At 41.7% G+C, this 288,358-nt stretch overlaps 1 protein-coding gene across 1 annotated transcript; it reads right to left on the minus strand.

Annotated features, from left to right (window-relative positions):
• Positions 1-47,052: 47,052 nt before the first annotated feature.
• On the minus strand, positions 47,053-221,882 carry LOC117369363 (heparan sulfate glucosamine 3-O-sulfotransferase 2-like). The gene is made up of 2 exons (XM_033963835.1): positions 220,996-221,882; positions 47,053-48,063 (listed from the first exon to the last, which is right to left on the minus strand). The coding sequence occupies exons 1-2, from the start codon at positions 221,880-221,882 to the stop codon at positions 47,427-47,429; spliced, it is 1,524 nt and encodes a 507-aa protein (XP_033819726.1). The 3' UTR covers positions 47,053-47,426.
• Between the last annotated feature and the right edge of the window lie 66,476 nt (positions 221,883-288,358).

Here is a 288,358-nt window from a genome sequence, read left to right on the forward strand (position 1 = left end):
TGTTCCATTTGCCCGCTTGGAATGCTAGGGTTCTATCAGTGAATCTCTTGTAGAGGCAGCCTTTTAGGGAGGGAAAGGTGAATAGGTGGGCGTTTCGTGTGCGAGAGGGGCCTGCTATTTCAAGGTGCTCAGACAAGTAGATTGGGGAAGATCCTGTTAGAGTTTTGAAACAGAGGCAGGCGAACTTAAAGATGATCCTTGCCTCTACTGGGAGCCAATGGAGTTTGGTGTAGTAGGGGCTAACATGGTCGTATTTTTTGAGATCATAGATGAGGCGGACGGCCGCATTTTGGACTGTTCTAAGACGTTTGATGGTATTTTTATAGGATCCCAGGTAAATAATGTTGCAGTAGTCTAATATGCTTAATACCAGAGATTGGACGAGTAGACGGAAGGCTTGGTGGTCGAAGTAACGTTTGATGGTGCGCAGTTTCCAGAGGGTACAGAAACATTTTTTCACCTGGGCACTGGTATGGTCATCGAAGGTTAGGGTGCGGTCCAGGATGACTCCAAGGATTTTTATGGTGGGTAAGATAGGGTAATCTAGCCCATTCAATCTGAGGGAAGTGTTTGTTAATTTGTGGTTGGGACTCGCTAGGAAGATTTTGGTTTTTTCAGAGTTCAATTTTAATTTGAGTTTTGAGGTCCACAGTTCTAACTTGGTGAGGATAGATGCGATGAGTTTTTCCGTTTCTAGAGTGAGTGAGGTAATGGGAACAATGATGGTGATGTCATCTGCATATATGAACGATTTTAGGTTAGAGTTTGCTAGGCTTCGTGCCAGAGGGGTCAAGTAAATATTGAATAGGGAGGGGGATAGGGGAGAGCCTTGTGGGACTCCACAAGGGTTACGCCAGTGGTGGGAGAAGGCTCCATTACTGTGGACCTGGTAGGTACGGTTGGTTAGGAAGCCTGTGAACCAATCTATTACCTGACCGGAGATGCCGATGGAGTCAAGGCAGTTGAGCATAATGTCGTGGTCGACCAGGTCGAAGGCACTACTCAAATCGAATTGAAGTATCAGGGCACTTTTACCCAGTGAGAACAGGTGGAGGAGGTAATTTGTCAGGGCAGCTAGGACGGTTTCGGTGCTATGATTTGGGCGGAAACCGGACTGGGAGTCATGAAGAATATTGTACTTGTCGAGGTAATTCGTAAGGTTGTTGTTGACAAGACCTTCCATGAGTTTTTGGAAGAGTGGTATGTTGGCGATGGGTCTGTAGTTGGTGATGGAAGAGATTGGCTCCTTGGGTTGTTTAGGGATAGGGGAAATGAGGATGTGGCCAAGTTCGGACGGGAAGTGTCCAGTGGACAGGCATAGAGATACCCAATTGAAGAGTTCTGCTTTGAATGATGGGGGGGCGCATTTCATGATGGTGGGAGGACAAGTGTCTAATAGGCAGTTGGAATTGGCGTATTTAGAATAAAGTTCGAGGAATAGATTCCAGTCAGGATTTACAAAGGAGGTCCAGGACATGTCGGCTATTGAACCTTCTGTGTCTGCTGCGCGTAGGTTGAGTGGGGGATCGGGGCTGTGAGCTGAAAGAGACAGTTTTAGAGTGTGGATTTTGTTCGCGAAGTGGTCGGCTAGAGTGATTGCGGAGGGAGGGAGGTCGGAGGTGGGGTGTTTGTGAGAGTCTATGTCGAATAGAGAGTTAACTAGTCTAAAAAGTGCTTTGCTGTTTAGAGAAGGGGAGTTTATTAGTTGGGAGTAGTGTTTACTGCGCTTATCGATGATCTGTTTTTTGTATTCTTTGACTTTCAGTCGCTAGGTAAGTCTGTCTAAATCAGTCCCTGATTTACGCCAGATTCTTTCATGTTTCCGGACTTCTCGTTTTATGGTCAGGAGGTCCGCGTCAAACCAGCTGTTTGAGGGGCGAAGAGTTTTCGAGCGAAGTTTAAGAGGGACAGTGGTGTTAAGAACCTGGTCGCTAAATTTTTCCCAATTTAGGTGGAAGTTGGGGTCTACGTCGGAGTCGGAGATGAGAGTGTAGTGTGACCAGAAGTCTGCTGGATTAAGATGTTCTCTTGTCCAGATGAATTGCTTTGTATGGATGGGGTTAGGCTTTTTGTCAGGTTGTTTTTTGTGCCAGGCTAGTTCAAAATTGCACATGAGGTGGTCAGACCAGGGGGTATTTGACCAGGTTTGGTCTGAGAGACTTATATTGGGAGTGGTGTTGGTATTGGAGAGAAAGGTGATGAGGTCGAGGTGGTGGCCTTTGTTATGGGTTGTGGTTTGGGGGGGATTGGAGAAGCCTAGTGTCGTGAGGAAGGAGAAAAGGTCTGCGACATTTGGGTTCTCTTTCTGTTCTAGATGTAGGTTGATGTCTCCTGCTAAGAGATTGTAGGTACCTGCTGACGAGTTCGCAAGAAGGTGCTTGTAGAAATCATCTTTTGCTTGATTCCATTTATTAGGGGGTATATAGAATAGCGTGACGATTAGGTTATCTATACAGTCTGTTTTGGAAATTTTGCAGGTGAGGATTTCTAGGTCCTTGGTTGATTTAGAGTCTAGGACATGGAACTTACTGACACAGTTTCATTTTTACAATCTTTCCTTCCAAATTTTCTCAGTTTAACTTTTTCACATGCTTTGGAGATCAAGCATGTTCACAGAACCTCCTCTAGGCAATCCTATAATAGCTCTATGCCTAGACTGCTGATTTTCAAAGTATTAAGATAGTCACACCCCTTACAAATTTTACATGCTGCAAAAACTAAAGCTCTTCTCATACATGGAGAAAGATCTTTTGTGCCTGACCTTTTAGGCCCAATGGCTAAAACACGTAAAGCCTTTCTGGAGATGCAACCTAAGCTTAAGGCTCTATTTTACCCTGCTAAGGTGCGGGTCACATATAAGAATGTTACCAAAACTTATGATGATCCAAATGCCCTGCTTCAGTTTTTATCTAAGAAAGAGGGAGGTGTGAAATAACTACATTTCTGAAATTTTTCTCATTTAATTATTATTGATACAGCCATTGAATTCATTACATATTTTGCTAATTGGATATTCATTCACTCACCCTGCTGGGCTCATGTGCCCCATTATTAGACTGTCATCTGTCTCATGGAGAGACTTTGTTTTTTTTTTCCTTTTTCCCATTTTTATTTTTTATTTTTTCAAGAGATTTTGTCTCACTTATTATATTTTATACAACGGAACCTTTGCAAGTACAGCGAACCAGTCATTCTATACCTAATCTTAGTAAACCATGGTGTCTTTTATACTGGTATCTTTGAATGTTAAAGGTTTCTCCAATCCCATTAAGAGAAAGAAAATCCTCATCTATCTAAAGAAGTTACAAATAGATATGTGCTTTCTGCAAGAATCCCATCTAATTGATACAGAAGCCGAAAAGCTTGTTGGGGGTAATTTTGATAAAGGTTTTTCCTCACCATCTAAAGGAAAAAGTGTGTGGCACAGTGGTTAAAGCTACAGCCTCAGCACCCTAAGATTGTGAGTTAAAGTCCCATGCTGCTCCTTGTGACCCTGGGCAAGTCACTTAATTCCCCATTGTCCCAGGTACATTAGATAGAGTGTGAGCCTGCCAGGACAGAGAGGGAAATTGCTTGAGTACCTGAATGTACACCACTTAGGTTATAAGTGGTATATACAGTAAATAAAGAATGGTGTTATTACCTTAATTCACAGAAATTTTCCTTTCTCCTTTATATCTCAATCCTCTGACACGAAAGGAAGATGGTCTTTGTTGGAAGGTGAAATTAATAACTCCCCGATAATACTCATCAATGTTTATGCTCCTAACTTGGATGATCCTTTCTTCTTCCACAATCTTAACTATTTTTCATCTACTGTACAACTTAATGTCTCATACCATCATTGGGGGTGACTTCAACTTTAAGGAATGGAAAAGGTCAACAACGGACGAAAACTAGAATAAGCACAAACAACATTAACGCAGGTGCCATAAGGTGGTAAAAGGGACCAAAAGAGACTATGAGGAAAAAATAGCTAAGGAGGCGAAAAACTTCAAGCCATTCTTTCGATATATTAAGGAGAAACGACCTGAGAAGGAAGTAGTGGGACCGTTGGATGACCATGGAATAAAGGTAGTGCTAAAGAAGGACAAAGCAATCGCCGACAAACTGAACACATTTTTTGCGTTTGTATTTACCAAAGAGGATATACACAGCATACCGGAACCCATCAGGCTATATGCTGGAAATGAAGGCGGGAAACTGACAGGGTTGACAGTCAGTCTAGAAGAGGTATGCAAGCAGGTCGAGGGTCTTCAAAGAACTGAAAGGGACTATAGCTGAACTGCTTCAACTAATAGCTAATCTGTCGATCAAATCGGCAAAGATTCCAAAAGACTGGAAGGTGGCGAATTTTACGTCGATCTTCAAAAAAGGTTCGAGGGGTAAATAAGAACATAAGAACATAAGAATTGCCGCTGCTGGGTCAGATCAGTGGTCCATCGTTCCCAGCAGTCCGCTCATGTGGGGGCCCCCAGGTCAAAGACCAGTGTTCTAAATGAGTCCAGCCTCACCTGTGTACGTTCCAGTTTAGCATGAACTTGTCCAACTTTGTCTTGAATCCCTGGAGGATGTTTTCCCCTATAACAGACTCCGGAAGAGCGTTCCAATTTTCTACCACTCTCTGGGTGAAGAACTTCCTTACATTTGTACGGAATCTATCCCCTAGCATTCTGTTTGCTTTTTTGGCCGCCGCCACACATTGGGTAGAAGGTTTCATTGTATTGTCTACAATGACATTCAGATCCTTTTCTTGGGCACTAACCCTGCAGGTGGACCCTAGCATCTGGTAACTGTGATCCGGGTTATTCTTCCCAATATGCATCACTTTGCATTTGTCCACATTAAATTTCATCTGCCACTTGGACGCTCAGTCTTCCAATTTCCTAAGGTCAGCCCATCCACAGTAACCATTATCTCTTTCTCTCTCTGAGAGATCCCACATGCCTATCCCGGGCCCTCTTGAATTCAGACACAGTCTCTATTTCCACCCTTTCCGTAAAAAATATTTCCTCAGATTTCTCTGGAGCCTCTCACCTCTTAACTTCATCTATGCCCTCTCATTGCAGAGTTTCCTTTCAAATGAAAGAGACTCGACTCATGCACATTTATATTATGTAGGTACTGAAATGACTCTATCATATCTCTCTTCTCCCACCTTTCCTCCAAAGTATACAGTTTGAGATCTTTAAGTTTGTCCCCATATGCCTTATGATGAAGACTGCATACCATTTTAGTAGCCTTCCTCTGGACCGACTCCATCCTTTTTATATCTTTTTGAAGGTGCAGACTCCAGAACTGTACACAATATTCTCAATGAGGTTTCACCAAAGTCTTATACAGGGGCATCAATACCTCCTTTCCTATTAGCCATACCTCTCCCTATGCAACCTCAAATCCTTCTAGCTTTTGCCTTCACCTTTTCAACCTGTTTGGCCACCTTAAGATCATCACATACAATCACACCCAAGTCCTGCTCTTCCGTTGTGCACATAAGTTCTTCATTCCCTAAACTGTACTGTTCCCTCTGCTTTTTTCAGCCCAAATGCATAAATGCAAGGTCATGCATTTGGGCTGCAAAAACCAGAGGGGTGAACAACTTTGAACAATTTAGTGTCATCTGCAAATGTAATCACCTCACTGTTTGGCCACCTTAAGATCTTCACAAACGATCATCTTCCAAGTCCTGCTCCTCTCTTGTGCACAAAAGTACTTCACCTTCTATACTGTATTGCTCCCCAAATGCATGACCCTGTATTTTTTAGCATTATATCTTAGCTGCCAAATTCTGGACCATGTTTCAAGCTTTTCTAGATCCTTCCCATTATAACATCACCATCAAAAGTATGTACCATATTGGAGATTTTATTATTGTTTGCAAAGAAAGAAACCTTACCAGCCAGTCTTTCCACAATATCACTAACAAAAATGCTAAAAAGACCCGTTCCAAGGGGCAATCTCTGTGGCACACAACTGGTAACATTCCTTTCCTCAGAGCGAGCGCCATTTACCAATACCCTTCCACTCAACCAGTTTGTAACCCATTCAGTCACTCTAGGACCCATTAAAGAAGCATTGAAAAGGTCAGACAGTGGAGCTGCCAGATTTTCTCTAAATGACATCAGTACCCTCATGTATATTTCATGTGGCTCCATCACTTTGATTACCTTCAGTTTAGCTAGCTCTTCCGAAAACACAGTCCTCTCAAAGTCATTCAGAGTCTACTAGACGTCCTTCTGCAGTCCTACTCCCAGCCCTTCATTTGTGAACACAGGAGCAGAAATTTTATTTAGCAACTCTACTTAATCCGTAGCTCCTTCTACATATTCCTCCCCTCCACCCTTAAGTCTCACAATGCACCTGTGCACTCCCTCCTATCACTAAATTATCTAAAAATGTTATCTCCTCCTACTTTTGGCTATTTTTTTCTTCCATTTGCATTTTTATTTAGCCATTTACATTCAGGTACTCTGGGTATTTCTCCCTATCTGTCCTGGTGGGCTCACAATCTAGCTATTCTACCTTGGGCAATGGTGGATTCACAGGGGATGGAGTCCACAGCCAGTAGTCCACTCATTCCCCTGACTCTTCCAGCTTTTCCACATATTGATGCCTGTTTCTTCTTTCTGTAATTTCTTGTCGTTTCTAAAGAAAACGACAAGAAAAGGAATTTTGTATCTGTTTTGTTTTGTCCTTAGTGTATGAGCAATTCTGTTCTGCTGTAAATATTGGCATCAGTCCAAAGCCCTCAGAGATAACATTTGACAAATGAAGCCATTAAAAAACTATGTGGCCATCTCTAGCCCCTGTTTGTGATTTGTAAGCAGCACTTCCTAACCGTGCTTCAATACATTATGATTGGACATGGGCAGCATCCTAATGACACTAGCTAAATGTTAATTTCGGCATTAGAAGTTAGTCATTCATTTTGCTGCTATATTACATTTTAATTAGATGAAGTTTAATATACAGAATAAATGAACATTTTCTATTTCTTTCCCAACAAATATAAATATGGGATGATTTATTGATCATGGAAACAGTGAAATGTGAAATTATTTCTTTGTGTAACATTGCTAAACAAGTATTTTCTAGACCTCTATCTATCTCCCATGAGCCGTGTCTTCTCCAGGCTGAAGAGCCCTAACCGTTTTTGCCTTTCCGTATAGGGAAGTTATCCAATCCCTTTTTTCATTTTCATGTGTCACCCTTTTCTGTACCTTTTCTAACTCCACTATATCTTTTTTTCAGATGCAAGGATCAAAACTGCACACAATATTTGAGATACAGCCTTACTAAAAAGCAGTACAAGGGCATTATAACATTTTCATCTTTGTTTATCATTCCTTTTCTAATATTAAGAACATAAGAACATAAGCAGTGCCTCTGCTGGATCAGACCAGAAGTCTATCGTGCCCAGCAGTCACACGGCGGCCCATCAGGTTCAGGACCTGTATAGTAATCCTCTATCTATACCCTTCTATCCCCTTTTCCTTCAGGAAATCATCTAATCCCTTCTTGAAACCCAATACCGTACTCTGTCATATCACACTCTCTGGAAGCGTATTCCAGGTGTCCACCACCCTTTGGATGAAGAAGAACTTCCTACATTGGTTCTGAATCTGTCCCCTCTTAATTTTTCCAAATGCCCTCTCGTTCTTGTAGTTTTCGAAAGTTTGAAGAATCTGTCCTTCTCCACTTTCTCTATGCCCTTCATGATCTTGTAAGTCTCTATCATGTCCCCTCTAAGCCTCCTCTTTTCCAGGGAAAAGAGCTCCAGTTTCTCTAATCTTTCAGCATATGAAAGGTTTTCCATACCTTTTATCAATTGCATCGCTTTTTCCTGAACCCTCTTGAGTATCGCCATATCCTCCTTAAGGTACAGCGACCAATATTGGACGCAGTACTCCAGATGCGGGCGCACCATCGCCTGATACAACGATAGGATAACTTCTTTCGTTCTGGTTCTAATACCTTTCTTGGTAATACCAAGCATTCTATTCGCCTTCTTAGAGGCCGCTGCGCACTGTGCCGACGGCTTCATTGTCCTGTACACCATCATCCCCAAGTCCTTTTCTAGGGTACTTTCACCCATTACCAGCCCTCCCATCTTATAGCTGTACTTCGGGTTTCCGTTTCCTACATGCAAGACTTTACATTTCTCTACATTAAACTTCATCTGCCATTTTGTCGCACACTCTTCTAGTTTGTTCAGGTCCCTTTGTAGATCCTCACAGTCATCTTTGGTCCTAACCCACTAAATAGTTTGGTGTCGTCTGTGAATTTTATTACTTTGCACTTTGTCCCTGTTTCTAGATCATTTATAAATACATTTGAACAGTACGGTCCTAGTACCGACCCCTGCGGAACACCACTCGTGACCCTCCTCCAGTCCAAGTAATGGCCCTTCACTCCTACCCTTCCTCCCTTGTAACCAAAAAAAAACAACCCAAAACTGTTGTAACTTCACTGGAAATGTCCAGTTAGCTCTTTTGTAATCCGCCTTGAACTGCAAGGTATAGGCGGAATAGAAGTCCCTAATGTAATGTAATAACAGCAGATGTACCTGCTTATCCATTCCTACCATAGTAGAGATTATATTCCATTGGTCCCCTTATTATCTGTCCAACTCCTGTTACTCTCTTTTATCTGTCTATATGCTCCATCTTTTATTGTATGTTGCGTTAACATTGCGAGTAGCATCAATGTCATAGTGTGTTATTTGAATATTTTTTCTGCTGAAATTGTCAATTGTTCATGCTGTACATCATCTCGGGTGAATTTATTCAAAAAGGTGCTAAATAAATCCTAATACATGTTTCTTTGTGCCTGTATCAATCTGTTTTTGTATGATGTTGTACCTGTTACTTTGAGTAATGTTGATGTAGTTGTTTGTCTAAAATGCTGTGTTTAGAACATTGTGACAGATGGGCAAAAATAATTTTTAAATAAATTACTAGTAGTCTGTAATCCATCATTACAATTAGCCACGTTACTTAAGAATTGGAGGGAGGCCAATGTAATTTCAATGTTTAAAAAGAATTCAAGGGGTGATGTACAGAATTATAGACCGATGAGTTTGACTTCAGTGCCAGGAAATATGGTAGACTCTATTCTGGAAAAGAAAATACTGGCCAGAAGGATAAACTGTGCTCAACAGGCTACACTCAGCTTAGATTTAGTAAAGGGAAGTCTTGCCTTGCCAATCTTTTACATTTTTTTAAAGTTGGTAATAAACATGACAATTGGTTAATCAGTTGATAGACAGGAGTGTTTTCAATATGATGTCCAAATCCAAGTTTGGACATTTTACGAAACTCCAGTAGCGAACATGACCATTGTTTTGAAAATGGTCATTTCTCAGATGTGCTGTCCTCAGTGCATCTGTCTTTTTGAACCATTAAAAAAAATGTCTAAAAAAAATGCACAAAATAAGCCATTGGGATATTGGAGGGGCCAGCATTTTTATAGACACAAACATCCTACCAGAGTAGTGGGACACCTTAGGGAACATCATATGAAAAGGCCCAGGTATGCATCATACATGGTGAGCCCTCCAATACCCATCCAAAACCTACTGGACACCACACCAATAGCCCTAATGCCTTCAGGTGAGGACTTTATGATATGTATCCTCAAACGACGAGATGGTTGGATGGGTTGGAATTAGCTTCGATGGCAACTCCAGTAGTTGGACTCTAAGGACAGTATCGGGTGGACTTTATGGTTCATGGACCAAAAATATCAAAGAAACAAGACAATTAAATAGAATCATGAATTTATAATGCATGTAACTAATGGGCAGACTGAATGGACTGTTCAGGTCTTTAATCTGCTGTTATTTATTTTGTATACATAGGTACAGTAGGATTTGAGTGGATTTTGGAAGACTCCCATAGTCCACCATAAATGTAGTAGATAGAGTGGGATATGGGCCTGAGTCCCCATCTCTATGGTTCACTACATTACCCGGTAGCTACTCCAGGAACCTGCTCGCTGCTCTACCAGGACCAGCCATAACATCTGAAGGTATCATACAGACAGGTATGGAGTGGGGGGGGAGGCGGCATACCTTCATCACTCCAGTGGTCACCTGGTCAGTTTGGGCACCTGTTTGGCATATATTCATTCTTCAAACAGGTCTAACCCCCAAACGTCCAAACTGTGCCCTGGATGTTTTCTAAGATGTTTGATTATTGCTGAAAATATTCAAATCATAAGTCCGGCCTAGTCCTGCCCAAGCTATGTATCCCACACCCCCCCTTCAGATTTAGATGCACCTCAGACAACTACCATAGAAATCCGTCTAGAAATTGGATTTCAAAAATAACGAATTAGAAGGTTTTGGTGAAAAAAAACCCTTTACAGATGATATTACAATATGCCTTCCTTTACATAAGAGTGAAAACAAAATTAATAACCAAGTAAGTGAACACATGAACCTAGTCGAGGAATGGGCAGGCAATATGAAACTAAAATTAAACAAAGAAAAAGCTAAATATTTACTAAGTCCATAACAAATTAACATAACATAACAAATTTATTTGTATATTGCAATACCTTACAGATCTATGCGGTTTACATTGGAAATTAGAATAAATAAACACTACAGATTGTGTGAACCATTACAAAAATATAAGTAAGAACGTTTTCAGAGATTTCCTAAAATGTAAATAAGAAAAAGAATTGACAATCAGACGATTAAGCTGTTTATCCCTTATTGCTGCTTGGTATGAGAATAGCCTCTGAAAGAATCTTCAAATGTTTCCTCCCATATTAACCCAGTTGATTCTAGAGTAGAGGAACCAAAATAAAATGCTTGAGAGTGCATGAGAGCTGTACTCACTCGAGGAACGCAGAGAGAGGGGTGACATGATCGAGACATTCAAGTATCTCATGGGCCGCATCGGGGTGGAAGAAGATATCTTCTTTTTCAAGGGTCCCGCGGCAACAAGGGGGCATCCATGGAAAATCAGGGGCGGGAAACTACACGGGGACACCAGGAAATTCTTTTTCACTGAAAAGGTGGTTGATCTCTGGAATAGTCTTCCACTTCAGGTTATTGAGGCCAGCAGCGTGCCTGATTTTAAGGCCAAATAGGATAGACACGTGGGATCTATTCACAGAGAAAGGTAGGGGGGTGGGCAGACTAGATGGGCCGTGGCCCTTATCTGCCGTCTATTTCTATGTTTCTATGAGATAGAATAACTAGCCATCGATCAAATGTGAGCACAAAACTCTCGTTGGCTTATATGCGCAATAAGGCCAGATAAGAAGGAGCGCCATCAGAATCTGTACTGGTAGCCAAAGATAACCCAACAGCATCACTTAATCCAAACATTTTAAAAGGCTCCATGCTGCTAAACCCTAAAATGTGCTGAAAAAATGAAAATTGCTGATACTTGTTGGATTCTTTCAAAGAGGGCAAACTCTTCCCTGACAGAACGCCATTGTGCATGTGAGAACCAGTATATTGGGAAAGGGGTGCACACTGTTTTGTGTGGCCTCTTCTCAAGAGCATCCACTCAATGATTTTGTTCCCATAATGAAAAAAGTGGCCAACAAAAGCATCAACATGAACATTCCCGGAAGTGACAGGAAACTGCATGAAAGGAATATTTTTATTTATTCAATTTTCTCTACCGTTCTCCCAGGAGAGCTCAGGACGGTTTACATGAGTTTATTCAGGTACTCAAGCATTTTCCCCTGTCTGTCCTGGTGGGCTCACAATCTATCTAGTGTACCTGGGGTAATGGGGGGATTAAGTGACTTGCCCAGGGTCACAAGGTGCAGGGTGGGTTTGAACTCGCAACCCCAGGGTGCTGAGGCTGTAACTTTAACCACTGTGCCATACTCTCCCATGGCAGCCCATTACTAACAGAAGCCTGGACTGATGATTCTTAACATATTTCATTATTGCTGAATCAGTGCAGGGACTTCAAGGCAGTTTACAATTCCAAAGGCAACATGGAACATAAACAAAACCTGGAGGACAAAATCATATGGATAATGCTGGATGAGAGGGTACCACAGAAGGACAGGTGCAGCATAATGCATAGCAATAAGTAACCAGAGGTGACATGTAGAAACTTTCAGCTCAATGTGCGACAGGGGCTAAGAAAGCAAATAGAATTATCAGGAAAGGAATGGCAAACAAAGATGAAAATGTATCACGCTTATGGTATGGCCACACCTTCAATACTGTGCAATTTTGGTTGCCTTATCTCGAAAAAGTTATAGTGGAATTAGAAAAGGTACAGAGAAGGGCAACGGAAATGATAAAAGGGATGGAACGACTTCCCTATGAGGAAAGGCTAAAGTGGCTAGGGCTCTTCAGCTTGGAGAAGAGATGGCTAAAATACTGAGTGGAGTGGAAAGGGTAGATGTGTTTACTCTTTCCAAAAATACTAGGACCAGGGGGCATGTGATGAAGCTACTAAGTAGTACATTTAAAACAAACCAGATAAAATATTCCTTCACTCAACGTGTAATTAAACTTTGGAATTTGTTGCCAGAGAATGTGGTAAAAGCAGTTAGCAGGGTTTAAAAAAATGTTTGGATAATTTTCTCTTTGGGATCTTGCCAGGTACTTGTGATTCTGAGCTTGATGCATCTTCAGTCTGTCCCAGTATGGCAAACGCTTATATTCTTAATGTGTAACATGTGAGGGAGAGTCCAAAGGGAGATCTGGAAGAACAGAAGAAGAAGGACAACATGGTTCCAGGATAATAAAACTAATGATAGAGGAAAACTTGGTATGTGAGAGAAAAGACATATCTTGACTGCACACTTGAATTAAAAAAAGGAGAAGCCATTACACAAAGGTCAGGAGGTCCAGAAAGAGGTGTCTACACTGCAAAAGACAGCACTAAAGAAGATGCCTAAATATAAAGGAGAAACCAAAAGGAATAACAGAAGTATTTAACTGGATAATCTGAACAAACGGGCTAGTGATACAAGAGAAGCAATGAGGCACTATTCACACACCTTTCTGGAACCTCACACTTGAATACTACTGGGAAAGAGTTCTCATGATTTTAAGTGTGCGCTCACTCATTTCTCTTTCCTAGCATTGGTATTTTGTTATATTTGCTGTGATTGCTAACGAATGCATATCCTTAATATAATTGAATTGTCGACTTTGTTGTCAGAGGACATTGCCAGTGTCACTAACTTAGTGTGGTTTAACAGCAGTTTGAGCATGTTTCTGGAAGAAAAGCATATAAAAAGTTATTAGCTAGATGGGGTTGAAAGTGAGCCATAAGGCATTGCTTGGGATCCTGCTGAGCTCCTGTGACCCTCCTTGGGCACCATCAGAAAGAGGATGTTGGTTTTCTAAATGGACTGGGCTGCTAAAGATCAGAGAAAAACACTAGAAGATAAGTCATCCTATTATCTTCCTGCCTGACTAGGTGGCTGAAGATTGCCATCAAAGCTTTCAAGTACATTTCTCATATTCTTCGTTTACTAGTGGCAGTGAAAATTGTAAACAGATTGAACCCAGCTCTAAAAGTGCATTAATATTAATTGCTATCTCAATTTTTCCTCAATTAACAGCAATTTGACAAAGAGTGGTCCTTCACTGGTGGATGCTGATGAACGAGTGGATTCTGAAAACAGAAAAGGAGCATCTTGAGGGAATCGTGAGATCCAGACTGGGATCTTTTACAGTTTTAGAATTGATTAACATTGTAGAGTATTTTTCTTTTACTTTGTTTTGAATTAAAATCCATTAGCACTTGATAAAAGAGGTGTAGGGATTAGCTCTTTGATTTCACATAAATCAAAATCTCATTACCTGCAAAGTGTCTTCCGTCACTTATACCCATCAGCTTAGTGCTTAGGAAACAAAGCAAAATCATTCTGTCTGAACATTAGCTGGGAGCTGATGCTGTTTGCATCCACCGAGCTCTTAATTGCTATCAAATTCTGACTGCACCGACATAGAAAAATGGTTAATTAGAACAAGTTCAAAAGTTCTAAACAGTCATATGAGTTGTCATCTATTAGACTTGAAAGCCGAAAGTGCCTGCAGATGTATTTTACAAAAGCTAGAATTATTACAAACTGCTGAGGTGATGGATGTCTTTCCACACCTTTGATACAGAAAAAGATTTTGATGTGCTTCAGATGTCTTAAGTGATGGTGACAGTTAAAAGTTTAAGTAGTGTGGATCTAGAAAAACTACTCCTAACATAATTTTTCTCTCCCCATATAGGGCACCAAGTATCACATCAACCTTTTTTCTTCAAAAGGTACAATAGACTGACAGTGGCTCAGTGGCTTGGTGGCAGTACCCTTGAGCCCCTGGGTTGGTTACTCCAGTCAGATCTTCTCGTCATCAGAGATTCAGTAAAAGCAGCATTTGCAGCCTCTATGTTGAGTTTCCACTCATCAAATACAACCACCTTCCAGAAGAGCAATGACCATGCGGTGATCTTTGTAAGGTTTGATAGTGGCCCCCACAATATTAGGTTGTAGGGGTTACCTAGATTTCCAGAAAGCCTTTGACAAGGTGCCTCATGAACGTCTACTCCGGAAACTGAAGAACCATGGGGTGGACGGAGACGTGCATAGATGGATCAGAAACTGGTTAGAAGGTAGGAAACAGAGGGTAGGGGTGAAGGGCCACTACTCAGACTGGAGAAAGGTCACGAGTGGTGTTCCGCAGGGCTCGGTGCTCGGGCCACTGCTTTTTAACATATTCATAAATGATCTAGAAACAGGGACGAAGTGTGAGATAATAAAATTTGCGGACGACACCAAACTATTTAGTAGAGCTCGGACAAAGGAGGACTGCGAAGAATTGCAAAGAGACTTGGACAAACTAGGGGAATGGGCAGAGAGATGGCAGATGAAATTCAATGTTGGGAAGTGTAAAGTATTGCATGTGGGAAGCAAAAACTCGAGGTATAATTATGCGATGGGAGGGAAGTTTTTGAATGAGAGTGCCCAAGAAAGGGACTTGGGGGTGATGGTAGACATGACAATGAAGCCGACAGCACAGTGCGCAGCTGCCGCTAAGAGAGCGAATAGAATGCTAGGTATAATCAAGAAAGGTATTACAACCAGAACGAAAGAAGTTATCCTGCCGCTGTATCGGGCAATGGTGCGCCCACATCTTGAGTACTGTGTCCAGTATTGGTCACCGTACCTTAAGAAGGATATGGCATTGCTCGAGAGAGTTCAGAGGAGAGCAACACGACTGATTAAGGGGATGGAAAGCCTTTCATATGCTGAGAGATTGGAAAAACTGGGACTCTTTTCCCTAGAAAAGAGAAGATTAAGAGGGGATATGATAGAGACTTACAAGATCATGAAGGGCATAGAGAGAGTAGAGGGGGACAGATTCTTCAAACTTTCAGAGAATAAAAAAACAAGAGGGCATTCGGAAAAGTTGAAAGGAGGCAAATTCAAAACTAATGCTAGGAAATTCTTCTTTACACAACGGGTGATGGACACCTGGAATACAATTCCAGAGGAAGTTATAGGGCAGAGTACAGTACTGGGGTTTAAGAAAGGTTTGGACAAATTCCTGCTGGAAAAGGGGATAGAGGGGTATAGATAGAAATTTACTGCACAGGTCCTGAACCTGTTGGGCCGCCGCGTGAGCGGACTGCTGGGCGCGATGGACCTCGGGTCTGACCCAGCGGAGGCATTTCTTATGTTCTTATACGTGAGAGGCGCCCTTACAAACGCCAGGTCCCAGGTTCAATTTCCTCATCGAAGATTCACCAGGAATAGAATCAAATGAAAAGCACAGCCAGAGGTGATTGCATAAATAATATATTATAGAAATAGGCATACAGAAAAGTAGGATTCATAAAAATTACACTTAAACTAAACTAAACTAAGCCTTAGGTTTATATACCGCATCTTCTCCACTGAAGTGGAGCTCGACACGGTTTACAAAGTTTAAAAAATATGGGAAGAGAGAAGAGAAAGAGTTTACAAAGCATAAAAAGAGGGGATGTAATCAGGAGAAGAGATTATTATATGCTAGAGAAAAGCCAGGTTTTCAGTTGTTTTCGGAATAGTTGGAGGGAGTCCAGGTTCCGCAGCGGGACAGTGAGGTCGTTCCAGAGGCCGGTGATTTTGGAGAGGAGGGATCTACCCAGTTTACCTGCGTAGAGGATGCCGTGTAGAGAGGGGAAGTATAGTTTATGTCTGTGGGCAGATCTGGTGGTAGTTGGTGCGGGGCGAGGAAGGATAGAGGGATTAGGGGCGGAAGGATGCCGTGAATGATCTTGAAAGCCAGGCAGGAGCATTTGAAATGAATTCTGGAAAGTACTGGGAGCCAGTGAAGATTGGTAAGTAGAGGGGAGACGTGGTCATATTTGCGTTTAGCAAAAATCAGCTTAGCCGTAGTGTTCTGGATAAGCTGGAGTCTGCGAAGACTTTTTTTTATTAGGCCTAAGTAGATGACGTTACAATAATCGAGTTTGGATAGGATGATGGATTGTACAAGGACAGTGAAATGCTTTTGGTGAAAATAGGATCTAACTTTCCTCAGCATGTGGAGGCTGAAAAAACAAGATTTTGCCAGGGAATTCAGGTGATCGTTGAGGGAAAGGGAGGAGTCGATAGTGATGCCAAGGACCTTGCTTGAGAACTCAAGGTGTAGAGCAGGGCCTGTGGGTAGGGTGAAGAGGGCGAGCAGGTGAGCTAATTTTGGGCCGAGCCAGAGTAATTTTGTTTTTGATTCATTTAATTTCATCTGTACTGAGAGGGACCAGGCGTGAAGTCTCATTATGCATGATGTGATGTTCTCTTGGAGGTTAGTAAGGTTTGGATCTGTTTCGAGGAGGATGAGGATATCGTCTGCATATGTGTAAATTGTTTCAAGGGGGGATAGTTTAAGGAGCTTCAGGGAGGTCATATACATGTTGAAGAGAATAGGGGATAGGGGAGAGCCCTGTGGAACACCACAGGATGGTGTCCATGAAGCGGATTTGGAGCCGTTTGTGTTGACAATGTAGGAACAATCGCGAAGGAAGTTTGAGAACCACTTTAGGACAGAAGAGTCTATCCCAGTCTCTTAAACACTTAAACATTAAAATTAATGAGAGATATAAGTTTTACAATTACAGAGATTGCTTCTGTGTTCTTGTGAATGAGAGAGAGAGCACACAAAGAAAGAGAGAGAGAGAGAGAGAGAGAGAGAGAAAGGGGGTGGGGAGGGTGATATCCCAAGCTTCAGGTAGAGAGCAAGAAGAGAAAGACCGGCAAGAGAGAGACCAGAGCCAAGAGAGGGGGTTATGTTGCGAGGGGGCTTTTATAGTTTGGAAACTTATTCTAAATATAGAATCTATTGAGCTTCAATAGAAGTTAAACATCCCCATTCGTAGTAAACTTGTGCTAGATAGAAGAAGAATAGGCTGAAGTCAAATGCAATTTCCAGTATGCCTCTGACAATATCTGTGCACCTGGACCTATTGTATATCCTAAGCTGTCCATCCTAAGCATCAGACATTAACACATTTTCTTAGCACCTCTTCGCCCCTCATAGCTGCAAGTTGATTTGTAATCATGATTTAATCAGGGCTATTTGAAACCGTCTTTAGGGCTGTTTGAAACAGTCTGCCTGTGATCTATCTGCATCAACATCCCAGAGTCAGATTGATATAATTTCCCATAGGCCTTTGCTGACATTAGTTATGCTAACTGAAAATGATGATTGCTAGCAATAGCTATGCTGACAATCTTTATAAAAGGAGATTTAGTAGATGAGCTAACCCTAGGGTGACCAATCTCATCTATTTGCATACAATGGAGACCACTGCATGCAAATAATCTCATGCATATTCATTGGAGAAATCCTAAAACCCCAACTAGATTGAGGCTCCCGAGGACTGAGGTTGGGCACTCGTGTGCTACGCATTAGTGTAATATGTACCCTTAACCGAGGTTAATGTGGTCAGTGTTGGTGCTGAACAATGTCACATCTTGGTCTCCTTCTGAGAGTCACCTCAGATATTTGCTACTTACATAGTAACATAATATATGATGGCAGATAAAGACCCGAATGGTCCATCCAGTCTGCCCAACCTGATTCAATTTAAATTTTTAAAATTTTTTCTTCTTAGCTATTTCTGGGCAAGAATCCAAAGCTCTACCCGGTACTATGCTTGGGTTCCAACTGCCGAAATCTACTCCATCCCATCTAAACCTACTCCATCCCATCTAAACCCCCCAGCCATTGAAGCCCTCCCCAGCCCATCCTCCCCCAAACGGCCATATACAGACACAGACCGTGCAAGTCTGCCCAGTACTGGCCTTAGTTCAATATTTAATATTATTTTCTGATTCTAGATCCTCTGTGCTCATCCCACGTTTCTTTGAACTCAGTCACTGTTTTCCTTTCCATCACCTCTCTCAGGAGCGCATTCCAGGCATTCCAGGCATCCACCACCCTCTCTGCAAAGTAGAATTTCCTAACATTTCTCTTGAATCTTGAATACTTCTCCTTTTGACTTCTGTATTGATGTGAAGAAACAAGTTTTGTATCACCACCACCTTTCCAAAATCTGTTCTTCAGAGCTATACACAGACTGACATTATGTGGTGTAGAACTGCAGATTCCATTAAACAAACACTTTTGAGCAGTGCAGACTTTGTGATATTTTGAGGCTGAAGCAATAAGTTATTGTGAACCCACAAACAAGAGGCAAAAGCAGAGATCAACAGACATATGACCTCCAGGATGCAGGCAACAAACCAAAATAAGCTTTGACTTGTCATCCATTCCTTCTTCAAATCATAGTCAAATATGAGTGACAGCAGACAATGCAAAGCTTGAAACATCCAGGAAAAGGTTCTTAACTCTGGAAATAGAAGCAGTTAGAAAGATCTCAACATAAAGTAGAACTCACCCAGAGAAGCATAAAGAAGACTCAGCAGCCCCAGAATATCATCTCTAACCCCCAGAGAAAACAGCAAGAGAGGCCAGGTGGCTCCATTACATCGTCTCTCAATGGGAGGTGATAGGTTGGGACTGACAAGCCCCTCTTGTTTTTCTGAGGCATGCCAGTTAATGGCATCAACTTGAGCTTCCAACCCAGCACCATGAGCTATGTGGCATAAATAGGTATGAGGTCAGTCTCAATAGAAAGGAAACTCCAAGGTGAGAGGGCATGAGATGAAGTTAAGAGGTGATAGGCTCTGGAGTAATCAAAGGAAATATGTTTTCAAAGAAAGGGTGGTAGATGCGTGGAATAGTCTCCCAGTAGAGGTAGTGGAGACAAAGACTGTGTCTGAATTCAAGAAAGCATGGGACGGGCATGTAGGATCTCTTAGGAAGAGGAGAGGATAGTGGATGCTGCAGACAGGCAGACTAGGTGGGCCATTTAGCCTTTATCTGTCATCATGTTTCTATAAGAATAAAGCTCTATGACCTCACAATGCAGATGTAAAGAGCCTCAGCCTATAGGAAGAGGAGATGCAAATTTTAAGAGCCTTAGCCAATAGGGAGAGGAGGAGAAAGTGGGTGCTGCCGATGAGCCTTAGCCAATAGGGAGAGGAGGAGAAAGTTGGTGCCGCCGATGGGCCATTTGCCTTTATCTGCCATCATATTTCTATGTTTCTATACTTCTACAAAAAAGAGAATTTGCTAATCTAAAATATTATCAAAAAATCTATATCATAAATATCTAATATAATAAAACCCTAGCCGCGCATGCGCACTCTTACTGGCGTGTTACCTGATCTGTAGTTCCATGGTCGGCAGAGTGTGCATGCGCGCTTACCATGCATCTCTCTCTCTCTCGCAGTGGGCTTGCCCGCTCTGGCCAGACTGACAAAGTTTATTTTTGAACCTCACCAGCGTCGGAGAAGACTTCGACTCCAAACCTGCCGACTCCAGCAGCATCCGCAGCACTCTACACACGCTGCTTCGGGGTCTTCTACTGCCCTGATTTGCTCTTCCATGTCTCTGATAATGTCATCAGGGACGTGCCAGAGTAAATCAGAGCATTAGAAGGCCCTGAAGCAGCGTGTGTAGAGTGCTGCATCTTGCATTTTGCAGATGCTGCTGGAATCGGCAGGTTTGTCAGGACCGCGGGAAGGGAAGGGGGGGCGGTAAGGGACTAAGAGAGCCAGCCAGACCTCGGGAAGGGAAAGGGGGGTTAGGGGAAATGCTGCTACTGCACAGGGAAGTGGTGTGGGGGGGAGGGAAATGGAGGGGGAGGGAATGCTGCTGCTATGGCTGCTGCACAGGGAAGTGGGGGGATCAAAATGCTGCTGCTGCCACAGGGAAGTAGGGTGGGGAAAATGCTGCTGCACAGGGAAATGGAGGGGGAGGAAATGCTGCTGTGGCTGCTGCACAGTGAAGTGGGGGAAGAGAAATGCTGCTGCATAGGAGGCAGGGAGAGAGACAAATAGATAGAAAGAAAGACAGACAGCGGGAGGAAGGAAGACAGAAAGTAAAGAGGAAAAACATAGGGGCAGGGAGAGATACAGAAAGACAGACAGACAAAGGGGGCCAGGGAGAGAGACAGACAGAAAGAAAGACAGACATATATTCTAGCACCCGTTAATGTAACGGGCTAAAATACTAGTTATAAATAATAGTGCTCAGTAACAGCCAATGTGAACTATATAATATGTGAGCGCAGGGTTCTTTTAGTTCATCAAGCTTAAGTCATCATTGCACTCCTCCCTCCCTACCAATAAATAAAGCAGTTTGAAACCAGCAATAAAATAAGAGTAGAGGAGTACTTATCTCCGATGAAATAGTTGTATCCTCCTAGGCTCAGCTGCAAATCCAAAAGTCCACAGTGCTCCCCATCAAAATCAAGTCACATGATATAGATTTTTTGATAATATTTTAGATTAGCAAATTCTCTTTTTTGTAGAAGTATTAATTTACTAGTGTTTAAGCCCGTTACATTAACGGATGCTAGAATAGATGTCTGTCTGTCTTTCTCCTGCCCCCTGTCTCTTTCTTCCTTTCTTTCTGTCTCTCTCCCTGCCCCGTTTATCTTTTTTCTTTCTGTCTCTCTCCTTCTATCTTTCTTTCTCCCTCCCGCTTTATTTCTTTCTTTCTATCTTTTTTTCTTTTTGTCGCTCTCCCTGCCCAGACCCTCACTGAATAGGCCGTTACATTAACCGTTGCTAGAATATATATGTGTGTCTGTCTTTATTTATTTCTCTCTCTCTCTGTCTCCTTAGCCGCTTTCTGTATTTCTGTCTTTCTTTCTTTTTGTCTTTCTTTTTGCTGTCCACCACCACCCCTTGCATGCTCCCCCTGTCCATTCTTCCTTCCTTTTATCTCCCCTGTGTCCACCACCACCTCTTCACTGCTCCCCTTATCCAGCAGCAGCCCTTCTCCCGTTGTTTTACCTCCCCCCTGTCCATCAGCACATTTTCCTGTTCCCCCTGTCCAGCAGTAGGCCTCCCTTCCTTCCCCCCCACCAAGAAGTCTACATTTGTGAACTTCAAAAAAGCTGAGAACATTGTTATCGAGAAATAAATGCTTCAAGTCAAGCAGACCTTGAAAATCCAGCCCTGTTCCATTTCTGCTGGCATCTTTGTGTTGGGGGTGGCTGCTCCCTGTCGCTTTCAGGCCTTTCCCGGGGCGCTTTAACCTGCGGTAATGTGCGCGAGCGGCTCCAGCACCGGCTTCTCCACCCGGACCCTGGGCATGCGCCGCGCTCCGCCCCTTAGCTACCCGGAAGTACCGGGCTTCACTCGCCTGCTCCCGGAGAGTAGCCCGAGAGGTGGGAGGGGGGGGGAGCGGCTGCCATGGTGATCTTGCCAACTCCCTTGCCAGAGTTATTTTTCAGTTTAAAGGTGCCACGGCGGCTCTTCTAACGATCCCCGCCTGCATTAGAAGTGTTTTCTGAAGCAGGTGCGGCTGGTGACAGGAGCCACGGGGGCACTTTTAAACTGAAAAAATAACTCTGGCAAGGGAGCCGGCCAGCTGGCAGTTCAATTGGGAGCTTCGGTCTAGTCTTGTCTGCTTTCTGCTCGCCTTGCCCTATTTTATTTTTTACTTGAAAGACGCAGCGGTGGCTCCTCTCACGATCCCCGTCTGCGTCGGACTTCCGTGAGAGGAGCCACCGCTGCGTCTTTCAACTAAAAAATACAATACGGCAAGGAGCAGCAGGGTGCAGGCCAGACGGAAAAACAGAACCCTAAGCAGCGCATGCGCACTCCTATCTGCGGGTCACTACAGCTCACGGAAAACCGGCGCACGCAGAGGAAGTGCACATGTGCGGCCTAGCGTTTTATTATATTAGATTAGTAGAGAATTGGATATAAAGTATTTTGATACTCTCTTCTATAGTGAGAGTGTCTATGTTTCTATAAGCATAAAGCTCTATGACCTCACAATGCAGGAGTAAAAGCCTTAGCCAATAGGAAGAGTACATGCAAATGTTAAGAGCCTTAGCCAATAGGGAGAGGAAAAGATAGTGGGTGCTGCCGATGGGCCATTTGGCCTTTATCTGCCATCATGTTTCGATGTTTCTATATTCTCAATATAGAGGATTGACTTATAATCAAACACTAAAATTGACTTAAATAAATGTGCTCAGCGAAAAGCCAACAAGCGAAGGTATAGGAGCATCAGACTCCACCAGCTCTAGCTTTATAACATTATAGCACCCTCCCTACCTTCCTCAAGTCGTACACAGCAAATTAAGTGGACAAGCAATTTTACAAATACTTGCAATATAATGATGACAAATCAGCAAGAAAAAAGATAGATAAAGGATGTTACTTATTTTTTAGCGGCTGGGTTTTACTGTGTCCACTGCTGTTCAACGTGCTGTGCTCCAAGAGTGGCCTACAAGTATCTAGTCTGCTTCTCCATGTCATCTACTATCCCTTCGAAATCCAATGGTGCAGATATTCAGCTGGCTGGCCAAATTTTGGATAATTCTTCAAGCTTTGCTAGCTCCTTCCTCAAGTAATCCACACTGTCAGGGGTGTCTACCCTACTGCAGCCTTATAAAAAAGTACTATGCCAGCACATCAGCCATTAAAAAAGGCATTAGAAAACCAGCTGCGTTATTTATAACATTTTATTGTCCTTCCTTAGTTTATACATTTCATTTATAACATTTGCATACTTTGAGAATTGTTACCTTTCTCTTACAAATTTTGTTTATAGGCTAGAAGAATGTTTTTAGTTTTTCATAATTTATGGAGATTTTATACCACTCTGCTGTTTTTGCACCGAGTGGTTTATTAGATGTTTTAAAAAGTAATTGTGTGCTAGTAGCTACTTTCTAAATTGCAGATTCAAGGGAGCTAATTAAATATCCAAGGCAGCTTCTTTCTCATTTATTCTTGAGGTGGTAGAAAACATCAGAAGAGAAAGCACAATTTCCCCTTAGTCTCTATTCCCAATTCCAGGTCTAACTTATGCATCAGAGTAGACCGAGAGGAGAAGGATGATATTGTTGATGTGTTGCCCTTGCAAAAGAAAAAATAGAAACATAGAAACATAGAAATAGACGGCAGATAAGGGCCCACGGCCCATCTAGTCTGCCCACCTTAATGTCCCTCCCCTACCTTTGCCCTGTGAATAGATCCCATGTGCCGATCCCATTTGGCCTTAAAATCAGGCACGCTGCTGGCCTCAATCACCTGTAGTGGAAGACTATTCCAGCGATCAACCACTCTTTCAGTGAAAAAGAATTTCCTGGTGTCACCTCGTAGTTTCCCGCCCCTGATTTTCAACGGATGCCCTCTTGTTGTCGTGGGACCCTTGAAAAAGAAGATATCTTCCTCCGCCTCGATGCGGCCCGTAAGATACTTGAACGTCTCGATCATGTCTCCCCTCTCTCTGCGCTCCTCGAGCGAGTATAGCTGTAATTTGTCAAGCCGTTCTTCGTATGGAAGATCCTTGAGTCCCAAGACCATCCGGGTGGCCATTCTCTGCACCGACTCCAGTCTCAGCACATCCTTGCGATAATGCGGCCTCCAGAATTGCACACAGTATTCCAGGTGGGGCCTCACCATGGATCTATACAATGGCATAATGACTTCTGCCTTACGACTGACGAAACCCCTTCGTATGCAGCCCATGATTTGTCTTGCCTTGGACGAAGCCTGCTCCACTTGATTGGCAGACTTCATGTCCTCACTGACGATTACCCCCAAGTCTCGTTCTGCTACCGTTTAGACAATAGACGTATCATTTTGAAGTCCACCCAAAGTGTACCCAGAAAATGTACCCTTCATGTTTGTGCATATGTGGGTTGTAGCTTTCCAAACCTGGCACTTGCAACGTATGTGCTGCCTATTTAAAAGCATCATTAATTTATTTATTTTAAAAATGTATATACTGTCTACAGCTTACTATAAGTGGCAGTAGTGCCTGAGCCTTCTAAGATTATTTCTTCAGCTATCTTTACAGCCTCTTTACAGCAATATTTTGAAGCCAGGGAGAGATTTTAAAATTATTTAAGTACCATATAGCTTTTCAACAAAATCAATTTGTCTAATGCTGACACATAAACTCGTGTACAAAATCTCTTCATTCAAATCTACATGTTGGCAGATAAGGACTATTTCACCTACCCAGTTGCTCTGGTTCCCCCTACTGAGAGGTGTCATTTTAGAACAGGGCAGGAGTGAGAAGGGTTCTCTTATGCCCATTTGAACCGTGGATCACACAGTTGAGGTGAAATGCAGAAAGAGAGAGAAGTTTTTTTTACTACTACTACTATTTATTATTTCTAAAGTGCTGAAAGGTGTACACAGCGCTGTACATTTTAATATACAATAGACGGTCCCTGCTCAGAAGAGCTTACAATCTAATTTAGACAGGACATTTTGGAGTTGTGGAGATTATAGTGGATATAGGTATCTGATAGCAGTGAGTGGGAGTTAGAAGTTGAAAACAGATTCAAAAAAGTGGCTTTTAGCTTGTATTTGAATGCTGCTAGGGAGGGAGCATGACGTATTGATTCAGATAGCCTGTTTCAGGCATACGGCGCTGCAAGAAAGAAGGGATGGAGTCTGGAGTTGGCAGTGGATGAGAAGGGTACAGATAAGAGGGGCTTGCCCGACAAACGGAGATCACAGGGAGGAGCATAGGGGGAGATAAGTGAAGAGAGATATGGGTGGGCTTCAGAGCGAACACACTTGTAAGTCAACAAGAGGAGTTTAAACTGTATTTGAGATGGACGGGAAGCCAATGAAGTGACTTGAGGAGAGGGGTAACATGAGAATAGTGGCTGTCATGGAATATGAGTCACGCAGCAGCATTTTGAATGGATTGAAGAGGCGAGAGGTGGGCAGTGGGAGGCCCAAGAGAAGAATGTTGCAGTAGTCTAAGCACGAGGTGACAAGAGCATGGACAAGGGTTTGGGTCGTGTGTTCAGAGAGAAGAGGATGGATTTTGGTAATATTATAGAGGAGGAAGCAACAGGATTTGGCAGTCTATTGGATCTGAGCAGAGGAGAGAGAGGAGTCAAAGGTTTCTTATTTCATTTCAAATACATGAACCACAAATAAATAAATGAGAAGAACACAAAACCAAAAGACATAGAAAATAAACTGCAAATGCCCCTCCCCCTTCTTCCAAGGATGTCCAGTTTCCATAGACATCCCAAGCTATGGCTCTGTGGCAGAAAAGAAGAATTGTCCCTTTTGAGGATCACCTATCTCTGTTTTCTACATTTAATTTCATTTTACTTCACTTAATCAACTAGAGAATAATCCAGATATTTATTCAGCTTGGGGCCATGAAGTGTCAGTGCCTGCATATCAAGGTCATATGATTAATAGGCAATCTGATGAGTTTTCCAGGGGGTGACTGGCTCATGTAGATATTGAAAAATGTTGATATGGAAGGATATAAATCCTTGTGGTATATCACACGAGAAAGGATGGGATTATAATGTTGTTGAACCCAGAGAAACTGGGTGCAAATTTTGCAAAGAAAAGGGATTTGAACCAGGCTTGTGATCCCTAAGTCCTTCAGATGACTGATTAGTACTTCATAGCCAGCGGTGTCTGAGAAGAATAGAAATGTATTTTGTCTCTCATTATTCCTTCCTGTTTTTTTATATCTTGGCCTCTCTCACCATTGTGTCATCTATCTTATTTCCTGAGTTTACTTATGCACATACATGGACATCTCTTTCTCGTGTTGTTTTTCATTATGAAGAATCTGTATATTTCCTTCAAACGTGCAGCTCATATCTATCTTGAAAAACTTAATACATATAAAATAAGAAAGAAATGAGCCAAAGATTGTGATCTCTCAAATGTAGCTTAGTTCACAGATCTGATTGATAATCAGATTGTAGTCACTGGAGAGACATAAATGCAGTTGGAATTTGGAACCTATTTTATTTAAAAATGACAGAGGCAATGGATTGCAGCATCTTTCTTATGTAACAAGGACAAAGACTGGTCCTGCAGTTCACTAAAGCCAGCCTGGGTTTAAGAATAACCACAATGAATATCTGTGACATAGGTTGGAATGTATTGCTTTTAATACATTCAAATCTACAGTATGTCGTGCATATTCACTGTGTTTATTCTGAAAATCAGACAGTAAGGGGGTACCCCAGGAGCACTGAAATAGACTAACTGATTTGGGATGTATGTATGTTGTTCTATAAAAAAGATGGTGGCGTTCAAATCCTGACTTAAAATCCACTTTTTTGGAACTGTATTTATATTTGACTCTACCAAGTTGTAAAAGCACCCTTATCTGTTGTCATTCCCTCTTTACTCTCCTATCTCTAAGTCCTTTGTGTTTTCCCCACTTGAGTTTCATGTCTAAATCACTTTTGTCCTGTATGCCTGTCATATTTAGATTGTAAGCTCTTTGAGCAGGGACTGTCTCTTGCATGTTCACTGTACAGTGCTTTAGAAATAATAACTAATAGTAGTAGAGGGGCAAATGAAATGGTAGAGTTCTCTATGAGGAAAGACCAAAAAGATTATGGCTGAGGAGTGATAACGATATAAATTTATAAAATCGCCAGGCAACAGTAAGACAAGGGGATACGCCATGAAACGAACACCAGCACATTTAAAACAAATCACTCCACACACAAACTGTGGCATTTTTCAAACCCAATGGATGTGATTAAGGCATTTAGAACTGAAGAGTTAAAAAAAATGTGAGGTGTCCAGAATTGTACACAATACTCTAAATGAGGTCTTGCCAGGGTCTTCTACACAGGAATCAATACCTCCTTGTTCTTACTGGCCATTCCTCTCCCTATGCACCCAAGCATCCTTCTAGCTTTTTAACTTGATAGGCCACCGTATTCATCACATACTATCACACCCAAGTCCCACTCCTCTTTTGTGCACAAAGGTTCTTCACCCCCTAAACTGTTCCATTCCCTTGGGTTTTTGCAGCCCAAATGCACGATCTTGAATTTCTTAGCATTAAATCTTAGCTGCCAAATTTCAGACCATTCCTCAAGCTTCACTAGGTCCTTTCTAATGTTATCTACACCATCAGGGGTATCTACCCTATTACAGGTTTTGGTATCCCTCCACAAAGAGGCAAATCTTACCAGATAGCCCTTCATCAATATCACTTACAAAAATGTTTTTTAAAAAACAACCCAGGGCCAAGAACTGAACCTCGAAGCACACCACTGGTGTGGACTTAAAGTACTGGGAGATCCTGATTCTGTTAGGTGCTCAGCTGGAAACCTACACTACCTTAATATGAAAATATTCTAGCTATTATTACACATTATCCCATTTCTAAGCAGCAAATTTCACAGCAGTAGAAGCAGATCGAGTTGCATGCAAGCACTGGTACACTGGTAGGGTCAGGATTCTCAACTCAGAAATGTTCCAGGTTGAGAAAGTCCTATTTATTTATGATATTTAACTAACCTGCACATTGCAGTCATTAGCAAAGGAAGTAGGGCAATCTGTTTTCAGCATTAATAACGGCTCCTCCAGCAGACAGTGCAATCAGTTTACACATTCCCTGAAATACTGTAGGTAATAAAATTCAATCCTGCCGTTTATAGGAAGAGGGAATTAGTGAATTAAACATGGTCCCCCCCCCCCCATTGTTTCCATGTAAACCCAATACCAATATGCAGACAATACACAGCAGGGGACCTCTTAATTCCAGTCTCTCTCTATAGAAAAAGATGTCTTTAAAGGACAGCTCCAGGAACCCTGGGTAATGGTTCATTTATCTTGCTGTTGTTAATAAAGAGTTAGGCCACTTAGGGTAAGACAGTGTCAGACATAGAAAATGACATTATCTGCTACAAACCCATTCTAATCAGATATATTTATTCTGAATCTCACCTTCCCCATGTAATGGGTGCTTCACATTTCTCAGAACACAAAATTGACCTCTTACATCTACAATTTATTACAATCAGACCTATCTTATAGGAAACAGTGAAGAACTTCTTATTCAGGAATACCCATGCATGGGCTAGTATGTTTCTTACCAGATCCACACACTGCAATGGAATATCTGGGTATCATTGTAGACAATACGCTGAAACCTACCACCCAATGTGCGGTGGCAGCCAAAAAAGCAAACAAGATGCTAGGAATTATTAGAAAAGGGATGGTAAACAAGACTAAATGTTATAATGCATCTGTGTGACTTCACCCCATGGGGTGGCCTAAGGGATCGGGCCAATCAGAATCTTAGGCTACTCCCAGTGCATCCCATAATGCCCTGGGAGAGAGGCCTAAGACTCTGGTTGGCCCAGGTGCCTAAGGCCCCTCCTATGGGGAAGGCCCACCATTCTGTAGAGGCAGGTCTGCCGACGAGTGAGTAGGCACCCCTCTTGCCGGCCGTCAGAGAAAGGTTCGGGGGAGTGGCAGGGGGATCTTGGGGGGGGGGGTCGGGGATAATGGGGCCAGCAGCAGGAGGAAATGGGCATCCCTCCTGCCTGGGGATGTCTCAGGGTGGCAGAAGGAGGGAGCACGGGAAAAGTCCCATTAGACTGGAAAACAGCTAACGTCATTCCGCTTCACAAAAAGGGATGCAGGTCAGAGACTGCAAATTACAGGCCGGTGTGTAAACTTATGGAAACGTTGATTAAACACAAATTGGATACGGTTCTGGACGATGAGAGGCTGTGGGACCCCCATCAGCATGGATTTACAAAGGGAAGGTCCTGCCCATCCAATCTAATCAGCTTCTTTGACTGGGTAATGAAAAAATTAGATAAGGGAGAGTCCCTGGATGTAGTGTATCTAGACTTCAATAAGGCTTTTGATAGTGTCCCACACCGTAAATTATTGAACAAGATAAGCTCGCTGGGACTAGGAGAAACATTAACTGCATGGGTTAAAGACTGGCTCAGTGGCAGACTTCAAAGGGTAGTGGTAAACGGTACTCCCTCCGAAACGTCGGAGGTGTTTAGTGGAGTACCACAGGGTCCAATCCTATTTAATATTTTCGTATGGGATCTGCCTCAGGGACTTCAGGATACAATTGCATTATTTGTTGATGATGCTAAATTATGCAATGTTGTGGGCGGAGGTATCGTGCCCAACACTATGACACAGGACCTACTTTTATTAGAGCAATGGTCTACTGTTTGGCAGCTGAGCTTTAATGCCAAGAAGTGTAAAATTATGCACCTTGGTAGCGGAAACCCATGCAGAACCTACACTCTGAATGGTGAGACCTTAACTAGAACTGTTACAGAACGGGACCTGGGAGTAATCATTAGTGAAGATATGAAGACGACCAATCAAGTGGAGAAAGCTTCATCCAAGGCTAGACAAATGCTGGGTTGCATCCGGAGAACTTTCGTCAGCCGAAAGCCCGAAGTGGTAATGCCGCTGTACAGGTTCATGGTGAGACCACATCTGGAATATTGTGTTCAATTTTGTAGGCCACATTATCAGAAGGATGTGCTGAGAATGGAATCGGTCAGCGAATGGCCACTAGGATGGTCTCAGGACTCAAGGATCTCCCATATGAAGAACGCCTAGGTAAGTTGCAGTCTATTAATACACTTATTCACTCTCTGATCATCTCCAAAATCGACTATTGCAACTCACTTTTCTTTAATATTTTACAAAAGGAAAAAAAAAGGTTACAAATTATTCAGAATACTGCAATTAAACTAATACATAAGGCAAAAAAAATTGATCATGTTACACCTCTAATGATTGATTCACATTGGCTTCCAATTAGCCATCGAATCACATTCAAAATACTACTTCTAGTTTTCAAAGCCCTAACTTATAAGGAACCACAGTTCATTACCCAGATGCTTATTCCATACAACGCAGCTAGGACTCTCCGATCATCCTCCAATAATTTATTAACAGTTCCATCCTTGAAAATAATTGGAACAGAAGACAGGACATGTTTTTGGTCACAGCACCTCTTCTATGGAACTCCATTCCTCAATTTATAGAAACGAAAAAGACCTTGTCTCTTTTAAAAAATCCTTAAAAACTTATCTCTTCAAAGATGCTTTTAATCTATGATTTTCTCAACCAAAATTTTCTTTTAACTTGCTATTTTAAAGTCCTATTCCCCTTATGTTATTTTCCTTTATATGTTCCTCAACTCTTGAAAAGAAATTGTAACTTCTCCCTTTTTTTCCTTCCCTATTCGTGTATTGTCTTTTTTTAGTTTGTCTTTTATTTATTATTGTATTAGCTGTTATATTTTAATTTGTATTGTACATCGCTTAGGAAATTAAATAGGTGATTTATCAAGAATTAATAAAACTTGAAACTTACACTTTCGACAAATGCAGAGAGAGAGGAGACATGATAGAGACGTTCAAATATGTTACTGGCCGTATTGAGGTGGAAGAAGACATCTTTTTCCTAACAGGACCTACGGCAACAAGAGGGCATCTGGTAAAAATCAGGTGTGGGAGATTTCATGGTGACACTAAGAAGTATTTCTTCACCGAAAAGGTGGTTGATCGATGGAATGATCTTCCACTTCAGATAGTAGAGGCCAACAGCGTGCTTGATTTTAAGAATAAATGGGATAAACATGTGGGTTCACTTCGAGGAAGTGCTTAGGGGGGTGGGTTATTCAAATGGGCAGACTTGTTGGGCCGACGGCCCTTTTCTGCCGTCATACTCTATGTTTCTATGTTTGGCATCCCTCCTGCCGAGAGATGTCTCGGGGAGTGGCAGCAGAAGGGAGTGGGCATCCCTCCTGCCGAGAGATGTTTCAGTGGTGGCAGAAGGAATTGGGCACTCCTCCTGCCACAGACATTCAGAGGGGGGGACTTATGGGGTTTTGGAAGGAGGGAGTGGGCATCCCCCCTGCCCAGCCAACTTCATGAGGGAAGACAGATTCCCTGCCACAGCCACGGCCGCTAAACTGATCACTGCAGACAGATTCCCTTGCTGCGATCAGCTCAGCAGCAACGGAATTCTCTAACCGGTGCCTGTGTCATGGATGCTACTTAGAGAATCTGGGGTGGTTAGATGTGATTCTATATAGGATGCCCGTGTGCGATTCTCAAAAGCCGCTTAGGTGGCTTCTGAGACTGGACATCCTATATAGAATTTCCCCCAAAGAGTGTATATGAATTCACAACAGCTTGGGACAAGCATGTTAGCTCTCTAAAGGAGAGGAGGGGATAGTGGATGCATAGTTGGTTAGACTAGATAGGCCATATAGTCTTTATCTGCCTTCATTTCTCTCTGTTTCTATGTAAGCTACTTAGCATTTGGCAGGGATAATTTGCAATCTTTACTCTGATCTCCCCTTAAAGGCTCCTGACTCATTTGTGTCTTTGTTGTAACCTCTCTATGCAATATCCTAATTTCCTTGTTTTGATAGTATCCTTTAAAGACATCTCACTCCAAATCATGCACTCCTGAAAAACTGTTGCATTTTCCCCAGATTCTAGATTTAAAAGTTGTGTGCTCTCTTGATCCTTTTTAAATGTTAGCACCAGTAGCCTGGTTCCACTCCAGCTAAGACAGAGCACATCTTTCTTGATCAGGTCCTTCCTTCAATAGACTGTTGCCAGGTCCTAACAAATCTAAATCCTTCCTCCCTGCACATAGTTTGGAGCTCTGTCAAAGATTCTGAATTTGACTTCCAGAACCTCCCTCTAACATGACGTCTACCAAGACAGCAGGGCATCTCCCTTTGATGATCAGCATGTGGGGAGTCTGAAAACTGACCTGCAAACAAGATACCATTGACTGCCTCTGACATGTCAGAATTGCTTTTGAAGGACAACATTCAGAACTGAATTCAGAGGCTACTTAAAAACTCACCAACGTCCTACTCAGTGGCATTATATCTCCTCTATTCTACTGGTTAGGCCTCTCTGTCTCAGGTATGCAATTGTTTCAGGCTTTGTTTTTCTATTCAAGATCATTAAATATGATCTTGCTGTGATGTTTCTCTTGTTTGGTGTAAATCAGGGTCTACTTTTCCATCAAATCACATAGTGCTTCTTTGGATTTCTAAAATTCAGAAACTTTTGTGCACCAAATCCTTAGCTTGCAAAAGTTCAAAAACATCTGGCATATTTAAATCACCCACAAAAATAAATTAATAATGATCCTTCTTTCCTTTTTTGACTTATCCTGGGATTTTCTATTTCATAGGGATAAAGAATCAGATGGAAGATATTTGATGGCACAGGTTTGTACCAATCCAGGGTTTTGAGTCATGAGTTGTAATCAGGGTCCCCATCACTTCAATGATATGGCAACATTTCACTCTTAATCTATGCCACTTTTAATTAAACCATTCTGTTATTGCTGGCTTAGTATGGGAAGTCCAATATCTAATTACAGCTGCTCCTACCACTACTAATAGGTGAAAGATGAGACACTCTGGTAGTGGAACATAAAATGAGGCAAAAAAAGAAACAGTGAACAGAATTAATGCAAAAGGAGCCTAAGTCCCAAAATTATGCAAAACATATATCAACAGGTAGTCAGTAATTCTGTAACAGGAGCACCTAATGCACTTACGCAAGAGCCATACTTACCTCTTGCAATCTTTCTCTAATTCAAAGAGACATCACAGATAAGGTCTCCAACTTCCTGCCCAACCAACACATTTCAGATATTATCAATGGCTAATTTAAAAAAATAGATTTAAATACAAGCCTTAAACTTTTTATGTTCTAATTTCCCTCAAATTTCTCTTGGCAGCTTATTCAAAGGACTCAGTTCCACCCAGAAAAAAGCCTTATCTCTCATGGCACTCCAGTGTGTCCTTACTAAAGAAGAAATCACTAATCTATAATCTTGTAGTGACCTTAAACATCTTGCTGGTGCATAAAGTACAATTGATCTATTTAAATATGCTGGTCTGGCAACTTATATGCAGACAGATATTTCACAGGGAGCCAATGAAATTCAATCAACAAATGATCATATAAATGAGCATTAACCAAAAGTTTTACTGCCAAGTTTTGAACAGTTTGTATCTTAATTTGGGATGCTGGAGACATAGAAACATGATGGCAGATTTAGGCCAAATCTCTGCAAAATGATAAAGATCTTATCATTAGACGTGCTGATAAAGGAGGTGCCGTCATCATAATGGACAGAGAAATGTATATAACTGAGGCAATTATCCACTGATGAATATGAAGAAATATTATATAATCCTATGGAACAACTTCAAAGTAAAATCAACAGACTGACGAAAGAAGCCATGGATAAAGCTCATTTAATCAGGAAAGAATTTAAATTTCTGAATAACATACATCCCAAAATTCCCATTTTTTTACCTGCTACCCAAAGTCCATAAATCTTTAATAAGCCCTCTGGGACGTCCTGTAGTGACCAGTAAGGGTTCCTTACTGGAGGCTCTATCAATATATGACTAGAGAGGCAAATAAAGACAGAGATAGAGGAAATCCTAATAAACTTGAGAAAGAGCTAAAAAGCCAAGATCAATATGTCAGAAATAAATATAGAAAATAAAAGTAGAAGACAGGAAGAGAGAGAAGAAAAAGCAAATGGACAGTAGACACTGAGAAGAGCAATAGGTAACAGAGAAAAGCAGAAGAGAGAGACTAGGACCCGTAAGAATGGAAGAATAAAATACCTTGACAATAAGAGAAAAACATGTATTATTTTTAATTTATTAAGTGGAAAATGTTAGCTTTAGAAAATGTGCATTGTGGATGAATTTGTATTTTGTTCAGTACAAGAGGAAATGCGTTTCAGTTTTGATGTCTCCAATGTTGTGGTTTATGCTGAGTTTAACTTTTTGAGGATCCCATTCAATTTTTGTCTTCATATTTTTCTTTCTTATGTATAATTACATATCCATGTCTGATGAAGGCCTGTGGGGTGTAGTTTCTGTGTAGAGATCTTTAGCAGACCCACATATTCTGGTTCCTTAGGAGAGATGTTCTAGGACACAGTGTAATATTTGGAGCATTTTCTCTTCATAGATAGAATTCTTTCTGTTTGAATCATTGGAATTAGTGTTACTATATGATGGCAGGTTTGTTACCAATGTGTTAAAGTTTTACGTTATTTCCTGGTAGTGGAGAGATTTGTGTTGCTACGACTCAGATGATATCAGAAGCACAATATTTTGGGGTATGGTGAGATCCTAGGTTTAATCTGAAGCAATTTGGGGGGATAAGGATTGTTTTTTATGGATGCAGAATATGTTTATATTTAACTAATAAGAACTGCTATACCATGTCAGACCACATCATGCTCATGAAGGTCACATTTACAAGAGTTATCCTTCAGGTGTGTCCTAATATAGGAAAATAAACCTGTAAAGTTGAATTATAACTTATAGGAACCAAAAATAGTCCTTGCAGTGTTGACAGTTTTCACACTTAAGAATCAAAGTGAAGAAACGTGCAAGTGCTGGCTGCTAGAAGCTTCTGGAAGCTGTAGAATATTTGTAGGGGGTTGCTATGACAACCTGCAGTGGCTTGCACACAGTGAGATTACTAGTAGCTGAAACATCAATGCGATCTATATCACTGGTGAAATGTACGCACAGTGATATTTAAGAGCTGGTGGGATACATCACATAGGAATGAGTGATCACCTGTATACCTTGTGTTAATATCTAAAAGGGATCTCTAATGCAGTTCCCCAGTTTCCTGCTTCATTCAGTCAGCTGTGGCTCCTGTCAGCCTGCACCCAGATTCAGAACATGTCAAGGATTGTACTGGTTTAGGGGAAGGGAAAGACCGAGCAGAATCTACACGCTGAAGCCTCAGTGGGGCAGCTGCAGGTATCCAACAGTTCACACACCAAATCGTTCCACTTCGGTTCTTCCAAATCTAGCACTCTGTCCAACATCACATGCGGACAGGGCTTGTGTACTCCAAGTTCAAAACTGGGTTGGATATCTCGGTGAAAGTGCACCCCAGATTACAAAGACACCACTGATATCCTGGTTCATATGGGCAATAGTGGATGAGGTTATTTGAATAAGCTGATTTGAACAGATGGGTTTTTAACTTGTTGGAAGATTGCCAGGATTCTGGCATCCCAGACATCAGGCAGAAGTAAATTTCGTAGGGAAAGGTCTGCAACTTTTCATTTCTATTGTGCTATTTAAGAGACAGAGATTAACAGAAATGGGAGGTGGGGCGCGGGGGGTCAGATTCAGAATGGCACAGTTATCAAAGGTATTCATGGTATAAATTTGGAAAGATTTTATTGCTTTTCAAATTAAAATACAGAAGCATATTTCTTTTTTTGATGCCTCCAAAAAGAGATTGAGGAGGCAACGTGAGGCCAAATTTTAAGGGAATTTGCCTCTGTAACTAAGCAGTTAAAGGGGGAAAACTGACCTCTACTAACCCCCTCATTCTATAACAGGCCCCCTAAATTTAAATGTCATCTATGTACTGCCATGTACACACGAACAGAATAAGTGCCTGAAAGGCAGATGCGGCTCAAGTGGCTTAGCAAAGGGGCTTCACTAGGGAGGGATGTGAGTGGGGCATAGGCTGGGGAACACTAAATCATGCGTGTAATATGTTGCACATAGATGCTAATATTTATGCCAGATATAGATCTGACGCATAGTAAATGTCACTGCCTGAATAGACTTAAATAGGATGGATTCAGTCCAGAGGAAGGCTACTAAAATCGGTGGTCTTCATCATAAGGCATTTGGAGACAGACCTAAAGCTCGCAATATGTATACTTTGGAAGAAAGGTAGGAAAGAGGAGACATGATAGAGACGTTTAAATACCTACATGGCCTAAATGCAAATTAGGAAAGTCTCATTCAAAAGGAAGTTCCAGAATGAGAGAGAATAGGATGTAGTTAAGAGAGATGTACACAAAGGGAAAGAGACAGGGAGAAAAAGAGAGACACACACACAGAGGGAAAGAGGGAGACAGGAAGGGAAAGAGACAGGGAGAAAAAGAGAGACACACACACAGAGGGAAAGAGGGAGACAGGAAGGGAAAGAGACAGGGAGAAAAAGAGAGACATACACAAAAAGGGAAAGAGGGAGACAGGAAGGGAAAGAGACAGGGAGAAAAAGAGAGACACACAGAGGGAAAGAGGGAGACAGGAAGGGAAAGAGACAGGGAGAAAAAGAGAGACACACACAGAGGGAAAGAGGGAGACAGGAAGGGAAAGAGACAGGGAGAAAAACACACAGAGGGAAAGAGGGAGACAGGAAGGGAAAGAGACAGGGAGAAAAAGAGAGACACACACACAGAGGGAAAGAGGGAGACAGGAAGGGAAAGAGACAGGGAGAAAAAGAGAGACATACACAAAAGGGAAAGAGGGAGACGGGAAGGGAAAGAGAAAGGGAGAAAAGAGAGAAACACACACAGAGGGAAAGAGGGAGACAGGAAGGGAAAGAGACAGGGAGAAAAAGAGAGAGACACACACAGAGGGAAAGAGGGAGACAGGAAGGGAAAGAGACAGGGAGAAAAAGAGAGACACACACAGAGGGAAAGAGGGAGACAGGAAGGGAAAGAGACAGGGAGAAAAAGAGAGACATACACAAAAAGGGAAAGAGGGAGACAGGAAGGGAAAGAGACAGGGAGAAAAAGAGAGACACACACACAGAGGGAAAGAGGGAGACAGGAAGGGAAAGAGACAGGGAGAAAAAGAGAGACATACACAAAAAGGGAAAGAGGGAGACGGGAAGGGAAAGAGAAAGGGAGAAAAAGAGAGAAAACACACACAGAGGGAAAGAGGGAGACAGGAAGGGAAAGAGGACAGGGAGAAAAAGAGAGAGACACACAAAGAGGGAAAGAGGGAGACAGGAAGGGAAAGAGACAGGGAGAAAAGGGAGACATACACAAAAAGGGAAAGAGGGAGACAGGAAGGGAAAGAGACAGGGAGAAAAAGAGAGACACACACACAGAGGGAAAGAGGGAGACAGGAAGGGAAAGAGACATGGAGAAAAATAGAGAGACATACACAAAGAAGGAAAGAGGGAGACAGGAAGGGAAAGAGACATGGAGAATATAGCCAATTTAGCTGCTAACTGAATATTTCACAGAAATAAACAGTTATCTCACACCAAATATTTACATTTAACCAGTTCAGGGCTATTGAACCAGTCAGCACTATTTTTGGCTGGTGAAATGAGGCTGGAAATCAGCTGACTTGTATGTGATGCATAGACTTGCATAAGACTTGGCAAAAGGAAGAAATATTTTTTTCACTCAGAGAACAGTTAAGATCTGGAATGTGTTGCCAGAGGTTGAGGTAAAAGCGGATAGCGTAGCTGGTTTTAAGAAAGATTTGGACAAATTCCTGGAGGAAATAATCTGTTATTAAGATATGGGGGAAGCCTTTGCTTGCCCTTGATCGGTAGCATGGAATATTACTACTCCTTGGGTTTTGGCCAGGTACTAGTGACCTGGATTGGCCACTGGGCTTGATGGACCACTGGTCTGACCCAGTAAGGCTGTTCGTATGTTCTTATGAGTTCCATCCCCTTTTTCATCTCAGTTGCTCTTATTTGAATCTTTTTTAGTTCTGCTCTATCTTTTATCAGATACCGCAGTACTCAAGGGAAGGATAGTTGCCATCTCTCAGTTAATGTTATTGCTATACATATGAGGTTTGGGGAAAAGAAGGAATAGAAAGTGGTAAAAGTAGCCAGAGGGGAGTTGCAAGGGGGCATTTCAGCATGTTCCTACCCAACATCTAAAATTCTATGGGATAAACAGGGATCGGGGGGTGCCATGGCCTCCTACCCTCATCTTGACTGTGAAACATTTTTGTAAATGCTACTGAAGATAGTTTACTGGAAAAGGTTTTGCTTTTTTTTTGCAGTTATGTATTAAGTGTTCTTAGCTCACACCTTCCCAGTGGTAGCTTTATACTGGGAGTGGAGATTTTAGGTCTAGAGCAAGACATTTAAGCCTGGATTTTACAAATGGTCTACGAAGTTAGGCAGCTGTAGGTGCCGTATTTCTGCCTAACTTAATTGGCTTAATTGATTTTAATTGGCGCAGTAATTGATTGCGATGTTTAAAATTAAGTATTTTCTCATGATATAAAATAGAGGTGCCTCCAGCAATGGCGCCATTCTTCCAACCACAGAGGCACCTAAGGATGCCTAAAGTCACAAAAGACATGGTTAATGCTCCAGCGCCTATCTTTGGTGTGGCTGATATTCTCGAAACAGTGCCGTTGCAAGATTAACAAGCATTTGACATCGCTTTTTAAGGTGGCTGCCACCAATGGTGTTGTTTCAAGAATCTAACCCTCAGTGCTGCTGCTGGCAAGTTTCTCAGTGTAGGCACTATAAACAGACAGCTTCTGTACTGAGGGACTTTCTGGATGCAATTAGGAACTCTTTCAAAGCAGAACCTGCAGGCATTTGGCTGTGTGGGGCATTTTCTTCACCATAGGACCCTTTCTGCTATTTCTGGATTTCTACGTTTCTCTTTCTGTGATTTAGGGAGATTGCCACTTGCATCCTAGATGTTTTTGATGGCTTTTAAATATCTTATATATGTGTGTGTGTGGGGGGGTACGGGGGGCACAGATGTGTGGATTTTACAGTAGGCTTATACATATAGCCCTGCAGTTGTAAACTATGTCACTGACTCAATGTTTTAGCTAAAACGCCTGTCATTTCAATGACTTATCTAAAATGGAGCTGGAAATACATAGTCTTAAACTGAAATGGAAGTTTTCCAGTGATTATGTTGCCCATGTAAACAGATGGAGGGTAGTTCTGTAACGAGTGCCAACCTGTAGGACAGAGTAGATGCTTTAAAGGCTAGAATGCTGGCATAGATGCATGGGGTGTCCAGCCAATATTCTGACTGCAGAGTCTGAGCAGGGCACATGGATACACACACAAACTATACAATTCTGGCTCATCAGATTTATCCCACTGGTATTCCTTCCTTCCAATGTCCCTTCACAATCCTTGAGGTCATCTCATTAGACTTAGCTAGTCACTCCCTCCCATATACAGAAATGCGTTGATTCAACGAGGCAATCATGTTTTACCATCATGCATCCTCAGGATTTTTGTGCTAACATATGAGCAATTTTATTTTCTAAATCTTTGCCATGCTTGCTTTGTGGAGAAGACCTTTGACTCCCTTTTCTGCACTAGGTTTCCTTTTCTGTGTGTGTTGTGTTGGTGTTTTTTTTCCATAGGAGAACTGTTCTTTTGTCTTTTACGAGTGGCTCCCATACTCTGAAATGTAATCCCACTTGATATCTACTCCAAGATCTCTTTTAAGAAGATTAAGGTATGTCTTCAATCCTATTATTTTGCACAGGCTTTCTCTGAAATTAGAAACTAGTTTTGCTTGACTGCTTCAATTGCGCAGCTTCTCATCAACATTTCTATTTTGTCTTCTTTTTCACTTCCTTCTCTCCGATCATATATTAATTATTCAGTAATATGACTGCATGCTCGGACTGGTTTTCCTTTTTTATACCTTCGGCCTCCTTGGGTGTTATTTGTCTTCCTTATTCTCTATACATATTTTGCATCATTGTGAACTGCTTAAATATTTTATATAAACGTACAGTATATCCAATAAAGTTGAAATCTGAAATGTTTGTGTTGTATTAATTTAAGTTAAAACATTTACACCAGCTGTCATGCAGAGGAAAGAGGCATCTATTCTCCTTTACTGAATAGGCACCCTCCAGGTGAGTAAACAGAGCAGTTTTAGCCTTCTGCCTCCTTCCAATCCCTCCTTCTTCTGTTTTCCATTGCAGTTTCCAGCCTAGGTCCATGCCAATTAAGACCAAAGATATGATCTATGAGGTTAACGCTGAACTGCATAATTCCTTTAAGATATGGAACTCAGAGCAATTAAATCTTCTGCACAGAAGCTCTAGGAGAGAGTTGAAATGGCTCAGAGGCATGGGTAGAAAGGATTTGAGAGATACAGCTAACCTGTGTGACTGTAACACAGTCAAACAGATGGCAATGCCTATTTTGCACAAGTTTCAGTAGTTAACATTAGTGTATATGGTTTTTATATTGGTGTATACTGTACATTTGAAAATGCAGCTCCTACTTACATTTCTGGTGTTTTGAAGAGAGAGTGTATTATACCTCCATAGCTGAGTCAGGATGATTTTCTCATGCTCCTGGTGTACAGTGAATCAAAGATTTCGGGAATTTGTCAGTGGTGTGCGGTCAGGGACTTCAAAGGATTTAGTGAAAGTCCTGACCGTTGGCTAAGGTTTTCTGGTAGCTCCTCCTTAGAGCCATGCTGATGCAGTCCAGAGCCTCAAGGCATTAAGGGATTCTCTACAGATACTGAATCCCTTGATGGCTTAAGGCTGACCAATCCCAGGCCAGCACATTGTTTAGGCTCTTCCTCTGTAGTGTCATACAACACAGGAGCATGTAGTGCTGTCAGAGGATTCAGTGTCTGGACAGAATGCCCTAAAAGCATTTTGTTTTTCTTTTAATTTGATTGGTTGGGTTGGCAGAACTTCTGAGCTTGTCCAACCAGTCAAATTAAAACAATAAATAAGCCCTTAGGATTCACTCAAGGTACTAAATCCACTGACGGCATGGCATACTCATGTGCTGACTATGCCATTTCAGATTCACGCCTTTCAGTGTTTGGCTGTGCAGGAGAGACAGACAAGAAGCTGGGTTCCCACCAGTCTTGAATCTAATCTAATCTAGGATTTTTGGGTTGCTCTATGCCTAATTAGGTTCAAGAAACCAACAGTAAAGCAAAAAATAGTCTAGGGTTCCGTGAGTGATTGCCGGTCTCATAAAACACTGGCAAAACAGTTAATAACAAAACTAGAAAGATCCAATAATTTAAGGAGATATTAGGTACCCTCAGTGCGCAGGGTCAGCGACGGGAGCAATGCTCCAACGCTTCACACGAAGAGGTAGAGGCCAACAAGCCACCACCTACAGTCAATAAACACAGGTGATTGCTGTGTCTTGATTTCACCTGTGTTTATTGAGCACTGTTTTATGGTGATAGCGTTATTTGATTTAAAGCGCACCCGATGATGGTGTGTAGGTGGTGGCTTGTTGGCCTCTTCCTCTTCGTGTGAAGCGTTGGAGCATTGCTCCTGTCGCTGACCCTGTGTACTGAGGGTACCTAATATCTCCTTAAATTATTGGATCTTTCCTAGTTTTGTTTATTAACTGTTTTGCTGGTGTTTTTCTGAGACCCGCAATCACTCACGGAACCCTAGACTATTTTTTGCCTTACTGTTGTTTCTTGTAAGTTTCTGTGGCAATCTTTTTAGGAGCTTGTCGTGTAGTTAGGTTCAAGACAACTTACAATTCAAAGATTCACAAGATATTTGGTTAATACTACAATGAATGTGAAAGCAGATGGCATACAAGGGGTTAAGACATGAGGAGGGTTGAAACTGATAGAGAGACTAGGGGACGTAATAGGAACCTATTGTAAAGGACTGGTTTTCACTATAGAAGTATTAGGTAGGGTGAAAGGAGGGCTCCAGTATCCCTCTCAATCTCACTTGTTTCTTTTTGGGGCAGCGGCAGCCCAGAGGAGCACAAGATACCCAAACCCAAATCCTTCCCTCCGTGTCTTTCTTACCAATGTGGGCTGGCTGTGCGGGGCTGCCTTGAGGACTGAAAGCATGGATGCGGCAGCCTGTCGACGGTGGTAGGAAGAGCGAGACTCTCATGGATGGCAGTTTGCACACTCAGGGTTTCTATCAGAAAGAAGGATGGATCATTCCTTTTCAGGGTCATGGCTGAGCAGGTCAGTATGTGCTGGAAAGAAGGGAGGGAGATAGGAGAGGGGGCTCAGTCAGGCACTGTAAGTAGGGGGTTGCACACTTCCACTACACTGGAGGTGGGGGAAGGGGTTACAATGTGCTTTGGTCTCTACATTAAGGTAACCGTATGGTATAGAAGGGAAGGGGCCAACCATGCGTTCTTCTTTAGGTGGTCCCAGGAGAAGGCTGCTACCTAGAACCTGTGATTGGCACTTAGCCCTGACCCCTAAAGGCCTCGCCTGGTTGCTAATAGTGCAATGTAAATATTGGGCTACTGAAGCTACTGCCCTGGGAGGGCTCGGCCAGGGTTTCTTGAAAAGCTTACATCCCAGGATCCATTCATAAGGTGTAGTTCAGTGGATGATTTTAATAGTTATGAAATTCTTAAGAATTTTCACAGGAAACAGGATATTGACTGCAACTTTGCATATGCCACCGATCACAGCAGAATCAAGGGTGTGTACCATTCATTAGGGCACTAGTTCTGGAACCTGGTCCTGGAGGCACCTCAGCCAATCAGGTTTTCAGGATATTCATAATGAATATTCATGAGAGAGATTCCTATTTTCAGGTGGTGCCCCACAGCCGGTTAGGTGCTGAACTTGTATCACATGTAACTGGCCATACATTAGCTGAAGAGTGGGTATGAATTTCTGGTCATAACACTAGTGGCAGTCAGCAAAATGCTAGCACCGCAGGTTGAATATTGACCCCCTCTATTTCTATTATGTGCCTTTCCCTGGAATTTGGATGATAATTAACTTTTACCTGGAAAGCACCATGACTACTTTTTTGGTGGGAATGGTTGTGTAGCAGATTGTATGAGTACAATCCAGATATTGGCTGTTTAGTTGATTTTTTTGCTGTGTTGCTGTATCATCCAGCCTTCTGCAATCTCTAGGATTATGAGAGGAGCAGAGAACGTTCGATAGCCTCTGTAATAGATGCTCAGAATTTGCTCTACACTTGGGCTCATTTTCAAAAAAGATAAACCTCCAAAAAGTGCAGATGGACATTTTTCCAATGTGCTGTTTTCGAAATCTATATTCTAGATGGATATCTATGCTGTTCATCTGGGGCATGTTAGAGGCAGTCTGGGTTTATGACCTGGACATTTTTCTGAAATAATTAAACATTTTAGAACACATCCACTTGTTTTAACAACAAAAAAAGTTCAAATAAAGTGCCCAAACTGATCAGATAACTACTGGAGGGATGAAGGCATGATCCTCACCCCACCCAGTGGTCATTGACCCCCCTTTCACCCCCAAAGATGTGACAACTTCAGATGCTATGACAAGTCCTATTAGAACAGGTCTATATCCCACTATAACTACACTACCAAAACCCACCCATAACCTATTGGACCATCATAGGTGCCACTTGCATAAGGGCATAAGGGCTATTGTTCTGCTGTACAGTTGGGGCCAGTAGGTTTTGGGTAGGTTTTGGAGGGCTCAACACACAAATGTCAGGGGGTTATGGTGGATTGTGCACCTGGGTCCTTTTATGTGAGGTTCACTGCAGTGCCTCCTAAGGTTCCCCTTTGTTATGCTGGGATGTCTATATGGCCCTGTGGTTTGTTTTATGCATTTTTCTTTTGGCCATTTTTGAAAAAATGAATGAACATGTTTGGTATTGAATATTTGTGGGTCTTCCACAAAACATCCAAGTTCATATCAAACATGGCCCTCATTATCTCTTTGTGAAAGTGCTATTTCCAAAATGTATATGTAGAAGTGTAAGTGATTGTCTTCCTAAATGTCTGCACACTTTAGGGGGTGGCAATGGGCCTCTCTTACAAAGAGTGGGATCAGTATTCATTGAGACCTATTTAGGTCATCAATACCCAGATTTTCAGTAGCGTTATCTATAACTGTTCTACCAACAGAGGGAAGAGATTTTCTTTTATAGGTCAATTTCTTTATTCAGTATTGATTATATTTATGAAAGTCTTGTATGTGAGTATAGAAATTATATTCCCCTTCTAATTCATCCTGATCAAACTGGCTTCATATGAGGGACATATAGCTCTGACAATGTTACAACACTTACTTTATGTATTATGTATACATCACAGATGTTCCTGTGGTGGAATTATCTTTAGATACTGAAATGGCTTTTGATAGAGCTCAGGGGGAGGGGGGGTGTTAGTAGCCTTTAGCTCGCGGGGGTTTTAGTATCCTTGGAAAAAAGTGTTTCTGGAGAACATTTTTTTGTGTATCTATACAGTATATATATATTTTTTTTTTTGTGTGTGTGTATATATATATATATATATATATATATACATATATATGTATATATACACACACGTCCTTCTATATATAGACATCTGATAAATGGTCTATTGTTAGCTGTTAGATTTGTTATAGCCAGAGCATGGAGACGCTTTTACCCACCATCTGTCGCAGAATGGCTTGATATGAACAGGGTGATTTACAGGATGGAAATATTAACTTCTGAACTGAAAATATATAAGGTAAAATTCGATGAAGACTTTGGACAATAAATGTAGCTCTTGTTTTGGATCTGATTTGTGCTTTCTTTCCTTTTAAAATAATCTGTTTCTGTTCTATTTATTATTAATGCTATGTAATATTTGACTTGGACAAGAATTTTAAGGGAGGATTGAAATGTACAGGAAAATTTGCAATGGAGACCGAGGGAATGGAATTAGGTCTGTTTGAGAAAGTATCAAGGCTTGCATTTTCTCAGGGTTAACTTTTAGTTTTGCAGTTGATAGCCAATTAGCTATAGTCAGTAGTTTGGAACTGAGATCAACAAAGACTGTTAGTCCTACGCAATAATCTGAATATAATAATAATAAGAGCTTATATACCGCAATACCGTGAAGTTCTATGCGGTTTACAAAAGATTAAGCAAAGGTACAAATTGACTGACTTCAAGAGGGGAAGAAGAAAGAGAAGTAATTAGACAGGAAATTCATTGTTGAGGAGAAAAGTGATCAAAAGGACATGCATACATGTAAATAGATAAGCCAAAGTAGTGAATGACAGTGAGAAGTGGGATGAAGGACATTGGTTTTATCCAGGAAGTTATTGAATTGTTCAGCAGTTTTGGAAATGAGTGGTAACTGGGATATTGATTGAGAATTTATTAAGTAGGGAGGGACTTGGTTTCTGGTCTTTTGCTTAAGAAAAATGCAAACAGTTTTCCAAGTCATAGGAATGAGCCCATTGTTCAGGCTATTATAGATCATGGAGTACAATGATGATCGTAGAGTATCCTCAAATGTTTTGATGTATTGTGAAGGAAGAGAATCTACAGTAGAGGCAAGGTAATTGAATCCAGAGAAGTTTTAATGTCACAGGTGGATAAAAGATTGAAGACTGTCATAGAGCTGCAGAGAGTAAAATCTGTAGTAGAGGAAGAGGGGGGAGGGGAAGAAAGGGGAATGGATGGAGAAGGGAAGGAGGAGAGAAGTAGGCTGATCTTACGGGAGAAATGTATGGCTAATTCTGAAGCAGAATGAGAATTTATTAGTGGGGAAGTAATAGTTTTTAGACTTCAATATACTTATTTCTGTAGACAAAGAGGCATTAGTGATGGGTTGAAAATTGATTTTTCTTTGTCTGATAAATAGCCGATTTATAGCGTTGTTGAGTGGAGGATGAAAGTCGTTTTGGCCTGACTCTTTCTTGGCTGCTATAGTTTGTTTGTGTGTGCTGATTATCACGGGTTATTTGCATTTTTGATTATGTACATTTTTATTTTGTAAATCACTTAGGCCCAGATTCTCATACTGGTGCCAATATCGGCAGCTGCCAATCTTGTGTCAATCACTCATTGGCTCTGGTTTCAGAATTGTGCTGACATGAAATATAGGTGCCAGAACATAAGAACATAAGCAATGCCTCTGCTGGGTCAGACCTGAGGTCCATCATGCCCAGCAGTCCGCTCACGCGGCGGCCCAACAGGTCCAGGACCTGTGCAGTAATCCTCTATTTATACCCCTCTATCCCCTTTTCCAGCAGGAAATTGTCCAATCCTTTCTTAAACCCCTGTACTGTACCCTGCCCTATTACTCCCTCTGGAAGCGCATTCCAGGTGTCCACCACTCGTTGGGTAAAGAAGAACTTCCTAGCATTCGTTTTAAATCTGTCCCCTTTCAACTTTTCCAAGTGTCCTCTTGTTCTTTTATTTTTCGAAAGTTTGAAGAATCTGTCCTTCTCTACTCTCTCTATGCCCTTCATGATCTTATAAGTCTCTATCATATCCCCTCTAAGTCTCCTCTTTCCGGGCCTACATTTCTGGCGCCTGTCTTCATGTGAATCGCACCTTAGGCTACCTAACACCACTTCCAACGTTGGCTATACTTACTTTAGTGTTCGGCAGCCTAAAGTGCCTATGTAGGCATGATTCCGGTGTCAATTTTCTAGGCACCAGTATGCGCCTCAAATATCAGTAAGAAATGCTATTAAGACTGCGTTTTCATGGAGGTGTGGGCACCTACCAGTGCCTAGAAATCCAGGCTTATTTTACAAATAAATAATTGCTGTTTTAAGAGAGAAAGATTTGAGGTGTTCCAAAGATCTTTTGCTTTCCTAGAAGCAGAGGCCGAAATGGGAATAATGGGAGGTAATTTATTACATGTGCTTAAAAGTTCTGTTCCATAGAGAAGCTTGTTGTTGCACCGGACGCTTGGGAAGAGATGTTCACTGCAGTGCACCGGGGGAGTTTGAGAAGCTAGGAAATGTTACATTCTTTTATCAAACAAGGCATCAACATTTATTATTATACCTGAGAGACCTAAATCAAGGAGTAAGCACATTTACATTTATACTTTGTAGTTTGGAAGGCCTTCCCTTTAATATGAAATCAAATAGAGATGAAAAAAAGTGAACAACAGACGGCAACTTCAGGGAAGCCCTTCTCTGATGTCCACATGGCCTCATGGACATGTGAAGCAGACCCTGCCAGTTCACATGCAATACTTCCCTATACGCCTGAGTGTCTCCGCAGGCCCCTCTATCTTACATTAAATTTGTGCAGTTTGGGAATCAACAATTAAATTCTATAGCAAATCTTTCATTGCTGCGTGTTTCTCACTCTGAAATGCTGCAAGATTTATGCTGTGATGTTTTCAGATCTAGCAAAGCTTAATAAAGCATTTTCCTTATCACATTCAAATCATTTATCTTTCCAAAACATTGCTTTCTCTGTTACAGCAAAAGCCATTCTGAACAGCTTGAATAACACTATAAAAAGCATCGTATGGCATCTCAGTTAATTCATAGCTGAAGATACTGTAAACTTCAACTGAATTTGATTCTGGGGAGTGTCATTTGGTTTCTGTGCTACAGAGTCATTTCTCTTGCTCGTCCTGTTCCCATTGGAAATCTTCACCTGTCATTTGGTAAAACATCATGTTAAAAGGTCTGTAAAATTTCCGTAGTCTCTGAATCACATCCGGGTCTATTTTGGGATGAGTTCGACCTTTTGATTTTCCCAGGCAACGAACACCAGTGCTGTCTTCCGGTTTCTTCAGACAAGGAAACCCCTTGGTCTTATTGAAATAAAAATGTTTGTCTGCCACAATGCGTTTTAGGCCCAGGAAGTCCTGAACCTTAGTCATTTCCCCAGCAGGATCACTGATGAGTCTTTCACCACTGACAAACAGGATCTGGGAGAGCGGAAAATACTCCAACCAGTTCTCCAAGTGCAATGCATAGATCCCAATGCGCAAAGCGCTCCAAGAAGCATCAATTAGTCCCAGAGTCCTATTTTTAAAGGCTAAGACTTCAAAAGTGGGGATCTCGGGTTTCTTGGAGAGAGTCTGAGTATAGTCAGAAATGGCTCTGGTGATGGGGTTACGAACCACCACAATTAGCTTCGTGTCTTTGGCCATTGAGTGGATACGCTTTGGGGCGTCAGTGGTAACAAAATAGCTGGGAGTTTTCTCCATGGTTATCTGTCCATCCACAGTCCTTGGCATCAACTCTCTGAGGGAAAAATGAAAAGAAACAAATATATATTATCCAGTTCTTCCTTTCTCATCAAGCTTTTTCCTTTCACAACTCTCTCTCTCTCTTCTATGAAATATAACAAGGGCTTCTGACTGTAGATTTTAACTGAGAAACACAAACCATGAGTTTTCCCCAGCATTTATCTGATAGATCTATCACTGCCCCTTATACTTGCTCACCCTTTCACTGACTTGCCTTGGATCCTCCACTGACTTTTTGTGTCATTTCTGAAAGGGTGAAGCCTTAACTGCACTCATTTGGTTCAACTGAAAAAAAGAAACCCAAGAAGGGAACTTGTGGACAGCAAAATAGTAATATAAATTTTCAGCCAGCAATCTTTTTGGCCATTGTTCCAGCATTATCCCCAGATGTTCAAGGCTGGGCCATGTCCAGATGTTGGCATAGATAATCTGAGCATATGCCACCAGCTAACACTTATGTGGTCATTTAGCATTTCCCCACTTACTGTGGGCTGCATAAAGACACAAGTCTGTGTTTTGTGCTTAAACACTGAATATCAGCACTTAACCGCATCAGTGCTGGCTTCACCCCCAAAACAGCCGGTTTCGGCTTAGGCGCTAACTGGGCATATAGAGCCCTGGACAAGTGATTTAAATATTGACACCCGAGTTTTTGCATCTATCTTTACATTTTATAAACACCTAATAATAGAAAGAACATATTTTCCATTTTAGTCAGTTTCCTCATTAGATTTTCAAAGTCTGTAGTAAATGGCTTTCTGTTAGTAATTCCACAGAAACTGTGTGCCTAATTTTGTCAAGGCTAGATAGGGTGCTCACATGTCTTTGTGAAATAGACCCAGTGGCGTGTTTTGGTATGTTGATCAGGAGGTACATGTGAGGTATGTAGAGAAGTACTTCAGACAGTAGGAGGGGTGGTGATGGGAGTGGAGGCATGTATATGTTAGGGGCACAGTGGTGCGTGTTGTGTAAGGTTGCAGGAGTAGTTGTAGGTATATGAGGCAGGGTCTTTGCGTGTGTAAGAAATCAAGGAGTGGGGTGTTGAATGCACAGTGAAGGCCTGGGGATAGGCCTGATCTAAGAAAGACTTTGCAAGGGGTACCAACAAGAGGTGGTTAACAAAGTAGGGCTACAGAGCATGTGGGGTACATTGGTGGATCTAAGAAACACTCCTCCACCTCTCCCCTTCCCCTAGGTCCTATAAGATATTTTTCTAATCTGAGAAATGGGAGGAGTGTAGCACCCTTACCTTCAGCAGTGTGACTGCTACATCGCCTCATGTCACAGTGGCATAGTGAAGTGAGGGACAGACCACCACCACCACCTCTCCTCAACAACCATCAACCTCTTCAAAATGTTTGCCAGCAGCGAGTAGCATCTCCGAACTGCTGCTTGTGCTGAGGCTGTCGTATCAGCTAGGAGATTTTCTCACTGCTGGCAAACATTTTGAAGAGGTACACAGTGTGAGTTGGGGGGGGGGGGTCACCACTGCCCTTGCTGCCTCTCTCCCCCACTACACCACTGCCTCATGATTCTGATCTTCACCTCCCTTCATGAGTTTGAGCTATTCCTTCTGACCTACATCTCACAGTATGAGCTCCAAGTTCACGCCTTTTATTAGGAGTCTTTGACTGCCTGACCGCATGGAGATGGTGAAGATCAGGATGGAGATGGCATGGCAGAAGCATTGTTAAAATCAGTGCCAGCAACGCCCCCTTCTTCAGATGTTTTTCAAAAATTAAGCCATGTGTTGCTGCCCTATTGTACAAACCTACCTGTGTAAAGAGTAGGGCCACAATTTTTTTTATTTTGTTTTATTTTGGAGGTGGAAATAAGCAATAGGGGATTGAACAGAATGATCCCTTTAATCCTGGCTGAAACAAGCACTTTTTAAAAATCTGGTGTCACACTAAGCTGCTGTAAAAACCATCAAGGATATTTTTCTCCCTTTCCAAAATGGAAGAAACAAGTAGCTTTTTACCTAAACTTCCCCCTCCCCATCACACATTTATTTCTTTAAAATGTTTCTATACCATTTAAAGAAAAGTAAACTGTTTACATCAAATAAGAAGAAACATTGAATAAAAGATGAACTAAAATCTTAAAATCTTCCTAATCATTTATTCTGTAGAAATGACAGCTAATAAATGACAAAATTGCAGTAATGAACAGCTGAGTTTTTAACTGTTTCTTAAATTGGAACACATCAAAGCATTCCACATCTTAACACCAGCAATACAAAATGCCAAATTCTTCCTGGCCAGTCCAAACGACAAAATCAAAGACTCTTCAATCTCCCTTAACGGTCAAATCTTTCCCATCATAGACTCCATAAAAATTCAAGGAGTGACTCTAGACCGCAACCTCTCTTTTGAAACTCACACCGACCTACTAGTCAGAAAATGCTTCTCCTCCCTATGGAAATTAAGAACCATCAGAAAATACTTCGATGCTCCCTCATTCCGCTTACTGGTCTAATCCTCCATCCTGAGCATACTCGACTACTGCAACATTATCTACCTGGGTTCTTCAAAAAAACTATTCAAAGACTACGTATCATCCAAAATTCAGCAATGTGACTGATCTATGGGCTGAAAAAATGGGAGCACATTACTCCCTACTACCAAAAACTCCACTGGCTACCCCTGGAAGCAAGAGTGCTGTTCAAGTTTGCCTGCCTCTGCTACAAATCCATCCATGGTTTGGCCCCCTTATACATGGTCCCCCACTTTACCACGGATCGTCCATCCAGACCCACTCGCAAAGCTCATCTCTTCAGCCATCCAACTCAAAAAGCCTGCCGTTACAAAAGACATCTGAACAAAACTTCCAAGCAGGTCATCTAAATGACTGGCTGTGCAATATCTTCTCGCGCTCCTCATCTTACCTAAACTGCAGAAAATTATTAAAACAAATCTATTTAACCGATTTGTAGCCCAAGACCCCTACTCTACCCTTGCCCCCTAGAGCTCCTTTCTCCTCCCTCCCGCTCACCTACTCCTAACCCCTTATATTGTACCTGTCCCCCTACTTACATCTATTAATTGTATCTATTTTGCGGATTGTTCCCATTCACCGATTGTATTTGTTGATTGTACCCTTTCTCTGATTGTACCTATTCGCTGATTGTCCAGCCCTTCTTTATTGTAAACCGCCTCGAACTCTACGGCTTTGGCGCTATATAAGAAATAAATTATTATTATTATTATCACTCTGGTGTCTGCAAAGTTTCCCTGCATTATAGGGTTTAATAACCCTGTTTAGATTGTAAGCTCTTTGGAGCAGGGACTGTTTTCTTACTCTTTGTGACTCTGTACAGCACTGCGTGCATCTGGTAGCGCTATAGAAATCATTAATAGTAGTTTAGACCTCTATGAGATTGCTTCATGCATCTTTCCATTAAAGTCTTACCCTCCCCTTCTTTTGACCTTGTATGTTCTCTTTCCTATACTTCTTGTAGTTCTTCCCGCATCCCTTATGTGTAAGTTTGTAATGTCTTTGTCTCCAATGTATTTTAAATAATATGGCCCCCTGCTTTTAATTGTAAGTCGCTTTGAAACTACGATATTGCGAATGAATCAAAATTTTAATAAAACTTGGTTTTTAGATCATAAAGATCTATTTGGCTTATAAAGCGCTACGACATGGAGATCGTTATCTGCGGGGTTTGGCAATGGTGATGAATTTTGTTACCATGTCATTCTGTATGGATCAGCATGTGATAAAAACCACTGTCTCTCTCACTGCGGCTTATTGACCATCATGTTACCATGTTGCTGTAGCTTTAACTAAGTGCAATTGTAGGGCTCCTGGATCAACTGTAGGATAGATGGAGGAGTGGGTGTACTTAAAATCACCACTAACCCCTCAAAGGTGATTTGAGCAAACAGTCTGAAGCTCATGTCAAGTTTCAAACAGATTCACTGAGAAAAGAAACAGGAAAAGGGCAGAGAAAGGAAGAGCTGAAATCCACTGATTAAGCCTGAGATCAAAAATGTAAGTCTGAAAACTGACAAGAAGAGAAAGGGAGATTAAGGTACAGGAGGTGGTGAAATGCTTCAGTAATTCTATGTTCTGTAGTTGACAATTGAAAGGATTGGTTGTATTATAAATAGAAGCTAAAGTGGTTGGAAACATGCGAATGAAGGGGGAGCAGTGAAAGCAAAACAGCCGCCTGCTTCAGCGATGCAAGTCGCAACTTTAAATAAATGACTCGCTATTGAAAAAGAGTTACCGTATGTGGCTAACTGCCTGTCCTTTAGAAAGGGGACCAGGAGCATTCTTGAGGCAGAGATAGTTAGCCTCTATTTGAATGGTTTGATGCATTAGGTGGAACATACAAATGTATAGATTGAACTAAGCAATTTAATTTAGATTTGCAGGTCTAAATCTAGAGGGATAATTGTTGGTTTAATGTACAGAATACTAGTATGGCAGGGCAAACATATGCACATAATTACAGCCTGACCACTCAATGCTCGTGTCTACATTCCCAAGAAACAACAAGCATAAATTATAGGAGTCTGTCATTTTCAAACTATGCACCATCACATTGCGACATCACTTAGAGAACAGTGCATAGCTGAAATACTAGCATTTGTGATCCCTCTCCACAAAAGTGGAAGTAAGGAAGAAATAGGGAACTACAGGCCAGTAAGTCTGACTTCTGTGGTATGGAAATGAATGGAAATAATTTTAAAACAGAGAATAGTGATGTTTCTGGAATCCAGTGGATTGCAGGACCCGAGGTAACATGAATTTACAGAAGCAGGTCTTGTCAGACAAATATGATCAATGTCTTTGACTTGGTGACCAGAGAATTGGATAGAGGGAGTGCCTTTATCTGCTATCATGTTTCAATTTATCCTTTCCAATTAATTGAATTGCTTCTCGTTTCCAACAGTCTTTGAAGCATAGTAAGCAGATCTTTTGAATATATAGGCATTATGTTTTGGAATGATCTTCCATCAGAATTAAGGGAAATTTATTTGTATTATATTTTTTGTAAAGTTTTAAAGTTTTATTATTTTTACTTAGATGTATTGTAAGAACTGTTGAAAATGTTATTTGCCTAGAATCTAGTTGGAGATTAGCGTGGGTTATAAACGTGATGGAATAGAATAGAATCCATACTGAACCTTGCAAAGACTTCCATCAGATCATTCAGATCTACCCTGAGGATAGCTGGTGAATGTTCAGAGAAATCGACCCTATCTTTCCTTATTATTTATTTATTTCATTTATTTATAGCATGTACTATATATACCACTTATAGTCTCAGTGGTTTTACATTCAGGTACTCAAGCATTCTCCCTATCTGTCCTGGCAGGCTCACACTCTATCTAATGTACCAGGGGCAATGGGGGATTAAGTGACTTGCCCAGGGTCACAAGGAGCAGCATGGGATTTGAACCCACAACCTCGGGGTGCTGAGGCTGTAGCTTTAACCACTGTGCCATACACTCTGATCCTGAAAATTTTAAAATTTTGCTACCTTTAGAACCAAAGGCCTGGTGAATGCCAGATCAGCTGCTAAGAAATCCTCAATAATCCATCTTTGAGTCAATATTCAGCCTACGGCAGTCAGGGTTTGTTTAAATGCTGACCACTGCCAGCTGCTAGAGTTTCTGCATGCTCTGGATGAATATCAGCTGGCAGCTACATAATGTTAAAAATTATTTTTGAGTCCTCAGAATCCCCTTCCGCCCCCACCTCCCAAATGGCCTCCCATTCATCCTCCCTTCAGCCTGAGACACTAAAAACCCTTCTCATCCCTCCAGTGGCGTACTAAGGGGGGTGCGGGAGGGGCGGTTCGCCCCGGGTGCCAGCCATGAGGGGGTGTTCCCGGCCTTGCCGTTCATTCCCCCCCCACCACCCCCGAAGGACCGCTCGCCCCACTGACCTTCCTGCACCACCTGTGAAGCAGCCCGCAGCAGGATCGCGACTTCAGCGATACCTGAGCTGCTTTGGCGCTGCTTCCTGCACCGTGGTCCCGCCCCTCCTCTGACATCAGAGGAGGGGCAGGAACGCGGTGCAGGAAGCAGCGCCTAAGCAGCGCAGAGATCACTGAAGTCGGGATCCTGCTGCGGCTGCTTCATAGGTGGTGCAGGAAGGTCAGTGGGGCGAGCGGTCCTTCGGGGGTGGTGGGGGGACTGAACGGCAAGGCCGGGAGCATAGGTAGTGCTGCTTCATAGTGGTACGGGGAGGCCAGGGGCGAGCGGTCCTTTGGGGTGGGGCGGGCGGGCAGGCAGGCAGGCTTTCAAGGAGGAGGGGGGTGACAGACAGGCAGGAAGGCCTTCAAGGGGGGACAGGCCTTCAAGGGGGGGGACAGGCAGGCCTTCAAGGGGGGGGACAGGCCTTTGGGGGGGTGTGCAGACCTTCAAGGGGGGGGGACAGGCCTTCAAGGGGGGGCAGGCAGGCCTTCAAGGGGGGGGGGCTAGGGGGGACAGGTCTACAAGGGGGTGGACAAGCCTACAAGGGGGTGGGACAGGCCTTCAAGGGGGGAACAGGCCTTGGGGGGGGTGCAGGCCTTCGGGGGGTGCAGGCCTTCAAGGGGGGGACAGGCCTACAAGGGGGGACAGGCCTACAAGGGGGTGGGACAGGCCTTCAAGGGGGTTCAGGCCTTCGGGGGGGGGCAGACCTTCAAGGGGGTGCAGGCCTTCAAGGGGGGACAGGCCTTCAGGGGGGTGCAGGCCTTCGGGGGGTGCAGACCTTCAAGGGGGGACAGGAAGGCAGGCCTACAAGGGGGGACAGGCCTACAAGGGGGGAGGACAGGCCTTCGGGGGGGTGCAGGCCTTCGGGGGAGTGCAGACCTTCAAGGGGGGGGACAGGCCTTCAAGGGGGGGACAGGCCTTCAAGGAGGTGGGACAGGCCTTCAAGGGGGGACAGACAGACCTTTAAGGGGGGACAGGCCTTTGGGGGGGACCCTGGTTTAGAAGTACACGGAGGGAAGGGGGTGTTCTAAGAGACGTGCATATGCCAAACTTTGGGGGGGGAAGAAATAATGGGTCTGAAAATAGAGGAGAGGGAGAGAGATGATGGACCATGGTATTTAGGGAGGGAAGGAACAGAAAGGGAGAGAAATTGGACACAAGGGATGGTGTGGAGGAGGGATAGAGATACTGGATAGGAGGGTAATTGGGAAAAGAAAGGGAGAGATGGTGGACTCGGGTGGTGGGGAAGGAGGGAGAGATGCCGGATGAAAGGGTAGTTAAGAAAAGGTGGCTCTGTGGAGGGAGATGAAAAAAGGAAAGATACCAGACTTCCTGGGGAGGGAAGGGAAATGGAAAGGGAGGACAGAGTTGGCAGATGGATGGTTAGCATGCAGAAAGAAGAAAGAAGGAGACCCCAAGTTATCAGAAGAAAACCAGAGCCTTGGACCAACAAGATTTGAAATATAACCAGACAACAAAAGGTAGAAAAATTAATTTTATTTTCTGTTTTGTGATTATAATATGTCAGATTTGAAATGTGTATCCTGCCAGAGCTGGTGTTGGACTGCAAACGTGAGCTAGGATTTAACAGAGAGAGGAAAAGTCCTTTTTGTTTCTTTATTTTATTTACACCACAGCGCCAGTGTGATTAGGAGAAGCCAAAGGGGGTGAAAAAGCTATAAAACCCACCAGGAGTTTTGAAAAAAATCACCCAACTGGGCAGGAAAATCGAATTGAAAAACCAATTCAATAGGCTGAATCGAATCAAAATTTTTTTCCTGAATCTGGCAGCATTAGTTTGCGCTACTGTCTTAGACTTTAGGACCTGGGATTGGGGAGAGATGGCATCCTCAGTACTTTATAATGCAAGTGAAACGAGGATTTGGTCAGACTTTTGAAGGGTCTGCAGAAAAAAAATATTGTATAGGCCGGGGACATGAGACAGCAGGAAATGGGAACTTTTCTTCCTTCTATTTTTGTGAATGGAAAGGCTGAGGATGTCAGAGAGTTCAGTTAAAATATGTGCTTTATAAGAAAATATAATAATGTGTTTTATAAAGTTTATAGCATAGCTGGCCTACCCAGTGAGGTGTTCCTAGTGTTGGTGGTGGCAGCGTGTCAATGTGTTGAGAGGAAGAGGTGGTCTGGGAAATTCTGCTGAGCAAACTCCGGGCCCCATTTCCACCCCCCAGTTAGTCCACTCCACTCAACTGGTTCACACACTGAGTGGGTTCTTTGGGTGTTGTTTTGGGATCTCTTCCAGTGGTTTATCAGTATCTCCTTCTGGTCCAAGGAAGGAAACTTTGTTATCCTTAGCATTGACCTACAAGAATATGTTTGTAACAGCGCTGCTTGTGTGGCATTAGGCTATGTAGTGATCGAAAGAAAAAAACAGACCTTTGCACATTTTTTGCACTATATGGTGGTGTGTATGAGGAGATTCACAATTTCCTGCACAGCTAAGTCCATGTGAAGTTACCTTGTGCTGTATTTGACATCTAGCAAGGTCTCTGTTTGAAAGGAAAGATCTAAACTTAAAAATGAAGTGGCCAGAAGTTATGGTAAAAAGCAGATAGTGTAGCTGGTTTTAAGAAAGATTTGGACAAATTCCTGGAGGAAAAGTCCATAATTCTGTTATTAAGACATGGGGGAGTGTCTGCTTGCCCTGGATCGGTAGCATGGAATGTTGCTACTCTTTGGGTTTTGACCCATGGTATTAGTGTCCTGGATTGGCTACCATGAGAATGGGCCTACTGGGCATGATGGACCATTGGTCTGACCCAGTTAGGCTATTCTTATGTTATGTCTCATCTGTAGGGGGCCTTTGTTTTCACTTCTTATTTTAATGTATTTTTTTTCTGGGAACTTATCAGTGTTTTTTATAATGGGAACAAAAATGGAAGAGAATTAATGTGTGTGGAATGGGGGGTAACTAATTTCTTCAGCTAAATAATTCAATCCACTTCAAACAGACATAGGAGAACTCACGCACCATTCACACACCCTCCAACCAAAAACGTCAAAAGAAAAAAACTGTTCGACAACCTCCTAGCCATTCGAGCTGCAACACACTCGACCCCCAACTCTACAACCAATTGATATCGACCACAGACTGCAAAAACCTTCAAAAAGAAATAAAAACCCTTCTATTCAAAAAACACATAAAACCGAACTAACACAATCAGAACTGTCCCAAGCATCACCTGCAACTACTCCATATGTACTTCTGATGTCATGACAATTCAGACATAATTTATGTTATGTTATGTTTGGAATATAAGAATATTTTCACTGCCTGTTTCAATTCTGACCATTTATTCCGTTTCATGGTCATTACAAAAAATATTTTTTTACATGGGGGGGGTCAAAAAATGATGGGCCCCGGGTGCCACATACCCTAGGTACGCCACTGCATCCCTCCAATAGATCTCTGGTGATAGGGAGAGGAAGAAACCCCACTTGCTCCTGTACTCCAGGCTTTTGAGCCATCCCATATTGGCCAGGTTAGCTATATAGGTCCTGGCCCTGAATATTGCCGATACCTGCGTAACTGCTGAATCCTCCCGTTCTGCCCCATCTATTGCCCATGATCGGCCCATTTCCTACATGGGCAGTCAGAGTCGATATTCATGGTATTGTCCAGTGAAGTGCTGCTGAATATTAGCAGTTGAATGACGCCAAATGATTGAACTGGATAGGAGCCTCTCCTGTCTGCTTAAATTGCTTCAAATATTAGGTGGCTTAGGAATACGTGAAACCTGGCTGGATGAAAACAGGGGTTTACCACTGTCTCGAGCATTTGTCCTACAGCATCCTCAGAGCTGGCGCCTAAGGTCTGGCTGGATGAAAACAGGGGTTTACCACTGTCTCGAGCATTTGTCCTACAGCATCCTCAGAGCTGGCGCCTAAGGTTCAACCTATAAATGAGTTCATTAGGATCTATAAATTGGGAAGCAGTGGAAATTATGTACTCTTATGTAGACAATATTTTTGCACTAGTCCCCTTCAATAGAAACCTGGGTGGTTCTTTTACTAGTATGAAAGACTGTATAAGAAAAATTGGAGACTGGTTGTTTCTTCATCTTCTCCAAGTAAACCAAGATTCCTTGATTTGGTCCTATTGTTAATTAAATTCCAAATAGTGATTGGACGCCTCTAATTGTGGAAACATCTTCAAGAGTTTGGAGGATTATATTGGAGTCTTCCTTGAATAGGGATCTCCAGATCAACAATCTAATTAAGAAAACTTTCTTTAAACTCCAATAACTTAATTTAGGGGGTCTTTTACTAAGCATGTGCTAAATTGACTAGCATGCCTTAGTAAAAGACCCCCTTAATTTGCTCCTATTGTTCCAGTGATCATTTTACAGTCCAATTGTTGGTTCTTTTGAAAGTGGACAATTGCAATTCTCTTTAATAAGGCATTTCTTTAAAATTAATAAACATAATTCAGTTAACAGAGAACACAGCTGCATGAATGATATTTAGGAAGACAAAATGTAATAATGTCTCTCCTTTACTGGTACAACTTCATCGGCTGCCTCTGAAGGCTCATATTTTATTTGAGATTTGCTCTTTGGTTTTTAAAATCTTAGAAAGTTTTTCTTCTGAGAATGTATTCTCCTCTCTGTGATGATTAAGTCTTAGCTCTTCCTGCCATACTGTTGATCCTCTTCTTTAGGGTTTTCCTTCTGAGAAAACCTCTCATACACTGAAAGATTGGAGAGACTGGGGATCTTCTCCCTGGAAAAGCGGAGACTCAGAGGAGATATGATAGAGACCTACAAGATCATGAAGGGCATAGAGAAAGTAGAGAGGGACAGATTCTTCAAACTTTCAAAACATATAAGAACAAGAGGACATTCAGAAAAATTGGAAGGGGACAGATTCAAAACAAATGCTAGGAAATTTTTCTTTACCCAGCGTGTGGTGGACACCTGGAATGCACTTCCAGAGGACGTAATAGGACAGAGTACGGTACTGGATTTCAAGAAAGGATTGGACAAATTCCTGCTGAAAAAAGGGATAGAGGGGTATAGATAGGGAGCTACTGCGCAGGTCCTGGACCTGTTGGGCCGCCGTGTGAGCGGACTGCTGGGCATGATGGACCTCGGGTCTGACCCAGTGGAGGCATTGCTTATGTTCTTATAAAGGTCTAAGACTTAAAAGTTTCCATGAAAATTCTTTCCTTTACCAATCCGCAAAAATTTGGAATGCTCAAGTTCTTCTTATCTTTGGTTTTGTAAACAATTGAAGACATATTTGTCTTGTAAATGTCTTTTATGGTTGTTTTTTGTTTTTTTTATTATGTTCCATTTTAATGTATTATCTCCATTGGATAGTAATCGGCTTCTTAAGTATCCCACTCTGGACTTATTTGGGGATAAAGTGGGATATAAAAGCCTAATATAACATTTTTGAAATCTAATTTTTAAAAATATGTTTTATACAGATTCAGCATTCAGAAAATATGTTGCTAGGGGCAAATCTGTTAATTGTTCATCAATTTATGACTCAAACAAATTATTAATGTTCAAAGATTACAACTGTAAATCTGTGAATTTATAACAAAAGCCCCTTGTGGATTTCAATCAAAGCTGCTGTTTACTTCTCTTGCCCCAGCTGTCACATTTATTAGTCAGTCATTCAGTTCATTAAACATTAAGTAGAGCCCTGGAGGAAATATTTGACCAGTAAATGATATGTTAATAAGGTGTTCACTGGTTATATAGGAATGTTCACTTCAGAAACATTGACAAGCTCATACCTTTCTTCTGGCTGTTAATGTACTCATGCTTTACATGGAGCTGCTCAAAACTCCCTAAATATATGAATTATCTACAGACCACAAATTATACAAATCTACAGACCACAAATCTACAGACCACAAATTATACAAATCTACAGACCACAAATCTACAGACCACAAATCTACAGACCACAAATTATACACATTCTGTGTATAATTTGTGGTCTGTAGATAATTCATATATTGCCTATGATAAGCCATAGAGATGTCATAGATTCCATAGAGATGCCATAGAGATGTCATAGAGATGCCTATGATAAGCCATAGAGATGTCTCTGGGACAAGACACCAGAAACCACAGACAGGCCACAAGCAGCCTTGAAGGATTGCTGGCTGCTTGTGGTTAAAGCTAGTAAGGTATAGGCAGGAGGCATTGACTGTATGAAGGGAAGGAGGGAGAGGAACATCCATAGGGTGTTGGAGGGAGGGAAGGGAGAAAGAAAATTGCTGGCTGCTGCAGGGTGTTGGAGGGAGAGGAGGGAGAGATCAATGCTGGCCCAGGTGAGGGTTAAAGGGGAAGGTCAACCTGTGCATGGGTTGAGGGATTTTAGACTATTTGTAAATTGCCCCTCGACCCCTGTATGAAGTCAAATTATAGTCGAGTATATACGATAGTTGAAAATTCAATACCTCACTGTTACAAATAGTCTTTCCTCATACAAGAGAAGTTCCGTTCCCTTTATCATCTTGGTTGCTCTTCTTTGAACCTTTTCTAGTGCTGCTAAATCTTTTTTGAGATAAGGAAGACCAGAATTGAACACAATACTCCAGATGAGGTTGCACCATGGAGCGATACAGGGGCATTATACCATTCTTAGCCTTGATAATAATTTTTAATTTGATTTTTAATAATTCCTAGCATCCTGTTTGCTTTTTTTGGCTGCCGCCACACATTGGGCAGAAAGTTTCATCGTATTGTCTACAATGACACCCAGATCCTTTTCTTGGATGCTAACCTCCAAAGTGGACCCTAGCATCTGGTAACTGTGATTTAGGCTATTCTTCCCAATGTGCACCACTTTGCATTTGTCCACATTTCATCTGTCACTTCAATGCCCAGTCTTCCAATTTCCTAAGGTCTGCCTGCAATTTTTCACAATCCGCATGCGTTTTAACAACTTTGAACAGTTTAGTGTCATCTGCAAATTTAATCACATCACTCGTTGTTCCAGTTTCCAGATCATTTATAAATAAGTTAAATAGCACCAGTTCCAGTACAGATACCTGTGGCACTCCACTGCTTACTCTCCTCCATTGAGAAAAATGACCATTCAACTCTACCCTCTGCTTTCTATCAAAGACATAAACTATATGGAGCATTGATATATTCAAACAAAAGACTTATCTTTCAAAACAGCCACGTCCCAAACAGCTTCTTCCAGGTTTTGTGTTTTTTTTTTTTTTAAAGAAGTTATTCCCGACTTAAGTAATGACAATATGCTGCAACTTCATTAATGATTTTTATCCTCAGAGCAGAAACGGGTCCCATTGGGACATGGTTTTGAAAGATAAGTGTTTTGTTTGAATACATCGGTGCTGTTTATAGTTTATGCCTTTGATAGAGGTGGTACCAGGGTCAATGTGACCATTTAGATAAGCAATCAGCTAGTAAGTAGTCTCTACATTAATGATGGTACCCATATATGTTCCATTAACAACACAGACAATTTAGCATGAGTAATATATACACTTCTCCCTCCGAATCCATGGTTTCAGCATCTGCGGATTCGGTTATTCACGATTTTTTTAAAATTAAACCTGTATTCCAGACCTTCACCGCCTCCCTCCCACTTTCCCCTGGAATCCCTTAAGCCTTACCTAGTGGTCTGGCGGGGTTTTGGAGCAGGAGCGATCTTCCTACGCTCCTGCCCCGTGCAGATCACTCATGGGAGCTCATGGCAGCCATTTCCTATGAGTGATCTGCACGGGGTAGGAGCATAGGAAGATCGCTCCTGCCCCGAAAACCCACTAGACCACCAGGTAAGGCTTAAGGGATTCCGGGGGGAAAGCGGGAGGGAGGCGAGGAAGGTCCAGAATACAGCTTTAATTCTGGGGGAAAGTGGGGGGTGGGTCAGAACTGGCCCGAATATTATTCACATTTTTTTAATATTCATGGGCCGGCTCTGCCCCTAACCCCCGCGAATATTGAGGGAGAAGTGTAGTCTCAAAGATTGACAAGACACTTGAATTTTTGTTCTGGTTTATTCACAATTTTGTAATTCCCTTAATAAGTAGTTTTGCGTTATAGGGTTTACAAGGATTCACATATAAGTACAACATTTGAGAAAGGTTTCCTGAGGATCGATGATCGAAATCTGGAACCTTTAAGCCTCGGAGATATTCCTTGTATGTAATTTCCTGAGCAGGTTTCTGAGATCCTTTTTCCTCTCTCTTAATGAAAGCATACACTTACTACCCTCTCTTTTATGAAGGTGCGCTATGCTTTTTAGCGCACGTTCAATATCAGCACACGCTAAACACCTGCTAAATGCTAACGCATGCATGTTATCCTATGGATGCATTAGCGGTTAGCACATGCGTTGATTTAATGCGTGCTAAACGTGCGCTAAAATGCTTAGCACACCTTAGTAAAAGAGAGAGGGCCTTACTATTAGTATTAGAAACCATGATTGATTTGGCTTTCCTTCCCATCTTGCATAGAATCTTGGAACCTGGGTTGACTTGATGGACCTTCGGTCTGTCCCAGTATAGCAATTCTTATGTTCTTATATTTTTAACTCCTTAGGAGACTGTAGTCTGGAAACTGGGAAATTAAGAAATCTTAAATTAAAATTTTTATTTGCATTTTCCAGATTCTCTGTCTTCCTTATTAACAAGTTTTTAGCTCCAGTCCATTGGTTCAGTGAAACTTTCACATCAGAGATCGATTTTTCTATAGAGTCCATTCTAACAGAATGTCCTCAATAAAAATTAGGAACAGAAGAAATAAACAGGAAGCCTCGTACCTGATGTAAACTCTCAATGGCTCCCCATAGTGCCTCCATGTTCACCACTGCTGGCTTCATTAATGGTTTAAGAGGAACCATAACAGGTAAACTTGCTGAGGTTACACCAAGAAGTGAAGCTTGATCTTTACCTGGTTCCTCTGCCTCACCATCATTGCAACATACTATCTGCAATATCGCTCCTCCAGTAGGGGAAGTTTCACTCAATGTTCCTACTGTTGACCAAGCTCAGAGGTAATGCCAGCAGAGCCATTAACGAGATCTGCCCAACTTAAGAAGTACAGCGTAAGCTGTTGCTGTTTGTCGCGGTGAGGAGGTTACTTCATTGAGTGTCTCCTTGTCTTTGTAATTTTTGAAAGAGTAAAAAAAATTAATTCACTGTTACCCATTCTACACCAGTCAGGATTTTGTAGAGCTCAATCAAATAATAATAACAGCTTATATACCGCAATATCGTGAAGTTCTATGCGTATTACAAAGATTAAGCAAAGGTACAAACTGATTGACTTTAAGAGGGGAGGAAGAAAGAGGGTTAATAGGACAGGAAATCCATTTTTGAGGAGAGAGTGATCAATAGAACAAGTTAATCGCTATAGAGGGGAGAGAGAAGAGAGGATCAGTTGTCTAGATACTTTAGGAACAGGTGTGTTTTCAGACGTTTCCTAAATTCCTCATAAGTAGTGGGCGAAAGCAATTTCTCTAGGTCTTTACCCCATGATACTGCTTGGTGCGAGAGAAGATGTTCATGGTGTTTTTTCAGTTTACAACCTCTCACTGGGGGGCGAAACGAAGTTGGAATGTGAGCTTCTCTTGTGTCTGTTGGCTGAGAAGACGAAAAAGGTCAGTTATATATTTAGGGGCAAGTCCGTGTAGTGCTTTGAAGCAGAAGCAGGCAAATTTAAACTTTATGCGCGCCTTCATTGGCAACCAATGCAGCTGCCGGTAGTAGGGTGTCACGTGGTCAAACTTCCTCAGCCCAAAGATCAGTTTGACCGTGCATTTTGCATCAATTGTAAGCGCTGCATGTTCTTTTGGGAAATTGCTAAATAGGCGATGTTACAGTAGTCAAGTAGACTCAGTACGAGGGATTGGACTAGGGTTCTGAATGCCGCTGTATCGAAATAAGCTTTAATAGATCTGAGTTTGCAGAGAGTGAAAAATTCCTTTCTGATCAAGGAGTCAAACCTGGTCTCCCATGGTTAGGCACTGATCCAAACTTACACCTAGTATCTTTATGGTAGGTTGGATAGGGTAATTAAGATTATTGATACATAGTGGTGATTTGGTGTCAAGCGGATGTGGCGAAGCAACGAAGAAAGTTGTCTTTTCTGAATTAAGTTTGAGCCTAAAGGTTGTCATCCAGTGCTCCATCACGTTTATGGCTTCTGAAGCTTTAGGAATATTTTAGAGATAGAATTAACGAATGGGATGATGATCGTAAAATCATCTGTATAACTAAATAGTTTTATCCCTAACTGGGTTAGCTGCGTGCCTAGTGAGGACATGTAGACGTTGAAGAGCAATGGAGATAGCGGAGACCCTTGTGGCACACCCGATGGATTGCTCCAGGTATCTGAAAGTTCATAATTAAAACGTACTTGATAAGTGCGGGACATAAGGAAGCCACGGAACCAATTCAGCACCTCGTCCCTGATACCAATGGCATCTAGGCATTGCAACAGTTTCCCGTGGTCTACTAGATCAAAGGCAGAACTCATATCGAATTGCATAACCAGGGCATTAAGGCCCTTACTAAACAGTAGGCGCAGATTGTCTAAAATAGCCGCAATTACTGTCTCAGTACTGAATAATGGTTTAAAACCAGATTGAGTTTCATGTAGGAGAGAGAACTGATCCAGATAATCTATCAATTGGGTGTGTACCAATCCCTCCATAATTTTTACAATAAACGGAATGGATGCTACTGGTCTGTAGTTGGATATTATAGCTGAAGATTCTTTTCGATTTTTTAGAATTGGGATTATTATTATGTGACCATTATTAGAGAGGAACTTCCCAGTTTTTAGATTATTAGCCAAATATTGCATCAACGATAGTTTAAATTCTAAAGGTGCCGCTTTCATGATTTCTGGGGGGCATGAGTCCAGAACGCAATAGGATTTAGAGTATTTGTTATATAGTCTGTTGTAATTGTTCCACTCTAAATCTTGAAAGGAGCTCCAGATCATGTCTGCCGGTGTATCATTTCCTTGGGTGATAGGCATTGGATGATCACTAGGGTCGTTTGTTGAACAATGAATTCTAAGGTTTTTAATTTTCGAATCGAAGTGTAGTGCTAAGTCATTTGCAGAGGGTAACTTAGAGTTGTGTGTGGGTGTGGTGTAGCGAGCGGTGTCAAATAAATTTGTGATCAGGTTGAATAGCTCTTTTGTATTGATTCCTTGTAAACCATTACAAGATGAGTTGATTTTAATTGAGTAGAATGCTTTACGTTTGTCTTTTATCATTTATTTGTAGATTTATTTTTATGTTAGCTCTCCATTTGTTACGGTCTGTTAGTTCTCCTGTTTTTTTCCAAGTTCTTTATAGTCGTCTAGCTAGTTGTTTCAGTTTTAGAAGTTCAGTGTCACACCATTTGTTAAATTTATTTGCATTGCTTTTGCTATTGCGTATAGGGGCGATTTTATCTAAAATGGATGTGCTGGTTGTCATCCAGTGATCCCAGAAATCGATTCCTTCTTCTACCTCTGATTGCAATTCATATTGTTACCAGAAATCTATTGGATTAATATAGCCTCTGGTGTGATGTTCTCTTTTTATTATTGGGCGTGTTTTAGATTTAGAATAAGACCAGATTAGCTTGAAATAATAAGTAAAATGATCAGACCAGATATCATGACACCAGGTGCCTTTACATATAGAGATGGCAGGGTTTGGGATGTCCTTTGTGGACATGGCTACCATATCTAACCGATGGCCTTTTTCATGTGTTTGTGTGGGTAGAGGGAGGTTGTAATTGAGTAGGGATAGAAAGTTTTTAAACTCTTTCGCATTTGTATTGAACTCTTCATCTAGGTGTAAGTTTATGTCTCCTGTGATGATATTGTAAGAAGAACCGAGTGAATTGTTTAGGACAAATGCACAGAAGTCTTTGTTGGCTTTTGGCCAGCTTTTTGGTGGGACATAGAATAATATGCATGATAGGGATTCTTCTAGATGACGGTTGCTAATTTTACAGGCTAGAATTTCTAGTTGGTCGGTCATTTTGGAATCTAATAGTTCGAACTCAAATCCATCTTTAAGAATAATTTGCTAGACCTCCTTTTTTCCCACACGGTTTAGCATAAGGATTTTTAAATTGTCTGGTAGGAGGTCAATTATTATTGGATCATATTCTGATAGTAACCATGTTTCAGTTAATGATCCAATCATTAATTAGGAAGACTTTATTCCTGACAGATCTAGTATTAAGGTATGCACAAGGGACAGATGTGGGTTGATAGATTGGTAGCGGTATTGGTTTTGATGGGTTTTACTTGCCTTATTCTTTTTTTAAGGGTTCGTTGGTGTCTTCTTTTATTTGAGATAGCAGTAATGTGATTTGTTATGTTTTCTTGTAGAATAGAGATGTGTAAAAGTGAGAGATCCGGGTAGTTGATTGATTGTGATTGTGGGTGGAGGAAGTTAACATCTTTGATGTTGCCAATTAGCAGACAGATCAGGAAAATCAGGAGGAGATTCATGTTTGCAGGGTATGGTATTTCTTCCTAGCACAGAAGTGTAATGGTTTCCCTGTAAATTCTTGAGTTATTGTTGCTGACTGTCCAGAAAATATGTATTTAGCCATTATTTATTAAATTCAGATCCACACATCCACTGTTTCATCTCTTGACCAAAATACACCATTGAGAATGCCTCCAAACAGCATGGAGAGAACTGGACATATCTCTGAGAACAGTAATTAAAGAGCTTATTTCTCTAGGTAAACACTGCTTTGCCTGTGGAAACAATGTTGCCTGCCACTGTTAATACCTTCACCATAAAACAAAGGTTAACTTCAATATCCTCAATGGAAACACAAAATGTGTCAGTCTCAGAACAGAGACCAAACCATTTCAAATCCTATCAATGCAGAGGCACGGCTGTATAGAACAGAGAGAAAAGTTATAAAATCACCATACTTTCACTTTGAAATTTAAAGGCTTCTGCAAATCCAGTCCACAGCCTAAAAAGCCCAAAGGATCGTGACCCTAAGAAGATTATAGATCGCTTACCTTTATCAACTCTTTGGCTTAATGTCAGTACTACGGTGATCTTTAGTGGCACTGTTCCCCTCCAGCTACAGTCCTGCCAGTGGGAGGTGCTGTTTCACATTTTCAATAGTGAGGGACTGGCAAGCTCTGCAGGACTCCCGGGAACCTCCCTGTCCCTAGCAATTGAAACATGATATTGAAGTACTACCACCTACTGGCAGCAATGCAGTTGGAGGACTCCTGCTCACCCACAGTAACTTAGTAAATGACGGCAGATAAAGACCTGAACGGTCCATCCAGTCTGCCCATTGGTTATACCCATTACAAATACATGATGAAATTAACATGTTTCTTCTTTGATATTTCTGGGTCATAGACTGTAAAGTCCACCTGGTATTGTCCTAGGTTCCAACTGCTGAAGTTCCATCTAATCAAGCCATTGTGACATCACTGCTGAGGTTGGCTCTTAGGCATTATGACATCACAATCTCAGCTCTGGAATGTTGCTACTCTTTGGGTTTCTGCCAGGTAACATAGTAAAATACAGCAGATAAAGACCTGAATGGTCCATCCAGTCTGCTCATTGGTTATACCCATTACAAATACATGATGAAATTAACATGACTCTTCTTTGATGTTTCTGGATCATAGACTGTAAAGTCCACCTGGTATTGTCCTAGGTTCCAAATGCTGAAGTTGCCATCCAAGCTTACTCCAGCCTATCCAACCATCCTATGGGAACAGCAGTAAATTTGAGAAATTGAGATCATACCCTGGCTTAGGAGTGAAGATTAGATTGTACGATCTACTGAGCAGAGACTCTCTCTTGAATGCTTAATTTACAGTGTTGCATACGTCTAGCAGTGCTATAGAAATATTAAGATCTATTAGTAGTAAGTTCATTGCTGACATTTTATGTGCAAAGCTCACCTGGAGATACCTCCAGTATCAGAAGGGAGGGTAAGAGAGAAAGGGCTTTGTGTGGCACAATGGTTAAAGCTACAGCCTCAACACCCCCCATTGCCCCAGGTACATTCGACTGTGAACCTGCCAGGACAGACAGGGAAAAATGCTTGAGTACCTGAATAAATTCATGTAAACCATTCTGAGCCCTCCACACAAAATCTTGCCAATTATTTTGTAAATAAAATAAAAAAAATTAGAGAAAGCATTGATTCAAAAATTAATTCTAATATAGATGCGGAACAAATACAAATGATACCTACTTCCAAATGCCCCAATTTTAATATACCAACTCTTGAGGACCTCAAACGACTTTTACAAAGTATTAAAATTAAAGGCATAGATTTCAATTCAATCTCTCCTCTCTTTATAAAACGTTTCTTTTCTTTCTTTGGTCCCTTCATTCAGACATTGATTGATAGTAGTCTAACCACAGGATTTATACCGAAAGAATGGAAAGAGGCAATCATCCGTCCAATACTAAAAACCCCAAAAGAATCAATTGCAATCAAATCAAATTACCGACCTATAGTCAATCTTTCCTTTCTTGCCAAATTAATAGAAAAGGTTGTCTTTAAACACTTAATTAACTTTGTAGAAAAAAAGCATATACTACATCCTAATCAAACAGGCTTTAGGTCCAACCATTCTAAAGAACACTCCATGATAGGGCTTACAACCAATATCCAATACCACCTGGATCATCATAAATCAATTCTTTTGATTTCACTTGACTTATCTGCAGCATTTGACACTATTGATCATTATTTACTTATTAAAAGACTGTCCTCCTTTGGCATTTCTGACCAAGAACTTAACTGGTATGTTCTCTGGGGTGTTCCTGGCAGTGTCGTTCATTCCGACGTGGATGAGAAGCATGGGGAAGTGGTCCTGGGGCTTGAGAAGTCTATCTAGACAGGTGGTGACATCTCGGATTCTGGCTCCAGGCAGACAGCAAACCTCCCTTGATTGCATATCCGGTCTGCAGATTGGTCCCTCGGTCCCCCTCAGCATGGAGTCTCCAATGACTACCACTCTGCGTTTCTTCGGGGGGAGCTGATCAGTTGTCCCGGAACTGGAGCCATGTGTTGAACATCTTCCTGTACCTCGTCGGCAGTCTCTTCCTGTAAGATCTGGAATCTGTTCCTCAGGGTGATTTGTGGGGTTGATGTAAAACTGCCCTGTTTGAGAGAAAAAGAAGAAGAAACCGAGAAAGGGGGGGGGGGTTCTTCTGTGCTTGCCTGTGGAGAAGGTTACCAGCTGCCAGGAGTCGGCATCTCCAGCCATTTCCTGTACCCCAAACGTTGGTTTCAAAGCTGAAGGTTTGGGCATCACGAGGATGGACTTGTCATGCGCCTGCTCAGTGATTTGGGACAGCTCCTGGATGACTTCGTCGATGAAGGCCTCATCTTCTCTGATGCTTCTCAAGTGCTTCACCTCCTCCTTAGGCTCCTCAGTTCCTGTAAGATGTCTCCGTCTAGCTGGCCCATCTCTTCTGTCTGTGTAGAGACTGTAGTATACTGCTGGGGGATGGCTTCGGTCTGCACAGAGGCCTCTGTCCACCGTCCAGGGTCATCCTCCGTCTGTGCGTAGGCCGTGGCCATCCCCTGGGTCCTTTAAAACCAGAAGCTCTTAACATTCTCATTCATTCTTTGGTCATTTCTAGGCTTGATTACTGCAATACATTGTATCATGGTATAACCAAGAAAGAAATAAGAAGACTACAAATCATACAAAATACAGCAATAAAAATTATTACTAATTCAAAAAAATATGATCATGTCACACCTCTGTTACAAAAAGCACACTGGCATAGAATAATTTATAAAATCGCACTGATAACCTTTAAAATCCAACAAACTATAAGCAGATCCTTATTTTGTAGCTGGAGCAATGGAGGTGTTAAGTGACTTGCCCAGAGTCACAAAGAGCTGCAGGGGGACCATAGGCTATTACTCCACTCCTGAACAGGATTGTTCCTTGGATATACAGTACAGAACTTCCTTATGATCATATGGAAACTAGAACGGTTTTCCAAGAAAAAAGCATCATACACCTGGAAAATTTATAGATAGAATTTTGTTTACTAACTAAACTAAACTAAACTAAACCTTAAGCTTATATACCGCATCTTCTCTATAAGAATAGAGCTTGGCACGATTTACAAGAGTTTGAAGAAAGGAAAATATAATAAGAATTAGTGATTATATAGAGAGCAGCGGAATTTACATTTTTGAAAATAGCCACATTTTCAGATGTTTTTGAAATAATTGGAAAGAGCCCAAATTATGCAGCTGAATGGGAAAATTATTCCAAAGCTCAGTAATTTTAAAGTAAAGAGATTTCCCTAACTTTCCAGTATAGATAATGCCTTTTAACAAGGGGAAAGATAATTTAAGCTTTTGGATAGATCTGATAACAACAGGTCTTGCAGAATTCCAGGATAGAGGAATTAAAGGGGGAAGAGTGCCATGCAAGATCTTAAATGTTAGGCAGGCACATTTAAAGTAAACCCTAGAGATTACTGGGAGCTAGTGAAGTTTTAACAAAAGCAGGAAAACATGATCAAATTTGCTTTTTGCAAAGATCAACTTAGCTGCAGTATTCTGGATCTGTTGAAGTCTTTGAAGACTTTTCTTGGTTAGACTTAGGGCCTGTTTTACAAAGCCGTGCGGTAACAGCCCCAAAGCCCATAGAGATTTAAAGGGCTTCGGGGCTGTTGTCGTATGGTAGCCGCTAGCACGGCTTTGTAAAACAGGCAGTTAGATAGACCGAATTACAATAATCCAACCTTGAAAGAATGATTGATTGTACAAGGACAGCAAAATGTTGTTGGTGGAAGCAGGATCTCATTTCCCTCAGCATATGGAGACTAAAGAAACATTTTTTTTAAATCAGAGAATTAAGATGGTCATTGAATGAAAGTGTTGAGTCTATAATGACACCCAAAACTTTACTCGAGAATTCAATCTGCAGTGAAGATCCAGATGGCAATGAAATGGATGAAGGTAGTTATTCTAGTTTGGGGCCAAGCCACAGTAGTTTGGTTTTGGACTCATTCAGCTTAATTTGCACAGTTCAGAGCCCAAGATTGAAGTTTCATTATGCATGCTATTATATCCTCAGCGAGGTTTCTGAGATTTGAATCTATCTCAAGAAGGACAAAGATGTCATCTGCATCTATAATAATAATATGCTAAGCGCGCATGCGCACTCTTATCCCATGTTCCCTGAGACCTGATCTGTCGGGATGTGGCCGGCAGAGTATGCATGCGCGCGTCGAAGGACCAACCAGGTAACACACCGTGACTTCCCCTCCTCCCTCCCCCACCGCCAACCCTACCCGGCACACCACTAACATGCCACAACTCCCCCCCCCCCCCGCCGCCGACCCTAACCGCCACACCAGAAACCCCCGTTGACCCTTCCAGCCGACCTTCCCACGCTAAACGGCCAACAAACTTTGCAGCTCCAGCAGCATCCCAGGCACACTAAACACGCTGCTTTGGCTCTTCTACTAGCCTAATTTCCACTGCCGCGTAACTGATGACATCATCAGGGACACGGCAGAGGAAATTAGGCCAGTAGAAGATCCGAAGCAGTGTGTTTACTGTGCTTGGGATGCTGCTGGAGCTGCGAGGTTTGTCGGCCATGTAGCGGTGGGAAGGTCGGCTAGGAGGGTCAACGGGGGTTTCTGGTGTGCCGGGTAGGGTCGGTGTGGGAGGGGGGATTAAAAATATGCTGCTCAGGGGGATGAGAGGCAGGCAGGCAGACTGGCATGGGAGGGTGGGGGGGGTTTCAATGGAAGGGGGATGGGAGGCAGGCAGGCAGGCTGGCATCGGAGGAGGGGTGGGGGGGTTTCAATGGAAGGCAAGCAGGCAGGCTGGCATTGGGGGTGGGGTGGTTTCCATGGAAACATACTGCTCAGGGGGATGGGAGGCAGGCAGGCATGGGGGTGGAGGGTTCAATGGAAGGGGGATGGAAGGCAGGCAGGCAGGCAGGCATCGGTGGAGGGTTTCAATGGAAACATGCTGCTCAGGGGGATGGGGGCAGGCAGGCAGGCTGGCATCACAAGGGGAGTTTAATGGAAACATGCTGCTGAAGGAGATGGGAGGCAGGCAGGCATTGGGGGGGGGGGGAGTTTAAATGGAAACATGTTGCTCAGGGGGATGGGAGGCAGGCCGGCTGGAATCGGGGGTGGGGGTGGGATAAAGTCTGGAAGATAATGATGAGGACATAAGGAGGCACTGGGGAAACTAAGGACATAGAAATGGGCACTGAGGGCACTAAGGACATAGGATGCACTGAGGTTACTAAGCAGGACAGAGGCACTAAGGACACAGGAAGTAGGCACTGGGGCATTAAGGACATAGGAAGAAAGCACTGGGGGCATTAAGGACACAGTACGCAGGCACTGGGGCACTAAGGACACAGTACAGAGGCACTGGGGGCACTAAGGACATGGGAAGAAGGCACTGAGGGCATTATGGACACAGGAAGGAGGTAATGTGGGCACTAAGGACATAGGAAGAGGTACTAAGGACATGGGAAGGAGGACTAGGGACACTATGGACATAGGAAGGGGCACCAAGGACATAGGAAGGAGACACTGAGGACGCTAAGGACATAGGTAGAGACACAGACAGAAAAAATGACAGACAGCAGTGTGCAAGGAGAGAGAGACAAAGAAAAAAGACCCCAGACAGACAGACATCTACTCTAGCACCCGTTAATGTAACGGGCTTAAAGACTAGTATGTATATAATGTTTCATAGGGAGATAGATGGAAAAGTTTTAAAGTAGACATATAGATGTTGAAAAGAATAAGGGTTAGAGGTGATCCCTGCGGGACTCTGCATAGTGGCTTCCAAGAAGATGACATGGTGCCATTCATACTGACAGTATATGAGCAAGATCGTAGGAATTTCAAGAACCAGTGGGTGCAGCTCATGTGACATGTGAAATGGCAGCTTATCGGATCAAATGCTCTGAGGATTTACAATACAATATCTCTGCTTTCCATTACGCTGGGTTTTATGAAAGCCTTTGTGTGTGTCTGTGTTTTCTCTGTGCTGTTACCACTTGCATTCCTAAATGATAGGGAGTCAAAACTCTGCCAGACCTGCTTTCAGAGAGCGCATGGCACTCTGGAGAGACCATCAAAGATGCATTACTTGGCAAGGCGGGCTGGTTAGCCATATGGTTTTCTCTAGCTGTAGCAGCAGTTACCAAATCAGGGCATCAAAAGCTGATCTCTAATTCTTCCAGCTGTATTATAAAAGAAAGAGCATCATCCACATGGGCTGCAGGGACAATTTTCTTCTTTTGTATCCTTTCTGCTTTCTTTCCTTATTTTTTCACCTTGCTACTAATTGAATAACTAATTGAATACTGTAATATTTGGGAGGTCTAAAGGATCATATTCCAAAAAGGTGTTTGGCAAAAGGAGCAAATTCAGTATGTCCAATAAATGCTCTCTCTCATCAGGACAGTGAAGCAGCTTCTCAGTCACACCGGCTGGAGTGTCAGTTCATGACAAAAGTTTAACTTTCAACTCCAAAAGCTTTCCATATTTCATCATTCTTTTTGCATTCACAGGGAGATCTTTAGTTATAATACTTCCCCCTTTTTGTCAGTAATTTCTAGTCACCAGTTTCAGCCTGGTATATCCTCCTAGGAGAGAGGAATATCACTTTAGGACTGGGGCACTTTCTCTCCTTCCAGTGGCATACCAAGGGGGGGGAGATCCGCCCCAGGTGCAAGCCCTGAGAGGTGCTCCCGGTCCGGTTCCCCCCTCCTGCGTCCAATTCAGTCCCTGACGTCCGGGTGTCCCGTCTGGATTTCCTCCCCTCCCCCCTGGCCTCCCCGCACCATTTACCTGGGGAAACAGCCTGCACAAGATCGCGATGCTAGCGATCTTTGCCTGCTTCAGCTGTTTCCTCCGCTGCAGTCCCGCCCCTCCTCTGATGTCAGAGGAGGGGCGGGACCGCGGAGGAGGAAACAGAGCCAAAGCAGCGCAAAGATTGCTGGCATCAAGATCTTGTGCAGGCTGTTTCCTCAGGTAAATGGTGCAGGGAGGCCAGGGGGATGAGCAGTCCTTCGTGGTGGTGGGGGGGCGAGTGGTCCTTCAGGGGGGGCAGCAGGCCTTCAGGGTGGGGCGGGCAGGCAGGCAGGCAGGCCTTGGGGGGGAGACAGGCCTTCAGGGGAACATGCCTTCAAGAGGGGTATAGGCCTTCAAGGGGAACAGGCAGGCAGGCCTTCAAGGGGGGAGACAGGCCTTTGGGGGGGTGCAGGCCTTCGGGGGGGACAAGCCTTCAAGGGGAACAGGCAGGCCTTCGGGGGGGGTGCAGGACTTCGGGGGGGGGACAAGCCTTCAAGGAGGACAGGCAGGCAGGCCTTCAAGGGGAGGACAGGCCTTCAAGGGGAACAGGCAGGCAAGCCTTCAAGGGGAACAGGCAGGCAGGCCTTTGGGGAGGTGCAGGCCTTCGGGGGGAGGGACAGGCAGGCAGGCCTTCAAGGGGGGGACAGGCCTTCAAGGGGAACAGGCAGGCAGGCCTTCAAGGGGGGGGACAGGCCTTTGGAGGTGCAGGCCTTCAAGGGGGGGACAGACCTTCAGGGATGGGATGCAGACCTTTAAGGGGGGGACAGGCCTTCAGGGGAGGGGGGGCCCTGGTGTAGAAGTACACGGATGGAAGGGGGAGGGGTTCAAAGAGACGTGCATATGCTGAACTTTGGGTGGGAAGAAATAATGGGTCTGAAAATAGAGGAGAGGGAGAGAGATGATGGACCATGGGTATTAGGGAGGGAAGGAACAGAAAGGGAAAAAATTTGGACACAAGGGATGGTGTGGAGGGGGGATAGAGATACTGGTTAGGAGGGTAGTTGGGAAAAGAAAGGGAGAGATGGTGGACCCTGGGGTGGTGGGGAAGAAGGGAGAGCTGCTGGATGAAAGGGTAGTTAAGAAAAGGTGGATCTGTGGAGGGAGACAAAAAAAAGGAAAGATGCCAGACATCCGGGGGAAGGAAGGGAAATGAAAGGGGAGGACAGATATGGCAGATGGATGGTTAGCACGGAGAAAGAAGAAAGAAGGAGACCCTGGCAAGCAAGTTATCAGAAGACAACTAGAGCCTTGGACCAACAAGATTTGAAAAATAACCAGACAACAAAAGGTAGAAAAACTAATTTTATTTTCTGTTTTGTGATTACAATATGTCAGTTTTGAATTGTGTATCCTGCCAGAGCTGGTGTTAGACCTCAAACGTGAACTAGGATTTAACAAAGAGAGGAAAAGTCTTATTTGTTTCTTTATTTTATTTACACCACAGCGCTTTATCAATCATAAGTTACATTTTGCATATTAATTAAAAAAAATGGAGGATCAAACAATGATTGGGTGGTGAGGTGGTTAGGGTTCCTCCTCCTTGTTGACCCCTCCATGTCTCTGAACTATATCCTACCAACATATAAAAATTATTTTGTGAATGATTTTTATTTAGATTTATTGTTTAGTTTTAAATGTTAACAGAAGTATTTTATAGGTGATGCGGTGAGGAATGGGTAACCAGTGAGCTGTGCGCAAGAGGGGAGTTAAATGGTCAAATTTTTTAGCTTTGTAGAATTTTCATGAAGAGTTCTGGGAATAATGTTGGACTCTTCTTTATCATTTCAAATGCCAGGTTAATCACCTTTCAAAGAAATGTATTTTCAGCTTACGAATGTTAAGGAAAGTTAGACTCTGGTTTCACTAGCAACATTTTGCAGTGTTGGTGTAAGCAATTATCCTAGCACAATTAGATTACTGTAATTCAATCTATATAGGCCTGAGTAAGGGAAATCTAAAACGGTTACAACTAATCCAAAATACGCAGCAAAGCTAATATTTGATAAGAGAAAATTTGATCATGTGTCTCCTCTTTTGAGAAATCTTCACTGGCTCCTTGTCTATCTTAGAGTACTATTTAAATGTGCTTCTATGGTTTTTAAAATCATACATGGGCTATTTATGTCTTTGATTCCTCTATTTTTGAATAATCAGAGATCTTCTGATTCAAGAAATTCTCAGAAAGTTAAACTGTCCTTTCCATCTTTAAAAGGAATAAATTCTATTGGTAATATTACTCGATCTTTCTCATATACTTTTACAATGATTTGGAATGGGATTCCCTCTTGTGTTAGAACTCTTCTCTCCTTCCAGATTTTCTGTACATCTATGAAAACACTGTTATTTCAACAGTTCTTAGAAAATTGTTCTAAGGAAAATTAGACATCTCTAAGATGTCAGATGAGGGTCTTCATTAATTTATTTTCTCTCTAATCTAACTACTTTCATTTTGATTATCAATTTTTATGTGAACCGAGTCGATCTCTTTTTGGGGAGATGACACGGTATATAAATCCAAGATTTAGATTAGATTAGAGGTGATCTGTCCGAAGAATCAAGGCTCAAACCTGGGACCCTGTGGTCCTGAGAAGGCTGACCTGTGAGTGGAGACAATGGAAGGTGGTATCTCATTCCCAGAAAAAAACCATTGGACCAGGAAAGGATGTGTCTGCCGTGCCTGTGGCATTCTCTCACACTTTTGATTCATTCTGAATTATCCTTTGTAAAATTCCGATCAATGGTTAAGATGCATCTTTTTTGACAACTATTTAAACAAGATTTAAACAAAATTATTTGCCTCTTTTAGGTTTTTAGATTATTTAGATTGAATTAATTTTTTATTTCATTTTTGTGCATCTTTTTTTTTTCTTTTCCTTTCCTATCTTTTCTTGTTTTTTTATATATTTTTTTATACCGTGCTGTTGATTAACCGAAGTATGGTTAAAACTTTTAATAAACATAAACATGTATATAGAAGTCATCCAATGGGCCTATCCTCTACAGTTCAAAAGCTCTTCAACTGCTGCTATACACAGGCAGCAGAACAGTCTCCAAATAATCCCAGGCCTTGGTCTTCCAGGAGAGGTCTTCAACTGGTGTAGTGGGGCTCAAAGAGGGGAGACTGACATGAATACACAAATCTCAACTTTCTTTTCATCATGCTAGACCAGTCGAAAGGAGTGGGATGTATCAAAACTGGTACATGGAATGTTGCTCCTTTTTATTTTTATTTTTTTTATTTATTATTTATCATTTTACACAAAATTATCAAGCATACTATCCTGTACAATATGGGGTTCATAATAAAAAAAAACAACACATCTAAAAAGTGTCCTAAATGGCTACTTGGATGATCAAAAAGCCTGATCGTCCAAGTACCCATAACCAAAGCTGGTTTTTAGACGTATCTAAAACCAACTTAGGCCTTTCCCCTGCCTCTAAACGCACAGAGAGAAAAGAGGTGTGTTTAGAGGAGGGGAAAGGGCGGGCAGAGGGCAGGAGATGGGCCGACCTACACCTAGGCGTACAACAGGTATAACCAAAACATTAACAGGTTGCCTAGTCGGCACTTAGACCTTTTTTGACTTAGACGAAGTCAAACCAGGTCTAAGTGCCGAAAAAGGGGCCGCTGAGCTGATGGCCGCTGGCGCCATTAGTTCGCGGCCCGGCAACCTACCCACCGCAAGCATCGTGGCAGGAGAGATGCCTCATCTCCCCTACCGCGATGCCATCATTCCTCTACCCGAACTGCCGTGACCCGTGGCGAGAGAGATGCCCTATCTCTCTTGCCGCGGGTCGCGGCAGCTCGGGTAAAGGAGTGATGGCATCGCGGTAGGGGAGATGAGGCATCTCTCCTGCCATGATGCTTGCGGTGGGTAGGTTGCCGGGGGGGGGGGGGGGGTCACGGTTCAACATTGCAGGAGGGCTTGGGCACCCTCCTGCCTGGATCGTTGGGGGGGGGGGTTCTGTAACTGGTGTTGTTTTTGACAGACACTGGTTACAGAATCCAGCTTTTAGGCGAAGGACTGGCTCCTCCTTCACCTAAAAGCCCTTCTGTTGGACGTTTGGGGCTTAGGCGTTTTTTGGTTCATTATGGCCAAAAAGTGTAGACGTCCTGGGGGTGTACTTTTAGACGTAGTGGTGATCTTGGAGTTTAGTAGAGGCAGGCCATAATCAAAACAAGGACGTTTGGTTTGATTATGGACACTTTCCCTGCTTCTGCTTTGAACGTTTAAGGACTTAGGCCAAAAGGGGACTTAGACGTTTTTTTTGATTATGTCCCTCCACGACTGTAATTAGGAACAAAAAAGAGAATAATTTTTTAAAGAAGGAGAAATATAAACTTATTCCCCTTGCAATATTTAGCAATCAGTAATCCATAATTATCTGTAATCCAAGACTTTCAAAGAGTGACATTAATAATTAAGAAAAAATCAATTAAAAAGTAAATAAAAATGACTGAAGTCACAGGGAGTATTTCTAATCATGAGTCTCAGTTATTATTCCAGTTGTTCCACCTTTCTCAAGACGTTTCAAAGCTACAAAATTTGTTAGGTGTGTCAGATCAAAGAAAACATATTTATCTGAACCATAAAGAACAATACATTTACAGGGAAACCTAAGCAAAAACTTTCTCCCCACTGAAATTACACCTGTTTTCAATAACAAAAACTGCCTTCTGCGTTTTTGAGTCTCTTTGCCAGCATCTGGAAAAAACTGTACTTTCTGTCCCAGAAACTCTTTAGTTCTATTTTTTTAAGAACATCTTCATAATCCAGTTCTTATCTGGTACCAAAGCAACAGTCGCTAACAATGTTTTTGGTGTGACCAAGTCTTTTGTAGAAGTTTCCAATAAAGTAGAAATGTCCAATTGTAGTTCCTGCTGTCTTTGATTAACCAATTGCTGCTACATATTTCTAACATCAATTCAAACAGAACCCACAACAGGGGAAGAGAAGATGTCACAGACAAAAAGATATCTCCCCTGCCCCAAAAAAAGAATGGATGAGGGGAAGAGATAGCTTGAACAATGCTAAACCACAAAATGTGACCAAGTAGATAATTGTGATAAAGGAAAGTCCTCAGTCACCCCTAAAGCACCAGCTGTCATAAATATAAACCCAATGATTTTGGGGGCAGGGGAGATATCTTTTTGCATATTTCTAACAGGCAAATAGTATACTTGTAAGAAGGGAGAATTAGTTCTGAGAAAACTTCTAGGAAATATTTCTTTAACATTTCCCTAGGGGACATAGAGAAAACCCTAGGAAAATTTAGGAACCTCAAATTGTTGGCTCGATGGCCATTTCAATCATTTCCAGTTTCCGCCTAATATTAACACAGTCTTTAACCACAACTTCTTGTACCTGTTTAACTTCATTTTTCCCCAACTTAATTTTAAATGAGGTCATTTCCGATTGGATTACATTTAGTTCTTGTTCTTGTATATGTATTTTCTTTTCCACCTCTCTAATTTGTGGATTCAAGATGTTTCCCAATTTAATGACTAAGTCCCAGAGAGACTCCATAGTAATTTCAGTGGGTTTGTCAACCACGAAAGAACTAGTCTCATCTCTCAAAGTTGTAGTTTGTTGGTCCTGTTGTTCCTCCCTCTTCTTCGATGTTCCAACTGCCGTATCACTCTCAAGACTCAAAAAGTCTTTCGGGATATCCGTCTCCAAACTCCCAGATGAGCAAGCCTCCTGGGTTGCAGACACAATCTCATTGGACACGCCTGGTTCCCACGGTGAGCTGGTACGCTGCGGTAGGGGGGGATTGTCTCTTGCTTCAGGGCTCAGCGTGACCTCTAGCCCAGGGATCCCTTTAGTGGTGTCACTCTGCGTTGCTGGGTCCAGCGGGCGATTCCCTGATATCGTTGACTCCCTTTGAAGCCGATTCAAGAGCTGCTCAATGGTGATTGTAAGGGGATTTTCAGGGCGCCGTGAGGCTCCTGTGGCGCTTCTCTCCCTCCTTTTAGGCATGAGGAAAGTTTCAGTCAAGCTGAAAAACAAGGTAAAAGTATCCAATTTTACCAAGCACTCGAGAGACGCTTCCGACATTCAGCCACTCGTGGCCATCTTGGATCTCAATGTGGAATGTTGCTCCTATTTGGGTTTCCGGCAGGTACTTGTGACCTGGATTGGCCACTATGGAAAGAAAGAACCACAAGGGAATGGAGACCCCACAAATAAAGCAGGGCCAATAAACAAAAGAAGTGGGGTCAAGGGAATGGTCTTACGAATTCAAACTCAACACAGAGCTGTATTTTGGTGGTGAAACCCACCTGCCTTAGGAGTCGGTCTGTAAATGGTTGTATCAACATCATGCAAGAGGAACGTTTTTGTGGTGCTACAGCTTTCTCAAGCCATATACATATACATATACAGTGGTTAGCAATACAGTTCATGTAAGGCTGTCTCTATCGTTTCCTTGACCACTGAAGCATATTATACACATTGAGATATATTGACTCCTGAGGCAGGCAGTTTTTACCGCCAAAACACAGTGTTGTGTCAAGGCTTTTAATAAACCTAGTTATTGGTCACTGTGGAAACAGGATACTGGGCTAATGGACCATTGGTCTGATTTAGTATGGTTATTCTTGGCTTGTTTCCAACTCTGCCAATACCCACTTTATTCCTGCTTAACATACCTTCAGTTCATTTTATCTGGCTGGTCCATCCTGCCCTGGGCATAGCTTCTCCAACATACTCTGGGCCAGACTCTGACTGTGTGTGTGTACATGAGTTTATTTGCAAAATTTATCCGCACATTGGTGTTTTTTCAGATGTTCATTTCTGAGAGAGAAATATAAAAATCCACTTCCTCTCTCTCTGATTTATTTATCTCATTTTTAAAATTTGCTGCTATGTTGCTTTGCCTCACACCTGACAGGAATGAGTGGTGACATGCTCAGTGAGGCACATACCCTCAGCAACGAGGCTGTCTTATCGGTAACAGCAGAAATTGCATGACAGTTTTCAAGATGGTCATAGGTAAATCACTTTTGTGCAGATGAGTGGGCTGGGTGTCAGTCAAAAGAGAGGGGAGCAGGGGAGCAAGAATCTGATGCCAGTCAGATTGTAATCAGAAATCATCATCAATCACTCTTGTAGCTGATTCAGACCAAATGCCTAAGATAGGAAAGTACTTAACATCTACAGAAAATTGAAAATAAAAATGATAAATACTTAAGGTGATGCAAAATGTATTCTGTTCCTGTTGCTCTGATCAGTATCAGTGCTTACAGACTAGTCACTGTGTGTAAACTGTCATCACTTTAAATCTGATTTCAAATGAAGAAAAAATATCTCAAGTCAAATCGTATCATCATTTTGCTATTACTTTGCTGCTTCCTCTTACCTTTGAAGGTCCCACAATCCTACCTTTTGCCTTCTCATTCTGTTCTACCCTACTGCCCCCTAGTGAAGGGCTAAAGCAGAAGCCTAATGATTAGACTAGAGGACATGCCGTGAAGTTAGAAAGTACCACATTTACAACAATTTGGAGAAATACTTTTTCACTCAATAGACAGTTAAGCGCTAGAACTTAGCCAGAGGCTTTGGTAAAAGTAGGTAGCATAGCTAGGTTTAAAAAAGATTTGGACATATTCCTGGAGGAAAAGCCCATAAACATTTATTAAGGCAGACCTGGGGAAAGCCACTGCTTATCCCAGAAGGTAGGCAGCAAGGAAACTTGCTACTTTTATTTATTTATTTGGGGGGGGGGGCTTGTCATGCCACTGGGCCTTGCGCATCTGAGAAGATGAAGGCTATGCTATTGGTAGTTTCACTACCAGCAGGTTCTCCCATGGCAGACAGGTTTCAGTAGAGATGCCAGACTAACAATGTACCACCCATATCCATATGGGCAGTGTTGTAGATAAAGGATCGCGTTTGATGTGACCACAGTGATGACATTGAGTTTACACTGCACAGAAAAAAGGCCCAGCAATCTACTGCTGTATTCTGCCATGAAAACTTGATGATGTTGATGAGACATAAAGAATCTTCAGAAAAGCTAATTTGGAAGAAGAGAGGATTGGTTTCAAAGTTGGTGGCCAAAATATAAACAATTGTGCTATGCAGATGATACAACACTCATCACCAGCAGCAAAGACGACATCCTGTATCTACTGAGAAAAGTCAAAGCTGAAAGTCATAACATGGGTTTAGAACTGACCATAAATGATGAAGATCATGAACATGGAAAATGATGAAGATTTTGAGCTTGAACGTGATAGAATAAAAGTTGTAAAGGATTTTAATCTCCTGGGCTCTTTTGTAAATAAAGAAGCAACTAGCAGGGAAGAAATGCTCCACAGATTAGCACTGGATCACTTTATAATGCGTGTGTGGGCAGAAGCTTCTCCTCTGATGCAATTTCTGGTTGCGTCAGAAGAGAAGCTTCTGCCCACACATGCACGCTACTGTTTGCAGACTCCGATGGCTTTGTGAAAGTTATTCAAAATGCGCCATGAAGGTAAAGGGGAGAGAGGGAGATAGATAGATTCGGGAAGGTATGAAGGAGGGAGGGGGCTGCGCGAGGGGTGCCGAAGGGCGGTGAGGTGGCGAGAGGGAAGGGTGGTGGAGGAAAGGAACAGATGCAGAAGGGGGGTGGAGAGGAACAGACGCTGAAAGGAAATGGGGAAGACAGAGTGGGGAGAAGACGCTAAAAGGACATGGGGAAGACAGAGTGGGGAGAAGATGCTGAAAGGACATGGGGAAGACAGAGTGGGGAGAAGACACTGGAAGGGAAGAAGACAGAGATACCAGACTATGGGGGAGTGGAGGGAAGAAGATGGGTGCCAGACCAATTGGGGGGGGGGGTGAAGGCACAATAACAGAGCAAATGTAAGACACAGAGAGAAGACAGACAGTGGATGGAAGGAATTGAATGAGAAGATGAGGAAAGCAGAAACCAGACAACAAAGATAGAAAAAAAAAATTCTATTTCTTTCTTTTCTTTTTTTTTTTGCTTTAGGATAAAGTAGTATATTAGTTGTGTTTATAAAAATTTATAACATCTCTTTCTCTAGTTCAGCAGTCAGAACTTTGATTTATAAGGAAGGTTTAAGCTAAACATTGCAGTACTGAAGCTTGTATGGATGTTGGAGGACGGGGCAGGGACAGTGGTCATGGGGACAGTGGTTGCGGGGCAGGGACAGTGGTCATGGGGACGGGGCGGTGACAGGGACGGTGACTGGGACAAATATTTTCCCCATGTCATTCTCTAATCACACTGTCAGAAGAGAAAGATAACTGAAGAAGGACATCATGTTTAAGAAGATTGAAGGAACCAGGTGAAGAGGGTGACCTGCAATCAGATAGTTGGACATGTTGAAAACAACCATGGGGATAAGGCTGGAGGACCTTACCAGAGTAGCACAAAACCTATCTCCTTTTAGTTCTGTAATTCAAAGTACTATACGGCCTGACCCCCAAGTACATAACGGACCTTTTCGCATTTTCTAATAACAAACTCAAGAGAAACACACACCCAAAACTCATTTCCCCTCCACTTAGAGGCTGCAAAATGAAAAAACACCACAAACACCTTCTCTCTCACCAAGCAGTCCTATGAGGCAAAGACCTAGACCAACTGCTTTCGCCCACTACATACGGGGAATTCAGGAAACGCCTAAAAACATACCTGTTCCAGAAATACCTAAACAATTGACCCGCTCTCCCTCTCCCTCCCCCCTCCCTATTCCACCTGAACTTACAGCACTGTTATAAATATAATCTGTTATCTTCATCTTATCGTAACTTTACGTTGCTATTTATCCCCAACAGGTCCTGTTGGACATTACCTACTAAAATGTACATATTACATTTTCGCTCAGTAAATTGCATTTCTATACTATTGCCTCCTGAGGTCTCTGATCTCTGTATTTCCTCTGAACATCTACTTATTGTATTTCGCTGAATGTCCAGCACTCTTGATTGTAAACCGCCTAGAAGTCGCAAGTTTGTGGCGGTATAGAAGAATAAAGTTATTATTATTATTATTATTATTAATTCAAGTCACTAGGACTCGAACACGAGTTGATGGCACTTAACTAACTATTTGTGACTTGGTATATATCCTGTTCTGGCACCCTATTTATATGGTCCCATTGGGTTGCTCAGCTATGCAGATACTGGCACTGAATACTGCATAACTGCCAGCATCTCTTTGACTCTGGCCTCAGACCACCCCTCTCTGGTCCATATTGTAAATGGCTGATATTCAATGGCACTGAATAGAATGCTTTTAAGAGGCCAGGAGCTTCTCATCTACTTAAATCACTCTGAATATTGGACAGTCAGAACCTATCTGCTTCTGAGCCCCGAATGTCTCCTCTGCCTTTCCTGTATGATTTACTGGCTCACAGGAAATACCCCTGCGTTGGAGAGGGTCTCAGCAGTGACCAGCCTAATTGGTCAACTCTACAAACAGACTGTCCACACTAGGAGAAAATGCACAACCTTTTACTTGCAGATTTCAAAGAGGTGACTGTTGCAGGGGGACATTAGCAGGCAGGACATGCCCCTGGCTGGAGGATTTCATTGTGCTGCAATTTATAGGACACTTCTCACTGCTTTATTTACAGTGCTTGTTATTTGCATTTGGCATGATCTGATTCAATTTGTAAAGAATGTTTTTCTAGAATTAATGCCCAATTCTCTGCACAATCAAAGTGCTTGGAAGAAAATGTATATTACACAGAATACAGCATAGTTAATGACCACAAAAATTTCAAGTAAAATTAATACAGTAAGAGAAATGAATCATTTGTCAACAGGCAGCAATAAAGCAAAGGCAGTGTTATGGAGTTAAAGACATGAATGCCGTATACTTAAAAGGATTATAAATGCAGGGACATTTGCATATCATTTTAATGTATAAAGGCTGAACTAGAAGGAGCAATAGAAAGAGATTGGGAAAGAGATGGATTTTCTTCTCTAGAAAAACTTAACATGCCACTAGGTTTAATTAGTTGCAGTCAGGAAGAGGGAGGGTCATTTTATAATCCAGACTGTGGACATTCAACACATGCTTTAAAACCAACGGCTTATAAAATCTCAGGTTTATTTAAGCCTGTGAAGGGTAACTGTATAACAGAGCATCTATCAGAGAAGTCCAAAAAGTTGTGACATAGTAAATGACCGCAGATAAAGGCCTGCCCTGTAATTACAAGTATTAAAATTTCATGATTTAAATTAAAATGTCTTTTTTTCTTTGTTATTTCTGGGCTATAGATCTTAGAAGGATTTTTTTACTCTCTGGAAGCTACGGCCCATCAGAGCATACTTCGACGCTTCATCATTCAGAATTCTGGTACAATCCCTTATACTAAGCCATCTTGATTACTGTCATATCGCCCACCTGGCAATTTCCCAGAAGAACATGAAGAGACTACAACTGGTGCAAACGCGGCGGTCAGGTTGATTTTTGGGTTGAAGAAGTCCAATCACTGGTTGCCGATGGAGGCACGTGCAAAGTTTAAGCTGGGATGTTTCTACTTTAACCTTTTCCTATCGTGTGTCCCGGATGACGGGACATTCCAGAAATGACATAGACAGTGGATAAACAGTCTTTATGGACTAATAAAGAGCCAGGAACACAAAATATTTTAATTTATAGACTTATGACTTATTTACATTATGTTTACAATAGCCGTAAATGATAACAGTGAATAATACAAAACTTTGCTAAAATAATTACGATTGGAACCAGCGTAACGTAAAATTTATTACGATAGGAAAAGGTTAAGGTACTATCCGGTTTAGCCCCTAAATACATAACTGACCTCTTCTCCTTCTCAACCAATAGACATAAGAGAAGCTCACACCTGAAGTTTGTCTCCCCACCAGTTAGAGGATGTAAATTTAAAAGACATCATCAACATCTTTTCTCTTATCAAGCAGCATTATGGGGCAAAGGCCTAGAAAAATTATTTATGCATGCAAATAACTATGGGGAATTTAGGAAACACCTAAAAACTTGTTCTTGAAGTACCTAGGTAACTGATCTGCACAATCTCTCCCACAACAACTGACCTCATAAATTGTTAGTCACTAATCCCCAACTATGTAAGTTCTACTCAATTTGTAACATTTTCTAATCATTGTAAACCGCATAGAACTTCACAGTCCTGCGGTATATAAACTATTATTATTATTAGAAGTCTATCTGGTCCTTAAGTTCCAACTACTGGAATTCCCGTTGAAGCTTACTCCAGCCTATCCAAACCAACTCATTTGCGAGATTCAGACCATAAAAGTCTGCTCACTTATATTCTAATTAGTAACATTCAGTCTGTCCATAAGTTATAGCCATTAAAAAAAATACATGATTAAATTAACTTGTCTTTTCTTTGATATTTCTGAGCCGTAGGTTCCAAATGCTGAAGTTGCCATCCATGCTCACTCCAGCCTATCCAACCATCTCATTGCTTGCAGGATATCTATCATAAAGTCTGGCCAGTAGCATCCACATGTTCCAAATTAGTGGAGTTCCCATTGATGCTCACCCCTGCCCATCCTACACGGAATCACCATATATGGGACACAGACCAGACAGGTCTGTCCAATACCGGCCTTAGTTCTTTAATTTACAGCCTTCATTTTCTAATTAGAGATCCTCTGTGTTCATCCCATGCTTTTTTGAATTCCATAACCATTTTCCTCTTTACCACCTCCCACAGGAGGGCATTCCAGGCATCCACAACCCTCTCCGTGAAAAAGCATTTCCTAATGTTACTCCTAAATCTGCCACCTCGCAACCTCAATTTATACCCTCTAGTTTTGCCAATTTCCTTCTTTGGAAAACATTTGGTTCTATATTAATACTTTTCAAATATTTAAATATTTGTATCTTATCACCCCATGTGTGGTACCATGAGTCAGTGGCCGACTCAGTGCCATAATACATCCATCCATCATATCACCCCTGTGCTTCCTCTCCTCCAGAGTATACATGTTGAGGTCTTCTAGCCTCTTCTTATACATCTTTTGGTGAAAACCCCCTACCATTTTCATAAATTTTCTGTGGACCACTTCAAGTCTTAATATATCCTTGGCCAGATACCACCTCCAAAACTGAGCATAGTAAGGCCTCGCCAATGACCTGTACAGGGGCATCAACATTTCCCTTTATTCTACTGGTTATGCCTCTCTCTAAACAGCCTAGCATCCTTCTGACTACAGCTACTGCCTTGTAACACTGTTTTATCACCTTCAGATCCTCAGACACTATCACCACAAGGTCTTTTTCCCCATCTGTGCATATCAATCTCTCACCTCTCAGCACATACATCTTCCTCAGGTTGGCAGATGTTAGACCATTCTTCCAACTTTTGCAGATCCTTTTTCATGTTTTCCACTCCCTCTAGGGTGTCTACTCTGTTACAAATCTTGGTATCATCTGCAAAAAGGCAAACCATTCCTTCTAACCCTTCAGCAATATCACTCACAAACATATTAACATAGTAACATAGTAAATGATGGCAGATAAAGACCTGAACGGTCCATCCAGTCTGCCCATAAGTTATACCCATTAAAAATACATGATAAAATTCACTTGTCTCTTTGATATTTTGAACAGAATCAGCCCCAGCACCAATCCTTGAGGCACTCCACTTTAAACAAAATATATATATTTATTTATATACAATTTATATCCTAAGTGATTTACATTCAGGTACTATATCATATTTCCGTATCTGTCCTGGCGGGCTCAAACTCTATCTAGTGTACCTGGGACAATGAGGGGATTAAGTGACTTGCCCAGGGTCACAAGGAGCAGCGAGGGATTTGAACCCACAACCTCAGGGTGCTAAGGCTATAGTTATAACCATTGCAGCACACACTCCCACTACTCACCTTTCCTTCCTCCGAGCAAATTCCATTAACCATCACCCTCTGACATCTGTCCATCAACCAGTTTCTAATCCAGTTCACCACTTTGGGTCCTAACTTCAACCAGTCAAGTTTGTACAAGAGTCTCCTATGAGAGGAGCCAGCTTCACTACTGTTTGACTGTAAGTAGCGAGGAGACATCTGGATACTGCATAGATCCCCTGAAGTAGCCTTTCCAGGCGAAACAGAAAGCCTTTTCTGTCGGGACTAGGAGTTTAAAGCCTCTTTTGAAGTTCTACACCTTCAGATGAGTGTATTTTTCCTTGATTGTGACTTTTTGCTCCACGCCTCCACAACCGTTTACATAAGTGAAAATGAGCTGTAGCCCTCGCTAATAATTTAGTTAAGTTTGGGATTCTGGTCACTACTTTTCGGACACGAATAATGCATTGAATTTTGTACACATTGCTGTCACTACAAAAAGCTCCTGAAAAATTTGATTCTGTATGAATGGAAGTGATTGATTGATTGATTGATTTACATGTATATGGAGTTTTTTTTATAAACCCGTGATGATGTGCTTAGGTTTGGGCACTTGTGTAGTCCCAGCCTTCCACAATTGAGGTTTATTTTTCTCCGTTATATTATGATTTTTCATACAGTGTGTGTCATGTCAGCAATTCGTGTTTATGTGGCCTGAATGATTCCCTGCTACTAACTATTACCTACAATACGTGTTTGACATATATTCATTTACCTTTAGTAAAGTCATGTTGTCTTAGATTTTGCAACCCAATGCTTTGTCACTTAGACGCCCAGTCTTCCAATTTTTCACACTCCACTTGCGTTTTAACAACTTTGAACAGTTTAGTGCCATCTGCAAATTTAATCACCACACTTGTCGTTCCAATTTCCAAATCATTTATAAATAATTTAAATAGCACCGGTCCCAATATAGACACCTGTGGCACTCCACTGTTTGCTCTCCTCCATTGAGAAAAATGACCATTTAACTCTACCCACATTCAGTTTTTCAAGTTGTTCATAAACACTTTCATCCATGAATGGCATGGTTTCCTTTTTCTCTTGTTTTTATTTATTTTCCTCACATAAAGGTCGGTAGTCATTTTTATTGTGCCTTTCAACTTGGACTACTGTTTTTCCACTTCTCTTGTGTCCTCCCATCCTATTAGCTCTTTCTTCAGACGCACTTCCATTTTACTAAGAACATAAGTCCACACTTTTGAAATCCAGGACATTGAGTTCTTTGTGATCGCCCTCCACTTTAGTTCTATTTATGTTGATATTTGGTCTTTTTACTACTGTTATGTTGGTAAGAAAATTGCAAGTTTTATGAGGCATTGTACTTGTACACTCTTTTGGATGAATCTCTTCATAGAGGTAGTTATCAAATCCCAATAAATAAATAAATATTCTCCAACAATGGAGACCTTCTCCTTATAATCCAATCCAATGCTTGGCTTTATATACTGGGTCATTCCCAGAAAGGGACTCAATCCGGTTAACAGAATTAACTAAAGTGGCAAAGGAGACAATGATAGGACAAAGATTTATCTGTTGCAATCCCTTATTTATCAGATAAGAATTTCTTTAAAAAAGTGTCAAAGAAGAGAGGAGTCTAATTTCTGAAGGAAGATCATTCCAGATTTTTACCAAAGCAAATGCCATAGATTAAGAAAGCTTACCTAAGGTTTGTTTATCCCTAGTGGAAGGGAATACTAATTAGAATTTATGTTTTCCTCTAGATGAAAGTGGTTGTTGAGAGTTAAAAGAAAGAGTAAGTAATGGGGAAAAAAATCCCATATAAACTTTTAAATACAACACTGGTGCATTTAAAATGAACCCTCCAATATACCGGAAGCCAATGCAGTGCCCTCAGTACTGGAGTGACATGATCATATCTACTCTTACTAAATATTAATTTGACAGCCATGTTCTGAATAAGCTGCAATCTCTTTAAATTGACTTACTTAAACTAATATAAAGTGAGTTTACATAATCCAGATGAGCTAATATAATAGCCTGGACCAACATGGCAAAATGTTGCTGATGGAAAAAAAAATGATGGACCCTCTTCAGCATCAGAAGACTGAAGAAACATTTTTTTTTAATATATTGTTAATTTGATTAGTCAAAGAAAGAGTAGAATCCAAAACAACCTGAGGATTCTGGATGAAATTCAATCTTCACCTCAGGAGCAACACACACTCCTACTGCCAGACACATGGTTTAAAACAGATGGGTTTTTGATTGTGTGGTGACTTTACAGACTGTATTTTAATTTGGATGACAATGTCCCAGAGCCTAATTTCAAACAGGCCAGACACTTTACAAAATAACACAAATACCCTGAAAATACACATTCAAAACCTATACAACAAGCTTACCAAACCATAATATCCCTAATCCATCTATGAAAAGATTATAAAATTACACTTGGCCCCAGAGCACCAATATACCTGTTCATGGGAAACTAGAACAAGCTGGTCTATTAGTAAATATAGAAACATGATCGCAGTTTAAGGCCAAATGGCCCATCCTGTCTGTCCATCTACAGCATCCACTGTCTCCTCCTCTCCCTAAGAGATCCCTGTACCAAGATTTCTTGAATTCAGGCACAGTCTCTGTCTCCACCACCTCTTTCAGGAGACTGTTCCATGCATCTACCACCCTTTCTGTATAAAAGTGTTTTCTTAGATTACTCCTGAGCCTATCAACTCTTAACCTTATGCCCTTTCACTGTGGAGTTTCCTTTCAATTGAAAGAGATTTGCTCATGTGTATTTATGCCACATAGGTATTTAAATGTCTCTATCATATCTCCCCTCTCCCATTTTTCCTCTTTCATGCACAAAAGTTCTTCACCCACTAAAGTATACTATTCCCTTGGGTTTCTGCAGCCCAAATGCAAAACCCTGTATTTCTTAGCATTAAATCTTAGCTGCCAAATTTAAAATCATTCCTCAAGTTTTGCTAGGTCATTCCTCATGTTTTCTACACCATCAGGGGTATCTACTCTATTGCAGGTTTTGGTATCATCTGCAAAGAGGAAAATCTTACCAGACAGCCCTTCAGCAATATCACTTACAAAATGTTAAAAAGAACAGGCCCAAGAACAGAGCCGAGAGTCACACCACTGGTAACATCCCTTTTCTCAGAGCAATCTCCATTGACCACTACCCTCTGTCGCCTTCCACTCAAGCAGCTCCTGACCCAACCTGTCACTATGGGGCCCATCCTGAGGGTTTACTTACAATCTTCAGAACCATTCATCTGATGATTGTATTTTCTCCTCTACTGTATATCCATTTCCTGTCTTTCACCAATGAAGGTGCCCCAGGGAACCATTCTAGTCCCCACTCTCTCCTTTGCCAACATTGATTTGAAATATTGGTCTTGTTATATATTTGCATTATGTTGACAACCTCTTCCCAGATCTTGCTTGTTTCAATGACTCTCTTCACATTGTTGCTTCTTGGCTCACCCAGCAGGGCATGAAATTGAATCCTTCAAAATCAAGAGTGATGTAGATAATTCAGCTTCATCCACTCCTAGATGTTCCATTGAGTTTACTGAATATTCCTGCATCTTTCTCTCTATACCTGACAATAAAATTGACTTGGATATAAAATTTTTAGTTTTTCACTTTTACTACCCCCATTTTCTCTGTTTTTAAATTATATCATCTTGCAGCAGTTGCGCTCAGTACGACCATATTTTTCTGCAAATAATCTAAAATCTTTTTACCTTTGTGATAATTTTTCACCATATAGAGTAGACTATTGTGATTCATTGTACTGTGGACTGCTAACTAGAACTAATTTCAAGCTGTTGTCTTTGGTCCATAAGGTGTTGTTTTACTAGTCAACCTCGGTATCTTTCAGACCTTTTTATTGTCTCTCACATTGTCTCTTGTCCATGCCTCACCAATCTCAATGTAGATTGGAAGTAACCAGGCAACAGCTCTATTCCATGCTGGACTTCTGAAATGGGATTTTCTTCCTCAGACCCTTCAGAGCCAAATTGTATGTTTTAAGGCAGCCTTAAAAACGTACTTTCAGCTGCCTTTGGGGGAAACTAGATTTCCTGGAATAGCATATCAGTGAACTACTACTATTTATCACTTATATAGCATTGAAAGGCATATGCAGCGCTGTACATTTTGACATTTAATAGATGGTCCCTTCTCAAAAGAGCTTACAATCTAACTTGGACAGACAGACAAGACATACAGGGTTAAAAATGTGGAATCCAAGGTGAGAGGAGGTAGGAGTTGAAGGCAGTATCAAAAGGTGGGCTTTTAACTTGACCTTGAACACTGCCAGAGATGGAGCCCGCTGTAGGGATTTGGGCAGCTTGTTCCAAGCATATGTAAGATGGTAAAATTTATTTTTCTTCCTTTTCATGTTTTCTTCTCCTAACTCCCCTTTTACAAAACTTTAGTGTGGTTACAGTTCCAACGCTGGCGCTAAAAATCGTGCTACGGTTTTGTAAAAGGAGGGATAACTTTTTTCCATTTTTCTGAATTGTAATCTGCCTTGGGTTTTCACTTTGTGGACATAAATGTAATAAAATAAATCTTAAAATAAATAAAACTAAACACCCCTCCTATTTGCCCTACAAAATATCTGACCCCTTTCTAATTACACCTTTCTTCCACCCCTCACTTCAAATTCAACTCCCTTCCACCCACAAATAGCATCTGACCACTCCTTCCAATTCCCCCTTCCTTCTACCCCTAACACAGCATTTTATTGCCTCCCCTCTCTCCAATTTCCCTGGAACAGCATATTTCCTTCCCTCTCAAAGTTCTCCCCACTCCACATAGACCCCTTTGGGCCTACATTCCCAATCCCTAGTGATCTAGTGGAGAAAAGACAGGAATAATTCCCATTTGCTGCTGTCCATCACAGCTCCTCCTTCAAAATGACTGCTGCAACCTTCAGCGCAGCCTGGTGGTTGGTGGAAATAATTCAGTATGGGGGGAATTGCACATAAGGCCCCCATAGTTAGATTCAGGAAAGATACACTAATCATAAGTTCTATAAAGATAGTTCGATGTGGAATTGCCTATATGGAATACTAGCTTCAGACATGGTCCCTCTCCACAAAAGTGGAAGTAAGGAAGATGTAGGAAAGTACAGAATGGTAAGTCTGACTTCAGTGTTAAGTAAGAACATAAGAATTGCTGCTTCTGGGTCAGACCAGTGGTCCATCGTGCCCAGCAGTCTGCTCACGCGGCACACTAACTGAGACTAGCCCTACCTGCGTACGTTCTGGTTCAGCAGGAACTTGTCTAACTTTGTCTTGAATCTCTGGAGGGTGTTCTCCCCTATGACAGACTCCGGAAGAGCGTTCCAGTTTTCTACCACTCTCTTGGTGAAGAAGAACTTCCTTATGTTCATACAGAATCTATGCCCTTTCAATTTCAGAGAGTGCCCTCTCGTTCTCCCTACCTTGGAGAGGGTGAACAACCTGTCCTTATCTACTAAATCTATTTCCTTCAGTACCTTGAATGTTTCGATCATGTCCCCTCTCAATCTGTTCGAGGGAGAAGAGGCCCAGTTTCTCTAATCTTTCGCTGTACGACAACTCCTCTAGCCCCTTAACCATCTTAGTCGCTCTTCTCTGGACCCTTTATAGTAGTACGTGTCCTTCTTCATGTACGGCGACCAGTGCTGGAAGCAGTACTCCAGGTGAGGGCACACCATAGCCCGGTACAGCGGCATGATAACCTTCTCCAATCTGTTCATGATCCCCTTCTTTATCATTCGTAACATTCTGTTCGCCCTTTTCATCGCTGCCGCACATTGCGTGGTCGGCTTCATCAACTTGTCAATCATAACTCCCAAGTATCTTCGCAATCCCCCTGTGTCTTCACTACTCTGAATAACTTCATATCATCTGCAAATTTAATCACCTAACACGTCGTACCAATGTCCAGATCATTTACAAAGATGTTGAAGAGCATCTATGAAACAAACTTGATTCTTTTTGTTACATCGTTCTTTTTGGACCCCAGTTAGGTTGAATAAATTAGATAATTCTAGATCTAATAGATGCTGGCACTGTCACCTAGACATAGGAACATTAGACCATCTATTGTTTTACTGCCTTAGAATTTTGATTTTTTGGAAATCAATTTGCAGAAAAATTAATAATAATTTAAATTCTGAGATTCCTTTAACTTAAAAAATAATAATTTGTGGTACTATTTTGCATATTAAAGATCCCCTAGATCAATATAAAAGATGTCTCTTTTTAATTAGAAACATAGAAGACGACGGCAGATAAGGGCCATAACCCATCAGGTCTGCCCACTCTACTGACCCACCCCCAAGTCTACTATCCTAGGGATCCCACTCCTGGTGACAGGTTCCCTTGGCTTAACCCTCTAAGGCAGGGGTGTCCAATGTCGGTCCTCGAGGGCTGCAATCCAGTCGGGTTTTCAGGATTTCCCCAATGAATATGCATGAGATCTATTTGCATGCACTGCTTTCAATGCATATTCATTGGGGAAATCCTGAAAACCCGACTGGATTGCAGCCCTCGAGGACCGACATTGGACACCCCTGCTCTAAGGGATCCCACATGGGCATCCCATTTGCTTTTAAATTCTTGCACGCTGTTTGCCTCGATCACCTGCACTGGGAGCTCGTTCCAAGGATCAACCACTCTCTCGGTGAAGAAATATTTCCTGGTGTCGGCATGAAATTTCCCGCCCCTGAGTTTGAGCGGATGCCCTCTTGTGGCTGAGGGTCCTTTGAGAAAGAGAATCTCTTCTTCCATCTCGATACGGCCAGTAATATACTTAAACGTCTCGATCATGTCTCCTCTCTCCCTACGTTCCTCGAGTGAGTACAGCCGCAAATTTTTCAGCCTTTCCTCGTACGATAGATCCTTGAGACCCGAGACCATCCTGGTGGCCATCCGTTGCACCGACTCTACTCTCAGCACATCTTTTCGGTAGTGTGGCCTCCAGAATTGCACACAGTATTCCAAATGAGGCCTCACCATGGTTCTGTATAATGGCATTATGACTTCGGGCTTCCGGCTGACGAAACTCCTGCGGATGCAACCTAACAACTGTCTTGCCTTAGATGAAGCCTTCTCCACATGATCAGCAGTTTTCATGTCTGCGCTGATGATCACTCCCAAGTCTCGTTCTGTTGAAGTTCTAGCTAAGGTCTCACCATTCAAGGTGTAAGTTCTGCACGGATTTCTGCTGCCGAGGTGCATGATCTTGCATTTCTTAGCATTGAAGCCCAGCTGCCAGGTCGAGGACCAAAGCTCCAACAAATGTAGGTCCTGTGTCATACTTTCGGGTGAATTGCCATCTCTCACTATATTGCATAGTTTGGCGTCATCAGCGAATAACGTTACCTTACCTTGAAGCCCCTGAGTTAGGTCACCTATGAATATGTTGAAAAGGAGCGGGCCCAAGACTGAGCCCTGTGGTACTCCACTGGTCACCTCCGATGTTTTAGAGAGGGTACCGTTAACTACCACCCTCTGAATTCTGCCACTCAGCCAGTCATTGACCCATGTAGTTAGTGTTTCTCCCAGCCCCATTGATTTCATCTTGCTCAACAGCCTGTGATGCGGGACACTATCGAAAGCTTTGCTGAAGTCTAGGTATACGACGTCCACGGATTCTCCCAATTATGACAAGTACAGCTATACAACTGATTACACGAAACTGGAAAAACTGGGATCGTCTCAACTTTACATTCTGGTGGGCAAGTTTATGTCTAATATATAAATATGAGAAAATGAATGCTGCTATATTAGGAAATAATGAAAATTTTAAATTAATTTGGGGCCCATTGACGTCCTTTGTAGAATCTCTATAGTTATGGTTTGTTATTAGATAATATGCACATCCAGGGGGGGGGGAGGGGAGGTAAATAAGGTTGGAAAAATTGTTGGGAAAGTTTTGATGGGGGGAGGGGAGGGTATTAATAAGCTTGAATATTTGAAAAATTTTAAGTGATGTCTATATTGTAAAATGAATAATTTACTCTGTATTTCACTTATTGTATATGTTTTAAAAATGAATAAAGAATTTAAATTAAAAAAAAAAGATGTTGAAAAGCACGGGTCCAAGCACCGAGCCCTGTGGCACCCCACTGGTGACGCTCTTCCAGTCCGAGTATTGTCCATTTACCCCCACTCACTGTTTCCTATGTTCCAGCCAGTTTTTAATCCACGTGAGTATTTCACCCTCGATTCCATGGCTAACAATTTTCTGAAGTAATCATTCATGCGGAACCTTGTCAAACGCCTTCTGAAAATCCAGATATACAATGTCGACTGGATCGCTCTTGTCTATCTGTCTGTTTACTCCCTCAAAGAAGTGCAGCAAGTTCATCAAACACGATCTGCCTTTGCTAAAACCGTGCTGACTGGATCTCATCATCCCGTGTCCGTCAAGGTGATCAATGATGCGGTCCTTTATCAACAACTCTACCATCTTTCCTGGTACCAAGATCAGACTCACTGGTCTGTAGTTTCCCCAATCTCTCCTCAAACCTTTCTTGAAGATCGGCGTAACATTCGCCACCTTCCAGTCTTCCGGAAATGCTTTTAAAACAGAGAATAGTGACGTTTCTGTAATCCGGATTACAGGACCAGAGGCAACATGGATTCATTAGAGGTAGGTCTTGTCAGACAAATCTGATCAATTTCTTTGAGAATTGGGTAGAGGGAGTGCGCTAGATGTGATGTATTTAGATTTTAGCAAAGCTTTTGACAGTGTTCCACACAGACATCTAACAAATAAACTGAGTGCTCTTGGGATAGGCCCCGATGATGAACTGGGTTAGGAACTGGTTAAGTGGAAGATGACGGAGGGTAATGGTCAATGTAGATCACTCTGAGGAAAGGGATGTTACTAGTGGTGAGCCTGGATGGTGTGAATAACATGAAGAAAGACCTAGCGAAGCTTGGAGCGTGGTCTGAAATTTGGCAGCTAAAATTTAATGCTAAAAAATGCAAAGTCATGCATTTGGGCTGCAAACACCGAAAGGAATGGTACAGTTTAGGGGGTGAAGAGCTTATATGCATGGCAGAACAGCGGGACTTGGATGTGATTGCATGTGATGATCTTAAGGTGGCCAAACAGGTTGAAAAGGTGACGGTGAAGGCTAGAAAGATGCTAGGGTACATAGGAAGAGGTATGAGCAGTAGGAAAAAGGAGGTATTGATGCCCCTGTATAAGACTCCAGTGAGACTTCATTTAGAATATTGTGTGCAATTCTGGAGTCTGCACCTTCAAAAAGATATAATTGGTATCACAGATAAAGTGCACACATGGTTCCAAGGATTCTTAAAGACCAGATCCTACAGAGTAAAATCAAGCAATGAAAAGTCATAGCCATGGTCTAACCCCTGTGGTGTACCTCAGGGATCCCCTTTATCCCCCACACTCTTCAACCTCTACATCGCGTCCCTTAGCACCTGTCTAGATAAATCAAACATAATCTCCTACAGCTATGCAGATGACATCACCATTCTTCTCCCTTTTGATCAACTAAAACCCTCCATGACAGACACTATACATAAAACATTAGAAACAATAACATCTTGGATGAAAGACCACAAACTGAAACTAAACTCAGAAAAAACAAAATTCATTCTCCTAGAAAATGATAGGACACCATCCATTACAAACCTAGTAATCAACTCAACCACATTCCCCATGCAAACCACTCTAAAACTACTGGGAGTGACGATCGACAGGTGCTGTACCATGCAACCACAAATCAATAAAATAATACAGAAATCCTTTGCAATCATGAGAAACCTAAGACAAGTGTGAAAATTCTTCGACAAAACTTAATTCCGGATCCTAGTTCAAGCCCTAATGCTGGGTCTACTAGACTATTGTAACATTCTCTATCTACCCTACCCTGCGACCATGATTAAACAACTGCAAACAATCCAGAACACAGCCCTGAGACTCATCTACTCTCTGAGAAAACATGACCACATCACCGAGGCGTACCTCCACTCACACTGGCTACCAATTCAAGCAAGAATACAATTCAAGTTCTACTGTCTTCTATTTAAAACCATGAACGGAAACAGCCCAATATACCTAAACAACCGTCTAATCCGAACCACCTCAACCAGACAAAGGAGAACCCACGCTCCATTCACATACCCCCCAATCAGAGAAGTCAAACGGAAAAAATGGTATAATGGCCTCCTGGCCACACAAGCAGCGAGATTAGACCGCCAACTCTCTACTTTGCTGATAACGACCATTGATTACAGAACATTTAGAAAATAAATAAAAACCATACTATTAAAAAAATCCCTGATACCCAACAATCGAAACCAACTTAACGCCTCCCCACTCTCTAAAACAACCTAACACCACAAGAACCACCTCATCTCTATGAACCAAGTTGACTACTCCCTAACTATTCTATAATTCCTCTGGAAATGGCCAGATAGATCCTTTTTGTAATATGCCTTGAACCGCAAGGTAATGGTGGAATAAAAATCACTAATGTAATGTAATATAAAAAGGATGGAGTTGTCAAGAGGAAGGTTACTAAACTGGTGTATATGGGGACAGACAAAGATCTCAATATGTATACTTTAGAGGAAAGGTGGGAGAGAGGGGAGATATGATAGAGATAAATGTACAAGAGTCGAGTCTTTTTCATTTGAAAGGAAGCTTTGGAATAAGAGGGCATAGGATGAAGTTAAAGGCTCAGGAGTAATCTAAGAAAATATCTTTTTACAGAAAGGGTGGCAGATGCGTGGAACAGTCTCCTGGAAGAAGTGGTGGAGACAGAGACTTTATCTGATTTCAAGAAGGCATGGGAAGGGCACGTGAGATCTCTTAGAGAGAGGAATGGTTACTAGATGGGCCATTTGGAAAGTGGATGCAATGGAATTATTTCATTATATTAGATTCAAACTTTTCTTATAACCTGATGAATGGATCCCACATGCTTTAAAACACTGAATTGTGGTATGCAAATGTCCACTACTGTGCCTTGACATAAAGAAATTATTCACTTTTCAGAACTGCCTAAGAAATTGAAGTGTTCCTTTCAAACTACGGTACTAGGCATTTACAGACTAGTGTGTCCTGGAGCTAAGAAGATCTGAAATCAGACATGGAAACTCATCTTTCTCATGACTGTTGCACTCGTGCTTCTCAAGCACCCTAATACTTCCTGGCATCTGTACTTTGTGCTAATGGAAGGCGTCTAGACAAACTCTCAAATCCAGTTTAATAATCAAGTTTAAATGAAGCCTAACTCTGTCAATAATCTAAAGTGAGCCAGTTTGGATAAACAAATTTCCTGGCACTGAAAAGCCCTTAGGTGCTGCAGTCTTTGATTAGCATAAATAGAAGGCACAAGCCAATTAGTGCTCTCCAGGGCTGCTCATCGCTTGTCACTTAGTAGTAACAGAATGCCTAATTCCAAGTACACTCATCGATTTAATCATTAAACGTAACATCACTCAAAAGAAAGCTCATTACATTATTGAATAAAAATGAAGTCACCTGATCTATCATTAATGTGGATAGAATTGTTTCATCTAATGGAGACAAATGTCCATCTATAATCCAGACTCGGATCATCCTTACAAGCCCCTCACACGGAACACACCTTTTCCCAAAGAGACATTTCATATTCAGTAACGTAGTGTCTACCTTTTATCTTTTGTTATTCAGTGGAGGGTTGCCTAAGCAAGGAGTCCCAGTGAGTCCCTAACGTCTGCCTATTTTATAAGTGCACAGGGCATCTATGAATCATTATAAAGTACTCAAATCTTCAGAAATCGTGGCTACAAAGTCACACTGAATATAGTAGAGAGTGTGTGTTGTCGTAGCTTAAAGGGCAAAGAAGTCAAAGTAATACTGTATGACTGGATAAGACTTCTCAGTATACAAATAAGCAAAATATATATCTGGCTTATAAAGTAAGTAAAGTGTTCACATACACTCAGAATTGTGAAATTTGACCAAGAGCGTTAGCTCCTATAGCCAAACCCACCGCCCCATCACTGTGTATGACTTATTTTGAAAAAGAGCTGACATAGTCCTCTCTTGGGACTATGTCAGCACATTTACCTTTGGTATTTAAGCCAGCAATGTACTCGGCGGCTCTACAGCCGGCATATGAAGTACAGTTATGTTATGTATATGGCAAGTACCCTTTCTAACTTTTTCCTGTGTTGCCTTTTGAAGAGTTGTTTTATAGATTTTCTCTTTAATAATGATTATTGTGCAATCTCACGTGAGTGACATTTTATATTTTAATTCACAGATTACAAGGTGTTTTGCCTGTATCACATTACTCTTATTTCCTTGGCATTTTGAGCAGTTTACGTCACCCTCTGGGTCCCTTGAGAAAGAATTTTGAAACATGGTCCATGTCGGGACCTGCTGACACAGTTGAAAGCTAAGTGGGAACTTCTTTCTCTCTTTTGCCATTGAAAATTAGTTGAGCATTTGAACAGTATGTTCATTTCAAGCTCTTTTTCAAAATAAGTCATACACAGTGATGGGGCGGTGGGTTTGGTTATAGGAGCTAATGTTCTTGGTCAAATATCACAATTTTGAATGTATGTGAACACTTTACTTATTTTATAAGTCAGATATATATTTTGCTTATTTGTATACTGAGAAGTCTTATCCAGTCATACAGTTAACCTTTAACAGCTATTTTAAGCAGATGTAAATATATATACATATTTCATAAATAATGCGTGTAAATCATAACCACCAGTGCTCTGCCCACACTCAACCCCCAACACACTTGTAAAAGTCATGTAGAAGTTTGTGTCCCTACCATTTATTTTTTAAAAGACATCACTCAGTAGATACATTTAAATGCACATCCACATGAAAATGGCCTTTAGAAAATCACTCCCAAAGCACACAAATTTACACTTGACGATCAGGATCTTTAATGTGTGAACTGCAGTCACTATCCATCTAGGGGAAAATTCTATTCAGGTCACCAAAAAAACTGGGCAGTAAAGTTAGTATTATATAACAGCAGATTAATTTGGCTGTTAACACCTACTCCATAGAGCTGCAGAAAAAAACAAACAAACCAACCTGTAAGCTGTTCTTTGAAGGCAGATATATCAGATATCATTAGTTCTCAAAGGCGAGGAGGACTATTCTATCATTCCATTCCAGCAATTGAGAAAGAGCACTTTGTTTTCATAAAATTAAATTTCTTAATCATTTTAATTACATAATTACAATCATTTTCATTATTGAAAAGAAGATTGCATTGGAGGCAAATACACATAGTAAAAACTTATTTAGGCATATTAAAAGTAAGAATCTAGGAAAAGAATCCATTGGAGGTAAAAGGAACCCTCAGGGAAGACAAGACCATATTGGAGAGATTAAACGGATTCTTTTGCTTTTGTCTTCACTGAGGAAGATATGGGGGAGATACCAGTGACAGAAATGCTATTCAGTGCTGATGAGTCAAATCTCTAAAGCTTGAAGATGTAATGGGTTAATTTGATAAATTGAAGAATAGCAAATCACCTGGACTGGATGGTATACATTCCAGACTACTTGATAAGGTCGAAAAATGGACTTGCAGAACTATTGTTAGTAATTTATCATTTATCTTTAAAATCCAACATGGTACCAGAAGACTGAAGGGTGGCCAACATGACGCAAGTTATTGAAATGGTTCCAGAGATGATCCAGGAAATTATAGCCTGGTGAGACTGCCGTTGGTGCCAGGCAAAATGGTAGAGACTACTGTAAAGGCAAAATTACAGAGCATATACATAAGCATGGATTAATGAGACAAAGCCAACATGGATTTAGTCAAGGAAAGTCTCGTCTCACCAATCTAGGACATTTCTTCAAAGGAATAAATAAACACATGGATGAAAGTGAGCTGCTCGATATTTTGTATCTGAATTTTCAAAAGGCATTTCACAAAGTCCCTCAAGAAAGACTTCTGAGGAAATTAAAAAGTTATGAGATAGAAGGTAATGTTCAATTATGGATTAAGAACTGGTTGAAAGATAGAAAACAAAGAGTAAGTTTAAATGGTCAATATTCTCAATGGAGAAGGGTAAATAATGGAGTTCCCCAGGGGTCTGTGCTGGGACCATTGCTTTTTAACATATTTATCAATGATCTAGAGATGGGAATAACCAGTGAGATCATTAAATTTTCTGATGACACAGTTATTCAAAGTTGTTAAATTACAAGAGACCCTTATGAGATTGGGCATCAAAAGGCAGATGATGTTAATGTGAGCAAGTGCAAAAGTGATGCATGTGGGAAAGAGAAACTCGAATTATAGTTACTTGATGCAAGGTTCCACATTAGGAGTCACTGCCCAGGAAAAGGATCTAGGTGTCATCATTGAGGATACGTTGAAACACTCTGCTCAGTGTACAGCAGCCGCTAAGAATGCAAACAGAAAGGAATTATCAGGAAACAAAAGCAAAGATGAGAATGTTATAATGCCCTTGTATCGCTCTATGGTACAGCTGCACCTTGAGTACTGTGTGTAATTCTGGCCACTTCATCTCAAAAAAGATATAGCGGAATTAGAAAAGGTACAGAGAAAGGCATTGAAAATGACAGAAGAGATGGGACAACTTCCCTATGAGGAAAGACTAAATCAGCTACTAAGGCTCTTCAGCCTGGAAAACTAGAGAAAATATTTCTTAACTCAACATGTTATTAAACTTTGGAAGTTGTTGCTAGAATATGTGATGAAAGTGGTTAGCTTTGTAGGGTTTAAAAAAGGTTTGGATAACCAAATCCATCAGCCATTATTAAGGGAAATCCACTACTTATTCTTAGGATAAGCAGAATAAAATATGTTTTACTACTTGGGATCTTGGTAGGTACTTGGGTCCTAGGTTGGCTACATTCAGGCAAGTATTTTAGAAGGAGTCCTATCATAGAAAATCCTCTTCTAAGATACATGGCTGCATGGAAAACCCTCCAGTGGGAACACTCAAAATGCTGATCCCCTTGCCAAACATGTCAGATGTGGAAGTGCCCAATCTATGGGGTGATTTTAAACTGAACATCTGCAGTAGCTCTGCCATCAAAAACCCCTCCCCTGCCAGTAGTGAGGCCTCCTCACACACAACCCAAACCCTCTTGCCAATAGAAAGCATCTCCAAGACCTCCTCCCCTGGTCCTAGGTCCCAGCCAGACCCTCACCCCCTACACCACCACCCAATCCCTGGAGGCTAGCGGGGTGGAATCAATGGCCACTGTTGCCCTCCTTGTGGTCTCATAGCCGCTGAGACTTCTAGCAGTAGGCCTCTCTACTGGAGGGGTTCAGGCTGAACATGGGTATGTAGGTGGGATTCTAACTGATAAGAGTATTCAGGTAGTTTGCAGGAGGATGGGAGATTTTGAGGGGGTGCCGGTGTGCAATTGAGGTGGGGGTTCACTCTAAGCCAAGTGAGAGTCTTCCATCTACAGACTTGCCATGGGGGGTGGGGGGGGGTGGGAGGGTGCTGTTTCACTATCGCATTTTCAACAATGAGGAACAGGCAAGCTCTGCAGGACTCCAGGAAATCTACCTGTCCCTAGTGAGTATTGAAGCACCGTCCCTCACTGGCAGATTAGGAGGAACCAGTGTGTGTGTGTGGGAGGGGGGAGGGGGATACTGCTAGAATTACAGGACTCATAGCTTGTAATTCACTACTACCCCTAATGCAAATTGACTGCGTTCCTGTGTATATAAAACTTTGTCATACTATACCTTACTCTGATCTCATATACACATGCCACACGCTCTCTTTTCTGTCAGAAACTGATGTATTTTGGACTCCAAATTAAAGATCAATATTTTTTAGCATGACACACTACTTTTCAAATGACTTCACTGGTAAATTAATCATTCTTACTAACAGTACTTAAACTCTCTGTTCCCTTTGGCTGTAAGCGGTGTATTATCTGCATATAAAGTGGAGTCTGGCTGGAACGAGCCTTTGGATGCTGATTCAACCTCCCTTAGATGTGGAGAACTGCACATACTTTAGAAATTGAATTACCAAAAAGCACTCAATAAAATTTATTTCCATAGAGAGGCGACAATGAAAAGCCCATTGTAGAGTTTTTAATCTTGACTCCTGATATTAAGTGTGTGTGACAGTGCGACACAGGAGTCAGAAGGAGGGGTTATTCCTCCTCCAATGCCCCTTCCCACTCTTATGCAGCTACATGGGTTTTTGAAATCACCCCACAAAATTAACCCCCTCTTCTGTTCCTGAAAGTGGTTGCACCAAACAACTGCCACACTTGCAATAATAAAGATTGTATTTCAGTATTTGAGAATGGTCGCTATATTTGGTGAAACCCTAAGGAGCCTTTTTACTAAAATTTTAGCATCTGCCCACACAGTTAGGAGACCATTCTGTACGTGGCCACTGTCCTGCACAGTGATAGCCCATTGTAGAAACTGACATTGGTAACTACAGGGCTGCAACTAACTTATGCACATAAATGAGAGCTGCACCTTTGCAGTACCCCCTGTCCCCTCTCCGTTGCAGTGCTGAGGAAAAAGCATGACTGTGAGCACCTCCCTTTCAAAGTCCAAATAATACATTTACTACATGAAGCAAAGTGGTGAAGCAAGACTTGCCTTGGCTGAACCATCTCTCCCTCCCCCAAGCCCCCTTATCATTTTCAGGTCCTGAAATTCCCCCCTGTGTGAAGCATATTCTGGACCTCTCCAGACCTTTAAATGCAGCCATTTCCATCTGTGAATGCTTCTAAGTACTTATGTGCACAAAAGGTGTGACCATGTCTAATGATCTTAAGGTGACCAGATAGACCAGATAATGGCAAAAGCCAAAGGGATGCTTGGGTGCCCAGGGAGAGACAGAGGAGACCCTAGATCCTTTCTATAAGTCTCTGGTGAGAGCTCATTTTGAGCATTTATTTTAAAGAATTATCCACTGCCTAAAGTCTAGGTAGGCAGTTTACAAAGCAACTGATCATCAATGCCCTCCATGGCATTATTACCTCCCCAGTAGCACCAAACCCAGTAGCCAAATGTGGCAGCCTGAGAACCTGGGTTTGATTCCCCCTGCAGCTCCTTGTGACTTTGCCCCAGTACAATATAAGTACCTGTATATAATATGCAAGCCGCTTTGATTGCAACCACAAAAAACGCAATATCTAATCTAATCTAATCTGGGATCTATGCATCACACTATGCCTAGAAAGGTTCAAAGTGAATTACAGTATAGTTTATGGAGAACAGTTTAGTACAGTACAAGGAAGCTTAGACATACATTACAGTACAAGGATGCACTAGAGATACATTAAGACCCTTGGGATTCTTTGAGGTAGAGATTGTCATACTATGCAGTTAAAGAGGTAGTTTGGTACAACTCAGTGGTGTTGAGGGAAGTACATTAAATGAGCATTTAGGGGAGGAATAAATACAGCAAGAGTTAATATGGTTCAGTGAAAGATGTCATGAGGTAGATAGAGTCTTCTACAGTCATCAACTAGTGGTTAGCTGAGTACTTGGTTCCATGGTGGTAATAGGATGAAGAGTTCAACAATGATGAAAGTTTGTGGAGATGAAAAGAAAAGTCTTTAGTTTCTTGCGAAACATGGTGTAATTAGATTCAGATCTGATGAGTCTTCGAAGGTCATTCCAAGCTTTAACACCACAGAATGTGAACATTGAGTGGAATATACATTTATACTTGAGTTTTTTTGTTGCGAGAAGGTTCAACTATATCCTGTCGATATTTCTGCATGAAGCAAACCATGCCAAGGAGAATAGGTGAATTAGTGGTGCAGCAGAGTTTCCATTGAATATGTGGTGCATAATGCAGGATGTTTTGAATTTTATTCGACATGAGACAGATAGCCAGTGAAGTTGTTTGAAGTAGTTAGAGATTGAGTCGTATATTTTCAGTTTGAATGTTAGTCTTATTGCAGTGTTTTGTATGAGCTGAAGTTTGTGGATAAGGGTGATGTTGATACCCATGAAGATGGAGTTGCAGTAATCTAGCTGAAACAAGATCAGCATCTGAACGAGCAGGGCAAAGTGTTGTTGATGGAAGTAACATAGAAACATAAAAATATGATGGCAGATAAAGGCCAAATAGCCCATCTAGTCTGCCCATCCACAGTAACCATTATCTCTTTCTCTCTTTAAGAGATCCCACATGCCTATCCCAGGCCCTTTTGAATTCAGTTCAGTCTCTTTCATTTGAAAGGAAACTCAGCAATGAGAGGGTATAGGATGAAGTTAAGAGGTGATAGGCTCCGGAGTAATCTATGGAAATACTTTTTTACAGAAAGGGTGGTAGATGCATGGAACAGTCTCCGTCTCCACCACCTCTTCTGGTATTTAAATGTCTCTCTAGAAAAATAATAATAATAACAATAGATGTCAACCTACAATCAAAAAATGTTATTAGCCAAGTGGTGGAAATGCCCACTGAAAAACCATTTCCTTACAGTGAAGAAAAAGCCTCAACTTTTTTTCATATGCAGACGACAACCCAATGAGTTTTTCAGCCATTCTTATTCTGTATCATGGGCAAACAACTCCACTATTTTTCAAAAATGAAATCTTTCAAAATGGGAACATATCCCACCAGCTGTGAAGATAAGTGAAGCTTTTCCTTAGGTTCTTTTATCTGTTCCCTGTGCACAGTGGTGGGATATGTTCCCATTTTGAAAGATTTCAATTTTGAAAAATAGTGGAGTTGTATGCCCATGATGTAGAATAAGAACAGCTTAAAAACTCATTGAGTTGCCCTCTTCATATGAAACAAAGTTGAGGCTTTTCCTCCACTGTAAAGAAATGGCATTTCCACCACTTGGCTAATAACATTTTTTGATTGTAGGTTGATTTAAACGTCTCTATCATATCTCCCCTCTCCCGCCTTTCCTCCAAAGTATACAGATTGAGATCTTTAAGTTCCCATACACCTTATGATGAAGACCACACACCATTTTAGTAGCCTTCCTCTGGACCAACTCCATCCTTTTTATATCTTTTTGAAGGTGCGGCCTCCAGAATTGTACACAATATTCTCAGTGAGGTCTCACCAAAATCTTATACAGGGGCATCAATACCTTCTTTTTCCTACTGGCCATACCTCTCCCTATGGTCTGATGAGTCTCAGAATTTTGGTTTTTGATGCATTTAGTTTTAGCTTGTTGCCCATGTTTGTATTCTATCTATGTTGTCTGAGATATTGGGGGCTGTATCAGATTGGTTGCTAGTTGTTGAGATAAGGAGAAGGATGTAATCGGTGTATGACATTATATATTCATCATTGAATTTAATGTTACCATATAGGGGAGAGTGGAGAGCCCTGGATTACTCCACAGAAGGCCTTCCAGTTGTTGGAGAAGCTGTCATCTTTCTTGATGAGGTATTCTCTTTTTATGAGAAAATCTTTAAACCAATTGAGAGTGGTATCTTTCACTCCTATTTCAGAGAGCTTTGCTACTGAATTGAAGGCAGCGGAGAGGTCGAATTTGAGAAGAACTGCTTGCCGGCCTATGCTTAGTAACTGTTTGATTTTTGTGGTCAGGGTTAGAAGGAGAAGTTCTATGCTGTTCTATGGTCGGAATCCGAATTGGAAAGGATACAAGCAGGAGTGTTATTCAATATATGTTAAGTTTCAAGTTTCAAGTTTATTAATACATTTGATGAATCGCCTATTAAAATTGCTAGGCGATGTACAAAATCCAAGTAAAGAATAATAAGGAGAAACTAACATTTTAACAATATAATTACATGAATTACAGACAAGAGTCGGGAGGGAAAAATTAAAAGTTACAATCTTAAATATTTGGTAGAAAAAAGGAAAAAAACCATAGCACGATTAGAAACTTCTCTAAAAGATGTTAAAATTTTAGATATTAAAAGCATCATTAAATAGATAGGTTTTTAAAGATTTTTAAATATTGTAATGTCATTTTCAATTCTAATATATTGAGGCAGAGCGTTCCACCATTGAGGTCCCATCACTGTGAACATATCAGATCTTCTTGTTCCTATGATTTTCAAAGAGGGAACTGAAAGCAGATTTTGACCAGATGAACGAAGTGGACGTTGAGTACTGTGTGGAATTAGAGATCTAGATATGAATTGAGGTTCATTAGATGCTAGTGTTTGAAAAATAAGCAACATTATTTTAAAGGTAATCCTGTGACCGATTGGCAGCCAGTGGGCGTCTATCAACAGTGGTGAGACGTGGTCATATTTCCTCGCATTATATATTAATTTAATAGCCGTATTTTGTATTAACTGAAGTCTCCTTTTTTCTTTCTGGGTAATGTTAAGAAGAAGTGCATTGCAGTAGTCAAGTTTTGCTATTATTAAGGAATGAATAAGTATCTTGATCAAATCTGAACTGAGAAATTTGGCGATCGAACGGATCAGACGTAATTTGAAGAAGCAGTTTTTGACAGTAAGAGAAATGTGTTCATGATAGAACAATTTATCGTCTATTATTACTCCAAGGATTTTTACAGAGGAGACTAGGTTGAGTGGAATTTTATTAAGAATGAACGGATTTGACAAAGTTATGTCTTTTTTCCAAGTAAATAACATTGATTTAGTTTTATTTATGTTTAGCGCCAATTTGTTTGTGGTGAGCCAGTTTTGTATTATTTCCAATTTGTGATTGATGGATGTGATTTCGTTGTTATTTTCCGGATCCAAGGGGTGAATGAGTTGAATGTCGTCGGCATAAGAGAAAGGGATAAAGCCTATGGACTGATAGATACTTAATAATGGTGAAAGAAAAATATTAAACAGTAGAGGGGACAGAATAGATCCTTGAGGGATTCCGAATGAAGAGGAGTAAGTTGTGGATAATTCATTATTAAACCTGACCAAAGAAGTGCGGTTAGCAAGATAAGAGGTGAACCAAGAAAGAACTTTCTCATTTATGCCTATTGCTTCTAGCCTGTGTAGAAGTAGATCATGATCTATAGTGTCGAAGGCGGCAGAAATATCTAAAGAAAAAAGAATGACAGATTTGTGATGGTCTAAGAAATATTGAATGTTCGATGTTAGACCTATTAAGGAGTACTCTGTACTGTGAAATTTTTGAAATCCTGTTTGGTTAGGATGTAGTGCATTAGTATTTTCTATAAAGTCAGAGAGTTGGTTGAAAATCAATTTTTCTGTCAGTTTAGCTAAGAATGGTATGTTAGCTATCGGACGGTAATTGGAAAGTTCGTTTATACTAATTTTATGGTTTTTTAGGATGGGAGTAATGATTGCAGTCTTCCATTGGGATGGGACAGTAGCGGTGAGTAGACTCTTCTGAATAAGAGAATGAATGAAAGGTCCGAAATGAGAAAAGTGTTTTTTTAGATAGAAAGGTGGAATGATTTCAGAGCGGGAACTTTTTAGGTTAACTTGTTGAAAAAGAGATTCTATGTCTTGAATTGAAGGGATTTTAAAATTGGAACATCTTGCTATAGGTATGAATTTTGTTTGATCGAGACTTGTGGAGTTATTTGTTGTATTTGAAAAAAAGGAATTACGAATGTTATTGATCTTTTGAGTAAAAGCGTCAGCTAATTCTTGAGCTTTTAATGTGGATTTTTGAGTGGTATTATTTATTTTGTTTTTTGGGTCTATTGATTTTAAAATATTGTACAATGTTACAAGTTGTTTGTTTACATGAGTTTCTAGGAGTTTGGTGAGTTAGGAACAAGCCATTGCCCTTGTATCACAGGTATTGTTTTAACAGAATTTGTGACATGAGAAGTAGAGAATGACACGGTGAAAAAATTGGTCCCCGTCACCGCCCCGTCCCCGTCTCACCATCCCCGTCACCGCCCCGTCCCCGTCTCACCATCCCCGTCACCGCCCCGTCCCCGTCTCATCATCCTTTTCACCGCCCCGTCACCGCCACTGCCACCCCATTCACCGCCCCGTCACCGCCACTGCAATCCCATTCACTTTTCTTTATTTACGTATAAAGGAAACATTCTTTAAAACTTTAAAACTTAGTTAAATATTAGTTAATAACTATACAAAAACAAAACACGCAGAGAAAAAATTAATTAATATAAATTCTCAAAACTGACACATTTTGATCACTAAATTTAAAATAGTTATTTTTCATACAGTTTTTCAATCACTAATCTTCCACCACCCCTGGGGCTAGCAATGCAAAAACAAACACGACATGTACTTTAAATGCTTACAATGTTAGCCTATATGGTAAGTAGACGCGGCCGCTGTACCTAATCGCGGCAAAGATCTCCCTGCCGTGATTAGCATAGTGACCGCGGCTACGGCTGCAAGTCTCCCCTCCCCCCAGCGATCACGGCAGGAGGGCACCCAACCCCTCCTGTAGACCCCCCCAACGGCCCTCCCGACAATCACAGCAGAAGGGTACCCAACCCCTCCTGCCGGTCCTCCCAATGGCCTCCCCTAAGATCGCCGGCAGGAGGGTACCCAACCCCTCCTGCTGGACCCCCCCCCCCAACGAACCCTCCCACCCCGGAACCCCCTTAGTCTTACTTTCCAAGTTGGACCGGACGGCTCCTCACACGTATGGCCAGCAGGCTTGCCTCCGTCCAAATGAGGCGGGCCCGCCCCTACCCTGCCCAACCCACAGGATCCTAGGGCCTGATTGGTCTAGGCACCTAAAGCCACTCCCGCTATAGGAGGGGCCTTAGGTGCTTGGGCCAATCAGGCCCTAGGATCCTGTGGGTTAGGCAGGGGAGGGGAGGGGCGGGCCCGCCTCATTTGGACGGAGGCAGGCCTGCTGGCCAGACGAGCGAGGAGCTGTCCGGTCCAACTTGGAAAGTAAGACTAAGGGGGTTCCGGGGTGGGAGGGTTCGTTGGGGGGGGTCCAGCAGGAGGGATTGGGTACCCTCCTGCCGGCGATCTTAGGGGAGGCCATTGGGAGGACCGGCAGGAGGGGTTGGGTACCCTTCTGCTGCGATTGGCAGGAAGGGTTGATCTGACAAATGAGGAGCACGGTGAAACACAGGTAAATAGCGGTTCCTAAAAGGGGGTACATTGGCCCGCGGGGACAAACCTGTTCACCGTTTCCGCGGTCGGTGAATGGCCTTGTCCCCGTCACCGCAGCGACTGCTAGTTTTCTTCCCCGTTTTCGGCGGTGACCCGCGGCTTAAATGAGAAGGTGGAATTCCTGGTAACTTTAGCTAAGCTGGTTCTGAAAAAAAACTATTTCCAAGTTTTGGATCAGTTTTAACTGCAGATATGGGCACTGCAATGGGAGTTACAGTAGCCCCATCTATAGCATGTTTGTTCATGTCTAAATTTGAAGAAACATTTATCTATACCTCTGTGCATTTTATTAATGTATGCAGACAGTATAGATTTATTGATGATATATTCTTCATATGGCAAGGGATAGAAAAAGATTTGGCAAAGATTTTAGTATGGATAAATGGATGTGATCAACATATACAGTTCACAGCACAATGGGATATTAAAACTATACAGTTTTTGGATGTACCAATAATATATGAGTTTGGGGCATTTACATAAGACTATAAGAATAGCCTTACTGGGTCAGACCAATGGTCCATCAAGCCCAGTAGCCCGTTCTCATGGTGGCCAATCCAGGTCACTAGTACCTGGCCAAAACCCAAGGTGTAGCAATATTCCATGCTATCGATCCAGAGCAAGCAGTGGCTTCCCCCATGTCTTTTGCAATAACAGACTGGACTTGATAGACCATTGGTCTGACCTATGTAAATGCCCCAAACTCATATATTATTGGTACATCCAAAAACTGTATAGTTTTAACATCCCATTGTGCTGTGAACTGTATATGTTGATCACATCCATTTATCCATACTAAAAACTCTGCCAAATCTTTTCTATCCCTTGCCATTTAGTAGTACAATTTTCAGGAAAAGCAGAGATAGAAATATAGTATTACATTTTAAAAGCTGTCACCCATATACAATGAAATCCAACATCCCTACGGGACAATTTCTGAGATTAAGAAGGCTGTACACCTCCAGGGATGAGTTTAAAAATCAAGCCAGCCAGATAAGCCAATGGTTGTATGAAAATATAGTACAGAGAGCATATAAACGAGCATATCAAGCCCAAAGGGAATGGCTCTTGGGCTCTAAGCAGGCACAAAAACCTGTAGGTTTGACATGTGTGTTACCATTTTCCCACAAGACTAAATTGGTGCATAGAGCAATATTACAACATTGGCCCATATTAAAATATCATGGGATTTTTTAGGAACACCCTCAATTTGCTTACAGGAGGGGGAGAAATTTAGGTGATCATTTAACACATTCTGCATTACGTGAATCCGTTGATGATGACGCCCAAATGGGGGGGTCACTCAAGATGTAATAATTGCTTCTACTGCATATATTGTTGGGAAACTCATGAGGTTAAATTCCTAGAGGAGATTGGGTGTACTATCGAAGAGACAATACTAATTGTGTTACATCTCAGGTTATATACTGCATTAAGTGCCTTTGTGATCAGTATTAAATCGGAAGCACAAAAAGAAGTGTAAAGATGAGGATATGTGAACACCGAAGTAACATTCTTTTACAGAAACATGAAGTGCCCCTAGTGGAACACTAGCTCCTGGTTCAACATTCCATTAAAGATTTGAAATTTGGGGTCCTCAAGCAGATTTTTTTAAAAAACACCCGGGGGGGGGGGGGGGCAATATTGCCCTGAAGTTGTTACGTTGTGAACAAAGGTTCATATCATTGGAATTCAGTCACACTACATGGATTAAATAGAGAAGTGGAATGGACAAAATTATAAGAGGGCTGTGTGGCTAGAATATAAAGGGAATGAGGGTTTAAATGGCATGCTTTTGACGAGGCTGAGTGAACCAATCATATCCCTATTCTTTTGCTGTGGAGAACCAATCACTATTCAAGGAAGAGAACATGTGATATATTAGTGTGAGTGAGTTAGAGTGGATTGCTGGCGTCTTTTTGACCACTATCAAAGGAGGGTGGTAGATGTTCCCTCAAGTGAGCCCAATGGAAATGTGTTTAACAGAGATTTTCCATCTACTCAAGAAGTATGTCAGAAGAGGATGTTTAACTCCACCTATGAGTTCCTAGGACCACATATCTGGAACAGTCGATTTGCAGCGACTCCCTAAATGTTGCCTGTTCAGGAAAAGTCTAAAAACTCTCTTCCCCCAACTCATCCCAGCTCTCTTAATCTCTCAGCCTGCCATCCCTTAAACTAACCTGCCAATATTAATCTCGCTTATGAATAACACTATGCCATAAATGTAATTCATCTTGCTGTAAGCTGCAGTTATTCCCTGTTGAAAATTGTGGGATATAAGACGTTGCATTGTATTTATATTATTACATAAACATTGTTTTGTATTTTTCACAGAGGTAGAGAGTTTAAAGAAAACAAAAAATTTGTTATCAATTTTTAGCAAACCCCTGAAGAAGCCTTCACTGGTAATATAAAACAGTATATACAGCACTACGGTGGAGTTAATGAATTCTGAATATGTTAAACAAGCACCAAGGAAGCATCGCGTCTATTGGAGAGAAGTGGGATTTATTTAAATCCCAAATTGCAGAGAGAAGTAGGACTATTCAATAAGAAGATAAATGCACTTTAATCCCTTTCAGTTTTAAGGATTGCCTCTCCATATTGTATGATAGTGCAATGATCAAAACAGGTGCTGTCTTACTTCTTTTGAAAGTGAAATAAGCACAATAGCACTACAAAGTAGCCATTTTCTGAGCTTTATAAAACCATTATATTTGTAATACATCGAAAAAATATAATTATTAAATATAGTATATTCTGGGATTGATAGAGTCTATATAATATAACGAGAATTGAAGAATAGTTTTCCCTACGGTGGATGGAAGAGTATGGGTACCCCAGCAATGGTGGGTGGAGAATCTGCATTCGATGATTTAGGTATTGGCGTGAGTAATATTTATCCCATTTCTTCCAGAAGTTGGCTTTGGTTTAGAATGCAATTTAGGAACTTGGTAATCCACCTGATAATTACTTCAGATACAGAAGAAAGAAGGTAGGAGGGACAGTTGTCCAGGGAGGTGCAGCGAGTGGAAAGCTTGTTTGGTAATTTTTATGTCTCGGAGGTCGACAGTGGAGTAAAGGAGTTCCATATTTTGTCAGCATTACTGGGTTCCACAGGATTTTCATGTGTTTGGTGTGTTAGGTTTCAACTGTTTTGATCTTATTAGGGAAGAAGTCAGAAAGGCCTGGGACTCCCCTTTCTCTGATTTGGCTCCCCAGTTATTAGTGGCAGTAAAGAAGTTTCCAATACATATAAGAATAATTGTTTTCCCTACACCACTAAATTGCAGGCCCCTTGTCATAGCATCCCCCCCACCAAGCAGGCATCCCATCACCAATCTCCTCATGTGTGGGCAACTGCCCATCATGTATGCCCTCCCTTCAAAGTTTAAAACTCAATCTGCAATGCAAAATAGAAAAAGCTGGTCACCTTTAGGTTGGTCTTCCCACACCTGAATCCCATCTCTAGCCTTACTGGGGATCCCTGAGGGGCTAGAGAGCAGGAGTGCTGGGACTCTTTAGCCTGAAGAAAAGACAGCTCAGGGGAGATATGATAGAGGTCTACAAAATAGAAACATGATGGCAGATAAAGGCCAAATGGCCCATCTAGTCTACCCATCTGCAGTAACTATTATCTCTTTCTCTCTCCGACAGATCCCACATGCCTATCCCAGGCCCCCTTGAATTCGGACACAGTCTCTGTTTCCACCACCCCTTCCGGGAGACTGTTCCACGCATCTACCACTCTTTCCATAAAAAAGTATTTCCTCAGATTACTCCGGAGCCTATCACCTCTAAACTTCATCCTATGCCCTCTTATTGCAGAGTTTCCTTTCAAATGAAAGAGACTTGACTCATGCACATTTATATTATGTAGGTATTTAAACGTCTCTATCATACCGCCCTCTATCATACTGAGTGGAGTGGAAAGGGTAAATATGAATCGATTGTTCACTCTTTCCAAAAATACTAGGACTAGGGGACCTGTGATGAAGCTACTAAGAAGTAGACTTAAAACAAATTGGAGAAAATATATCTTCACACAATGTGTAATTAAACTCTGGAATTCGTTGCCAGAGAATGTGGTGAAATCAGTTAGCTTAGCTTGGCTAATTTCCTAAAAGAGAAGTCCATAGGCAATTATTGAGATGGCTTGAGGAAATTCACTGCTTATTCCTAGGATAAGCAGCGTAAAATCTTTTATGCTACTTGGGATCTAGCTAGGGACTTGGGACCTGGGTTGGCCACTGTTGGAAACAGGATACTGGACTTGATGGACTTTTAGTCTGTCCCAGTATGGCAATTCTTATGTTCTTGTGTTCTTAGGAGCAGAAAGAATGTGAGGTAATCATTTGGAGAAAGTGTAAAAGAGACACTTAAGGAGGACAAAGCCGCAGCGAAAAGACTGAGGAATCCTTTTACTAAAGTTTTGTGTATGCTAACAGAAGTGACATCTGCTAAACCAGGGGTGCCCAACACGTCGATCGCGATCGACCAGTAGCTCAGGAAGGCAACGCGAGTCGATCGCGGAGTCCATCCCGGGCTCCGTGATAGACTCGTGTTGCCGTCCTGATCTACCGGGCCGATCAGCCTTCCTCTCCAGTGTTCTCTCTAGGGCCTTTTAGCTGGGCGTTCCGCCCAGCTGTCATCTGTTGCTGCCGCCGCTGCTGAACATTAAAAAAAAACAAAAAAAAACCGGCTTGGAGATTTCAGCCCGTAGCAAACTTATGCTCCATGGCTCTAACGTGTGCGTGCCGGCTTCCCTTCTCTTCCCTCCGAAACCGGAAATTATGGCCGGGGAGGGGGAGAAGGGAAGCCGGCACGCACATGTTGAGAGCCCTGAAGCAAGCGTTTGCTATGGGCTAAGGCGGGAGACAGGTTAGTGAAGCATTTGCTCTTCTTGCTGCCGGGTCCTGCCTACTTTCTGTTTCCGCTAAGGCAGGACCAGGCAGCATTTCCCCCAATAGGTCGATTGCGATCTTGGGCCAATCAGCCTTCTTCTCCCCGACGGCAGAATTGACGTCAGGGAGAGGAATGCTGGTCGGCCGAAGCAGGGAGAGCTTGGGGAGGCATCGGCTTTCGGGCCTGTTATTGGTGGCGGTTTGGGGGGCTGTTATTGGTGGCGGTTTGGGTCCTGGTCCCCGATGGCAGTGGCTTGGGGGAGGGCAGGGAGAAAGAAAGAAAAAGGGCAGGCAGGGATACAGAAGGAAAGAAGAGAAGCAGAAAAAAAAGAAAGGGAGGCAGAGAGAAAGAAAGGGCAGGGAGAGAGGAAGGAAAAGTTGGGGGAGGGAACGAGGTCTGGAGGAGAGGAAGCATACAGGCTAAAAGAAGGGAAGAAAGATTGGATGCACAGTCAGAAGAAGAAAGTGCAACCAGAGACTCATGAAATCACCAGACAAGGTAGGAAAAATTATTTTATTTTAAATTTAGTGATCAAAATGTGTCTGAATTTATATCTGCTGTCTATATTTTACACTAAGGTCCCCCTTTACTAAACCGCAATAGAGGTTTTTAGTGCAGGGAGCCTATGAGCGTCGAGAGCAGCGCTGGGCATTCAGCGCAGCTCCCTGCGCTCTAAAAACTGCTATCGTGGTTTAGTAAAAAGGGAGGGGGGTATATTTGTCTATTTTTGTATGGTTGTTACTGAGGTGATAGTGCATAGAGTCATCTGCTTTGATCTCTTTGAAAAACCCTGGAATAGGAATGATAATTAACATTTTCTATGCGTTACAGTGTGCATTGTGTTTTTTTAAATTTTATTGTTGGTAGATCATTTTGACTTGGTCATTTTAAAAGTAGCTCGCAAGCCCAAAAAGTGTGGGCACCCCTGTGCTAAACGCTAAGAAGCCCATTTTATACCTTTGTGGGTTTCTTAGCATTTAGGGCCAGATTCTATAAATGGCTCCTAACTCGGTAGGTGGCTACAAAATGGCACAGGTACCGTCTGACGGAGCCTAAATTGACTTAGGTCCCAGGACATCAAGCCAAGGTTTCCTTGGCCCAATCTACCAATGCCAAACAGACACCTGCTGGTGCCTAATGCAATCCATGCTCAAACTCCACCCCTAACCACACCTACTTTACAGGCAAGTACATCTATTTGTGCACGCATGTAAATTTTAAAGAATACACGCATGCAATTGGCAGCCGTAGCTGATCTTGTAATTGCTTTTCAGTATAAATCCTGTAGTGGACAAGAGAACCTGTAATTCTCGCCACCCGAGGAAACCAAACTCCCACAGCCACCCAATTAGCGGACTATTTCAAACACAAAATCATCACAACCAGATCCACATTCAAGAATCAACATAGAAGAAATACGAATCAATCCCACAATAGATGAAGCAAACTGGACAAACTTCCCAAAGATACAATGGTCAGACTTGGACAGGCTTTACAAAAAATACAGCAAATCCTCATGTGACTTGAACAACTGTACCCCATACTTACTAGCTACAGCTTCCACCAAATTTAAAGCTAGCCTCACACTATGGCTTCAAACTACACTAAGGGAAGGTCATTTCCCACCGGAATTAGGAGAAATCATAATTACTCCTATCCTGAAAGATCCCAAAGGTCCTATAGACAATCCTGCAAACTATAGACCAATCGCCTCAATCCCACTATACATCAAACTAACAGAAGGTCTTGTCGCACAACATCTCTCCAACTACCTTGAAGACCATCACATACTGCATCCATCACAATCTGGATTCAGAACTAACCATAGCACAGAAACTCTACTGGTATCACTATTAGACACAGTCCGACAACACCTCAGCAAAGGAAACAAGCTGCTTCTCATTCAACTCGATCTTTCTGCTGCATTTGACCTAGTTGACCATCCCACACTATTCCAGATATTAGATGCAATAGGAATCTCAGGTAATGTTCACAACTGGTTCCAAGGCTTCCTTAAAACTCGAACATACAGAGTCAAGTCAAAAGAGCACCTATCCGACCCATGGTCAAACCCATGTGGAGTACCACAAGGATCACCATTATCACCCATATTATTCAACCTCTTCATAGCATCCCTACGCATAACCCTAGACGCCCTAAACACAATATCATTCAGCTACGCGGATGATATAACTATCCTCCTCCCCTTTAACATTCAAGACCCCTTATCCACAAACCACCTGAAAATAATAATGGAAACGGTAGAAAAATGGATGTCAAGTCATAAACTGAAACTGAACTCGGAAAAAACTAAATTCCTACTACTAGAGAAGGAAAAAAAAATATATTTCACAGAACTGGAATTAAATACAATCAAGTACCCAATGCAAAGCACACTCAAGATCCTGGGAATACAACTAGACAGAAACTGCACAATGCAGACTCAAATCCACAAAATCATCCAAAGAGCATTCTTCACAATGCGTAACCTAAGAAAAATAAGAAAATTCTTCAACAAAGATCAATACAAGATATTAGTACAATCCCTAGTACTAAGTATTGTAGATTACTGCAACAGCCTCTACCTATCATGCCCAAACTACATGATAAAACAACTACAGACTGTTCAGAACACGGCCCTCAGACTCATCTACTTCCTCGGCAAATATGACCACATCACCAATGCATACCTAGACTCACACTGGCTACCAATAAAAGCAAGATCCCAGTTCAAATTCTACTGTCTACTATACAAAGTAACACACGGAACAGCACCCAGCTACCTAAACAACAGACTATACCGTAATCTCTCACACAGATTAAGGAGAACTCAGAGCCTATTCATTTTCCCCTCTCAATGGTACACGATGAAAGAAACTATACGACAGCCTTTTAGTGACACAGGCAGCAAAGATTGATACTACCATCTCCAATCTACTGACCAAATCAACAGACATTAAAGTATTCCGAAAAGAAATCAAAACTCATCTCTTCAAAAAACACTTCCTATCATCTTAACCTCACTATAGCACTAGAAAATACTCTCATGAACACCACCACCATAGCAATACCTCAACATTGTACAACTCACTTCAGAATCCCGACTGTATTATTTCTATTCATCACAACAACCTATCACTATCTACTATTTGCTTTCAATTTCTCCTGGAAATGTCCAGACTAACATTTGTAACTTGATACATTCTTGATTCTATGTACTGTAACGCTCCTGGAAATGTCCAGTCTTCTAACTTGTAATCCGCTTAGAACCGCAAGGCACAAGCGGAATAGAAATCACTTATGTAATGTAATGTAAGTAATGTAATGTAATTGCAGATCAAAGATTGTTTCAAAATGCCAGGCCTTTAATTATCTCCAAAAGTACAGATAGTCATGGAATAAGGCACAAATCTTGGAGGGGGGAGAGAATGTGCTAGGATTTTCTTGATAAGGCACAGTAAGGAAAGCATCTTTCTCAGCTGATCCCTCAGGTACAGTAGGCCAGAACAGGTCCTAAATCTTAAGCAGCAATTCGGTTCTGAACTGGAAGCCAGGGTAATGCTTTTAAATGCTCCCTCAATCTTGCACCCATTACCAGAAGCATTAATTACAAAAGTTTTAAAAGAATGTCAGAAGACAAAGCACATTTTCACTCATTTGTATTGTGTTCAGGGCAGTGCTGAAGAGGGAAGCACAGGTGGAACAGAGCCTAAGAATGGCACAGATTAAAAAATGGTATGTCGGAGGCCGCTCGTGCTGTCTCAGGTACTTACACATTGTTGGATAATGAAAGAGGTCTCTGAGAGACCCCTTTGACAGGCACAAAAGCCTCTGCCTCCCGCTGAAAAGCTGTGGGCGTATCTAAAGCTGGCAACAACCTTCAACAGAATCTCATAATGGCTGTGAACAGGATTACGTATCGCTTCCACCAAGTACTCCCTCATATGTGAAATGGAAAATGCCGTAGGTGCCGTTTGAAATTAAGAAGCGAGATTATGTGCTTTCAGATTTGGACCAGCTGTACACTGAATTTCTAGGCAATGTGATTAATCTTTTCCTGGGTTGTGTCTATTTTAGCATCTACTGTACATTGTAAACTCTCTACTAGAGAATGACACGGAGAAAAAATCTGTCACCATCACTGCACCGTCCATAGCCCATCATCCCCTTCACCGCCCCGTCACCGCCATTCCCTTTACCGCTCCGTCACCGCCATCCCATTCACCGCCCCGTCACCATCCCCGCAGCATCCATACAAGCCTCAGTACTGCAATATTTAGCTTATTCCTTCCTTATAAATCAAAGTTCTGGCTGCTGAACTAGAGAAAGATGTTCAGCTGGCAAGGCTTGGTTAATAAATTTTTATCAACACAACTAATCTACTACTTTATCCTGAAGCAAAAAGAAAAAGAAATAGAATTTTTTTTTTCTACCTTTGTTGTCTGGTTTCTGTTTCCTACCGAATATTCACTGATTGGCCTAACTACTTCCATACTTTACTTTTTAGATCACCATACATCAGTCCTTCTGATCTCCCTTGATCTTTCATCTGCATTTGATACGATTGACCATAACCTTCTCATAGATAGATTACAGTCCATTGGTATTACAGATCAGGTTCTCCTCTGGTTCAAATCTTATTTTGCAAATCGCACTTCAATTGTATCCTTCAATAATTCAACTTCAGAAAGTTTTTCAGTAACATATGGTATTCCACAGGGGTCCATTCTTTCACCTCTTTTAATATTTTTCTTGACCGCTTATGATCCTCTGCCAAGATATTGGCTTTACCGCTTATGCTTATGCAGATATTATTCAACTTTTGCATCCACTTGACCCCACTAACCCCGCAAAAGCACATAAGCACATAAGCATTGCCTCTGCCGAGTCAGACCATAGGTCCATCATGCCCAGCAGTCCGCTCCCGCGGCGGCCCCCCAGGTCAATGACCTGTAGTGATCTATTACTCAAGAGCATTTTGTCTTGTATAGTAACCCTCTAATTGTACCCCTGGATTCCCTTACCCCTCAGGAATTCGTCCAATCCCTTTTTGAAACCCAAAACCGTACTCTGCTCAACCACCCCCTCTGGAAGCGCATTCCAGGTGTCCACCACCCTCTGGGTGAAGAAGAACTTCCTAGCATTTGTTCTAAACCTATCTCCCTTCAATTTTTTTGAGTGTCCTCTAGTTCTTGTTGCCCCCGCCAGTCTGAAGAATCTGTCTCTCTCTACCTTCACTATACCCTTCATGATCTTATAAGTTTCTATCATATCCCCTCTAAGTCTCCTCTTTTCCAGGGAAAAGAGCCCCAACTTCTCCAGCCTCTCAGCATACGAGAGGTTTTCCATGCCCTTTATCAATTTTGTCGCTCTTCTCTGGACCCTCTCGAGTATCGCCATATCTTTCTTTAGGTACGGCGACCAGTACCTAAACATTAGAAATTAACAGGAAACTTGAGGAGATTCATCAATGGCTTGACACAAACAGATTAGCCCTCAATGTTAATAAATCAAACATCATGTTTTTCCCTTGGAAAGATAGTTCTAATGTTTCTTTTCCAATTTCGATTAAAGGTACCGCCTTACAACTAATAAGTAATATCAAAATCTTAGGGGTGGTCTTCGATGAAAAACTGACTTACCATAATCATATTAGTAATATTGTTAAATCTTCCTTTTACAGACTTCGCCAAATTCATTCACTATCCAAATTTCTATGCCCAAAGTCTCTTAATATACTAATTCATTCCCTGGTTATTTCGAAAATTGATTATTGTAATGCTTTACTTATGGGAATAGCTCAAAAAGAAAGTAGACGTTTGCAGATCATTCAAAATACCTCAATTAAACTCATAATGAAAGCAAGGAAATTTGATCACGTCACTCCTCTTCTTAAGAAAACACACTGGCTTCCAGTAGCGCATCGAATTCAATATAAACTAAATCTACTTACTTTCAAATCCCTGTTATATAAAACCCCAGCTTTCATCTACAAGTTATTGATCCCTTATGCCCCAATCAGATCACTGAGATCTATTGACCAACATCTATTAGCTACGCCCTCACTTAAAGTTATTAATACAAGACGGCACTTTATTTTCTCTGCTACAGCTCCTCAAACTTGGAACTCCCTCCCTATTTATCTCAGAGAAGAAAAGAACTTAGATAAATTTAAAAGTAAACTTAAGAGCTTTCTTTTCAAAGACGCTTATGATATATAGGAGTCCGAGCCTATTTTTGCTTATTTTCATAAGGCTACTTCTTTTATTTCCCTCCTATTGTTTTTTACCTTAATCGTCCTTCTTTCTATCATTATTATTGTATTTCATTATCCTGCCTTTCCCTTTGTTTTCCTTTTCTGTTTATTCTGTTAATTGTTAATTTAATATGTTTTGTTCAGTGTCCATCTGTCTTTTATAACCCCTGTATTATTACATTACATTACATTACAGATTTCTATTCTGCCATTACCTTTCGGTTCAAAGCGGATTACAAAAGAGTTATGGAAGAAGGGTTACAAAGTTAGATCAAAGGTCATTTCCAGGAGAGGGGTACGTAGGATCATGGGTAAGGGAGGGGAAGGTAAAAAGGGGGTATTCGTGGTATTAAGCTTTGTTAAGGGATTTCTTGAAGAGTATAGTTTTTATTTCCTTTCTGAACATCTTGTAGTCTGGGGTTGTTATCAATAGGTTGGAGATTCGGTTATCTATTTTTGCTGCTTGAGTGGCTAGTATCTGTAAATTGAATGATTTGTTAATCGCTTAGATATTTGAGTAAGCGATTAATCAAATACTTAATAAACTTGAAACTTGATCTTATCATTCAATTCCTTCCATCCACTGTTTCTCTTCTCTCTGTGTCTTCCGTTTGCTCTGTTACTGTGCCTCTCCCTTTCTCCCCCCTTCCAAATTGGTCTGGCACCCATCTTCTTCTCTCCGCTCCCCCCTTAGTCTGGCATCTCTATCTTCTTCCCTGCCAGCATCTTCTTCCCATTCTCTCTTCTCCATTTCCCTTCAGTGTCTTCTCCCACTCTGTCTTCCCCATGTCCTTTCAGCATCCTTCTCCCCCCTCTGCCTTCCCCATGCCCTTTCAGCGTCCTTCTCCCCCCTCTGTCTTCCCCATGTCCTTTCAGCGTCCTTCTCCTATTCTGTCTTCCCCTTGTGCTTTCAGCGTCCTTCTCCCACTCTGTTTTACCCATTTCCCTTCAGCGTCTTTTCCTCTCCATCCCACATTTTCTCCTCCCTGCCCCTTACCTTCATGGCGCTTTCAACCCCCCTCCCCCGGACAATAGGCCCGGTCCGACAAACCTCCCTACTCTTTACATGTTGTCGGCGATGTCTAAACTGCCTTCTTACAGCAGCCAGAGCGTTGTAGTTGCATATGGCTGCCGTAAAGGTCGTCTCTGATGCAACTTCCGGTTGCGTCAGAGATTACCATTACGGCAGCCACATGCAGCTTCAATGCTCCGGCTGCTGTAAGAAGGCAATTTAGACTTGCGGCCACGAAGGTAAGGGGCAGGGAGGGAGAAAGGGAGCTGTTTCAACTCAGCGGCGGCAGTAAAGAGGGAGGGAGTGCGATAGGTGACCGCGCGCATTCCCTCCCTTAACTGCAGGGACAAGGCCATTCACCGCTCCAAGGGGAGGTGAATAGCCTTGTTCCCATAGCCATGGTGAACACAGTTTTTTCCTCACCGTTTTGGCGGGTTGCCCGTGGCTACCCGCGGCTAGCCGAGGGTAAAAGCCACCGTGTCATTCTCTACTCACTACTGCAGATCAGCTTTTTCTCTTATGTTTAAAACAAGAATCTGGCCTAAGATTAAGAATCTGGGTAAGATTAAGGGGGGAAATCATCAAGGAGTGCTAATCAACTTAGTGCACGCTATGAGGGGCTGCTGAAATGTTCTAAGCCCAAGCAAAAAGAGAATGACATGGATTTTTCAGGACTTCTGACCGCCTCACCTTCCCTGTCACCTCAGATCCTGACCACCAGGACCCCTCAAGGAAATTAGGGAAGACACGTGGTCAGTTCCGATTCCGGTGAACCTCCACAGAACTGCAGCAGCCTGCGCTCTACTCCTTTGCGGACGAACCAGGGGAGAAATGGCTCCCAATCCCAGAGACCCAATCCAATCTGCAGGCTATCCAGAGGGCTTACAGAGCCCCCTCCAGAAGCAGACAAAATTTAAAATGTTTGCGATCTTCCGCTGAAGGATCACTCGCACAGAGTTGATCTGCAGCACGTGGGCAAACCCGTGAAATAAATTTAAAAAAGACTAGGAACTGAAAACAAATCATGAGCAGAAAAGACTGATTTCAACCATGCAGAGAAGCTGCAGGTACAAAACTGAGCATGACAGGAAACTCCCAGGCCAAGTTTTAGTAGCCCTGCAGCAGAAGCTACCAGACATACAAGAACCTTGAGTTCAGCCTCCAGAGAGATTGTACAAGAACTAGTAAATGGGCACAAGTATAGGGAAACTGAGCCATTGTGACATTACCGATGAGTTTGGCTCTTAGGCATTGGTGGAATGAGGCATTATGACATCACAATAGGAGGGGCCACTGAAAAGTTCTCAGCCCAACCAAGAAGAGAATGATGGGGAGCCATGAAACTTACAAAGTATTCCATACTTTTGTTTCAATGATATGAATAGCCTGTAACTATCATGGCTCCACATCATTCTCTTCTTGGCTGGGCTGTGAACTTTTCAACAGCCCCCTGTAGATGCTAACATGACCATTATTTCCAGATGGGTGTCTTAGCATTTAGTATAAACTAATTGTTAGCATCCCTTGAGGAATTCCCCTCTTATTATTCTTATATCTCATCTTTGAAGTATGGGCTTGAAATATGGTTCTTTCTATCCAATTGTTAAAATAAATCATTGATTTTCTGTTTTATTCCATAAACAACATTTTGCATTCTTTTCTTTTGTTTACGAAATAGCAGATAAGCTTTAGAAAAGCTGTTTTGCTGGTCTCTATTAAAGTAAACTTCCCAAATTCTCTAGAATCTGCTTCTATAGAAATGTTGCAGTGATGTATAACCCTAGCAGTAAATGCTGATGCCAGCTGCTTTTTTGCAATCCTTCAAAGGGTCATGAGGGAAAAGAAGAGACCTGCAACCAAATGTGAAATTATTTAAAATGTGTTTCAGATATAATAGTAAAAATATTCCCGAGGATACAGAAAAAAGCCAGCTAACGCCACTCAGGGAGGTGCAGTCAAAGCTTTAAAATAACTTTTATTCTTTCTGACAACTTTAAATTATAGCCTGGCCCTTATTATGAGGGGGCAGTTTTTGTAATATGATTTTTGGGAAGTACACAGACAGGAGTAATTTACTTATATTTGACAGCTGCCACCCTAGGAAACTGATGGAGGTTGTGTAGCAGCTTTTCTGAATTTAAGCCTTCATGAGGAAGAGTTCCCTATGGAACAGACACCCCGATAGATCCGTTCATCCAGATTTTAAATGTGCATTAAGAGGGTCACTTTAGATGCAACTTAAGCAAACAACACACATAAAAGCAGGCTCTAGGAAAACATAATGTCATTTTTTATGTGAGATATTCATAGGTGGTTGGGGGGATGAGGCGGGATTAGCATTTGTGTGTGTATATTATTATGAAACACAATCTGTGCAATATTCAGTCTATGGCCATCAGTGATTTTCAAGCCTATGACAGCCAAGGACTGAATTAGACTCCAGCAGTAATGTCAGTCTATGTCCAGGCACTGGCTTTGCATATGCGTTCTTTAGAGGGTTCATAAGAAATGTGGATGCCGTCAATACCCACAAATGGAACCAGGCAACACAGGACTCTTATTTTCTGCAGTTCTGTCTGTCTGTGGACGCCGACCTCAATATTGCCAGCGTCTGCCCTGACTTCACCCCCTACATTGCCTGGCAGTAACTGGCAGTACCACAGCGGTCAGAGGATATTTTGTTGGTAGTCACAAAATATCTTCTCCTAGCTTACTGATCAGAGCCTCATCTGCCCACATAAACTGCTTTGAATATCTAGGAAGTTTTTCTTCACCCAACGTGTGGTGGACACCTGGAATGCACTTCCAGAGGGCGTGATAGGACAGAGTATGGTATTGGGGGTTCAAGAAGGGATTGGACAATTTTATGTTGGAAAAGGGGATAGAGGGGTATAGATAGAGGATTGCTACACAGGTCCTGGGCCTGTAGGGCCGCCGCGTGAGCGGACTGCTGGGCACGATGGACCTTGGGTCTGACCCAGGGGAGGCACTACTTATGTTCTTATGTACCCCAATATTTGTATAAGGACATCTCAAAATAACATCTCCAATCTCAAAAAGAACATGATTCAGCATGTGGGGAGTAATTTAAAGCTTTAGAATTTGCAAAAAGATATCTATTTTATAAAAAACAGCATTTATCTTTATCTGCCTTTATACAATAGGTTTGTCTAACAATCCCTGAAGGTGGTATGAAGGTGTGCATTGAAAGTGCTTTTCTCTCCACAACAGATGATGCCACTAAAAACACATGTGTATGTTCCACATTGAAGTGTCTGTCTTGCTGGTACACATGTCACATGCACAACACATACAGAAGCTTTATGCCATGTATATGACATGTTATGTACTGAAAATGTTTTCTAATATTACCCCCGTAGAAGGTGATTTTCTTACAGAGCAGTTAAGCCAGGGAAGGTCCATAAATACTGTATTTTTCGCTCCATAAGATGCACCCAAGAATTAAAGGAGGAAAACAAGAAAAAAACCATTCTGAACCAAATTCTTCCTGCCAGGCTCTGCACCCAACCCCACACTGCTTGCCAGGCTCTGCACCCTGTCCCCCTTCTGGTGGTCTAGTGCTAGGCTGGGACAGGGCAAGCAGGCCTAGTGGCCTAGTGGCAGTCAAGCAGTCCTAACGACCTAGTGATAGGCAGGCCTAGAAACCTAGTGACAGGCAGGCAGGCTTAGTGGCAGGGTAGGCAGTGCCCCTCCGACAGGGCCCCCCAACCTGAGGCAAGCAGGCAAGCCCCCCCCTTACCTCAATTCTCCTCCGGCGGTCTCCTGCTTTCTCTCCTCGAGCGGCAGTGGCAGCGGCAGAGCGACAAACAGGCAGGTGCAAGTTTCTTGCTTCCTGCCTTGTCCCATGCCACTCTGTGAATGGCTCTCCTAGTTCTCTATCTGCCTGTATGCTTTCCTTCCTGATCTCTCTCTCCCCTCCATCTCTGTTGTCCTCCTTCTTGCTGCCTCTCTTATCTCTGATATTCTCTTTCTACTATTACTTATCATTTCTTTAGTGCTGCTAGACGTATGCAGTGCTGTACATTTAAAAAAATGCAAGAGACAGTCCATGCTCAGTAGAGCTTACAAACTAATCAATGGACAAACAGGACAAGTAAGGGATTAGGGAGTTTCTCAGGCAGGCAAACTGCCCTTTCCTCTACTTCTCTAATGCTCCTCCTATGCCTTCCTTTACTTTCCTGTTCTCCTCCTCCTTCACCATCCCCTCCTCTTTGTCCTCTCTCTCTCTGCTTCTCTCCTCCTGCCTTGTCTCTCCTCTCCCTCTCTTCTCCGATTCTCTCCTCCTTCTACCTTGCCTCTCCTCCACCCTCTGATGCTCTCCTCTCCTGACTCCCCCTCTGTTGCTGCCCAATGTGTGGTCGGCACCCATTGGCTGCTCCGCGAGAGACCTGCCAGCGGCCGGATCCAATGGGAAGCAGCCATCTGTTGGAGGCTCGGGTCGGGGGGTCAGTGCCAGGAGCTGCACAGTGCTCTTAACAGCTGGTGCTTCCGCGAAGAAAGAATCCTACTCCTCTTTCAAAACCGCCACGCTACGGCCCAGAGCCCCTGGCCATGGCGACGGCGCTGTCGTGGACTGACAGCTCGTCCCTGCAGCATAAAGTGGTTAGTTGCGGCCACACTGGTGGCAGCAGGACACTCGGAGCTGACCCAGTATTTTAAGGAGCAGTTTGAGGATGGAGGTAAGGAGGCAGCGTCGCTTCACATGCACAAGGTCGCTTACTCACAGAGTGGCACGGGGCAAGAAAGGAAGCGAGAAATTCGCACCTGCCTGCTTGCCGCTCTGCCGCTGCCAGTGCTGCTCAGGGAGAGAAAGCAGGAGAGAAGGACAGGAGGCTGAAAGCTCCTGCCCTACAGCGTTGGACTGCCCGTACCGCCAGAGAAATGAAGGTAGGGGAGGGAGGTTAGTTAGTATTCGCTCCATAAGACACACCCTTATTTCCACTCACTTTTTTGAGGAAAAAAGAGTGTTTTATAGAGCGAAAAATATGATACATATTAAATAAAAACAACAAATGAGCCTGTGTAACACCAGAGAAAGCAAGCACACACATTTATCCCTGCACTGATATTGTGTGTGCATTGTAAAGGACACCTAGGTAGGACCTGAGACCCCCAGGCTGGGACTATTTTGGAAAAGGCTCTGACAAAAGATGTATACAGATGTTGGGAAATACTTGTGCATTTATGAGCCTGTAATGAATCTAAAGAGCTTTACTCATGTAAATGCAACAGAGCTGTGCATTTCATGCCATTTTCACAAAGCTGCTCCTTCTGTAGCTGTAGAGTGAATTAACTTTGCTAAATCCTTGAGGTGGTGGTGCCAGGTCCAAACGAATAGACAGCCGACACACCCTGATTCTGTGGTTTAGCACCTTTCTATCAAGACAAATAAAGCTATTTGTGCTCTACAAAGAAACAAAAAGGAATTACAATTTGTCATAGGACAGCAGAAAATAGAAAACGAGGGCATGAAGGAGGAGAGAAAATGAAAATGAATATGCATGAAATCTATTGCATACAATGGAATCAATCTCATGCATATTCATTGTGGAAATCTTGAAAACTGGACAGGGTTGTAGCCCTCGAGTATTGTGGTTGTCTACTGACTGCATTTGACGTAGTAGCAACAATGTACTCCTACAAAGATTATTTAACCGTAATATCTCTGGTGTGTCTCTTTCCTGGTTCAGTTCCTTTTTATCCAACTGCTCTTTGGTTGTTCACCTTTCCTCAGTCACCTCTCCCCCCCCCCTCCAATCTCACATTTAACACTGTTCTCACTCCTTTGACTCTCCAGCTCTAGTTCCTAAGATTCACTTTTTAAAATCCAAGCAGACAAAATCCATTTCCTCCCCCTCGATCCCTGAAAGCCTTTACTTCTGTGTATTCCAAGTTAAATAAAAATCCAATTAGCTTCAGAAATACAACCTTAATCTGAATATTAGTACATCACAAGTCCTTATTTTTTTTCTCACCACCCATCTTTAATATTGCCCGTTCTCATCATGCAGAGTACCCCCCCCCCTTCAATTTAAAATGACAGTCAAGATCCTAAGGGTTACTTTTGATTACTCTTCTAATGATATTTCCTTCACTATATCTTCCTACTTTTTTTATTCTAAGGCAGATCAGATCTTTAAGCCACCTTCTCAAACTGCCATTTCTTTGCACCTTAATCCTGGATCTTGTCATATCTAAGCTTGATTATTGCAACTTGCTCTTACTTTGTCTTCCTCAATCCCAAATCTACTGATTACAGCAAGTAGAGAACATAGTAATAGCCTATTCCACAGATGAAAAGTTTTGATCATGTTACCACTCTGTTCCAAATCGATCTTTGGTTCCCAGTATCTTACAGAATCCCTTACAAGGTCCTGGTATTAAGCCACCAAATTCAACTCTTTGGAGAATGAGAATTAATGGCTGTCTCCTCATATCGCACAATCCTCGAAGACCTCTCCAATCAATGCATCAACATCTATTAGGTGTTTCACTGGGAATCCATACACCGTTCCTGCCTCAGTGTCGCATCATCTGTTCTATACTTGAGATTAGAACCTTCAATCTCTGTCACCATTAAGCAGCAGAGCATAGAAGATTATCCATCACCAGAAATATTTATTCATCACATAAATAAAACACATTAAAAGTCCATCAGGGGCTTAATATAGACTAAGTGGTGTCTTTTGAGGGTGTCACCTACTAAGTCCACAGCAGCAGTTCTTCCAGAACACAGCATGTGTATACAGCTGTCTTTTCTTTCACTCCTCCTCTTGCCCTCTTCCACATGCGTGTTTTCTGTCTCTTCTAAGATAAGGGTAAGAAAACACACACTACTGGGCATGTGTAATGGTGAAGATCCATCACAAGACACAGTCAGACAGCCAAAGGCAGACAAGAGGTGCCCAGTTTGAAAAAGAAAAATTCCATTAGTACTCTGTCTCCCTGACTAGCATAAGAACATAAGAAATGCCTTCACCAAATCAGACCCTTGGTCCATCCAGTCCGGTGACCCGCACACGTGTAGGCCCAACTAGGTGCTTCCTAATGAAGACCCAGGTGTTCCCAGATGAGACCTTTTTTATCTGTATCCCTCAAAGTGATTTGCAAGAAGGTATGCATCCAACTTGCCCTGCTTGAATCCTATAATGGAGGTTTCCGTCACAACTTCCTCCGGGAGAGCGTCCAGGTATCTAGTGTGTTAAGTATTAGAAGATTGTCTTTCTTTCTTTCCACCCTTACAATTGAAGCAGTATGCCTACTTGTTTGATCTAAAATCTGCCACTGAACACTATCTGCTAGATTCTGTATTGATTGACCAAAGTTGGCCACAGAAATTTGTCAAGGATCGCAGATCTGTGTGTAACGAAATTAGTTAGACAACAGCAATAATTGATGTTAACAAGCACTTAATTAACAGTAATTAAGAGCTCTCACAGATCTGCACTAAATCCTGCTCTATAATAACCATACCTAAATTTCATAGTGAGCATGGCTATGGAAGGGGCGTGGGCAAGTTAGGGGTGTTTCTGGACATTAAGTGTGATGTAATGGAATAACTGCACTTGCGCACCTAACTGCGAGCAAGCTTTTACCCCACTTTTGACAAGCTCTGAAGGAGTACATAGAACATTGCCACTCCCCCTGCTGGACACTTCCTCACAGAGTCAGAATAACACTAAGGAAGGTATGGAAGTCCCCCTGGTGGATTCTCACTCACACTGTCAGAACAACTACGAAATAAGAGCCCTCCTCAGGAAAGTGAGAGGGGAGAAGAGAAGAAGAATAGGAAGTATCTCTGAGGAACATAAAAGACAGAGCTAGAGAGAGAGAAAGCCCAGGGAAGAGGAGTGCTGTTGGAGGCTGCACCCAGATTCAGGATAAAACCTAGCTAAGGTAAGCCACTAAAATATTGGGGTAGTGGACGTATTCCTGTCTGACCTAGTGCTAGAGTGGAACTCTGCTAACCCTGGATATGAAAAGCATTTGGAATACAGAGTCTAACTTTATCTTCTGTAACCTGAACCTGTTAAGCAGCAGCACCGTGGCTGGTGTTATATACAAAGGGCTCCTTTTACTAAGGGGCGCTAGTGTTTTTAGTGAACGCAGAAGATTAGCGCACGCTAACCCCGCGCTATGCGGCTAGAACTAACGTCAGCTCAATGCTGGTGTTAGCGCCTAGCGCGCGCTATTCCGCGCATTAATGCACTAACGCAACTTAGTAAAAGAAGCCCAAAGTGTGTCCTTATGGGGAATTCAGGAGACATTTTAAAACATCTGTTTACGAAGTATTTAGGCAGCTAATTCATAAAAAATTTTATGAACTATTTAGATCATTTTAGTGTCTCTAATTATTGGCTTCTTACTTTTTTAGTTCTATTCAATTTCTTTTATTGTAATTTTTTAACTATTGTAAACTTTACGGCCTTGCGGTATATAAACAGATTATTATTATATATGTGGACACACATGAAAAGTCTGCTCTGCCTTTGTCACATAGGCATAAATGCTTGCACCCAAAATCAGGCATAAAAAGAGCGTTAGGGTAGGTTTTTTTTTCCAAAGGTCATTCCACACAGAGCACCCTTTACAGAACAGTACCTTAGCACAATCATCCCAGCCCCTAACTTTGGAGATTGATTCCTCCTCCCCTCACACATTCACACAAAAGAGTAAGTAGATCTTTCCGTGAAAGCCTGAATTCACACCGAACACCTCTTCTGCCACAAGATACAGTCAGGCACAGTGTTCTGGTTCTGAAAAGAGAAATTATCGCCTTTGATTATATCCATCTTCACAGGTACTAGGCCTGTAATCAGAATCTTTCCTTGACCCCCACCCCCACCATCTAAAAGGAAAGAAGAGAGAGAAGAACAAGGGGAATTTCTCCTGCTAACCTTAGAACTGTCTGCAGGAACCAGGACAGAGGTGTGATGAGAATCTCTTCCACTACTCATAAACTGCCAGTGGGGAGCAGACGGACCACAGTCTTCACTCAAGGCTCAGAAGGACTTTCACCCTGCAGTTCACATCATTTGGCTCATACTGAGTTAGGTTTATGATAGCAATCATTTACTCATATTATGTTCTAGTTTTCAAGCCCTTTCAAGACTTTTAAAGCTTTTCATAAGTGACTCCAAGTGATGCAGACTTAGCAAGGAAGGGCTGTCCTTCTAACTGCAGGAACCTGAAATTACCTTCACTTATCACTTCCTCCCACTGTTATTTTTGCATCAGGGTTGTACATAGGACAATAGTTGGGGAAGCGATCCCACAAAAATGAAACATTTAGACAATCCCTGACAGGTGCATGAAATATTTCTAGACTGAATAACCTACAGGTAAATGAAAGCTTCTTCCACCAAGGAATGTCTCCTGCACAAAGGGTTTGCATACGATATTCCATCAAGATATGCTGCTATTGACAGTGATGATAAAGTAGCTGTTATTAGGCAGTAATGACCTTCACTCCCTGGTTTTCTCCTCCTCCTCCATTATTACATTCTGTCAGAAATGTCTGTCACACCGACTATGGCAGGAGGATGCTTTGTCAACAAGAAAGGCTGCAAAAACTGTCATTATAATGGCTACTGTTTCCAGGGCAACAAACACATCTTTAGCAGAAAGTTCCCCGTGCCTTATCAGATATAAAACCCTTTAGTAGCACTCATTTGGATTGTTCACCAATAACTGAAAGACGGTCAGAGGAAGGTTGTACTCGATGGATGTTTCATCCTAAACCAACCACATAACAGGGAAACTGAGAGCAAAGCTGTGCATGGGAGGTAACCACACAGACGAGTGAGTGTATGTAATGGTCACAGTTTGGGAGAAGAAGAGGCACACAGAGACATTTAAACTCTTTTCAGAGCAGAGAATGCATCGATTACTTGGAATAGTTCGCAGTATCCCTTGACATTTCACATGAGGCAATTATCAACATGGGGTAGTGTTAACCCAGAATGTATGTATTTACTTTAAAAGTTCTAGTCCTCCCATCATGTAAGCAGATTCCAATAAAATCATACATATATGTTCAAAGAAATCAAAACGCCAGAGCAAAACTCAGAGAAACGCTTCAGCAAAAAAAGTGTGTCTTCAACTCAATGTGTAATTAAACTCTAGAATATAAAAACATAACATAAGCCGTGCCTCTGCTGGGTCAGACCTGAGGTCCATCATGCCCAGCAGTCCGCTCACACGGCGGCCCATCAGGTCCAGGACTTGTATAGTAGCCCTCTATCTATACCCTTCTATCTCCTTTTCCTTCAGAAAATTGTCCAATCCCTTCTTGAACTCCAATACTATACCCTGTCCTATCACTCCCTCTGGAAGCACATTCCAGTTGTCCACCACCCGTTGGGTGAAGAAGATTGAATCGGCCATCAATTTCTATGTTTATAGGGTACAAAAATATTTCATATTAAACCACTATATATGCTGCTCCAAAACAGTTCAAAACAATTTTTTTACTTACCTTTCAAATGCTGAAAACTTCAATTTAATTTACAAATATCAAGACTTCATTTAAAACCTCATTCGCTCACATTCAAGAAGAATTCATGCATCAGGGATGTAATAAACTTCATGTTAAGTCCATTTTCAAGTCTCCATCTCTGAAAAGAATCAAAATAGTGTGAGCATTTAAAATAAACATGCAGATCACGTGACTACTATTCATCCAATCATATTTTACCACATCAAAAATCAAAGTAAAGCAGCCCATTTAATTTCTTTATTTAACCCCTGGAATATTAGTGACTGAAGTCAAAAAACCAATTTCTGCTCCCTATGTGCCAAACATGCTTCCTGATCTCCTCCATGCCAATCAAATCTGAAGTAGTTAATGACTTACAATTGTAACTGATCAAAACTATGTCAAAACTGAAGACAAAGCTCTCCATCAGAACGGATGAGGACTGTGTAAAGATTGTACACTTATGTTCAATTAAATAAAACCTGGTCTTTCACTTGCTATGTCTCACATAAATCAACTCGCAGGGACAAATCAAAATGTACGTCACATATTCTGAATCATATAAATTAGAATGTTTAAAAAATTGCTCTATAACAAGATGAAACTAATCTGGTTCCCACAGAATATTAACACACTCATATAGTGCAATGGTCCAAGATAATAGGGTCACAAAAATCTGAATCTTGAAATGCCACGTGTGTCATATCACCAATAAATTTCCCCCCTTGTATATGCATCAGTTTAATAAATTGAAAAACTATCATGAAACTGCAAACTATACCAGCAAGAATGTACAGGAACTGTTTTTAAAAAAGGGCGAACTGGAGTTTACTATGTCCTCCCGAACATGTTTTTTTCTAACACCAGAGCGATGAAAAAGAAGAGGCAATGTCCAAGTGCACTGCAGAAATAAAACCAGCAGGAAAGCCAGTTGGCTCATCCAACATTTATAATAAGGTGGTCCTTAATTCTAAAAGCACCTGGACGTTTCCTTGCATTTATCAGCCCAGCAGATTGGTGTGTAATCACCTGCACCAGGGCAATTATATCTGTACATAAAGTTGGACTCTCCATATGCACATCCACCTGAAAATCAGCTTTCCACCATCGGAACAGCAAGCCAAATCATGTGGCTGTACAATTTCTCAGGGAATCAGCTTTTTCTGTGAAATCTTATTCTTATGAACAAATTCATCTTAGCTGCAAATATTGATAACTAGAAGACTAATTGCATATTTGGCAGGAATTAAAACTATTATACTGCAAAAAAAAATTGTGATCGACAGTCTTTCAGTATAAAGTGGTAGCTAGGTGACCTGAGTATTTGGTAATAATGTGCTTGTGGGGGAGGGGGGGGTTGGGTTGACAGGTCTGCCTGTTTTTTAGCCATTTTTTTATGGGGCAAATATTTTGCGTGTGTAATACATGCAAAATATCTGTGCCATGGAAAAAAAATGAAATAAAAATACAGGCAGAGCTATCAAAAAACCAGCAGACCTGTCGGTGGTCTACAACAGTCGGGTTTTAGGATCGTAAAACCCGATGCAAAATAGCCAAGCAAATGTTAGTGAATCAATCGCTTGACTATTTTCCATGGAGTTTTACTCATTTGCATGGGTTGGATCGAATCAGAAAATACGCAGTGGGCCGTTTAGTGAATCGGGTGGGTAGCAGTGATCGTCGCTAAACCTGGTGATCGCTGATTTTAGTGAATCGGGTCCTTAATCTAGAAACTTAATTGGAGTCTGGTTACATGTCACAACAGATTTCTGAACCAGTATAGCTAAAATCATGGAGGACAGCAGGGAAGAATTATCAAGGCGTGAAAAATTCAAGCTTTTTCCACATCTTAATTTACCGACTCAGCAACTGGATATAGTTCAGTACCGATTACTGACTTCTGTGATATATGAATAATGCTGTTTGGGAACCATCTTGCAAGTAGTATCATCCCAAGAGCGCTGGGCCACATATGTTGCAGCCTGATGCTCCCAGGCTCTGCATAAAAGGGCTGTCCACAATTGAACCAAGCTGCTCCCTGAGCCCCCTAATCACAAACCCCACTATTAAAGGTTTACCATATGCTAGCCCTACCCTGAAGCCCCCAATTCAAGATTCTCCCAAGCTGAATACCCTACACTCAGCAACTTCCTCCCAGTTCATATACCCCCGATTTGAAGCACTCCCAGTAGGCTTTCCACTAACCCATTGGCTCCCAACAGGCCTACCTAGTTGAGCAAAAAGGCCTTATATGGCAATCTGAACCCTAATGCCTAATGCTTGGAATCACAGGTGTCATTTTGAATCTGGTACCGGCAAGAGCAGGAGTAACTGGGAAATCACTCCTGCTTGGACCCCACTAGACCTCAGGGAAAAAACAAGGTAGGTCTAAGGGGACTTCAGCTTGGGAGGACCTTGAATTGCAGGGGTTTTAGGAGGGGGCTTAACATGAGAGGACTTTCAGAATGAGTGTTTGTGATTGTGGGAGGCTTGAGGACAACTTGTTTAAACTGTGGATCACTCCATCAAGCAGGGTCCAGGCGTACTGGCTATGCAAGTTGATTTACATGGAACATACCAAGTAGAAGATTAGACTTTGTTTAATTGAACATTGAAGTACAATTTCTACAATTGGCTCCAATAGTAAGTCACTGTCGTTTTGATGATCTATAATGGTGAGCCATTGACCACCTCAAATTTGATTGGCATGGAGACTGGGTATTGGATCTTTTTCACCCTGAATGAGCTTCAGTATTTTAGTTTTTGACATGGCAAAGCATGATTGGATGAATTGAAGTACTGTGATCTGCATGTTTTCCTTAAACACTGATGCCATTTTTAGTCTTTCTAGAGACGAAGATGTAAAAAAGATAGACTTAAACATTAAAGGGTCAATATTCAAAATGGTTTAATCAGTCAGAAGACGACCTTAACTGCTTAACATGTTATCCACCAATATTCAGCAGCACTTGATCATGTTGAGCAGGAGAGGGGCATTACAAGGACAGAATTAGGGAGGTGCTGGTGAGATCCAGATCCATTACCAGCACAGCTAACTGGGCAGATAGGATCCTAGAATAGGCATTCCTATCTTTGCCCTATTAGGTATCCAGACATCAGCGCTGAATATCGACTGGTGTCCAGATGACTACTGGGAAGCAGCTCTAGTCCTATTCTTCCCCAATGAACCACAAAACTGCTGCTAGAAATTATAGCAGCCATTTTAGACTGGTAGTCACAATGGGCAGGAGTGAGTAGCCACCATTCCTGTCTTTTCTCCAATAGATCAGGAGGCACCAGTAAGACAGTTACAGTGTGGGTTTGTGGGGGTAAGGGAATTACTGTCGGAAACCCACTTCTCTTTTTAGGGAAAAAGATTGGAGACAGGGGGATGCCCTAAGGCTCTTATGAGGGAGGGTGTGGAATTGGAGGCATGGAGATGTCACAGTGCTCTTTCAGGGAAAGAGGGAGGAGAAAACTGGAATTTGAAGGAGTGGGATTAATTCATTTATAGAGTTCTTTTCTTGATTTCCATTTTAATCCATTTGCAAAATAAAGTGCTACAGAAAATAAAAAATAAATGAATAAAAATCTTCCAGTAGCTATTGCATACCTGGTCTTACTTGGAGATTTAATGCCAGTGCCGGATGTGACCCAGTATTAAATATCCAGCCTGTGGCTATAAAGCAGCTTAAAAAGCAAAAAAAAAATTCACATGCAAATGTTATCTACAAATATTTATCACGTCTTTGTCGAAATAACCATGAAATATGAATTTAAGTCAGATGTGAATGGATGTGTTGTTAAATTAAAGGGCCATTCTACTATAATGCATTAGATTTTGGACTTAATGATCTATAATGAATAATTTAACATAGCCAAAGTCCAAACCTAATGCTGCATCAAAAAGTTTTAAGTTTAATAGTGATTTGATATATCGCCTGTCATAATACTACGCAATTATACAAATAATTAAAATTAAGGGTTACCAGTATTCTTTATTACAGGTCATGCATTAAACTAAACTAAACTAAAACTTAGTTTTATAGACTGAGTCATCAACCAAGATCAGCTCAACTCGGTTGACAATAATGTAAAACATAAGACATTAATTTGACAAGAAAAAGTAGACTGAAATAGTTAATTTCTAAAATGTTTAGCAAACAAAAAGTTTTCAGAACTTTAATGGGTGGTACCTGCTTCTGGTTAAAGTGGAAGGGCTTTAAGACAAAGTTAGACAAGTTCCTACTGAACAAGGACGTAGGCTGGTAGGGCTAGTCTCAGGGCGCTGGTCTTTGACCAAAAGGGCCACCGCATGATGGACCACTGATCTGACCCAGCAGCGACAACTCTTATGTTCTTAAACCAATAAGTGGCCCTGGGTTAAAGTTGTATTAGCCAGTCAGTAGGAGATAGGCACAATTCTTCCACATCCAGCTTCCTCCCATGCCTCACCCTCTGAAGGAAAAATTTGGTCAAGCATGCCATGGCGCTCATTCCATCCTGAAGATGTCCAAATCATGATTTCCAAAAGGCAGAAGGTGGATGTTTTATACTGCAGTTTGTCCAAATAACAAGAGAGAGTGTTGGAGGTATGTTTGGGGAGTGACCAGGGAGAGTCCACAGCTAGTGCATCTTTCAGCGATAACAGAATGGGAAGAAATATCCAAGGCAATCATGCCTAGAGTATAAAAAGATGCCCTGACCACTGGAAGGATGAAGGTATGACCTCACTTGAATTTCTCAGTGATTACTGACTCCTCCTACCCCCTAAGAAGTGAAAGTGACAGTATTATGGCCAATTGGCCATTCCTAATAAAGCAGCAAGTATAAGTAGCAGCCTAGAGTCTGAAAATAGAAGACGAATCCTCACGTATGTATGCAATGAAAGTCACCGAAGTGAGGTATAAATAGAAAAAGTCTTCAGGCAGTGGTAAAGTCATGTAAAAGAGTCTTTATTCCAAGGACAGCCATTAAGGAGGAGTCGACACGGTCATGTTTCAGTGAGGAAGCCTGTGTCAGGAACCAAACAAAACCTTACAAAACAGAAAATCTATAAGTTAAAATAAAAAAGACTATAAGCTGATACATTAAAATAAATCATATTTAAAACAACATCTACACATAAAATCATTAAATAAATTAACCCCCTTTTACTAAGCTCCAGTAGAGGTTTCTTCCATGGCAAGAGCACTGAGGGGCAAATTCCACAAATGGTGTCTTGATTTTAGGCAGCCTACCACTGTTTAACTGCCAATTGGGACGCACGTTTTTAAAAATACATCCCAAGGCAAGCCGCTTACATTGTAGGCACCTCCGCGAGCCTCAGGAAGTACGTAGGGCTGCCTAAACTTGCCTAAGGCTAGGTTTCACCCAGAAGTGGCCTTAGGCAAGTATAAGCGGCCCTAGGCACCCTAAGTGCCTTCCTAGGCCCACGGTAGCTGCCTGAAATGTAGATGCAGCCACTGAACTGATTGTGGCAAGGGAATCTCCCTGCCACGATCAGTTTAGTGGCTGTGTCAGGGAACCCATACCCCCCCACCCTATTAAGATGGTGAGCAAGAGGAATCCCCCACTCGCAAATGTCAGTAGCAGAAGGAATGCCCAATTCCTCCTGCTGCCACCCCCAAAGACATTCTCCAGCAGGAGGGATGCCCAGTCCCTCCTGCCGGGACCCCCAAAGACATCCCCCCCACCTGCGAATGTCAGTGGCAGAAGGAATGACCAATTCCTCCTGCCACCACCCCCATAGACATTCCCCTGCAGGAGGGATGCCCAGTCCCTCCTACTGGAACCCCTCGAAGCGCATACCCCTCAGCCCTCAAAGGGCATACCCCCGCCCCCTGAAGGGAGTGGCGTAAGGGATTTGACCAATCAGAATCTTAGGCCACTCCCAGTGCATCCCAGAATGCACTGGGAGAGAGGCCTAAGATTTCGGTTGGTCCTATGGGAAGGGCCTTAAGTGCCTGGGACAATCCGGGACAATCAGGGCCGTTGCATCCCATTTAATAATAATAATAATAATAATAATAACTTTATTCTTATATACCGCCAACAATCTTGCGACTTCTAGGCGGTTTACAATGAAGATAAACTGTACAGACAGCGAATTACAGAGTATAGCATTGAACATCTAGTGATAGTAACAGGAGAGTTACAGGGCTGTGTATTACATGGTTTCACAATGAGTAGCATTATACAGTCGACGATATTCAGAGCATAAGTAGGAGAAGAGAAAGGAGATTGCGCTTTGAGTTACAAAGGTGCAAGGCTGCGAAGGTGAAAAAGATAACATAAGATGTTGATGAGAAGTAAGTTGTTAAGTTGGTACATTTGAACGAAGGACGGGCACCAGTGGGAAAAACTGGTAACAATTAAAGATAGAAATTTTGGCAGAAGAGGGTAGACGGACTCCTTGGGATGGGAGGAGGCTCCGATTTTAGGGGAGAAGTCTGGTTAGGTTATAAATTTCTTAAACAATGTGGTTTTTAGTTCTTTCCTAAAGATACTATATGATTCTCTGGCGGCATAAGTGAAATAGCCTGTCCAAGTTTGCAGTCTACCTGCTTGGAATTTGAATGTTTAGTGGAGGCAGGCCTGCTAGCCGGATAGAGGAAGCATCCATCTGGCCAGCCAACTTAATATCAAGTATTTTGGGGTCCCGGTGGGCTTGGGGGGGGGGGTCGGGGGGGTCTGCCCTTTGTGTGTGTGTGGAGGGGGGGGGTTAGGGGTATGCCCTTCAGAGGGTTCTGACAGGAGGAACTGGGCATACCTCCTGCAGATGATCTTTGGGGGGATTCTGGCATAAGGGACTGAGCATTCCTCCTGCCGGGGGATGGCTTTGGGGGGAATTGGGCACTCCTTCTGCCACCAACATTCGTGGGTGGAGGGGATGTCTTTGGGGGTCCCAGCAGGAGGGACTGGGCATCCCTCCTGCTCACCATCTTCATGCGGGGAGGGGGGGAGGAGGGGTACGGGCTCTCTGCTGTGGCTGCTAAACTGATTGCTTGCTGCAATCAGCTCAGCGGCAATGCAATTCTCTAACCGGCACCTGTAAAATGGGTATCAGAGAGTCATAGTGGTTAGGTGGCTTAGAGCGATTCTGTATAGGCCACCCGTGTGCGATTCTCAAAAGCCACTTAGGCAGCTTCTGAGACCAGGTGCCCTATACAGAATCCGGGCCTAAAGGTTCTGACACTGCTGCGATGCTCACAGAATTCCTAAGAGCATCAGAGCAGCATCAGAGCCTTTAGTGCCCTGGGCCAAAGTAGAAACCTCTACCGTGGCTTAATAAACAATGCTCAATTAATTAACCAGAAGGTACAGAGAAGAGCGTCAAAAATGGTTAAGGGACTGGAGGAGTTGCCATACGATAAGAGACTAGATAAATTGGGCCTCTTCTCCCTTGAGAAGAGGATACTGAGAGGAGATATGATCGAAACATTCAAGAGTAGAGAAAGAGAGATTGTTTATCCTCTCCAAGGTGGAAAGAACGAGAGGGCACTCTAAAGTTAAAAGGGGATAGACTCTGTACAAACGTAAGGAAGTTCTTCCTTACGCTCTTCCGGAGGCTATTATAGGGGAAAGCACCCTACAGGGATTCAAGAAAAGAACATAAGAAGTTGCCACCACTGGGTCAGACCAGAGGTCCATCGCGCCCAGCGGTCCTCTCCCGCAGCTGCCCATCGGGTCTGTGACCTGTGAAGTGGTTCCTGACCATTTCTGTAACCTACCTCTACATCTATCTGTAACTCTCAATCCCCTCATCCTTTAGGAACCTATCTAAAACTTCCTTGAAACCCTGTAGTGTGCTCTGGCCTATCACAACCTCCGGAAGTGCGTTCCATGAGTCCACCACCCTCTGCGTAAAAAAGAATTTCCTCGCATTTGTTCTAAACCTGTCCCCTCTCAATTTCTCCGAGTGACCCCTTATACTTGTGGTTCCCCACAGTCTGAAGAATCTGTCCCTGTCCACCTTCTCTATGCCCCTCAGGATTTTGAAGGTTTCTATCATGTCTCCTCTAAGTCTCCGCTTTTCCAGGGAGAACAGCCCCAGCATTTTCAACCTGTCAGCGTATGAAAAGTTTTCCATACCATTTACCAGTTTATTTGCTCTCCTCTGGACCCCCTCAAGTACTAAGTAGCAAAAATGAGTGGAATTGTCCAATCAGAAAGGTGCACAAATAAAAGTGTCTTTCAACTCATCTGATTGATCTTTATTCATCCAAAGTTACTCGACCAGACATGTACATGTTTCGGCCCTAAGGCCTGCGTCAGGAGTCTACAAGTCATATAAAAACATTAATGAACATATGAACATACATGGAAATATGTAATTATTAAAAACAAGCATAAAAAATAAGCATCAAAATGTGAATACAGGAATAAACATAAATAAAAATAAAACTAAAATAAAAAACAGCAATTTACTTCCATAAAGAATTAAAATATAAATATAAAGTCCATGGATGCAAAAATACATATTGTTTAATAAATATAACTAATATCATACATATAAAAATACGGAAATAGAAATACATATTATGTTATTTTATCAATAACACTAATATGACATATATAAATCACAATGTTCAATAATAATAAAACCTTCTCGAAGGAGACCATGGTAAATAATAAATGTAAGACTTGTGTAAAAAATCTATAAGAAAATATATATATATAATGGTGATTAAAGCAATCAGTATATATGAACAACCAAACAAAATGATGAAGAATTAAAAACTAGGAAAATGTAATATATATATAGGGATAACAAATATATATATATATAAGGATAGCACAAGGACAACTATAATATTATATTATTTTGGTGGGATGGTTATAAAGCAACTAAAAGGATAATTCTCTGAAATATATAAGGACAGCTACAGTACCTTGAAGATCTTTGGGTATATGAACAATAATGTAAACCACTTGAAATGCCGTTTATGTCTAAATAAAACATGAAGTAAAAGAATTAAAAGCTAATTAAAAATATATACCTAAAAGATAGCTAAAACCGAATAAACAAGAAAAAACGCCGTGAGGAGCACGAAACAAGTCAAAAAGGAGGAAGTGCACAAAAAAGATGAGGAGAACCCCGGAAGATGCATACTAATCATACAACTTACCAAAAGAGAGGAAGTACTTCAATGCAACCTCATTCCGCTTACTCGTGCAATCCCCCATTCTGAGCTTACTCGACTACTGCAACATTATCTACCTGGGGTCCTTCAAAAAAAACCATTCAAAGACTCTGTATCATCCAAAATTCAGCAATCCGACTGATCTTTGGGCTAAAAAAATGGGAACACATAACTCCCTACTACCAAAAACTCCACTGGCTACCCTTAGAAGCAAGAGTGCAGTTCAAGTTTGCCTGTCTCTGTTTCAAATCCATTCTTGGTTCGGCCCCCTTATACTTGGTTCCCCATTTTACCTTAGACTGTCCATCCAGACCCACTCACAGAGCTCATCTCTTCAGCCATCCAACTCTAAAGGCCTGCCGTTACAAAAGATACCTCAACAGAACACTTGCCTTCCAAGCTGGTCATCTTAATGATTGGCTGAGCAATACTATCTCGCGCTCCTCATCCTACCTAAACTTGAGAAAATTATTAAAAACTAACCTATTTAATCGATTTGTAACCTAAGACCTCTTACCTGACCCTTGTCCCCCAAGATCTCTTTTGTCACACCTCTGCCTCCTGCTCACCGTACATTCGACCCCTTATATTGCACCTGTTCCCTGCTTACATATATTAATTGTATCTGTATTCGCTGATTGTCCAGCCCTTCTTTGTTGTAAACCGCCTCGAACTACTACGGCTTTGGCGGTATATAAGAAATAAAATTATTATTATTATAAAGCTTGTGCTGTTGGGAAAGAGTACACATGTGTGCGCACGCATGATGATTCACACATGCACATATCAGAAAAGAATACCAAAGACTGCACCTTCTGGAAAAAAAGAAGCACAAAAATGAAACTCTTGCTACTCTTTGGGTTGCTGCCAGGTACTTGTGACCTGGATGGGCCTCTGTAAGAAACAGGGGACTGGGCTTGATGGAACTTCGGTCTGAGCCACTATGACAATTCTGGTGTAAAAATGTGAATGCTCATCCCTAAAGAAACGTGAACCAACCTTCCAAAGAATGGAGTGGAGTGGCCTAGTGGTTTGAGCAGTTGCCTCAGCAACCTGAGGTTGTGAGTTTGATTTGCACGGCAGCTCCATGGGATTGCCCCAAGTACATGTCTAAAAAATGTAAATCACTTTGATTGTAATCACACAGATAAAGTGGTCTATCAAGTCCCATCATACCCCATTAGATCACAAAGGGCTCTTTATACTACGCTATGGTCAATGTTAGCACTTCACAGTTTAAAGTCGCTTACTATGGGACATACTCAGGCATCTTACAGTAATGTCCAAATCTATTTGTGCTACCCACACCCTAATTTTAAAGATAGAGCAGTGCTAGAAAAGGTTCAAAGAAGAGAGACCAAGATGATAAAGGGGATGAAACTCCACTCGTATGAGGAAAGACTAAAACGGTTAGGGCTCTTCAGCTTGGAAAAAAGACGGCTGAGGGGAGATAGGATTGAAGTCTACAAAATCCTGAGTGGAGTAGAAATGGTACAAGTGGATCGATTTTTCACTCCGTCAAAAATTACAAAGACTAAAGAACACTTGATGAAGTTACAGGGAAATACTTTTAAAACCAATAGGAGGAAATATTTTTTCACTCAGAGAATAGTTAAGCTCTGGAATGTGTTGCCAGAGGAATTGGTAAGAGCGGATAGCGTAGCTGGTTTTAAGAAAGGTTTGGACATATTCCTAGAGGAAAAGTACATAGTCTGTTATTTAGAAAGACATGGGGAAAACCACTGTTTGCCCTGAATTGGTAACACGAAATGTTGCTACTCCTTGGGTTTTGGCCAGGTACTAGGGACCTGGATTAGCCACCATGAGAACAGGCTACTGGGCTTGATGGACCATTGGTCTGACCCAGTAAGGCTATTCTTTTGTTCTTAAGGTAGAAACAGTGCAAGAATTTGGGCTAAGCCTCTGGTTACTCAAGTGAACAGAAAGCATCGATCGGCTGGGTCTATGGCAGTGCAGCGTTCCGAGAACAGTTCAGTTAAGCAGGAGCAGCACTTAGAAAGAATTTCCCTTTGTCTCAAGATAGATACACATCACTTAGCATAATTTTATTCTACAAAGCCATAATTCTGAAACATATTTGCATAATATAAACATGCAAAAATAAAACTGAAAAAAAGAGACCCATCTGCTCCTACAACATCAGCAAGACATGGAGGGAGGGAAGGGGTTGATTTTGCCTTGTTAAGCTCCAGCACAGGAACTGATTGTAAGTCAGAGACAATCCTAACATGTTCAATTGGAAAAGCATTAGAACCATTTTGAAATGAAGGGATGTAGGAGCCCTGACGACTCATTTGCTGTGCTTTGTATTGAACTCTAAAATAGAAATAATCCTCAGAAGAGAACTATAAATACACTCTCTGTCCAAAGTCTCCTCCTTTCATTAGGAGTGTAAACAGCACTGCATAAAATCCTTCAGTTTCTGCAGAAAGCAAAACTATCGTTAACTGCTCTCAAGTGGTTCCATTTGCTCCATTCCATTCCGCTCACTTATGCCATCAGATTGAAGAATGGATTCGTGTGTGCCCTTTAGCTTTGTTTCTCCAACTCTCTCTGAATATGGAGGGGCTTGATCATGTAGCCCTTCTATTTTACAAGAGATTTGGGAGACGCTCTTGCAAAATAGTATAGTATTTCCATAAGTCCTGACTTGAATGTTGGAATTCCCTTCTGCACATCCCTTTATCCACACGTTTTTGATGTAGTCAGAAAATGTAGCATATTGGTGCGACAAGATTTCCCTTGGTTGAATCTATGTTGACTTATTGTACCATGTTTGTCTGTGTGCTCAGTAAGCTTGTTCTTTATAATAGTTTCTATCAATAGTTTCTATCAATTAATGATGGATCGTCAATTTCGTTTTCAGTACTTTGGGGTGCATACCATCCTCTGATGAGACCTTATTTAGAGTATTTTGTACAGTTGTGGATATCACACCTTCAAAACAATATTCAGGATAGAATTGGTCAAGAGGGCAGCTACTTAAATGGTTAGTGATCTTCATCACAAAGCGCATAAGGACAGCCTAGAACAGGGCTGCCCAAGTCCAGTCCTCGAGATCTACTGGCAGGCCAGGTTTTCAGGATAATCCACAATGAACATGCATGAGAGAGATTTGCATAACAAGAAGGCAGTGCAGGCAAATCTCTCTCATGCATGTTCATTGTGGATATCCTGAAAACCTGGATCTCGAGGACTGGACTTGGGCAGCCCTGGCCTAGAAGATCTCAATACACATACTTTGGAAGACAGGCAGGAGATGGGAAATATAAGAGGCTTTTAAAATTCCTCAGTGGCATAAATTCACAGGAAATAAATTTCTTTTGATTGGAAAGCAGCTCTGGAATGAGAGAGCATAGGGGGGAAGGGTACCCGAGGAAATACTTCTTTATGGAAAAGGCGGTTAATGCATGGAACAGACTCTCGGTGGTGGTGGTGATGAAGACTATCTGAATTCAAAAAAGCTTGGGACAAGTACATTACATAGGATCTCTAAGGGAGAGCAAGGGATAGTAGAAGTTAGCAGTTGGGATAGAAATACATACTGGATATGCCATATATTCTTTGAAAATGTTTGGGTACCTGAGGAGGAGACATGATAGTGACTTTCAAGATCATGAGAGGTATCGAGAAGGTAGACAGAGATAGATTCTTCAGACTAATGGGGCCCACAAGTACAAGGGGGCACTCGGAGAAGCTGAAAGGGGACAGGTTTAGAACCAATGCTAGGAAGTTCTTTTTCACTCAGAGGGTAGTGGACACATGGAACACACTGCCGGAGGCTGTGATAGGACAGAGTACACTCCAGGGTTTTAAAGAAGGATTAGATAAATTCCTGAAAGATAGGGGGATTGAGGGATACAGATAGAGGTAGAGATGGGAGTTAGAGAGAGTTTAGATAGAGACCAAGGGGATTTAAGGGTTCAGACAATGATCACCGTACAGGTCATGGGCCTGATGGGCCACCGCGGGTGCGGACTGATGGGCGCGATGGACCTCTGGTCTGACTCAGCAGAGGCAACTTCTTATGTTCTTATGATTGTAAACCACTTAAATAACTTTGATAGAAGGTATATAAAATACCTAATAATAATATCACTTCCTTTGCTTCTCTGTTGATCCCGCATGTATTAAGTCAGGAAATTGAGCAGTCAAGTTTTTTGGTTTAATTTTCCATCTTTTTTCTTCTAACTCTCCCACATTTTTATACAGAGCTTGCTGGCATTGTTATTTTTGAGGACAGGAAGGATGTGTCTGGATCAGTCGGATTATTTCACTTAATAGTTTTGCACTATTTTTCAGAGACCTATTCGGAGTCATGGCTAAGGTGACCATACATCCCGTTTTCAACGAGACAGTCCCATTTTTGGACTGACCATCCCGTTGTCCCAACCCACCGCTTCGGGACACCGAAATGTCCCGAAGCTGTGTACGGGGACACCAGGACAGGTGATCGCTTTCCCTCCCTGCTGCGCCGATTCAAAGCCCGGTCCGCCACCACTGCTTCTTGCCTTCTTCCCTAAGTCAATTTTGGCATCGGAGAGGAAGTTCCGGGCCAGCCAATCGCTGCCTGGCTGGCCTGGAACTTCCTCTCCAACGTCAGAATTGATGTCGGGAAGAAAGCAAGAAGCAGCGGCAGCGGACCAGGCTTTGAAACGGCAGGGAGAGAAGGAGGGAGGCACTGGGTGCACTAAGGACACGGGAAGGAAGGAGGAAGGGAGGGAATAGAAAGGGACAATTGTTGGGCCTGAGTGCAGAAAGAAATGATACACGGTCAGAAGGAAACGCAACCAGGACTCATGAAGTCACCAGACAGCAAAGATAGGAAAAATGATTTTATTTTCAATTTAGTGATCAAAATGTGTCTGTTTTGAGAATTTATATCTGCTGTCTATATTTTGCACTATATTTGTCTATTTTTCTATAGTTACTGAGGTGACATTGTCATCTGCCTTGACATCTTTGAAAAAAACCCCAAACATAAATGATAATTAACATTTTCTCTGCATATAGTATGCTTTGTAGTTTTAAAAAAATTTTATGGTTACCATTATGAATTAACTAGTTGTTTAGCCCGTTACATTAACGGGTGCTAGCAGCCCTTCTCCCTTATTTTTACCTCCTCCCTGTCCAGCAACACCTCTCCCCCTTTCCCTGCTCCCCCCATATAGCAGTAGCCCTTCTCCTTTTATCTCCCCCTGTCCAGCAGCACCCCTCCCATTCCCTCCTCCCCCTGTCCAGCAGTAGCTCTTCTCCTTTATGTCCTGCTCCCCCTCTGTCCAGCAGTAGCCCCAGGAAAAGAGTGAGGATCACAGGACCAAAGCTTTTACTGACATCCAAGTAGGGGAAATCCACTCTCCCCACCTCCTTGCTCCTGCTGCACTTCCTCCTTGGCTATACACACGCGCGCGCACACACTTACATACAGCTCTCCGGCTCCTCGCGCCCCTCCTCCACATTCCACTTCTTCGGCGGGGGCCAACGTTTTCTTTATTTTGTTTTCTTTTCACGTGTTCCTCCTTCATGGAAAAACAGCACTACCGGCCAACTTAGTCCCTTGCCGCCCCCTTCCCGCGCCGCACAACCACCTTTCCTTCCCTCCCTCCATCAGGTGCAGTGAATCCACCAATGTTAAAAGGAGCCACGTCGAAATCGGAGGCCTGCCACTGCCGTAGCACTTTCCCCTCTGCCTTGGCAGAGAGGAACGTGTTACGGTGGCGGCAGGGCTCCAATTTCAAAGCAGCTCCTTTTAACATAGGCGGAGTTGAACTGACCTGATGGAGGAAGGGAAGAAACGGTGGGGCAAATTTCGGCAACAGCAGGAATTGTTTGGCGGGCCAAGCACCGTGAAACTTTGTTTCTTTAGGCAGCCCCGGGGGGGAGGGGGAGGGGGTTGAATCGTCGATGTGCAGGCCGCTGAGACGGGAGTGAGCAGTTCGGCTTCCCCTATCTGGGGAAACCGGGGAAATCGCCGTGCCGAACTCAGCTGCGCGTCGGGAGTGAGTTTTTCGACTTCCCCTATCTGGGGAAACCACCGTGCCGAACTCAGCTGCGCGTGGGGCCGTAGTAAGCGCGGGGCATGCTGCAGTCTTGGCGGCCACGGACATACAGATCATGGAAGCACGCTGATAAGACTGCGCATGCGCCGCCTACGGTTTTATTATATAGATAAGATATTATGTGTACATGAAAAATGAATGGAAGAAATTGGGGGCGGGATTGGGACAGGGCTAAGGTGGGATTGGGGGCGGGATTGACAATTAATAGATGTCCCCTTTTGATGAAAAAAATAAATGGTCACGTTAGTCATGGCCCACTGTAGCCACTATAAAACTCTTGAATTCAGCAAGGCTCATAGATACATGTTTTCCAAGAATTTGTGCTTTGCGATGTCATTAACCACTGTATTTTTATTTACAAAGATAAGAAACGAATCTTTATAGTAAATCCCTCTGGAGCATTAACAGTTTACAGGACATGTTAATTTAATCCTTCAGCCGGCAATATCAGATAAGTGATTTTATTTCAAATACTAGCTGATGCCCCGGCGTTGCACGGGTATTTAATTATAGCAATAACACTGTAAATGGATTCAAATAAAGATACTTTATAGTGGTGAATGAAAATATTTTTTTACAGCTTTATAAAAAGTACAATATTCAAATTATAATGTGAAATATTTGACAAAATGAATACAATACAACTAACACAAAACTTGATTATAAACAACATTTTTAGTTTCACCTCCAGGAGCAAGAACATATAAATTCTTGGGTGAACCCACCCTTGAGCAAGCAACATAGAGTTGACCATGGGAAAAACAGGGGGATCTTAAATCCACTCCACAGTATGTAATAGTCTGTCCCTGTGATTTGTTGATTGTGATAGAGAATGCAAGTCTCACTGGAATTTGCAACCTCTTAAACTGAAAAGGAAGATGTGTTGCAAGTTTCGTTCAAATCGGGCAAGCCGTTTTTGCGTTGGCAGCTTTTTACAATTTTTCCATTGACATGAATGGGTGAAATCTGATTTTCTGTTTGTAGCTCCGCCCATGTGTGCAGGTGGGCCGTGAGACCCCCAGAACATATCACCCCAGGTAGTGAGGATTCTGCATACCAAGTTTAGTTCAAATCGGGCAAGCCGTTTTTGTGTTGGCAGCTTTTTACATTTTTGCCATTGACATGAATGGGAGAAATCTGATTTTCTGTTCGTAGCTCCACCTACGTGTGCAGGAGGGCCGCGAAACCCCCAGAACATATCACCCCAGGTAGTGAGGGATCTGCATACCAAGTTTCGTTCAAATCGGGCAAGCCGTTTTTGCGTTGGCAGCTTTTTACATTTTTGCCATTGACATGAATGGGTGAAATCTGATTTTCTGTTTGTAGCTCCACCCATGTGTGCAGGAGGGCCGGGAGACCCCCAGAACATATCACCCCAGGTAGTGAGAGGGATCTGCATACCAAGTTTCGTTCAAATCGGGCAAGCCGTTTTTGCGTTGGCAGCTTTTTACATTTTTTCCATTGACATGAATGGGTGAAATCTGATTTTCTGTTTGTAGCTCCGCCCACGTGTGCAGGTGGGCCGCGAGACCCCCAGAACATATCACCCAGGTAGTGAGGGATCTGCATACCAAGTTTCGTTCAAATCGGTCCCACAGCTTTTTACATTTTTTCCATTGACTTGAATGGGTGAAATCTGATTTTCTGTTTGTAGCTCCGCCCACGTGCGCAGATGGGCCGCGAGACCCCCAGAACATATCACCCCAGGTAGTGAGGGATCTGCATACCAAGTTTCGTTCAAATCGGTCAAGCCGTTTTTGAATTACAGTGAGAATGGCAGCTTTTTACATTTTTTCCATTGACATGAATGGGTGAAATCTGATTTTCTGTTTGTAGCTCCGCCCACATGTGCAGGTGGGCCGCGAGACCCCCAGAACATATCATCCCAGGTAGTGAGGGATCTGCATACCAAGTTTCGTTCAAATCGGTCAAGCCGTTTTTGCGTGATCACAGCACATACACACATACATACACACATACCTCCGATTTTATATATATAGATTGATTGATTCTAAATTTATCTATCAATGTAAATTGAAAGAAGTTTTGTAGGGGTATCCTTGCTTTACCTTTTGGAAGCTTTAGGCCTAATTTGGGCCGTTTTTTCTCTCCTGGAGCATTATGGACCTGTTTACAAAATGTGTGTGTTCACAGCCAAAGTCATCTACTAGCACTGGTGAAGATGTGTAGGCCGAGAGAGTTTTGCAGGCTATATTATAATCTGTGTCTTGTGCCCTTATTATCTTGGCAAGACACATTGCCTGACCAGTGGATTCATTTACAAGAAGCTATTCACACATTCTTTGTTGTGTCCGACAATTTCCTTTTGGTCTCTATGTCTCTCCTGTGCATGTCGAGAGAGAGTCCATACAAACTGGACTCAGTTGAGTATGGGCTTGGAGGAGTTTGGGTCTGAACTTGGAGAGTTCGCTTGTGCATTTAGAGGAGAAACAAAGCAAACAAGTGAAGAAATCTTTCTGGTGGTCGTGAATCCTATCGGCTGATGAGAAGGGACTGTTCTGTGTTTGGACACTAATGAACATTTTCTCTGGACTACAACCTTTTCCACGAAGAACTGGCAACTAAGTTATATCACATTTGTTGTTGCTTTATAATCTTCTCAGGTAATCTTAGTTTTATAACAAGTACTTAGTTTTATTTTCTGATTTTCTGATTTGTATGCTGACATACGGTATACATATATTTATAATCATTGGTATATTCTTTGTACTGCTTGATATTATTCTAAGATTTGTTTATTCTAATAAAAAGATTCATTCATTCTCTTGCATTATTTATTTCCAATAAGGCAGCAGTAGGTGAATCATGAGGGTTGCAATCAGATGATTGTTATATTTGGGGAGGGTCCTATGGATGTGATGGTATAATTGTTGTTGCACAATCAGATGTTTCTAAGTTTGTAACTAGTTATAATGATCTGAATGGTCTATCCAGTCTGCCCAATTGTAGCCTCTCTTTAAATTATTGATTTAATTAAATTGCCCTTTTCCTAGCTATTTCTGGGCCAGAAACTCAAAGTTCTGCCCTGTACTGTATTTAGGTTCCATCTACTGAAGTCTCCTCCAAACCTCAGTCCAGCCCATCTAAATCATCCCAGCCATCGAAGCCCTCTCCAGCCCATCCTTAACCAAATGGCCATATATGACATAGACCGTACAAGTCTGCCCAATACTGGCCTTAGTGTAAACCGTTTAGTTTTAAACGGTATATAAATTTTTAAAATAAATAAATATTTTCTGAATAGAGATCCTCTGTGTTTATCCCACACTTTTTTGAACTCTCAAGTTACCTAAAATATCTCTAACAACTATTAAAGAAAAAAAGCTTGTCGAAAGGCATAGTAAGATACCTACAAAGGCATTTTGGAATGAGATAATGAATTGGTTAGACCCTATAGATAAAGATGTAGATTGGGCTCTAACCTCTTGGCAAGAACTTACAACATTAGTTCTGGATTATATTGCCCCAACCAAACAAAATTGAAACAGAAAAATAACCCATGGTTCTCAGAGCCATTACTAATATGAAAACAAAGATAAGGAGGTTATAAAGAGCTTGGATGAAAGATCAAAATCAGGAACACTATATCAGCTGGAGGAGAGAAATAAAACAATATAAACTAGCAATAACTGAAGCTAAGAAACTTTGTTATGGCAACCTAATTGACCAATCACAAAACTACTCCAAATGTCTGTTCAAAATTTTTAATACACTAATATCCACCAGAGATATAACTTCTGATCCTACAATAGAAGAACCTGATGAAAAAAAGTCTCACTTATTTCTTCTAAGAAAAGATTAGGATAGTAAGAGAATTGTTTACACACTGCATCGATAATATAATCAGAGTGATACTGGCTGATAAATGCTGGAAAAAACTCTCAACCATTACTTCTGAAGTAGTCTCTGGCTTAATCAGCAGAGTCTCCAAAAAATTCTGCTGCTTAGATTAATGTCCAGCTAATGTGCTGGATCAATGTTTCTCAACTCGGTCCTGGAGTACCCCCTTGCAGCCATGATTTCAGGATATCCACAGTGAATATGCATAAGAACATAAGAATTGCTGCTGCTGGGTCAGACCAGTAGTCCATCGTGGTCAGCAGTCCGCTCACACGGCGGCCCTCTGGTCAAAGACCAGTGCCCTAACTGAGACTAGCCCTACCTGAGTACGTTCTGGTTCAGCACGAACTTGTCTTACTTTGTCTTGAATCTCTGGAGGGTGTTTTCCCCTATGACAGACTCCGGAAGAATGTTCCAGTTTTCTACCATTCTCTGGGTGAAGAAGAACTTTCTTATGTTCGTACGGAATCTATCCCCTTTCAATTTTAGAGAGTGCCCTCTCGTTCTCTCTACCTTGGAGAGGGTGAACAAGCTGTCCTTATCTACTAAGTCTATTCCCTTTAGTACCTTGAATGTTTCAATCATGTCCCCTCTGAATCTCCTCTGTCAATTTGCATACACTGCCTCATTATAGGCAAATTTCTTTCAAGTATATTCATTGTGGATATCCTGAAATCCTGACTGGCTAGGGAGTACTTCAGGACCGAGCTGAGAACACTGTTATAGATTACACTCCTCCAGGTTTTTTTGTGTGATTCCTAGCAACTTGATAAATTACAGATCTAAAAAGAGATTGGTTATGTGCTAATCTGATAAGGTCTTCCAGCGCCATCCCTATGGTTGTTTTCAACATATCCAGCCATCTGATTGCAGGTAACTCTCTTTGCCTGGTTCCTTCGATCTCCCAAACATAATGTTTATTTCCAATGATCTTTCCATTCTGACAGTATGATCAAAGTAAGACAGTCATAACTTCATCATTTAGGCTTTGAGCCAGTTTGATCTCTTCTAGAATCGGTTTGTTAGTTCTTCTGGCGGTCCACAGCACACATAAAATCCTCCTCCCACACCAAGGGGTCCTTTTACTAATCTAATCTTTATTTTATATACCGAATCTACTCCCTAAGGAGCTCGACTCGGTTTACAGTTCATTAAAAAATAAAACATAACAAGTAAAAACTGTGGGATAAAACCAGAAATTGGTTAGATTAGATGGATGGAAAAAGTTAGAAAAAAAGTATGTTGAATTGCTTAAAATTACTATTCGACAGCTAAAATAATATCAAATCAGAACCATGGTCCAACTCATGCGGAGTTCCACAAGGATCACCTCTAACACCTACGCTCTTCAACCTCTTTATTTCCTCCCTTGGAGCCACTTTAGATAACTTAAATGTTACATCCTTTAGCTACGCAGATGACATCACCATACTCCTCCCCTTCGACCCATCAGAGCCCACCACTACAGCAAAACTGGAAATAACCCTAGATGCAGTGGAAAAATGGATGGTAGACCACAAACTGAAACTAAACTCAGATAAAACAAAATTCCTTCTGCTCGAAAAGGCCAAAACTCCCACCATTACAGAACTGAAAATTAAAAACACCAAATACCCAATACAGCCCGAACTCAAACTCCTAGGAGTAACGATAGACAGATGCTGCACAATGCAGTCCCAAATCAATAAAACATCCCAGAAAGCTTTTTTAATTATGAGAAATCTATGTAAAATAAGAAAATTCTTCGACCCAGCACAATTCAGGCTAATTGTCCAATCCCTAGTCTTAGGTCTACTGGACTATTGCAATTCCCTCTATCTACCTTGTCCTGCCAACATGATAAAACAACTTCAGACTATACAAAACACTGCCCTCAGACTGATCTACTCTCTGAGAAAATATGATCATATTACAACTGCCTTCCTAAACTCTCACTGGCTACCTATGCAAGCACGAATTCAATTCAAATTCTACTGTCTATTATTCAAAGCATAAACGGCTCCGCCCCCCTCCCCCTATCTAAACAACCGCCTAAACCAGATCCTCACCTCAAGACAAAGAAAAACTCCGAACCCTTTTGTCTTCCCTCCACTCAAGGGCACTCAGCGCAAAAAGATGTTTGATAACCTTCTGGCGACGCAAGCAGCAAAACTTAACCACTCCATCTCCAACCTGTTGACGGCAACGGGCGACTTCAAAACTTTTCAAAAAGAAATCAAAACCCTACTTTTCAAAAAATTTATCCAGATATCTTAACCCAACCCTTCCCCCTCCTCCTAGATAAATTCTCCCCCAAAGCCTCCATTTAAATAATCTCTTCCTCCCCAAAACACCAACCAAATATTCAGATCCCTGAAATGTAACGTAATCTTAATTGTACTCTAACTGTAATCTATTTGTTATATCACACAGTAACGTACAGTCAATTTAATATCCAATTTGCAAGTTCTTCCGGAATTAATCCAGGTACCTCTCCTTCCTTGTAACCAAAAAAAAAAAAAAACCCAAAACTGTTGTAACTTCACTGGAAATGTCCAGTTAGCTCTTTTGTAATCCGCCTTGAACTGCAAGGTATAGGCGGAATAGAAGTCCCTAATGTAATGTAAAATCAAATTAACTATTGTGAAAACAACCAGGTTTTTAAACTTTTTCAAAATTGATATAATTGATCTACCAGTCTTAGCGAATCTGGGAGTCCAGTCCCAAATTCTCACCAATTTAAAAGATTTACTAAGCTTCCCAGTGCATTTAATACCTTTCAGAGAAGGAAATGCTAATTTGTGAATTGTTGTAATTCTTGAATAGCAGGATCTAAAGGAGTTCCAACTAGGGGGAATCAAAGAGTCAAATATTCCATAAAGGAGTTTGAAAACCACACATGCACACTTGAACTGGATCCTATGATGGACCAGAAGCCAATGGGGAAACATGGTCGTACTTTCTCTTTCCAAAAATAAGTTTGTATTAATTGGAGATGATCTAAGCTGCCCTGTTTAATACCCACGCGTTAGCATTTAGTGTACATTAATATTTAGCATGTGCTAAGAAGCACTAGCACACCTTAGTAAAAGGACCCCCAAAGCTCAAATGTCAATCTCCTTTTTATGTTGTTTCCAAGGTGTCCAGCTTTCGCATCCATAATAGGCCAATGAAAAAATGAGTCTGATCTTCATTTGGAGTGTTATTTCCTTGCCTTTGAATACTTTGTCAAGAGCCTCATTGAAGAATGACCCAATTGGTCTTACCAATAGCTAATATGAATAGTCATAAGAACATCAGTGGTCACGCGGCAGCCCCCAGGTCAAAGACCAGCGCCGTAACTGAGACTAGCCCTATCAGCAGGAATTTGTCTAACTTTGTCTTGAATCCCTGTAAACGCATTTATAAAACTGAGCGATTCATTTGAATTATGTTGACAACATGAGGATCTCATCTATGATAAAGAATCATTTGTGTCCTGCTGACGTGTGTCATATTTCAGTTCTATGGTGACTTTAAAGTGCTGTAAAACGTTTATATTTCACATTAATCCTATTACTAGGATTCAAATTGTTTTCTTTCTCCAACTGAACTTCATTGATTCTAGTCAAGCTTATTTTTCTTCATTTCACTCCTGTTAACCATATTGAACATTTTAGGTCCAGCTGGACCTGTTGTTCAGCTCATTGGGTGAATATCTTTGGACTGTACTTCACAGAGATGGGGAGGAGGGATTTTCAATAGGAAGGGCTAGTGTGATGGGGGGGGGGTGATTTCTCTTCCCTGACTACTTTTTGACAGTGATAGATACAAAAACAATCCTCTCTATGATGTGAACTTGTGGATTTTTTTTCTGATTAAAGTTTCTCTTTTTTATTATTTCTTCAGATTTATCCACTTCTTTATTCCATTGTTTTCATTGTAGAAAATGCAGAAAAGTAAAGCCACACATATCAGATGGCATTCTGTGGATATATCCTACAATGTTACCACTTTCTGCACCATTTTGACCAGTTATATTCATCTAATTGTAAATGATACCAATTATGGTCTTCAGTTTACGTTGAATATTTTCACCCAAAATTTCAATGACGAGTTTATTTTTTGTTATAATCAGAGTCCAATTTTTAAATCTCAATTCAATGGCAGAGGAAATGGACAGTGGCTCTCAGCAATTCACCCCAAACTTTCCTTATTGCAAGCATACAGGAATTCTCCTCTTTCTCTCTGACTGCACAGTGGCTCCAGGATTCAGATTTCTATTTAACAGTTTAATCACACTGTGTAGTAACAAGCTTCAGTGACCTGCATATAAAGACCAATTACATTTATATGTCACTTTTCCCTCTATGACGACCTACTAGTCCCTGACATTCTGTGGTTCTGCTAAACACTTTGTGACGCTGGAATGATTTACACAACTTCCACAACCTGCTGGCACTTTAAACTTTAGCTACAAGTTAATAGCAGCATTTTTTTCTATCTATATATATAAAATCGGAGGTATGTGTGTGTGTGTGTGTGTGTGTGTGTATGTGCCGCGATCACGCAAAAACGGCTTGACCGATTTGAACGAAACTTGGTATGCAGATCCCTCACTACCTGGGATGATATGTTCTGGGGGTCTCGCGGCCCACCTGCACACGTGGGAAGGGTGGGTTCACCCAAGAATGTATATGTTCTTGCTCCTGGAGGTGAAACTAAAAATGTTGTTTATAATCAAGTTTTGTGTTAGTTGTATTGTATTCATTTTGTCAAATATTTCACATTATAATTTGATTATTGTACTTTTTATAAAGCTGTAAAAAAATATTTTCATTCACCACTATAAAGTATCTTTATTTGAATCCATTTACAGTGTTATTGCTATAATTAAATACCCGTGCAACGCCGGGGCATCAGCTAGTTTGTATATATTGTGACAGGGAAGCCCCTGTCACAAGTAAAAAGACTGTGGGTCCAGTCAGAAATACTGCCCTTAAGGCTGTAGGCTCTAAAATAAAGCCTATTTCTCCTGGTAAAAGCAGCAGGGTAGCACAACCAAATAACATGGCGGAAAAGCAGGAGTGGAGTCAGCCCAGGATTCTGGAAGGGAGGGCACTGAAACCACAAGCCAGTCCCTATTACTCCTTTCCCCAGGTTAGAGGAATCCAGGTAGAAGGGGGTGGAGCTGGTCACGGAGCCCTGCAACCATGCAAACCTCAAATAGGCAGAAGGCAGAGTAATCAGGGAGGAGGAGGAGGCTCACCTGTTCCGGATTATAGGAGCCCAGCAGCAAACCAGGATAGCTGCTATCTCCCTTCTTCCACCAGCCAGCCAAGAAAGCTTTCAGGACACCAGCCCACCAGGGGAGAGAGATTACCTCCAGGGAAGTACCATAACTTTCCTAGCACGTTTTGGGGTGAGGAGCTAGAGGGTGTTCCTGAAGGGGAAAATGATTTGAGAGGGCTGGCAGGTATTCAGAGAGGGGGACGGGAAGAACCAGCAGAAGTGCAGGGCTTCATAGAGAGCCCTAATCCCCTGGAGCCAGCCTGGGAAATGCTCAGTGAGGAAGGCTCTGGAGAATACATGTTTGAGGAAGACATGGACATGGAGTCTTGAGCTAGAAAAGGCATGGCAGCAGTGCCTAATTAAGTAATGCCAAAATAATTCCTTGAATCTCAGTTCTCTTAAGTGCCCTTTGAAGTAAAATTCTGGATGTTAGAGGCATGTTCGGGTGGGCGATTAAGACCTTTAGCATAAGGGAGGTTTGCCCGCACAACCTGGGTTCAGGTTGTGAACGTCCTTCAAAGGGAGGGACTAGGAGAGAAAGAGGAAAATAATAAAAGCCAAAAACGTTTTTTTTTTCTACTGAAAGTATAGTGGAAAGCTTGCTGACACCTGTTGTGCTCAGCTGTAAAGTAACAAGCCAACTCTGGCTAGGAGAAGCCCTTAGCCCTAAGAGGGGACAATTCAGAAGCAGTGAAGAAACTGCAGAAGCATTTTTGGTTTGTTTTTATGATACCAATGTGTTGACAAAGCTGGTCAGTCTTGGGCAGTGGCGCACCCAGCGTGCCCGGGACTTGTGTACAATATACGGCCAGATGAATGACTAAGCCTGAGACAAGTATTCATTTCAGTGAAGTTTTGATTACTTTAATAAACCTGGTGAAGTTTGGTGAAAAGTCCAGTGTCCGGGTTTTCCTTTGACCAACCATATAAAAGGCGCTCCTAAAAATCTTACCTGTGATCCGAGCCGGGGTTTCCCACCTACTTGGGGTCGGGCCCGGCCACAATATATTATTGCCCTCACTTACAGCTTTTGCAAAGTTCATTTTATGGTTTTATCAACATAGCAGGAGAAACAAATGCCACTGGTGTACGGTAACCTGGAATGATTACAGATGCCACTACTGCATACTAGATTTTAAAGATATTGCCTTACAGATTTTTCATATTTGCAGATCTTAGAACAAGTTCCTGTAGTGATTGTTGTAGTTTTCTGGGTCTCGCTGCATCAGGGTAGGTAGAACCGACATTTCAGCCATCATGCTGTGGATAAAACATCGGTTCTACCTAGCCATGGAAGCCTAAGACAAGAAGTTCATACAGTATTTAACCCTATATCATCTTTCCTGGTAGTGAGCAAGAAGGAAGAGAATCTTCATCCACCCAAAGAAAGCAAGAGATTCAGTGCCACCTTCCAAATAGATCACCTTCAATGTCTACTGTGCCAGAACACTGCCTTTTTGGTTAAGGTGGGAGTGTGTGGCACAGTGGTTAAAGCTACAGCCTCAGCACCCTGAGGTTGTGGGTTCAAACCCATGCTGCTCCTTGTGACCCTGGGCAAGTCACTTAATTCTCCCATTGCCCCAAGTCATTAGATGGATTGGGACAGACGGAAAAATGGTTGAGTACCTGAATAAATTCATGTAAACCGTTCTGAGCTCTAAAAAAATCATTAGTGGAGTTGTCTTCACACTTCCCCTAACCTGACCCATAATTATGTATATCGGTAGCATTTAAAGTGGTTTGATATAATGCTTAAAATTTCTATATATCTACACATAGGGGAGTTGTGCATTTATGATCAATTACTGACAACTCAAAAGTGTTAAATCACAGAAGGATGATGAAAAGGTTCAAGAGGACCTTATGAGATTGGAATATTAAGCAGATGACATTTAATATGAGCAAGTGCAAAGTGATGCCTGTAGAAAAGAGGAACCAGAACCATGAGTATAGCTACACGATCCATGGAGTGAAAAAAATGTAGGTTTCATTGTTGAAGATATGGTGGAATCCCTCTGTGGCAAGTAAAAGCCAGTTAAGAAGGGTTAGAAAGGACATGGGTGACAAAAATGAGATGGGTTCCCTGTGAGGAAAAGCTAAAGTGGCCAGGGCTGTTCACCTTGGAGAAGAGATGGCTCAGGAGAGAGATTTTTATTGATTCCATTTTCTCTACTCTTCTCCCCAGGGAGCTCAGGATGGTTTACATGAATTTATTCAGGTACTCAAGCATGGTTCTCTGTCTATTCCTGTGGGCTCACAATCTATCTAATGTACCTGGGGCGATGGGGGGATTAAGTGACTTGCCCAGGGTCACAAGGAACAGTGTGGGCTTGAGTTTAATCACTGCACCACACTTTCCCCCCATTTAGAGGTCTATAATTCTGAATTGAGTGGAAAGGGAAGATGTGAATCACTTATGCGATGAAGCAACTAAGTAGTAGATTTAAAACAAACCAGAGAAAATATTTCTTCACTCAACATGTAATTAAGTTCTGGAATTCATTGCTAGAGACTGTGGTAAAAGCATTTAGCTTAGCAGTGTTTGAGAGAGTCTTTGGACAAGTTCCAAAAAAAAAAAAAAAGTCCATAAACGGTTATTAAAATAAAATCCCCTAGAATTTCCTGGGATAAACAGCATAAAATCTGTTTTACCCTTTTGTGATCTTGTCAGGTACTTGTGACCTGGATTGGCCACAATTGAAACTAGGATACTGGGCTTGTTGAACCTCCAGTTTGTCCCAGTATGGTGATGGGTATGTACTTTTATATAAATCCCTTTTAATCCATCATGCAGTAAGGGTGCATGGAGCGGTCAAAGGGCTGTGGTCTGGTGGATGTGGCTATAGCTCTGCTGGTCTTCTGCCCTGGAAGTTGACATCAAGGGGGCAGGGGCCTGCAAAGTCAACGGTCACACACCATGGCTTCTCCTTGCATATAGTAACATAGTAAGGGACCTTAATGGTCCATCCAGTCTGCTCAATATTCACGCTCATTATACCGTATATTCATGATTAAATTGTCTTTTTTAAAATATTTCATAAGAACAAAAGAATTGCTGCTGCTGGGTCAGATCAGCGGTCCATCCTGCCCGGCAGTCCGCTCACGCGGTGGCCCCCAGGTCAAAGACCAGAGCTCTAAATGAGTCCAGCCTCACCTGCGTACGTCCCAGTTTAGCAAGAACTTGTCCAGCTTAGTTTTGAAACCCTGGAGGGTGTTTTCCCCTACAACAGACTCCGGAAGAGCGTTTCAGGGTGAAGAAGAACTTCCTTACGTTTGTACGGAATCTATCCCCTTTCCACTTTAGACAGTGCCCTCTCGTTCGCCCTACCTTGGAGAGGGTGAACAGTGTATCTTTATCTACTAAGTCTATTTCTGAGCAATAGATCATAGAAGCCCACCCAGTACTGTCTTTAGGTTCTTACTGCAGGAGTTGCCATTGAAGTCTGCTCCAGCCTATCACTGTCCATCCTGTCACTGGAGCTTCTACCAAAGCCCTCCCCAGCTCGTCCTAAACCAAATCACCATATATGAGACATAGACCGTGCAGGATTGCCTAGTACCAGCTTTAGTTTGTTTCATACCATTCATTTTCTAACTAGAGATCCTCTGTGTAGTTAGGGTGCTGGTCTTTGACCTAAGGGCCGCCGCGTGAGCAGACTGCTGGACATGATGGACCACTGGTCTGACCCAGCTGTGGCAATTCTTATGTTCTTATGTTCATATCCCACACTTTTTTGAATTCTGTCATGGTTTTCACCTCCGCCACCTCAGAAGGGCAATCCAGGCATCTACCACCCTTTCCATGAAAAATACCTCAATTCATGCCCTCCAGTTTTACCATTTTCCTTTCTATGGAAAAGATTTGTTTCTACATTAAAACCTTTCTAGTATTTTAAACATCTGTATCATATCTCCCCGTCACTCCTCTCCTCTAGAGAATATATCTATTCAGGTCTTCCAATCTCTTCTTGTACGTCTTTTGGCTCAAGCCCCATACCATTTTCATTGCTTTTCTCTGGACCACTTCAAGTCTTCTTAAGAAGTTTAACCCTATCCAAGTGTTGAAGGTTTGATTTGAGTTCACTGGCAGAGGATGTCATGTATTCTTTTATAGAACTCTGATGGAGTCTTCGTTTTTTATCTTAATGGCGATGTGGCAGTGTGCCATAAGCAACTGTTAAGTGATTTTTTTTGTTCAATATTATTAGTTTTTAAAATCAATTACAATAATTCCCCCCACCTCCAAACTTACAGGACATAATCTTCCAACAGCTGAGAAACCAAGGAATCTACACCTTAAGAAGTTGACAAAAGTCTTCCAATAGAGTCCAAACTTTCTTAAAATTATGAATGCGTCACTTCTTAATAGCTGCAACTTCTTTGTATTTCCACACAAGACAAGCAACATTTCACAAGACATTCATAGACAACTGCAGCATTATCTTTCCATTCAGACAGAATACAGTGAATCGCTGTCCCCATAAACACATCAAACATGCGTGCGAAGGACTTGAGAGCCTGCTTTGGTCATGGAGTTATGGAATATCACATCCATGTTGGGTTTTTCTCAATATATTAAACAAGCTTTGTACTTGGTATACAGGTTGGCACCAGCTGCTAATATTCAGTGGAACTTAATTGGGTAAAGCCACTGAGTAGCAGATCTAACCAGCCATTCCCTAATCGGCTGTGTCGGGGAGGGGGTAGTATTTTGGTAGAGGTGCTACTTAGCTGGTTAGCAGTGATATTCAGTCTGCTAACTGGTTAAATGGATAAAGTTAGGACAACAGAAATTCTGTCTTTACTTTAAGCATGGAGTTACTCAGACACTGGTCTGTATTCTGGGTTGCTGCACTAACATGGATATTTAGCTAGTTTTAAGAAAGGTTTGGATAATTTCCTGTAGGAAAAGTCCATAGTCTGTTATTGAGAGAGACATGGGGAAAGCCACTGCTTGCCCTGGATCAGTAGCATGGAATGTTGCTACTCTGGGGATTCTGGAATGTTGCTACTCTTTGGGGATTCCACATGGAATATTGCTCCTATTTGGGGTTCCAGAATCTTGCTAATCTTTGAGATTCGGGAATGTTGCTACTCCTTGGGTTTTGGCCAGGTACTAGGGACCTGGATTGGCCACCGTGAGAACAGGATACTGGGCTTGATGGACCATTTCTCTCAATAGCGACCTACTGTCCTTTTGATCACTTTTCTCCTCAACAATGAATTTCTTGTCTAATTACTTCTCTTTCTTCTTCCCCTCTTGAAGTCAGTCAATTTGTACCTTTGCTTAATCTTTTGTGAACCGCATAGAACTTCACGGTATTGCGGTATATAAGCTGTTATTATTATTATTATCAGTAAGGCTATTTTTATGTTCTTATGATGCCAGAGGCCAGATATGTCCCAAAATTGCATAGCTGGGGGTTATTCAGCCTGTGGCTGTGAGTAGCTAACAGCTGTTTGCCACTGGTGGCTGCATATTGGGTCCGTTGCCTTTAAACAATTAAGACTGTAATGTAATGTAATTTATTTCTTATATACCGCTACATCCATTAGGTTCTAAGCGGTTTGAAGAAAATATACATTAAGATTATAAATGAGAAGTGGGACTAAAACACTTCTACACCTCTGTGCCTTGGTCAGAATGTTTTCCGATTGTGTGTTCTCTCTCCCTTGGGTTCAGTTCAAAGGAAATGATTCAATGAAAGTTCACGAGAAAGAGTTCTACATTGATCTAGTCATCTGCTGCAGGATTCAAGATACTATCCTTCGCTCACAAGGCTTTCCTCGCTGGTACTCTGTTATCTGCCTCCCCTGGTTTGCCTCACCTGTTGCTCAAGCACCAGTTTGCCTTTCCCCCTATGTATTTTTCCTTCTTCTTCGATCCTTTCTTGAGGAACACACTAATCCGCACAAAATGCAATAAATAAATGCATGAACAAGCGAGTCAGATGACAGCAATAACAAATGGATCTCTGATGAAGCTGAGGCGAAACATGTCGGGTCCAACCGCAAATCACCAAATCATGTAGAAGCGTGTACTATTATAAGATAAGTGAAAATTTAAACTTACAATTTAAAATAAGTGTAGCGATTGAGGACTTCATTTTGAAAGTTGCAATAATTGATAAAGCTGTAAAGCCCCTGACCAGTGAAGATTTGCACAACAAATGGACGGAGGAGTGGTGATGGTTCTGAGGTCTTTGGCATAACAGCTGATATGACTGTGGCATATCAGACGTGAAAGAGGTGGGATGAGAAGATAGTATCTTAGAGTATTTTTTGAAAGGTTGTTGTAAAACTCTAAGTGAAGACTGAAGCCATTCCTTGATAGTATTGGTAGCATGGAATATTGCTACACCTTGGGTTTTGGCCAGGTACTAGTGACCTGGATTGGCCACCGTGAGAACGGGCTACTGGGCTTGATGGACCATTGGTCTAACCCTGTAAGGCTATTCTTAGGTTCTTGCATCCCTTGGATCACAGGGCTATGGTGATGTTTGGTGGGCTTTGATAAATATGTGCTATATCCTAGTCTCCTCTCTTCCTCTTTCTTGTTCCTCATCATTAATTCTGTTTCTCTTTCCTTTTTTAAATAGCCTACTTGCAAACTACTTTGACATTTTGTAATCACAGGCAGAATAGGAAATCCAAATGAAGAAACAAACCAAGCAGTCAGCCTGAAAGATACAGAGCCTGGCACAGTGGGTAATATGCATCCTAATGCCAAAGAAGTGGTGTTATGGAAGCAGAAATTAACTTTCATTTCCAGAAGTACTGAAGTAGTTAAAATAAGGCAGAGTAGGTTAGAGCACACTTCCACTAATGCTAACATTTTATGTAGATTTTTTGTTCATATTTACAATATCTTTTAAATAAGCTTCAGCCCAACATTGAAAAGTTTTACTGGCCATACCCACAGGAAAATCCATATGACCACAGAAAGGCAATGTTGTCAGATTTTTTTGTTTTACTTTTACTGAGCCATTCACAGACCCTTTTAAGTGGAAAGATCAACCATCTAAGCTTCACATTCTTTGGCAGCCTTGTGGAAGAAGCTTATGAAACATAAGCAGTCGCAAAAGGAGCTTCAAGACGATTATACAATATGGGAGTGTAAAAGTCTGTGGTTTTAAGGCAATCAGCAAGTTGCCAAAAGTGAGAAGTTTTCAATACTGATTAAGATCTGGGAGTACAATACCACCATTATGTGGTGAGTGTTCAAGCATATGGAACTTGAAATGGGCCCTAGTGCTTTCCACAGAAAGATCAGTATCTCTTCTAACACGAAGGCAAAGTGATGCTGTTTGAAAACATGCAACCACTTAAGTAAAATCGCCATTCGATACAAAGAGATAAAGGCAGGTTAATCCAATTATGAAATAAAGTTTGAGTTAATTTAAAAGAGTTTAACATCAACCTCATGAACAGATGGAAGGTATGTGTATGGTAGCAATTGGATACCTCCTCCGCTGCCATCCCACTGTCTATTGGTGTACCTCAAGGCTCCTCTTTTCCTTGTATACCCATTCTCTCGGTACATTGATCTCCTCCCATGGTTTTCAATATCACCTCTATGCTGATGACTCCCAGATCTACCTTTCCACACCAGGAACTCAGGCCCAAATCTCAGTCTGCCTGTCCGACATTGCGGCTTGGATGTTTCACTGCCATCTCAAACTCAACTCCCCCCTCTCACCATTCTTCTGTGATAACACTATCCTCCTCCCTGTCTCATCAGCTCACAACCTCTTTGACTCTTCTCTCTCCTTCTCAACTCAGATCCAACAAACCGCTAAAACCTGTCACTTCATTCTCTATAATATTACCAAAATCTGACTCTCCTCTCTGAATACGCTACCAAAACCCTTATCCATGCTCTCATCACCTCACGCTTAGATTACTGCAATGTACTTCTCTCAGGTTTCTTGCGCATCCATCTCTCACCCCTTCAATCCATTAAAAAATGCTGCTGCGTGACTCATTCCGTGAGAGCCGCTATGCTCACTTTACCCCCTTCTCAAGTTGCTTCACTTGCTCCCCATCCGTTTCCGAATACAGTTCAAACTCCTCTTACTGACTTACTAGTGCATTCACTCTGTAGCCCCCCAATTATCACTTATGCTCCCCTCCCCCCTGTGAACTCCGTTCATCGGGTAAGTCCCTCTTATCTGTGCCCTTCTCGTCCATGTCAACTCCAGAATCCATCCCTTCTTTCTTGTTGTGTTATATGCCTGGAACAGGCCACCTGAATCAATGTGACATGCTCCATCTCTAGCAGTCTTCAAATCCAAGCTAAAAGCTCACTTTTTTGAGACTGCTTTCAACTCTTAACTCCTACTAAGTGCTGTTAGATACCTATACCCACTGTATAATTTCCTCTACCAGAATCTCCCCAACCCTGAAAAGTCCTGCCTGTCTGTCCTGATTAGATTGTAAGCTCTTCTGAGCAGGGACCATCTATTGTATGTTAAATGTACAGCACTGTGTACACCTTTCAGTGCTATAGAAATGATAAAGAGTAGTAGTAAATGGTGGCTCTTTCCTACTGAAATGGGAGATTTGGATCCTGTACTTAGATTTATAGGTATCGTTATGGCAATTTTGTTTAAAACTTTCCACCTTTCCAAATGAATCAAAAACTTGCTGCAATGATGTAAAGGGATTTGGGATTGTGTTAACATTAATTATATCTATTTATTTTTAAAAAACTATCTTGCGCTATCTAACCATTCTAGGTGAGTTACGATTTAAACATACATAATCTCTCTTATTTAAACAGAATGTCATCAGCAAAGGCCATCGCTTTAGTTACTTGGTCTCAAATTGTAACCCCAAAAATGGCATGGGGGCACAGCAACTGGGCGACACTCATATACACTCCTCACCCTTTTCCTTTTACAAATTTTGTAGTTTTCCCCTCCTCTGTCATGTCTGTGTTTTCAAAATTATTCTTTACTGTCAATTTAGCCTGTAAATTGCCCAGATGGTTTTACCGATGAGCAGGATAGTAAGTTAAAAATAAGCTTGAAAGTTGAAAATGTCAGGATGTGTTCATGTACTCTGCAAAAGGAGCTCTAGAAATAAAAACAAACCACAGAGGTGAGAGCGAACAGCCCCAATTAAGAGAAAATTGGCCAGAGATAACCAAGAAGAACCACAGTCCAGGACCTACCACAGAGTGCCCTAATCGCCCTTTAAAAAAAGGCCCATCAAAACCATAATGATCTAACACAGGGGTCTCAAAGTCCCTCCTTGAGGGCCGCAATCCAGTCAGGTTTTCAGGATTTCCCCAATGAATATGCATGAGATCTATGTGCATGCACTGCTTTCAATGCATATTCATTGGGGAAATCCTGAAAACCCGACTGGATTGCGGCCCTCAAGAAGGGACTTTGAGACCCCTGGATTAGAGTGTCTATGTCAGGGATGGGCAACTCCGGTCCTCGAGGGCCGGAATCCAGTCGGGTTTTCAGGATTTCCCCAATGAATATGCATGAGATCTATGTGCATGCACTGCTTTCAATGCATATTCATTGGGGAAATCCTGAAAACCCGACTGGATTGCGGCCCTCAAGAAGGGACTTTGAGACCCCTGGATTAGAGTGTCTATGTCAGGGATGGGCAACTCCGGTCCTCGAGGGCTGGAATCCAGTCGGGTTTTCAGGATTTCCCCAATGAATCTGCATGAGATCTATGTGCATGCACTGCTTTCAATGCATATTCATTGGGGAAATCCTGAAAACCCGACTGGATTGCGGCCCTCACTTCTAACACATAACAGAGAAAAGGCAAAGGTACAAGGTGAAAAGCCATTTCCATATCTCAGCTAATAGCTAAAACCGCTAGTCCTAATACAATATTCTCAGGCAAAAAGTACTTTCCTGATTTAAAAGTATCATGCTGTTGCCTCAGAAAACCAACCTAGTCTGGGTTTATAAACCTGGGCGAGATGTCCCTCAGCCTTAAAGCTAAAACTTTTCTCAGAATCTTTACATCTAAGTTAAGTAAAGAGAGAGGCCTATAAGACGTCACTTGGGTAGGATCTTTGCCTGCTTTTGGAATAAGGGTTAGACGTGCTGCGGTTGCTCCTAGTGGAAAGATAACCTGCTCCTGTACAAAATAAGCCTCCAATGGGGGCCCAAGCTACAGCTCCAATAGTCGATAGAACTCACTAGAATACCCATCTAGGCCTACAGTACTATTATCACTGCTAATACTATTTATCACTTATATAGCGCTGAAAGGCCTACGCATTGCTGTACATTTTGACATTTAATAGACGGTCTCTGCTCGGAAGAGCTTACAATCTAACTTGGACAGACAGACATGACATATGGTTGGGGATTGGTGAGTGAGAGGAGTTAGGAGTTGAAAGCACATACTTATATTATTTAAGAGACCAGATAACTTGTCGCATTTCCTGAACTGTTATCAGTCCATTTAAAAGCTCCAAATCTGTTGGTGTTACGTTGGAGAGTTGGAGTCTGTGTAATCAAAACTTCTGACATCACAATTTCCCATTAAAGGAGCATAAAAGTGGACTAAAGAATTTTTTTTAATACAACCTGTAATAGCTCTCAGTGAACATGGACTCTGTGATCTTCAGACCCAACCATGCATTGGTCAACCGAGAAAATAAGTGGCCCACTTTATGATTGTGAACATATAGTTAATATTTGTAATATTTTGCCTTTTTTGTTCTCTCATGTAATTTAGTGATCAAGGTAGTCTACACTGTCAACATCTATTCTTTCTTATACTGTGTGAGCTGCCATAACAAACACCGACATCCAAGTGCTAATTCTTGCTCTAAATTTAAAATAGATTCAGCTCTTTGCAACATCGTATGGCATATGCAATTATGCCCCCCCTCCCCCCCACGCTGAAGGATAACCTTGGATGTCTGCCAAAATAAAGCTGGATTATCAACATGAGCACTTTTATTGGTTCAATAATCTTCCCATTATTTCAAAAAATATTTATGAAGAATCATTAAAAAAAAATTTATGAAAATGTACATTTTGATACAAATATTCAGGGAAGGTCCAACAGAGGAATATGCATAGCCAACAGGACTTTGAATATCTATCCACATAGTAAAATGGTCTGAATGTGCAATATTACCACTAGCGGAAAGCTGGACATGGACGAACCAGCTACGCAATATCAATATATAGTCTAATCTAGAAATAACATTATGGGTCTTAGCATAGTGGGTATATCCTTGGTCAGTCGGGTGCAATTCTCTCCAGGTGGTATTCAGAGTAGGGAAGATGCAGGAGGATAGCAAAGACCTTCAACGTGACATAAACACGCTTGAGAAATGGGCTGCGACATGGCAAATGAGGTTTAATGTGGATAAGGTGATGCATGTCGGTAACAAAAATCTTATACACGAATACAGGATGTCCGGTGCAGTACTTGGAGATACCCTCCAGGAAAGAGACTTGGGAGTACAGGTTGACAAGTCAATGAAACTGTCCGCGCAATGTGCGGCGGTGGCAAAAAGGGTGAACAGAATGCTAGGAATGATTAAAAAGGGGATCATGAACAGATTGGAGAAGGTTATCATGCCGCTGTACTGGGCCATGGTATGCCCTCACCTGGAATACTGCGTCCAGCACTAGTTGCCGTACATGAAGAAGGACATAGTATTACTCGAAAGGGTCCAAGGAAGAGCAACTAAAATGGTTAAGGGGCTGATGGAGTTGCCGTACAGTGAGAGATTAGAGAAATTGGGCCTCTTCTCCCTTGAAAAGAGGAGACTGAGAGGGGACATGATCGAAACATTCAAGGTAATGAAGAGAATAGACTTAGTAGATAAAGACAGGTTGTTCACCCTCTCCAAGGTAGAGAGAACGAGAGGGCACTCTCTAAAGTTAAAAGGAATAGATTCCGTACAAATGTAAGGAAGTTCTTCTTCACCCAGAGAGTAGTAGAAAACTGGAATGCTCTTCCGGAGGCTGTTATAAGGGAAAACACCCTCCAGGGATTCAAGACAAAGGTAGACAAGTTCCTGCTGAACCAGAACGCACTCAGGTAGGGCTGGTCTCAGTTAGGGCCCTGGTCTTTGACCTAAGGGCCGCAATGTGAGCGGACTGCTGGGCACGATGGACCACTGGTTTGACCCAGGAGCGGCAATTCTTATGTTCTTAACATCTAAGATAAGTTAAGCTTTCATTGCATTAATTTTTCCCCCAAGAGGGAGTCAGTTTGTTTATGCTAAAGTCCAGAACTGCAAAAGTGGATCTTCCCCTAAGGTTAAGCATTTCTGTGTGGCCTCAAAGCTTAAAATGATGTGGCTGTGTAGTTGGACCATAAACATTAGCTACTATAACTGTATGATAATGACCAGCATAAAAACCCGGCTAACATGACAGCAATATGGTTTACCAATTAAAATAGCTACTCCAGCCCACCTTTCATCTGATGAGGAAATATAACTTCTTGGGTCAATCAGCCACATCTTCTGTAGACAGGCCAAGTAAACTTGTCTCAATAGAGAAGAGTAAACAGTGAAGTGTCGCAGGGGTCTATACTGAGACTGGTGCAATTTAACTTATTTATAAATGATCTGGAAATTGGAACGACGAGTGAGGTGATTAAATTTGCAGATGACATTAAACTGTTCAAAGTTGTTAAAAAGCATGCAGACTGTGAAAAATTGCAGGCGGACCTTAGGAAATTGGAAGACTGGGCGTCCAAGTAGCAGATGAAATTGAATATGGACAAATGCAAAGTGATACACATTGGGAAGAATAACCCAAATCACATTTACCGGATGCTAGGGTCCACCTTGAGAGTTAGCACCCAAAAAAGGGATCTGGGTATCATTGTACACAATGTGCAGTGGCAGCCAAAAAAGCAAACAAGATGCTAGGAATTATTAAAAAAGGGATGGTTAACAAGACTAAAGATATTATAATGCCTCTGTGCGACTTCACCTGGAGTATTGCGTTCAATTCTGGTCTCCTTATCTCAAGAAAGATATAGCAGCACTAGAAAAGGTTCAAAGAAGAGCGACCAAGATGATTACATTACATTACAATATAGTACATTTATAGACTGCAAAACCTTCCAGATCGATGCGGTTTACATAAGTTTAGAGACTATACAAAAAAGTGAATTACAGAACTTGTGACTTAATCATTAATTTCCCCCAAATCTTACAACCAAAGAAGTTTTCAATAGTTTTCAGAAGTACAGATAGGAGCCCAAGATACGTAACTCAGACTCCTGGCTGGCCGCCTGGAATGGAATCGTTCGATGTAAAAATTTCTTGTATAGGCAGCCACGCACTGAAAGAAATACAAACACTGAGGTAATCCGCAGCGGACATTCTACTTTAAAGAGCGCAAATTGATCCAGCAAATGTCCGTGTAAGGCTTTATACCATAAAGGGGATGAGGAAAGACTAAAGAGGGTAGGGCTCTTCAGCTTGGAAAAAAGAAGACTGAGGTGATATGAAGTTTACAAAATTCTGAGTGGAGTAGAACGGGTACAAGTGGATCGATTTTTCACTCCGTCATAAATTACAAAGACTAGAGGACACTTGATGAAACTGCAGGGAAATACTTTTAAAACCAATAGGAGGAAATATTTTTCCACTCAGAGAATAGTTAAGCTCTGAAATGCATTGCCAGAGGTTTTGGTAAAAGCAGATTCTGTAGCTGGTTTTAAAAAAGGTTTGGACAAATTCCTGGAGGAAAAGTCCATAGTCTGTTATTAAGACAGAGGGGAAGCCTCTGCTTGCTTGATGGACCCAGTAAGGCTATTCTTATGTTCAAATGCCTACTAAGGTCAATAAAAATTTTGTAGCGCTTTAAAGGTGACCCAATCTAAGGAACATTCCAGGATGCCATACAAATCTTATGCATTACAGACAAAAAATGAAACAGACAGATATAAGGATCACTATATATGAATATAATGAGATGCCCTAATGCTCAGTCTTCATCAGGCACCCAATTCAAAAGAACAGAAAATTCATCCATTCTGTTATAAAGCATATTTTCCAATAAAGCTTCAAAATCCCACACACTCAATTGTACCCTCTTTCCCCACTCCATCCATTCAACAAATACACCCTGCTTCTCCCCCCCCCCACAATACTGTGCCAAATCATATTCATGTCACCATTTACCGAGCTTCCCCCTTCCATCCTATACAGTCAAGAAAGTAAACTCAGACCCCCATGCCTATAAACACATCACGCATCACTAAAACAAAGCCTCCGCCTCCACCGAATCTGAAGAATGATATGTGTTTTTGCACTTCCTCTGGAATCACATAATATTGAGAAACTCTATTACTGAGCACTTGAAGTCAGGTGGGATATTGCAATGGGAACTTCTTAGCAGATAGGTCCAAATCCACAACATTTAACTGCTATTACAGCAGAATAATCCTGAAAAATAAGAATCACTTTGCCTTGATAGTGAAGGTCCTTGGCTTGATGATATCACTACATAGTAAATGACCTGAACGGTCCATCCAGTCTGCCCTTAAGCTCTACCCAATAAAAAATACATGATTAGATGAACTTGTCTCTTCTTTGATATTTCTGGGCTGTAGACGGTAAAGTCTGGTATTGACCTAGGTTCCAAATGCTGAAGTTGCCGTCCAAGCTCACGCCAGCCTATCCAACCATCCCATTGTTTGCAGGATATCTACTGTAGAATGATCAAAATGAAGAATACATGTAATCACAGCATGAGTCTTGGTGTCCCTTCCCAGGGACAAACCAAACAATGGGTCCGCTCAATCTGTAGGGACCCAAAAGGATTCTCCAAGGTAAGTCAGCGCTCCAGAAATCCTATTAACTCAGCCACATTTACAGACTCAGGAATGTGCAGAAAACAGAGATTATTTCTTTGGGATCTGTTTTCCGCTTGATCCTCCCATACACTGATGTACTGTTCCACACCAGGCATCCGGTATGGAGGAGAGTGTGACGTAGTGGTTAAAGCTACAGCCTCAGTGCCTTGAGGTTGTGGGTTCAAACCCATGCTGCTCCCTGTGACCCTGGGCAAGTCACTTAATCCCTCATTGCCCAGATACATTAGATAGATTGTGAGCCCACCAGGAAGTAAGAACATAAGAATTGCCGCTGTTGGGTCAGACCAGTGGTCCATCCTGCCCAGCAGTCCACTCACACGGCAGCCCTTGGTCAAAGAAAGACCAGCGTCCTAAAAAAACAAAAGTGCTTGAGTACCTGAATGTAAACCACTTAGGCCATAAGTGGTAAATAAGTCCAGCACTCATTGAGACAAGCCATTAAAATCCTCAGCAAGACTTTCAAACTTCTTCAGAGAACTCACCACCATGTCTCTAATGTGTTACACATGTGCTCGATTCAGGAGCACTCTCTCCTTTGTAGTGTCCGCCATCTTGGCCACTTTAGGTCCCGCTGCCCATGTTCTCTCCTCCTTTTTGCTAGATTTTGAAAGCACGCCCATCATGTCACATGATCTCACGCCTAACACTGAAACCAGTATCTGCTGTTCTGTTCACATCCAGGTGTCTACTCTTGTGTGTGGGGGGTGAAGGGACAAGGGGGGCTGTAATAGAGAAATGCTTTGTGCCATAAGGTGAAGTGGTATTTTTTTGGGGGGGGTTTAGACTACAGGAATACTCTTCTATTTGTGGAGCTCTGGCCCCTTTAAGATGGTGTACAGTATCTTGGGGCTGCATGTTAACGAACTGCATTATTTGATTTGCATAATAAGGTGCTTGCATGCATTTGCATCTCATTATTATGCAACCTGCTCCCACTTACACTAAAGTCCGATACAGTTGACAGCACAATTTTCATTCATAGGCAATCATCATCCATTATTCCCTTAAGATATGCTTGCAATGACACTCTTCATGCCCGGAGACTGTGGTCTGTATCAGGGAGGATCAAAACAGCTGTAATTAGGGAACTTTGTTATGTTTGTAATTGCACTTTGGATTAATTTGTGCAAAGGAGCTGAGTAGTGCTTAAAGTTGTTAGCGAGAAACATCTACTCTAATTTATAAATTGAGGATGTATATAGTATAACAGTGTGTCTCATTTATGGAAAAGAGAAGTTGTTGCTGGATACCTGATCCAGAGAGAGGTGTTCAGGTTCTGTCTAGTTAAATCGCTTGTCACCGGCCTTAACCAGCAGCCACCAGCCATTTTGAAGCACTTGCCACACTGGGCAGGAGCAAGTAGGCATCATTCCTGCCTGAATGCCCCCTAAAACACCAGCAGCTTCAAGGTAGGCCTGGGAGGCGGGTGGAGGGGAGGCCTTGAGCCGGCCTTGATTTTTCTTCAGGGATAGGATGGGGGATCAGGACCTAGAGGAGGATCAGAAGAAAGATTAAGCGGTTCCAGGTGGCGGGAGAAGGGATCAAAACTGTTTTGGGGGTTCGGGACCTGGCCAAGCACCCTTGGAAGGGAAGAATAGCCTAATGACTGAAAAGCTGGGGAGTTGGGTGAAATTCCCACTGTGGCTCCTTGTGTCCCTGAGAAACAAATAGGCAGCAAAATGGAGCAGACCAGCGCAACATAGTTCAAAATATTTATTCACTACAAGCAGATAAAAGAATTAATAAATAGATGAAACAGTCTCTGAAAGCCCGACACAGCCATGTTTGCCCTTCATCAGGGGCTACATATCAAATATTCATCTGCTATTAGTCCACTCACAAACCTATCTGGTATTTGCCAATATTTTCAGACACAGCTTCAGCTCGTGACATGGCTGTGCCGGACTTTTACAGATGTTTTATCTATTTACCATATACATAGGTAATCATTTTTCCCAAAAAATGGAGTAAATAAGGTTGACTTGAAAATAAACTGGGGGAGTTTAATGTTCAAGTGCCTTGCCTTGCCCTGCCCTGCCCTGCCAGTCTCTGCACCCAGCCCCCCTCCCTCCCTGCCAGGTCCTGTTCCCTTTCCCCCCTCTCTCCTGATGCCTTTCAAGCCTCCTCTAGACCTGCTGTGAGACTGAAGGGATTCCTCCTGCCTCCTGTCCCAGCCCAATAAGGGATACTTAAGGTATGTGGGGGAGGCAGGAGGGAGATAAAATAATTAGAATTGGGCTGGGACAGGAGGCGGGAGAGATTCCTCCTGTCCTGACCACTGCTGGACCACCAGGTCTCATGGCAGGCCCGGCAGAGGCATGCAAACAGGTTCGGGAGGGGGGCAGGTCAGTGATGACCCAAATATAAACTGAAACCCCCATTTTGGGGTCATTTTTTTGGCCCCAAAATCTCAGTTTATATTCAAGTATATAAGATAGTTATTCTATCTGCTTGTGATGAATAAATATTTAGAACAACATTGCACTGTTTTGCTTCATTTAACCCTCAATTGTCTCACTGACAACAACACCTCCCCCCCCCCTTAAGGGACAGAGAAAGTACCTGTATATAATAAATGTCAAAACTTACTGCAGTACTACACAGTCTTCCATTACAAATAAGAAGCTTATTATTTTTCATAAAGTTTTAAAGACCTACTTTTTTTTTTTTTTTTTTTTAAATAAATGTTACACTTGATATTTTATCTCTTTGTGTTAGGGTTACCGTATTTTGAAAAAGTAAACCCCAGACACATAAACCCACCCCATTCTTCCCCCCTAGAGTACCAGACATCCGGATTTACCCAGACATGTCCTCTTTTTATAGGGCATGTTTGGGTGTCCAGACAGCTTTTCAAAACCCGGCACTTTGTCCGGGTTAGGAGGGCATCCGTGCATGACAGATGCAACGTGTGATGTCACACATGTACACATGATGTCATCGCGTTGCATCCATGCATGCACGAATGCCTGACCGACGGACGAGAACAGGTTGAGGAGCAGGGCTGAGGCGTGGTGTGGCGTAATGAGGTAGAACTGGGCGGGGCTAAGGGTTTGGATTTTATTTAATTAAAATCTGGTAAATCTACACCCCCCAAGCCCTGCCCCAGGAAGCCTCCTTTCTTCTACAACCAGTTCTGGCTGCATCTAGAGGGCCTGGAGGACGTGCAGATGTATGTGACGTCATCCGCACATGCTCAGAGGTCCTCTAGATGCGGCCGGAACTGTTCAGGGAACATAAGAATTGCCGCTGCTGGGTCAGACCAGTGGTCCATCGTGCCCAGCAGTCCACTCACACAGCGGCCTTCTGGTCAAAGACCAGCGCCCTAACTGAGACTAGCCCTACCTACTTGTCTAACTTTGTCTTGAATCCCTGGAGGATGTTTTCCCCTATAACAGCCTCCGGAAGAGCGTTCCAGTTTTCTACCACTCTCTGGGTGAAGAAGAACTTCCTTATGTTTGTATGGAATCTATTCTCTTTTAACTTCAGAGAGTGCCCTTTCGAACGAAGGACCTCCCTACCTTGGAGAGGGTGAACAACCTGTCCTTATCTACTTTGTCTTGAGTCCCTGGAGGGTGTTTTCCCCTATGACAGCCTCTGGGAGAGCGTTCCAGTTTTCCACCACTCTCTGGGTGAAGAAGAACTTCCTTATGTTTGTACGGAATCTATCCCCTTTCAACTTTAAAGAGTGCCCTTTCGTTCTCCCTACCTTGGAGAGGGTGAACAACCTGTCCTTATCTATTACGTCTATTCCCTTCAGTACCTTGAATGTTTCGATCATGTCCTCTCTCAATCTCCTCTGTTCGAGGGAGAAGAGGCCCAGTTTCTCCAATCTCTCAAAAACCCAGACAAATGCTAGAAGGCTGATTGGGTGGTATATTAAATTTTAAATAAACTTGAAACCATCTATAAAGAAATGTAGGGGGCTACATCTACCCATATGTAGGGTGGTGATATTTTCTTCTGTGTATAACTACCAGCAGTCAGTGGCCTACAGGCATATTCAGCACCGATGATCCATGATGTGGTGCAAAATATTCCCATTTCCTTAAAATGCTGTGGCTAGCGTTTAGAAACACCACTGGCCAATTGAACTGAATATGAGAAGCTTCTATAGTCAAGGTCAGGTGCAAACAGAAAGATGGGCTTTGAAGGGTGTCACCAGCAGAGAGAGGGAATATGAAGAGACTCAACCATCAACGTTCTTTCATGAAAGCCTAAAAATAAGGAGATGAATTAAAGAGCTGTTTAGCCGAAAGTCATTTCCCTTTGGCAATTGAAACCTACACCGACTTTTAGTGGAGTTTTACATTTATTCATATAGGACAATATCACTAAAATTTATGAGCAATAAAAGTCAGGAGATAAACATTTTGCTTAGGTTGCAGCATTCTGTCAATGAAGGATAGCAACAACCTCTGTTCTATGAATAATGATGGTAAATAACATTTAGCCACAGCTAAACATTTTTTGCATTCTAAACTGCAGTATGATTTGTTCCTTACAAGCACAATTTCAGTTAGATTTATCATTAACATGTAAAAAGTCCATTATACACAGTCAAACCAAGAGACAGAGATAAACACCTCAAAATCCTGAGTGAATCATTCATATAAAAAGCTACAACCCCAAAATAGTCTCCAAGAAGATTGTCTCTTCCCTTAAACAACCCAGAGAAAACCACTGACCCTGTACAAACTGTATAATCCATAACTGAAAAACTGATAATGATTAATTGTTGAAAGATATTCCCAGTTCCACCAATACTGGCCAACAGATGCTCAAGAAGAAGAGAATGGTACATGTCACTGCAATTTACCAATTGCAGGCAGTGGCCACACATCAGGGGACGCCACTGAATTCAACATAAGGGATCAAATGCAAGCTCTTCTTCAAATATAAATGTATCATTTATTGCAACAAAGGTGAAGATAGTTGCTCTGTTGAGGAGACAGGTCAGATGCTAAAGATAAGAATCAAATTACCCAGGGTGTGTGGAGTGGCACTCGCTGGCTGATAGGGGGCGCTATAAAGCGGCAATGGCATGGATAGTGTGCAAGACGTGTTTGTGGAGTATAATGTGGATTTTTCTACAAAAATGCCGGCTTTTCGTATGGTTCTGGGTAAACTAGTTAAAGTACAAATGAAAGTTAAGGCCACGCCCACTAGAAGCATACGAAAAAATTGGTAAATAAAAATCTGAATATGGATGTAGCCAAGGCCAGAAAAACACACTACAGATTAATATTAAGGAAAAGCATAATAATATTCTCTATATGTACTTTGCTATTAAACCAGACTATAGAGGAAATCAGATAATGCGTAACATACTTCTAGAGGGATTAAGAACTCCATTTTGTTTTAATGACTCCATCTTGATTTTCTGTCTGTTCTTTGTTCTCTCTGAGTCTTCCTGCCTTGAGCCTCGTGGCTCTAATTAATATCAGACCTCTCAGTCTGGCTTGTGGAAGATATAGGGTTTCATATTTCTGAAAACAGATAGTTATATGTATCTTATGAATGCAATATGTGTGTTGGTATGTGTGTGTGGGATCTCACGAGTGATTATGTGTTTGATATGTGGTATGAATGATATGTGAGAGAATGATTTGTATTTAATTTTAAATATTTTATATATTTTAAACCTGAAGAAACTTTAAGGAGAAATCCTAAGAGGCAACATCTGGAAATAGTTAAAACCAGAAACACTGTACCAGTCTTTGAGACTCAGATCAGGAAAGGTCAGCTAGTTTGACCTCCAGCCTAAGAGGGAGGGGGAGTAGGCCTCCTCCTTCTTCTGTGCTGACAGGGACATGAATATATCAGCAGATGCTGAAGAGAAATGCAGGCTGACTTTAACAAACAAGCTGTTTTGGATTTAAAGTGTTCTTTGAGCATGTTATAATATTTTATGCATATTTAGAAAGTAATGTAAGCAAAAATATGATTTGTGAAACTTTATTTCGATGTCAAAAGGAAGTTCTTTGTTTAAATCTAAGGACAGCCTCTGTTAGCCGATTGGCTGACAAGTAATGATGTCAGACTGGACAGAAAATATATATTGGTGAGCAACAAATTATCGGGTGGGGATTCTTTGTCAGAAATGCCAGCGTTTGGTGCCTGTAAAGACTCCCACCGATGATGCAAATAATCTTTTGATGAATGTTATGGAAATAAATAAAATGAATACATTTTTTGTGGAACCTTTTGCGTCATGTGCCATTATTCATGTACATTTTACCCACCTATAAGAACATAAGAAACGCCTTCACCAGATCAGATCTAGGTCCATCTAGTCCGGCGACCTGCACTCGCGGAGGCCCAGTTAGGTGCTCCCTGTTGGAGACCCGGATTTCCCGTATCCCTCGATATGATTTGCAAGAAGGTGTGCATTCAACTTGCGTTTGAATCCCAGTACAGTAGTCTCCGTCACAACCTCCTCCGGGAGAGCATTCCAAGCACCCACCACTCTTTGTGCAAAACAGAACTTCCTGACATTTGTCCTGAACCTGCTGCCACTCAGTTTCAGGCTATGACCTCTTGTCACATCTGAAAAAATCAGTAATGCTGCTTCCTGGTCTATTTTGTCAAATCCTTTTAATATTTTAAAAGTCTCTATCATATCCCCTCGCATTCTTCTCTTTTCGAGGGTGAACAGTCCCAGTTTTCCGAGGCGTTCTTTGTAGCTCAAATTCTCCATACCTTTGACTAGTTTCGTGGCCTGCCTCTGCACCCTCTCCAGCAGAGTTGCTGCTCAGGTGACACCTCTGTGGCAAAGGAATTTGCAAGACCAGAAAATCCTATCAATGACTTTATGCTCAGAATACTACAATGAGATTTTTTTCTTAATCCAGAAATGCAAGATCTGTGAAAAAATGATTTAAAAAATATTTTGACACCCATTAGATAGGACTTAAAGATCTGGGTTTCCTATCACATTGTTAAACCCCAATATTATGCTGCTTTGTCGCCCTCTGATCATCCATCCATCCATCTCTCCCTAGTTATCTCTCCCCCCCCTCCCCCACACACACACACACTTTTCCCTATGAGACTGTCATTGGAATTATTTTTTTGTTTCATTTATACATTCTGATATTTATAATCTTTTGCTTATTTGTGATCCAAATAAAAAGGTTATAGCCTTTAAAAGCAAGAGGATATCTTTATTATTGGAATAAGTTATTTTTATTGAGATGGCGTGGGGAAATCCACTGCTTATTCCTAGGTTGGCCACTGTTGGAAACAGGATTCTGGGCTTGATGGACCTTCGGTCTGGCCCAGTTGGGCAACTCTTAGGTTCTTGTTTTGTTTTATTTCCATGTACAGGTATTACCTTTATTAGTCCACTTTTAAAGTGGACTGAATGACTAAAAGTGGACTAACATGGCTACCATACCATTTTACCACCTAGGGAGAAAACAGAACCAATGGGACTGCTATGGATCTCTACACATGCTAGCAGAACCTTGGTCACTGGTACAAAATACAAGATGTGAATGGAAAAGAACTGGACTGGAAACCTCAAGAAATCAGACTCCATGTGCAGCAGTGCTAGACAAATAAAAACTGAAATGTCGCTATCAGAGATGAACATTTCCCAAGGCCAATTAATATATTCAAAGTAAAATGCCTTTTTCTACTTTATCAAACCATTTTATCAGGGTTGATATTAAGAGCAATTTAAATGGACTAAAGAGACTCTGGTCAGCTTCAATCACCAATATTCAGCATATTGAAGCCAGACAATGCCACTGAATAAAAGCTCTGACTGACCCAAAATAAGTAGGCCATCGGGGTGGGCCAGGGGTGATACTGGGGAGGAGCCAGGGTTTATGCGGGTGCCAGTGTTATTCAGATGAGGCCCTGCATAAGCTAAGCATTCAAAAGGTGTCCTAAATTCACCCACTTAGCTGAACGGGCCGGGACCCACATAAGCCCTTGGTGGCCAGACCAGCCAGAATTATGCCTCATTACTGAGTGCTGTAGCCAGACATGGGCTAGCACTGAATATCAGGGGATCATTTAACCGGTGGCAATCAGTGTTCAAAAAACACTGACCTCTGCTGGCTGAATATCAGGAGGGGGGGGGGAGATGCCTCTTTTCTGCTTTTTTTCTCCCTGTCTTTGCAAGGTGCTTTATCCATATTCCATCTTCCCCCTATGCCCCTGTCCACTATTTCCTCTCTGCAATCCCCTTTTCTCTAAGGAGCAGAGGCAGGGATAGTAAAGGGTGTGAATGGCAGACTGGATAGGCCTATATGGTCTTTATCTGCCTTCAGTTCTCTATGTATCTTTTAGGTTGGGGTTTGATATACCACTTGGGCAAGGTGCATTAAGCGGTTTAGGTACTCTAGCACTTTCTCTATCTGTACCAGCGGGCTCCCAGTCTATCTAATGTACCTGGGGCAGTGAAGGATTAAGTGACTAGCTCAGGCTCACAAGGAACAGCATGGGGCTTGAACCCACACCCTCAGGGTGCTGAGGCTGCAGCTCCAACCACTGCGCCACACTCCCCCCCATCAAACCTCATAGCCTTTTTGTCACCTTTCTCTGAGCTCCAAAACTAACATAGTACCTCAAATGAGACCCCCCCCCCTCATCAAGGACTTAAACAGGGGCATTAGCACCTCCTTTTGCTGGTTTTGCTTCTTTTTGTTCAGCTTAGTAACCTCATGAGAGACTCCTGAGGGAATTAAAGTTCCATGAGATAGGAAGCAAAATCCTATTGTGGATTAGAAACTGCTTAATAGATTGTCTCAAAGGAGGAGAATTGTAAATAATGCAGATCCCCGGGGATCTATACTGGGACTGCTACTTTTTAACATATTTATAAATGACCTGGGAATTGGAACAAGTCAGATAATCAAATTTTCAGATGACACAATATTATTCAAATGTTGTTAAATCACAGAGGACTGTAAGAAATTGCACGAAGACACTTCAAGACTGGGCATCCAAATGGCAGCTGAAATTCAGTGTGGCCAAATGGTGCAAAAGGGGAGAAAATAAGCCAGATTATGCCTACAGATTAGAAATTACCACCCAGGAAGAAAAAAGGATGTAGGTGTTGTCATAGTCAAACATCGAAATTCTCTGCTCAGTCGCTCTATCATGCAACTGCCCTTTGTGTGTGTTTAGTTCTGGTTTAGAGAAGGGCGACCAAAATGATAAACGAAATGGAACTGAAAGGTCACTTTGGGCAGCCAAAAAACCTAGAGACTTGAAGAAAGCACAGATGGTTTATTAGCATACGTATGCGACTCCCGAGCTCCAAGCTGGCTTCAGAAGTGCCGAAACCAGGACATTACAGAGATATTTATACATTCTTCTGGCTAAACAACTGAATTCTAGAAAAAACTGTTCATATGTTACTTTTCTTAACAATCATTGGTGCTAAGCTCACACTAGCAGGTCATTAGCAGGTCACTTATCTAGGCCCTGCAGTCTTTCTGTTATATGTCGTTTATGCTGAGATAGCCATAAGAAGTTAGAATGTCCAAGCTAACACCCAAGGCAGGCAGGCTAGAACATGAGATAAGTTAGGTCTGCAGCTAAACATAATTCAGCATTTTATTAAAGAGAAATCTTAGTTCAACACTTAGGAAAACCAGTCCCAGACTCCTTCAGAACAACTCTAAGAGAGAAGGCGATAGAGATTAGGGCTCTTGATCTTGGAGAAAAGATAACCGAGAAGAGATATAATAGAAGTCCCTAAAATCACGAGTGAGGCTCTTCATCTTGGAGAAAAGATAACCGAGAGGAGATATGATAGAAGTCCCCAAAATCACGAGTGAAACGGAATGGGTAAACACCAGTTACGAAGTGCAAAGATTAGGGGGCAGGCAATGAAGTTACTAAATAGCACATTGAAATCAGAGAAAGTTTTCTCTTACTCAATACAAAATTAAACTCTGGAATTCGCTGCCAAAAGATGTAAAAATATTTACAAGAGTGGTTGTGTTGTAAACAGATTTGGACAAGTTCCTAGAAGTCCATAAAGGGGGACTTGGGGGGAATCCACTGCTTATCCCTGGACTAATCTAGGTTTGGGAATCCTGCCAGGTTCTTGTGACCCAAATTAGTCACTGTTGGATAGTCTGGTCTAAGCCAGTCTGACTTTTCTTCTATTGCTATATTTGGGAGCCTCTACTTCATTTATTACCCTCCTGGCATTGATTCTGTGGAAGCTTTGGTGACTCGGAAGTCTGATTTCAATTTCCTATTCATCCTCGGTGGCCTTAATGTTTGTGTTGATCACTTTGCCTTATCCAGTGCAGCTGCTTTTTACTTCTGTAGGCTGCTGTGAGTTTTAAACAAATTATTGACATTGAAAGTAAAATTGTTGATCTTGTTTTTATTACTCATGCTAATGATTTTATTTTTAATATCCAGGATATCATTGTTGAAGCTAGCTCCAAGGATTGATCATTTTTAAATTAGTTTTAGCATTGTGAATTCATTTGTTTTCAGACTTTACACAGATAATTGTTCACTGAAATTTGGTACAGGGATCCCTGACACAGTTAAATTTGCAGTGTCGAAGTCCTTCGATTGAAGGGAAAATTCTAATGCCGGTGTACTGGCTTAGTTTCAACTACTTTCCTATTTATGCTTTAAAGGCCGTTTTACATAGAAAGTTGTGACAGAAATTGAGTCGTCCAGTTTGGGATGTTCACAGTTTCCCTAGTATTTTACAAAAAAACTTTGTTCAGATGTGGAACTTTTGTGAAATAGTATAACACGCTGGACTGAACCTGTATTGCCAGCATTTCCAGTGGCAGCCACAACGTTAAAACACTGCACAAGGAGAAAAAAAAGCATTCTGCCTGCCCTAGCTTTTCATATCTGGAGGGGGAGGGGATGGGCATGGAATGAGGCCTAGTTCTTCCTGCTTCTCCTGGTACCAGGTTCAAAATGGTGACAGTTTATATAATCCAGATCAGAGTGTCTGAGAAATTTTAGATTAGATTAACTGCACCGTTGTTGGTGGCTGCCGATCGTGTGTCAATCATGCGATGGCGCCGTTTATAGAACTCAAGTTTATTAGGATTTTATATACCGCCTATCAAGGTTATGTAAGCGGTTTTTACAATCAGGTACTCAAGCATTTTCCCTCTCTGTCCCGGTGGGCTCACAATCTCTCTAACGTACCTGGGGCTATGGAGGATTAAGTGACTTGCCCAGGGTCACAAAGAGCAGCGCGGGATTTGAACCCACAATCACACTTTTGGGAAAGGCAGGCACCAGGGTTTTCAAGGCCTACATTTCCGGCATCACCATAGTCACAATTTTTTAGGCACTATGATATTTGTTTAAAAAGTGCTTTTAAAAGGCATTTTGTACTTAACTTAGGCGCCGGTAGGGAGCCATTTACAGAATATGGGCCTCTATGCTTAACTAGGTTCAAGGCGACTTACAAATCAAGAAGTTTAAATAATATTTTGGGTGTGTGATGTACGAAAGGCAGTATCTGGAGGTAATGGGAGTAATGGAGGTAATGGAGGTAATGGGAGTAATGGAGGTAATGGTAAGTAATGGGAGTAATGGAGTAATGGAGGTAATGGAGGTAATGGGAGTAGCCAATTATGCAGGAGTTTTAGATACAGAGTTCTGTGGAGTTTGGGAGAGTGTTCTTGTGATATTTAGAAGGGGGAAATGCTGTGGTTGAGCGAACATGTTAGATATTGATGGAGTACGAGAATATACGTTCTCAAAGAGGAAGGGTTTCAGTTTCTTTCTTAATCAGAGGTAGTTGGGCTTAACCCCTAGCAATATAACTTGACCCCTGCCTGGTACTACCGTGAAGCTACCATTAGAGTTTCCAAGTTTCCAAGTTTATTAAATGTCTTGATTTATCGCCTATTCACATTTCTAGGCGATGTACAATATGTTCAAAAAGTTAATTAAAATATCATTTACAATAAAAACAAACAATAAAGAAAATTAAACCTTAGGTGGGATTTAACTGACAATACTAAAACATAAGGAAAGTTATTTAATTCGAAAGTTACATACAGTTATTATGTTAAAAAAAAAAAAAAAAATTCAAGGGAAATACATTAGGAGGGGTAAACAGTAAATTGGTAGAATTAAGTTGATAACGCAGAGAGAATTAGTCATTAATATATCTAATCATTAAATGCATCTGTAAATAAGAAACTTTTAAGATGAGCTTTAAATTTCCCTAAATTTTTTTCTAGTCTTAAGTAAAGTGGGAGGTTATTCCAGGACTGAGGGGCTGTTATAGAGAATATTGTGGTACGTCTTGTGTTAATGACTTTCAATGAGGGGATAGCTAAGAGATGTTGATCCTGTGATCTGAGAGATCTAGAAGAGGTATATGGTATTAATACTCTATAGATAAAGGCTGGAGTTTTAGATTCTAAAGTTTTATGTGTAAGTAGACATTGTTTGTAAATGATACGGTGTGCGACCGGGAGCCAATGAGCCTTCCTGAGTAGAGGTGACACATGGTCAAACTTTTTGGCATTATATATAATTTTAATGGAGGCGTTCTGTATTATCTGTAATCGTCTAAGCTCTTTTTGAGGCAAACCAATGAAAAGGGAATTACAATAGTCAAGTTTAGAGATTACGAGAGAATGAAGTAGGATATTCAGAGATTGTGTACATAGAAATTTTGATATAGATCGAATCTGACGGAGTCTGTAAAAGGTTGACTTGACCACTTGACTTATATGATCATGAAAAGATAATTTGTTGTCAAATATTACTCCTAAGATCCTAATGTTTTTGGCCATTTGCAAAGAAATACCCTTAATAGAAATAGGAAAAGAAAGTGTTTCGTCTTCTTTTCACGGAAAGAACAAAGTGTTAGTTTTCTGAATGTTTAAGGATAGTTTATTACTTTCAAGCCAATTTTGGATTTGATCCAGTTTGTTGTTAATTGTTACTATTTCACTTAAATTTTTGGTATGACTATTGCCATTTTGAATCTTGTGTCAGAAGGGTAGCTGGGAATCATTCCTTCCACTTCCCCACTAAACACCAAGGAGATCTCTGGTATGACCTGGGAGAAGGTCAAGGGTGGGAGTGTTTATCAGCAGGGGGGATGAATGGTTATGATTCAGGGGATAGATGAGGGCAGAATCCATTGATCTGTGCACTTGCTTTTGGTGACTGGTAACTCTACACACCTTAGGCTGGAATAAATGTAAACATGGAGATTTTTTTTGGCTCTGTGCATGTATGAAGGACCACAACTTGACATTCAGTTTGGTGTACATATGGGGCCAGAGCCAAACTATCCTGCAAAGCACTAGGGAGTTAGAAGTGCAGGGGTGTCTTTATTTGTCTCCTGCGTGTGTGTGTGTGGGGGGGGGGGGGGGGGGTTGCTGAAGCCAGTGCCTGTATTTAAAAAGTCTTTAAAGTGACAGTGGCGTGGTTCTTCTTTTCCATCTGACTTCTACATGATAGTGACTGTCTGATCGGGTCTACTAATGTTAACCATCAGACACTTTTTCCACAGTTCAGGTATGGTCTGAATATAGCAGTGCAAGAACAGAAAACCTACTAGTTTGCAAGTACAGACTGGGGTTTTGGTTCTCTCTCTCCTTAACTCCTACTTGTCCTCTTTCTCTGTTTTAATTAGATTATAAGCTCTATTGAGCAAGGATTGTTTCTTACATGTTAATGTACACCGCTGCATATGTCTGGCAGTGCTAAAGAAATGAAATGAAGTAGTAGCAGAACTCTCTTTTTTATTTTTCAATCACATTCCACTTCGCTGCCACATTTGCTTTTTGCCCATTTTTCCTTACTTGGGTTTTACTGCTGGCTTTTTTTCCCTAAATACCTGTCTCTCGCTGACAGCAGGAATACCTGGTACTACCTTCCAGGCAACACCAACAAGATTTACAGACATTTTGGGGTACAATGCTAGCAATTAGCACAAGACTGGTGCTAATGGTCACAGTGACTCTTTGAGACTGGAGCTGTGACAGGAAGGAGCATGTTGGCATCAGCCATGCAAACAGAAGAGTTGCCATACTGGGACAGACAGAAGGTCCATCAAGCCCAGTCTCCAGTTTCCAACAGTGGCCAACCCAGGTCCCAAGTACCTGGCAGAAACCCAAAGAGTAGCAACATTCCAGAGCTGAGATTGTGATGTCATAATGCCTCATTCCACCAATGCCTAAGAGCCAACCTCAGCAGTGATGTCACAATGGCTCATATAAGAATATAAGAGTTGCCATACTGGGACAGAGCAAAGGTCCATCAAGCCCAGTACGCTGGTTCCAAAAGTACCTGGCAAGATTCCAAAAGAGTAAAACAGATTTCATGCTGCTTATCCTAGGAATAAGCAGTAGATTTCCCCAAGCCATCTCAATAATGGCCTATGGACTTCTCTTTTAGGAAATTGTCCAAGTCTTTTTTAAACCCTGTCTGTAGGACCTTCTAAACCACCAGTGATATCTAAGGAAGGCCCAAGAAGGTCTAGAGGGCTGGATGGGTGCAGCCTGATTGAGGGCTCTATTGTCTTTAGGAGAGGGAAGATGGATCAGGATCAGAGTACACCAGAGACCATTCATGTTGCTATGTAGAAGTTAACTGGGCATCAGCCAATATGCAGAACAATTTTGATTTGTTTGTCGGCTAAAGTTAAGACAGGCTTTTTGCTATCCTACCTTTAGTTGCTTTCTTAACTGGTTAGCAGATAGAATATCACTGCTAACCAGTTTACTACTAGCTCTGCCCTTGAGCTGCCTCAGTACTAACTGGAGAGTGCGATCCCAGCATGGCCCCGATGTCACCCAGTGACCATGGGGACAGGGTTTCCCTAAGTTTTCTTGCTGCAATTTCCCACTGAATAATCCAGCTGGACCTCAGAAACTGTAGCCAATGCGCTCCATTGCTAGACAGCTTTATTTAACATGGATTTTTCATGTGAAAACAAAAATAGTATAATACCAGGTCTCCCCTCACAGCTTTGGGGTTTCACATATTATTCCTTAAAAGTAGACTTTGCAATAGTATTTAGCTTTACAGGGTTTCACTTTTATCAGCCATTTTAACTGAACCAGTCTCCAGAGTAGCGACTTTCTTCATCCTTTTCCTTGCAGGCTTCAACTATTCCCTGTTGGTGCCTGTAGTGAGGCATAGCTCTTATGCCTGCTTCAGGGTGGATCTCTTCCCTTCTTGGAATAGAGATTGGGAGGGGAACTCTGTCTCCAAGCCCCTTTTTGGAGAACTACTCTTGTTCTCCCTTTCAAGAGTTAAGGCATCCTGTCTCTTTCCCCTTCCAGGGTTTCCTTCTCAGTTCCATTTCTCAAGCAGCAATAACCACCAGCTCCCCTTAATTAGAGCAGCTGCTGTTGGGTTAGTAGGCTTTCCCCAGGTTTCCTCCCAGCCTTACTCTTCTGCTGACCTCATAGCTCCACTGCCTTCTGGGACTTGTGGTCTCCTCAATTCTTAAAGCAGTATCCCCATTTTCTAATATTCACTAATTGAAAGTCAGCACTGCTGAGGCTTGGTTGTTTCTTCTCCTTTCTGATAAGGAGATGCCCTGGCCTTATCTCAACAGTGCCGGTGTACTTTATGTTAATATTCAGTGGCACTGTCCAGTTAAAGGCCGCTAAATCACAGCAGTTAGACAAGCCCAGTTAAATCGCTTTGAATATAAAGACTATCGATCTTCTCTGGTAAACACCATTTTCACAGTTACTACAGACTAAGGTCACTTTTGCACACTAAAAAAGGTAAGGAAGCAGCAAGTTTTGGCTGTCAATTATGCAAAGTGATCCTTGGGGTTTATTTTGGTATAAATTATCCAAATTTCACTAAACCACACTCTTAAGTTTCAAATTTCATTAAAAATTTGATAAAACGCTTATAACAAATTTCTAAGCAATTTACATTAATAAAACTAGGCATCTAGAGACATATAAAAGACAAACATAAACCATGACTAACTTGAAGCTAGGGTAAAGCGTAGAACTACAATATGATTAAAAAATAAGAACAAATATGGGAAAAACATCAGGGAAGGGATAAGAACTGCCTAAAATAAGGCTGTATTTGAACAGAGCGAAGATTGTGTTGTACAAAGTTTAACTTTTTTTAACTTATTCTTAATCAAAAGCATCTATGTAAAGGAAGCCTTTAAATCTCTCTAATATTGTTAGATGACAAAATCTAGGGGATCCTTTTTTTCTGTTTACCATGTACGAGAATACAGGTACCTACACACATGCAAAAACGAAGTGATACCCAAAAGTTTGGGGAATGCGAACAATGCAGGCGAACTGGATATAGTATGCCCATCCATCGCTAGAGGTGTCTAGTATTATGCTTTGTGAATCAGTGTATCAATGGGCCTGCAGCTGAGTGGTCACGTTGTTTTGTTCTGTGTGATTTAGTAAGGTTGTGTTTTAGTGACTCGGCGGATTTCAATATGACGGATTTTACTGAGCAAAGAATCTGCATCAAATTTATTTCAAACTTAAAAAAAACTGCTGCAGGAAGCCTTTGGAGATAATGCCATGTGCCAAAGCAAAACCTTTCTTTGGTACAAACGCTTCAAGGACGGACGAACATCTGTCCATGATGATGACCATTCCGGACGACCGTCAACAAGCAGAACACCGGAAACCATAGCACGAGTTTGTGAAACTATCCTTGCAGATCGTAGGCACACTATCCACGATGTTTGTGAGCTAGTAGGACAGTCATACGGGACAGTTCAACTAATTTTGTTGGACAAATTGAACATGAGATGTATTTCTGCACAGACAAGTGGAAAAACAAAAATTTGGTTGCTCCATCATGACATGCGCCCACTCACACATCATTCGTTGTTCGACAATTCCTGACTTCCAGAAACATTACAGTGATTACGCACCCTCCCTATTCGCCCGATCTTGCCCCCTGTGATTTTGTCCTATTCCCCAAAATGAAATTATGACTGAAAGGGTGCCATATTAACATGATTGAAGAGATCCAGGCAGAATTGCAGGAGGTCCTCAAGGCACCCACCCAAGATGCATGGACTCATGGGAAAAACGCTGGACTCACTGAATACATTCTCAAGGGGACTACTTCGAAGGAGACGGTGGAAATTAGGAGTTTCAGTAAGCAATTTTGTTTTACAATTGAAGTCCCTAAACTTTTGGGTAGCTATTCATGCATGTGTTGACACAATGATACACAGATATATAATGCACTCATACAAATATTATGAAATAGACTATCCATCTAAACTCACTCATTCATAGAGTTTAAACCCAACTTCTGCCTGTGTTTTTCCAGTACCAACGGGATAAACATATTCAGGAAGTGCAATCAGTTGTAATATTCAGTAAATCTAACTTTAAATGTCATTGAGATGCCTACAATGTACTGATTCCTTATATCCCACCAGTGAACTTATCCTATCCACACTTAATGCTCTGTAAAGTTTCACAATGTTCCCTCTCTGAATTCAGTGATAAAAGCTCACCATTCATTCATACACTTTCCCCTCTCAATTCATTGAAAACCACTTCAAGCAAAAATCATTTGAACAAAATTACCTCAGTGTATTACAGCACGAGAAGTGAAAAATGTAGCAAACACTCCCTCCAGCCCCGAAGCAATAACAATTCAGCTGCAATAATTCAAGGAAGAGAAATCCCTCATGGCGAGATGCAGAGAAAGAGAGTGGACCACAGTCTCAGAAAAGCAGGTGGGCTACAAGATGTGAACCCAATTTTGTATAGGTCGTCTGGGTCAGAAAGGGAGGGCCAGCATATTTTACCAAAGGATCGTTTCGCATGGAGCCTTCTATAAAATATGCAGAAATTTGGAGGTAGTTTTACAAAAAACCACTTTTAAAACAAGAAGCATCACTCCAGGCTATGTACATGTAAATGCCAGCAGATTTTACCACCTGCATTTTTACACGTCTACACATGTAAACAGTGGAATTTGCAAAACTGCAACTCAAGGGAGAATGAATTAAGAAGCCCAGCAAGAACGCTCCAGCTGGTTCTCAGTCTTGTGTTAAATGCCGGCTGCTACAGGCGGATATAGAATTGGATATTCACTGCAGCCATACCTGAATATAAGAACTGAATATCCAGGTCATCAGAAGCCCCCAGAAGCTCTCTGGATACCGCCAATATTCACTGTATGTCAGTGGTGCCTGAATAATCTGCAGCTTCCCCCCCCCTCACCCGCACGGCACTAACAGATAGTGCCACAGTGATCAGACCACATGTTGAAAGGCACTCTCTTGTTAAATATAGAAACAAGAAGGCGGATTAAGACATTTGGCCTTTTCAGGTCTGACCATCCATGCCATCTGCTCTCCCTTCCTCTCCCAAAAATACTATCTAGATGTCCAAAACTCGGGAGTGCACTAACCACTATTCTATGAAGAGTTAAAGAACAGCCTGGAATGTCCATGTACATGACACAAAAAGGGCAGAGACCAGATGCATTCCATAAGTGCTGCCATGCAGCTGGCACCAAAGGAATGCAGGATACCCAAAAAAACTGGGAAATGGTAAGTCTTGAAAGACAGCCAGATATAAAGTCAAAGAGAACAAGTACAGAATGAACCTGGCCAAATTTGTAATCTCATATAAACTGAAATGATCTTCAAACAGTGCTCAGGGTCAAGCCTGAACTACATACGGTCTGTATTTGAACTCTCAATCGTTGCACATGTTCCATCTGCCACAGTCCAATTGTATCTCTAATAATGCATTCACTTATCTGCTCTCTTTAAACACCTTGTAACGTCTTTGGCATCTGCTGCTTCAGAAAACCCCAACCTCTAATGCTCTCCTTTCAAATGAGTGGTCTGGAAACACAAGGCAAACAGTAGTTCACAATGATCTGAAGCAGCAGGAGCCAAAGACGTTACAAGGTGTTTAAAGAGAGCATTACTAGAGATACAATTGGACTGTGGCAGATGGAACACGTTCAATGACTGAGAGTCCAAAGAGCAACCGTATGTAGTTTGGGCTTGACCCTCTCTCTGACTACTCTGAACACTGTTTGAAGATCATTTCAGTTTATAAGAGATTACAAATTTAGCCAGGTTCATTTTGTGCTTAGTAACATAAACATAGTAGATGACAGATAAAGACCTGAATGGTCCATCTAGTCTGCCCAATCTAATTCAATCTAAAAATTTGTTGGTTTTTTTCTTCTTCTCCTTAGCTATTTCTGGGCAAGAATCTAAAGCTCTGCCCACTACTGTTCTTGGGTTTCAACAACTGAAGTCTCCGTGTCCATCTACACCCTCCCAGCCATTGAAGCCCTCCCCAGCCCATCTTCCCCCAAGTGGCTATATCAGATCAGAGAAGGTTATCAGGCCATGGTGCGCCCTCACCTGGAGTACTGCGTCCAGTACTGGTCGCCGTACATGAAGAAGGACACGGTACTACTCGAAAGGGTCCAGAGAAGAGCAACTAAGATGGTTAAGGGATTGGAGGAGCTGCCATACAGCGAAAGATTAGAGAAACTGGGCCTCTTCTCCCTCGAACAGAGGAGATTGAGAGGGAACATGATCGAAACATTCAAGATACTGAAGGGGATAGACTTAGTAGATAAGGACAGGTTGTTCACCCTCTCCAAGGTAGGGAGAACAAGAGGGCACTCTTTAAAGTTGAAAGGGGATAGATTCCGTACAAACGTAAGGAAGTTCTTCTTCACCCAGAGAGTTGTAGAAAACTGGAACGCTCTTCCAGAGTCTGTCAAAGGGGAAAACACCCTCCAGGGATTCAAGACAAAGTTAGACAAGAACATAAGAACATAAGAATTTCCATCTCCGGATCAGACCCTGGGTCTATCAAGTCCGGTGATCCGCACACATGGAGGCCCCGCCAGGTGTACCTTGGCATAGTTTTAGTCCCCATATCATTGTATGCTTCTCAAGGGAGATGTGCATCTAATTTACCTTTACCCATATCACTCTATGCCACTCTTAAGGAGATGTGCATCTAGTTTACCCTTAAATCCTAGAATGGTGGATTCTGCAATTACTTCCTCTGGGAGAGCATTCCAGGTGTCCACCACTCGCTGCGTGAAACAGAACTTCCTGATATTCATCCTGGACCTGTCCCCCCTTAGCTTCAGTCTATGTCCTCTTGTCCGTGTCACACTGGACATTGTAAATAACTGCTTTCCCTGCTCCATTTTGTCGAATCCTTTCAGTATTTTGAAAGTCTCGATCAGATCCCCTTGCAGTCTCCTCTTTTCAAGGGAGAACAACCCCAGTCTCCTAAGTCGTTCCTCGTAGTCCAGGTTCTCCATAGCTTAGTTGCTCGTCTCTGCACCCTCTCTAGCAGTTTTATATCCTTCTTTAGGTATGGAGACCAATGCTGGACGCAGTATTCCAGGTGCGGTCTGACCATGGCTCTGTAGAGCGGTATTATAACTTTCTCTGGTCTACTCGTAATTCCCTTCTTTATCATGCCTACCATTCCATTTGCTTTCTTCACTGCTGCCGCACATTGCACCGACGATTTCAGGGTCCTATCTATCAGTACACCCAGGTCCTTTTCCTGTTCGGTCTTTCCCAGAGTTACACCTGACATACCATACTTGTGATCTTTATTTTTTTCTCCCTAAATGCAACACTTTGCATTTTTCCACATTAAAATTAATTTGCCATTTATCTGCCCACTTCTCCAATTGATTCAAGTCGCTGTGGAGTTCCTCGCTGTCCTTCTGCGATCTGATTGCCCGGCATAGCTTTGTGTCGTCTGCAAACTTGATGATTTCACTGGATGTTCCTTCTTCCAGGTCATTTATGAACAAGAACGGGCGCTGGTAGGGTTAGTCTTGGTTAGGGTGCTGCGTGAGCGGACTGCTGGGCATGATGGACCACTGGTCTGACCCAGCAGCGGCAATTTTTATGTTCTTATGTTCTTATACAGACACAGACCGTGCAAGTCTGCCCAGTACTGGTCTTATTCTGATTCTAGATCTAGTTCTGATTCTAGATCCTCTGTGTTCATCCCACACTTTTTTGAACTCCGTCACTATTTTCCTCTGCACCACCTCTCTCAGGAGCACATTCCAGGCATCCACCACCCTCTCCATAAAGAAGAATTTCCTTACATTGCTCTTGAGTCTACCATCCCTCAACCTCAAATTATGTCCTCTGGGTTTACCATTTTCCTTTCTCTGGAAAGATTTTGTTCTAAGTTAATACCTTTCAAGTATTTGAACGTTTGAATCATATCTCCCCTATCCCTCCTTTCCTTTAGGGCAGCGGTCTCAAACACGCGGCCCGCGGGCCGCATGTGGCTCTCCAGGTTTTATTTGCAGCCCGCAGTCTTGAGGCATCATTCTCTTCCTTTTGGAGCAGCAGCCGGCTCGTTCGCTCAAAGCTGCGGGTTGGAGGCTCCTTGCGCTATCCACTCCTGCATCGGAAGCCTCTCTGATGTCACAACATCAGAGAGGCTTCAGACGCAGGCGCGGATCTCGCAAGGAGCCGCCACCCGCGGCTTTGAATGAATGAGCCGCCAGACAAGCTGTTGCTACAGTGGCGTACCAAAGGGGGGGCGGTCCACTGTTCTCTTCCCTGCAGGGCTGACCAACTCTGGCGGCCCGACGTCAATTCTGACGTTGAGAGGACGTTCTGGCTAGCCAATCGCTGCCTGGCTGCCCAGAACGTCCTTTCTGACGTTAGAATTGACATCGGGCAGTGAGAGTTGGTCGGCCCCGTGCAGAAGAGAAGCAGGGAGATGGCCTGTTCCCGATAGCGGCAGCAGAAGCAGCCTATTCTGCGGCGGCGGTGGCATGGGGGAGGGCAGGAAGGAAGGAAGAAAGAAAGAAAGAAGGTGGGGTGAGGACAGGGAGCCAGAAAAAAAAGCAAAAAATGGGGCACGGAGGAAGGAAGAAAGAAGGAGGGGGGACAGGGAACCAGAAACAAAGCAAAAAATGGGGCACGGAATCAAAGAAAGACAGACAGAGAAAGAAAGAAAAAGTTGGGGGAGGGAATGAGGTCTGGAGGAGAGGAAGCATACAGGAGGCTGAAAGAAGGGAAGAAGTATTGGATGCACAGTCAGAAGAATAAAGTGCAACCAGAGACTGATGAAATTACCAAACAAAGGTAGGAAAAAGATTTTATTTTCAATTTAGTGATTGAAATGTGCCAGTTTTGAGAAAGAAAAGATATTGAACTTTAAATGTGAGTGCTGCAGAAAAAATAGAGCACTTGGAGGGCCGCAGAAAAAATAGTTAATGTCTTATTAAAGAAATGACAATTTTGCATGAGGTAAAACTCTTTATAGTTTATATATCTTTCCTTTTAACTGTTAAAGGAAAGTTTTATAAACTATAAAGAGTTTTACCTCATGCAAAATTGTCATTTCTTTAATAAGGCATTAACTATTTTTTCTGCGGCTCTCCAAGTACCTACAAATCCATAATGTGGCCCCGCAAAGGGTTTGAGTTTGAGACCACTGCTCTAGGGTATACATATTCAGGGCTTCCAGTCTCTCCTCATACGTCTTTTGCCGCAAACCTCCCATCATTTTTGTCACCTTCCTCTGGACCGCTTCAAGTCTTCTTATGTCCTTCGCCAGATACGGTCTCCAAAACTGAACACAATACTCCAAATGGGGCCTAACCAACAACCTGTACAGGGGCATCAATACCTTCGTTCTACTGGTTACGCCTCTCTTTATACAGCCCAGCTCTCTTTACACCTCTTTTGTTCTCTTTTGACCAAAGGAACGCAGCCAGATGAACATCAGCTACAAATAGCAGCTAAACAGGGCAGAAGATGTTTCTTTCGGTACGTTGTTTTGCCGGTTGGTCAAGACTCTCTCATCCTCTAATTAGCAACTTCTCTGCCCTCACCTAACTCTCTACAGCCCCCATTAACCTACTGAACACCTGCCCTCTTCCACCCTCTTCAGCCTCTTTCCCTATCTCTCCATGCACAGCCAGCATAGATGCATGGACGGATGGGTGGATAGTTGGGTAGCCCTGTACCATAGCTGGTGGTGGGCTCTGTGTTCTAATGTTGGTCTGTACAAGCATAAGTGGAAGCACGGTGCTGCTCCTGTGGGCACTGACTCAGAGTCAACAGAGAAGGAGGACCCGTGCGCAGAAAATAAAGAGGCCTCAACACAATTTATGGATATGACAAAGGAGCAGAGAAGGTGTAGGTTCAGGTTTAATAGGAAGACAAAATTCCACCTTTGCACTCAGCTGGAAGAGGACCTGTTTGCCAGTGTACCTGAAGGTCATGACATTCATAGCATTCCTGGCTACTGGATCTTTTCAGACAGCCCTTAGGGTTACATCAGCCATTAGCCAGCTATCCACCTCATGCTGCAGTCAGGGAACACCAAACTATGACAGAATTCCTTTAGCTGGCATATGGCCTCCTCAGTGCTCAGGGAATAGACTCAACTCCCATGGCCCTGTATAGGAACCAAAGGTCCTACCATTCCCTTAATACACAGGTGTTTTGCAATGCATCTACCATTATAACAGATAAGCTCATGTCACATCCACCGATTTCTGACACAATCTAGCATACCAGATAGCTTTGAGAATGGCAGGATCACAACTGGCTAAATTTAAATATGCTTTTTTTAAGCAACTCAAAAACAAGGACTGTTCTTTTCTCATGGAAAGAAGGTTTACAGTTAGTCGAAATGGTTTCCATTGACAATATCCCTCTCGAATCTACTCCAATGACCAAAATACTAAGGGCTCCTTTTACGAAGGCGCGTTAGGGCCTTAACGCATGGAATAGCACGCGCTAAAATGCCGTACATGCTATCTGCTACCACCTCCTCTTAAGCAGGTGGTAGTTTTTCAGCTAGTACGCGCTATAGTGTGCGCTAATCCGGTGCGTGTGTTACAAACACTAGCGTACCTTCGTAAAAGGAGCCCTAGGTGTCATCATTGATAATAAACTTTCATTTCGTCCCCAAATCAGTGCTTTGGTCAAAAACTGCTTCTACAAACTTAGGATGATAAGATCTTTGGTCCCTCTTCTTGACTCAAATTCTCTTAACATCATAATACACTCCCTTATAATATCCAAAATCGATTACTGCAACTCGCTATATAAAGGACTGTGTCAAAAAGATATTAGGCGCCTTGAACTTATACAAAATACGGCCATCAAAATCATTTCGGGTTTCCAAAAAATTTGATCATCTCACCCCTTTGTTAAAGAAAGCTCATTGGTTGCCTATCCCACACTGGATTACCTATAAAATTGCTCTTCTAACTTTCAAAATTCTAGACTAATGCTCCTGCATTTATAGATAGACTATTGATTCCATATGACCTTAAGATCAGCCTCACAACACTCTCTTAATGTCCCGTCCTTAAAAATAATTAGCACCCATCGTACCCTTATTTTCTCAGTTACTGCCCCATCAATTTGGAACTCTCTCCCCTTACACCTCAGAGTTGAACAAAACTTGGATAAATTCAAAACTAGTTTAAAATGCTTTCTTTTTAAAGATGCCTACAATTGATTTATCACATATATATATTTACTTTATTATCACTTGACCTGCCACATCTTCCCTACTGTTCTTCCCTTTAATGTGCTTTTTTCTTAACAAATTGTAGTTCCTCCCTTTTTTTTTCCTATTGTTCTCATGTCGCTACCCTAGCTAAGTATTGGAAAGTCTATGTTTATCATTTGATGTTTTTTCCCTATTTGAATTTAAAATTTTTAATGTACAGTGCTTTGTATTCCAGGAGAAGCGTTTTATCAAAATTTTAATAAACTATGAAATTATAATAATAATAATAACTTTATTCTTATATACCGCCAACAAAGGGACCAAATGTATGATGTGGTAAATTAAAGTTGCCTGATGGTTTAGTTCTGAAGGTGGAACATTCTTCCAAGATTCTAGGTTTTATTTTCAACACTTCTCTGTAATTAGAGCTATAGGTGAATAATGTAGTTAAAGCTGTTTTTCTGAAACTTCGTCATATTCACCCTTTATTTTCAGGGGACCATTTTGCGAAATTAGTTCAGGCTTTTGTTGTGTAATAGTTTGTATTCTACAACTACAGTTAAACTTCAACACATAAAATTGCAACTCTTACAGAATAGAGTGGTCAAAATGATCCTGACTAGAGATTCGTTAGAGCTACTCCAGTTCTTCTTTGACTGTATTGATTGCCAATTCAGATATGTGTACTTTTTAAATTGGCCTATACAGTATAGTTTTTAAAATTTTTGATGGGTCCTTCTTGGAATATTTAATTCATTTATTTTCTTTCCTTAATGGTTTGAGAGTTTCTCATGCTATTAAAAACTTAAGAACATAAAAATTTCTGCTGCTGGGTCAGACCAGTGGTCCATTGTACCCAACAGTCCGCTCACGCGACAGCCCTTAGGTCAAAGACCAGTGCCCTAACTGAGACTAGCCTTACTGCGTACGTTCTGGCTCAGCAGGAACTTGATAGGACAGAGTACACTCCAGGGTTTTAAAGAAGGATTAGATAAATTCCTGAAAGATAGGGGTATTGAGGGATACAGATAGAGGTAGAGATGGGATATAGAGAGAGTTTAGATAGAGACCAAGGGGATTTAAGGGTTCAGATGATCACCGTACAGGTCATGGGCCTGATGGGCTGCCGCGGTGCGGACTGCTGGGCGCGATGGACCTCTGGTCTGACTCAGCAGAGGCAACTTCTTATGTTCTTATGTTTGTCTTGAATCCCTGGAGGGTGTTTTCCCTTATAACAGCCTCCGGAAAAGCATTCCAGTTTTTTACCACTCTCTGGGTGAAGAACTTCCTTACGTTTGTACGGAATCTATCCCCTTTTAACTTTAGAAAGTGCCCTCTCGTTCTCTCTACCTTGGAGAGGGTGAACAACCTGTCTTTATCTACTAAGTCTATTCCCTTCATTATCTTGAATGTTTCGATCATGTCCCCTCTCAGTCTCCTCTTTTCAAGGGAAAAGAGGCCCAGTTTCTCTAATCTCTCACAGTACGGCAATTCCTCCAGCCCTTTAACCATGGTAGTCGCTCTTCTCTGGACCCTTCCGAGTAGTACTGTGTCCTTCTTCATGTACGGCGACCAGTTCTGGACAAAGTATTCCTGATGAGGGCGTACCATGGCCCGGTACAGCGGCATGATAACCTTCTCCGATCTCTTCATGATCCCCTTCGTAATCATTCCCAGCATTCTGTTCACCCTTTTTGCCACCGCCACATATTGCACGGATGGCTTCATTGACTTGTCGACCAGTACTCCCAAGTCTCTTTCCTAGGGGGTCTCTCCAAGTACTGCACTGGACATCCTGTATTCGTGTATAAGATTTTTGTTACCGACATGCATCACCTTATACATATCCACGTTAAACCTCATTTCTCAAGCATGTTTATGTCATGTTGCAGGTTTTCGCAATCCTCCAGCATCTTCACTACTCTGAATAACTTCGTATCGTCTGCGAATGTAATCACCTCACTCGTTATACCAATTTCCAGGTCATTTATATATATGTTGAAGAGCACGGGTCCAAGCACCGAACCCTGTGGCACTCCACTCATGACGCTTTTCCAGTCCGAGTATTGTCCATTTACCCCCACTCTCTGTTTGCTATCTGCCAGCCAGTTTTTGATCCATGTGAGCATTTCACCTTCGATTCCGTGGCTCGCAATTTTTCGAAGTAGTCATTTATGTGGAACCTTGTCGAACGCCTTCTGAAAATCCAAATATACAATGTTGACTGGAGAGGGTGAGATCCAGAAGGCCTTGAGCATGCACAGATGCTCAAGGCCCAGCAGCAGCCTAGCAGAAAACCAGCGGCAGGCACTTTCTAACACTGGTCAGTGGGGGGGGGGGAGGAGGCGATCGCGAAGGAAGGGAGCAGCGCTGGAGGCCTCGGGAGGAGCAATACTGCCAGTTCCTGGGGTCAGGTTGGGTCGGGTCGGGTGGGAGCTTGCAAATCGAGTCAATGCTCAGTTTGCGAGTTACAGTTTGTTTGAGTGTTTTGCTCATCTTGCAAAGCACTCACAAACCATGTTACTTGCAAACCAAGATTTGACTGTACTTGGATCCATATTTTTAAGTTTGTGGACTAAATAACGTATGCTATTTCTTTTCCTTACATTACTGTTGTAAATGATGTTAAGTTTATTAATTTCTTTGGATTATTAGTGTAAATCTGTATTCAAGTATTGAAGTGCTTGTTTAAAAATTTGAAAAATTGAATAAATAAATAAATTTAAAAAAGGAAGGCCTGACATTCTATAGTGTAGGAGCTGTTACTGAGAAAATAGATTTATGAGTAGTATCGTAACGAACATGATGTAATGAAGGGACAGTAAGAAGATTTTGATGACTAGAGCACAATGTTCTTGAAAGATTATACAGAAGAAGTAATTTGTCTATAAAAAGCTGGAGATTTCTCTTGTCTAGATTTAAAGGTAAGAAGCAAAATTTTAAATGTCAATTTCTTGTTTTGTTTATTTATTTATCCCCTGCCCTTATCCAAGGCTAGTTACACTTTTACATACAAAATAAGGCAGTATATTTAATATACAGATTACTTAAATATACACACTATAAAACAAATTACACACTTACATGCAGAAAGTCAGATTATATGTGACATACATGTTGCCTCACTGACGAACATCATTATAGTCAATAAAAGAGACCAGACCATCAAATACATCCGTGACCAGCACTCTGCACTCAACAGTCACCACTCCTTCTCCCTCAGTCAATCTCAGTTCTTTAAATTATGCTGTTGGCGGATATATTCTAGAAGGTTGTTCCATTCCCTGGGACCGATACAATGAAAGACACCATTCCTAGATGATGACAATCACAGATGGAACAGACAGATTACGGTGATCAATTGACCGAAGCAATCTAGCCGACTCAAGTGGCGAGATACTCTGGACCAGGTGTTGGGAGCCAACTTCTGTAAGTACATGAAAACATTTACCAGTAGCTTATAATGTATCCTGCCCCTTACTTTCAGCCAATACAACCTTATAAAGTATTCCATCACATGCTCACATCTGCCCAATTGATGAGTAATAATAATAATAATAACAGTTTATATAACGCAGGACCGTGAAGTTCTATGCGATTTACGATTTGATTTGATTTCTTACATACCGCTATACCGTGAGGTTCAAAGTGGTTTACAAAGAAGATAGATTAAAGATACATTAAAATAAAATAAATAAAAATGGTACTTTGGATTTCCCTAGCTGTCCCAAAGCCTCTCAATCTAGCTAAAGTACCTGAAAAAACAATAAATAAAAATGAAATAAAGTAAATGGTTAAAAGATGTTACAAATTAAGTAGAATTAAAGTTAGAAGCTAGTTATTAACAGCGCTAGAGATCAGTTATTGTGGAGTAGGATTGGACAGGTTAGTTGCCTAAATACTTCAGGTGTTTCCTAAATTCCCCATAAGTAGTAGGCGTGAGCAATTGTTCCAGATCTTTGCCCCATAATGTGAGAGAAGATGTTGATGGTGTTTTTTAAATTTACCGGTGGGGAAACATAATTCGAATGTGAGCTTCTCTTATGTCTGTTGTTTGAGAAAAAGAAGAGGTCAGTTATATATTTAGGGGCTAAACCAAATAGTGCCTTAAAACAAAAGAAGAGGAGAAACATGGTCAATTTTTTTGGCCTTTGATAAAAGTTTCACAGCAGTGTTTTATATGATTTGTAATCATTTAAGTTCCTTTTGACAAATACCCTGATACAAAGAGTTGCAGTAATCAAGATGTGTAATGACAAGAGAATGAATTAAGAAATTAAGTGAAGCAGGTTCTGAAAGCTGAAATTGAGCGTATCATTCGTAATTTTTAGAAACATTTTTGAACTACAGTGCTTATTTGTTGGTGAAAAGTTAATTTATTGTCCAGAATTACGCCCAGTAGTTTGGTAGTAATATGCATTTGAATTGGTATTGATTGTATACAGATAGGGCCTATTAAATCTTCTTTATCATTACATGGGAACAAAAGCACTTTTGTTATGGTAATATTTAAGGAAAGCATATTTTCATTTAACCACCGACTAATTTGTTCTACCTTTTGGTTAATTTCTTGAATTTCAACAGGCCTTTGAGATTTAAAAGGATGTAAAAGTTATTTTCATCCGCGTAAGCAAAAACTGCAAAACCTATTGATTGTGCTAAGGTTAATAATGGTGCGAGAAAGAGATTGAATAAAATCAGTGGCAGTTGTATATCATCACTGCATGTACAGGCTTATGTTTTGATGGACGAGGTGAGTTGTTAAAACATATACAGAGTGTGAAAAATTGCAGGAAGACCTTAGGAAATTGGAAGACTGGGCATCCAAATGGCATATGAAATTCAATTTTGAGAAATGCAAAGAGATGCACTTTGGGAAGAACAACCCAAATCATAGTTACCGGCACCCAAAGAAAAGATCTGGGTTTCATTGTAGACAATATGCTGAAATCTTCCACCCAGTGTGTGGCAGCAGCCAAAAAAGCAAGCAAAATGCTTGGAATTATTAGAAAAGAGATGGTAAATAAGACCAAGAATATTATAATGCCTGAGTATCTCTCCATGATCCAAATAACAGAGAAAGTCTACTCTGCACAAATCCCAAGGAATCCAAAGAAGAAGCAGAGTGAGCCATGTCTTCAAACAAACCACACTTTAATGGCAACCAATGTAACATATTCAACGTATCATCTAAATATGCATTGTACTCGACATGGGTCATGTTTCAGCAAGTGTGCCTGCATCAGGAGTCCAAGTTGTTAGTCAATGCTTCTGAAGTTAGTCAATACCAATGGATATAATGTCAAACCATATAATATTCCAGAGAAGTGCTATGAGTGTACTTGATGGCAGGCACACTTGCGAAACATGGCCCATGTTGAGTCCAATGCATGTTTAGATGATATTTTGTATATGTTACATTGGTTGCCATTAAAATGTGGTTCGTATGAAGACCTGGCTTACTCTTCTTCTTCTTGGTATTGCTCCATGATGCCATCTCATCTTGAGTATAGTGTTCAGTCCTAGTCACTGTATTTCAATAAAAGATATAACAGAATTAGAAAAAGTTCAAAGATGAGTGACCAAAATGATAAAGGGATGAACTCCTCTCATTGGAGGAAAGACTAAAGAGGTTAGAGCTCTTCAGCTTAGATGTAGAGTGATGCGAGATACTCAATAAAGTTACATGGAAATACCTTTAAAACAAATAGGAGGAAATAGTTAAATAGATAAATAGTTAAGTTCTAGAACTCATTGCCAAAGGATATGGTAAAAGCAAGTTCCTGAAGGAAAAGTCTAGAGTCTGCTATTGAGACAGACATGGGGGAAGCCACTGCTTGCCTTAAGATCGGTAGGGTTTCTGCCAAGTACTTTGTCAGCATAGCTATTGCTAGCAATCAGCATTTTTGGTTGCCTAACCAATGTCAGCAAAGGCCTATGGGAAATTATATCAATCTGACTCTGGAATGTGGATGCAGAAAGACCCTGAGTGCTCATGCACAGAATTCACATACAGTAAGCATCCAGGCAGACTGTTTCAAATAACCCTAATTCAATCAGTGCCTAGAGGAAAAAGGTGCGAAAAGGTGTTAAGAAGATGTGTTAATATCTGATGCTTAGAATATTAAGTCTAAACAACAGCGATACACTTGTAGATTATTAGTGCACACAGTTCTATTTTATATAAATTGTTTATTTGTATGGACCTTCTGACTGCAACCGGGCACCAAGAACCACCTCAGTTGCTTCACTCTTCGTCAGTCCAATCTTTATTAATTTTTATTCATTATTTTTAGTCCTTTTCTTTATATGTATAAAATCTTCATATTAGTATAAGTACTATTAGAAAGAGGAACTTCACTTAATTTCATAGTGATTACCGTAGTTCAACTTTGCGCCTACAGTATCGGTCTAAATGTCACATACATGCATGTAAACATGTGAATCTGCATGATGATCTCTAGGTGGGCCACCACATTGAGAGGTCTCATGTTTTTCATAATTTTATCTCATGTCTCTGCATATACTTGCATATATAAATCACTCTGCTTATTCTTTGATATGCACTTGCTTTATCCGTACCAGGTCTCCATGTTGTTGTGTATTTTACAGAATTTGTGGTAACAGCGGATAGCATAGCTGGTTTTAAGAAAGGTTTGGACAAGTTCCTGGAAGAAAAGTCCATAAACTACTGTTGATAGAGACATGGTGGAAGCTACTGCTTGCCCTGGATCGGTAGCATGGAATGTTGTTACTCTTTGGGATTCCAGAATCTTGTTAGGCTTTAGGATTCTGGAATCTTGCTATTCCTTGGGATTCTGTATGGAATGTTGCTACTATTTGAGTTTTTGCCAGGTATTCGTAACTTGGATTAGCCTCCGTGAAGACGGGATACTGGGCTGGATGGACCATTGGTCTGACCCAATAAGGCTATTCTTATGTTCTTAGATTTTGCTATGACAGACAGAGGAAAATGCTTGAGTACCTGAATAAATTTATGTAAATCATTCTGAGCTCCCTTGTGAGAACGGTATAGAAAATTGAATAAATAAATAAAATGTTTTGACATTGCCTATATTCTTTGTATCACCATTATGCTATTATGCTTTAAGTTACTAATCATTTTGGTCTTTTTATACAAATGTCAAACGAAGAAAACTGTATGCCAACCTACTGGCCACCAGAGTAGCGAAACTGGACAGACAACTCACCAATCTGCTGATTTCAACCACAGACTACAAAACCTTCAAAAAAGAAACAAAAACCCTACTGTTCAAAAAATACATAAAACCAATATAACACAACCAGACATGTCCCCAAGCTTCACCTGCAATACTATCTACTTCTTAGCAAATTAGAAAATGTTCAGACTATTCCTTCTTAATATCATAACAATTCTTATGTAATCCACCTTGAACCGTAAGGTAATGGCGGAATAGAAATCACTAATGTAATATGTTAATTTTATTTTAATGTTTTTAGTGTCCCCTGATGAAGGCATTGTTGATGCCGAAACTTGGATCCTTGATGAGATATTTTCACACTGGTTGGTTAGGACATCTCCCTTGTCTTTCTTTCTCTTTGTCATGTTCCTCTTTCACGAGGCAAGTACTCTCCATTTGTCTTTTTCCACCACATATAAGCACATATATTTGATACATGAAACATGCTATTTTGTTCAATGTACCCTTGTCTTCATGCGCTTCATAGAATACATGTATATTAACTAATATTAATAGATAATTTCTTGGTCTTAACATTTTTTCTATGCGTATTGACCTTCCAACTTTAAATCATTTCTCATAGAATGCAAATGTTTATGGATGGGTGAAGAAGAGACCTGTGCCTTGAACATTTATGTACCACTCTTGAAGTATATTAATTGATTTTTATATTATTTAAATGAGAATTCATCAGAATTATGTATTATTGTCAATTTCTTCTTCTATAAACTGTCTCATTAATTTTGACATTTTGACTTTCACAGAAACCTTGGTCCAGCTCTGATTGTATAAATTAAAGATTCTTTCATATGGCACAGGTGGAAAATTATTCAAAGAGTAAAATTATTCAAAGAGTAAAACACGTGCTCTGTATTTCTTTACCTGTGCATTATTTATGTAATTCATTTCAAGTGATGGGTGGAAATAAAGAAAAAAATATATCCAAAATGAAATTATAGAATATGAGAACATAAGAGTTGCCATACTGGGACAGATCGAAGGTCCATCAAGCCCATTATCCTGTTTCTAATAGTGGCCAACCCAAAGAGTAGCAACATTCCAGAGCTGAAATTGTAATGCCATAATGCCTCATTCCACCAATGCCTAAGAGCCAACCTCAGCAGTGATGTCACAATGGTTCAATTATCCTAGACTTGGCTCACATCAGCAAGTTTCAAGTTTCAAGTTTATTAGGTGACTTGATTAATCGCTTAATCAAACATTCTAAGCGATGTACACTATAAAATTTACAGTTATTAGAAAACAATACAATACGTACAAATACTTAAATAATGGAAAATTGCTCTTAATTTTAACATTACTAAACATAGGGTAAGGAGGGATGAAATACAATTCATAAAGTAAAGAAGAAACATTGAGGGAAAATACAAAAGGGAAATAGGTAACACAGGTATAACAAAGTAAAATATAATACTCCAATAATAAAATTATGTTGTAAAGGCATCTTTAAAAAGGAAGGTTTTTAACTCGGTTTTAAATTTTCCAAACTCTTTCTCCTCCCGTAAAAAAATAGGGAGAGCGTTCCAAGTCTGCGGTGCTGTACATGAAAAAATAAATTGTCTCCTCGTATTAATAATTTTTAATGAAGGAATAGATAGCAGATTTTGTTCGCTAGATCGTAGAATTCTCTTTGCAGAATATGGAATAAGTAACCTAAATAAAAATGCAGGGGTCTTATTGTTTAGAGTTTTAAAAATAATTATGCATAACTTATAAGTGATTCTATGAATAACAGGAAGCCAATGAGCCTTTTTGAGGAGAGGTGTTACATGATCAAATTTTTTAGACTTAGTTATTAATTTTATAGCTGTATTTTGTATAATTTGTAGTCGTTTTATTTCATATAATGCAATTCCTTTGAATAAAGAATTGCAATAATCAATTTTAGACATCACCAAAGAGTGAATCAATATAGTAAGTGCTTTGGGACAGAGAAATTTAGAGATGGAACGAATTTTACGTAACCTATAAAAGGTAGTTTTCACAATGTTACTGATATGATCATGATAATTAAGTTTATTATCAAAGATTACCCCTAAAATTTTTATATTTTTAACTAATTGTAGGGGAGCGTTATGAATTGAAATTGGAGAAACAAGAGGAAAACTGTCCTTCCAAGGAAATAGCATAACATTGGTTTTTTTGATATTGAGGGCCAATCTGTTTTTATCTAGCCAATGATGAACTTGATCAAGTTTTCCATTAATGGCCGAAATTTCACTTATGTTATTGTTATTTAAGGGGTGCAATAATTGTATATCATCGGCATAGGCAAAAACATGAAATCCTACGGATTGGCATAATGTCATCAGTGGTGCTAGAAAAATATTAAAAAGCAAAGGTGAAAGAATAGATCCTTGTGGAACCCCATGTGAAATCTGAGAAGGTAGGGATGAAGAATTATTGAAAATAACTGTAGATGTACGATCACTAAAGTAAGATGTGAACCAGGCTAGAACTTCATCTGTAACCCCAATAGATTGAAGTCGAGCAAGGAGTAACTGGTGATCAATCGTATCAAACGCTGCTGAAAGATCAAGAGAAATTAACAGCACCGATTGATGATGATCTAAGAAATATTGAATAGATGTTGTCATACCAATAAGGGAGTGTTCTGTACTATGGTGTTGTCTAAAACCGGTTTGATTCGGATGTAACACATTAGTTTGTTCTATAAACTCTGAAATTTGGTTGAAAACAATTTTTTCTGTTAATTTTGCCAAATGTGATATTAGATATTGGTCTATAGTTAGACAGTTCATCGTGACCTACATTTTTTTCTTTAATAATTGGACGGATATATGATTTTTTCCAATCCAAGGGCACCGTATGTTGATTTAAACTCTCTGTAACTAATACATGAATCAAAGGCCCAAAGATGTCAAAATATTGTTTAAGAATTAGTGGTGGTATTTGATCAGCTTTTGAACTTTTGATATTCACATAACTTTTGATATTCACATAACTTTTGATATTCACATAAGAATCGCTATACTGGGACAGAGCAAAGGTCCATAAAGCCCATTATCCTGTTTCTAATAGTGGCCAACCCAAAGAGTAGCAACATTCCAGAGCTGAAATTGTAATGCCATAATGCCTCATTCCACCAATGCCTAAGAGCCAACCTCAGCAGTGATGTCACAATGGTTCAATTATCCTAGACTTGGCTCACATAAGCACATAAGAATCGCTATACTGGGACAGAGCAAAGGTCCATAAAGCCCAGTATCCTGTTTCCAACAATGGCCAACCCAGGTCCCAAGTGCCTGGCAGAACCCCAAAGAGTTGCAACATTCCAGAGCTGAGATTATGATGTCATAATGCCTCATTTCAATGCCTAAGAGCCAATCTCATCAGTGATGTCACAATGGCTTGATTGCCCTGTACTTGGCTCACATACTAGGACATACTAGGACACAATTGTAAGGATTGAAGCGCCCCCCACAATATGAGGTTGTAGGGGTTATGTGAGGTGCCCTTACAAATGCCAGGTCCCAAGTTCAATACCTTCACAGAAGATTCACCAGGAAGTAGACTCAAATGAGAAGCACAGCCAGAGGTGATTGCATAAAAAATATATATTATAGAAATAGGCTTACAGAAAAGCAATATTCATAAGCATTACAATTAAGGAGAGAGCAAAGCAGTTTCCCTGCCTTACAGAGTCCAGAGAGAAGCGTAAAGTTCCAGAGAGAGGGAGAGAGAGAGAGAAAAGAGGATGGGGGTGATGGTCTAAGCTTCAGGTTCCAGAAGGTAGACAAGAGAGCAAAAGGAGCCAGAGGAGCAAAAGAGGGGGGGGGGGGGATGCAAGAGGAGCCTTTTATAGCTTGGAATCTTATTCTAGTTTCAAGTTCAAGTTTCAAGTTTATTGATTTTTAATATACAGACCATCAGCAGGTATCTAGCCGGTTTACAATAATATGCTAAAATAGAAATAAAAGCAATACTTGTAAAAAGTAATGTTTTTAGAAAGGGAGGGAAGTGTACATTGAAGACATAGACAAGACAAACTTGAAAGTGAGGATTAAAGAGGAGGAAGGGGTAAAGTTACATTATTTAGAGAGAAAAATAGAGAGAAAAAAAAAGGAGTTGAAAGGAAATGGAGGGAAAAAGAATACAACAGTGGGAATGGGATCGCTTCTTAAAAGCGGTTGGTGGAATTGAAGATGAGAAGGTTCAAGTGCAGTTAAATGCATCTTGAAATAAGAACGTTTTTAAATTTGTCTTAAATATATCGATTAGTTTTTCATGACGAAGTTGAGATGGCAGATCATTTCATAAAGTTGGGGCTACTACAGAGAAATTGGATTTCCTGGTATAGAAGGATTTCTTTATAGAGGGGATAGAAAGTAAGTTCTGGTCACCTGATCTGAGAGTCCGTGAAGGGCGAAAAGGGAGGAGGAGCTTATCGAGAAAGAGGGTTGATGGGAGAGTTTGATTTTGAAGATCAACATAACAGTTTTGTAGGTAATAAGATGTGTAATGGGGAGCTAGTGAGCTTCTTTCAGAACAGGAGTGACATGATCGTATTTCCTTAACTTATATATAAGTTTTATTGCCGTGTTTTGAATAAGCTGTAGACGTCGTAATTCTTTTTGAAGTATTCCGTTGTAGAGAGAATTGCAGTAGTCAAGATGAGAGATAACTAAAGAATGAACTAGGGTTGTGATTGCTTCAGTGTCAAGAATAGAAGTTAGAGAACGTATAAGCCGAAGCTTATAAAAACAGGTTTTTGTCAGCATAGCTATTGCTAGCAATCAGTATTTTCAGTTGGCATAACTAATGTCAGCAAAGGCCTATGGGAAATTATATCAATCTGACTCTGGGATGTTGATGCAGATAGATCACAGGCAGACTGTTTCAAACAGCCCTAAAGACAGTTTCAAATAGCCCTGATTAAATCATGATTACAAACCAACTTGTAGCTAAAAGGTGTTAATGTGTTAATGTCTGAGGAGGATGCTTAGGACAATGGGTCCAGGTGCACAGATAACTAAAGTTAATCAGAAACTATTGTCAGAGACATACTGGAAATCACATATGACTGCAGCCTATTCGTAGGGAGAGGGGAGATATGATAGAGACATTTAAGTACATCACTGGTCGCATAGAGGTGGAAGACGACATTTTCCTTCTAAAAGGACCCTCGTCCACAAGGGGACATCTACTGAAAATCAGGGGAGGGAAATTTCATGGGGATACCAGGAAGTACTTCTTTACTGAAAGAGTGGTGGACCGTTGGAACAAGCTCCCGGAGCAGGTGATCGTAGCCAGCAGCATACAAGATTTTAAGAATAAATGGGATGCCCACATCGGATCCCTACGAGGGTAGCATAGAGGAGGGCAGCTTGGGGACGATTGATAGAGTGTAGATTGGGGGAGGGTTGTTGGAGTGGGCAGACTTGATGGGCTATGGCCCTTTTCTGCCGTCATTTTCTATGTTTCTATTCTTTTCCTGTCTAGCATGTTTAAGTTCTGTTAAAGCTCAATGGATTCTGTATTTTAGAATAAGTTTCCAAACTATAAAAGCCCCCTTGCAGCATCATCCCCCTCTCTTGGCTCTGGTCTCTCTTGTCTATCCTGTTAGTTTGGGGCATTACCCTCCCCCCTCCCCCCCTTTTTCTCTCTTTCTTTGGCTCTCCCTGGAACTTCACGCTTCTCTGTCTCTTTTTATCTCTGGACTCTGTAAGGCAGGGAAACTGCTTTGCTCTCTCCTTAATTGTAATGCTTTTCTGTAAGACTATTTCTATAATATATTCTTTATGCCATCACCTCTGGTTGTGCTTCTTATTTGAGTCTACTTCCTGGTGAATCTTCGGTGAGGGAACTGAACCTTGGACCTGGCGCTTTGTAAGGGACGCCTCTCACGTAACCCCCTACCACCTCACCTTGTGGGGGACCTGACACTACAATCCTTACAGTTTTTACCACTGAGCTGATATGGTCATGAAAAGATAAATCTTTATCTATAAGCACCCCAAGTAATTTTATTTTTGTTTCCATTCTAAATATAGAAACTATTGAATTTCCAGTATCTTTCTGTTTAGATTTTGTAAACTGTTTGAAACAATAGTTAGTTTCACTGACCACCTGGATCCATTGTATATCCTAAGCTGTCCATCCTAAGCATCAGACATTAACACATCTTCTTAACACCTTTTCGCACCTTTTTCCTCTAAGCACTGATTGAATTAGGGTTATTTGAAACAGTCTGCCTGGATGCTTACTGTATGTGAATTCTGTGCATGAGCACTCAGGGTCTATCTGCATCCACATTCCAGAGTCAGATTGATATAATTTCCCATAGGCCTTTGCTGACATTGGTTAGGCAACCAAAAATGCTGATTGCTAGCAATAGCTATGCTGACAACACCGAAGGTCCATCAAGCCCAGGATCCTGTTTCTAACAGTGGCCAACCCAGGTCCCAAGTACCTAGTTAGATCCCAATTAGTAAAACAGATTCTATGCTGCTTATCCTAGGAATAAGCAGTGGATTTCCCCAAACCATTTCAATAATGGCCTATGGACTTCTCTTTCAGGAAATTATCCAAACCTTTTTAACGCTGGTAAGTTACAGCTTTCACCACATGCTATGGCATCTATTTCTAGGGTTTAATTACACATCGAGTGAAGAAATATATTCTCTGGTTTGTTTTGAATCTACTATTTAGTAGCTTCATCGCGTGCCTTCTAGTCTTCGTATTTTTGGAAAGAGTGAACAATCGAGTCAAATCTACACTTTCTACTTCACTCAGTATTTTACAAACCTCTATCATATCACCCCTGAGTCATCTCTTCATAGGGAAGTCATACCATCCCTTATATGGGTTTTAGATCAATTTATGCATCAATGACAGAGATAAATTATCAATTCTGATGCAAGTACATCTAAAATACTAAGAAACAGAAAACTTGTGCATGCTATAATCTTTGCTGATTAAGATATTGATCACAATTTCTTTTAATTGGTTGTCACTTGCTGACTTAGACCCATATTCAGTGACATAAGAGTATAAGAACAACCATACTGGTTCAGACCAATGGTCCATCTAGCCCAGTATCCTGTTTCCACAGTGGCCAGAAACCCAAATAATAGCAACATTCCAGAATCTCAAAAAGTAAGCAAAATTCCGGAACCCCAAAGAGTGGATTATAGGACCCAAGGCACCATGGATTCACTAAAGGTAAGTCTTGTCAGGCAAATCTGATCAATTTTTAAAAACTGGATGACCAGAGAATTGGATAGAGGAACAGCGCTAGATGCAGTATTTTTGCTTCTAGCAAAACCTTTGACATAGTTCAACACAAACATCTAATAAATTAACTGAGTGCCTTCAGTAACAGACTGTGTTAGAAACTGGTTGAGTGGAAGGTAACAGAGGATAGTGGTAAATACAGATCACTCGGAGGAAAGAGAAGGTACTAGTGGTATGGCACAAGGCTTGGTTTTTGGGCCTGTTCTTTTTAACATTTTTATAAGTGATATTGCTGAAGGGCTGTTTAGTAAGGATTGCCTCTTTGTGGATGATACCAAAATCTGCAATAGAGTAGATACCCCTGATGGTGTGGATAACATGAGGAAAGACCTAGCAAAGTTTAAAGAATGGTCTAAAATTTAGCAGCTAAGATTTAATTTTATCACCTTATGTTGGGATTCAAAAGCTTCGTTCGGCAACAGAGCAGAACTTGACTATTCCGTCTAGAAAGGAGTGAAGTCTGCAGACAGTAAGAGAAAAGATTTTTTTCATGTAGTGGTCCAGGTAAGTGGAATAAGCTTGCTTCTTTCATTAAGCAGCAAGAAAGTTTGTAAGCTTTTAAGAAATTGTTAAACATCATTTGTTCTGTTGTATGAAATGCACAGTATGACTTCATCAGCTTTGTTATGACTACTATATGTTTGCTCATTGAATTGAACCTTTTGGGATGGCAGGGTTGTTTGACGATATTAATGTTGATATGTTAGTCTGATTATGTAATTTGGTGTTTTCATTTTTATCTTTGTAAAATAATTGAAATGTTATTTATGTCTATTTATGAATGTGTTGATGTACTTTGCCTTGTATAAGGCAGATTATAAATAAACCAAACCAAGAAATTCATAGCTATGTATTTGGGCTGAAGTTTAGGGGGTGAAGAACTTCTTTGCATGACAGAGGAGTGAGACTTGGGTGTGATTGTTTGTGATGATCTTAAGGTGGCCAAACAGGTAGAAAAGGTGATGCTAAAAGCTAAAAGGATGCTGGGGTGCATAAGGAGATGTATGGCCAGTAGGAAAAAAGGAGGTAATGATGCCCCTGTATAAGACTCTGGTGAGACCTCATTTAGAATACTGTATACAATTCTGGAGGCCGCACCTTCAAAAAGATATAAAAAGGATGGAGTCCATCTGGAGGAAGTCAACTAAAATCGTTGATGGTCTATGGCGTAAGGGGACAAACTTAAAGATCTCAATAAGTATACTTTGGAGGAAAGGCAGGAGAGGGGAGATATGATAGAGAGGTTTAAATGCCTACATGGCATAAATGCACATGAGGCAAGTCTCTTTTAAATAAAAGGAAACTCTGGAGTGAGGAGGCATAGGATGAAGATGAAAGGGGACAGATTCAGAAATAACCGCAGAAAATACTTCTTCACGGAAAGTGTGGTGAAATCATTGAAAGGCTTCTTGGTGGAGACAAAAAGTGTGTCTGAATTCAAGAAAGCTTGGGACAAGTACTTTGGATCTCTAAGGGAGAGGAAGGGATAGTAGATGGTTTAGATAGGCAATCTAGATAGGTCATATTGTCTTTATCTGCTTTTATTTTGACTCTGCTTCTATGGAACCAGATGGGGGCTAGGTGAGATATGATAACTAATGAGCTCTGTGAAGGAAGACTTGTAAGAAGAGTTCCTCCTTGTTTTTTGATTGTTTCTTATTTCATTTTCTGATTGTTTGCACTTTGAGAGCAATTTCTCCAAATGGGTTTGCACATACTATGACAGGAATGAATCTCACTTCTAAGCCAGGGCATGTGGAGTATGATCTCAAATCTCCCAAATTGCTGTAGTACTTGCATTGAGCCAAAGAGAGCTTCCCCCTGGAGTTTGTAGGATGGAACAAATTAAGGTGACCTAGTCAGGTGTGTTTGCAAATTCCTTTTAACCAAGTCTATCAACCCAAACCAATGGGAAAGATTTCTGCATTTTCTTGGTCTTAGACTACATTTCTGGATAGTTAAGGATATTCCCTCTTTCCACATGACTCGCAGATTAATCATTTGGGACTGACACCTCTAGGGTTAATGCTATTCTGGTGGTTTTCTCGATGACATTTCAACTTATATTTGCTTCTTCTGTGTCTTGCTTCATATATATATGGAGGGGGTAATTTATAACAGTGTACTTATCTGCGGGTGTCTGTTGGGAATCTGTTCTATAAAGAAAAATATACACCTACTTTTCTTTGTAGAATCGTGGTGTAACAGGTCAAATATGTGCCTATATATTAGGAGCGAGCATTTGTACTTGCCAATGAGCTGGTTAGATGATTTTGCCTACATTGTAAAAGTATGCACACAGATTACAGAATTATCTAATCTAAGCTGTGTCTTCCACTCAAACTCTACCCATGTGCACAACCACCTTCAACTACACACATCAACAGAACTGCAGCATTGCATGTGGCCAGAAACCTCAGAAAATACTTTTTTATAGAAAGGGTGGCGAATGCATGGAACAGCCTCCCAGTAGAGGTGGTGGAGACAAAAAGTGTATCTGAATTCAAGACAGCTTGGGACAAGTAGGTTGGATCTCTAAGGGAGAAGGGAGATAGAGGATTGTATGGATAGGTAGGCTGCATAGGCCATATGGTCTTTATCTGCCTTCATTTGTCTCTGTTTCTATTTATAAGCAGATATGTTTAATAACTATGTGTGGACTTGCTGCCTCAATCTGGGTAGCCCTTCTAGAATTACTTCCTGAGCATGTGAATGCATATATTAGACATCTTCGAGGGGCCTCTGAAAAGTTCTTAGCCCAACCAAAAGTTGGGGTAGTCTCCATCAACAGCTATACACTTAGTCCAGTGATTTTCCACTTTTTACGTTCCATTGGGAAAAATACAGAACGAAAAAAGTGGAAAATCATTGGACTAAGTGTATAGCCTTCAATGCAGACTGCTCCAACTTTGTTGGTTGGGCTGAGAACTTTTCAACAGCCCCTTATAAATGATCAAACACAGCAGAGATGGCCATAAGGAGAAATAAAGATCTGTTCTGCACCTTGTGGTCATCTGTACTGTTTTCATCTGTTTGTGGCCTCACGGAGGTTTGTTCTTCTGGTTTCTGCTTGTAGACATCTAAATCATTCCATCCCCAGAATTTCCATATCCTATTCTCATTTTAGACAGAAATTACGGCTGTATAGTGCTTTACACACCCAAGATCATCATTCAAGTGGTCTGTTTTATTTTTATTTTTTTAAATAGGAAACCACTTATACAGTCAACCCTGCCATGAACCATATACGTACTTTTGAATATCAATCCTTCAAGTAATATCTAGTCCCCTTCAGAGGAAGAAAAATCTGTGTGATTTCAATCTATTTTAGTTTAGTTTATAGAAATTACTAAACCACCAATGAAAGTGGTATACAGTCTCAAGTTACACCTTGCAAACAGTAGAGGGAGGTGCATGGTGAGGACAGGGAAAAGGGAATCAAGAAAGTCACAGACATCACCAGTTCATAGTGATTGAACAGCAAAGGCCTGCCAAAATAGCCAAGTCTTAAACTCAAACCTTGCCATCTTATCTTGCTCTTAACACCAGATATTTCTTTATTTTACAAAGTATTAGCAAATTAAATCCAAGACGTGTTAGATAGTGAAAAGTTTGCAGAACATTAATTAAACATCTTTATGAAGCAGGCGATCTAATTATCGTGGTATTAGTACACTGATATTTTTTAAATTAGATGTTCTGATGCAAAACTCACATTTACAGCCTTATTGGAAAGTCCTGCTTGCCTGTTAACTCCTTTCTCTGTAGGCACTTTCTGTAACAGATACCACCTTTGTCTGTGAGGTCAACATAGACTAAATACTAGACATATTTTTCTCTGAGAACATCTCTTTTCCTCTTTCCCAAGTATAGCAAACATTATCTGTAGGATCACTCATCATTGTATAGATTTTTAGTCTTGAAAGATGAAAAAGGTCTTAAGAAAATATACATGTTTATTTCCTCAAGAAATCCTGACCTGGTACCATATTGATGGGTAAAAAGTAAGTCTGTAATATAATACTGTAATATACTGAGAAAATATCTTGGTCCATCATATAACATAACAATCAGCTTATATGCTGCAAGGCCGTGAAGCTCCATGCAGTTCACAAAAGAAGAAAATATACAGTTGAATGAAGAAAATTAGTTACCCAAGAACTTGGCAAATAGACATGTTTTTAAATGTCCCCTGAATTCTAGGTAAGTACTAGAAGTCACAATTAATTGATCCAAATTTTTACCCCATAAAGTTGCCTGATAAGACAGTAGACCAGGGGTGTCCAACCTTTTGGCTTCCCTGGGCCGCATTGGCCGAAAAAAATGTTTCTAGGGCCGCACAAATGTGCAAACGCTGCAGCAAGACAGAGGAGGGAGCCGGCAAGACGGTAAACACCCGGGGGCAGCAGAGGAAAACACTGCATCACCCTCAACCAGGGCCACACAAAATACTTCACGGGGCCGCAGGTTGGACACCCCTGCATTAGACGTTGGAGATGTTACAAAAACCCTCAAATGCGAGCATCTCTTATGTTTGTTAGTAGTAAGTGAAAAGAAATCAGTTAGATATTTAGGAGTAAGTCCGAACAAAACCTTGTAACAAAAGCAACCAAGCTTGGATTTCACTCAGGCCTCCACCGGCTCCACCAAAAAAAGGCATTTCTTATGCCAAAGATCAGTCTGACCGCAGCGTTTTCAACTCGACACAATCGCTGCATATTTCTTTGTGTGATTGTCAGGTAGACAACATTACAATAATCAAGTTGACTAAGAATCATGGACTGCACCAAGAGTCTGAATGACGAGGCATCAAAGGAAGCTTCCAAAGGGTGAAAAATCCTTTCCTGACTAAAGAGTCAACTTTTATTTATTTATTTATTCAATTTTCTCTACCGTTCTCCCAGGGGAGCTCAGAACGGTTTACGTGCTTTATTCAGGTACTCAAGCAGTTTTCCCTGTCTATCCTAGCAGGCTCACAATCTATGGGCAATGGGGGGATTAAGTGACTTTTCCAGGGTCACAAAGAGCAGCGTGGGTTTGAGCCCATATCCTCAGGGTGCTGAGGCTGTAGCTTTAACCACTGCCCCACACTCTCCCTTGATTCCTTATGGTCAGAGTCTGGTCCAATATGACACCTAATATCTTAATGGTTGATTGAATAGAATAGCTATGATTATCTATGATCAGGGGTGTATCGATATTAAATGGATATGATGAAGCAACGAAGAACTTTGTTTTTTCAGAGTTCAACTTCAATTTAAACTCAACCATCTACTGTTCCATTATTCTGAGTGCTTCTGTTGCTTCTAAAAGGGAACTAGCAAAGGGGATAATGATTGTGATATCATCCGCGTAACTGAATATTTTTATCCCCGTATCTAGCACTGTATGAAAATCCTAGATATAAAGGACACCTAAGGTCTGAATGCATGTAGGTGCATATTGTTGTGAGTACTTTATGAACTCAACCTCACTGTTTTGGGTTCAATCACAGGAAGGCAAAAGTCTTCAATATCATTCACATCAAAATATGCGTATATCCACTTTTGGCTCTCTTCATAGCCTCCAGGTACTGTATTATATATTTAATTACTGTTGCTTGACTTTCTGTCATACAGATTAGCTCTAGCCCCAAAAGAATAAGGATGCTGAAAAAGAGCTCCCACATGAACCCTTGAGAAAGCCATTTTTGGGTGAAACGGGTCCCGTCGGGGCATGCTAGAGACACTGCATTAAAAGGATAAGTAAAAAAAGAAACCTTTACTGTTGTATAGTCTTTATTTATTTTCTAAAGTATGACAGAAAGTCAAGCAACAGTAATTAAATATATAATACAGTACCAGGAGGCTATGAAGAGAGCCAAAAGTGGATATACGCATATTTTGATGTGAATGATATTGAAGGCTTTTGCCATCCTGTGATTGAACCCAAAACAATGAGGTGCTCATCTGTTGTGGTTATTTCCAATTTGCCTTACTACTTCATCTTCAAACACCTTTGTAGTGTTTTATGAACTCTCCCCAAAAGCTCTCACACAAAGTTACACTCACTCCAAGGCAGGCAAAACTTTTCTACCTAAATTTGCAGAGATACTGTAAGCAAATATATGATGAGAACATCTGTACATAAGAACATAAGAATTACCGCTGCTGGGTCAGACCATGATCCATCGTGCCCAGCAGTCCGCTCACGCGGCAGCCCCTAGGTCAAAGACCAGAGCCCTAACTGAGACCAGTCCTACCTGTGTACGTTCCAGTTCAGCAGGAACTTGTCTAACTTTGTCTTGAATCCCTGGATGGTGTTTTCCCCTATAACAGCCTCTGGAAGAGCGTTCCAGTTTTCTACCACTCGCTGGGTTAAGAAGAACTTCCTTACATTTGTACGGAATCTATCCCCTTTTAACTTCAGAGAGTGCCCTCTCGTTCTCTGTACCTTGGAGAGGGTGAACAACCTGTCTTTATCTACTAAGTCTACTCCCTTCAGTAGCTTGAATGTTTCGATGGGAAGGAGTAAAACGCGGACCTGACGGACCTTGCGGATCTAAACCTGCACGTCCTTAAAAAGCTGAGGTCCGTGCCACTTGTAGTTAGTTTCTGGCTCTGACAGACCTCGATGACAATTTAGCTCTGACGGATCCGTCTCAACATAGGGAGGGAAAAGTATTAGGATCCGTCAGTGCTAAAATGTCACCGAGGTCTGTCAGAGCCAGAGACTAAAACCATTCCCCTTAATGAAGTTTTGCAGAAAATCTCTCCTGCAAAAGGGGGGGGGGGGGAACCAGGCCCAACTGTCTGGGCTCTATAAACATTCAATTATTGCCAGCAAAGTAGCCGCGCCACTTTTAGTCTCTGGCTCTGACAGACTTCGGTGACATTTTAGCGCTGACAGATCCTAATACTTTTCCCTCCCTATGCTGAGACAGATCCGTCAGCGCTAAATTGTCATCGAGGTCTGTCAGAGCCAGAAACTAACCACAAGTGGCAGGAACCTCAGATTTTTAAGGATTTGCGGGTTTAGATCTGCAAGGTCCATCAGGTCTGTGTTTTACCCCTTCCCTGTTTCGATCATGTCCCCTCTCAGTCTCCTCTTTTCAAGGGAGAAGAGGCCCAGTTTCTCTAATCTCTTGCTGTACGACAACTCCTCCATCCCCTTAACCATTTTAGTTGCTCTTCTCTGGACCCTTTAGAGTAGTACCGTGTCCTTCTTCATATATGGCGACCAGTGCTGGACACAGTATTCCAGGTGAGAGCGTACCATGGCCCGGTACAGCGGCATGATAACCTTCTCCAATCTGTTTGTGATCCCCTTTTAATTATTCCTAGCATCCTATTCACCCTTCTTGCCGCTGCCGCCACCGCACATTGCATGGATGGCTTCATTGACCTGTCGACCAGCACTCCCAAGTGTAGTATGTCAACTCTACTCTAGCTCCTCCCATCACCTGCTCCTGGTCACACCTATCTAGATATTGCATAGAAGCATATGGTTTGCATAAAATGTTGAGACTTTTAAGTTTGTACATCCCTGACTAATTTTATCAGCACCCCTTTCTGCATTTGAAATGCTCTTTTACAGAAAAAAAGCTTATCAAATTGCCCCATGATGCTTTTTATAAACATGCATTGAAAGTAGGTTGTGTGATTTCTTTAATTTCTATATTGTGTTAAACTGTAAGAAGTTCAGAATAAATGTTTACAAATCTTCAGGAAGATGTGATCAAAACCAAGCGACTTATGTACTTGTAGAGGGACATTTTACAAACCATTTCCATGCCTAAACTGCTGTTCTAAATGTCTAAAGGAGGACATTATCAACAGGAGCTTCCATTAAGATGGGTTAGTCGACCTTTATTTATTGTATTTTTTCTACAGAGACCAGGTGGTCTTTATGAAAAAACAGAATACAAATACTTCCCTCCCCCCTCCGCCCACCTTTTTTATCAAGCTGCACTAGATGTTTCTATCAGCATTGAAGCATTTACTGCACTGGTTCATGCTAAAAACTTCTAGCTCAGCTTAATAAAAGGGGTCTGAAGTTAAGAGCAAAAGATGTGTTATTTTCCTGTTAACCCAGGTTATTGGTAAGTAGATGTCATTGCGTAAAGTTAATGATAAAATGACCAGCCTTAACTTCCTCCTTTAAAAGAGCCCAAATAAAATTACACTATATCTAAGAGTAAGCTGGGCTTTACTTTCACAGCAGGGGTGCTAAGAGGGGAGTTAGGGCAGGAGCCCATGTGGTCCTCATTTGGTTGCATATTTGGTAAAATTAATGCGCTCAAACGGGCGTCATGTCTATGCCATCAAGCTGAAGCTCAATATTGTAGGGTTTGTGCGGCATTTTCTATAAAAACAGAGACACCTCTATCAAATAGGCTGAAAGTAAGCACTTTGCTGACATATTAACTTGCATGGCCTTTTCTAAAATCATCTTCATACTTTATACGATTCTCATCAAGAAGATGTTCATACAGTGTTTTAGTGTAGGACCATTATTGTTAATAGCAGTAATTAATGTACAAATATTTTTTTTTTATTCACCACATCACATTGTGTTCAAATTGAGGAAAAACATATAATAGGAATTAAATAGTGCCTAAATAATGAATAGAATTTAGTCAATGGAACCCTGTACATAATTATCACAATAAAATAAAAAAAACATACATTACAATAAAACAAAATTAAATAATAATATAGCATAACATAATAAATCAGACTATGGAAATCTGCAAGCAAATTTTTAATAACAAATAAAGTTAGGGCTTTTCAATCAAATAAAGTAACTATCAAATACTCAAAAATGATATCCTACAAGGAAACTATAAAAATCCAATCACCATGAAAGTAAATAAGCCAGACATTGGCAAAACTTTCCACCTGCAAATATACAAAGGCTGAATTGAACCAGAAAGTAGCAGACTGCACATGTATTCAACTTCCAAAAATTATAATACAGAGGACACAACGTTATTGGCAATACAGTGACAAGCAAAATTACTGTCACATCCCTATATTAAAGATGAGTCTTTTAAAAGCATTACCTCTACTGTATAAAGCTTATATCGAGATTATGATATTTCAGAAGTTAATAGTGCATTGAAACCCAACATTTATAGTTTATTTTCACTAATCCTAGCAAGTTCAGTAACCTGTTGAACTGTGTTGGGATTATGCATATACAGTATACTTTTTGTCAGATAAATCAGACTGAGAACTGCATCCTAAAATTAATATTTATAAATAGATAATGTACAGTATATGTATATCAGATGTACAACAATGAAACCATATTAGCCACCTTAGTTCATCGCTTTCCAGAGATTAAAGGGAACAAAAATAATTCAGTTTTCCTGAAATCATAGAGAATATAATTCTTATTTTCTTCAGACTGAGCTGATTTACGCAGGGTATGGTTCATATGAATTAATGCATTTCTGTTTCCACCACTCACCTGTACCACTCCAGCCCTTTCTCATAGTTCCTATCAAAGAAGTGAGGCTCGATCCCTACTGCTCTTACATCAGGATGCACCCGGAGGGCTTCCAGCAGTGCCCTAGTGCCCCCTTTCTTCACCCCTATAATGATAGCCTGGGGTAAATTCTTTTCCCCATATTCTGGGGTGCTGCTGACATTCAGTTGCAGATTTGATCTGTGGTCAATTGTGTTGGATTCTTGGCGATCTGTCTCCAAGAATCCCGTTGGCAGTTCTGGGATCAGCTCAGTAGCAGCCAAAGGACTTTGATCCCAACCCTCTTCCTCACTGTCCACAGAGGAATCCACGGAAGAGGCAGCCACATGATCGGCAGAAGGTGCTGCAGGGCTAGAAGCCGACCAAACTTTTATGACGGGGGTAATATCCGCAGCGCTGACCATAACTGGGTTTGTGCTGGATAGGACAGCTCTGATTGAAGCACTGGGCAGAGTCATCTGGGTAGAAAGGATCCCGTCTACAGTGCTGTTGGTGACTTTGAAGCTGTGTGGAGTCTCGGTGCCGATGCTACCTGCCTCTTGGCGGCCCTTGGGCTCCGGACGTCCCCAGGTCGCTGCGCTGTCCATGGTGCTGAACGCGCTCATGGTGGGTTGCTCGCTATGGCTTTGGCTTCGGCTGCTGTCCGAGGTGCTGATCCTGCCCAGGGGACTGTCCCCCGTGGCGGAGGAGGGCCCTTGTCCCTGTGGCAGGTAGACGCTGCTTTCCTGCAATGGGAAATGCAGCGAGGTGTAACAGCTTAGCAGGCTGTAGAAAAGGTAGGTAAGGCAGAGGGACAGGGCAAAGAGGAACACAAGTTTCCGGGGAGCCTTAGCCGAGAGCAAGGCACGGCCAGGCCACCATGGGGCCATCGCGGACAGCCGGGCTCCTCCCCAGCACTAAACCAAGAGACATGATTTCAGCTGAGATCGTGCATGGAACTGCCGCAAGAAAGAGCCGGCAGCCCCGCGGTGTCCAAATCCTGCAGCGAATTAGGAGCGGCTCCGGGGCCTCTGGCTCTCAGCCTCGCATTGCAGCCACTTTCTGCCCATGGTACCAGAGCAGGAGCCGACGCTTCCTCATTGCTCAGGCTGTGCAGCCGGCCGCAGCCCCTTCTTCAAGGGCTGCTTCATTCGTATTTATCGTGCCAGAGAGAAATTGCGCGACTCGGACAGCTCTCGCCTCCTCGCCTGTTGCAGGCAGAGTTTTCTGAGCAGAGAAGCTCCTGGTCTGGAACTTTGTGTAGCTCAAACCCATTCAGATGCAGCGAGTCTGCCCCCAGCCGTGTCGCCGCCTATTACCCCGCCCCAATTCAGTGCCCATCCTCAATAATTATTCAATATCTCTAACCTCCATGTCCAGTTATTGGTCAGGGCTTTAATGCTTCGGTGGCAATTAATTCCAAACCCAACTTCTTTAAGCTGTGGAAAGGGACTGATTAACAGAAGTTTCCTCTGTGGCCTTTCTTCCTTCCCATTCTATTTACTACCAAATGGCTTTCATTTGGGATCTGAATTCTTTGCATGCAATAATTCTTCGATAAGAATTATCTAAAGATGTAGAGACACGAACTTGGCTTGTCATCAAGGTGTTTGATTCAGATACAGAGAGAACTAAAAAGCTTAGTAGGTCCCCCTACAATTTCTAAGCACTCTAGGATAATGAATATTTAGTGGAAATGCAAGTCTAATAAGCCACATCTGTATCTTCTAAGCAGTCTTTTCTCAGCAACAAAGCTTCCACTAGCAAAAAGTTTTCACATCCATTAACGTTTCCCTGAACTAGATTTTTCCACCTAGTTTCTAATCTCCACCTACAAACATGTTCCCCATGGAAGCCACATTCTCTACTACTCAGCTTCCTGTTCTATTAACCAAAGGTCCAGCTCTGCAAGACTTCTGAATATCCATTCTATAAATAGTAGTTTCTGCCCCCTCCCTTTAAAAAAACAAAACAGGACCGATGGAGGGATATGATATTCATAATGCACAAATAAAATTTTTTTCAATGGAAATGAAACTTTAGAACTATGAATTATGATATAAACATCAGAATATATTGTTTTCCAAGAAGAGATATTTGATCCTTAGAATGCTCATTCAGGATGAGCAAATAATAAAAGGCTTCAAAAAAGGCATGGGATTTACAGAGGCTAGTCTTACTTTCATAAAAAGATAGGATGGGAGGAGAATGAGTGGAAGTAGCCATTAAGGGATGTAACCTGCCTGGTGATCCCAGCAGAGGTAGTATGAGCTCATGAAACACCTAGAAAGTCATTTGGATAGCTTTCATGGAGGTTGTTATGACCCTAGAAACTATGGCAAGTCTGCCCCTGAATTCTAAGACTGAATTGGGAAAACTAAACACAGTGTTATGACTGTATCCATGTCTAAGACTGAGGGAGCTTGCATGAAGAGGCCATAGTTTGAAACCCAAAATTTAGTTAGCATAGAACATAAGAACATAAGCGTTGCCTCTGCCGGGTCAGACCAGGGGTCCATCGTGCCCGGCAGTCCGCTCCCGCGGCGGCCCTCCAGGTCCATGACCTGAAAGTGTTCCCTACCTAACCTAAAATATCCATACCCTATTCGCTCAATGTCCTGTAAGGTAAACCTCTATCTGTACCCTGTTATCCCCTTTGCTTCCAGGAAATCATCCAGTCCCTTTTTGAACCCCAGAATTGTACTCTGTCCTATCACCTCTCCGGGAAGCGCGTTCCAGGTGTCCACCACCCTCTGAGTGAAGAAGAACCTCCTTGCATTCGTTATGAATCTGTCTCCTCTCAGTTTTTCTGAATGACCTCTTGTTTTAGTTGTCCCTGCTAGTCTAAAGAATCTGTCCCTCTCCACCTTCTCTATGCCTTTCATGATTTTATAAGTTTCTATCATGTCCCCTCTCGGTCTCCGCTTCTCCAGGGTAAAGAGCCCCAGCCTGTCCAACCGTTCAGCATATGAAAGGTTCTCCATACCCTTTATCATCCTCGTTGCCCTCCTCTGGACCCTCTCGAGTATTGCCATGTCCTTCTTGAGGTATGGCGACCAGTATTGGACGCAGTATTCCAGATGTGGGCGCACCATTGCTCGATACAGTGGCAGGATAACTTCTTTTGTTCTGGTAGTGATACCTTTTTTGATAATGCCCAACATCCTGTTCGCTTTTTTTGAGGCCGCTGCACATTGTGCCGCCTGCTTCATTGTGTTATCCACCAATACCCCCAGATCTTTTTCTTGGCTGCTTTCCCCGAGTACCCTCCCTCCCATCGTAAAGCTGTACATGGAGTTCCCCTTCTCTATGTGCAAGACCTTACATTTCTCCACATTGAAGCTCATCTGCCATTTTTTTGCCCACTCACTCAGTTTGTTCAGGTCGCTCTGCAGTTCTTTGCATTCCTCAACAGTTCTGGCCCTGCTGGAGAGTTTTGTGTCATCCGCGAACTTGATAACTTCGCACTTTGTCCCCGTTTCTAGATCATTAATAAATATATTGAACAGCAATGGTCCCAGGCTGGATATTTTGGAAAATAATCTTGCTGTCTATATTGCTTGCTATATTACCCCATGTTGAGCTAGTTTGGGGCATACTGAAAGTAAAGTAGAGCTTGGAATACAGGACACTGGAATACAGACTTTATATTATGTTAGCCCTCTGCTTTATAAAATTTCTTTATATTTATCTGTAGTCCCAGAGATCCAGATACAAACCCTCTGTGCCAATAGGGTTATTGACAAGTAAATAGACCAGACTTGGTGTTAGCAAAATAGAAAAATTATTTATATTGCACGAGGCAAATAATAATGATCAGAAAGTGCAATTAAGTACAAGACTCTTAATGCTTAGACAAGCTAGAATGCATAAGGGACACAATTACTCACTACTGTATGGATTACTTGGCAAGCAAACACATGGTTTCTCTACGGGCTAATAATTGTCCTCCTGACTAGTTCCCACTATTACACAGATAAGCTAATATAACCTGTACATGCAGGGAAGGTCTTCCTTGATCAGCTTGAGCTCTGGCACAATGCAGGAACACAGAGACACTATTCAACATGGTTAATGTAGGAGAGTTGCCTCTCAGGCGGCAGGAACTCTGCAGGTGTTTTGGAGGAGGACCAGCACTGGAACACCTGTAGTTTGGCTCTGGCAACTCTCTTCAGTACTCAGTCTCCCAAAAGGTAGCAGCTCAGGTATAGCATAGCTTGCAGGTCACAGGATCAGGAACCACCAGCATGGGGTTCCTTCTTTTGAGTCTTTGTCAAGCACCATGAGCTCTAAGAACATAAGAATTGTTGCTGCTGGGTCAGACCAGTGGTCCATTGCCCTAACTGAGACCAGCCCTACCTGTGTTAGTTCTGGTTCAGCAGGAACTTGTCCAACCTTGTCTTGAATCCCTGGAGGGTGTTTTCCCTTATAACAGACTCTGGAAGAGCATTCCAGTTCTCTACAACTCTCTGGGTTAAGAAGAACTTCCTTACATTTGTACAGAATCTATCCCCTTTTAACTGTAGAGCAGGGATCTCAAAGTCCCTCCTTGAGGGACGCAATCCAGTCAGGTTTTCAGGACTTCCCCAATGAATATGCATTGAAAGCAGTGCATGCAAATAGATCTCATGCATATTCATTGGGGAAATTCTGAAAACCTGACTGGATTGCGGCCCTCAAGGAGGGACTTTGAGACCCCTGCTGTAGAGCATGCCCTCTCGTTCTCTCTACCTTGGAGAGGGTGAACAACCTGTCTTTATCTACTAAGTCTATTCCCTTCATTATCTTGAATTTTTCAATCATGTCCCCTCTCAGTCTCCTCCAAGGGAGAAGAGGCCCAGTTTCTCTAATCTCTCACTGTACGGCAACTCCTCCAACCCCTTAACCATTTTAGTTGCTCTTCTCTGGACCCTTTCGAGTAGTACTGTGTCTTTCTTCATATACACTGACCAGTGCTGGATAAAGTATTCCAGGTGAGGGTGTACCATGGCCCGATACAGCGGCATGCTAACCTTCTCTGATCTGTTCATGATCCCCTTCTTGATCATTCCTAGCATTCTGTTCACCCTTTTCGCCGCTGCCACACATTGTGCAGACGGTTTCATTGACTTGTCAACCAGTACTAAGTTCCTATCTGGAATGAAGATGTTTTCCATGCCTTCAGTTCTGATCTCTTTTTTGAAAATGAGCCCCATAGTTTACAATACAAAAATATACAGGCAAAGGGGGAATGGAATCAGTGGCGTACCTAGGGTATGTGGCACCCGGGGCCTATCATTTTTTGACACCCCCCCATGTAAAAAAATATTTTTGTAATAACCATGAAAAATAAATGGTCATAATAGAAACAGGCACCGAAAATTTTCTTTTATTGAACCTCATATATGTAACCATTAATCCAAATATAACATAAATTATGTCTGAATTGTCATGACATCAGAAGTACATATGGAGTAGTTGCAGGTGATGCTTGGGCAGTTCTGATTGTGTTAGTTCGGTTTTATGTGTTTTTTTGAATAGAAGGGTTTTTATTTCTTTTTTGAAGGTTTTGTAGTTTGTGGTCGAGATTAATAGGTTGTAGAGTTGGGGGTCGAGTGTTAGGAGGTTGTCAAACAGTTTTTTTTCTTTTGTCGATTTTGGTTGGAGGGTGTGTGAATGGTGCGTGAGTTCTCCTATGTCTGGTTGAAGTGGATTTAATTATTTAGCTGAAGAAATTAGTAACCCCCCCCCTCCATTCCACACACATTAATTATCTTCCATTTTTGTTCCAATTCTAAAAAAACACTGATAAGTTCCCAGAAAAAAAATACATTAAAATAATAAGTGAAAACAAAGGCCCCTACAGATGAGAACATAACATAAGAATAGCCTAACTGGGTCAGACCAATGGTCCATCATGCCCAGTAGCCCATTCTCATGGTAGCCAATCCAGGACACTAATACCTGGTCAAAACCCAAAGAGTAGCAACATTCCATGCTACCGATCCAGGGCAAGCAGACACTTCCCCCATGTCTTAATAACAGACTATGGACTTTGCCTCCAGGAATTTGTCCAAACCTTTCTTAAAATCAGCAATGCTATCTGCTTTTACCATAATTTCTGGCCACTTCATTTTTAAGCTTAGATCTTTCCTTCCAAACAGAGACCTTGCTAGATGTCAAATACAGAAAGAACAAGGTAACTTCACAAGGATTTAGCTGTGCAGGAAATGTGAATCTCCTCATACTCCCACCATATAGTGCAAAAATGTGCAAAGGTCTGTTTTTTTCTTTCGATCACTACATAGCCTAATGCCACACAAGCAGCGCTGTTGCAAACATATTCTGAAGGTCAATGCTAAGGTTAACAAAGTTTCCTTCCTTGGACCACAAGGAGATACTGACAAACCACTGGAAGAGATCCCAAAACAACTACCCAGGCACAACACCCAAAGATCCACTCAGTGTGTGAACCAGTTGAGTGGAGTGGACTAACTGGAGGGTTGAAATGGGCCCGGTGTTTGCTCAACAGAATTTCCCAGACCACCTCTTCCTCTCAACACATTGACACGCTGCCGCCACCACCACTACCATTAGGAACACCTCACCGGGTAGGCCAGCAATGCTTATAAACTTTATAAAACACATTATTATATTTTCTTATAAAGCACATATTTTAACTGAACTCTCTGACATCCTCAGCCTTGCCATTCACAAAAATAGAAGGAAGAAAAGTTCCCGTTTCCTGCTGTCTCATGTCCTCGGCCTATACAATATTTTTCTTCTGCAGACCTTTCAAAAGTCTGACCAAATCCTCATTTCACTTGCATTATAAAGTATTAAGGATGCCATCTCTAAAGTCTAAGACAGTAGCGCAAACTAGTGCTGCCCGATTCAAGAAAAAAAAAAAATTTTTGATTCGATTCAGCCTATTGAATTGGTTTTTCGATTCAACTTTCCTGCCCAATTGGGTGTTTGTTTGTTTTTTCAAACATCCTGGTGGGTTTATTTTATAGCTTTTTCACCCCCCTTTGGCTTCTACTAACCACACTGGCGCTGTGGTATAAATAAAATAAAGAAACAAAAAGGACTTTTCCTCTCTGTTAAATCCTAGCTCACGTTTGCGGTCTAACACCAGCTCTGGCAGGATACACATTTCAAATCTGACATATTGTAATCACAAAACAGAAAATAAAATTAGTTTTTCTACCTTTTGTTGTCTGGTTATTTTTCAAATCTTGTTGGTCCAAGGCTCTGGTTGTCTTCTGATAACTTGCTTGCCAGGGTCTCCTTCTTCCTTCTTTCTGCATGCTAACCATCCATCTGCCATCTCTGTCCTCCCCGTTTCCCTTCCCTCCCCAGGAGGTCTGGTATCTATCCTTTTTTCGTCTCCCTCCACAGATCCATCTTTTCTTAACTACCTTTCATCCAGCATCTCTCCCTCCTTCCCCACCACCCCAGGGTCCACCATCTCTCCCTTTCTTTTCCCAACTACCCTCCTATCCAGTATCTCTATCCCCCCCTCCACACCATCCCTTGTGTCCAACTTCTCTCCCTTTCTGTTCCTTCCCTCTCTAAAAACCATGGTCCATCATCTCTCTCCCTCTTCTCTATTTTCAGACGTATTATTTCTTCCCACCCAAAGTCTGGCATATGCGTGTCTCTTTGAACCCCCCCTATTCCCTCCGTGTATTTCTACACCAGGGCCCCCCTCCTTGAAGGCCTGTCCCCCCCTTAAAGGTCTGCATCCCACCCCTGAAGGCCTGCACTCTCCCCATGAAGGCCTGCACCCCCCTGAAGGCCTGAACCCCCCCCTTGAAGGCCTGCACCCCCCCCCTTGAAGGCCTGCCTGCCTGCCTGATCCCCTTGAAGGCCTGCACCCCCTGAAGGCCTGCCCCCCCTTGAAGACCTGTCCCCCCTCTGAAGGCCTGCCTGCCTGTCTCCCCTTTGAAGGCCTGCCTGTCCCCCCCCTTGAAGGCCTACCTGCCTGTCTGTCACCCCCCCTCCCCCTTGAAGGCCTGCCTGCCCGCCCCATCCTGAAGGACCGCTCGCCCCACTGGCCTCCCTACACTACCTATGAAGCAGCCCACAGCGGGATCGCGATGTCAGCGATCCCTGAGCTGCTACGGCGCTGCTTCCTGCACCGCGGACCCGCCCCTCCTCTGACATCAGAAGAGTGGAAGGGACAGTGAGATGCCTAGAGAATAAGAGGTCCATCTAGCCAGTAACCCGTCCTCATAGTAGCCAGTCCAGGTCACCAGTACCTGGCAAAGAGTAGCAACAGTCTGTGCTACCGATCCATGGCAAGCAGTGGCTTCCCCTATGTCTGTCTCAATAACAGATTATGGAATTTTCTTCCAGGAACTTGTCCAAATCTTTCTTAAACCCAACTATGCTAACCACTATAATCACATCCCCTGCCAATGAGTTCCAGAGCTTAACCATTCTTTGTAAAAAATAAATTCCTCTTTTTTTTTTTTTAAGTATTTCCATTGTAATTTCATTCAGTGTACACTGGGTTTTATACTTGTTCAAAGGGTGATAAATTGATTCATTCTTTCCTGTTCTATAACCCTCAGGAATTTGTAGACCTCAATCATAATCCCTCTCAGCTATCTCTTTTCCAAGCTGATGAGCCCAACCTTTTATAAGAGGAGTTTCATCCCCTCTATCTTTTTGAACCTTTTCTAATTCCAATATATCTTTTTTGAGATAAGGCAACCAGAACTGTGTGCAGTATGAAAGGTGAGGATGTACCAATACAGAGGCATTATGGTATTCTCTGCATTATTTACCATCCCTTTCCTAATAATTTCTAAAATCCTGTTGGACTTTGTTGCTGCAGTCGCACACTGAGCAGGAGATTTCAGCGAAGTGTCTACAATGGGTCCTGACTCCTGAGGTGGACCCTAGCATCAGGTAACCATGATCTGGATTATTCTTCCCAATGTGCATCACTTTGCATTTGTCCACATTAAATTTCATCTGCCATTTGGATGCTCAGTCTTTCAATTTCCTAAGGTCTTCCTGAAATTTTTCACGATCCTTGTGTGTTTTGAAAACTTTGAATAGTTTTGTGTTATCTGTAAATTTAATTATCTCACTTATCATTCTAATTCCCAAATCATTTATAAATATGCAAAATAGCACCAGTCCCAGTTCAGATCACTGTGGCACCATTTACCCTTCTCCAATAAGAGAAATGGCCATTTAACCCTATCCTCTGTTTTCTGTCCAATAACCAGTTCCTAGTCCACAACAGAATACTGTCTCCTATATTTTCTCAGGAGTCTCATCATGAGGATCTTTGTCAAAAGCTTTCTGAAAATCTAGATACACTACCTCAACCAGCTCACCTTTATCCACATGTTTATTCACACCTTCAAAGAAATCACGCAACTTGGTGAGGCAAGTCTTCCCTTAGTTAAACCTATGCTGCTTTATCCCATTAAACCATGTTTGTATACATGTTCCAGAATTTTGTTTTTTATAATCATTTCCATTATTTTGCTCAGCACTGAAGTCAAGCTTACTGATCTGTAATTTCCAGGATCATCCCAGAACCCTTTTCAAAAGTTGGTGTATCATTGGTCACCCTTCTGTCTTCAGGTACTATGGACAAGTTTAATGATAGGTTACAGATCAGTAACAGCAGATCAGCAATTTCATGTTTTAGTTTTTTCAGTACCCTGGGATGTATACCATCTGGTCCAGGTGATTTATCACATTTTAACTTGTTGATTTGACTTTGTATGTCTTCCAGGTTCTCTGAGATTTCTTTCAAGTCCTCTGCATTGTTACCCTTGAAAATCATTTCTCTTACATCTTCTGCCATAAATACAGAAGTAAAGAATTAATTGAGTCTCTTTGCTATGACCTTATCCTCCCTAAGTGCTCCTTTTGCTCCATGGATTCCTTCACAGGCTTTCTTCTTCTGATGAACCTGAAAAAGTTATTATTTTGCCTCTTTGGCAAGATTCTCTTCTTATTTTCTTTTATCCTTCTTTATCATTGCTTTGCATCTAACTTGCCAGTTCTTATATTGTTATTTTCTTCATTCAATTTTTTCTATACTGTTCTCCCAGGGGAGCTCAGAACGGTTTACATTAATTTATTCAGGTACTCAAGCATTTTTCCCTGTCTGTCCTGGCAGGCTCACAATCTACCTAATGTACCTGGGGCAATGGGGGGATTAAGTGACTTACCCAGGGTCACAAGGAGCAGCATGGGTTTGAACCTACAACCTCAGGGTGCAGAGGCTGTAGCTTTTAACCACTGCGCCACACACTCCCCATTTTGGTCCTTTTACCATTCTCTGATAGCATCTTTCACTTCTTTTAACTAAGCTGGCTTTTGTTTTCTCTTCTTTCCACCTTTAAGAACATAAGAATAGCCTTACTAGGTCAGAGCAATGGTAGCCAATCCAGGTCACTAGTACCTGGCCAAAACACAAGGAGTAGCAATATTCCAGAATCTCAAAGATTAGCAAGATTCCAGAACCCCAAATAGGAGTGACATTCCATAAAGAATCTCCAAAGAGTAGCAAGATTCCAGAATCCCCAGAGTAGCAATATTCCATGCTACCAATCTAGGGCAAGCAGTGGCTTCCCCCCTGTCTTTGTCAATAACAGACTATGGAGTTTTCCTCCAGGAAATTGTCCAAACCTTTCTTAAAACAAGCAATGCTATCCGCTCTTACCACAACCTCTGGCAATGGGTTCCAGAGCTTAACTATTCTCTGAATGAAAAAAATATTTCCTCCTATTGGTTTTAAAAGTATTTCCCTGTAACTTCAAGAATAAAATTATGGAACACATAGACAAACATGGTTTAATGGGACAGAGTCAGCATGGGTTCAGCCAAGAGAAATCATGCCTCACCAATTTTTTAGAGAATATGGTACAATGTTAGCTTAGCAGGGTTTAAAAAAGTTTGGCTAAATTCCTAAAAGGGAAGTCTATAGGCCATTATTGAGAAGGCTTTGGGAAATACACTGCTTATTCTTAGGATAGGCAGCATAAAATCTGTTTTACTCCTTGGGATCTAGTAGGTACTTGAGATCGGGGTTGGCCACTGGGCTTGATGGACCTTTAGTCTGTCCCAGTATGGCAATTCTTATGTTCTTATGTTTCATTTCTTTGAAGGAGTGAATATTCATGTGGTTAAAGGTGAACTGGTTGATGTAATGTATCTAGATTTTCAGAAAGCTTTTGACAAACATTCTTCATGAGAGACTCGAGAAAATTAAAAAGTCATGGGATAGGAGTCAATGTTCTGTTATAGATTAGGAACTGGTTAAATGGCCATTTTTTATAATGGAGGAGGGTAAATAGTGGAGTGTAACAGGGATCTGTATTGGAACTGATGTTGCATATTTTAAATGATCTGGAAATTTGAATGACAAATGAGGTAGTTAAATTTGCAAAGGACATAAAAGTATTCAAAGTTGTCTGGAGGGGATATGATTGAGGTCTATAAAATCTAGAATGTGTAAAGGGGAATCAATTTTTTACTCTTTCAATGAAATGACATGGAAATTCTTTTAAAGTAAATAGAATGAAATATTTTTCACTCAATGAATAGTTATGATCTGGAACTCATTGCCAGAGAATGTGGTAACAGCAGTTAGCATTACTGGGTTTAAAAATGGTTTGGATAAGTTCCTGCTTGTCCTAGGATTGGTAGCATGGAATCTTGCTACTATTTGGGTTTCTGCCAGGTACTTGTGACCAGGATTGGTCACTGTGGAAACAGGATACTGGGCCAGATGGACCACTGGTCTGGCCCAGTATGACTGTTCTTATAACAAATAGGAGAATTTTGAATTTAGTACAGAAGAGAGGAAGCTAATGTTCAAACAGAGGTGTCACATGACTAAAATTGTGGGCCCGGTAAAGGAGTTTAACTACAGTGGATTAAATAAATTATAGGCACTTCAAGAAATTTAGGGTGTAAACCTGCAGGACAAGAGTTACAATAGTCAAGGTGGGCAATGACTAGGCCCAGGATCAGAGTGTGGATGAGGGCAAAGGAAAGAAGGTGGTGAAGGGCATGAATCCTATGGAGTACATAGAAGGAGGACCAGAAATGAGAGCATGGGATTGAAGTGAGCCCCAAGGATTATCACAGAGTCGCAATGGACAGAACATTGCAGGGGTTGGAGAAATGGATGACTTGTTATTTATTGTGTGTTGTGCTTTGTGGTGTTTTTGATTAAGACATGTTATCAAACTGAATAAAAGAGTAAATGTTAGATGGGATTTTCTCAGTCTCTCAGATTTATTGCTAGCTCTTGTCATAAAACTGACTTTCTTCTTTCCAATAAGAGCCCTAACAGCTTCTATGCAGTCAGCATTACAGAATTGAAATGCTTCTTTTGAAGCAACCCCTACCCCATCCTAGTGTACTAAGCCCCTCCCTCTCTTCCCTCCCTTTTATGATTTTATTTTCTCATTGTATTTAATCTCTTACCATTTCCCACTTAATCTTTTTTGGTACTAATAAATCTGCATGTTTTGTCACCCACTCTATTTTTTTATTTTTAACTTTTTATTTTATATTTGATAATTGTAAACAGTTTAGGTGTTTTTGAAAACAGTATATCAAAGATTAAATAAACTTGGAAACTTAGGACCTTCTGCCATTTAAATGTTTTGTTAGGTAGGAGCAAGATACCAAAGTGGGCAATAGGAAACCTGTGTGTTGAATTCAAAGCTAGCCTTTCAAAAATCTTTGTCTTTGCAAAAATTTGAGGAAAGAGATGAAGTTATATCTACTGAACAAATGTTTACCCAGGAAATCTGTGGACAATGCCAATGGTGCTCACAAGCGATCGTGGGCCCTGAATGGACCCATCCAGGTACCAAGAAGATTTTTAAATCAAGGATAAACATCTCATGCAATAGTACTCATGTTATATATGCGATACAATGCCCATGTGACCTGGTCTATATAGGTAGAACTAGCAGAAAAATTATGGTTAGATTGACGGAACATAAGTCTAAAATCAATACCGGAAGTCTAGAAGCGCCACTTGTTCAACACTGGCAGACCATGAGGCATAAAATTATTGATTTAAAATGGAGGATAATTGATTGCATTGAGATAGGGTGGGAGGGTGGAAACCACGCAGAACGTTTAAACTTTAAGGAACAAAAAATTATCTTTTCATTGAATACAGTTAAACCAAATGGTCTGAATACCGAAGTGGAATGGATGACATTAGTTTAAATGCCTCCATGCTTCCTTTCGATTCTGATAGGGTACGTACATATGAGATCATTACGTTTATACTCTCGATAAAAGAACGCCGCCGCCATGTTTCTGCTGCAAACATTTTCGGCAGTATCCATGGAACCGGCATAATAAAGGTATGCGTTAAGATATTTTTGAGTTGTTTTAAAATTTCCTTCAACTACTGATATAGGCTTGAAGTTATGTCTGTATGAGCTAGTTGAAAAATATAAGAGTAAATGGTTGGGTTGAAGTTATTTATGGTGATTCTCTTTTTCTGTTGTTAAAGCCCCCTGGGCGAAACATAGCCTATGTTGGTGAAGAGCCCCTGCTATGCTTCTCTAAAAGAGATGAGTACTTGTCAAAACTTATTTATGAAATGAAGTATTTAAATATAAAAATCTATAGAAAATATATAAAACATTGAGACTGATGAAGACTTTAGTGCATACAATCCTGTGAATGAAACCTTCTCACAGCTTGCACCGCTGAGGTCCTAAACGGGATAAATAATATCTTTATCTAAGGTTGTATATGATTGATTTTGGAATTTAACCTTGGTAAAACAACGTTCTATTGCCTTATATATGTGTGTTTATAAGGACACCTTGAGATGGAGATTGAGAACAGTGATAGGATAAAAGTTGAAAGCACAGGTGGAAATACAAAATGTTGCAAAATCATCTAATCAAAATGCTAAGAATATCAAGAGGGGCATAATTTTTTTTAAAAAACCCATCTAAGTTCTTTTTGGGCCTAAGTCGCTAGTCGCCCAGAGTTGGAAACATCTAAAGTCCAGTCTTGAAAAATACGTCCAAAACTTTTTGGGGGGAGAATCATCTACTTGTACGCCCAGTCATTTGATTGTCCAGACCACTAAGTTGTCTATCTTTATGCCCCAGTCTCGTCCCAAAAATCATACAAATCAAAAACACCTAGAACAAGACTTTTTGGACATGGGAGTGGCCAGCATAGTGATGGACTGGACACCCAGATATGGCAACAGAGTAATGGGGCACCTTATAGGGCACTGCTGTAAACTTCACAAAAAGGGTACCACATAAACATCTCACTAAAACTCCCTTACAGGTCATAGTGAGCCCCCCAAAACCTACTATACCCACCTGTCTACCATCCCAATAGCTCTTATGTCTGCAGGCGCCACCTGTATGGCAGTATAGTAGGGTTGGGGGGGTTTTGGTGGGTGCACATGTTTCACCATGAATGTAGTGGTTAGAGTGGCTTATGGGCCTGGGTCCTCCTCTCTATGGTTCACTAGTCCACCCCCCAGACTACATAAACCACCTAGTGCAGCTCTACTAGGCTTTCCTATGCCAGGTGCTAATGTTCTGGAGGCAGGTATGTATGTTTTTATTCTGATTTTTATGGCGATGTGAGGGGGTCAGTAATCACTGGGGGAGTGTGTGGAGGTCTGTATTTGGTCTCTTTTGATACCTTCTGGGCACTTAGACCTGTTTTTAGATCGCCTAAGTCACAACACATAAGTTCCGCCTTCCTCCCACCCTAACCACTCCTTCAAAAATTCCCCTTTTCACTCTGGGCGTATAGCAGCACTAAAAAGGCCTAAGCTGTTTTTTCATATGTCTAAAGCCCATTTCGATTATCGGCAGTTGGATGACCTGCCGATTTAGGGGGGATTTTAGACGTATTTCTGTTTCGATTATGTACCTCCAAGTGTGCTAGCCGGATCATTTTCCCTATGTTAATAGAACCTCTGCGCTAAGCCATCCTCTGTTTTCTGCAATAATACTTCTGCACATCTCTCTTAATTTCTTATCACTTTGTTTCAAAACATTTCAGTTACTCTACTGAATAGTCAACTAAGTAGCTTAGATATTTTGTTTAAATTCTGAGTTTTCTTTGCGTAAGTCATGCTTCAAATAAACAGTTCATTTTTCCTTTCTAGGGACCTCGGGTTCTTGCGCTGTTGAGTAGCAGTCTTTGGAAAGTGCTTGCCAGAATTCAGAATGCTTCTTGTTACTTGCTTTAGTGAATAAAGTACAACACATTGGAAACTGTCTTTTAGGAACATGTGGTGTAGAAATCTCCATCTGGCAGTTTACACAACATGAGCTAGCTACAGAAAACAATAAATACTGTCCAAATGTTGAAGGGAAGAAAGCATGATCCTGTTACCATGAAGAGAAGCTCTTTGCTGCACTCAGCTGGGCATGTTGCCTTCCACAGCAGCTTCAGTTCAAACCAAAAATCGTCTTTTGTCATCCATTTTACAGCACACCGGAGACCTTCGGAAATGTAGACGCTTGTGGACTATAAATCTCTCCCCTAGAACAAGTGTATTCTCCTATTAAATATTTGTTTAAATAAGTTTCAGAATATATGCCACTGTACTGAGCATTACTTGAGGATGTAAGATGTCACTGTACATTTCTAATATTTTTGCTGAAATAACCCAGAAATTCACCTTCAGTTTCTAGTCCTTGGGCTTGGGAGAGCAAACGGAGCAGTAGCCAAGCTCGGGTTCCATCATGGCTGGTGCCTAGTACAGCAAGAAGAGAGAGATCTTTTATCTCTACACAATTTCTAGTATTTATTTTTTGAATTGCTCTATGTCCTCTTGGTTTCATTAATTCATTCTCTTTAATATATTGTAATTCTTTCAGTATGCTAAAATGAGTTACTAAATATTTAACATCTGCACTTAGTCACAGTCAAGATACAATGGGGACACTTAGGGGGCTGGTTGCTAAGGTGCGTTCAGGCTATAACCCATGGTATTTGCCTCTTGACATATGTTAAATTGCAATATCACGAATTATATTATTGTAACACATTAGTTCAAGTCACCTCAGGAAACATAAGGAAATGCAAATGGATATAAAAACATGTTGGCCCTTATTATAGCAACTCTGTCTGTGTTTTGGATGTCTGAAAACCAGCATTAAGACTTCCATATTGCATGGATATCCAAATCCCAATTTCATATAGCCAAGATATGGACAACCAACTCCAGGAGATTTATATGGCAAAAGGACATGGTCTGGGCATAATTTCGGTGGGACTAAAGAGGAGCCAAAAGATGATATCCAGCTTTAATTGCAGAAGGAAAAAGGATGGCCATGATGAAAAAGTTAGATATCTGTATTTAGACCTGCTACCTGGCACATCCAGGTCACAGAAAGGTGCTACGACTGAGCAGTTCTGCACTGGAGGGAGTAAAGGAAGTGACAGTAGGTATTTGTCCCTAGAGGGCCCACAACAAAAAAGAAAGCAAAGATTCCAAACAGCTCAGTGGGACTGGAACCAGCACCAGAACCTGGTTCTCAGTAGCCCCTCCATAATTCTTGCAGTTGTCTGGTATCACCACATCTGGGTAGGTAGAAGTGACGATTCAGCCATCTTCAGTGTGTGCTGAGAAGAAAGGCACAAGGCGAGACCCAGACATGATGCCAGGCAGAGATGCCTAAGAAAACATACTCTTCCATACTCCATGGGGACTTATTATCATTCCTGTGCTGCCAGAAAGAGTTCATGTCCCTTCATTACCCCATTCATAGTTTGGGCATTTCCATTTGTAAAATGGAAGTTTCTGCTGGATGTAGCCAGCATTTGGATGTCTGGTCCTCATGTATTTTGGACACACAAACAACTCCCTTCTACTCAAAAACACACTCCAAAGGAGACCGAGGGGTAAAATGGAAGCAAATAATCGTTCTTTGGCAGTGCAAAGGCTCCACAAACATCTAAGCCAAACCAATGTGAGCGGTTATAAAGGAAAAAGCCTCAGAGCCCCTCCCACAGACACCTTACTGAGTGATACAAAAGTGGGAAAATTCTCCAGGGATAAGTCTCATCATAGGCATAAAAAACCTTTCACACATTGGGAGATGTTATAAGCCTTAAGCAATGCACCTCTTTTACTCATCGGTCATTTAGTGGTTCAACCGATTCTCTTCCTGGCTTCTTGATTTAAAAAAACCTAAAAAAGTTTTTACTTTATGTTTTTGCTTCCAGTGCAATCTTCTTTTTAAGGTCTCTCTTACATTTGACTTGCCATTCCTTGTGCTATTTACAATTATTTTCAGTTGGATCTTTTTCCCACTTTCTGAAGGATACTCTTTTGGCTCTAATAGCAGTGGTTTGATCTTCCTTCCTCCTTTTTTTTAGCACATGGAATATAACTGATCTGGGCTTCGAGGATGTATATTTTTGACCTTTGCAGCTGAGTCGGTCCAGCGGATGGCCACTAGGATGGTCGCTGGACTCAAGGGTCTCTCATACGAAGAAAGACTGGGCAAACTGCAGCTCTATACCCTGGAGGAGCGCAGAGAAAGGGGTGACATGATTGAGACATTTAAGTACGTCACAGGTCGTGTTGAGGTGGAAAACGATATATTCTTTCCCAAGGGACCCTCGGTCACAAGGGGGCACCCGTTCAAACTCAGAGGGGGAAAATTTAGTGGTGACACCAGGAAGTATTTCTTCACGGAAAGGGTGGTAGATCACTGGAACAGACTTCCGGTGCAGGTGATCAAGGCCACCAGCGTGCTCGATTTTAAGAATAAATGGGACATCCACATGGGATCCCTACGAGGGTCAAGTGAAGGAACTAGGTCACTAGCACTCAGTCTCAATGGGGTGGGTCAATGGAGTGGGCAGACTTGATGGGCTGTGGCCCTTTTCTGCCGTCATCTTTCTATGTTTCTATCTGATCATGTTATGCTCACTGTTATCAAGCGACCCCAGAACCATTACCTCCTGCACCAATTCAAGCTAAGAACTAGGTCTAGAATTGCTTCACCTCTTGTCGGTTCTTGGACCATCTGCTTCATAAAGCAGTCCTTGATTTCAGCAAGGAATTTTAACTTCCTAGCATGCCCTGATGTTACATTTACCCAGTCAATGTCAGGCTAGTTGAAATCACCTATTATTTTACATCTTCTTCCGTAAAGAGAAAGCTACTTACCTTCTGCAAACCATGTTAAGTTTCATAGTAACAGTCCTACTCTACCAAATTTGCCCTTCCTACAAAATAGTTTTGAAATGGAAGTAACAGTTTATCTGAAAAACTGTGAATTACACTAATCCAGCTGCAATTTCATCATCACCTGGACTACCAGCTACCAACTTTAAGAGTTTTGAAAGATGAAAATGATTCCTCCCTTGTAAGAAAAGATTGGATGACAGTTCCTTCCTCCTGGAAACTAAATCCCTGCTTTGGCTGCCTTTTTGAAGTCCAGAACAACAATCTTTACCCTGTACTGCTCTGTTAGCTTTTCAATGATCTTTCTGGCTCACGAGCTGTGTCTTCTGAAGCCAGATGAGTTTTGAGTTCCAGCCTATCTACTTCTCAGAATTCTACCCCAAGGAACTTTCATCCCCCGTAATTGAATGTATTCAGTCACACTGATTAGTTAGTCCTTCCTGGGGCTGGATTATTGCCATCCCTGCAATAGAGTTTGGCCTGAGAAGCTTTTAACCCTTTGATCCATGCCTGGTCTTTGAGGGTAGGGTATCTAAACCCTTTAACAACTGCATATTATCCAAACCTTAAAATCTGACACATTTTGTTGTAGAAAGGAAAAAGCAAGCATTTAAAAGTAGCTAAACTGTCCTGCTTTTCAGAAAAGATCCAGCAGCTCCAAATGACATGCCAGCTACAGACTTCACACAAAGGGCCACACACGCACACATATGAAAATTTCAAAATACCAGGCAACAAGTCAACAAGAGGTTAGAGGGAAAAGGGGCTGCTCTTTCTAAAACTAACTATAATGCCTAATTCTAGGACAAAATATTGCTCAAACTTCACATACCAGACCAGTACTCACCGTACTTTGGGAATCACTGGTGTCCATCAGTCATAAGAGCTGCTCTCCTGGGCCAAAACAAAGATCCATCTTGCCCAGTATCTGTTTCCATCAGTAGTCAATCCGGGTCACAAGGACCTGCCAAGAGCAGCAACATTCCATGCAGAATCCCAGCTTTCTACGTTAATAGTGGCTTATGGACTTTTCTCCAGGAACTTGTCCAAATCTTTTTTAAACCTCTTGCTTCAGAAATGAATTCCAAAGTGTAACTTTATGCTGAGTGAAAATACAATTTCTCCTATTTGTTTTAAATGTGCTAATGTGTCACTTCATGGAGTGACCCCTGGTCTTTGTACAGTTGAAAGGGGATAGATTCCGTACAAACATAAGGAAGTTCTTCTTCACCCAGAGAGTGGTGGAAAACTGGAACTCTCTCCCGGAGTCTGTCATAGGGGAAAACACCCTCCAGGGATTCAAGACAAAGTAGATAAGGACAGGTTGTTCACCCTCTCCAAGGTAGGGAGAACGAGAGGGCACTCTCTAAAGTTGAAAGGGGATAGATTCCGTACAAACATAAGGAAGTTCTTCTTCACCCAGAGAGTGGTGGGAAACTGGAACTCTCTCCCGGAGTCTGTCATAGGGGAAAACACCCTCCAGGGATTCAAGACAAAGTTAGACAAGTTCCTGCTGAACCGGAACATATGCAGGTAGGGCTAGTCTTAGTTAGAGCACTGGTCTTTGACCTGGGGTTCACCGTGGGAGCGGACTGCTGGGCACGATGGACCAGTGGTCTGATCCAGCAGCGGCATTTCTTATGTTCTTACACAATTTGCTTTTACCAATTCCAATCCACTCCATTCAGAATTTTAAAGATCTCTATCACATTTCCCATCAGCAGACTTTTCCAAGCTGAAGAGCTCTAACCTCTATAGCCTTTCCTTATCGGAGAGGCATTTCCCCACCTCCATCATTTTGGTCATCCTTCTCTGCTCCTTTGCCAGTTTCACTATATCTTTTTTGGGATATGGTGACCAGAATTGCACATGAAGGCAGCTGGATTAAAACAATACCCAACTCTGCTATGTTTCACCTAAAAATAGGCTGCATTTGTGACTTACAACTGTCAAGTGAACATATCAAATCATATGTAAACAAATACCAACCCCAAAATTTCAAGAAAAATAAGCTTTTCCTACTGCCATTCCTGATTCAAGTTAGCTTCTGTTCTATGACCTGACTTTCAACCTGTCTCTTCTGCCTCCCCTCCCTCTCCAAATTTCCTCTTGGTGGCCTCTGGGCTTTCTAAACATTGATCCTTTCCTTAGATTGCATTTCTCACAAGTTTAAGTGTGGTAAACCTATGTGCCTTAACACACCACATCATTGTTAAGCTTCATAATAAAATATTTGTTTATTGTAGGAGGTACACTTCTCCCTCCATATCCGCGGTTTCCGTATCTGCGGATTCACTTATTTGCGATTTTTTGGAAGCTGACTCCACCCCCCAAAATTACATCGTCATTAAAGTTCTTTTTCCTTTTACTGAACCAATAAAAAAGTGTATCACTTACCATTTACTCTGAAAATCGCTGCTACCATGCTTCCAAGTGTGCACTGAGAAAAACGCTGCTTCCCAGCATGCCTGCCCAGAAATTGTTGCTTGCCTGCCCAGAAATCGCTGTAGAAAAGTTATTCGCGGTTCCAATAATAAAAACAGAAGGCTTTTTCTAAAAACCGCGAATAACATTTAAAAAGTTATTTGCAGTTTTTCCCTATTTGCACCTATGCTCCGCCCGCATCCCCTGCGAATACGGAGGTAGAAGTCTACATTTACTGTCAGTTTTTTAGTCTGAAATCATTTTTATTAAACATGAAGAAATACAATTAATATGAAGAGTAGATATATAAATATATAGATATATAAATATATAGATATATAAATAAAACAACAAATAATAAATTTAAACAATTTCAATTTCAACTACTACTCTATATCTTACAAACCCATTTCTCACCACCCACCCAATTTCCCGATTAAATTAGCATATCCGCTATAATAAAACCCTTAGCGCACATGTACAGTTGAAACTCCATGTGGCCGTGATCCCTGATCCGTGGCTCCGTGTCGCCGCATGAGCAATAGAGTTGAACTCTGCCTGTGGCGGTTTCCCCATCGCCCTCCCTCAGCGACACTGCAAGTGTCACGCTGCCGACCGCATGGTTCCCTGCCCCACCCCTGAAAAGGCCCGCCGAAGCACCTGTGCACACTGGAGAGTAGCCAGAGGCGGTCAAAGGCCACGGCGCTATCCTGTCAGCTCCCAGACACAACCCACTCCTCTCACGGCCTGGAATACTACCCGACAACCCCAGACACCGAGCTCCACAGATGCAGTGTGGGCAAATCAGCTCCCCACAACCCGGCAGAGGCCCCGCACCAGAGTGCGTCGGCACCTGATGCACAAGTCAACTCCCCCAGAACCCGAATCCCACCAGCACCAGATGGAAATAGGGAAGGGAAAAGGGGAAATGGGAGCGTGAATATGGAAGGGAGGGTAAAAGGAAGGGAGAAGGGCTACTGCTGAACAGGTGGAGCAGGGAACGGGTGCTGCTGGACAGAGGGAAGGTACAATGAAGGGCTACTGCTGGACAGGGGGAGCAAGGAAAGGGTACTACTGGACAGGGGGGAGGTAAAATGAAGGGAGAAGGGACAGGAGGAGCAGGAAAGGGATGCTGCTGGACAGGGGGGAGAGACAGAAAAAGAGAAAGAAAGAAAAGAAAAGCTTAAGTCTACACATCTATGATTATAATTAGAACTACCCATCTCTTTTTCCAAGACTATGGGCTCCTTTTACGAAGGCACGGTAGTGGTTTAATGCACGTAATAGCGCGTGCTAAACCACCAGCCGCACTAGCTGCTACCGCCTCCTCTTGAGCAGGCGGTAGTTTTACGGCTAGCACAGGGGTAGTGCGTGATTAAAAGTCGCACGTGTTAAAGCCGCTACCGCGGCTTCGTAAAAGGAGCCCTGTATAAAAAAAAAATTAAGGTCTACATAACAAAACATGACTGCGAGCAGCTGGAGTCAATGTTTCTAAAAATGGTTTCCAAATAACAAGTAAAATCCTACCTTGTTTTATATCCCAGTCAGAAACAGAGCACTACATATAACATTTGTGCTCTCCAATGACCATAATTCAATCCTGTAGGCCCTATCCATGAATAAAGAATTACTTTCAACCCCAAGAGAATTACCCTTTTCAAAAAAATCTTTAAACCCCTTAGGTACACCAAAAAGCCAAAATAGGCTATAACTATTATAATGCCTTTAATCTCTGACCAAAAGTGAGAAATCAAAGGGCATTCCCAAAACATATGTGATAATGTCACCTTAGGATGATCACATTTTAAACAAGAACCTACAGAAACAATTGTCGCTCTATAGGCTCTCCAAGGCGCCATATACATACGAAAAAGAAATTTATAACCCATCTGAAAATAAGAAATGTCAGGTATAAGACCATGTAATAAAGATAAACATCTTTTGAGATGAGTACCTTGTAAATTTACTGTCTTTTAAATTATTATCTGTGTACTTATTTATAGGATTTCAAGTACAGTAAAACCTTGGATTGCAAGTAACTTGGTTTGCAAGTGTTTTGCAAGACAAGCAAAATATTTTATTAAATTTTAGCTTGATAGACAAGCAATGTCTTGCAATACAAGTACTTACAGTATACACACATCACAACTGAGCCGATGGTTCTTCTCTCTCTGACACTGCAGGAGTGCAGTGACTGTTCTAAACGAGCAAAGTCGTGCAATACAAGTACATACAGTATACACACGTCACATCATCACAACTGAGCCGATGGTTCTTCTCTCTCTGACGCTGCGGGAGTGTAGTGACTGTTCTATACAAGCGAGGTCTTGCAATACAAGTACGTTTAGTATTTTGTATTAAAGTTTTTGGGTTGTGGAACGAATCATTTGAGTTTCCATTATTTTCTATGGGGCAAATCGCTTTGATATACGAGTGCTTTGGATTACAAGCATGCTTCTGGAACGAATTATGCTCGCAAACCAAGGTTTGACTGTATTTTTATTGATTATATGTTTTGATATTTTTATATTGTATTTATATTTTACTAGGCTCATTTGCCAGTTGTAAGCTACCGATGCAGCCTATTTGTAGGTAAAATGTGGCCACGTCAGGCCTAGTGTTAGTCCATCTGCACTCCAACTGTCTTCTACTACCCCTATTGCTTGGTCTACTTTCCATGTGCTGCTTCTCATCGTTCTTCTTCCCACAATACTCAAGGTGGAGTCTCACTTTGACTGATAACAGAGACATTATGATATTCTTTGATTTATTCTCTATTCCTTTCCTAATAATTCCTAACATCCTGTTTGCTCTTTTGGCCACTGCTATACACTGAGCAGAAGATGACGCCTAGATCTTTTTTCTAGGTCATGGCCCCTAATATGGACCCTACCATCAAGTTTCTTACCAATGGGCATCACTTTGCACTTCTCCACATTAAATTTAATCAGTCATTTAAATGCCAAGTCTTCCAGCCTCCCAGGGTCATCCTGCATATGATTTAACAACTTTGAATAGTTTTATGTCACCTGAAAATTTGATCACCTCATTCTTCATTTCTATTTCCAAATCATTTATATAAATGTTAAAAAGCACCACTCCTAGTATAAATTTTTGCAGTATTGCACTACTCATCTTCCATTGTTGAGATAATTCGCAAGTTAACTCCACTCTCTGTATTCTATCCATTAACCAGTTCCTAATCTACAACAGAACATTGCCTCCTATCCCATGGCTTTTTAGTTGTCAAAGGTTTTCTGAAAAACTATATACCCTACATCAACTGGCTAACCTTTATCCACATGTTTATTCAAAGAAATGAAGCAAATTGGTAAGGCAAGCCTTCCTTTGGCAAAACTGATGTTGACTCTGTCCCATTAAACCATGTTTGTCTATGTGTTCAATAATTTTGTTAGAATAGTTTCTATCATTCTGTCTGGAACTGATGTCATGCTTACAGGTCTTTGGTTTCCTGGATCACCCATGAAACCCTCTTTAGTGGGGTCTTTTACAAAGCTGTGGGAGTGATGCTGCTGCGGTATAAACACCAAAACCCATAGAAATTAAATGGGCATCAGTGCATTTATCTCAGCAGCATCACTACCACAGCTGTGTAAAAGCAGCCCTAAATGTTGATGTTACTTTGGAAACTTTGAAATTTCAGGTACCACCCAGAATAGAGCTTTCTTTACTCAGACAAAGTCTCATAGCAATTCCTTATACACCCTCACGTTCTCTCAGATCTACATACGATAACAGACTGGTTCTGTCATCAGTTCATAGGACTAGATGGGAGTCTACATGATTGAAAGCTTACTTTTATTTAGCATCCAGTCTTTGGAATCAACTCCCAAATTACATTCAACTTGAGCCCAGTTTTTAAGTTTTTTAAAAATTTTTTATTGAAGATTAGAATAATACAATGGGTGCTTCTTATGACACAACAGATTTGATTTGATTTTATCTTTTTTTAATATAGTATGGTGAGCATCTTTGGTTTGTTCTCTCTTTATTATGAAGTTCTTTTCCTATAAATTTCTGTTTTTATTGTAAACAGCTGAGAACTGTCATATGCTTCGACAGTATATCAAATTTTAATAAACAAACATAATATTCTGTTATTCTTGTCCTACTGACAACTTTCACAACTATGAATTTATTTCCATATAAGTTCAGTAACATTTTTTTTTCCAGTTACAGTTTATTTAAAACTTGACATATTGCTATTTGGTATACCGTCATAGTGGCTTAAAAATAATATCTTGGATAGTTAGAAACTTAATATTATAGAAAAAATAGAGCAAAATAAAAATATGTATATAACTGCTGCATGTCTGAAGCTCTTCACTGCCCCTCCCCCTGGTATGCCATCATTGACAAAATGGTTCAGTCGGGGGGAATTTAGAAAACATCGAAAAACATATCTGTTCTCAAAATATTTAGGTAGCTGATTTGTAAGAATTTTAATATGTATTATGCAGATTTTTTAGGGTATTAGCTATTGGTTTATAACATATTAATTTCTTTTACTTTATTGTATTCTTTTTACAGAAACAGAAACCTGAAGTACAACTATACGATGGAAGGGCTGGTAATGGGTGAAAGTACCCTAGAAAAGGACTTGGGGGTAATAGTGGACAAGAAAATGAAGTCGTCGGCACAGTGTGCAGCGGCCTCTAAGAAGGCGAATAGAATGCTAGGTATTATCAAGAAAGATATTACAACCAGAACGAAAGAAGTTATCCTGCCATTGTATCAGGCGATGGTGCGCCCGCATCTGTAGTACTGCATCCAATATTGGTCGCCGTACCTTAAGAAGGATATGGCGTTACTCGAGTGGGTTCAGAAAAGAGCGATGCGATTGATAAAAGGTATGGAAAACCTTTCGTATGCTGAAAGATTGGAGAAACTGGGGCTCTTTTCCCTGGAAAAGCAGAGACTTAGAGGGGACATGATAGAGACTTACAAGATCATGAAGGGCATAGAGAAAGTGGAGAGGGACAGATTCTTCAAACTTTTGAAAACTATAAGAACGAGAGGGCATTCGGAAAAATTAGGAGGGGACAGATTCAGAACCAATGCTAGGAAGTTCTTCTTCACCCAAAGGATGGTGGACACCTGGAATGTGCTTCCAGAGGGTGTGATAGGACAGAGTACAGTTTTGGGGTTCAAGAAGGGATTGGATGATTTCCTGAAGGAAAAAGGGATAGAAGGGTATAGATAGAGGATTACTATACAGGTCCTGAATCTGATGGGCCGCCACTTGAGCAGACTGCTGGGCACGATGGACCTCTGGTCTGATACAGCAGAGGTACTGCTTATGTTCTTATGTTAATTATTGTAAACCGCATAGAACTTTACGGCTTTGCAATATATAAGTTGTTATTATTATTACGGTAGGTTTACTCTGGACAAAATGAATCTAGAAAGAGGTGAGTCTTTGGACTCTTCCAAATGTTTGATAATATTCTAGGTTCCATCACCGATATTTGCTGGACATTGTAGATTATGTGGACATATCTTGCATGGCTGTTTAATGGAGCACTGATCTGGCGATGCCTGTTAGAATTGACCTGCTGAAACGATATTTGCGATCATTAAAACGTTTACCTTTAGAAATAACTTACTGGGAAATGGGGTATAAGTTTGTTTTATCTTATTATATATCCCCCTAGAAGGGCATCTCTTATCACTTTATAGGATAATGATGAATGTCTGAAATGTACACAGTCCCGAACTACATTGTCACATTTGTTCTTGAACTGTCCCCTTACACAAAATTATTAGACAGCTATATTTAGACATGTACAGATAATGTGAAAAATCCAGTGGCATTTAAATTGCTATAGTTTATTTTGGACATTTGATGTAGACAACCCAAGGCCTGTGGGTGTGACGTTCTTTTTGAAACACACAATATTGTTGCATATGAAGGCTATTTTAGCTAAGTGTTTGGACCCTGATCTGCCAACATTGTCTCATTGGTAATCACGCTTTGGAGAACTGGGACTCTAGACGGGGATGTTGTCTCGCTACCATTTGGGAACCATTTGGAAATACACTATCTCCAGCTGCACGTAGCAGAATATTGAATGGTTGATTTGGCTTATTTACGCCCGCTTTGCACTCCAGAGTTGGGGGGAGGGGGATGGGTGGGGGAACAAAAATGAAAATACTGTTGTACTATGCTGACTGGTGGTTCATATTTGTAAAATGTTCTTTCTTTATTTTATACTGTGTTTACCCTGGTTGCCCTGTATCTTAATTAAAACATATATACTAATAAAACCTTGGATTGCATGTAACTTGGTTTGCAAGTATTTTGCAAGACAAGCAAAACATTTTATTAAATTTTAACTTGATATACAAGCAACGTCATGCAATATAAGTACGGTACATACAGTATACACACATCACAACTGAGCCGATGGTTCTTCTCTCTCTGACGCAGCAAGAGTGTAGTGACTGTTCTAAACAAGCAAAGTCTTGCAATATGAGTACATACAGTATACATGCGTAACATCACCACAACTGAGCTGATGGTTCTTCTCTCTTTGATGCTGCAGGAGTGTAGTGACTATTCTACGTAAATGAGTGAGGTCTTGCAATACAAGTATGTATAGTATTTTGTATTAAAGTTTTTGAGTTGTGGAACAAATCATCTGAGTTTCTATTATTTCTTAAAGGAAAATTCACTTTAATATACGAATGCTTTGGATTACAAGCATGCTTCTGGAACGAATTATGCTCGCAAACCAAGGTTTTACTGTATTAAAAAAGTTTGATAATATATTTGAAGTTGAATATAATTAGGGCACTTGTTCCAGATTATGAAAGTAGAATTATGAATTGTGTCTTGATATATCAATCTGAATTATGGTATCAACAAAAGGTTTAATTCTGTAGATTTTGAGTGCCCTGGATGAAGAATCAGGTATTAGCAGAGGAGACCAAAATGTGAATGTTGAATCATATATACCAGGATTGAGATTTTTCCTTTTTAAATCCAGTTTTAGATGTATTCCCCAAAGTGAAATTGCCCACTGAGGATGGTTCATTTGTCTATCTGTTTTTCCATAGTACATCCATGTGGATGTGGATTTTTTTTTACACATGTGCAATGATAAAAGGAGAAAAAACATAAGAGCATAAATATATCAAAGTGGCAAGAAAGTCAGGCCCCACCCCCAATTGAAGATAAGTAGAGCAGTGATAAAAATTACTGTCAGAGAAGCCACAAATTCTTCAGTTGTGCTATTTCCATTGTGGTGGCCAAACCCAACCCAGACAACAGAAGGAAGAGAAATCCCAACTGGAAATGTATAGAATGTCAACAAGAACCCAACCCCTTCAGGCAGAAGAAGAGAAAATTAACTGTGGCATTGAACTCCATAGATTGGCAACTAACACTCAATACTTATCAGTGAAGAGAAGAAAATCTGTAGCAAAATAAACTATGAGACTTCCAACAATTCCCAAACTGTGGCAGTAGAGAACCAATAGAATTGAAAATTCCCTGTTCAACTTACTGGCACATGTGTGACCACTACACAAAAAGAAATACGAGGTCTGTTCAAAAAGTTCCAGGACAGTTTGAATTGTGTACCAATGGGAAGTTCTTTTGAGAGGTGCTAGGTGGTATTGAATAGCTTGAAACCTCACAAGTAACCTCCTTTTTTCTGTTTGTTGATATCTGTTTTAGTCTCTGAACTACAGAAACTTATGAAATGTTGAAAGTGGCTTACATATCATGAGTCATAGAAAGTGTTTTGAACGCATAAAAATTCATGAATTTTGTGTCCTTCCCCAGCCACATTAATCTCCTGACTTGGCCCCTGCTGACTTCTTGTTTCCTAAACTTAAATCCATGCTGAAAGGAAAATGATTCGACACTACTGAAGACATAAAGCAAAATTCGACGAAGCAACTTTTGGCGTTTCCTGAAGATGCATTTAAGGACCGTTTGGGGGAGGATGGGCTGGATAGGGCTTCAATGGCTGGGAGGGTGTAGATGGGCTGGAGTAGGTTTTGACGGAGATTTCGGCAGTTGTAACCCAAGCACAGTACCGGGTAGAGCTTTGGATTCTTGCCCAGAAATAGCTAAGAAGAAAAAATTTAAATTGAATCAGGTTAGGCAGACTGGATGGCCCATTCGCGTCTTTATCTGCCGCCATCTACTATGTTACTATGTAACATTGGGAAAAATATATAGAAACATAGAATATGACAGCAGAAAAGGGCCATGGCCCATCAAGTCTGCCCACTCTAATGACCCTCCCCCTAAGTTCTTCCTTGAAGTGATCCCACATGCTTATCCCATTTTTTCTTAAAATCTAGCATGCTGCTGGCCTCAATTACCTGCAGTGGAAGATCATTCCAATGATCAACCACCCTTTCGGTGAAGAAATACTTCCTGGTGTCGCTATGAAATCTCCCACCCCTGATTTTCAACGGGTGCCCTCTTGTTGCCCTAGGTCCTTTAAGGAAAAAGATATCTTCTTCTACCTCAATATGACCCATGGCATATTGGAACGTCTCAATCATGTCTCTGCTCTCTCTGCGTTCCTCGAGTGAGTATAGCTGTAACTCACCTAGCTGTTTCTCTTACGGGAGATCCTTGAGTCCTGAGACCATCCTGATGGCCATTCGCTGAACCGACTCATCTTTTTGATAATGTGGCCTCCAGAATTGTACACAATATTCCAGATGAGGTCTCACCATGGATCTGTACAACGGCATTATAACTTCTGGCTTCCAGCTGACGAAACTTCTTTGGATACAACCCATCATTTGTCTAGCCTTGGATGAAGCTTTCTCCACTTGATTAGCAGTCTTCATATCTTCACTAATGATCACTCCTAAGTCCCGTTCTGCTGTTGTTGTTGCTAAGGTCTCACCATTTAGGGTATAAGTTCTTTATGGATTTTTGCTGCCAAGGTGCAAGACCTTACACTTTTTGGCATTAAAACTTAGTTGCCAAGTTGTGGACCAATGTTCCAGTAAGAGTAGGTCCTGCACCATACTGTCGGGCACTGTGCATAGTTTAGCGTCATCGGCAAATAATGTAATTTTACCTCGAAGCCCCTGAGCCAGGTCCCTTACAAAGATATTAAATAGGATTGGACCCAAGACCGAGCGCTGCGGCACTCCACTGATCACTTCCGACGTCTCGAAGAGAGTACCAATTACTACCACCCTCTGAAGTCTACCTCTGTGCCAGTCTTTAACCCATGCAGTCAATGTTTCTCCCAATCCCAACGAACTCAACTTGCTCAATAACCTATGGTGTGGGACACTAACAAAAGCCTTACTGAAGTCCCAAGTTCACGACGTCCAGGGACTCTCCCATATCCAGCTTTTTCGTTACCCAGGGAAGGGAGTACTTTGAAAGGGACCCAATGAATAAGTTGTAAGATTGTTTAAGGTGACCAAATTGGTGCTCAGTCTCTTTTATTGTGATGACTCGACACGATCGTGTTTCGGCCCACAAGGGCCTGCCTCAGGAGTCTTGTGGTAATCAGAACGTACATAATCCACAAAAGTTTCAAAACATTCTATGAAACACCTTTCCTTGGTGAACCGACATGTCCTGCTGACTGCAGCTTGGATGAACAGTGCATGATGCTGCCTGTGATTCAAACATTTTTATAAAATCAGTCATGGAACTTTTAGGACAGACCTTGTATAGTGCAAAAAAATAGCACAAAAAGAAGGCAGGGAGAATAGTCTCAGAGCGAAACGCTCCTCTGAGACAAAGTCTCAACAACAGGGACTGCAACAGATACTATCACACTAGCAAAAAATATACTATAGGTGGAGAAAACCCCCCAAATAGCATTAAAAAAAACTCCACCCCAAAAATGTGAACAGTTACAGTATATCAGACAAAACAGAATCACTACAAGAGACAAAAAAAACAATATTGGAAAGCATTGGAAGGAGGTCACTGAAAAGTTCTCAGCCCAACCCAAAAAGTTGGGGCAGTCTCCATAGAGGGCTTTACACTTTGGGCTCCTTTTACAAAGGTGCGTTAGAGCTTTAATGCGTGCTGAATTGCCACGCACGCTAGACCTTAATGCCAGCATTGAGATGGTGTTAGTTCTAGAAGCGTAGCGCAGGTTTAGCGCGTGCTAAAAACACTAGCTCACCTTAGTAAAAAGAGCGTTTAGGGACTCATAAAAAAAAAAAAAGGCAGACGGTCAAATGACTTGGATGTCTTACTGGTCAAAACATCCAAGTGGGCACAAATTGGGGAGGCCTCAGCTGGGTCCCCCCCCCCTTTCCCCCACAACAAACTACAGTCTGAGTCGGTGGTTAATTTTCCCCTAAGGAAGTTTATTATAGGCCGCAGCATGGTTACATAACAATACACCGTACCGTAATTATCGCTAGCATACATTTCCTCTATTAGGTATAACAATTCTTAGTACTAGCAATAACTACTGTATCTATCCCTGAATTCTATCCCATCTGTTAGCTGTCCTAATCTCAACCCGGAAGACCACACTATGACACGGAGCAGGGGAAAACTGTGGCCGCTGCCATTTACCTTAATCATTTCCAATGTGTAGCTGATTGTATATGAGTAGGCACCGCCATTCAAGCCGTGCTTTACTCCCACTTGGCCCGAGCTGCCGCCCAAACTACTCGGGCCCCGCTGACTGCTCCTGCCCCATTTCGCCATTCAAGCAAGAAGGTACCGCTGGTTACTTCTAAGGCATGCCCCTCCATCCAAGAAGGGCTTCTCATTTGCCATCAAGGAGTAGGCACAAATCCTAATCCCCCTCCTCCTATATAGACTCTCCTCTGCTCATCTCCTGGCCCCCCTGGGTCACCAATCCTGCCTGCTGCAACGAGCTTGTCTGCTGCCCTGGCAGTTACACCACCAGTGCACTGACGTGTAGCTTATTGGGTGGGAGGGCGGGTGTCCTCTTCCTCCCGATGCACCGCTGAAAAGGTGGCTGCACCGGGAGGGATCTGCTTAAAATTGCCCGCCACCCGTCTTGCCCCACCCCTCCTTTCCTCTCATTGGCCATAAGCCCTAACCTGCCTACCATGACCCGCAAGGTCCCCCTTTTCTGGCAGGACTCGCGAATTGTTCCGGCCTACTTCTTTCTCAAAACAGATTTTCTAGACATCTTTCTGGTTGATTTGGCTCCACTGTGTCCAAATCTTAAGGGGGCATATTAGACGTGAGCTCTTTTGACACCTCTCCATTGACAAGTACTGTGAGTCCAAAAAACCTGATCATGGAAATGTGGAGAAGTAAATTTGTCCAATTTAAACAGATTAGAGAGGACAAAGTCTCTGACATGTTGTTTGAATTGAGAGTGACTACTTGTCTTTTACCTCCTCTGCCTACAAGGCTTCTTAAAGAAATTAAGAAATGATGTAGGCAGCTGTCCAGGCCTACCTCGGTAATGAGACCTCGAACGCTATATACTGGTTTCAATAAGTATATATTTATTTAGTCAATCAGTAACAGCTTACAGGAATAAATCATTCAGTATATAGCGTAACAGAAGGTGATCTCCAGGCCTGAAGATCCTCAGATGTCTGTTCTGCCCTCTCCCTTCTAAAGGCCTGGTTTTTATACATTTCTTAGTGGCCAATACCACGTTGGCCTAGATCACATGATACCTCCTTATTGGCTATTTTCCTATGCACTACTGCCTAACTACATTCATTTATTGGCTGTTGTCACCTGCGTCATGTTATATGTTCGCCCTGTTTCCCGTAAGACCTACCTTTTTCACCGAAATGTCTGTTTCCCTACCATATTAGTATTTCCGAGCACAAGACCCCCTCCCAACTGCAGATATCTCTGATACTTTCTATTAGATGATATTTCTTATGAATTCTCTCTTCTGAGAATTCTGTCTTCTGACCATGGTCTGTTTATCTCTTCATGGTATCTGGCTGGGCGGGCCTTGGTGTAAAACCACAGCTAATCCACAGCCTCAGGACCTGTTGCTTTTTCTCTAGTTTTACTTCTACAGTAGCTAATTGAACTTATAAAACAGCGTATTTCTCCATCTTTGCATGCTCTTTAGTCAATGGTGAAATATCTTTCCACAGTTAATCTACTGTTTCTATCATCTGCAGAGATAGATAAGGTAGATGTCAGTTGCAGGGGGTGAGGGCAGTTTTTCTGTAAAGAGAAAAGTGATCTTTGTCTTTTTCCCATCCCCCTTCACCTGGTTTAATAATGTCAGGACTTACAGGGATGTATCCCACTTCACCTGGTTTGCTAATGTCAGGACTTACAGGGATGTATCCAGAGCTTCCATGCTTTATCTTCCTCCTTCTCTCAGAAATGAACACCATCTCTGTTGCAAAGTTAATTACTGCATCCCATCCTCCCCTCTTCCCAGGTGTTATCCAAAAAGGCTTGAAGGTTGGAGTAATTCAGCTTTTTATTAAAAACTGAAACCTCTAGATAAAGGTGCCTTAACATCGCAAAAGGCATTTTCTCAACTTCCAGGCTTAGAGAAGATGATTTAAAATTTGCATTAAACAGGTCCTTGAGTTTATTGTTGATGCTGTTCAAGCATTCAGTTGGTGCCAATCTGGATTTAGAAATGAGCACGGTATGGAGGGCACTCTCTAAAGTTAAAAGGGGATAGATTCTGTACAAACATAAGGAAGTTCTTCTTCACCCAGAGAGTGGTAGAAAACTGGAACGTTCTTCCGGACTCTGTTATAGGGGAAAACACCCTCCAGGGATTCAAGACAAAGTTGGACAACTTCCTGCTAAATTGGAACGTAAGGCTGTACTCATTTAGAGCACTGGTCTTTGACCTGGGGGCTGCTGCATGAGGGGGCTGCCACATGAGCGGACTGCTAGGCAGATAGACCACTGGTCTGATCCAGCAGCGGCAATTCTTATGTTCTCTCTGTTCAATGACATCCGTTTTAGTTCACACAAGAGGTTCTTATTCTGATTGATCTATCGGCAGTTTTCATAAGAACATAAGAAGTTGCCACCACTGGGTCAGACCAGAGGTCCATTGCGCCCAGCGGTCCGCTCCCGCGGTGGCCCATCAGGTCTGTGACCTGTGAAGTGGTTCCTGACCATTTCTGTAACCTACCTCTACATCTATCTGTAACCCTCAATCCCCTCATCCTTTAGGAACCTATCTAAACCTTCCTTGAAACCCTGTAGTGTGCTCTGGCCTATCAATACTAAAGAACTGATTATTGGGCTTTGATGATTCTGCTTTTAGTTGATTCCGTTTTTCTCAAATCATGCCGATATATTTTATGGAGGGGTCAGTTTTCTGAGGTTTTGCCTTTACTTTATAGGTTGCCTTAGGGATCTGTTCTGTTACCATTTTATTTAGCATTTATCTAGAGCACATGTGTCAAATGTTTTCTCTTCTGGCCGGCTCCCTCCTCTTTACTGCCGCAGTGTGATACAAAGCCGCGGAAAGCAGCTCTTCGCACATTCCGCGCTTCATCCAGAAGCCAGAGAGAAGGCTTCCGGTTCAGGCGTGGGACGCGTGTAAGAGCTGCTCCCGCGGCTCTGTGCACACTGCGGTAGTGAGGAGGAGGGTACACACCCCATCAGAGCAGCGATCAGGGTGTGATTCAAAAGGGGGACTTTATTTGAGCACCAACTCTTTTGAGTCCACTTTGTCACTTTGCTAAGTCCTGGTTTAAAAAGCTAGAGGTGGACACAAAATTGCCCCATTGATGTATACAGAAATCCATCTGAAGGCTCTCTCGGATATGACTCTCATTTCTATCTCTTCTTTGCCAATAACCCCCCTCCCCCCCTCCCCCCCCCTCCCACACACACACTTTCCCTTGTAGCAGTGACGATTTCCCAGGGAAATCTGGAGCAGGAGGGGTGCAGAGTGGCTCATTCCTGTTGAAATTTGCAGATGGTGCTTTACCCCAAGGCTCCTCCTGGCCCTGGCAATGTGCTGCCTTAGGAGTCTCTTCCTGTGACCTCTGGCATTGTATTTGCATGCACTGGGAGCTGGCCAGAAGGAGGGAGGCACCTAGTTGAGGCAGAGAATAGAGGGAGGGAGAGGGAGCACAAACTTGGACAAATGATAGAAGGGAGGGAGGGGGCATGAACTTGGGACAAAGAATGGAGGGAGGGAGAGAGCCATAGAATGGAAGGAGTGAGAGAGATGCTGAGGTGAGGGAGAGGATAGAAAGGGAGAATTGGGTGTCTGAGAGAGGGAAAGAGAGATGGTGCACATGAGGAGAAGAAGAAAGAGGAGAATTGTTGGGAAGAGAGAGGGAGGGAGCGAGAGAGAATTATTGGACATGGTGGTGGGAGAGGAGTAAGAGAGAGATGCCAGACTGTAGGGAGGAGAGATGCCAGACCACAGAATGGAGAGAGAGATGTTAGACCTCGGGAAGAGGGAGGGAAGGAGAGAGAGATGCCAGACCATGGGAGAGGAGAGAGATTCCAGGCTATGGGAAGGAGAGGAAAAGGATGCCAGACCATATGAGGGGGGAAGGGGGAAGACAGAATTGTCTGACCATGGGAGAGGGATGAGATGGTACACAGGAATGGAGGGAAAGGGGGGAGACAGAGGGAGGAAACAGTGCACAGCAATGGGTATGGCAGGGAAGAGATAAGAAGAAATGCTTCTTATGTATGGATGGGAATAGAGGAGAAGAAAGAGGTAGGAAATGGTACACATGGATAGATGGGAAGGGAAGACATGGAAAAGTAGATAGATTTTGAGAAGAAAGCAGAAAAATGGAAGAAAGTTTAATGTTAAAAGTTAATGTTAAAAATGAAAGTGTGGCAGAAAGTGAAAGGGAGAAACCCAGCAAATGGATAAGGTAGCCCTGGATACACAGTTAAGAGCACAGACAGAAGGAAATTCAGCCAGAGACTGGGTAAAGAAGGTTTGAAAAACAAAATCACCAGACAACAAAGGTAGGGGAAATGATTTTATTTTCAATTTAGTAATTGTGTCGGTTTTGAGAAATTACATCTGCTGCCTATATTTTGCACTGTTCAGGAAGAAATGCATTTGTTTCTTTTTCTCTGGGGTTGTACTGCATGCAGAGCCTTGAATCTTAGGGTTTCATTTGTAGATATTAGTACTTTCAGTTTTTGGTCCCGTATTTGTATAGGGGTTAACTGTGTTCTGGTAGGAATGAATGTTGAGAAGCATACATACAGTGTGCTTTATGTAGTTTAATTTTGTGCTTAACCATTAGGTGTTGTTAATAAGATTATATTGTATATATGAAAAATGAATGGAAAAAAATGGTGTTGCAATTAGTACTATTATGTGGGCGGGGTCTGGGATGGAGATTGGGTGGGGTCTGGTCTGCGACTTAGTCTGTGTTTTAGATTTTGGCCCCTTAATGTGATTGAACTTGACACCCCTGATCTAGGGTCATTGGTTGTACTTATGAAAGATTTTGACCTGTCTTGTCACCTATTTTCAGACAATATTCAAGTATGGACCACATGTGGCGAGAATCAGACAGAATCATTAATAATTGTGAGCAGCTTCTTCATCATATTTCTGTTGGTTCATAACATGGAACTTCAAGTTTCAAGTTTATTTAAAATTTGATACAAATGCTTATAAACAATATTTCAAATCAAATTACATATTAAAATTGGGGGAAACAAAGAAATTATAAATATACTAACAAGAACAGACTCTGAAGACAGACAGATAGAGACAAGAGGAAAAAAGGGGTAACTACAATGGTTTAAAGAAAAAGAGGACAATAAGGGTTAAAATGATAGGTTAGGGAAGGAGAAAAGCAGTTGGTTGGTTGTTTTGAAAAGATAAGAAACAATGATCAGTTGGTCCGAATCTGATGTTATTAATTTTCGAAAGCATCTTTATAAAGAAAGGTTTTCAAGGAACTGTTGAACCTATCTAAAATCATTTCTTCCCTAAGTTCCATAACTGGGGTGCGATGACAGAAAAGATCTCATTACATCTAGTGCCGATGATCTTGAAAGAGGGTACAGAGAGGAGATTTTGATCGGTCGAACATAGGAACCTAGAAAGTATAGAAGGGATTAGCAGTCTGTCAAAGAAAATAGGAAAGTCTGTCTGACGAATCAGGCGATTTTGTAGGAGATACGGTAAGAGATTGGCAGTCAGTGGGCATTTTTCAAGAGAGGCATTACATGATCATTTTCTTAGAATTTGTTATGATTTTTATTGCGGTATTTTGGATTAATTGTAGTCTCCTTCGTCGTTTCTGAGTTACGCCCTTTAATAATGAATTACCGTACTTGAATAAATGCTGTTATTTAGGGATGTCCTGATGTAACTATATATTATCCTGTCCTCCCTGGATTGCTGGTCTTTTAGAGGAAAAGCTGCTGTAAAAGAACTTGGGAGTTCTGATGAATAATATTTTCTTTCTCAATGGCCATGTTTCATTGGTTTGTAAAGAACTCCTTCAGCAAACTTAGGTTGCTTCAACAATTATGTTTTTTTACTTGATCCTCAGGATTGAAGCTTATATTAAATTAGCTTTGAATTACAGGAATAGTATTTTCTATGCTCTTCCCAAATATCAGCTGCTCATATATTGATTAATCTGAGATCTATGGATAATATTACTCCTCTTGGCCAAATTGCAGTAGCTCCTGTGTGTGAAAGTCAGTCATTGCATGGGGATGTCAAAAAGCTAAATCCATGAGCCACACGGCTTGAAATCCAACTACAGGAGAAAATTAATTTTAACATAATCTTGCAAAAAAACTATGCCATATTAAAAGCTCCTTTCAAAGCAATGCAAAAAGATGTAGCCCCACATTAACTAAAGTGATCACATTAGGAAGCCAGAGCTCATTAACTATCTAAACCATGCTCATGTTATTTAATATAAAACATGGTAGATACTGCACCAAAAAATGCAATTTAACTTTGTTCTGTTCTGTTTCTTGTAGCCAGTAATTTCAACCAGGATTCTATGCAGATAACAACAGACAAATCCCATAAGCTGAGAAATTACAATCTTATACTTAACACAATATTTAGATCTCATTAAAAAGATATGCTTCAGTTCTTTATGAAACTGAGAGGAAGAACTTATCTGTCTCAAACATAAAGGCAGATCATTCCAAAACTTGGGCCCGAAATAACCAAATGATAGCTCAAAAGGGTGAAAACACTGAATGCCTCTCATTGAGGGAAACATTCATTTAAATTGTTGAGGTTTTATGAGCATGACTAAAAGAACAAGAGGTATTCAGTTTCTGAATTAATCTGACAGGACTGTGACCATATATAACTTTCAAGATTAAATACTTTGTCCGGGTTTTGAAAAGCTTCCAGCTTGGGACAGCATCAGGAGGGCATTGGTGCAAACACGGAAGAACGCAGTGACACCACGTACATGTGACAGCATCGTGTCACACCTACGCATGCCCTTCTAACGTGGCTCCAAACATGAGAACAGGTTGAGGGGGCGGAATGGGGTGATTCTTGGGGTAGGCCTGAGGGCAGGGCCATGGGTCCAGATAACCCTAAACATACATAGTAACCTAGTAAATGATGGCAGATAAAGACCTGAACGGTCCATCCAGTCTGCCCATTAAAAATACACAATTAAATTAACTTGTCTCTTCTTTGATATTTCTGGGTCATAGACGGTAAAGTCCACCTGGTATTGTCCTAGGTTCCAACTGCTGTAGTTCCATCTAATCAAGCCACTGTGACATCACTGCTGAGGTTGGCTCTTAGGCATTGGTGGAATGAGGCATTATGACATCACAATCTCAGCTCTGGAATGTTGCTACTCTTTGGGTTTCTGCCAGGGAACATAGTAACAGAGTAAAATACAGCAGATAAAGACCTGAACGGTCTATCCAGTCGGCCCATAAGTTATACCCATTAAAAATACATGATTAATAATAATAATACTAATAATTTTATTCTTATATACCGCCAAAGCCATAGCAGTTTGAGGCGGTTCACAATAAGAGGAGCTGGACAATCAGCGAAGATAGGTACAAAGAAGGTATTAACGTACATGAAGCGGATACAGGAAAAAGAGAGCAGGAGCCTGCTGCAAACAATCAGCGAGAGTGGGGCACTGGACAGACATCAATTCCAGTAGGCCGAGAGCAGAGCGGAAGTGAGATAACATGGTGAAAATCAGATGGAGTAAAGCGATAGGGCAAAGGAAGCAATTAGGATACAAAACGGTTGAACAAGTTTGTTTTTACTAGTTTTCTAAAACTTAGATAGGAGGAAGCATGAGTTCTTAAGATGCTCAGCCAGTTGTTCATTTGGCCTGCTTGGTATCTTTTGTATCGGCAGGCCTTTATTGACGGATGGGTGAACATGTGGACTCTGCTGGGGCAGTCCAAGTTGAAATGTGCAACCAGGTATGTGGGGGCCGAGCCAAGTATAGATTTAAAACAAAGACAGGCAAATTTGAACAAGACTCTTGCCTCCAGGGGCAGCCAATGAAGTTTTTGGTAATAGGGGGTTATGTGGTCCCATTTTTTTAATGCCAAAATTAAATTCACTTGTCTCTTCTTTGATATTTCTGAGTCATAGACTAAAAGTCCACCAGGTATTGTCCTAGGTTCCAACTGCTGAAGTTGCTTTCTAAGCTCTCTCCAGCCGATCCAACCATCCTGTTTGCAGGATATCTACCATAAAATCTGGCCAGTAACATCCTCATGTTCCAAGTTAAAGGAGTTCCCCAGCCCAATCCTACACCAAATCATCATATATGGGACACAGACCACGCAAGTTTGTCCAGTATCGGCCTTAGCTCTTTAATTTACATTCTTCATTTTCTAATTAGAGATCCTCTGTTTATCCCACACTTTTTGGAATTCTATCACCGTTTTCCTCTCCACCACTTCCCTCAGGAGGCCATTCCAGGCATCCACCACCCTCTCTGTGAAAAAAATGTCCTAACATTGCTCCTGACTCTTCCTCCCTGTAACCTCAAATTATGCCCTCTAGTTTTACCATTTTCTCTTCTCTTGGTTCTATATTATTACCTTTCAAGTATTTAAACATCTGTATCATATTTCCCCTGTCCCTCCTCTCCTCCAGAGTATACATACTTAGGTCTTCCAGTCTCTTCTCATACTTCTTTTGGTTCAAACCCGTACCATTTTCATTGCCTTCTGGACCGCTTCAAGTCTTTTTATATCCTTCACCACATACGGCCTCCAAAATTGTATACAATACTCCAAGTGCAGCCTCACCAACGACCTATACAGGGGCATCAACACCTCCCTTCTTCTGCTGGTTACTCCTCTTTCTATACAGCCTAGCATCCTTCTGGCTACAGCCACTGCCTTATCACTGTTTAGATGCCTTTAGATCCTCAAACACAATCACCCCAAGGTCCCTCTCTCCATCAGTGCTTATCAGCCTATCACCTCCCATGACATACGGTTCCCTCGGATTACTACCCCCCTAATGCATCACTCTGCACTTCTTCGCATTGAATTTTAGTTGCCATACGTTAGACCAGGGGTTCCCAATAGGTCGATCGCGATCGACGGGTAGCTTGCCAAGGCAAAGTGAGTCGATCACAGAGGACTCACTTTGTCTTGGCGATCTATCGGGCCAATCGGTCTTCCTCTCCCCAACCTCAATTCTGCCGTCGGAGAGGAAGTTCGGGCCAGCCAATCGCTGCCTGGCTGGGCGGAACTTCCTCTCCGACGGCAGAATTGACGTCGGGGAGAGGAATGCTGATCGGCCCGAAGCAGGGAGAACATGGGGCGGCGGCGGCGGCTTTGGGGCCTGTTATCCATTGGTGGCAGTTTGGGTCCTGTTCCCCGATGGCAGTGGCAGTGGCTTGGGGAAGGGCAGGGAGAAAGAAAAAAAGAAAGGGGGCAGGTAGGGAGACAGAAGGAAAGAAGAGAAACAGAAAAAAAGAAAGGGGGCATGAAGAGAGAAAGAAAGAAAGGTCAGGGAGAGAGGAAGAAAAAGTTGGGGGAGGGAATGAGGTGTGGAGGAAAGGAAGTATACAGGCTGAAAGAAAGATTGGATGCACAGTCAGAAGAAGAAAGTGCAACCAGAGACTCATGAAATCACCAGACAAGGTAGGAAAAATGATTTTATTTTAAGTTTAGTGATCAAAATGTGTCTGAATTTATATCTGCTGTCTATATTTTACAATATGGTCCCCTTTTACTAAACCGCAAAAGTGGTTTTTAGCACAGGGAGCCTATGAGCGTCGAGAGCAACGCTGGGCATTCAGCGCAGCTCCCTGCGCTAAAAACTGCTATTGTGGTCTAGTAAAAAGGGAGGGGGGTGGGTATTTGTCTATTTTTGTATGGTTGTTACTGAGGTGACAGTGCATAGAGTCATCTGCTTTGACCTCTATGAAAAAACCCCAGAATAGGAATGATAATTAACAATTCTATGCGTACAGTGTGCGTTGTGGTTTTTTTAAATTTTATTGTTGGTAGATCATTTTGACTTGGTCATTTTAAAAGTAGCTCACGAGTCAAAAAAGTGTGGGCACCCCTGCGTTAGACCATTCTTCTAACTTTTGCAGATCCTTTTTCATGTTTTCCACTCCCTCCGGGGTGTCTACTCTGTTACAAATCTTGGTATCATCCGCAAAAAGCTAACCTTACCTTCTAAACCTTCAGGAATGTTGCCCACAAACATATTAAACAGAATCGGTCCCATTACCAATCCCTGAGAGACTTCACTAGTCACCTTTCCCTCCTCCGAGCGAATTCCATTAACCACCACCCTCTGGCAAATAAAAGCATTTGTTTCATTGGAAGCTAGTATAGACCTCTCAACAGTGGTATAATAGTCTCTAATCTACCTGTACTAAAAATCAATCTTGCAGCTATATTCTGAAACAACTGTAGTCTTACTAAACTTAATGTCTTCACTTTCTTTCCATATTTTGCTTCCTGCCTTCAAAAACTTTAGCCTGGCACATATATTTGGCTATTTGGGCTCACTGTTGAAGCAGAAAACCTGTTGTAAATGAGAATAGGTCAGAAGCTAAGATTTTGTGTAGTATCGCAAGCTTCTGCACGAGATCATGGTAGCCATATTGAAAGGCTGACATAAGTGAGCTGTACTCCATTTCCCCAAAGAACCCCTGTCATCTGCCATTTGAATGACCAGTCTCCCAGTCTTGCAAGGTCCTCTTGCAATTTTACAACTTTCTATCATCAGCAAATTTAATTATCTCACTAGTTATTCCCATCTCTAGATCATTGATAAATATGTAAAGAAGAACCCAGCAGTCCCAGCACAGACTCCTGGGGAGCTCCACTATCTACCCTTCTCCAATGAATTATTATCTGCCTAGAATTGTAGAAAGTGTGGACTTTAAATGCTTTAGAATAAATAAGCATTTCTGGCCTTCCTAGCCTGTCCTGGGTCTAACACTGACTCATATGAACTTAAGAATAGTCATACTGAGATGAAGGTAAACAAATGATCATGAACCAAACCATTTAAGTCTTTGAAATTAAAGCATGGAAACTTTAAAAAAACACAAACTTGAATTGGGAGTCAATGAGGATTGATGAACCACAGGGGAACCTAATTGAGCTACTTCCTTTGAATATTAGTCTACTTCAAGTGTTCTCCAAAGTATGGTAGAAACAGCCACAAAAATGGCTTTACATTAATCCAGTATTAGAGTCTATAATAGTCCGATGAACTGATAATCATGGAAATATGAACAAACACAGTAGTTCTTAATTTTTCAAACTAAAAAACATTTCTTATATAAGTTTTCTTTATTTTGAAATTAAGCTGTAAGAAGCTTATAATGAGTAGACTTAAAGCACATATCAAAAAAGAAAAAAATAAATATATATATATATTGTAGCGGAGCCGGTACCTGTGTCCTCAGTAATCCCGGACTCTGCTCACTTCAACGCGGCCCTCACGTGCTTCCTGCAAGTAGGAAGTCCTGCTGGAACAGCCTTGACAACACTGGAACTATAATGGTTACCAAAGAAAAATCAAGTCTTGGTTCAAAAATAAAATTGTTTATTGTGGCATGTGTGAGTCTATGCACAACTAGACCTGACTCCACCAGTAATAATAATAGTCCAGCCACAAAACAAAATACAGCAGAGCTCAAATCAAAAGAGCCCAGTTACCACCTTAATTCAGGTAAGTAAACAATTCCCATAGTTCAAAATCATTGTTATTAGCTGGTCTAAGTAAATGTCCACAAATGTTGCTGCCTTCAAACTTCACCAAGTCTTCAGCAATAAAGCCAGCACGCTTGATAGTGCTACATGCAAGCCTATAGTTCTGCTGGCTGGTTCCCAATCAGCTTAGCTAAGCTGATGTGGGGGGAGGGGAGCAAGTGAATCCACCTTTTTAAACTTTTCTGTCAAACAGAATGCCACGAATGGCTCCACTAACCCACCCAAATGGTAAGTGGATTCTCCCCAAAGTTCCTTACTTCCCTCAGGTATATTAACCCATTCAAAACCTAGTTCAAAAACTTCAGGAATTCAGTCATTCAACATTTGGAACAAAACAAACGTTTTTTTTTTTTCCTTCCCTGTTCCGCATGAACACAGCAGTACCAGCCTCAATATATTCCCAAGGCAGCTTGCCTTGAGCAACCCCTCATTAGCTTAACCCTGCTATAATATAGACTGCACAGACCTGCCACTTAACTCCAGTCCATGCAGCAATCTTCAGGCAGTCCTTCTGTCTGTGTCCAGTCCATGGGTTCAAGTACTGGCTGCTGGCTGGTTCCAAGGTCAGTATCAGCCTCAGTCATTTCAATATCCTGGGGCTGCAGTGCTCCATCAGGTGAGTCCTCTCCTGTAGCTGGCCCAGGAAAGACTGATCTTTTCCTTCTGAGGGCAGCCTCTAAATTGCACAACTTCCCACGCCCTGTTCTCAGAGGGGGAGGAGATAGTTGCACTGCCTTCTTAGGTTTAGCTGCATTCTTGCTTATTACCCTCAGCTGGGGACTAGCAGAGGGAGAGTTGTGTCTCAGAGGCTGTTCCAAGCTGTTCCTCTTAACAACCTCCACTCCCTGCAACTGGATTTTTTTAGACTTAAAGGGGCAGTCAGTAATTTCCTTCTTACTGCTCACTACCCTATCTCTTTCCTTAGTGCTCTGTATGTTAGGGGTGACCTTAGTCCTATCACGGCCAGGCACGAGTCCAGCTTTAGGGCTAGGATCGTGACAATATCCACACATCATGGGCAAGTCACTTAATCCTCCATACCCCCAGGTATGTTAGATAGATTGTGAGCCCACCGGGACAGAGAGGGAAAATGCTTGAGTACCTGATTGTAAAAACCGCTTAGATAACCTTGATAGGCGGTATATAAAATCCTAATAAACTTGAAACTTGCTTCAGAAACTTACAGTAATACAAAAACATTTGCTAACCTAGCTTGAGCAGTAAGAGAAGCAAAACACACACAAAAAAAACCCCAAAAACCCATGCAACTCAGTAATTGAGTCTTAAATCCAAATCCTCAGCATCAACAATCCAAGTAATATTCTCTTGAAGAACAAGTTTATTTTAGGGAAATATTCTAAATGGAAAGGATCTAGAAATGTATTGTTCCCACTTGAAATGGAATTTAAGAAGCAAGGAGGTCCCCACAGCTGAGATCTTAGACTTTAAAATTGTAAAAGCTTCCCATCTTGTGGCTACCATGTGGGTTTCTGCCAAGAACTTGTGACCTGAATTGGCCACTGTTGGACATAGGACACTGGTCTGACCCACTCTGACTATTCTTACAGTTTGTTCCTTTCTTGAGTAAGTTATCGATTTGAGCTTCAAAGTCAAGGAGGAATCCACCATTATCCCAGCACTTTAAATGACGTCCCACTTGGCAAAAGATCTTTGCAATTCAGGAGCCTAAGCCTTAGAACTTTCGTTTTCGTAACATCTAATTGTAACATACTCTATTTGAAAGACCCAAATACTTATCTTTTCCATACAAATCAATATTTATTAATGTAATTGCAAAATAAAAATATCATTCACATAAAAAAAAAATTCACCCTTGTCCAGAGCAATAGAATCTAACACATGGATGAAGGTATTGAACAATAACCCTGACCTGGGGGACTTCCAGCCAGATGGATTTTGGGAATATCCCTAATGAATATACATGAGAGATTTTGCATATAACAGAGGAGACAGGTGTGCAAATATTTCGCATGCATATTCATTAGGGATATACTGAAAATCCAACTGCCTGGGGATATAAAGGATAAGTGGCGAGTCCTGGGGCACCTACAAGGTGACTTCCAGGAGGCGGAAGATGTTCCATCCTTTTATACATAAATATAAAATCACCTCTCAAACACTAAATTTATTTTTGTGGACCTCCAGAAAGTGCTTGTCACATGGAATAGATTTACCCAATTACATCGTATACTTTGCAATAACTCATTAGTGTGGATTTTGTTCACAAATTTTATTAAATATCTTCTTATCTTTATCAATCCCAAACTCTCTTTCTGTATTAATTAAAATCCAAATTGGATACGTGGCTTCTATTCTCAGCAAAATAAGATTTATACCTTCAAGCTGTCCAGCATTTGTTACATATGAAACATCGAAGGAGAAGGGTAAAAAGTGAGGCTGCTTTTTAACATATTTTTTATTGGGAATAACTAGTGAAATAATTAATACTTCCCCCCCCCCTTATTTTTTACAAAAGCACGGAGGTTTTTAGCGCCAGCTGGCACGCTGAATGTTCTGTGCTGCTCCAACGGTTATAGCGTTATGAGCATCAGACCAGTGCAGAGCATTCAGCGTGTCGGCCAGTGCTAAAAATTCTTCTGTGTTTTTGTAAAAGAGGGGTAAATTTGCTGATGCAAAGTTGTTAAATCACAAGAGGATTATGAAAAATTGCAAGAGACCTTGTGAAACTGGGCATGAGAATGGCAGATGAGATTTAATCTGAGCAAGCGCAAAGTGATGCATGTGGGAAAGAGAAACCCAAACTATAGTTACATGAGGCAAGTTTCCACATTAGGAATCACTGCCCAGGAAAAATCTCTAGGTATCATCGTTGATGATACATTGAAACCTTCAGCTCAATGTGCAGCAAACAGAATGTTAGAAAGGAATGGAAAACAAAGAGGAAAATGTCATAATGCCCATGGATCACTCTAAGGACATTTTATGACGATAATCAAACATTTTACAAAACGTCCAGGGCATAATTTGAATATTTGGGGCTAGATTTGTTTTTAAAATGAATAAAGGCCAAAAAGGTACCCAAACGGACCAGATGACCACTGGAGAGATGAAAATATGGCCCTATAACTACCCCAGTGGTCACTGACCCTGTCCCAACCCCAAATATCTATATGAAACAGTACATATCTGTCTTTTGACAGCTGCAGATATTATGGCCAGTCCTAGTAAAGCTTCAAACAGGTCTCTGGAATAGCCTGGTGAGCAAAGCAGTGCAGTGGACTGCAGAGAAGAGGACCCAGACCCATATGCCACCCCTTGTGATGGAAGGTGTGAGCCCACCAAAACCTGTTACTACCATTTATCATTTCTATAGTGCTGAAAGGCATAAACAGCAACCCACTGTACTGTCAGTAGGTTTGGGGGAGTTTTGGAGGGTTCACCATATAATATATAGGGGTTATGGTGCGATGTGTACCTGGCACCCTTAATGTGAAGTTCACAGTAGTGCTCCCTAGGGTGCCCCACTGCTCTGCTGGCACGTCTGAGTGGCCAGTCCATTAAAAATGCTGGTCCCTCCTACAGTACATGCAAATGGCTTGGTTTGGATGTTTTTAATTTGGACTTTTTTTCAATACTGGCAAAAAAAAATAGACATCTAGTTGGGCCATTAAAAATGTCCAAAGTCAGACTTATCAATCCCAAAAAAAAGCAGAGCAGTCCCTGGTCTCCAAACCAATGTTGTAATTTGATTCTACACAGGCCTTGTTTCGGCTATAAAGCCTGCCTAGAGTCTCATAACTGAATCAACTCACAAGGCATAAAAACATGTGCAATTTTGCTTATATGAAAAGTAAAAAAGAAACTTAAGTCACGTCGAAAGAGCTAATAAAAGCTGAAAAAAGTCAGGCTCAGGCATCCTCCACGTATACAGAGCTGCTTCACCAAATTTAAAGCTTGCTGGTTTTCTGTGGCTTTCGAGGCTGCCTTGCAGAACCGATTGTTTCCGCCAGTGGTTTTCTGTTCCTCCTGGAATGGCTGCATTTTCCAACTGAATGAAAGATGTTTTGCTATCATTTTTTTCCTCCCCACATTCTCCCTTTTGCATCCATTTTGTGGTTTGTATTGTCCAACTGATTCTCTTATTACTTAATCATGTTATTACATAAGCAGAATATTTAAGAGATATTGGATGAACGAGAGTTATTCTTAATGAACAATTTCCTCAGAGAATTCCCGTTGTAGAAAGTTGCTCAGTGAACAAAAGGAGAAAAGGATAGGAAGCTCTGTCCAGGTGAGAGGGCTTTGCCATTGCTCTTAGCCAAGAGCCAGGGTTAATGATCAATCGTCTCTGTCAAGCTGACATTGTGTGATCCAATTAGATGATAAAATGTGATGAATGTGTGTTAAACTCAGCTCCTCTCTGCTTACTCCCCTAGGACCCTTCACCTTTTCTAGCTGACCTTTTACATCTCTGCTTTATTGTATCTGAATGCAATTAAATCAATTTGTCAGATATTTGCATGGCTACAGCTTGTTCAGAATTCAATTAGTCACTGTCGCTTTGCAATCCTTGGAAGAGAGAGACAGAGTTAGACTCCTGCACACCTCATGCATATGAATTCCCAGATCCTGACATCTGAACTGCAGCTTTCAATTGAGTCTTAGCTTGTGGTTGAAACATATGCTAAAGTTGCCAAGTTTCTGACGGGAGAAACCAGTCACGAGTGAGCAGGAGAAGCGCTGCTAACAATAGACCCCAAAGGCCGCATAATCTCTGATCATCTCACCTGACTGCGACCATCATTCGCTCCGACACACTCGGAACAGGATGTAACTTTCTTAGGGGCCGAAGCAGTAAAAGCGCACAAACATTAGCAAAGAGTCGGCGTGATATCTGGCTTCAGCTTTTTGGGCACACAACACAGAAAAGGGCTTTTGCGTAGAAGTTAACCCTACAAACACTGTGAGAGGTGGAGTTAAAACATGCAATGTATTATCAAGCTCTCCGCCTTCAAAAAACGGATGAAAGAAAAAGCTCCAGTCTTACAGTGAGTCTCTCTATACTGCGACTCTACTCAAAAAAACATCATAGTCATAAAAAAACTTTCATCCCTTTGTGTTGTGGGAGGATATATTAAATTCTTTTTTTTTTCTTTTACATTTTACATATAATAAAAGTTTCAAGGAGATTCATCGCAAGAGCAGATGCAACTCTTTGTTTCCTTTTCATGGTCAGAGTGAGCAGGCTGCTCTGCTTTGCATTTCTCTAATCTTGCAATTGAAAACATCACTGGTTTGCTGGTCACAAACATAGCAACGCCGGGATTTCTGGTAATGCTGAAGGGCACATCTTTCACAGATGATGGCAGATAATGGCCAAATGGCTCATCTAGTCTGCCCATCCACAGTAACTATTATCTCTTTCCCTCTCCAAGAGATCCCACATGCCTATCCCAGGCCCTTTTGAATTCAGACAGTCTCTGTCTCCACCACCTCTTCCAGGAGACTGTTCCAAGCATCTACCACCCTTTCTGTAAAAAAGTATTTCCTTAGTTCTGATCGACAAATCGATGAAGTTGTCCATGCAATGTATGGCGGCGGCGGCGAAAAGGGCGAACAGAATACTAGGAATGATAAAGAAGGGATCATGAACAGATTGGAGAAGGTTATTATGCCGTTGTACTGGGCCATGGTGTGCCCTCACCTGAAGTTCTGCGTACAGCACTGGTCACCGTACATGAAGAAGGATGCGGTACTACTCAAAAGGGTCCAGAGAAGAGCAACTAAGATGGTTAAGAGATTGGAGGAGCTGCCGTAGAGCGAAAGATTAGAGAAACTGGGCCTCTTCTCCCTCGAACAGAGGAGATTGAGAGGGGACATGATCGAAACATTCAAGGTACTGAAGAGGATAGACTTAGTAGATAAGAATAGGTTTTCACCCTCTCCAAGATAGGGAGAACGAGAGGGCACTCTCTAAAGTTGAAAGGGGATAGATTCTGTACAAACGTAAGGAAGTTGTTCTTCACCCAGGTAGAAAACTGGAACGCTCTTCCAGAGTCTGTCATAGGGGAAAACACCCACCAGGGATTCAAGACAAAGTTAGACATAAGAACATAAGAGTTGCTGCTGCTGGGTCAGACCAGTGGTCCATCATGCCCAGCAGTTCGCGCACGCGGCGGCCCTCTGGTCAAAGACCAGCGCCCTGACTGAGACTATCCCTATCAGCATAATTCCTTGTTCAGCAGGAACTTGTCTAACTTTGTCTTGAATCCCTGGGAGGGGTGGGACCGTGGCAGAGAGAAGGCAGCTCAGAAGACCTGATGGTAGCTTGCAAAGATCGCTAGCACTAGCGATCTTATCCAGGCTGCTGAAATTAGGTAAATTGATGCCAGGAGGCATGGGGGGAACATGCAGGCCTTCCGGGGGAGGGGGGGTGCAGTCCTTCGGGGGGGGGGTTGTACAGGCCTTCAGGGGGTACAGGCAGGCCTTGGGTGTAGGCTTTCAGGTGGGACAGGTAGGCCTTGGGTGCAGGCCTTCAGGGGTGGGGTGTAGGCCTTCAGGGGAGACAGGCAGGCCTTCAGGGGGGAAACATACCTTCAGGGGAATGGGCCCTGGTGTAGAAGTACACAGAGGGAGGGAGGGAGGGAAGGGGGGGTTCAAAGAGACATGCATATGCCGGACTTTGGGGGGAAGAAATAATGGGTCTAAAAATAGAGGAGAGGGAGAGAGATGATGGGCAATGGGATTTAGGGAGGGAAGGAACAGAAAGGGAGAGAAGTTGGACACAAGGGATGGTGTGGAGGGGGGGGATAAATATACCGGATAGGAGGGTAATTGGGAAAAAAAGGGAGAGATGGTGGACCCTGGAGTGGTGGTGAAGGAGGGAGAGATGCTGGATGAAAGGATGGTTGAGAAAATGTGGATCTGTGGATGGAGACAAAAACCTCTGGGGAAGGGAAGGGAAACGGAAGGGGAGGACAGAGATGGCAGATGGATGGTTAGCACGGAGAAAGAAGAAAGAAGGAGACCCTGGCAACCAAGTTATCAGAAGACAACCAGAGCCTGGGACCAAGATTTAAATAATGACCAGACAACAAAAGGTAGAAAAAATCATTTTATTTTCTGTTTTGTGATTACAATGTCAGATTTGAAACGTGTATCCTGCCAGAGCTGGTGTTAGACCACAAATGTGAGCTAGAATTTAACAGAGAGAGGAAAAGTCTTTTTTGTTTGTTTATACCACAGCGCCAATGTGGTTAGGAGAAGGCAAAGGGAGTGAAGTGGCTATAAAAGGGGTAAAGAGGTTATAAAATAAACCCACCAGGATGTTTAAAAAAAAACCAAAACACCCAATTGGGTAGGAAAATCGAATCGAAAAATCGATTCAATAGGCTGAATCGAATCAAATCAAATTTTTTTTTCCTGAATTGGGCAGCACTAGTACTGAGACACTTGCTGATGTTTAAACCAGAGGGGTGTACCAAGTTGAGTGTAAAGATCCAGTACTGTTCCCGATGCTGTAACTCTAATTGTCTGTTGCCCCCACAAATATATCTAGAAATATGATCCCAAACAAAACATCTCAAATGAAAAAAAAAAACCGATGCGTGTAGTAGCCTCCTCCCCTCCCCCCTCCGGCTTGCATAACACTTCTGGTTAAAGCACTGCGATGTTCATTGAGTCTCAGGTGTAACTGTCTAGATCAGTGTTCTTCAACCATCGGTCCATGGACCAGTGCCGGTCCACAGAAATTTCCTGCCGGTCCACAGGGCCAGCACGTGCATGAGGCCCAAAACAGTGTTCTTCAACCGCCGGTCCACGGTGCGATTGATGCGGCGTTATCTTCGAGCCAGCTCCCTCTTCCTAACTGATTCAGTGCACAAAGCCACGGGCAGTGACTCCTACAGGTATCCTGCGCCTGAACCGAAAGCCTTCTCTCTGACGTTGCAACATCAGAGGGAAGGCTTCCAGATGAGGCACGGGACGTGCAAGGTGCAATTAGCACTATTATGGGGGCGGTGTCTGGGGTGGAGATTGGGTAGAGATGGACAGGGTCTGGCCCACAACTTAGCCCAGTGTTCTTCAACCGCTGGTCCATAGACCGATGCCGGTCCACAGAATAATTATTTTATTTCTGCCGGTCCATAGGTGTAAAAAGGTTGAAAAACACTGGTCTAGATGTTTGCCCTATATAGATCTTATTGCAGGGACAAACTATACAGAGGTTAACCCTGGCACATGATATATTAAAATCAGTGGTAATGAGGCTATTAAGTTTCCTGCACTTATGCAGAGAAAAGTGCAGAAGACCAAGTCTGAGCACAATGCCACGGCTTTAATGTCAAGTTTGAGGAGGTGTTGAAAGATTAGCTCATTCTGCGCCAATATCTGTGTGAATTTAGTGTTATTCTTTATCTAATGAGCATACAGGACCCTCCACTTTTTGTGCAGCCTTCATGAAGAACATGGGTATGATTCTGCACTAAGGGGAGAAGAGATTCAAGTAGGAGAAATGCACTGGCTCACAGCGGTGCAAGTGCTGGACACAATCCAATGCTTAAATATTGGACCTGCAAAACCTTTGTGCATTAGGCTTACATTAGAACCTACATACTAAGCTATCAGTGACCGGCTCTTTCTGCATCAGCACCTTAGTCTGGTAGATGGATCCTGCAGTGAAGAGAATTCAGCTAACATCAGATAAAGCTAAGGGCTGTTTTTTCTATTGTCCATTAAACACTTCACAAGCATTAATGGAACTTAGCATACATTAAACAATGCAAGTTCCTTTATTCTCGAAGGACCTATTTACTATGTACTTAACTCAATCTAATGCACATTAATGTGCAATAACACATGTCAGCCTGCACCATATAACAAACAAAACAAAACTACAGAACGTGTACAAGGTGCAGGAATTTATTCAATTAAAAATCATAAAACACATGTATAATAACATCAATAAAAGTGATAAGAACATAAGAATTGCCACTGCTGAGTCAAACCAGTGGTCCATCGCGCCCAGCAGTCCGCTCACGCGGCAGCCCCTAGGTCAAAGACCAGCGCCCTAACTGAAACCAGCCCTACCTGCGTTCGTTCTGGTTCAGCAGGAACTTGTCTAACTTTGTCTTGAATTCCTGGAGGGTGTTTTCCCCTATGACAGACTCCGGAAAAGCATTCCAGTTTTCTATCACTCTCTGGGTGAAGAAGAACTTCCTTACATTTGTACAGAATCTATCCCCTTTTAGCTTTAGAGAGTGCCCTCTCGTTCTCTCTACCATGGAGAGGGTGAACAACCTGTCTTTATCTACTAAGTCTATTCCCTTCATTATCTTGAATGTTTCGATCATGTCCCCTCTCAGTCTCCTCTTTTCAAGGGAGAAGAGGCCCAGCTTCTCTAATCTCTCACTGTACGGCAACTCCTCCAACCCCTTAACCATTTTAGTCGCTCTTCTCTGGACCCTTTCAAGTAGTACCGTGACCTTCTTCACGTATGGCGACCAGTGCTGGACACAGTATTCCAGGTGAGGGCGTACCATGGTCCGGTACAGCGGCATGATAACCTTCTTTGATCTGTTTGTGATCCCCTTCTTAATCATTCTTAGCATTCTGTTAGCCCTTTTCGCCGCCACCGCACATTACACAGACGGCTTCATTGACTTGTCAACCAGTACTCCCAAGTCTCTTTCCTGGGGTGTCTCTCCAAGTACCGTCCCGGACATCTTGTACTCGTGTATGAGATTTTTCTTACCGACATGCATTATCTTACACTTATCCATGTTGAACCTCATTTGCCATGTCACTGCCCATTTCTCGAGCGTAGTTATGTCGTGTTGCAAATCTTCACAATCTCCCTGTGTCTTCACTACTCTGAATAACTTCATATCGTCTACAAATTTAATGTGTTGAAGAGCACGGGTCCAAGCACCGAGCCCTGCGGCACCCCACTGGAGACGTTCTTCCAGTCTGAGTATTGTCCATTTACCCCCACTCTATGTTTCCTATCTGCTAGCCAGTTTTTAATCCACACGAGCATTTCACCCTCTATTCCATGGCTCTCAATTTTCCAAAGTAGTTGTTCATGCGGAACCTTGTAGAACGCCTTCTGAAAATCCAGATATATAGGACTTCTTTTACGAAGGCACATTAGGGCCTTAATGCATGGATTAGCGCGCACTAAAATGCCGTGCGCACTAGCCATTACCGCCTCCTCTTGAGCAGGTGGTAGTTTTTCAGCTAGTGCATGCTATAGCAAGTGCTAATCCAGTGCATGTGCTAAAAATGCTAGCGCACTCTCGTAAAAGGAGCCCATAATGTCGACCGGGTCACTCTTGTCTATCTGCCTGTTTACTTCCTCGAAGAAGTGCAGCAAATTAGTCAACCAAGACTCTCGGTACTCGCCTGCTGGATGGACTCCTCTTTCTCTGGACTTCTCATTTGCACCCAAGACAAGATCTTCTCCATGTTCTACTCCTAACTACTCTGCTAAAAGAAGACCTTCTCTTCCAGTAAGAAACTGCACTTCAAACTACTCTCTACAGATAGAAGACCTCCTTCACCACTCCACCCAGAAGCAGAAACAAGAAAAACCACATCTGAGCCTCAATCAGAGGGCGTTCATACTGATCCAGCATCATTCAGGCTTCCCAGTAATATTTACCTTGTGGCACTTTTCACTTGTATAAGATCCCTAAACTGAGTGCTGTAAATAAACTTGGTTTCTACCTGAGAATAAGAATCTAGCCTTCCTTAATGTTCGGCATATATTTCTTTAAACATTGTACAGTGCGGTTAGTGTTAGTCCCTGTAAGGTTAGACCGCCCCCTCCCCCCCCCCCAATATGTAAGGTTTAGAGGGGTTATATTGAAGCAGCCTTACATCTGCAAGGTCCCAAATTCAATACCCTCACAGAAGATTCATTAGGAAGTAAAATCACTGACAAAGACCATTAAGAGTGCTTGCATAAAGAATATATTATAGAAATAGTCTTAATATTACAAAACAGCAATATTCATAAAGATTACAATTAAGCATTACAATTAAGGAGAGAGCAAAGTAGTTTCCCTGCCTTACAGAGTCCAGAGGAAAAGAGAGACAGAGAAGCATGATGTTCCAGGGAGAGCCAGAGAGAAAGGGGGGTTGGGGGTGATGGTCTAAGCTTCAGGTTCCAGAGATAGAGAGCCAGGGGTGTTGCAGAGAGGAGGCTTTTATAGGTTGGAATAAATAGAAACTATTGTATTTCCCAGTATCTTTCTGTTTAGAATTTGTAAACTGTTTGAAACAATGGTTAGTTTAATTAATAAGGAAGGTGTGATACTTGCAGGCATGGTAGATGGGATTAGTCTCTGGCTTCTTTGTCCCATTTATCAAGAAGATAGGCTACAATCCAGTCTGGCTGGATGCTTAATGTATGTGAATTCTGTGCATCAACATTCCAGAGTCAGATTGATATAACGTCCCATAGGTCTTTGCTGATGTTGATCAGGCCAACCGAAAATGCTGACTGCTAGCAATGCTAGGCTGACAGTCTCTAACACATATTAAATTCTTTTTGCATAATTAACATCTATAAAATACACCATATATTTCAAACCAGTAAATAAAGCCTAAATCAGATGAGAATATTCAGCTATTCACAACTTAGAAATTCTGGTTGGGAGATGCATTGGGTCCTGGGACATATTAAGAACATAAGAGTTGCCATACTGGGACAGACCGAAGGTCCATCAAGCCCAGTATCCTGTTTCCAACTGTGGCCAACTCAGGTCGCAAGTACCTGACAGAAACCCAAAGAATAGCAATATTCCAGAGCTGAGATTGTGATGTCATAATGCCTCATTCCACCAATGCCTAAGAGCCAACCTCAACAATGATGTCACAATGGTTCAATTATCCTAGACTTGGCTCACATAAGCACATAAGAATTTACATTACATTACATTATAGATTTCCTTTCGGTTCAAAGCGGATTACAATAAGAGTTGTGGAAGGAAGGGTTGCAAAGTTAGATCAGAGGTCGTTTCTGAGAGAGGGTAAGGTAGGATCAGGGGTAGGGGAGAGGGAGGTAAGAGGGAGGTATTCATGGTATTAGGCTTTATTCAGGGATTTCTTGAAGAGTATAGTTTTTATTTCCTTTCTGAACATCTTGTAGTCAGGGGTTGATATCAATAGGTTGGAGATTTGGTTATCTAGTTTTGCTGCTTGAGTGGCTAGTAGGCCGTCGTAAAGTTTTTTCTGTTTTACTTCCTTGATTGGGGGGTGAGTGAAAGGGGACAGAACAAAGGTTCATCAAGCCCAGTATCCTGTTTCCAACAGTGGCCAACCCAGGTCCCAAGTGCCTGGCAGAACCCCAAAGAGTAGCAACATTCCAGAGCTGAGATTGTGATGTCATAATGCCTCATTCCACCAATGCCTAAGAGCCAACCTAGGGTTACCAGATGAAAAAATACATATATTGCATAATAAACCTCATTTCCAAAAGGTTAAGAAAAGGAGATATACTCCTTACAATGGCTGTAGTTTTCAGAGCTAATCGTGAATAACTCTGAAGAATAGATTTGGAAAGGTGGTGGTAATACAGAACGAGCTTCTTCACAACAACACAGAAATCTTATACTAAAACGCTTAGAATTTATGATTAGCGTTTTATCAAATTTTTAATAAACTTGAAATCAAAAGGAGAAGTAGCAAATGTTATAGATGCCTCTCAAACCAAGAAGTGACATCGTTCAACACAAACCAGTGAGTACGTTAACCTTGGTTAAGGGTACATATTGCACTAACGTGTAGCACAGGGGTATCCAACATTGGTCCTCAAGGATTTCCCCAATGAATATGCATGAGATCTATTTGCAAATAGATCTCATGCATATTCGTTGTGGAAATCCTGACGAAGGCCACAGACACTACTGAATCCCCTACTACAAATGTGACTGCTGCATACTACTGATGAAGAATTGCATTGTGAGGTTTCAGTGAAGTTTACTGATTTCATATGGTTACATCTAATGGTCTTAAAAAGGATTTTTTGGGTGTGAGTTTGAATTGTGATTATTTGTAGATTATAAGCAGCCACAACACAGGTGTAGATGATATTTATGAAACGGAGTAATTAAAGAACCTTCCTCTAAAACACTCTGTCCCAGGGATGATGGATTTCCTTGTCCTCCAAGTCCCAGTTGTTATTTGGAAGCATCTGAATATTCAAGCTCTTCAGCCTCTGGGCCCCTAGAGAATAGAAGTGAATCGAGCCCCATCTGCAGAGGATCTTGCTAAATCTTTGCTTCTGCTGAAACACTCATACAGTTGGCTAAGGAAGGTTCTCTTTTCAAAATGCGGCCTTGAGAGACTTCCATGTTGTCTGTCAGGATCTGCAGCTGTAGCAGGTTATTAAGCAGTCTGTGTGGGAAGTGTTCTTCTTTCAGTGGCTCGAGCAGAGCCCAGACGGAGAAACCGTGTTTCTTATGCTGAGCCGCTGCCCTGCTCCATGACAACCTGCCAGAGGGCAATTTCTGCATTCACTAGAGACTTCCAGTAAAATGCTTCTCCTCTTGCTTAAATAATCATTTCACAGCAGAAGGAATGAAACTGAAAATCCTTCTAAGCTGTACAAAAAAATTCATCTCTTACACAAAGGACACATTTCTAATGTGAAAGGCAAAAGCAGGTTGATTGCAGAGAGTTTCCTTATTTTCCATCCTCATAAATGTGCTTCAAAGACAAGATCCAAACTAGCCACACAGCTGCAGGGATGTTGGTCTGCAAATATTTCTAACTGTCTGCATTCACTGGAAAAATCTGAACAGGAAAGTGTGTGTGTGTTAATTAGTACAAGTAAAACCCACAATAGCTGACAATTAGCCCATAAGTAACGATATTCCTTCACTGTAGATTAAGAACATAAGAATAGCCTTACTGGGTCAACCCATTCTCATAGTGGCCAATTCAGGTCACTAGTACATGGCCAAAAGCAAAAGAGTAGCAACATGCCATGCTTACTGATCCAGGGCAAGCAGTGGCTTCCCCTATGTCTTAATAACAGACTATGGATTTTTCCTCCAGGAACTTGTCCAACCCTTTCTTAAAACCAGCTGCGCTATCCGCTTTTACCACAACCTCTGGCAACGTGTTCCAGAGCTTAATAATTCTCTGAGTGAAAAAATATTTCCTCCTATTGATTTTAAAAGTACTTCCCTGCAATTTCATCGAGTGTCCCCTAGTCTTTCTAATTTTTGACAGAGTGAAAAATCGATCCACTTGTATCCGTTCTACTCCGCTCAAGATTTTGTAGACTTCAATTATGTCTCATCTTAGCTAAAGAAAGATGCAGCTCTGACAAATCTCATGCTTATCAAGAGCCTCAAGATTGGGAAGTGTGTAAAAAAATTCCCTACAAATCCTTGAACAGCACCGCACTTTTCTCAGATCTATCTGTATAGGCAATAGTTGCAGTGGCCTACATGGAGGTGGTTGATTCAGCAAGGCTAAGTTAGCCCCTCCGTTCCATGGAGCAGTGCTGGAAGTGGAGATACTCATAACCAGCTCTCAAGTCCTACATAAATAGCAAGAGAGTGTTGGCGTACAGAGACAGTCCAACCAAGAGCTTCTACCTATATGAAAGCAAAGATGGTCAAACATCTGGAGTTCAATCTGACCGAAACAGTGGCATTGCAGCTGATCATGTAAGAAAAACTGTTCTAGTGTCCTATCTAATGACAACCACATAACTGAGCTGAACAGACGTCTTTTTAAAAGCTCAATGATAAGAAATGCAACGTCATGCAAAAACCTGAGGGAACAGGACAATTTAGGGAGTGCACAAAAGAACATAACATAAAAGAATTGCCATACTGCAACAGACTGAAGGTCCATCAAGCCCAGGACTCTGTTTCCAACAGTGGCCAACTAAGGTCTCAAATACTTAGCTAGATCTCAAGGAGTAAAACAGATTTTATGCTGCTTATCATAGGAATATGCAGTGGATTACCCCATGACATTTCAATAATGGCCTACGGACTTCTCTTTTAGGAAATTATCCAAACCTTTTTTAAACCCCGCTAAGCTAACTGATTTTACCACATTCTCCGGTAATGAATTACAGAGTTTAATTATATATTGTGTGAAGAAATATTTTCTCTGGTTTTAAATCTACTACTTACCCTTTCCACTCCACTCATTATTTTATAGACCTCTATCATATCACCCCTGAGCTATCTCTTCTCCAAGCTGAAGAGCCCTAGTTGCTTTAGCCTTTCCTCATAGGGAAGTCGCCCCATCCCTTTTATAATTTTTGTCACCCTTCTCTGTACCTTTTCTAATTCCGCTATATCTTTTTTGATATATGGCAACCAGAACTGAGGTGCACATAGTATTTGAGATGTGGCCTTACCATAGAGCAATACAAGGGCATTATAACATTTTCATCTTTGTTTTCCATTCCTTTCCTGATAATTCCTAACATTCTATTTGCTTTCTTAGCAGCTGCCACACATTGAGCTGAGGGTTTCAAAGTATCCTCAACAATGACACCCAGATCCTTTTCCTGGGCAGTGACTCCTAACACACAACTCGGCATCATCCAAACTATATCCAAAATTCATTATCTGCATTCCTGTGCCCGAGCTGCTGAATGTATTTAGCTTAAATCCCACATGCTTGCTGACTTCCTTCATTTCAAATTCATGCCGACGTCCTTCCAATCTATCCTCTCGCTGCCAAACAGGACTACTACAATCATTTAACTAACTCTCTTAGTGCCAACCCTCACCGTCTCTTTGCCATGCTCAACTCTTTACTCAAAGTGCCCCTGCTTCCCATCCCCTCTTCGCTCTCCCCCCAGACAATGGCAGAGTTTTCCCGCAAAAAGATTCACAAGATCCACCTTGAATTCTCAACAATGTCGCCTCCCCTGCTACCCTTTCCAAATGTCTACTCTGTCGACTTCCCTTCAGCAACCCTTACAACCCTTTCTTCCTTTTCTGAAGTTAAGGAAGAGGAAACTTCTCACCTTCTCTCCTCCTCCAAACCCACCACCTATTCCTCTGATCCGATTCCTACCTGTCTACTCGGAACCATCACTCCCGCAGTAATCCCTCCCATCTATCACATCATCAACCTTTCACTCTCCACTGCTACAGGTCTTGATGTCTTCAAACATGCTGTAGTTACACCCCTCCTTAAAAAGCCCTTGCTAGACCCTACATCCCCCTCCAACTACCGCCCTATCTCCCTCCTCCCCTTACTATCCAAACTATGCGAACGTGCTGTTCACCGCCATTGCTGGACTTCCTTTCTTCTCAAAATATTGACCCATTTCAATCAGGCTTTCGCCCTCTCTACTCTACAGAAACTGCCCTTGCTAAAGTCTCTAATGATCTGTTCCTGGCCAAATCCAATAGACTCTACTCTATCCTCATTCTTCTTGTTCTGTCCGCTGCCTTTGACAATGACGATCACCACCTCCTTCTCGACACGTTGTCCTCGCTGGGATTCCAGGGTTCTGCTCTCTCCTGGATTTCTTCCTATCTCTCTCGTCTCACTTTCAGTGTATGTTAAGCTGGATGCTCCTCCTCCAACATCCCGCTGTCTATTGGCGAACCCGAGGCTCTGTCCTGGGCCCTCTCCTCTTTTTCATATATACCCGCTCTCTTGGTACACTGATCTCCTCTCATGGTTTTCAATATTACCTCTATGCTGATGACTCCCAGATCTACCTCTCCACGCCAAATATCTCTACAGGAGTTCAGGCCCAAATTATAGCCTGCCTGTCCGACATTGCTGCTTGGATGTCTCGCTGCCATCTCAAACTGAATATGGCTAAAACTGAACTCCTTATCTTTCCACCTAAACTCACCTCCCCCCTCTCGCCGTTCTCTATTTCTGTTGTAACCGGCACTAGAGCCTAGCAACAGGACTCCTCAATGCCCCTAGTGGTTACAGCTAAAAACTGCACCGGCGTGTGACCCAGTATCGAGTCACCCTGCAGACACTGTATTAATATGAGTAAAACAAAGAAAAACACAACCAATGCACACAGTTCCAGGTTTGGTTTCAAAGAAAATTTAATGTCAGAATGAAACAGAAAAAAGCAAAATCCCAAAATCAATGTAACTTGCAAAACTCAAAGAAAACCCCCCAAAAGGAAACTCTGGGAGAGTTCAGGATTTATTCTCACAACAGCCAATAATCTTCTCACAACAGCCAATAATATTCACTATAGAGCTTCTTGCAATAAGGCTATCAGAGCCTGCTCCTAGCAGGTTCCGGGTGAGTTCAGTTCTCTGCTTTGCTACACCAACATTCAATCAGTCTCAGCAAAAAACCAAAGCCTACAGCTTAACATAGAGCACTGCTGGGTCTAGGGGAGTGCCTAAAGTTTGCCTGCAAAAGCACAAAATCAGCTTTCAAAATCCCTCCCAGTTGTTGGCAAACTTCTCCCCATAAAAGCACTCCCAGCTTAATAAACTGTGCAGTTAATCAAAATAGAAAAACAAACAATCTCACAGTTCAGGTAGTCCATGCAACTGAATGAGGCAACAAAAACCAATCTCAGCCAGAACAGCAAACAGAAGAAAAAACTCACAGTTCCTTTGCTCAGTCCTTGCAAATGGTTGCCAAGCCTCTTGCCTTTCCTTGCAGCTCCACAACACACGCTGGCTTGTGCTACAAATGGTGGTGTGAACCCAGCTTCTTCCACACCCAGGTCTAAGGCATTACCCTAGCTTGCCAGAAATGCCCTACTTGGGAAGAGACCCGTGTCTTCCCTCTCACCTCCCCTGCCAAGTGCAAACTACTGGCTTTTCATGAGAGGAGCCACGCCCTGCTCTAACTGAGCCTGCTCTCACCTGGGTTTCTCTCTGGCTCTCCCGGTGTACACTAGGGAAACCACAGGGACCAAGGCAGGCACGGAGCCTGACTGGTCACACTGTGGATAATGCTATCCTCCTCCCTGTCTCATCAGCTCGCAACCTTGGGGTGATCTTTGACTCCCCTTCTCTGCTCAGATCCAACAGACTGCCAAATTCTGACACTTCCTCCTTTATAATATTACCAAAATCCATCCTCTTCTCTCTGAACACACGGCCAAAACCCTTATCCAAATTTTCGTCACCTCGCACTTCTGTAACTCTATCCTTCACCCCCTTTCCCCCCCCCCCCCTTCTTCATATAAATTCATGTAATCCTTTTTTTTCTTCCTCTCTACCTACTATTTTAAGTTCTTGTAAACCGTGTCGAGCTCCATACTCATGGAGATGATGCGGTATATAAACTTAAGGTTTAGATTAGATTAGATTAGACTACTGCAACGTACTTCTCTCGGGCCTCCAGTCCACCCGTCTCTTGCCTCTTCAATCCGTTCAAAATTCTGCTGCGTGACTCATATTCTGTGAGAGCCGCTATTCTCACCTTACCCCGCTCTTCAAGTCACTTCATTGGCTCCACATCCATTTCCGAATACAGTTTAAACTCCTCTTGCTGACTTACAAGTGCATTTGCTCAGAAGCTCTCTGATATCTCTCCTCACTTATCTCCCCCTATGTTTGCCCCTCCCCCCCCCCCCGTGATCTCTGCTCACTGCTCATCGGCAAGCCCCTCTTATCTTTACCCTTCTCTTCCACTGCCAACTCCAGATTCCGATCCTTCTTTCTTGCAGCACCATATGCCTGGAACAGGCTGCCTGAATCAATACGTCATGTTCCATCCCTGGCAGTGTTCAAATCCAAGCTAAAAGCCCACTTTTTTGAAACTGCTTTCAACTCTTAACTCCAACTTAATGCTGTCAGATGCCTATACACACTGTATCATTTCCTCTACAATAACCTCCCCAACCCTGTAATGTCCTATCTAAATTAGATTGTAAGCTCTTCTGAGCATGGACTGTCTATTGTATGTTAAAATGTACAGACTGCATATGCCTTTTCAGCGCTACAGAAATTATAAATAGTAGTAGTAGTAGTGAATTGAAAGCATCTTCATCTTCTATACTGCGGAGAGGATTCTACACTGGGGAGTCAATTTAGAGCAGTCTACATGAGCTTCTATAATGGTGTTAATATACATGAGCTTCAGTTCCAACCTGTCAGCGTATGAGAAGTTTTCCATACCTTTTATCAGTTTTGTCGCTCTTCTCTGGACTTCCTCAAGTACTGCCATGTACTTTTTGAGGTATGGCGACCAGTACTGGACACAGTACTCCAGATGTGGGTGCACCATTGCCCGATACAGCGGCAAGATGACTTCCTTCGCCCTGGTCGTGATAACCTTTTTAATGATACCCAACATTCTGTTCGCTTTCTTTAAAGCTGTCGTACACTGTGCTGATGCTTTCAATGTTGTGTCCACCATCACCCCCAGGTCTCTTTCAAGGTTACTTACCCCTAGCAATGATCCCCCCATTTTATAGCTGAACATCGGGTTCTTTTTCTCTATGTGCTTGACCTTGCATTTCTCTATGTTAAAGCTCATTTGCCACTTTTTTGCCCACTCTTCCAGCCTCGTTAGGTCCCTTTGCAGGTCTTCGCAGTCTTCCGTGGTTCTAACCCTGCTGCAGAGTTTGGTGTCATCTGAAAATTTAATAACTTCACAATTTGTTCCCACCTCCAGGTCGTTAATAAATATATTGAACAGGAGCAGTCCCAGCACCGACCCCTGTGGAACTCCGCTCGTGACCCATTGCCAGTCTGAGTAATGGCCCTTTACTCCAACCCTCTGTTTCCTGCCTGCCAGCCAGTGTTTGATCCATCGGTGGACCTCCCCTTGCACCCCGTGGTTCCACAGCTTCTTAAGCAGCCATTCGTGGGGTACCTTATCGAAGGCTTTTTGGAAGTCAAGGTAAATGATGTCTATGGATTCCCCTTTATCCATCTGGCTGTTTATTCCCTCAAAGAAGTACAGTAAGTTTGTGAGGCACGACCTTCCCTTGCAGAAGCCGTGCTGGCTCGCCTTCAGCTGACCATTGTTTTCTGTGTGTTCACAGATGCTGTCCTTGACCATAAGAATTGAACATAAGAATTACCATACTGGGACAGTCTGAAGGTTCATCAAGACCAGTATCCTGTTTCCAACAGTGGCCAACCCAGGTCCCAAGTACCTGGCAAGATCCCAAGGAGTAAAACTGATTTTCTGCTGCTTATTTTAGGAATAAGCAATGGACTTCCCCAGGCCATCTCAATAATAGCTTATGGATTTCTCTTTTAGGAAATTATCCAAAATGTTTTTAAACCCTCTTATGCTAACTAATTTCACAACATTCCCCAGGAATGAATTCCAGAGTTTAATTACACGTTGAGTAAAGAAATATTTTTCATGATTTTTTAAAAATCCTTCTAGCTTTCACCGTCACTTTTTCAACCTGTTTGACCACCTTAAGATCATCACATACAATCACACCCAAGCCCCACTCCTTATTCGTGCATAAAATTTCTTCATCCCTTGAACAGTACCGTTCCTTGGAATAGGCGATTAATCAAATTATATAATAAACTTGGAAACTTGGAAATGCTGGGGCTATTCTCCCTGGAAAAGCGGAGACTCAGAGGAGACATGATAGAAACCTTCAAAATCCTGAAGGGCATAGAAAAGGTAGACAGGGACAGAGGGAGCACTCGGAGAAATTGAAAGGGGACAGGTTTAGAACAAACGCTAGGAAGTTCTTTTTTACACAGAGGGTGGTGGACACATGGAACGTGCTTCCGGAGGTTGTGATAAGCCAGAGCACACTACAGGGGTTCAAGGAAGGTTTAGATAGGTTTCTAAAGGATAGGGGGATTGAGGGGTACAGATAGAAGTAGAGCATAGCAATAGTCAGGGCCCACTTCACAGGCCATAGGCCTGATGGGCCGCCGCGGGAGCGGACCACTGGGCGCAATGGACCTCTGGTCTGACCCAGTGGAGGCTACTTCTTATGTTCTTATGAAAAAGGAGCTATTGATGTCCCTGTATAAGACTCTGGTGAGACCTCATTTAGAATATTGTGTACAATTCTGGAGATCGCATTTTCAAAAAGATATAAATAGGATGGAGTCAGTCCAGAGGAAGGCTACTAAAATGCTATGTGGTCTTCATCATAAGATGTATGGGGACAGACTTAAAAATCTCAATATATGTCATTTGGAGGAAATGCATGCAAGGGGAGATATGATTGAGACATTTAAATACCTAGGTGGTGTAAATGCGGAAGAGTCAAGTCTCTTTCATTTGAAAGGAAGCTCTGAAATAAGATGATGTTAAGAGGTGATAGGCTCGAATGTAATTTAAGGAGATACTTTTTTACAGAATGGGTTCTAGGTGTATGGAATAGTCTCCTGGTAGAGGTGGTGGAGACAAAGACTGTGGCTGAATTCAAGAAAGCGTGGGATGGGCACGTGGGATTCCTTATGGAGAGAAGGAGATAGTGGATACAGTGAATGGGCCGACTGGATGAGCCATTTGGCCTTTATCTGCCGCCATGTTTCTATGTAAGCTCAGCTTTGGAGAACTCATTTATGCTTTTGGACCTTGAATCTGACTGAGGAGTGACCTAATGGTTAGAACTGCTGCCTCCACCCTGAGGTTATATGTTTGATCCCAGCTCCACTTCTTGTGACCCTGGGCAAGTCACCTAATCCTCCATTATTCTAGGTACCATAGTCATATTGTAAGCATGCCTGGACAGGTAGGGAAAATGCTTAGAATACATGATTTATAGTCAATGTATTGTAAACCATCTTGATATCTGTGGCATATCAAATAAAAATAATCATATGTCCATCCAGAAATAAAGGTCCTCAGTAGTACCATTGCTTCTGGAGGTAACCTGAAAGTGCATCACTTCAACTGCTTCTTGATATGGCCAATGCTTAGAAGAGCTTTAGCACACCTCGTAAACGTTGTGTTTTCATTCCATCAGACAGCCATCATACTTGGCACCTTTACACATAACCTCCCACATTCAATGATCTCTCCCAAGTAGAGAATACCATCTTATACTGTATAAAGTAAGAAACATATGCTGACGAATTCAAATGCATCAACAAATGTGGAGACAATTCTAGACAGTCCTTTCTGGAAACTGAGCCCTTTTTGTCAATGACAATATTCAGTTCAACTATGTAGAATCTTCTGATTATACCTGGCTGGCATCAAAATAGCCAGTGAGTCTATTGAAGGTGCATCCCAGTTGCAAGATTGTGGATCATCAGGAAACCTTTGACATAAAGACTCACAAGCGACAATCAGATCCATCAATGTTTGTTTTTATTTGATATATTTTGTTGTAACCCGCCTTGAATTGTGCTGCAACTAAAGCGGTATATCAAGTTTAATAAACGATAAACGAATGTGACAGTGGTCTTCCTGCCTCAGGAAGATGTTTGGAAACAGCTTTCTCTGTATGTTATTCAATGTTGTTTGTTGTTAGTGTTTCATTTCAGATCCCATGGAATGAAGAACAATTCCTTGAACAACTGAGAGAGACTCTAATTCTTCATTATGGAGGTTAAGAACATAAGAATTGTACTACTGGGACAGACCAAAAGTCCATCAAGCCCAGTATCCTCCCCTGCCCTGCAATAATGATTAAACAATTACAGACAATTCAGAATACAGCTCTGAGACTCGTCTATTCATTGAAAAAACATGATCACATTACTGAGGCATTCATCAATTCTCATTGGCTTCCAATCCAGGAAAGAATACAATTTAAATTCTACTGTATACTATTTAAAACTATAAATGGAGACAGCCCAACCTACCTAAACGACCGTCTCATCCAAACCATCTCTACCAGGCATAGAAAAACACACACCCCATTCACTTACCCCCCAATCAAAGAAGTAAAACAGAAAAAACTATACAACGGACTACTGGCCACTCAGGCAGCGAAGATAGACAACCAAGTCTCCAACCTATTAACAACAACCCCAGACTACAAGATGTTCAGAAAAGAAATAAAAACTATACTTTTCAAGAAATACCTTAATAAAGCTTAATACCATGATAAAGCTTAACCCCCCTCTTACCATCCCCTCCCTAACCCCAGATCCTACTTTTCCCTCTCTTGGAAACCTTCTCTGATCTAACGTTGTATCCCTTCTTCCATAACTCTTTTTGTAATCCGCTTTGAACCGAAAGGTAATGGCGGAATAGAAATCTGTAATGTAATGTAATGTAATATCCTGTTTCCAACCCAGGTCCCAAGTACCTGGCAGAAACCCAAAGAGTAGCAACATTCCAGAGTTGAGACTGTGATGTCATAATACCTCATTTCACCAATGCCTAAAAGCCAACCTCATCAGTGATGTCACAATGGCTTGATTGTCCTATACTTGGCTCACATAAGAACTGCTGTAATGGGACAGACTGAAGGTCTATCAAGCCCAGTATCCTGTTCCCAACAGTGGCCAACCCAGGTCCCAAGTACCTGGCACGATACCAAGTACCTGGCAAGTTTTATGGGGGACAATATTCAGCCCATGGATGTCAGCAGTTTGAAAGGTGCCTACTTTTCTTTATAGAATGCTAGGGGAGCAAAAACACACACCTCTATTTTAGGCATGATCACTCAAACAAACTATTGAACCTGGTATATATAGAAAGCACCGTCACAGCCAAGGCAACAATATTGCTGAAGTCTTCTCTCCCACACATACAATAAGTTGATTAAAGAGTTGAAGGGTGACTTTTAATCAAATTTGGTTGGAATTCCATATCTGTGTGAATATTTTATGACAGGAATTCTTGGAGCCATTAAATTGTGGTGTTAATCTAAAAAGAAGAGACATTTTCCAAATTAACATGTCCAATTTATAAATGCCAAAATAAAACATGCACTAGAAATTCTGTCTTGACATCATTTTTAGAGAAATGGCATACAATTATCCCTGCAGATCAGAAGGGCAGCTTCGTGGTCAGAGCAGTGGATTTTAAACACTGGCACAAGGTACAATTACAACCCTATGTCCTTTATTTTGTATTGTAAGTCTCTAGGAACAGAATAAAAAGCACAGTTACTTACTGTAACAGATGTTATCCAGGGACAGCAGGCAGATATTCTCTCCATGTGGGTGACATCACCGACAGAGCCCCCTAGCAGACATTTTCGCAAGCAGACTTGCTCGAAGACCTTCAGGCTTGCGATTGGCCCGGGCATGCGTCTCCTCAGTGTGTCCTCAGTTCAGATAGCAAGCAAAGAAGCCAACCACAGGGAGGTGGGTAGGTTGCGAGAATATCTGCCGGCTGTCCCTGGAGAACACCTGTTACGGTAAGTAACTGTGCTTTATCCCAGGACAAGCAGGCAGCATATTCTCTACATGTGGGTGACCTCCAAGCTAACTACAATGGGATGGAGAGAAAGTTGGCAATTCAGGAGAACAGATTCTGCAAAACAGACTGGCCAAAGCGGCCGTCATGCCTCGAAAAAGCATCTAGACAGCAATGCGAGGTGAACGTATGAACCGAGGACCAAGTGGCAGCTTTACAGATTTCCTCGATGGGAGTCGAACATAACATAAGAACATAAGCAATGCCTCCGCTGGGTCAGACCTGAGGTCCATCATGCCCAGCAGTCCGCTCACGCGGCGGCCCAACAGGTCCAGGACCTGTGCAGTAAACCTCTATCTATACCCTTCTATCCCCTTTTCCAGCAGGAAATTGTCCAATCCTTTCTTAAACCCAAGTAC

This window comes from Geotrypetes seraphini, chromosome 11, assembly GCF_902459505.1.
Source record: "Geotrypetes seraphini chromosome 11, aGeoSer1.1, whole genome shotgun sequence".
Taxonomy (NCBI): domain Eukaryota; kingdom Metazoa; phylum Chordata; class Amphibia; order Gymnophiona; family Dermophiidae; genus Geotrypetes; species Geotrypetes seraphini.

Bases quoted from the DNA above. Each gene is read 5' to 3' on its own strand.
- LOC117369363 (XM_033963835.1), bottom strand. From the start codon at position 221,882: ATGGCCCCATGGTGGCCTGGCCGTGCCTTGCTCTCGGCTAAGGCTCCC. The intron at 48,064-220,995 runs GTGAGTGGTGGA...TTTTTCCCTCAG, and splicing joins AAAGGGCTGGAGTGGTACAG to AGAGTTGATGCCAAGGACTG.